The sequence below is a fragment of the Eleginops maclovinus genome, chromosome 22 (genome assembly GCF_036324505.1).
Source record: "Eleginops maclovinus isolate JMC-PN-2008 ecotype Puerto Natales chromosome 22, JC_Emac_rtc_rv5, whole genome shotgun sequence".
Lineage (NCBI taxonomy): Eukaryota > Metazoa > Chordata > Actinopteri > Perciformes > Eleginopidae > Eleginops > Eleginops maclovinus.
Window position 1 is genome coordinate 20757829 of NC_086370.1, and position 278461 is coordinate 21036289.

At 40.4% G+C, this 278461-nt stretch overlaps 11 protein-coding genes and 1 long non-coding RNA gene across 14 annotated transcripts in view; 7 read left to right on the forward strand and 5 right to left on the reverse strand.

Annotated features, from left to right (window-relative positions):
• sptbn1 (spectrin, beta, non-erythrocytic 1) overlaps window positions 1–68388 on the reverse strand; it is an 87513-nt gene extending 19125 nt beyond the window's left edge. The window contains exons 1-27 of one of the 2 annotated variants that reach the window (XM_063874218.1): window positions 68272–68388; window positions 38408–38735; window positions 15748–15899; window positions 12598–12771; window positions 10640–10731; window positions 10317–10397; window positions 9510–9625; window positions 9311–9423; window positions 8648–8835; window positions 8207–8324; window positions 7826–7984; window positions 7141–7236; window positions 6840–7043; window positions 6500–6653; window positions 5764–5915; window positions 5449–5667; window positions 5252–5332; window positions 4960–5166; window positions 4556–4767; window positions 4333–4470; window positions 4075–4195; window positions 3565–3780; window positions 3010–3429; window positions 2224–2426; window positions 2044–2134; window positions 1622–1768; window positions 1253–1516 (exon numbers count right to left, since the gene is read on the reverse strand). In XM_063874218.1, the coding sequence (XP_063730288.1) occupies window positions 1253–1516; window positions 1622–1768; window positions 2044–2134; window positions 2224–2426; window positions 3010–3429; window positions 3565–3780; window positions 4075–4195; window positions 4333–4470; window positions 4556–4767; window positions 4960–5166; window positions 5252–5332; window positions 5449–5667; window positions 5764–5915; window positions 6500–6653; window positions 6840–7043; window positions 7141–7236; window positions 7826–7984; window positions 8207–8324; window positions 8648–8835; window positions 9311–9423; window positions 9510–9625; window positions 10317–10397; window positions 10640–10731; window positions 12598–12771; window positions 15748–15899; window positions 38408–38558 (4269 nt within the window). In that variant the 5' untranslated portion in view covers window positions 38559–38735; window positions 68272–68388. Of the gene's footprint in view, window positions 1–1252; window positions 1517–1621; window positions 1769–2043; window positions 2135–2223; window positions 2427–3009; window positions 3430–3564; window positions 3781–4074; window positions 4196–4332; window positions 4471–4555; window positions 4768–4959; window positions 5167–5251; window positions 5333–5448; window positions 5668–5763; window positions 5916–6499; window positions 6654–6839; window positions 7044–7140; window positions 7237–7825; window positions 7985–8206; window positions 8325–8647; window positions 8836–9310; window positions 9424–9509; window positions 9626–10316; window positions 10398–10639; window positions 10732–12597; window positions 12772–15747; window positions 15900–31361; window positions 31609–38407; window positions 38736–68271 lie in introns of those variants that run through there. The other variant, XM_063874217.1, reaches the window with a different exon arrangement.
• An 8091-nt stretch (window positions 68389–76479) lies between these two features.
• Window positions 76480–82531, reverse strand: LOC134858901 (acylphosphatase-2-like). Its single transcript, XM_063875119.1, has 4 exons — window positions 82362–82531; window positions 82056–82072; window positions 81645–81754; window positions 76480–76929 (listed from the first exon to the last, which is right to left on the reverse strand). The coding sequence occupies exons 1-4, from the start codon at window positions 82507–82509 to the stop codon at window positions 76815–76817; spliced, it is 390 nt and encodes a 129-aa protein (XP_063731189.1). The 5' UTR covers window positions 82510–82531; the 3' UTR covers window positions 76480–76814.
• An 18000-nt stretch (window positions 82532–100531) lies between these two features.
• Window positions 100532–103867, forward strand: foxg1b (forkhead box G1b). The gene has a single exon (XM_063874243.1). It carries the CDS (start codon window positions 100732–100734, stop codon window positions 101881–101883), a length of 1152 nt encoding a protein of 383 aa, XP_063730313.1. The 5' UTR covers window positions 100532–100731; the 3' UTR covers window positions 101884–103867.
• Window positions 103868–120396: 16529 nt separating this feature from the next.
• LOC134858599 (uncharacterized) lies at window positions 120397–150885 on the reverse strand. The gene is made up of 3 exons (XR_010164985.1): window positions 150721–150885; window positions 136292–136438; window positions 120397–120474 (listed from the first exon to the last, which is right to left on the reverse strand). It is a non-coding gene; the product is annotated as an uncharacterized LOC134858599 (long non-coding RNA).
• A 7424-nt stretch (window positions 150886–158309) lies between these two features.
• On the reverse strand, window positions 158310–199918 carry slc30a6 (solute carrier family 30 member 6). The gene is made up of 15 exons (XM_063875399.1): window positions 199715–199918; window positions 198221–198267; window positions 197257–197343; window positions 191376–191460; window positions 181624–181666; window positions 180921–180986; window positions 177763–177843; window positions 175535–175570; window positions 173196–173290; window positions 170202–170250; window positions 163354–163473; window positions 163020–163122; window positions 162885–162932; window positions 162486–162554; window positions 158310–160266 (listed from the first exon to the last, which is right to left on the reverse strand). The coding sequence occupies exons 1-15, from the start codon at window positions 199896–199898 to the stop codon at window positions 159685–159687; spliced, it is 1695 nt and encodes a 564-aa protein (XP_063731469.1). The 5' UTR covers window positions 199899–199918; the 3' UTR covers window positions 158310–159684.
• Window positions 199919–205290: 5372 nt separating this feature from the next.
• Window positions 205291–218900, forward strand: sult6b1 (sulfotransferase family, cytosolic, 6b, member 1). 2 transcript variants are annotated; one of them, XM_063875161.1, is made up of 7 exons: window positions 205291–205632; window positions 212576–212688; window positions 214967–215056; window positions 215270–215393; window positions 217081–217175; window positions 217384–217540; window positions 218047–218900. In XM_063875161.1, exons 1-7 carry the CDS (start codon window positions 205437–205439, stop codon window positions 218172–218174), a joined length of 903 nt encoding a protein of 300 aa, XP_063731231.1. In that variant the 5' UTR covers window positions 205291–205436; the 3' UTR covers window positions 218175–218900. The 2 variants fall into 2 exon arrangements, with proteins under 2 accessions (XP_063731231.1, XP_063731233.1); XM_063875163.1 differs by lacking the exon at window positions 214967–215056.
• Window positions 218901–219535: 635 nt separating this feature from the next.
• znf365 (zinc finger protein 365) lies at window positions 219536–227280 on the forward strand. Its single transcript, XM_063875470.1, has 6 exons — window positions 219536–219651; window positions 220816–221495; window positions 221727–222036; window positions 222171–222342; window positions 222616–222662; window positions 222912–227280. Exons 2-6 carry the CDS (start codon window positions 220826–220828, stop codon window positions 223135–223137), a joined length of 1425 nt encoding a protein of 474 aa, XP_063731540.1. The 5' UTR covers window positions 219536–219651; window positions 220816–220825; the 3' UTR covers window positions 223138–227280.
• A 9585-nt stretch (window positions 227281–236865) lies between these two features.
• Window positions 236866–239933, forward strand: adob (2-aminoethanethiol (cysteamine) dioxygenase b). The gene has a single exon (XM_063875012.1). It carries the CDS (start codon window positions 236960–236962, stop codon window positions 237695–237697), a length of 738 nt encoding a protein of 245 aa, XP_063731082.1. The 5' UTR covers window positions 236866–236959; the 3' UTR covers window positions 237698–239933.
• Window positions 239934–240402: 469 nt separating this feature from the next.
• Window positions 240403–243549, reverse strand: LOC134858852 (early growth response protein 2b-like). Its single transcript, XM_063875011.1, has 2 exons — window positions 243339–243549; window positions 240403–242889 (listed from the first exon to the last, which is right to left on the reverse strand). Exons 1-2 carry the CDS (start codon window positions 243481–243483, stop codon window positions 241844–241846), a joined length of 1191 nt encoding a protein of 396 aa, XP_063731081.1. The 5' UTR covers window positions 243484–243549; the 3' UTR covers window positions 240403–241843.
• Window positions 243550–252785: 9236 nt separating this feature from the next.
• Window positions 252786–265391, forward strand: kif11 (kinesin family member 11). Its single transcript, XM_063874161.1, is given in 28 exon segments — window positions 252786–252923; window positions 253102–253232; window positions 254023–254152; window positions 254905–255002; window positions 255122–255134; window positions 255136–255201; window positions 257155–257340; window positions 257950–258074; window positions 258200–258290; window positions 258656–258801; window positions 258917–259013; window positions 259137–259232; window positions 259517–259605; window positions 259794–259881; window positions 260024–260097; window positions 260180–260294; window positions 260380–260451; window positions 260546–260681; window positions 260887–261059; window positions 261538–261663; window positions 261802–261957; window positions 262162–262301; window positions 262630–262790; window positions 262880–262998; window positions 263153–263375; window positions 263667–263839; window positions 264903–265013; window positions 265110–265391. Coding segments are annotated over 27 exon segments (3186 nt in total). The 5' UTR covers window positions 252786–252923; window positions 253102–253158; the 3' UTR covers window positions 265218–265391.
• A 1451-nt stretch (window positions 265392–266842) lies between these two features.
• LOC134858786 (SLAM family member 9-like) lies at window positions 266843–269399 on the forward strand. Its single transcript, XM_063874909.1, has one exon. The coding sequence runs from the start codon at window positions 266982–266984 to the stop codon at window positions 268083–268085; it is 1104 nt and encodes a 367-aa protein (XP_063730979.1). The 5' UTR covers window positions 266843–266981; the 3' UTR covers window positions 268086–269399.
• Window positions 269400–270011: 612 nt separating this feature from the next.
• slc22a15 (solute carrier family 22 member 15) overlaps window positions 270012–278461 on the forward strand; it is a 14199-nt gene continuing 5749 nt past the window's right edge. Inside the window, exons 1-7 of the mRNA XM_063874662.1 lie at window positions 270012–270236; window positions 271557–271694; window positions 272258–272390; window positions 272819–272983; window positions 273783–273912; window positions 274574–274634; window positions 275030–275187. Of these exons, the coding sequence (XP_063730732.1) occupies window positions 270153–270236; window positions 271557–271694; window positions 272258–272390; window positions 272819–272983; window positions 273783–273912; window positions 274574–274634; window positions 275030–275187 (869 nt within the window). The 5' untranslated portion in view covers window positions 270012–270152. The remainder of the gene's footprint in view (window positions 270237–271556; window positions 271695–272257; window positions 272391–272818; window positions 272984–273782; window positions 273913–274573; window positions 274635–275029; window positions 275188–278461) is intronic.

Genomic DNA, 278461 nt, shown 5'->3' on the forward strand with positions numbered 1-278461 from the left:
TCCACGCCTCAGTAAAAAAACTGGAGGTAAAAATGGTCTTAAATAAAAATCCCAGTGAAGTCATTAACTCCAGAAGCGGATTCATACAGGAGTCAAAACGTGTCTGAGATAAAAATGAAAGCCGAGAGGAAGACGAGGAGCAAAGGAATCCTTTCTCTCAGATCAAACACTCTGCCAATGACACCACACACACACACACACACACACACACACACACACACACACACATCAAATGAAAGATTACATAACTGCTGTGTGAGAGCGAGTGTGTGCGTAGAGCTTAGACTTTGAGGATAAGAGTGTGTGTGTGTGTGTGTGTGTGTGTGTGTGTGTGTGTGTGTGTGTGTGCGTGTGTGTGCGTGCGTGATGTATTACATAAAGGGTGGTTAGATTCTCACGGCTGTTAAAAAAGGAGGAAATAATGAAGAGGTTCTTCCGCAGTTTAGGAGCTTTAGATCATTATGAATGATTGTTTTGAGGAAGAAATGCAAATGTCCGTTAGAATCAATTCTGAATAATTAAATTCAGGAGCACACTTATTACTAAAATAAATCTGCTTGTGCCAACATTCAACATCTCCGGTGTCTTGTCTGTTCTTTATGGTGTGTCATGTTTTAGAGTTCAGTTCCCCATTGTTCACCAGCTCTGAGGCTCGGAGGAAGAGAAACGCTGCAGTCAAACTGAGAGGGGCAACAGGAAGTTTGTAATACAGGAACGCAGGAAGAGCTTCTGTGCTTTTAGAAACTAGAAACGGAGTAAAAAGTCAAGTCCCATCGCTGCTGTTCCTGTTAATATATAGTAACGGAAATAAATGCTAAACAAGCGCAAAGAGACAAAACCCATCTAAAAAAGAAATGACCAGAATGAGGCGCTTAATCACCCAAAAATAAATCCAAAATGACTACGAAGAAACACAAACAAGGATCCCTGAAGAAACAGATGCAAAGGAACCTCAAACAGACACAAAGCGTCGACAAGAAGTCAAAAAATAAGCACAAAGAAGGGTTAAATAACTGAAGACAAACAGAAATACCTAAAGAAATAAACGAAAAACAACAAAATCAATACAGACGACACATGCTAAAACACTTTTAAAGAAACACAGAAGGATAACAATACTAGAAAAGGATCTTAATGAGGCCCTAATTGACTGAAAATGACCACAGACAGTGTGACCTACGTGTACCAACATCAGAAATGACTGAAGAAACGGAAACCCGTGAAGAAGAGTAACTCCCAGGTGAAAGCTCACCTGCTGCTTCTTCAGCAGGATGTTGACGGAGGTCAGGTCCTTCCCGTAGTCGTCGGAGTGCAGCTGCCCGTCCATGCTGGCGAGCCACTTGTCCAGGTCGGCGCAGCTCTGCGTGAACAGCTCCGCCTTGTTGGCGTCGAACAGACACTTGGCTTTGGTCTGCGTGGTGGACTCCAGGTCCTCCCACATCTTCTTCAGGGACGCCAGCTTCTCCTCCACCATGGCCCCCGTCTCCGGCTTCTCCGCCATCAGCGCCTTACCGTCCTGGAAGAAGGAAAAGTAAAGACCGGTCCGTTAACCCCCGCACAAGAGCTGGTCAGTTTTGCTCCTCAAAATACCCTCTAACACTCTGAGTGCAACTGTTCCCACCTTGTCGATCTTGTCCAGCCACTCCTTGTTGGACTGCAGCTCGGCCATGAAGGCCTGGTGTTTGAGCCACTTGCTGTGCAGGTTCCTGGCCTCGTCGTATGACATGTCCTGAGCCGTCAGCATCTTCTCGTTGATCCACAGAGACAACTGCAGACAAACAAACAGAATATATCTGAAAAACACAAATCACAGACTCTCTAAGAAGTTACTGCAGGTGTTCTGAACTGATCTTCATTTATTTGTAGATTTATAAGTCACCTTGAGTCTGATATTTTTTCTTATAATTAAACATGTTTTTTTATTTTTACTGATTTAAGTTAAGAGCAATTATTGTCCTAAATATGAACTCTTACTGTGTATAACCCTCATGCTTGAAACACGTGATTTAACTGTTTTAAATTGAACTTTAAAGTGTGTATTACCTCCTGGCAGTCCTGCAGGAACCTCTGCAGGTCTCTGTTGTCCTTCAGCCTCGCCAGGAGCTCGCTGGCAGCCGCTCGGTTCTTCTTGTGTCTGCACAACAGTAGAATATACGTTCAGAAGACACGTCATCAGGGATGCACGGTTGTTGGTTTTTCCTGAAATCTAATATGAAAAGTCACCTCTCATCGATGGAGTCCACCTTCTCCTGGATGCGCTCGGCGTTGATGTTGCCGTCGGTGACCAGGCGGCGGCCGGTGTCGAGCACGCCGCTGATTTTCTCCTCGTTGGCGTCCAGTGTCGTCATGAAGTCCTCCTGCTTCTTGATGGCCGCCTCGGCCCCCTCCAGCGTGGTGGGCATCTCCGTGTGGGCCAGGACGTACTCCTGAACCAGAGAGGCAAAACTTTATTCATCAAGTGCACAACGAGAAGCAGTAGTTGTTGTTGTGTTTTGTTTTCCAATATAATAATATAAGTATTATAAACTAAATATTACAAACTGCCTAAACCTGCTGGTGTAATGACACGTCTCTACCACCTGGAGGCAGCCTCTCACAGGCTGATGGAGGAAAATATAACAGGAAATCATCTGAATTGATCTAGTGCCCTACAGCCCCTGCACAGCAGATACAAAAGGAAAACCGGTCAAGTGATCTGCTCTTTAAATTAAGTTTATTTTGATGCTTGCAAGGGAAATTATGTTTAATCATGCACTTTTAATTACTGTGACTTCCTTTGTTTTTCAATCCTGTTCAGTGTCACATTAAACTGGATGCATCTTAGCCTATTTTAAGTCATTCTGCTCCTGCATGTCATCAATATTAAGAAGATGTTCGGGTTAAATAAAGGGAAAACTTTGCTCTAGGGTTGTAAATGTTCTCCACAATGCAACAGATGACACATTATGTCTTCCTGCAGTCTGTGTTCAGTCTAAAGTAACTACAGGTGTGATGGATGGTCAGGTGTACCTGGTTGTTGAGGAAGGCCTCGGCCTGCTTTGTGTCCCTGAGGAACAGCTGGTAAGCGTGGCTCTGGGACAGCAGGTTCTGCCGGTTCTCCCACATCTTGTGCAGCTCGTTCCAGCCGGTGTCGAGCGCCTGCAGCCGCTGCCGCAGGAACATGTACTGTGCGTCCGTTTGGCCCTGCGTCACCATCTCGCCCATGTCCCGCATCTTCTGGTAGTCCTCCTCATAGTTGTGGATCTCATTCTTGATGTTCTCGTGCTGGGCCAGCAGCTTCTCGGCCTCCGTCAGTGTGTTGGGCATGTCCTCGGAGGCAATGGCCGTCTGAGTGCGGGACAGCCAGGACTGGAAGTCGTCCAGGTCGCGCAGGAACTGCTGCAGCTTGCTGGCCTCGCCCAGGGACTCCTCGCGGTTCTTCATGGTGTCCTGAGATCAGGAGGCAAAGGAGAGGGTCAGTTTGAACGAGCAAAATAATAAATCCCAAAATCTTATCTTCAATATATATTAGGAATAATTTAACAAGCTTGGAGTAAACATAGGAATTAAAAGTTCATGCTTCACCTTCATCTCGTCCCAGACGCTGGTGATGCCAGCCAGGCGGCCCTTGATGGCCTCAGACTGCTCCGGGTGTTCGGACGCCAGACGCTCCGCCTCCTTCCCCAGGTCTCCCAGCTTGTCCTCGATGGCGGCCAGGTCGCGCTCCATCCCCGTCAGCTTCCTCTGCAGCGCCATTACGCCCGCCAGGTCGTTCCCCAGCTCCTGGGTCGACTCGATCACCTGCAGCAGGACGTGGGAGGAGTCATTAATGACTTTTACTGCGGTCAATGAGCCACATTTTGGTAAAAAAAACATGCTTGTGGCACTAGCCTTAAAAAGTCCAACACTAAATAGTTAATTTTGATGCAGTTTGTAAATCGAATTATTTGTCTTACTTCTATTAAGAGGATAATCAAGCTCTTAGTTTAGGGAGCACAGTTCCCATAATGCAGTATAATAGAGTATTTTCTATAAAATGATCCTGCTGTGTTTTCTCTCAGCTGTAGTTCAGGTTAAACTCTGTGCTGATGGTACCTTGGTCTTCTCCTTGATCCAGGACTTGGTCTCGTTGCACTCCAGGTGGTAGTTCTGGACGCCCAGAGCCGAGCTCAGGCTGTCCTTCTTCTGATCCACCAGGTCTCTGAACCCGCTCCACCTGCACCACAGAGACACTCGCACGTCAGCAATATGCACCAACACTGAAGCAGAACCAGGTTAGATCTACCAGTATAACCTGATGTAAATGACCTAATAATCTCAGTCCATGCACTGGATTAATCCCGGTTTTGTTACCTGGTGTTGAGTTTGTCCTGCTGGGCTTTGATCTCTTTCTCACTGGGATGTCCGCTGTGGATCAGTTGTCGGGCGACCTGGTTCACTACGGCAACTCGAGATGCCTGGTTGTTCATCTCCGGCTCCAAACTCTCAAACCTGCAGAGAAACAGAAAGATGGTGGTTATGCACTCTTAATGTGACCTTCTAACCGTTATCCTATATCCTGACCCGTAGCGCTTACCGGTGCTGCACCACCTCCAGGTCCTCCAGCTTCTCGGGGATGTCCATGCTGTTGAGCCACTGCTCCTTCTCGTCGATCCACACCTCGCAGGCGTTGGCCTCGCTCAGCATCCTGTAGAGAGCGAGCGCGTCCTGCAGCGCCTGCTTCCTGAGCCGCGTCAGCTCCACCACCTCCTTATAGCGCTCCTCGATGCCCGCCAGCCGGCTCTGCACCTGCAGATAAACACCAGGAACTTTAGACTCATGAAGGATTCTTGAATTCTGAAAAAATTATATTTATTTTTTTACTTTTTTTCTAAAATAATGGACCTCAGATATGCTTTTTATGTTCTAACTCCTTAAGGTCTTTAAAACAAATGCTTATTTCTTTCTCCTCTCTTGTTTTAGCTGTCTTAAGAGCTTCACCTCCTCAGAGTCGGCCTTCTCTGGTGGCAGTGTGCGGGACTGCTCGTGCAGCGCCTCGATGACGGGCCGGTAGCTGCCGATCTCCTCGGCCACGTCCTTGTGTTTCTTCACCAGAGCCTGGGTGGAAAACTCGTCGTGACCTACGTCCACGCTGGAGACAATCCGCAGCACGTCCAACATCCACGTGTCGATGTCATCAGCGTCCGCCTGCAGACAGGAAATCAAGAATGTTAAATAATCACAAGCAATATCAATAATACCTGGTTTTAACCTTTATGCGAGTATGTTTCACCTGGAACTGGTGCTGGTTGCAGGCTTCCTGCAGACGAGCCTTACGGACGGCAGAGAGACGCTCCAGAGCTGCCCACTGCTCCTACAGAGGGAGGGTGGAAAATTATGCAAGAGTAATATTAGACTCTGGATGTTTGAGGAAGAAATTCTGTGGAAAATAAATATTTATTGTGCAGCTGGATCCTCTCTGCAGCGTACCTGGATGTCTTGGATGCGCTCTTTGATCTTGTCTGCTCCGAAGTGGTCGTTGGCCACCAGCTCCTCGCCCTGCCGGATGGTCTGCTGCAGGTGGGCCAAGCGCCCGCTCATCTCGTCTTCGAAGGCTTTGTGCTGACTCAGCAGACGCAGCGCTCCTGTCAGATCCTTCCCGTAATCCTCGGAGGACAGGATCTGCTCCTTCTCCCTGATCCATCCCTCCTGCAGGTTTCACAGCCAGGACGCAGTTAGATCAACATAGGAATAACTTTAAAATTTACTATAAAGACTTATATTCAACGTTATACTGATAATAACCTCTTCTGCCATCTCCCAGAAGAACTTCCAGAGGCGGCGCGACTCCTCGAGCCGAGCTCTCCGCTCCGACGCCAGCTGACTCAGCTCCTGGTAGCAGAAGTCCATGTGAGCGACTCGATCCCTGATGATCTGAGGGTCGCATGGCTTATAGCCTGAGGGAGGAGGAGGAAGAAGAGGAAGATTAATAACAAGAAGAAGAACAGGTGAAGAAAGGAACATGTTGAGGAAAAGAAGCAGGAAAAGAAGGGAAGAGAGGAGGAAAATGAAGTGGAAGGGGAAGAAAAGGGAACAAGGAGAGTAGAAGGAGGAAGATGTGGATATAGAAAAGAAGTTTGAAGGGAAACAGGTCGAGGAAGAGGAGGAAAACAAGGAGGAGGAAGATGAGAAGGATAGGCTGATGAGGAAGAGAGACAGAGACAAGAGAGAGATACGTAGAGGAGAAACAAGAAGTAGGAAGAAGAGTTGGAGGTCAATAAAGAGGTAGGATGAAAGAGATGGAGAGGGAGAAACAAGAGGAGAAGAAAAAGGATGAGGATGAGGAAGAGAGAGAGAGAGAGAGAGAGAGAGAGAGAGAGAGAGAGAGAGAGTAGAGGTAGAGGAGAAGACTTGTAATGTATGTTTATTTATGAAATAACAACAACGAAAGCTGCCTATTCAATAAAATATAAAAGGATAAAATAACTAAAATGTCTGCTAGCAGTCTGCCTCTCTCTCTCTCTCTCCCTCCCCGTCTCACCCTCCATGTCGTCTGCGAACTTCTGAGCGTTGCGGTTGACGGTCTTCACTCGGTCGGCCTGGATGCTGATGTCGGCCTCCACCAAAGCGTGCTTCTGCAGCAGGTCCTCCACCCCCAGGAGGTGCTTCCCGTAGTCCTGAGAGAGGAGCAGCATCTGCAGGGAGAGTGGAGGGGTGGGGGGGGGTCATCACAAAATAAATGAAGTGCACTTCAGATCGAGGAGTGCCTTTCACAGCAACTCTCTGGAGCACACTTAAAGAGCATTATTTTGTTCCCCCTTCGCCTCATAGACATGATATTTTTTACTCAGCCCCCCCTGCCCAGGTTTCTCCCCCCATACCTTCATCTCGTCCATCCAGTCCATAATGTAGAGCATCTCCTGGAAGACCCTCTGCAGCCCCAGGTTCATCTCCAGCCGCTGCCGGCGGGCCTTCAGCAGCTCCAGCAGGTACTCCCACAGACGGATCACATTGTCCTTCCTCGCCGTGATGCGTTTGATGTCGTGGTAATTCTCAGTCTCCATCTCCCTCGCCACGGAAACCACCTGCCTGAAGCACCGAGATGAGAGGAGGACACAGACTTTGTTTAGTTTTGAGTTCTAACACTACTAAATATGAGAGATATGGCGGTTCAAATCTGACCTGGACTCGCTCCTCGTAGGCGGCGATGTCTGTTTCTATGGCTTCATGTTTCTTAGTGGCAGCTTCTACCGCCTGCAGGTCGAATCCAAAGTTATCCTGTAAGAGGACAGGGGGAAGGAGACAAGGTGAGGAAAGATAAAAGGAAAGAAAACAAGGAAAGGAGAGGATAGAAGAAAGAACAGAACAAGAAAAACAGAGTAAAGGAGAGAGGAAAGGAAACAAGAACAGAAAAGGTAGGAAAACAAATATAGGAAAGAGGAGAAGAGAGTGGAAAGGAGACGAGGATAGGAAAAGACACAAGTAAGGAGCAAGAAAAGGAGACAATAAAAGAACAGGTTAACAAACAGAAAAAGGAGATGAGGAAGGAAGAAAATTAAGAAACGAGAGAGAGAAAAGAAGCAAGAGGAGGAGAGATGAAGTGAGACAAGGGAGAGAAGAGAGGAATAAAGGAAAGGAAAGATGAAAGGACACAAGGTTGAGGAGAAGAATGGAAGCAGGAAGGAAGCAAGGAAAGAGTAAAGGAAGGATATGAAGGAAGTTGAGAGAAACATTTACACATGTTATAATTAATATAAGAGTATACTATACTATCAACATTACAATACCCTAAATAAAACAGTGAAGTTCTTTGGTAAAATATGAGGTTTTATTTGTTAGATACGGTAAATGAAGGTTTGTTTGTTACCTGTGAGACGAGCCGCTGGTTCTCGCTCAGCCACGTCTCCCTCATGGCGGCTTTGCGATCGAAGCGCCGGGCGAGCTGCTCCAGCTTCTCCTGACGGATCAGCTCCGTCCTCAGCGCCAGCTCCCGCTCGTGCTCCGCCTTCTCCAGACGCTCCCACGCCTAAAACAAACGCACCCGACAACAGCAAACAACATTAATACACTCAGATTCTGAAAGTCTAACGGGTTTTATTTCAAATTAGACGTTTTGTTTATGTGAAAATGAAGGATAATCTCTTACATACATGTTGGATTTAACAATTGAACTTGTTTTATAAAGTTGTTTAAACACACATTATAGTAAATGATGAACAAATGTAGAATATAAAGGATGCTTACTGACCTTGTTGATGTCGGAGATGAGTTTCCCCTCTCGAGGAGTGTACACCTTCTGGTTGTTTGCTCTCATCTTACTCTGGATGGTGAACAGAAGAACCTCCAGGTTTCCCTTCTCTGTGAACCTGCACACACACACACACATTGTTATTTTACCAATACAGAAATAACTCAACAAAATCTCTGTAATAATGTCTGATACGATGACATAAAGCTAGGCCTTAAAACAATTTAAGCCGTATTTTAACGCACATTTATTATATATAAATGCACTGATTTGGGGAGGCAGTTTTATCGTATGCATTACTGCACATATTTTATATCCTCTGAGCTGTAGGGAAGGAAAAATATAAAGCAGAAGAAAACGCTTTGTCTGGGGAAAGTTTTAAATACATCTTGGTGTGTGTGTGTGTGTGTGTGTGTGTGTGTGTGTGTGTGTGTGACTGACTTTGGGGGCTTCTCCACGGTGCGGTAGGTGTTGAAGGCCTGCAGCTGCTGCTGGACCCCCACCAGGGAGTTGGCGAACTTCCTGTTGTTGAGGATGATGATGGTCTGCTCGATCCACTCCAGCAGGTCGGAGGCCAGAGACTCGTACTTATCCACCATCTTCTCCGTCTCGATGGCGTTGTCCAGAACCTGAAAAGACCGGGAGACACCTTTAATGAAACTCCAGCATGCTTCTTTAATGTCTCTGAGGAGAGAAAAGTTTCTTAGGTTTCTGTCTTTTATTTAAAACTCCTGCAAAGTTTATACTCACACTTACTGACGGCATTCCCACTTCAAAGTAAAAAGAGATTTTGCACACTATGTTCATATTGTATAAGCAGTAGGATGGTCTTTATAGTGTAGTATTTCTTATTCTGTATATTCAAATTCGGAATCCAGAATAAGAACCAATAGCAGATTACTTCTAATCAGCGGGGAAAATTGGATTTAGTAATATTGGCTTCATTTTGGAATAAAATGTAAATAAAATAAAATCTGCTGTATTCCCCTTTCCAAAAACCCAGCACACTTTGCTTTTATTGTACTTGTAAAGCCCTTCATTTCCCAATCTGGGATCAATAAAGGATTATAATCTAGGAATGTATCTGAGGAGGGGGGGGGTTACCTTTCCGATCCTCTTCCCCTCCACCTTCAGCGCCTTCATCTTGGAGAAGTAGTGATAGTAGGTCACCACGTACGTGATGATGGATTTCTCATCGGGGTGGTCCACGCTGATGTCTGCACACACACAGAGAACAAAGGTCAGAGTGCATACTGTTTATGTGTGTACGTGGCGTGTGAGTGTGTGTGAGTGTGTGTGTTACCCTCGGCGTCCAGCAGCTTGGTGAGGCCCAGGTGCTGCTCGGCCAGGTTGAAGGCATTCTGCAGGTTGTGGTGAGCGTTTGATTTCTTCAGCTTGTCAAAGTCGATCAGGTCGGGTCTGAAGACAAGAAAAACAAACATTAGAAAAGATGCATGACAACATAAAAACCGAGAGGCCTCTAACCCAAAGACGAGGACTCTTTTCTAAATAAAGTTTGATTGACAGATTGAACTCTTGTGTTTTCGAATTTCTATACATTTCCATTTTCTTCTTCTAGGTCCAACATCTTTTCTTATTCAGATATCTAAGATCTGGTGTTAAAATCCTTAATATTAGGGGATCTGAATCATGTGTGAGTAATATGCAGCTGTACTTTTCTTCTGTGTTTATAAAAGAGAACCTAAATGATCAATTATCTCCGAAGAGGAGCGTCTTTCCAGATAATGAGTCTTTAATTTCTCTCCTCCGCTGCGTGACTCCTCCTCCTCCTCCTCCTCCTCCTCCTGTGTTTCAGTGATGTGTGCATAATGCCGTGCTGTGGTTAGATGTGGGTCTGCTGACCGATCAGCTGAGACGGACTTATTAAAGAGCAGACTGTCTGCAGAGGCATGAGGAATGACGTGATGCTAGAGAATCATTCTTCTGTCACGTGAATACAGCCGCTGACAAATAGTTCTCATGTCAGAATGAGAAGTAGGGCGGAACGATTTGGGAAATAGATAATAAAAAACATACTGAAATGATCGAGGGCCATGTGTGTGTGTGTTTGTGAGCGTGTGTGTGTGTGTGTGTGTGTGTGAGCTCTTACCTGTGTTTGTGGATGAGGGCGTTGAAGGCCATCCCGTCCCTCCAGCTGGTGCTGAAGTTGTGGATGTTGACGTTTGGATATCTGCACAGGAAGAGGAAATCTTTATTTAGTTTCACACTGTTTCACTTTTTCACATCACATCCCATAATTCAGAATAACTGATCTAATGGGAGCATCACTGTCAGACGTTAATATCCTCAACTCTGCAGAGCACACAGGATCAAAGCTATAAAATATTTAGTGAAGCTCTCTTCTAATTTGTGACTCCAGGGAAAGGAGAAGGAGGTAACGGGGCTGATGGGAAATGTAGTCTGAACGCTCACCCTGCAGTCTTCATCTGACACCAGAGCAGCAGAGCATCTTTAGCCGACTTCTTTTCCTTGTTGTCTTCCGTCTCCACGCTGATGTCCTGGATCTGAGACACACACAGATACACACAGTGCATTAAAATAGAGAAAAACATCCAATTCAGCAGCTTTTTTTGATCATACCTTTGAAGAAACTTGACTTAAGATATATATTGTTTTATAATTGTCTTTCTGAGACGCTAAAGATGATTAAATAAACTGTATTTATTGCATTTGAAGAATAATTTAATGCATTTATTCAGCATTTTTAACTCTCTGTTCATATGATTAAGTAAAAGTAAATGCATTTTTTCTTTTCTTTTTCCTGGAACAAAATAAAATGCTAATTCTTCTTGCAATTATATTATTTTATCCATAGATAATAGTTCACTTTATGCATTAAAACATGTTTAAACTTCATGTGTTTTTCGAAAATAGTCATAACCATAGTAAAAATAAGAGAAACAAAATATCATGCATTAAAAAACATTGCTCCTGTGCACATCCCTGTTGTTTTTGCAGCTGTAAAACATTGTTCTGAATGCTGGGTTTGTGTGGGACATTTACTGGTGCTGTGAAGAGATTAACAGTCCATACAGTCATCACTAAACTAATAAATGCATCTAAACGTCCCGGGTCGTTGTGAGCTTTAAACTCTTCCCCTCATGCATACATGTGTAATCCATTTAGAGGGATGTCCTCTGCTGACATGATGCGTTCACTGTCTGTCCTCACATCAACACACACACACACACACACACACACACACACACACACACACACACACACACACACACACACACACACACACACACACACACACACACACACACACACACACACACACACACACACACACACACACACACACACACACACACACACACACACACACACACACACACACACATCTGCACTTCCATACTTGTGAGGACATTCAGAATATTTAGCCCAAACCTTCACCAAGTTCATTTCAAACCCAAAAACAAGTTAGTCTTTACTTCTAAGAATGTTCTGACTGCCTAAAACTGTCCTCACTATATAAACCCTACTATAACTTAAGTTGTGAAAATGTGTTCGCTTTCTAGATTTCAAATTTCAAAACATGTCATCGTCTTCCAAAAGTTGTCACTGTCCAACATGACACGGCTTCTGGAAAACGCCCTCACGTACAACACAAATGTTTCTGAAACAATCCTCAATTTTAAAACTATCTTAAGCTGTACTAAAAAAAAGCCTCACAAAGACAGTACAAGAGCACACACACACACACACCTCACCTTCATCGATAGCGCCCATCAGTTTCAGCCTGACAGAAGCATGAGCCTCAACTGAGCCACAGTCAGCAACATCAACACCACCAAGGCTTACAGTATCACACACACGCACGCACGCACGCTTGCACGTACACACACACACACACACACACACACACACACACACACACACACACACACACACACACACACACACACACACACACACACACACACACACACACACACACACACACACACACACACACACACACACACACACACACACACACACACACACACACACACACACACACACACAAATCCACTAAAAAGAGTTTTTTTAATCCTTGCAGCTTATAAAAGCTAAATCCTTTCCTCCCAACTGTTCTCTGCCCTGATGACGACATCCTCTCCGAGATACGCAACCACACAACAACACACAACAACACACGCACACACGGTGTAATGCAGAGTGTGAATACAGTCTTCTAAAGAGGGCGTCCCTGCCTTTGAAGCAGATGAAGACCCTTCAGGATTCAACAGAGCAGAAAGTCTACACATATCGCGCGGCCCCCGGAAACTTCACGACCTTCCCTTCGATCCTTCATTTCCATAACATTCCCATTATCCTCTTTGTCCTTCGGATGATCTCTCTTGAAGTTGTGTGTGTGTTACCTGGAAGCGGAGGATGATGGTCCAGATGAGGCCGAGCGTCAGCCGGTGGTTCCCGTCCACGATGTCGTGCGAGCCCATGTTCTCCAGGTGGACCCGCTGCTCCTTCAGGAACTGCAGAGCTTTGTCCACGTTCTCCAGGCAGTGGATACGCATCCTGCCTTTAGTGGGTTTGGGCTGGAACAAAAACACATTGACGGTTATTTACAGAAGAGGGCGAAGTATTAGTGATATTATTAATATGACAGAGGCAAAAACATGTTTGTATTATGTCACTTTTTAGTTAGTCTCCAGAAACAGAAACAGCTGCAGACTGAGACTTCTTATTGGGTTCAGTGATCAGTGAAAGTGCTTTTATAACGTCACTTTGACTAAACAATATCACTAAATCATAACCGCAATATAAACATCCCAAAAAAGTTGTTAATATTAGAGCAATAAATAACCCCCCAAAAAATAGTTTAGATAAATATTAACCAAACTACCGCCATGAAGTGAACACGGATCCAAATTCAAAAGATGGCTTTTCTGCTAAAAAAAACACCAGGAACTGCTGAGAGATTTGAATAATATAAAGTCAATATCAAATACTCATCCAGTAAAAAATGGTAGCTGACTTTTCACGTTTTTCTTTAATGCTTAAGTCATCTCAAAGGCTTGGATAGTTAACAGATAAGGAATGGGAACTGCTTTAACTTTTGTTATTAATTAAATACCAGGCCGAAAGCCAAAGAAATGCATTATATTTCATATGTTTATGATGCATTTGTCATGGAAAAACTACATAATTAAATGTTTCCCAGTTAAATGGAATAGAATCAACTGGAAGCATAAAATGAAAATACTTAAAGTATCTTGAAATGTGTTTACAGTAGTACTTCTTTCTTAACGCGCTTCCTAAATTATCAAACATATACTGTATAGAAACAGAGTTCCCTTGAGGATAAGAGCAGCATTTAAAAAGCCCATCTGTGTGTGAGCGGCCTCTGCATCCTGTCAGGATTAAACTCAGGATGCTCTGCAGAAGCGCTGATGCAATTAACACGCTGATAATAACCATTAAATATAATATTACCTTTCTAAATGACCTCAAATCCTGATCATCAAACTAACTCCAGACTGCTTCCTCTCCTCTGGATGACACACGGGTGATGTTATGAATATAAATAAAACTAAATAAAAGTCAGACGGTACATCCACATGTCCTCCTTCCAAACTACAGCAGCAGGCCGACCAACAATAACACTGCTGTTTGATTTCCTCACACACACATTAACAAACCATCACACAGATCAGCACACACACATTTTTCTCCTCCAGAGTAAAAGACTGAAGCATCTCGCTGAGTCATGCTGGGTAGAGATGTGATGCTTTCCCTCTTTGTTCAGCTTTTTAGAGAAACTCTTACTCAAAATTGGACTTAAATCATGCTCGCTTTTTAGTTTCCTGCATCCTGACACACCTTTTGTTAGCCTTGGATGTGAAATAAACCCAAATCCTCTCTAATGTTCTTTCAAATCACTCTTCAAAACCTACTTTTACATTCAGCTGTGATCCCTTCCTTCTTTCTTTTTACAAACCCACTGATTTATTTTGCTCCATGTTGTATACGACTGTGCTTGTAGTTAAAGGGGCCCTATATCTCACATTCAAGACTATATTTGGAAAATTTACCTCACTTTCCTACAGTTTTACCTCACAGTGAACAGGTGTTTAATAAAAGGACTGAGCCTGTTTTAAATGAATAAAAACAGGCAGGTCAAAAAAATAGTAGAAAGCAAAAGGCTTCAGAAAGCAGGACTAACACATTGTGGGATTTGTGGAAAATATAAATCATAAAAGCTTGTATATTACTCTTCAGATATACCCGACATCTGCTAAACTATCTCGTCCCCATTACCTGAGTGAGAATAATTGAATCAAAGCAGCAGAAAGATGTCTGAAATGACCCCATAAAAGCTTCCTCTGCAGCGGACAGATTCTTCTGCTGCTGCTGGAGGCGGTTTGGCTCCAGCTGGCCCCTCAAAGTTACTCAATGACTTCTTTCACAACACTAACACCCCCCCACTGTTATTCTCTGCATTCATCCAGATCACCACTTCACTATCGCTCTGCTTCTGCCAGCTTGTTATAACTCAATAATATCCCTCTCTTTCTCCCTCCATCCTTTTCCACATATTCTTCCTCTCCCGTTCCCTCACTTCCTCCTCCAAAGTGCCACAGGCTCTTTGGCTCTCTGCCCTGAAGAAAAACATTCAAAACTGTAAAAATTAAACAGAATAAATAAATGACAAAGTGTTTGTGAAGAAAAAATTAAGTCATTTCCTAGCTGGCTGTGTTTGCTCTCTGTGTGTGTTTGACAGGTCCTGAAAAGACCGGATGACAGCAGAGAGAAGAGGCTGGAGAGACGCCAGGAAAACAAGAAGGAGAAGACCTCACTGACCTCAACCTATTTACTACACCACACTCTAGCAGTATATTAAACCAACTCCTAGTGTTATTATGAGTCAATCAATATGACAAAGCAGCAAAAACTGGAAGAAAAAGGATGGATTATATAGCTAAAAAATACATGAGTTTCCTAGAAATTTGTTCGACTGTAAGTCACATAAAAACCTTCCTCCTGCAGCGCCACCGTCACAATAACCCTTTTATTCTGAAGTTAAGAAGATAAACATTTCATATCAAACACTACAATCCAGAGACAATCGTTAAAGTTGTTTTAAATGTAACGTTTTGAGATATTTGTGAGTACAAACACTGACCGTGCACAGGTGGATTCTCTTACTCTATTTTCCTAAAAAAAATACTAAATAAATAAAAGGAGTAAATTAAATGTTAGATGTTGTCCAACAATGTGTTGTAAAGCCCAGTTACTATTGATATAAGTGAACACCCTGTTAATGAATATAGGTCATCAAGTCAGTGTTCAAACACCAGATAAGGAGAGTGTGTGAGGGAGTGTGTGTGAGGGAGTGTGTGTGAGCGCAGCCAGAGAGAGATGATATAGAAGCAGCAAGATATCCGAGAATTTCCCCAAATGTCAAAGTTTATCGCTCATATCTTTTCAGTTTGTAAAAAATAAAATCTAATTGTCCTGCTCTTGTACTGCTACCCTTTCAAAATAAAAGCCCCAACAGTGTCTGCACTCACCAGCCTCTCTCCGGACAGGACCTCCAGCAGCTTGATGAGCGAGCGTCCGTCCCTCAGGTCCATGTAGAGGTCGGTGATCCTGCAGGAGACCCGGGACAGGTGAGAGTTCACCCACTTAGTGAAGGTCTTCTTCTGCACCGCCTCACGCTCATCTGCAACAGAGAGAGGTCAGAGGTCAGCGAGGAAAAAGGAATTACAGCTATTACAAAATGTAAAGAGTTGGAGGAGACTTTGGGATTTTAGCCTTTGCAGACCATTTACACGCACACAAACCTACAGTATATAACACACTACAGAAGAGGGAAAACCCCAAATAGCAGAATAATTACTGTTAACTTAATAAAACATGTCAGATCAGCAGGTTTAAGTCATGCAGGTGTGTTTTGATGTGTATTAGAGTAAAAATAAGCAACTGACTATCATTTCTATTATCAAATCTGCAAATTATTGGACTAAATATTGTACAAAATGTCAGAAACTAGCAAAAAATGTCCATGCCAGTCCAATATAATGTCTTTAATTGTCTTCTTTTTGTAAAATATTCACTTTGAAATGATATAAAACTGAGAAAAAAGCTAATCTAAATATTCTAGAGGCTGAATGATAACTGCATTCAAACACAATCGTGCAGGAATATTAATTTGAAGATTGATCGATTGTCAAAAGTTGGATCTCCGGTGTGTACGTGATTCCTCTGAGTATGTGCGTGTGTGTTCTGAGCATCCCATAAACTCATTGTTCCTAGAAAGGCGTGTGTGTGTGGGAGAGGTTTCCTGTGTCTGACAGAGCAGACTAAATCTAAATCACTGCTGTAACACACACACACACACACACACACACACACACACACACACACACACACACACACACACACACACACACGTCTGACAGTAAACACCTGCTGTCTGCAACCCAACTTAGTTTATATCCCTCAGTCTTCATGGTTATTGTTACTGATGAGTGTGTGCAGCGTGTGTGTGTGCGCGGGCAGTATATCAGAGCGTTTCCTTGGGTGAACTCTGGTTCTGTTCCCATGACAACCCTTTCACAGGAGGAAGTTGCATAAGGAGGAGAGGGTGTGACCCCCTAACACACACACACACACACACACACACACACACACACACACACACACACACACACACACACACACACACACACACACACACACACACACACACACACACACACACACACACACACACACACACACACATCTGTTTTTAGGGTCGTCATTTGGGAAGTTGAGATTTGCATGACTTTGAAACGTGTCCATCATCATCATCATCATCATCATCATCATCAGGAGCCCGCTGCAGAGTGGCAGACCCTGCCCTGGATCAATCCAGCACGTTATTTATGAAACGTGTTTTTAATGAACTGACATTAGGAGTGCAGTTCTGTTTGCTTATTCTGTCAAATCTGCATCATTAGGGGCTCAGTGAGGAATCAGGGTTTCTCCCAGCTGGAAACACGAACACATTAACACAGATATTTGCACGTATGAGTTGCACAATGTGCCCGTGAGGTAAACATCCCACTTTCCTTTGTTGCTCACAAAGACTTACTCTTCTAACCAATGTCAGTTAGCAAGGCTCACGTTTTCAGGGTTTTTATTTCACTAAACTCCATTTGTTTCGTGAAATTAAGTGCATTTTTTGGCAGAGATGGACTGATGCTCTACTACAGTTTGTTCACAGTGCACACACTCTGACCCGAATGAACTCAGTTTGACCTCTGAAAGGAAACAGGACACACACCAGTGATAAGAACCCCTGCCTGTTTTATACATGCAAACAAACATTGATGACCTTCAGTGTGTGTTTGGTTGGTGTGTGTGTGTGTGTGTGTGTGTGTGTGTGTGTGTTTGCAGTGGGACAATAGCGTCATTGTTCACCGGCATCCAGCAGCTTTATCACTGGGCACAAACACACTATGGAGGATTCCTCGTATCACGCTAGAGCGGCAGAACTATGTGGACAACAAGACGTCACGCCGTGTCTGAGAGTTATCTAAAGAGAGAAGTACCGCACGGAGTCAGGAACACTAAACATGCTACAGCTTTCAGGGGGAAATCCTTGACTTTAAAACCTTCTTCCTACAGATACACATCAACGACAAACATTCAGAATACTTTACTTTCTGGCTACAGAGTGGTTTTATAAACAGCCAGCGTCTTTTTTCAATTCTCCCTGCTCTTCCCAGTGTTGTTGTTGAAAGACAATATCTTACATTTTCAGAAAAGAGCTGAATATGGAAGGGAGGCTTGTTCTGGAAGTGCCTGTCTATCCTTAACTTTACAGGACAGGGCGGCTGTGAATAAAACCAAACCAAAATATTATGCTCATTTTCTGGTTCATTGTGTGCCTCTCCTGGGACATGTCTCCATACTTTAATGCTCAAAAAAGCTCTTATACTGCCTGAGGTGTAGCACAGAAACTCCCTCTGGAGGGATTTCAGTCTTTGCAGACCATTTACATGCACTAAAACCTATGTTCCACACTACAGGAAAGGGAAAATCCCAAAAAGCAGAATAAGGCCTCTTTATTGTCTATGACGGAGTGTCTGTGTGCGTGTGTGTGTGTGTGTGTGTGTGTGTGTGTGTGTGTGTGTGTGTGTGTGTGTGTGTGTGGAACTAAAGTATTGGCAGGATGTCTTTCTGTAGGTCAATAACACACATACTGTACATACATACACAAACACACCCAATTACAGCGGAGGATGACCTCAACCTGAGGAAACACACATGCCGGACCATTTGGTTGAATACAAACACACACACACACACACACACACACACACACACACACACACACACACACACACACACACACACACACACACACAGGAATGTGCATCCTGGACATCATGTGAGGTGCTTCCTTCTTCATATCATTGTGTGAATGCATCACTTTCATAAATCACACAAAACAATTGTCAATGAATCATGGGATGTCAAGGTCCAGATACAACAAGAATTCATAACTGAGTTCATAGAGAGAGAGAGACACACACACACACACACACACACACACACACACACACACACACACACACACACACACACACACACACACACACACACACACACACACACACACACACACACACACACACACACACACACACACACACACACACACACACACACACACACACACACACACACACACAGCAGTCTGACAGCAAACACCTGCTATCTGCAACACAACTTAGTTTATATCCCTCAGTCTTCATGGTTATTGTTACTGATGAGCGTGTGCAGCGTGTGTGTGTGTGTGTGTGTGTGTGTGTTGGCAGTATATCAGAGCGTTTCCTTGGGTGAACTCTGGTTCTGTTGCCATGATAACCCTTTCACAGGAGGAAGTTGCATAAGGAGGAGAGGGTGTGACACACACACACACACACACACACACACACACACACACACACACACACACACACACACACACACACACACACACACACACACACACACACACACACACACACACACACACACACACACACACACACACACACACACACACACACACACACACAATAAAGGAAAGGAAAAAACAACGAGAGGAAATAAGAACAACAAAGGAAAGGAAAGAAGAGTAAGACAATCAAGGAAAAGGAATCATAGCAAGGACACAAGGACAATGAGGAAGGCAGGGAAAGCAGGAAGAATGAGGAGAAGAAAGCAAAGGAAGAGGATGATCCGGTTGAAATGTGCTCTTCTGTAACTCCACATTATAGGAGAGAGGAAACAAGCTTTGAAAACTGAGGAGGAGAAAAGTCACTTTGACTCTTTTCAAATCACAAACAGAAAAATCTTGAGCCTTCAGGTGGTCAGACTCTATAGACGTCTGTGACAAAAGGACTCCTCAAGCCTTCTTCAGTACATCATGATGATTACTTAATGAGTGAAGGTCACATTAAGCGTAACATGGACGATAAAGCGGTGTCTAATTAAGGGCGGGGCTACCTTTTGATTGACAGGTTGCTAACCCAATGTTGTCAGTGTTTCTGTCTTCAAACTCTCACCTTTTGTTTGTGTTTTAAGTACATTTTGACATTTCTCCTTCCATAAATAGGTCTTATTTTGTAAACTGTTGTTTTTTTAACCCCTCTCGCGTCACTTCTAGTTAAATAAAAAAAAGATGGCGGCGGACGAGTTGTTCTAGTTTGACTTGGGCCAAAATAAGTATTAAAAAATGACGGAACGGCAAACAAGAAAAATGACATTTTCTATCAAACACACATACGTCAGTCCACAGCTGTGTTCCCCTGGGTTGAAGTCTGAAGACACACACACACTGTCTGGACTGTGTGTAGTTGTGTTTGTGTGATACAGTTCAGGAATAAATCTTTAATAGTTATTATCCAGAGCAAGTCTATACACACATCTACCACATTCCTGTAAGTGTGTGTGTGTGGGTGGGTGGGTGGGGGACTTTGGGTGAAATGTCTGAACAGTTAGTTATGTTTTTACAGTTTACTCCTTCTTGCAATAATGTCTTTGTTCTGTGTAGGGGTGATGCGAGTACAAACACACACACACACACACACTTATTTTGTAAACTATTTCTGCTTGTCGATGTTGGGAATGAAGCTGCTGTGACGCAAGAAAAATCCCCGGCGTTGATCTGATAATAAAGTCTTATCTTATGGCTTCAACTTAATCATCAGCGTTCGCCTGAAATACAGAATGTGTACACACCACTGAATGGTTCCAATGGTCCATGATGTAATGGTCCATAACGATCCATTTCTTAAAGTTCCTTAATTAGAAAAAGTATAATGAACTCCAAGATAAAAAAGGAAGGCATTTCCACTCAATGAGGACAAATTAAATTAAATACTACAGGTTTCGACTGACATTAGGCAACACATACACACACACACACACACACACACACACACACACACACACACACACACACCACAGTGAGTAAGGGTAATATTCGGCGGCCTCCCAGTTCCTCCTGTGGGAGATGAGGAATGCTAGAATCCAGGAATTGCAAAACTAGAAGTGTGTATTTTGATAAGGTTATACGATCGGCAGTGTGTGTGTGTTGGTGTGTGTGAGTGTGTGTCTTTGGCTATAGTCATGCGATCCAGCGTGAATGGCCCACAACTGGGATACATTTGGAAACACAGCACAGACACGGGAGACTGAACAGAGCTGTGTGTGTGTGTGTGTGTGTGTGTGTGTGTGTGTGTGTGTGTGTGTGTGTGTGTGTGTGTGTCCCTCTGTCTGTTAGTGGAAACAGATGTTTGATATGTCCGGCCTGTCTTACACACACACAGTTGAGTGTTAAAGGGTTATTCCGTATAAAACCAGATTTAAAGGCTCTGTTGTGTGTGTTTGTTTTTGACAGGAAATAAAGAACCTGCATCACAGGTGTCCTGGGACATTCAATCAGGAATGACTTTCAATACTTTTTAAAGGAAAATAACTTCTTCTACTTTGATGGTTTCCTAGAAAAGGATATGTGTTTTGTATGATGTTTAATATTGTTCTGTATGATATCCGTGCAGAAGGGAGAGGATTAACACATCTAATTTCAACAATGAACACACTGAACTGGACTTTAGAGTTACCTGCAGAATAATATGTCAAAAGCAAAAAAATGTCCTTAAAAGAAGGTCTGGAAAGACAAAAACTCTGAAAACAAAAGATAAAAGTATCATCATGTTTCCAAACATCCTGCAGTCGGACAGCAGGACACCGGCAGATCCCATCAGCCAATCACAGGACACAATACTGAGTCTGCAGGAGGCTCAGCCAATCACACTGCCCTCTGAAATCTGAGAGCAGAGTCTGAATGAATGCAAACACACACACACACACACACACACACACACACACACACACACACACACACACACACACACACACACACACACACACACACACACACACACACACACACACACACACACACACACACACACACACACACACACACACACACACACACACACACACACACACAGTGTGTTCCCATGGGAGCAGAAAGTGAGGCAGAGTTCTGAACAGAGGACCATTGAGAGCCGAACACACTGCCTGATTATCAGCCTGCAGACATATGTCCCGCAGACTCAGCTCATTTCAGACAAAACTGTTTGGGTTAGGTCCAGGTCCCGTCTCGAGTCTTTTCAGCCCCAGACCGAGATTAGGACTGGGTTTATCTCGAGGTAAAATAATGCTAATCCCAAATTCAAAATCCTAAGAGGAAGTTTGACCGAACAGACACTGGGTGGGACAATGAGGAGTCACTAACGTATGAATTTGAGGAAACTGAACTTACTTTAGTTTTTTCCTTTCATGTTATGTGTTGTATATGTTTGTGTGCATGTCAATGGTCTTCAAAGGCTAAAATCATGCCTGAGCAGAGTCACATGTTTAAACTCAATGAAAGTGTAAGTCGCGCAAGCGTCCTCTTTCTCTGAACGTCGAATACACTGAACTGAATCTCTTTCAGGATAAACCTGCTTCAAACTGTGGCAGCTTGTGGTCACACACACACACACACACACACACACACACACACACACACACACACACACACACACACACACACACACACACGTGTATGTCCTTGTGCAAAAGATAGAAAACAACATTCACACACAGATACTTGCTTCAAGGAAACACAGTGGGCAAAATCTCACTTTTACATTCCTGCGGCAGGTCGATACAAAACAAGTGAGATAAGAACACACACACACACACACACACACACACACACACACACACACACACACACACACACACACACACACACACACACACACACACACACACACACACTAAGGGTACCCTCATTTCTGGCGTTCAGTTGTAGATCTTGATAGTCGGATTATTCCTGTATCTACTTGCATCATTATTCCATTTAAACTATTTCATTGCATTTTTTAAATGTATTTTCATGTCTTGAGTAAACTGTATGTTGCACAGTTTCAGGAGCCTTGTATTTAGTATTTGTATTTTAAATTTCACACCTGTAAATTCACCGATTTGAGTTTCATCAGTAAAAGGAAACTGAGACTGATCAAGTGTTGCTGGAAGTGTTTTTAAATGTAATGTTTGGGTCATATTTTGCAGTTACATAGAGACTTCCTTCCTCTTCTCTTCCCTCCACGCTGCCTTTTTCTAAACTCATCCAAAACCAAACCGGCTCCACAGCATGTCTGTCAGACAGCAGGAGATTAATGAAGTATAGAATATAAATAAACTTTCCTTCATTACAGTCACCGTGTTAACTTCACCAGCGACTGATCGCAGCATTCCTCAGCGCTGCGGAAAGGAACTGTGTATGTGTGTGTGTGTGTGTGTCACTGTGTTGCTAATGAAACACCATCACAGTGTAACAGTCATCCGTCTTCATCTCATTACTTTCCTTTTGTAACACTCTTCATTTTATCAGCTGACAGGAACTGACACATCATAAATCCTGACCTCCAAGTCGGGGTCGTTACCGATGCATTCCTGCTTTAATATTAATATTAAGTGGAGACAAGTTTGGATATCATACTTATTATATAGTTATGATGCTTTATTCTGATCATTTTAGGACATATTTCTGTCAAAAATATGTTTTCTTATCCTGTTTACGATTCAGAGTAAGTGATTATATGCACCTGCAATAAGATGATTATATATAAGCAGGCTATATGTATATAAAGCATCATTTTAACATATAAACTAACTTACAAAATGCATTTCAATAAGGAAAACACATAATTGTCAGAGCCTAGATCGGCTTTAACTCGCTCTAAACTTTAATTTAGCTAAGAGTAGGATTGTTCTGTGGCCTGGAGGCCGTCAGCTGTTTCAAAGTGTCACATGGCTATTAATATTGTATGTAATCTAGAGTAGTGCAGGTGGCCGTTTCTGGAGCTAACCTAAGAGGTTAGGATGTGCAGTAAGGAAATTTGTCTAAACTTACATTTCTGTCCCAAACCTCAGCCAATTATGCATCGTCCCAACTTTGCAACCCATCGTTAAACATTAAGTGCTTGGTGTCACATTATGTAGTGTCATATTTTACAGGAATGTGTTCAAGAGTCAACCACATCACGTTTGTCCTTCAGTATTTAATTCCCTTTTTTTGTGTTGAGCTAAAGTGGAAAAGCAGTAACAAACAGACAGACATTCAGCTGCAACTTTGTGAAAAATCTACTTGATTTAATCACTTTTCAAGGCTTAAGTCTTATATTGTCTTCAGATATAGTCTTGAATATAGTTTGCACCAAGAGAAGACGATTTATTTAGTTCACTTTACTTCAGAAGTGCGTTAGGACATTATCTCTGAATGTCCATCATGTGCAGGTAAACTGATCACAGCTCAGTAATCCAGTTCCAATAAAGAATTGTGAACTCCTCCTTTAATCATGTTACCTTTAAAAAGGAGCCTTCAGCAGGATGTAGGGTCTGTCATAATATTAGTTAATTATTCCTTTATTTTATTACCTCCACAGGGTGCCGTTTGTTTAACAGCTGGCACTAACATTTAACTGAGGTTAGAAACAGATGCATGCAGCTATTTTTAGCAATGCACACACCTGACCTCTAACATTTTACACCTATCTTTGAAACTGTCAAGCTCAGGAAGATAAGTTATCAGAGTTGTTGATCACAGATGAATTTATAACTCGGGTACAAAAACACGTTGTGTGTAGACCCTCCTGATGTCGCCTTAACACATTGGTAATTGCATGAAGGGTACTATGAGGTAAGCCACTATTTCCAAATCAGCAGCCTCAGCTTTCAGATCCTTTCTTCGACAAATGAATAACGTCATTAACCTGTAAGACTTTTTAATAGTAATGCAACTACAAATGATAACCCCTGACTAATAAAATGGGGAAAAGATCAAGTTAATGTCCTCAGTTCGATTGTTTTGGCCACAACTCAGAGTAAAGCAACCAGAGAATTTTCACAACAACAACAACAACAACAACAACAACAACCGGTATCTGTATTAATAAAGTAGTGGGCGATTCATGAAGTTGATCTGTGCACCATATTTATTATAATGAGCATACTTGTGTCAGAAAGCATGTGGCTTTACAGCGGTTTTCAAGCAAAACCAGAAATTAATGAAATATTATCTTAACTTCAGATAAACAGATGTGATCTCAGTGGTTTGTGGTTTCAATTAACTTCTCCTTTTTGTTAGAAGAATAGCTCTGACACACACACACACACACTTTTTAAGTATTATTTAAATCGTTGGTATATTTTCCATTCCAATCTCTTATTTTATTTACTTTTTTATGTATTTTTTTCTGATATTTGCTGTGTAGTGAACACTGTGGATAGCCCCTTCTTCCCCTCATGATATATTATTATTTTTAATGCATTTCAAATGTTTTCTTTATGATGTTACTTTCTCTCTGGACTCGGATAAGCCCCGCCCCTTCCTGCTGTATTGAGCATGCTCAGTCAAGCGCTCCCATCAAAGGGTCCTTTCATGCTGCAGATCACACACACCCACACACACACCGTTCCTCCTCAGACAGTCACACACACTATGAAAACACAAGGTCCTTCGTGTAACACTTACTCACATCACCGTCAGACCTAACTCCCAACAATAACACCGCTCTCTCCTCCTGCGTCTGTAACAGATTCTGAGACCTCCAGCTCAGGCTTGAAAAGTGTTTCCATGTTTTCAGGAATTTCTCATTAATCTAACTCCAAGAACCTCACAGAGAAACACAAAACGGGAACATCACAGGTCCTTTCTGAGCTTTTATAAACACATGGGATGATCATTCTTGACTTTAGAGAAGAAAGCAGACAATAAAGTGTTAGTGTGACGTAATGCAGCTCAGACGTGTTTAATCAATCTGCATTTAACTCACACCTAATAATAAGCAGACCTGTCACACTCTCAAAGCTACATTAGGTAACACAGGTCTGCTAAGCGGTTCATCATCACGATGCAAACAGAATGCATTTGTAAATAATCAGCCAAAATGACACCAGCTGTTCTTGTAAATTAGGATAATATGACAAAACAAACAAGATTACACTCTAAAAAACGAACACATTGACTTTAAATGAGATGTTGAAGTGTGTTTTATAAATATTTGATGGGTTAAGAGGTCTATGTTTATGTTTATATTCATGGCATTCAATTAAAAATACTTGTATACTCATCCCTTAAGGCTTTTGCACCACAGGGGCCTTTTTGCATTCATACATTTTGTCTCAAAATGGTGTTTTTTGTCATAAATGCTGCCATGAAAACAGATCCCAAATATTATGCAGCAATGAACTATATATATAATAATACATTTGACTGCTAAGACCTGGTTACTGACTAGTATATTAAAAAAGTGATATTACAGGTAAATTACTCCTTATTTAAATGGTTTATTTGATGAGTGCATGGAGGGAGTTTAACAATAAAATGTCCACAAAACAAATATGACATCTTTCTTTGAAACAAAGTCGAGTTTTCTGAGAATAAAAGCTTAACCAATAAAGCTGCAGAACCGTAATGGCATGACTGAAAAAAGCAAAAAGCAAAATAAATAACTACATCAGAGCTGAGATGCTCTTATTTTGAAATCCTTTAAGTGATGAGTGCTTCAGGAGATCAGAAGCTGCTGAGAGGACATTATTTAAAAGTGAAGATGAAGGACAGAGGAGGAGGAGGAGGAGTGAAGCCTTTGTCTGACTTTTATCGGGACGAGGCGGCTGAACTGCTTTTTAATTTCACTAAGAGGGAAGAGGGGGGGAGAGCGGGGCAATAACAGACGCTCTGCAGAAGCTCATGAAACATTGATGAGGAGGAGGAGGAGGAGGAGGAGGAGGAGAAGAGGACGGAGGATGAAGGAGAAGATAAACACCTTTTAAACAGACAGAGAGAGACATGAAGAACGAGGGATGATGGTGGTGGGCCCTCCAGATCCCCCTCCTCAAAGATAATCCCCCCCCCCCCAAAGCACCAAGGTGTCCGCTGATTGGCTGGCTCAGGACAACAGGAGCAGAGGGGGATGCTGGGAGCAGAAGGATGGTGTTTTTGTTCTGCAAGCATGGCTGTGTGTGAGCAGTGTGTGTGACAATATATTACAGGATCGACAGTGTGTGTGTGTGTGTGTGTGTGTGTGTGTGTGTGTGTGTGTGTGTGTGTGTGAGCGGTCTATGGATTCATGATTAATCAGCTCTATAGTATTTTTCGTCACAATGCATCCTTAAAATGTGAAATAAAGTGCCACACCCACCCTGACTTCCAAAACAAAGGACAGCAAGCTGCTACAGACGGACATGAACTGAATACGAGTTATTAAGGTTTGTGTTTGCATCGGTTAATGTTTGCAAAGGCAGATGGATATTTCTTTGTATCAATAAATTAACTTACAGCTTAACTGTCAGACTTATTGAGAGTTGCTTGGAAGAAGAAAGGTCAGCAAAATGTGAAATTGATGCAAAAAATGCAAACTTCTACAATTAATATCCTTTAATGTCTTTGAACTAAACTGACTCGGTAAGATGTACACTTATAAACTTAAATATACCCGCTATTTATCCATCCATCTATCTAGCTATGTATTTAATTTATTTATCAATCCATTGAATATTTATCCATCTGGCATCCATTTATTTTCCATATAAACATCTATCCGTACATCTCCATCTCCATCTGTTTATTGAGCCATCCATGTTTTAACCATTTATCATGAATTAATCCCCTATCATCAATCCATCCTTGTATTTCCATACAAAGAAACTCATTATTGATCCAATAACTGATCGTTTCCAGGACATTAAGTCGGATTTCTTACTTAAGGTTGCTAGAATAAAAGCTAATAAAACACTTCATCCCGGAAGCCATTTACACTTCTGACCATCTACCTTTCTATCTTAATTTAACTAATCCATCCATCCATTTAACTACCTTTTTATCAATGTATAAATACACCGTCATCCATACATGTTTAACTCTCTCCATTAGCCATTTCCATATCCATCCATCATGAATAATTCATCCTTTATCTATCAGTCTATTTCCATTCCTAGAAACCCATATTGATCCACTGATTGATCATGTGTAGGCAGTCTGATTTCTAACTTTCAGTTGCTAGAATACAAGATGTCCTGAGTGATTACTCTGGACATTAGTCAGTGTCAGCGTTAAAATCTCCCATGAGTCAGTTCAGGAGGCTCTTTGACGACTTGTTTCCCTCCATAATTGCTTTATTTAACGGGGCACGACCGCTCAATACTCGTCCTAACGAGGGGGAAGTGCTTCGGTCTCCTACTCGCTCTCATCTGCAGCTCTTTGCAGAGCAATTATCACCTACTGCCTCCATATTCATACCCCCGCTGAGAGTTAAACCAAAGGCTCTTTAGGATGCCCTGAGCCACACGCGGGACAACGCTAGAATTTATGTCCTCTCAACGAGCCACAAATACCCTCATAAACCCACAGACCTGTTCATCTGTCTGAGGTTATCCAGAGAGAAGTTAAACAGCTTCCGTAGTCAAAGAAAGACTAGTACTTGTTTCTTTAAGAACAGGTTTAATATCTTTAAGTCCCAATGATAGTTTGACTCAAGGTTTGTGGATCCTTCAGGGAACAGATACAAGAAAAGTCAATGAAAAGTTAAGTCTTGACGCCCCTGTAAACTATAAGATGTACCACGGGCACAGGAGGTCAGGTGCATTATTGTCAGAGCTTCAACATGAAGTATTTTCACAACAGCAACATTTAAATCACACCACATCCGAACAGATCACTTTACGATCCTTTGAAGATAACACAGGAGATAATCCGCCCTTCCTCTAAACAACACACAAACTCAGAGTCAAATCTTTATCGACAAGACCTTCGATGACACCACACCATGCGTCTTTAAACCAGTAACATCACGGTCTACTTCTGGGACATATTTATTTAGCTGAATGACCCTGAGGTGCAAATTGGCTCCTAATGGTTGATAGAGAAATGGTCAATAAATGAACCTTTAATGTGTGGGAAGAAAGCTTTTCATATAGTACACAGAAGATGATCAGGGAACACATCGTCACCCTGGCTAATCTCCTTTAAAACCAAACCACACACACACACACACACACACACACACACACACACACACACACACACACACACACACACACACACACACACACACACACACACACACACACACACACACACACACACACACACACACACACACACACACACACACACACACACACACACACACACACACACACACACACACACACACACACACACACACACACACACACACACACACACACACACACACACACACACACACACACACACACACACACACACACACACACACACACACACACACACACACACACACACAGCACCTGCAGCGTCCGCCTCCACCTGGCCGGCAGCCACGGAGCTACTTTTAGATATGAGGGACGCCTCTGAAGGTTTCTGGGCATCAGCACATCGATGAGGGTCCATTATCCTTCAGCTAAATTCATCTCGTCGATCATTTCCACCCTCCACAGGAGAACTGATGTCCTGCTAAAGCCTTTTATTGAACCCACACATCCATCAGTGGGCTTTAGATGCTTCTTCTGATTGGTGAATCACTGAATAGTGTTTCCAAGGACGTGTTTATCAATGAGACAAAGATTAAGAGTGTTTCAAGTGAGTTACTTTGACAAATCCTCCTTCAGTAACAAAAGTCAAAATGGATATTGTGACGATATTATGTTGGATATTGTTAGTTTTTAAAAAAGAACAGAACCTTTATAATCCTCAGTGATGTTGAGATAATGATAGCTTGCTAAAGAAAGTACATTATTTTACTGTATTTCAGCCTTAAAACCAGGAAAAGACAACATTTATTATATTAAAATATCTCATTTGATATCAAGATGTTGATACAATGCCAATCTCCAATCGGGACGACAGGTCAGAAAACTAATTCCTATTGCCTTGTGAAGTAATTATATTCTGATAAAGAGGAAGTTGGATTGAGCTGGAAATCATTTGCTTGAGTTTAGGTTTGATAAAAGTGTTTTAAGCGTCTCTTTTTATAGACATAAGGTTTGAAAATAGATAATAACTTCATCATGGTTATGGATGTTGAAGTGCTTCACATCACAGGCTGTGTACTGGAAGAGGAAGTAGTTCTCACAGCTGGATGAACGCTGAAGAGTAAACAGAAGGCTATACTGTATAAGATTAGGTAAAAGGTCCAATATACCTAAAAAGGAAACGAAAGTAAGAGCACCTGAAACCAGCATGGCTCCGTTGAGTCTTAAAAGCAGCCGGCAGCAACAGAGAGAGAGAGATGTTACATCCATTACTTGCTTGACTTTCATCCATTTTTAGTGCAAGTAGCACTTTCTTTTATGTGCAGTTATTTCAGGGTAGCATGAATAGTATTTCCATACCTTTTCTTTGCTAAATGACCGCCAAACTTTCATGATTATGCTCTTAAAACTTCATTCATAAAGTTATATTCTGCAGGATTTAGCCGTACAGGACAAAGTTGGGATAATTGGCCTTTTGCAACTTCTCAAACATTTACTAGTGATTTTTAATAGGGCCACAGTATTTATTGTATAACATAAATAAATAAGAGTCTTTAAATGAGTTACTTAACAAAAAAAATGTCAGATAATTTCATAAATGCAGTCACAGAGATGGATCTTTATGCAAATTAAAGAGCAGAGTCTTATGATCATTGTCCAGAAATAAATAACTTCCTCATTTGTGAGATGTGTGGGGCGACACCCTGCCGAGTGATTATCAGCTGATTGAAGGAGAAGCAGACGGGCTGAAGGTCGCCCGGTCACAACTCTGTGAAAAAATGTGGGTGTGAGCGCAGACTGAGGGACCTTAATGTCGTCAGCGAGGCACTAAATACCCAGCAGCCCCGGCTCTCTGTGAGATTGAATGAATGGGACGCAGGGTGGGGTCTGATAAACTTTCTCTGTATTCCAGCCAGATAAAGTCAGACCGGCTGAGTCACAAAAGATTACAATGATAATTAACACACTGGAGCTAAAATACACTGAAGTTTGTCCACTTTTCCAACGTCTGTTATGGTTGCAATCAATAAACTGATAGTCAATCATCTTAGGAATAAATCAAACCAGATTTAAAGTTCATCCTTAAGTCTCAGACTTTGTGTCATCTGTGTGAAGCTGCTCTCCAGCTGCTACAACTTTGAAATGACTTTTAAAGCCAATAAATGTTTTCAGTTTTTGAATTTCAGGTATGCTTCAAAAAACACCTTTAAAAAGCTGCTGTTTCTCTTATCCCTCTACTCCTTTTCTACTCAGATTTGTAAAACTAATGTCACTTTTTTGAATGGCTACAATCTTTTAGGCAAGCAATTGTTTCATCCTTGGTCAACCACCTTTTTTTTTTTAGTAATCAAGTCATGTTTCTATCCTTTTTGTGACTTATTTCCTCAAGAGCACATCTCTGGTAAACTCAGGATTTCACAGAACTTAGGAATTCCAGTTTTTTCTATCTTCGTCCAACGCAGGGATATGTTGCAAGAACATTTCAGTGACCGTATCCCCCCAGGATGTCTCTCTTTCCTTGTTCCTTCCTGGGATATTTTTACAGATCTCCCTGGCCCCCCCGCCTTACCTTGCAGTTGTTTGAACCTGCCCTCCAGCTGGTTGTAGTTGAAGGCAGCGGTGGCGGAGAACCCGGGGCTGAGGCTGGGGCTCATACCCCGCACAGGGCTGGACGGGCCGGGGCCCCCCGACGAAGGGGACAAGGGGCCGGTGTAGTCCAAAGTAGGTGAAAGAGGGCCAGGGAGGCTGGTGGTGGGGCTTTGGAGCTCCATGATGACAGATTTAAAAGAGACGCGTCCACAGAGGCATCGAGGAGACGCTCAGCAGAGAAATGGAAGAGTTGAGTTCAATTTTCTTTAAGTGGGAGAGTTTGTGCTTTCCTGCAGCAGAGTGCAGCTCGAGTTTCAGCCGGAGTAAGAAGAGTCCAGGAGAGTTCCAGTTTTTCAAGGAGGAGACCTGAGTTTTAAATGCTTCTATTATCCAAAAGAAATGATTCCAGATCTGTAATCCCTTTCTATTCTCCTCTCCCAGGTCTGAGCGTTGGTGAGTGACAGAGGCTTTGAGTCCCTCTCTGTCTCCCAATGTTTCACCGGGGTGGAGGCAGAAACCGCTGAATCAGCAGGCGCACGGCGGAGGCAGCATCATGCTTCTGTTTCTCTCCATGCATCCATCTGTCAACGTCTCTACATATCACACCTTCCCCTCGTGCAGGAGTCCACCCATCCTCCGCTCACACACACATATATACACACACACAGACACACACGCGCCTGAAGAAGCAGCACAATGAGGGGGAGGTGGAGCAGGGGGGAGATGGAGGGAGGTGGAGAATGAAAGGTTTGTCCTCCTGCAGCAGCAGCGGCGTCTCTCCCGACACTGAGACACCTTCAGACGGAGGGAGAGTCCCGGGGGGGAGGGGCCACCAGAAGGGGCAGATACGCTACTCCAGAGGCCAATCACAGCCCTCGATTCTAGTGGTGATGTCATTTGCATATGGAACCGAGTGGGAGGGGAAAGACAAACAGAGGAACGCAGGGAGAGAGAGAGGAGGGTTTCTGCTCACAGAGAGAGTAAATAATATGTCCTGGTCAAAAGCTTTTTACTACAGATAAAACTGAGTCATTTTCTGTAAGGTTTTCCTTCTTAATCAATAACCAACCAAGACTAATAGTCCTGAATAGTCCACTAAGATTACTTGAGTCCATTAGTCATTTCTTTCTGAGTTTTTTTGAGCACATCTACATAAAATCTGGATTATTTTTTACTCAATTTCACAAATACATATCAACCAATATGGTCTTTACATTTAATAAAGCATCAAAATGATCAGTTTCCTTTACTGTGGGTTTATCTGAGTATTAATACATAAACTTACATGTAAACAAGCCTGCTTGAATCAAGGGACTCCTTTTAAATATTGCACATTACTAAAGAATTGGTTCAAGCTGTGCTGTTTTGATTTATTCAGTGTCTTTGACTCATTTTAAACTTTATACGTGAAAAATCCAACATTTTTGATAAAAACTCTTAAGTCAAAAGCTGTCTACCCCAGCTTGAGAAACAACAATAACTTCTAGACTCTTGAGTGAATGAAATAACAACAATAATTTGGATTAATAGACGACTTTCAAGAGGAAAAATGATTTTCCTTGGGCCTCGACAGACTGCAAAGACATCTCACAAAGTTCTGCTTCTTCGAGACAATAAAACTAATTAGAAGACTGCAGGGAGGATGTGTTGTCCAAAGGAAAAGGAAACTTGGTTGTGTGTGTGTGTGTGTGTGTGTGTGTGTGTGTGTGTTTGTGTGTGTGCGTGTCAGCTCATTGCTCACACACAGACGTCCAAACATCCTGAGGAGAATATCTGAGCTCTAATATTAGAGTGTGTTGTGGAGATGTTCTTCCTGTCTGAGCCCCGCCAGCACTTCCTGTTTGAGTCTGCTGTCCATCAACACAACACACACTTACACACTTACACACATCTTTAAACTTCCCAGGTTTGGGAAGAACTTGGAAGAGTGAGGGGAATACCGAGAGATGAGAGTGGACGGCATCAGCTTCACTTCCTGTGTAACACACTAGACACACAAGCAACAAAGGTGACAGGTCAGAGGTCACGTCTCAAAGACAATACATGGAAGAAATATCCGTGACCCTGAAATAACTGCACGAGAGAAAACACACAAAGGTATCAAAGGAAATGGAAGAGATATGAATTATTTGCTAGAGAACAAAACGGTCATTTGTCCAACGATCAAACGTTGTTTAAAAATCTTAGTTAAGCAAGAAATTATCTTTAAAACACTTTTCAAAATGAGGTTCAACTCCACATTCAGAATCATTACAAGCCTGTAGAGATGGAGATGATTTCCCCTCCAGGGTTTGAGAGGAAACACCTGCACTTTTCTCTTAAAGTCACGACTTTCACTTTCTAAATCACCACATCTTCACCTTCTGGTTAAAGGAGTGCCAAACCCACCCACCCTGTTTCCCTTTGACTCACCAAAGGAGTGTTCTGATGTAGATTGTTCACTGATAAAACCAGAGCAAAGGTCACACACACAACCAGAACACACACATCTGAGACCTCTCCTTTTTTTTTAATTACGTAATTTTAAAAAGGACAATTTAAGGGCTGAGAATTAAATCTAAATATGTTTTTCTGGCATCAAATGTGTGACTCAGGCTCATAATCTTGTTGTCTTTTCATGCATTAAATAGTGTTTTATGTACTTCAACTTTACTCTACCATCAACACTTAAAAAGGGAGTATTTGAGAAGCTTCCTCCTTGCAAGTACTTTCATAAAAGCTCAGTTTGCATGTAGGCTGAAGGCCAAAAAACATAGGAGTTTGTGTTTGCTTACACAAGATCAGAAACAAAAATAAACAAAGTGGAGGTTCATTTCTAACTCACTGTGCACCCACTCGCTTTCTACAGGGCTATAAATCATTTCCACTGGATGACACAACGTTACATTTGCTGAAAAAAAGGCCCACAGGTTGTGGTGCAGAGTTACATAAAAAGCCACCAAGAGAACCTTGAGGACAGAATATCTAATCGCAGCAAAAGTAATATTTTCACTTGAGAGAACTTGTCCTTGAGGTCACGCTGAGGTGACCAGCGGACATCCTGATTGGTTGAAAATGAAAAACACAAGCAGCTTCAAAACCGAGGTGAGAGGTCGGGGTCACGGTAAAGAGGCAGCAGACGAGAAGCATAGAAACATCAGGAGCTCTTTATGTTCTGTACATGACAACACGTTCTGTCCCTACCCCCACAAACCTCCACCCTCCACTGTCATCTGGCTTCCTCGTGGCTCGGGCCCTCAGGGTGGCCCCGACCAACGAACCAAACACACCATTCATGCAACCAAACCGCGGACAGGGTGCACGCCTCGGGGACTAAACGCTTCCTGAGACTACGCTCTCACTAAGAGAGGGTTTCTACTCACACTGGAGATTAAATTAGACCGAGACAAAAACAAATACTGGTGGCAAAGAGATACCGGACAAAATATATTACTTGAGGAGGAAAAGGAAGCCATAAAATACATTTTCTGTAGGGCGACCTGTTTAAAGTCGAATTGTCGGACAATTTAGTTTGAGTTGAAGATTTCTTTAGACAAGTATCCATTCTTTATAGATTTTGAATCCTTATTTACAATGAATCTATTAGCACTGCAAGATGTTTTGATGTCTTATTTTTGTACCGTTGCCCTGATTTTAAATGGGCCACGTACGTAAAAAGCTGCAGCTGAAACATATAACTCTCAATCTGTTTGATTATATTTCCTGCAGCTATTTAATGATGAGATGTTACATCATGCTGAGGTGCTAGTGGTGCGTTCAGGGTTCAAACTTGTGGCGCTGCAGTGGTGAATTTCACATCGACTCGTCGCCTCACCCTCCTGATCACACACACACACACGCACACACACACACGCACGCACACACACGCACACACACACAAGAGGTCAGATCAGCAAACAACAACAGCAGGGCAGCGGTGGCCATGTTGAAGGAGATACAGTCCGGTGATGAGAGACGTCTTCCTGCACGCTGTGAAAAATCACCGGCTAGTTCTTTACGGTTTTGACCCCTCAAACGATAGCTTATGGCCAACTGGGATGTAGTTTTTCCTTCCTTAACTTGTGTATTGTATATTGGTATGAGTATATTGTTACTATAATGTTTCAGCAAAGAGACTCAAGATGGGAAGGGTTGGCATTACTAATAATTCCGGCATTTTAACGTCACCTTCCCGATCAATGAATAAATCCAAACTGAAACCAAAAGAGGAAATAAGGACAGACAGAAGGAGAGACTTTACCCCCCATCCAACTGGACTGTGTTTGTGGAGTATTTTCCAGATACACTATTTATTTATTTCATTGTTTGATGTTTTTAGGACTAAGTTTAGGGTTGCTTAAAAAGCTTCTCTACTTTCACTTTCTCTGATGTGTTTTAAAACATTCACTGACGGAAAAAAAACCAACACACCAACATTCCCAGCATTCCTCCATCTGGCGCTCCGAACAGGAAGTGACACACATACATGGGTGTGTGTGTGTGTGTGTGTGTGTGTGTGTGTGTGTGTGTGTGTGTGTGTGTGTGTGTGTGTGTGTGTGTGTGTGTGTGTGTGTGTGTCTCTCTGTGGGGGACTTGGACTGTTTCTGGTTCCAATTATTGAGCGGCTGAGTGATTCTCACTTTAAAGCTCCAGTCCACATAACAAAAAAAGGCTCCTCTGCTTTATTACTGATACTTATTAACGTCTGATTTACTTTAAACCAACTGCAAATCAAAAGGGACTTAATAAACTGCCTTTAGCTCAGAGAAAAAACTAAACTTTTGAAATGTAAACCGCGTTTTCTCAACTAGAGCTTCAACAATTGTTAGAAAAAGAAATCTGTCCATTTATGATAACTGAAACAAATCCAAAATGAAGATGCAGGGAACATCTACCGTACGAGCTGCTGTCAGAGTGCATGAACACACACACACACACACACAAACACAAACACACACACACACACCTTCTGTCTCCTCTGCCTCACTGTAAGTAGATCAGTCTGCGTTGCCATGGTGACCGGCGGTTTTTGGTTTCCCAGGATATCATATGGAGGCGTAACACACTTCAACTGTGTACACACACACACCTCAAACTACCAGTAGCTTGTGCTTTAATCTGGTATTCAGCTCATTAACAGCAGAAACAAAGACGGTATGTCACACACACACACACACACACACACTCAGCTAACTCAATGTCATCGCCACATATCCTCCAGCCTGCTGAGCTCAGCACGGACAGGAAGAGGCTGCAAAGAGGAGGAAGAGAAGAAGAAAGACACACACACACCCACACACACACACACACACCCACACACACCCACACACACCCACACCCACACCCACACCCACACCCACACCCACACACACACACACACACACACACACACACACACACACACACACACACACACACACACACAGTATGGGAACAACAGAAAGAGAGCCTTCAAAAACGGTTTTGTAAAAGAAATTAAAAGGTTTGACATCGATCCTCTTTTTACAGAGTTTATGAAGTTCAGGTTTATTTACCAACTCCAGTATTTGTATGTTTTGTATCTGTTACATATTTTAAGTGTTGTTTCTTAAACGCAGCTACACAAGGTCTCTCTCTAACATAAAGGAGATATACTGAATAGAAAAGTTGTGCATTTTATAGATGATTTAAATCGATTGCGAGGGTTTTACGGCGAAGGTTTATTTAAAACAATCGCCACCAGGAAACACAAACTCCGCCTTCGTACATCTAAAAGTACACACACACCCCGTCAGCTTTCTCCTGCATATTTAACACTGGTGTGCATTATTTAGCGAAGTGGAACACCACTCAGAGTAAAAACAGCAGGCAGACAGAGGTAGAGTTACACACGCACACACACACACACACTTTAAATTAAGTAGAGTGAAATATCTAAAAAATGTTCGATGTGTTTTCTATCTTACGTCTGATTTAGAGCAAATGTCGTAACTTACGTGCTAATATTCAATAATCAATTAAAATAGTAATAATTGACATGTCAAGGTTCCCTCTGATCTTGTGATAACGTTTCTAAAATGAATCCTTTGTTCCAATTAAAGCACCAACAAAGAAGAGCTCCATTGATCTCCACACAGACTGTATAATCAAATAGATCTGATCTGATAAGCACTTTAAAAATCAAGTTGCTTTAAGCTCATGAATGCACTCATGTGTTTGATTTAATTATTGGATTAGATATGCTGTTATTGCTGTGAATGAACTGAAGTGAGTTCTTCTTCTGGTGTTTTTAATCAGCTACCTAACAGGTATTCAGGTATAACACCACCTCCCACTGGTGGAGGAGATCAATTACAAACAGTTGAATACACCAATGAGGCTGAATTGTGAAAAATAATTAGCCTATAAGAAAAAAGGAAGTTATGGAGAATTTAAGTTTGTTTTTCTTAGAGGTGAAAGCCAGCAGGCAGGTAGGTGGACCAGAAACAAAGACAGACTGTGATCAGAGTTATGATCTGGCTAACAGACGCAGATAAAAGTGTTTTATGTCTCCTCTGGTGTGAGACAGCGAAGTGTAAAAAGGCCCGGGCCTGGCGCTCGTTAATGAGCCTCGTTTGCCCTTGTTAACTCCTGATGAATAACAGGTGCGTGTCATTTTCTGTCCCACGCCAAGAAAAACTTGAGCTCGTCATCACAAAAGGATTCAAAACCAAGAGCAAAACTTCCTCTTCTATTCTCCTTCCTACAGCTGATTGTCTCAGTTAGTGTTCAAAGGGTTCATTGTTCTCTGTGTTTACACAAACTCTGTGAACCTACATCTTAGAAACCATGAAGACTGCCCCCTGCGGAGTACACACACACGCACACACACACACACACACACACACACACGCACACCGAAAGAAACAAGTTCACACAGACATCACAGAATGCATGCACGTCTGGTTTCTAAACTAATCGTGATGTAACCTCCAAACCAGACGTGGACTTCCTGGAACCGCAGTGTAAGTGAGATCTGAGCAGGTCTGAAACCCCATCACACATCCATCACGTGTGCTTGCATCCTACCTGCGAGGGCTTTGATGCGCGAGCGCTCGAACAGGCGCGCCGAGCTGTTCTCGTTGTCCCAGTCGTCAGCATCCCAGCGGTTGTTGACGGCCTCGCTGCTGAACTGCTGCTGGATCTCCATGTGCTCCAACTCCGCCGCCACCGACGTCATGATGACCTCGCTGCGACTCCACCCCCGCCCACGCTGATGATGATGATGACTCTGCCTCCGAGTCCTTCCACCTGCCACCTGCTGCCTTCAGGGACGGGACCCTCACACACGGCCTCACACACACACAAACTCTCTCAGACCGGCTCTGAGTGGCAGGCCGAGACACTCTTCCAAAAGCTGCAGAGAGAAAACACAAAGAGGGGCAGGGTTAGTGGAAGGGCCACCAAATAGCTTTATACACGGTGTAAATTATGACAGCAGATTAAGGTTGTGCCTCTAAAAGTTAAAATAAAAATACAGGGTCAGGTGAGGGGTACAATTCAGGAGAAAAAGGTTCCAAGATTTAATTTGTAAATATAACTTAAAGCGTAAATATTTTCTAGGATAAAAGAGCTTCAATTATGAGAATAATAAGAAATATATTCCCAAAAAATTGTCAGAAATTCTAGGGAATTTATCACAAATGTAAGGAGAGAGAAATTGGCTTCAGGGAAGAGACAGTATAAAAAAAAAACTGCTTTGTATTTGGAAAGACAACTGCTGCGGCAATGAACAGTAAAGACTGGGACTATAAACTCTACAAATAAGATAAACCAACTAAAAACAAAAATACTGAGACAAAGATCAATTATAAAGAGATGTAGAAAGTCAAATATATCTGGTTTCCTTTATTGACGGTCAACATTATATGATGGCAAATGGAGATTCTATAGACAATAAACATTATTGAATGAAATGTCGTTAAAATCTATTAAACTAAATGAATTATAATGTGCTGTATGTAAGCATTAGGCTCTTAACCCCAGAACTTTACTCTGTTAAAGATTAAACTTGAGGAAAGTGTCAGAGCAAGTCTGCGCGGCTGTGAGGGTCATGTGACCGTCACTCTGCTCTGTGATTGGCTGCAGCCTGCCTCTTGAGCTGCAGTCAGTTTATCTGTAAACTGAGAGGCTGCTGCCCTCCTCTGCTCACAACACGATACTACATCACACACACACACACACACACCCCTAATTTTGTCAATTTTGTCCATAGATTTCTCCCAAATTCAACAAAAGTAAGCAATTAAAGCCTAATTTACATATTTAAACAAAAGATTTGATAAACTAGGGAAGTTAAATGGTGCTATTTATTAGTAAAATATTTAACCCTAATCACCTGTAGAGCTTATCTATTAGTAGGGTAATTAAAATATTAAAAAAGGCAAGAACCAGTCGAGTGTTTTATGATCCTGTTTACAAAATGATGCACCATCAGAGTCCAAAGATCATTCATAGTGCTTACAAATTCATGAATATTGTACGCTCATTAAATGAGTTAATGAGAGGGTGATGTATAATTACACACACTGTGCTAAATGATGCAGGGACAGCAGGTGATGGAAACAGGTAAGATGATTTACTGATACCTCGTTGACATGCAGGCACTTAAAAAATGCTGCAGCAAGAAAGAAAAGGTACGACACTCAATGAAAAGACAGATGAGAAACGCCTAAACCAAACCAAACCTGTATTAATTATAGATCTGTTAAACTGTTGTTATATTCTGAGGTTTTGTGTCAGAGTTGCTGTCAGTGAAACGCGTGACTCACTCTCTATCGATTGCTGTTCAAAATGCATGCGGTGCGTTCGCTGTCACTGTGAAAGTCAGAACAAACAGAGCATCAGCGAGTCAGCAGCACGACTCAGCACCAAGAGTCAGTTCTGATCCTGCAGTCAGCGAGCAGCGCCATGACTGAGCAGAAAACACAGCGCTCACATCTCAGCCTCAACACCATCTTATTCGTTGTCCTCCACATATCAGTGGAAGTCTTAAAAACTAATCCATGGAGGAACAAGAGGAGGTGTGGAAAGTAATATCTAATGAAAATATTTCTGCAGAGGAAAGGAGCTGCAGAGCCCAGAAGATGCATGATACACACTTATGAGATCATGTGTATGTGTGAGTGCTTTTTCTTTTCTGCCACCCACTTGCAGCTGAACAACCAGTCAGGCTGGAGCTGCTTGTGTTGCTAAGCTAAAAATACGCTTCTACTGGGACGCTGGCAGTGTGTGTGTGTGTGTGTGTGTGTGTGTGCGTGTGTGTGTGTGTGTGTGTGTGTGTGTGTGTGTGTTGCCTGAGTGACGCTGACACAATGTGCACTCATTCAGAAGCAATTAAGCACACAGACACACACCAGCCATGGAGTCATGACAACACACTGACACACTCACGCACGTGCACACACAGAGGTTTTAGAAAGTGTGTCATGTCAGGACGGCGAGCTGAGCAACTTTCTTTTTGACATTGTTTCATGAGAGGCTTTTTTTTGGATATAAATATGAGAACAGAGAGAATAAAGGTTTCCAGACACACGTGTGACATCTTCGAACTGGAGGGATTTTGTCAGTAGTCTACAAAATAAAACACAAATGTTCAATTCACTCCATATCATTTGGGAAAGTGGGGCATGATGGGGGGAGACGTGTTTTAGAAACAAGTTTTTTTCTCAACTATGCCGGAGGGAAGGCTTTCAGGCTCAGACTTCTAAAAACCCCTCCATTTAATATTGATTGAGCTTTAAACAAACCATCGCTGATTGCTTTCGGTCGGCTGATTAGCTGCAGCACGTAAAGTCTGCACAGGCAGATGCAGGAGACTGAGGAAGTGAGAGGCAAAACTCGACCTGAAAAACTATCGTCATGCAGAGGAAGGACGAAGAGCCTGCAGAGAAACAAGACCGGAGGAGAGGAGACTTCAAGAGGAGACAGTCTATGTGTGTTACAATCACCCAGGTGTTTTGAATATTTAACACTCTAAAGCTGAAACCATTTGTGTTAACTCATCTATAAAGATCAAAAAAGATCAATCGATTTTTACAATTTATTCACAATTTTAATACATTTTTCAAAAACAAAAAAGTGGATTTTCTGCTTTTCTTTCTCACTAAAGAAAGTCATATTTAATATCGTTTAGATTTGGACTGTATTTACATGTGATACTTTAAAGCTGAAATGATAAGTGAGTCATTTATATTTAGAAAATGAATTTATTCTAATTATCATTTTGATCAATAAAAAAGAAAAGGGAGGATTTGCTGTTTTCTTTGTCTTTTTTTAACGCAAACTGAAAATTGTATTGAACATATTTCTGAAATGTTTTTGCATGAATGATTATCCGGGGAAAGTGATTTATGACATGATAATGAACATAATCCTATCCTCCTTATAATACTTTATAACTTGCAGGGAAATCTACACGTCTAACTTTAAAAAACAGAGTTCATGTTTCAGTTTCATTTTCTCCGAGCATCTTTCAGCCTCTCATGAAGCTGTTCTCTCCCTCGCCCACGTCCTCCTCCCACCTCTCTCACCCCTCAGCATCCTGCAGTACATCAGCTCTTATGAACGCTCTGTGCTGCATTCAGGATCACTTCACTTCCCGGTCTCTGAATTTAAGAAAAATGGTCAGAGATGACAAAAAAAAACTCTTCAGGTTCCCCCAGCAGAAATGGCTGCAGTGCAAACTCTCTCTCACATATTTAATTATTATCTGCAGTGAACTACGTCGCATCTATTCTCTCTTTACTGCCCCCTTCGAGTTCACAGTGAAAGACGGACATTATCGAGTCAAAACCACACATCTCCATGGTGACCGCTGTCCCAGCATGCATTGTGTGGGCACCCACTCGTCAGGCTGCAGACAGCCGCACAAAGACCCCCGGCTGGAGGAGAAACTTCACTGACAGCAAGGAGAGTTTCAGAGACGGTTTACGCTACAGAAAACTGAGGGATGAACACTGAAGCTCAGGACCAGAGAGGAAGAACATTCTCCACTAAATAGATTCTCTTTACTAGAAATAAATCCTGTGTTTCTGGTTTATTATGAGTCTTAAAACAACAGATATGAAGCCCAACTGTCAGCCTGCAGATGCATCAGCTGCCCTGCTGGTTCTTCTTAATGCTCAAGATTAGCTTGATTGATGCTAATGTAAAAAAGGTATATTTTTGTGAATGTGATTATGTTAAACTGCCTTATATTTACACAATATGCAAGTGTGCTCAGTTCTGCCTTTCTGCTGCTTTAAGTATAATAGCTTTTAGAAACTAGATATAACAAAAAGTTAAAGGAAATCATTTGCTTAACTATTTAATTTAACAAAATAACAATAAATAATAATTAAAAAATCCCTTTTTTCGCTCAAGAGATAATAAACAAATCTGCTTTAGGTTGATGTTACCGCATTTTAATTTCACTGATGATTTAAATATGCTGTTAACCCTGTTCTGTAAACCCTATCAAAGGACATTCATGCTGTTGTTAGTTTTATATCTCTATGTAACGCTGATGATGCAGGATGATCCTCCAATGGATGTGTGAGCAGTCCGTGTGACTTCATGAAACAAGCCAGAAATTAGAAAGGCAACAATTAAACCAACGACAGCTGAGAAAGAGACCAACACTGTGAATTTCCAAAGTAACTTCTGCCATCAGATAAGAGTATTGGAGTAAGAGTCAGACGCTCTCCAGAAATAAAGACGTGCATGAGGCTCTGCAGCAGAACCGTCGCCCGTACAGTTGGGAAACAGACGGCTCTGAGCCTTCGTGCGTCTTTTACTCTCCGTATTTTTAGCAATTCCGCACAGTATTTCAATTCAAGTATCAATTGTTCACCATGGCAACCGAGTCCCGAGCAGCGTTTAAACTCCCACGCAGGACCAGCCGCCTGCACACACACCACATTCTGCTTAACACATACACATATACACACACCTACACACTACAAAAGCTGTTGTGTTCACTAGCAGCACTTAATAAAAATAATAATGTGTGTTTCTCAAGTGTCACAGTTTCAGGAACCGAGCCTCTGAAGGCTTAACAGGTTTAATATTTATCAAGTCACTGTCACAGCAAGATGGTAGCTCTTACTGTGCAGTTATTCCGTGAATATATCTGTAAATAAAGTCAGATTTTAACATTTTACTGTCTTCAGAGGGGGAGTGCTTGCCAGTAAAGTTCCATCTATATACGACACACTACCTGCCTGTAACAGGTGGGAAAACATTATCAGCATGAGCCCAAATGTATCTCAAATATTTTTCTTTTTCACGGGTGGCCTCGGCTTCTTCCCCTGAATTATCAGGCTGCTCGGTGACTTTAAAGACATAAAAAAGGCAACAGAAAGAGTCCCTGTGGCGTAGAGACATCACTATGCAAGAGGCTAAGGGCAATCACAACAGGGCCGGCCAGCTAACCAATCAGAGCAGACTGGGCTCTGGTTTCAGACAGAGGGTGAAAAGAGATGCTGCAGCACAGGCAGTATGAGAAACATAAAGAGCTTTTTGAACATTAAAGCATGGAGACATGTCCCAGGAGAGACAGAGAGTACTAATATGAACCTGAAGATGAGCAGAATAGAGCTCCTTTAAGTCAATATAGTCAGATATTAGTGTACTTCTTCCAACCTATACTCACTGTCAGACTCACACAGGATTTCTGGGTCACACAGAGCTTAAAATGAAAGCTCTCCACCTCCTCCTCCTCCTCCTCTCTCTAAACAATTCATATTCTTAATACACTACAAGGATTTGGCAGACTCTTTTTTCCAAAGTGATTCACAGCCTCAGTGTTCAAGGACATGAAATACTTGAGTCTCCTCATACTAGGATCAGATTACAACCTTCAAAGTAAAGTCAACCTTCACTGAAGAGTTCCTTAAAGAAAACACACACACACACACACACACACACACACACACACACACACACACACACACACACACACACACACACACACACACACAGGTGTACATGTATATTTAGGCCATGTGAAGACGAGGAAGTGATCCATCACCCTTCTCTCGGCAGCGTTATGTAGGCCACTCAGAGCCATGTAGGGCAGCAGCCGTTATCTGACCCGTTACCCTCAAACTCCGACTGCATCAAACACACAGCGGATCAACGTCTGAACCATGGAGATCAAAACTCCGGCGTTTAAGTCTCAGCACAAGAGAGGAGGGGAACGGAAAGATACCACAACTAATGCTGGATTAACAACTCACATTTTCAGATTTGTATCATACAACGAGTATTTTGTGTTCCTTCAGAGGACGGGTTGTGCGTGTCCTCATTATTATACATCCATTTAATGAAATTACACCCATAGAGAGCAGGGGGTGGTATATGAGGATGTGACCCTGAATAAGTAAACAACAATGAGAAAAACAAGAAAATAATCCAGGATAATGCCTTAACTGCTTTTACAATTGTGATCTCCAAAACAGTAACCTCGTTAGAGGGGCCATTTTTAGTTAAAGCAGCAACATGTGTGCATTACCTCTAATGTCCAGCAGGGGGCGACTCCTCTGATTGATTGTATAGAAGTCTATGAGAAAAAGAGCTGACTTCATTTAATACCTCGGAAAACATTTTCCATATGAGTTTATGGTCTCAATCTTTAGTTTTAAGAGTTCTTTAATATAGCATGATGATAATTTGGTAAATTACTGTCTCATTAAAGGGTAGAATAGACGATAAAGGAGGGTATGCTTTAGGGCGGGGCTACCTTGTCATAGACAGGTTGCTGGCAAGGCTTTTAAAGTTATGCATTTTTAAGTTGAATTGTAACATTTCAGTAGCCAAACTCATGTGACCCCTACAAAAGAATAGTCTATGATAATACCATTGTTGATAGTGTTGCAGCTCAGACCGTGTATTAAATTGAGCCAAGGTTAAGAGGAAAGCATTTAGTTTTAAATAGCGTAATTGAAAACTAAAAACTGTAACTGAAACAAAAAACCAAGCATGGTCTTTTCATTTTTTGTAAACGTTATACTGAATAAAAAAAGTCAGATCTTAAACACCGTCTTTCTCTCTGTTGGGGTTGCATTTAATAATGTGTCCCTCTATTAAAATAACTGGCCCCATCACACGGCCACCCGAGTAAATATGTTTAAAATTGGCACAAAAAAAGGCCTCAAAACGGCACTCCACAGACCTGGGGACTATGTTCATTTATCTTTATTGAGTTTATGATTTGGATTTGTTGATGTTGAAGTAACCCTCTATGAAAACATGGTGTCAGTCAGCTCTCCCAACATGTTTTTCCTGGCTCCTGACACGTGTAAAACAGCATATCAAACATCCCTAAAAGTCTCTTCAGAAACCAGCAGCTGGCTCCGACCCAGACCACCAATAAGCCCGGCGCCAGAAGAGATAAAACTACACACAAACATCCGCTCCAACAACTATCTTTTTAATTATGTCATTTATCTTTTGGAGGGTGTGCCCACGTCTGAGCCAATCAGATCGACCCATTGTCATCGACAAGTACCAGTGATGCTAGCCGCGTTAGCCACAGGGACATAGGGTAACAATGTGTTAGCACAAATTATAGCACGGTGACATCAACCACTAATTATAATGTCCCACAGTTTGTCATGTCATCGAGTTTCAGACTCAAACACGAGCTCGGAGGCACATCAGCAGACCTCTTTTGATATCAGTTCACATGTTCATTTAAAGACCTTTTAGCCTCTCTGACCAACAGATTATTTTTGCAGCAGGAGCCACAGCTTTCTGTCTCTCTTCCTGTCGAATCCTCTGACAGCGTTTGTTAAAATGACAGAGTACAGACGTGTGATTATCCCCCTGCGTCAGCTTTGTAATGAGAAAGGCAAAGTGACACATGAATATGTGCACCAATCACAAAGAGACAAAACAATCAGCACTCTTCCTGTGTAATTACAGCAGGTTTAGAGTCTAACACACTGCTCTCTGCTTCCTGCTCGAGCAGAAAGCATCAGAAGACATTCAAGTCTGACTTAAAGCACTTTTTGTTAAAGTTATCGAGGATAATGCTCGGCTGATTCCCTCTAAAAGCAAATATCAAATAAGTGCACGGATATAAAATATACCCTCCAGACAGATGCAAAGGTCTGCAGGACTGTCGGCGTCACTGCTCACTTTAATTAGGTTATTTGAGAAGGTTAACTGCTAATGCATTTAGTGTAGCCATGGTTACACTGATAAATCAATTGTCCAATGGATGAAAGACACACACATACATACACACAGACATGCACAGCCCTGCAAATCATTTCTTTTGTTCATGTGTGAAGACCAATTCCTAAGATACATGATTTTCCCTTCATGTTCTCATTCAGTGAAATGCCGTTAAAAAGTTTCCAAATCAAAGTAAAAACTGATGTCATCGTTTTAACTCTTCATCCAACACGCAGAGGATGCTAAACCTCCCTAAAATGATCCCTCTTTTCCTATTAAGTAGTTTGGGGAATGTTTGCTCTATACATTTTCATGAAATAGTGTAAAACGTCTACGACAATGCTTCACATTTCTCCATTTACTCGTCCAAAGATGTTCACTTAAATACGAAGTAAAACAAAGAAAAGCAATATACCTACTCAACACCTACTTTATGTTATGTATTTTATCCTTGCATGTATTTTCTATGCAATGCCCATTGTGGTGTATGAAACTATCTATAAACTTTACTTTATACAATAAAAACAAAGTAGAATTAGACATTTGAGAGACTGAACATTTTGATTTCGGCCATAAAAAACGACAACAGTGGAGGATTCATTTTCAGTTGCTTGAATTATTAATCGTTCTGATTACTTTAGTTTTAATTATATAACTGTCTAACTTGTGAAATGGAATAAAATACTGTCATATATAAGAAGCAAAAGTAGCCCGAGTCTTAGGTCCAATAAAAACATGACGGACTCAGCTGCAGATTTTCACTACAGACTATTTCTTGCATCACGTGTAAACATTTAGACTATCTTTAAACAGAAGCAGATGTGTTCAATGAGATTATTTTGTATGTTTTTCAGATCAGTGTGCAGCCTCAGCAGACTGTGTGTGTGTGGGTTCTGTCCTCCATCAGAGGACAAACAGTGAAGCAGAAACTCGACCCACAGCTGCCTCATCACATCAGACACAATGAAGCACGCCCGCAGCACAAATCAATCACAGGGGTCGATACCGACACACAAAATAAAAGTCTGTCCCAAAATCTGATCTCTCAACCTACCAAAATAAAAGCTTCTCTAAAATCTGATCCCTCCACCTACCAAAATAAAAGCTTCTCTAAAATCTGATCCCTCCACCTACCAAAATAAAAGCTTCTCCAAAATCTGATCTCTCAACCTACCAAAATAAAAGCTTCTCCAAAATCTGATCTCTCCACCTAACAAAATAAAAGCTTCTGAAAAATCTGATCCCTCCACCTACCAAAATAAAAGCTTCTCCAAAATCTGATCTCTCCACCTACCAAAATAAAAGCTTCTCCAAAATCTGATCTCTCAACCTACCAAAATAAAAGCTTCTCCAAAATCTGATCTCTCAACCTACCAAAATAAAAGCTTCTCTAAAATCTGATCCCTCCACCTACCAAGATAAAAGCTTCTCTTAAATCTGATCTCTCGACCTACCAAAATAAAAGCTTCTCTTAAATCTGATCTCTCGACCTACCAAAATAAAAGCTTCTCCAAAATCTGATCTCTCCACCTAACAAAATAAAAGCTTCTGAAAAATCTGATCTCTCGACCTACCAAAATAAAAGCTTCTCCTGAAGAGTGATGAGGCAGTTTACTGACATTGCTGTTGCTGAAGACTAAAAATATCTATTAAATATATTACTTTTAGGTGAGTTACATGTTATTTGATATAAAGCTGCACTGACTGAAGACTTTAATGCATTTAATCATTGACCTTTGGCGATTTAAAGTGAGAAAAAGTGCTTATTTATCTCATAAACAAGTGATTTCCTGTTCTCTCACTGTAATGGAATGATGCTCTATAATGTTGCTGAAAATGTGTGTTGATGTCTCCACTTTTTTGCTCATATTGCAAAATATTAACCATAGAGAAGTGTGACTACAGCTCCCTGTAACTCACCACTGACATCAAATGTTTGTAAACGTCACTATTAATTAAACATCTCAAATTGTAAATGTTTTAGTTGTACAAAGAAAAAAGGTACAAGTGTGACATGATTTGTTAAGGGATTTGATAACTGCCCAACCAGATCACTATGCCAAAAAAGAAATGGGATATTCCTCCAAAAATGTAGTTTATATGCTGAAGATTTCAATGGTTTTATTCTCAAAAGTCGGAGATTGAATTTATGAGATTGAACTTCATCCAAAAGCAAAATACTGAGCATGCAAAAAAGTTAAATCTCTCCCTCAGATTATGGACTGAAGCTAGGAATGAAAGGCTCTGCAGGTTACTCTCAGAAATACACAAGCTCACACACACACACACACACAGATCTAAGTGTATCCAGGATTTGGATGAGCTAAAACCATTCAGTCAGTTTCCGGGGCCTCTCTGCTCCATCATGTGCGAGAATCTCACACACACACACACACACACACACACACACACACACACACACACACACACACACACACACACACACACACACACACACACACACACACACACACACACACACACACACACACACACACACACACACACACACACACACACACACACACACACACACACACACACACACACACACACACACACACACACACACACACACACACACACACACGACAAAAGGGCGAGGGAATAAAGGGCTGAAAGCAGAGGAATGCGTCAGCAGTCGGAGGGGATGAGATCACACTCACAGAGCGAGAGAGGGCGAGCCAGCACATATGTGAATGTTGCAGATAAAGAGAGAGAGAGGAGGAAAAACTGAGACTGTTTCCATCTGGTATTAACATATGAGGTGTAACTGGATATCTTCCATCAAACTCCATGTGATCCAGGCAGTGTGGATTGTTAAAACGCCCTCACTAATATCCAGCAGTTAGTTTACAGTCTTAATGATCTATAAAACTTCATGTCATCTGTAGAGTTCGAACACATTGTTAAACTAGAAAGACTCTCATTTCCATCCAAAAGTTGAACCAAATAGTGTGCAACATTTAAGTTATGAAAGTAGATGTAATGTGCCGTGATTCTGCAATAATATCCTAGTCTCCAGTGAAGCAGAGCGAGGGAAAGCAAAGTGAAGCTGAAGCTCTCCTCACGGCTCGCTATCAATAAGTCATGTGGTCACATTTACTCAGTCAGGCGAGACGACTTCTGCAGATTCGCCTGAGACAAAGAGAGCAGAGAGCAGGAGTACTGACGGCTAAATACAACTAATGATGATATTAGGAAGTATTTATTATAATAGATAAGTGGCAATCAAGGTACATTAAGATGAGAACACTTATCCCCCCCACCCAAAAAATATTAGTTTTTGAGGGATGTAAATTTAAGTCCCATTAAAACCTTCAAATGTTCTGTTTATTACACTAAACTTTGCTATAACCTATAAGGAAGGGATTTTTAACTAAACTAAGCTAGTGTTTGCACAGTTAGACATCTATGCAAAAAATAAATAAAAAGGAACATTAATAAATGAATCATTTAAGTTTTATTAAGTAATGGAGCAATACGTTTCCAATGTTCTGCTTTTAATATCGAATAAACACTGAAAATGTTGGCTTTCAGATTAATCTTTGGGAATAAGAGATCACTCCCTATATTTACAACTTTAGACACTTTTTTGGTTAAATGGCAAGTACAAATATCTTAAACCACAGCCCTGCTTTGATCTGTAATATTTCATATTTTATTAAAGAGGAAATGCACTTTAATAAAAGTCTATGGTTCTGTGACAATGAAATGTAAATACTGTACTAACAGTGCAGACTGCAGCGGATCACACAGAGCTGTTCCCTGTTGTTCAGTGTGTGTGTGTGTGTGTGTGTGTGTGTGTGTGTGTGTGTGTGTGTGTGTGTGTGTGTGTGTGTGTGTGTGTGTGTGTGTGTGTGTGTGTGTGTCTATATTTTATAACTTTAACATGAATTATTCATCTGTCCGTGTTAGTGTGTTCATGCGTGTGTGTGATGACAGGCGTGTGCTGCATGTTGTTCTCACACAAATACACACACTTCCTGAACCCTTTATTAAGACTACTGTTGAGGCCTTAACTGTCCCACACACACACACACACACACACACACAGGTAATAAACATGCCATGATGTAGTTACAGCTCAGGAGGCACTTAGCAGCCATGAACCCACACACACACCCCCACCCACACACACACACAAACACTATTCTTAACGTGCAGCAGCCACACCATATATCACTTATTAATGAGGGTCCTGAGTGCAGAATGTGTGTGTTTGTGTGTGTGTGTGTGTGTGTCCTCCATCAGTAACAGTTGAGGACACTTGCTATCCTTTGTTCGATCAGGAAATAGAGATGTCATAGAGTTACATCAGCTTTTAGCCGCCCTTAAAGTCCTCCCGTCTCATCACTCACTCACTCACACACACACACATAAAGAGGTGGTGAAGCAGAGCAGGTCTCTAGCTGACAGAAGGGTGTGCAGTAACAGAACAGACCGACAGAGGAGGGATTGAGGATGGAAATGAAGCGGGATACAAGACAGAGTAAAGATTGTGTAACGACAGCTTACATCCCACTGTTTGCTACCTGCTGCACCAGATTTACTCTGAGCACATTTAGTGATCAAACTATGCAATTTCAAAGGACTAGAAGTGAACAATATGTGCAACACACTCAATGTCAAATGTAACAATAGATACTGTATTCTGTTTTATGCTAAATTGCCAAGAAAACAATGAAATTCATCAGTATTGGAGGTGCCATTGACATGCATAAAGGTGCGTTCAGGGTCCATTCAGTAAAAATGTGTATTGGGCAAAGGTAAAGTATGTGTAAGGTTGTAAAATGTAGGTTTGTGGTTATGAATTTAGTGAAGTTTACTGTTGTTTTTAATGTTTTTACAGTAAAATAAAACTATATCATAGATGGGAATTGTAAAAATAGTAGTAGTAAAAAGTAGTTTATGTTGAAATAGTTCAGATTTATTGTCTGGTATAAAAAATAGTGGAATTTCATTGGTTTACTACACTAGTTTCCGATGACTGATCTGAATATTTCCCATCCTGCCAAAAGTCTACCCACAATCTACTACCATCACATCAGCCGGTGTGTAACTCCCTAAATATTTACTCCAACACACGCAGACCTGATGCTTCTGTTAAATGCCACACACTGCAGGAATGTACGAAAGAATCCAAAGCATTCGGTTTGCATCCAAAACACACCGATAACAAGACGAGTGTGATTACTGAGAGACAAGTTGAAGTAATGAGTCCAGTCCGACTCTGAGAGGGAAGCACGATTCATTCTCCCAAATCCTGGAGCATTTTTAGAGGTCAGAAAATCACAGGTTTCCACTACAGAGTTTAAACTCTAGCTCCCCCTCATCCTCCCCTCCCAGTCCAAACGCTCCCACTGTTTTCCTGCCATTATGCAACTGGAGCCTGCAGCCAAAAGAATCCTCCCTCCTCCTGTTCAAACAAACAGCCTCTCCTCCCTCTCCTCCGTCAGCTGGGTTTAATCTCAGGGAACAAATGTTGAACCCCGAAGTTTGTATTCAAAAAGGAGTTGAAGTATTTAGATTAAGTCTCAGTGACTTTTAGGAAGATTTCATGACTAAAGAAAGGTCTGTGTGACCGGATCTGTTTTGGGGTTTCTCCCATTCCTATAGATTTTAGTGCATGTAAATGGTCTGCAAAGGCTAAAATCCCTATGTCTCCCCCCCCTGCCTGAAACACATCTATAGGACTCCTTGCTTTACTTCTTGAACATATTGACATCATGGAACACTCACACTTCTATTGGCTAGCGCTCCAACACATTTTACGTGATAGAGGCAGGACATCTCTGAGTGGTTGACCAATCAGAACAGAGCTGGCCAGCTAACCTATCAGAGCAGACAGGGCCTTAACTAATCCATATCAAGATTTAAATATCTTAAAATGATGCACTTTCTTGTTAAATATGTGCTCATTTGCATACATTTCCAGAACAGAACATTGGATACGGCCAGGTTTAATTTTCTTGTTTCATTTTGTTAGAATATAACAGTCTAATGTTTTGGACAGGGGACTGCTCTTTGTATAACTATCAATAAGAATGCCGTCAACAGAAGAAAATAAAGGCATGTTTCTAGTCATACGGTGTGCATAAATGAGGCTGTGAACATGTGAACACAGCCATGAATAGATAAAAGTTAGCATATAACCAACGTTTTGTGTTTTGCTTCGAATAGTCAGAAATAAGTAACGCTATGGAGGCTAAATAGCACCAAATATATATTTTTTTAAATCGACCAGTCCAACTCTAGCTTCTTCTAGATTATTTGTATTCGAGGTCACCAACTTCCCCTCGACTTTAGAGGAAACTGTTGCTCATGACAGAAACAGCTCCAAGCATAAATACCTTGGAGGGCAAATCTTCTACATACATCCCAACGCAGCAGCCGAATGGCTCGAGGATAAATGTGATATTCTCCGATAATCAGCACAATTATTCCCTCATATCCATTTCTGAATGGCCGCTGTGTGTGTGATCAGACAGATGGGCGATTGTGGTCCAGACGCATGGGAACACTCCACACTGACAACAACACATTGAGGAGTGAGGCTCTCATGCAATCAGACATTTTAATGAAGTTAAACCCTAATTTCCCCGGCAGAGATGCATGCAGGAGGAGGAAGGAGAGAAAGGAGTCTTTTCTCTCCTCGCATTACTGTCGCTGTGACCTTCAGACAGAAAGAAACACTTTAACCAGAAACCTGAACTTCCCATGAACCACACACAGCGGGAGAATCCAGGTTAAAGTTCACAGGACTCAGAGTCTGACTGTTCAACCCACAAGAACCAAGAGCAGAAGACGAAAAACAAGCAGAAAAACAAAGAAAAGGGGGAAGAAGAAGAAGGCGAAGAAGGAGGGGCAGAAATGACGAATAAGAAAGTGAAGAAGACGAATATGTGGATGATTACCAAACTATTAAACAGGGAAATCTGGAGAATTCTGAAAATGACATCACCTCACTGTAATGCACCCTTCAAAACTATAGGACATTACAACACATATTTTGATATCTTTGCCCTATATGCATGAAATTACCTTTTAAGCACTGAGAAAAATCCAAAACACCTCTTCTAAAACTTAGTATAATGTTCAATTAAGGCATTTCTTAAGTTCTACCTTAAAGTCACTTTTCTCCACAACGGTGCACACCAACTTAAATATGATTTAAGCTAGAGAAGGAAGGTGGTTACTATCATTACACGGTGCAGATTTGCATTGAAGACACTCTACTTTGCCAATGAACGCTGCAACTGGACGCAAATCTGGACCTGCAGAGTCGCCTACATTTGATGCAATTCATCAACATATTGGACTGTAACATGCTGTGGACACATCAGTTATCTTATTAGGTACAAGCATCTGTTTCAACAGATAGAAACCTGGAAGATTGCATCCTGAAAATACCTCATAATGGATGATTTTCCACCCCAGCGTTATGGAGAAAATAGAAGCAGATATAGAGGGAGAAAATATACTCTATTCTGTTTGGAAAGGAGAGTAATGCAGATCACTGAGTGGGCGTCTGTGGGCGAAAGCAATGCACACACACACACTCTCACACACAGTACGAGTAGACGGACATTTTGTGTCCAGTGAGGGAAGTAGAGGTAAATGCAAGAGGAGGCGCAGTGATGAAGACGAGGGTTTAATGGTGGTTCCTCAGGGATCAGGTAGCCTCCTTTTGCTGCACTCACAGGAGGAGAGCACTATCTCTGCATCGCTCTGCATCTCACGCATTACACTGACCACATCAGGACAAAATGGACCAGAGCAAAAACCCACAGGAACCAGTATATCACTTTTTCACACAAAATCCGACAGTATTCAGAGTAGTGAGTTTTTTTTAAACCCAATGTCAGAAAATAGTGAAAAATGTCCATTTGAGGTTCTGCAAGTCCAAAAGTATCTCATTTAATATGATAAAAAATTGAAAAAGCAGAAACATCCTCCATATTTAAGGATGAAAATAGCATTTGAAGACACTTTTGCATGTGAAATTACCTTGAATGATTAATCAATTACCCAAAAATGTGATAATTATGTGACACTTATTTTTGCGGCCCTATAGTTTATACAACCAACATACATAGAACTACATTACCCAGAATACCTTGTTGACAAGTACTACAAGTTGTAACCACAACTTCAAGTGAACATGAAAGGCATTAAGCAAAAAACAAGTAGAGATGGGACTAGAGATGAAAAGGAGATGAAGATGAAACACATTAGGGAGGGAATGCATGAGGAAAGATGGAGGGAAGGAATGTGAGGAGGAAGGGCAGAAGGGATCAGACGGCCGGAGGAGGAAAGAAGCACTCGAGATAAACAGCGCAGGTCAAGAGAACTCTTCAGGAGTCGAGTGTTTGCTGCAGACATCACGGCTTTATTTAACTAAGCAGCACTTACCGCTTTCTGCTTCATCGTGTGCACCTTTACTAACTCTGACCCCCCCATTGTGCTTTCATTTAAGAGCCCTGATGTGCTAATTTCAAGGTTCTTATTTCTATTTAGTGACATGACTCCATGCTTTAGTGTTCAAAAAGCTCTATATTTTTCTTCATAACGCCTCTTTTTACCCTCCGTCTGAAACCAGGGAAATAGGGACTCTTTAAAAGAAGTTACAGACAAACAAGAGCAGTGGAGACTCATTTGTTTCATAATGTGGAGCAAACAGCAGAAAGACAGAGGCAAGAAGTACCCTTTCAATAAAGCTTGAGGAAAACGTCATAAATCAGCATAGTTTGAATGTTTTTACAGGTATATTGATTGGTTTTTTGTATTCCAGGGGAAATTGTTATGCTGGGGTTGATATATCTGACTAAATAAACTGTATTTGCTATGAGAAATACAAAGACAACAACAACAACAACAACAACAACAACAACAACAACTAGGACTGCCAGATTTTGAGGTTGGCTCTAAAACATGAACATTGCAGAAGACTGGAACTGAAATAATGATTTTTCCCAAGACAAAAATAACTAGCAACTATTTTGATGATCGCTTTAAGGTCTTTTTGTACGGTGAAAACATTCACAACATTTCTGAATCCAGCCTCTAAATTGTGAGCATTTTCATACCGAACTGTAAAGTTAATATTTTGGGTGTTTTGACTTTTGGTCAAACTAACCAAAATATTAAAAGACGGCAAGAATTTCATAAACTAAATGATCGTCCAAAAAAGGGTAACTGCAAATACATCTTGTAGCTCTACAGAAGAATTGAAGTTACACAACAATAAAGACATTTCCAACAGAAATTGAAGCAAAACTTATTAACTGGCGTATACAAATTCACAAGAATGCACAAAATTGTTGTTGGAAATGTTCCCCCTCCCCCTGTGTTGAGGCAAAACTTACTCCACTGCTTCACTGCACCAGCATTAATAGTGCTGTGCTCCATTTTCCTAGTGGTGAATGTTTTATTACATAAAACAGAATGAATGTTTTATGGCGTTAGAGGAGGCGGCCTTTGTTTCAGGTCAGGTGGTCCTCCTCAAAAGCTTTTATTTGAGCTTTGTATCAAAGAAAAATGTTTCTTCATTTGCTCTGGTACAGAAGTGTGAGCAGACGTTATATCACATTCGTCTTCACTGAGGAAAAGAACCCTGAACACCCAAAATAAGTCAGATCATAAATGAAAGTATTTGCACTGTAAGAAGTCTTTAGTTAACATGCAGCCATAAAGGCACTGCTGCTTTACAGAGCAGTAAAGAGTGTGTGTGTGTGTGTGTGTGTGTGTGTGTGTGTGTGTGTGTGTGTGTGTGTGTGTGTGTGTGTGTGTGTGTGTGTGTGTGTGTGTGTGTGTGTGTTGGGGGTTCATTTCCGTAGAGAACTGGTTGTTCTCAGTGTCTCTGATAGAAGCAGGACGGATCAGAGGGGAAGAGGGTGGAGCGCCTGGGACAACGCCAAGCAGAGAGAGGGGAGAAAAGTGGGGGAGTAAAAGAGAGAGAGAGGCCTAGGAGGGGGAGGAAAGGATGATGATACGAAGAAGAAAAAGGGTGTAAAAGAGAGTTCAGTCTGTGGACTTTACATGTGACAATAAAGCTTTGTAATCTAGACTCTTTCTCCCCCTCCTTTAAAGAGGACATATTCTGCTCAGTTTCAGGTTCATATTTGTGTGTAGTGTCTCTCCTGGGACATGTCTCCATGCTCTAATGTTCAGAAAGCTCTATATGTTTCTCATACTGCCTGTGCTGCAGCACCTCTTTTCACCCTCTGTCTGAAACCAGAGCCCAGTCTGCTCTGATTGGTTAGCTGGCCGTCTCTGTTGTGATTGGTCAACCGCTTAGAGATGTCCCGCCCCTTAGCCTATCACGTACAATGTGTTGGAGCGTTAACCAATAGAAGAGCAAGTGTTACATAGTGATGTCCCTATGTTATGGAGGGGAAACAAAGGAGTCCAATGGAGGTGTTTCGGGCAGGTGGGGGGGGGGGGCACAACAGGGATTTGAACCTTTGCAGACCATTTACATGCACAATAACCTATTCAACACACTACAGGAAAGGGAAACCACTAAAAAGCACAATAGGGCCTCTTAAAGATTCCTCCCTTTGCGCCGCCCTCATTTGTCACCTCCACCCTCTAAATACTTTCCACCCCAGTCTCTCTCTCTCCCTTTTTTCTCTGCACTCCAACCTGCTCTGTTCACTACTTCATCAACACGTCATGATCACGCTTCTCCTCCTATTCCTTTCCTTCCTTCCTTCCTTTCCTCGTCTCCTCCTCCTCCTCCTCCTCCTCTCTCCACCCTGTAGTCTTCAGTCATAATCTTCAATGACGGCTAACAAGACACACACCCACCCTGGAAAGACCACATGACCCTCTGCACCAGATGTGTTTTGCACGCCCCTCACACACAGAGACACACACCCTTCCGTCCCTGCAGATGTGAATTCTTTCCTCTTTGCAGAGATATTATACATTATTGTCCCCGCTGCGGAACCAATAAAGCATTTCTGATTCTAAATGGAAAAAAAATACCGAAATGTACCCAGAGGAACATCAGGTAAACACTCCAGTCCTAAAATCACACACACACACACACACACACACACACACACACACCACACACACACACACACACACACACACACACACACACACACACACACACACACACACACACACACACACACACACACACACACACACACACACACACACACACACACACACACACACACACACACGATTTAAAGGGGTTGGCTGTGTCGTCATGGAGATACATCCCATCATCTGGTCCTGGCCAGCTGCCAGTGGACACTTTCACTCTCCAACCGGCTCATGTTGCAGTGCATTGTGGGATGTCAGATCTAATCTATTCAACAGGACGCGCCTATGAGTGTGTATGTGTGTTCACAGTCACTGTAGTTCTTTTGTTCCTGTGTGTGTGTGTGTGTGTGTGTGTGTGTGTGTGTGTGTCCTGCTGATCACAGTGCTACAGTGGGATCAAACACATTCCTCCATAGCGCAGGTTCAGCACCCTCCGCCCACCTGTTGCTCTGACTCACCTGCCTGTGTGTCTGCGCTCACATAAATAAAGTTAATAAATAATAACCACAGTTTTTATTCTACATTTGTTTGCAGCATTATGTGATTTGCACTATTTCATTTCTCAGATTCAGAATACCTTTATGTGTCCCAAAGAGGGGAAATGTACATTTGCTACAGCAACAAGAGAGCCAAAGGCAGCTTAAAACATAGCATGCATTAAAACAAATAAAGATAGAAAATAGAAAATGAAAAAAAGGAAGGAAGAAAAGAATATCTATATATATTCTTTGAAGATGTCTTAAGAATATTCTATCTGAAATGATTGGAGATCGTGTTCATGCTATGCTGTAGCTGTATTCAAAAAGCTTTTAAAATCTTGCACTTTGTTTTATCCAAACTATTTGCATTCAAGTCTCTAGTCTTAAACTTTGAGTTCCTAAAGTCTTAAATCGCTTTCATCAAAAGGCAGGTTTTGCATACTGCTTGGTATAATCTTTCCAAATGGCTCTCACAACCATTAGATAAGAAAGTGCATCCAGGCAAATGTCAACTTCTGGGATGTTACCCGTGTTAGCGCAGTGAGATAATATTTAGCCTGTTAGCTAGACAACAGGCAGGACATGGACTGTGATCAGAGCCGTGATAGACCAGTGTGTGTGTGTGTGTGTGTGTGTGTGTGTGTGTGTGTGTGTGTGTGTGTGTGTGTGTGTGTGTGTGTGTGTTCATTGGGTCAAGGGCATGTGACCCATCCCCCAACCCGTCCAATGGCAGCAAACTCATTTCCCATAATGCCGAGTGGGTATGTGATGGTAAAAAAATACGCTGGTGTAAATCTCCCTAAAGTCCCTCAACACACACACACACACACACACACACGTAAGTGGTATATGCTGTCACCGCGGGTCGAGTTACACCTCTGCCCCAGAGAGGAGAGGGGTGGAGGTCAGAGTGAGGTAATCCTCTCTATCGTCATAGCAACACTGGAAAAAAAGGCAGTTGAAATTAAATCCCGCTGAAAATTTGATCTGAATATTTCCAGGAAACCATGACGGACGATCTCCCTGTGGGTCACAGAAATACTGAAGGCTCATTGATTATCGTCTTGATTAATCGTTCGACCAGAGACCAATGGGATGTCTTCAAATATTCAGTAATAAATATGTTCAAGTGCGAAAAGCATCAATCATCCTCACATAAAAGTTAGTATTTATGCTTAAAAATGAAGGAAATAATTATGAAAAGCAGCTTTAAGATCGATACGTGTGACATTTAGTGAGTCTGTTTTGTACAGAACAGTTTCCAAGTTCAAGAATCACTCTATACAGATTCCAGTGCCTTTACGCCCTGCATATAAACACTCAGCAGATAAATTCACTGTTTGCAATGTTTGTTTTTGCACTTGTTTACTTAAAATCATGCACAGAAGCTCTCCTAGCAAACAGGCACAACAAATAGTAAGAAAGATATACCAATTCTTCGTTACGATCGTTTGCTTTCAGAAGGTTTCTGCAGAGTGAACGCAGTCTCACATCCCAGACTATCTGCAGGCGTCGTACCTCGGTCTGCTAATCACTAATTTCCTCTCAGAACCCACCCTCACTTCAACAGCAACACCCTAGGGTGTGCACCAAATACAGCTTTATACACAAGCAAAAATATACCAGGCTGTTCTCACACACTGCTCCAACCTATACCGTTCTGTTTCACCCAGAAGACTGAAAGTCGTTTCTGTCCCGCCTGTTACGCAACATAAATCTCTTACTAAACCCAACATTCATTTCCTGTTTAGACGGAAGTTTATTTAAAACTGCAGGCAGGTAACGCTCGGGAATTGGCTCATATTGTTGGACATTTGTAGGAGAAAGCACAAAGAATAACTACGTACACACACACACACACACACACACACACCCCTGATTCAACTTTAACTGAATCCTTTTAGTCCGTTGTCCTTTGAACTCCATTGTCATGTATTTCCCATAATGCCAAGGAAGCTGGCCCTGCCCTGCACATCCTACACACACACAAGCACACACACACACACACAACAGATGGTGGTGTGTCGTCTGACCACATCTGGAAGCCTCAAACATTTCATCTATCAGGAATGTGAGCATGCGTGTGTGTGTGTCGCAGAGAAACGCCTTAACGGCTAAATGGAAATCAAATGAAATGGAGTTCTGCTGAAGGTCAACGCAGAGTGCATTGTTGTGGGGTGTGTGTGTGTGTGTGTGTGTTGTTCCATCTGACAGTGTAAAGTAAACACATGTGGACAATACGTCATACTACTTTCACTGTCCAACACACACACACATGTCTCGGTGTGTTAAGTGTATGGACGTGACCAATGGACTGTAACCACTCTGACTGTGTGTGTGTGTTTATGTGTGTGTGTGTGTGTGTGTGTGTGTGTGTGTGTGTATGCGTGTGTGTGTGTCTGTATTAAGAAAATACAGTAGTTCAAGATGTCTTAAAAGGCAATTTTCAGTCTCTTAAATATAGAAATGTGCTGCTTTCTCCTTTTTACATCATATATGGAGTGAATATTTTTGAGTTTTGAACCAACCGAAGAAGACATTTGCTCATTTCCAGGATCATATTTGCATTTTGTGCCTCTACTGTGACATTTCTATATGCTTCAATGTCCAAAAAGCATTATAGGACCCCTTTAAAAGACATTATTGGACATTTTTTTGTAGTTAGACATTTTATAGACCAACCATTAATCAATTGATCCAGAAAATAATCTTTAAAGTTTGATACTCAGTAAAAAAAAAGCCTGATTTCACTCTCAGGTTTTACTGCCTCATTCCGCATCTGTTAAACTAATAAGGAAGCATCTCAAGAGTGCTCAAATAGGAAAGAACGGGTACTTTGAAAGTGATCAAATCTCTCTGCATCCATCAGGAAAAACACCCACAAATCTGAGCAGAAAGCCTTTAAGGAAACATGCAAATGAAAACCGTTCCTGCTGCAAATTAGAGCTGACTCGTCATAAACACTCTGTTCTCTTCTCTTATTTATGAGGGATCGCGGGGGTGTAACTGTAGCTTGTGTGTTTTCTTTCTTTGATGGAAATGTACATGAATGTTAAAGAGCAAAGCCGCTTTCATGATCAGTTAGGCGTTTTGTAATCTTTAAAAAAAAAAAACTCCATTTGTGATCATTTAAGAAAGAGAGAGACTGAGGTTGATCCTGACGTCTCAGATTCAGAGCCTTCATGTGACAATTTATCAAACTCAATGTGAGAGAAGAAGAAATACGCGAGTGTGTCTTCACTCCCACTGACGTTTAACCCGTTCACCCCGACGTAACCCAGCCACACACACACACACACACACACACGTTATCTTGGAGTGTGTTTTGGTAAGCACAAGATAGTGTAGGCTCCAAACGTTCACGTATTCAAGAGGAAAAGACTAATACAAGTTCTTGCTTTGAGGTGACTTCTAACTTCCTCAAACTATTCATAGAATAAATGATAAAATGTCCAAATAGGAGCACCTATATTTGGCTAATCTTCACACTGATACAACAAAGCACTTGCAATGTATGTAGTGTAACAGATACAATTCTATGATTATCCAGACCCACAGATAAACCAAACTCTTACAGCTAGTGTGCCAAAAATGTCTCCGTCCTATAACTCCCTCTCAAATACTTATATTGCTGTGAAAACACTTCCTTCAAACAACGCCAGAGTAGCTTGAAACTACACAGATTAAACCTGAGACTGTGATCATTTACCTTCACCAAATATTAGATTTAAGCTCTGTTATTTAGCAAAGCAGGACTGAGCTGACAGCTGGCTGCCTAGCTAACGGCTAACAGCTAACGGCTAATGTTGATAGGCTGTTGTCCTGCTAATTTAGACACAAAGTGGTTGTTGACAGCGTAGTATTGGAAGGAAAAGATAGGGTTGTCCGGTTGATGCATCCATACGGAGTCTACTGTCTCCTTCTTTTGCTAAAAGTGGCTCCCAGGGAAGCGCTAGGTTCATCCCGGATCCATTGTCTATAGTCAATGGCAAGCCTGCACTACTGTAGAAAATCAAGTACTGTCCCATTTTTCAGAATGTGTCTTTGACTTGTATCAGAGCTTTAGTTCTCATGACATCCATTCATTGCAAAACTAACCAAGACCAGATCGTGCTGAAGAGTAAGCCAGTGAGTGGACAGAATAAACTGATTGATTTGCATTTGTTAAAAGCTGCAGTGTGTTGCAGAAGGTGATGGTCGGTGGTATATTTAGAGGAAGCTTTACCGCTGGGAAAACCTCCTCCTCCTCCTCCTCCTCCTCCTCCTCCTCTCTGTCGCAATGTTCCACTTCCTATCTGCTGGACGTTTTCCAGAACATTCCTCCCTCCATCCCGGGAATGTTTCTCAGCTGGAATGTTTTACTCCTGTCCTCCTTTCCCTCCTTCTTCCTCATCCCTCCTTTACAACTACCTGACTGTTGCCTCCTATCCTCCTCTTCGTCTGCTCTGTTTATTCTAGTACCATTTACTTTAAATCATCTTTAAGAAAAAACTGCAATATTTTGACCCCATCTGCCATCCTCCTCCTCTTCTCCCGTGTTTATTCTGGCACCTGATTTATATCTCAAACTCCCTTCCCTTCGGACCACCTCCCTCTCTTTCCTCTCCCACGTGTCTCCCCACCTCGCCTCAATCACTCTCTCCCTCCTCATCCTCAGGGCCTCATGATGATGAAGTTTTCCCCCTCCTTTGATTCAAACTCTTTCAGCTTTAACTTTAAGCCTCAAAGCGAAGAGGTGGCTGCTTTCACACTAAAATCCCTGAAACATTTTCACTACTTTTAAATGAATTTACTTTGCAAGACTCACATCATTTTGGTATTACTTCTGTAGTGTTCAATACATTTCAAGCAATAATCTGGGTTTGAGTATTTCTAAAATGAATAGTGACACTACTATACATACTGTAATTTACATTTATTTTTGCCATGTCTTGATTTACAGTGAGCACATTTTAACTTCTCTATGTTTAAACAAATAAACTATAAACTATATAACTACATTTTGATTTATAATTTAATAAATATTTTACATTTTCTTAGTTTTTTGTATAAATTCTCTTTATAGAAAATAAACAGCTTTTAGATTTCATTGTACTGTTTTTTTTTTTAAAGGAGTCTAGTAATATACAATATATGGATAAACTTAGTCAATCTCTCTCTCTATATATATATATATATATACACACATATATATATACACATTTATTAGTCACGCAATCCCATTTCCCCATGGAACAATTAATGTTTTCTCAAGTTACTTTATTTTTCAAGTCGATTTTATTCCTAGAAAATGCTCTGATTGCTTTCAGTTACAACTAAAACTTATTCATGATGCAATTAATGGACATTTAAGGACAGATGGGGAAAGAAGGAAGGACAAGCAAGGATATTAAGGTTCAGATATAATAAAGACAGAAGTGAAATACTAAAGTAAAAGCAGGAGAAGTGTTTGAGAGGAGGGGTGGCTAAAGACTGATGGAGGGATGAAGGTGAGGAGAAATAAAAAGGTGTGAGAGTGAAGAAGGGAGCGTCTGCAGGATGATAAAAAGGACGACAGACTGGCCTCGTTTCTGAAAATAAAACTCCCCACACACTCTGCGTCTTAAAGGGACAACAGTCCACTTCTTCATACATGTTTGTGAATTTAGGCTACATCATTAACCCTCAGTCTGTAATCACCTGTCAATCAAACCACAGAGGGGCGGGACTTTGACGCCTACTTTCTTTGGATTAAGTTTTCATTTAACTCCAAGTCAGCCAAGAATCTCAAAGCCTGAATACTAACAAGTGAGGAAGGAATTACTCTAAGGATCTTCTCTTATATCTGCAAACCAAATCTACACAAGGGTACAAATAAATAACCCGAACCTGACCCTGAAGCTGAACGCAGCTCCACTTTCAATGTGTGTCTTCCGTGGCGTCCTCTGTTAAACCCTGACTCTGCACACAGAGGTGGATCAAAGACGAGTATTAAAAGCGTCATATTCTTTCCTCGTGGTCTTTCTGATCCCACAAAACACACACACTCTTTTAACACTGTTCTGCACCATTTAATACAGACACACACTTTAGAGTTAGAACAAACTCTAACAGACAAAGACAGAGCTGAAGACAAACAGAGAAAGCCTGCGAGGCAGAAGAGACACTTAGGATGCACAACGTGACTTTAGAGAAAGCTTCAACAACAATGAGTCCATCTGTGGTGCATTTCCTGCAGAAAAGAACTTCCAGAATAATTCAACAGGGATGGGTTTAACCTCTCTGGATGCCTGTGCTTACTTACACACACAAAATAAACATTTGTTTTTCCTCTCACTGGAGTAGGCAAACTTTAAGCAGCTGCACAAGCATCAGTATCAAGAGAAAGTAAACAAGATTCTGACCAGACTGCAAATGATGGTAAAATATGCAATGGGATAGTTATTTTAGTCAGTCACCATGCAGCAAAAATAATGTTTATGTATCCAGAGTCTGCATAGGTGGCGCTATTTAGACAGAAATAGTTAATTTTGTCGCTGGCTGGAAATATGAGATCCAGCTATTTGTAGTTAAAGCATTATAATGCAATCAATCTCAGGAAATGCCATGTTCAGACTCTGAATAATAGAGATTTCCTGCTTTATATTATATTCAAGTGGATTTCTATGGGTTTTAAAGGTCATCACCTTGGACTTTAGGGAACTGGGACGGACATTTTTCATTATTTTATGACATGTTATAGACCAAAATGGCGATAGATAATGAAAAGAAATGGTTTGATTCTACCCGATAGGTCAGATATTTAATAGCAGCTTTCAGGTGATTGCTAAATCTCCATCAGCAGCTATAAGGGCTTTACATGTTGCCTTTAAAATGAAGGTTTTCCTTAGCTTTACTTGTTTTTTAATGTGCATATACTTTAGACTGTCTCCTATGAGATGTTTCATTATGCAATATAAATCTGGAGTCCTCTGCGTGTTCCTTCCTCTCGCTCTGATGAAATGCGACATGAGCCCTTCAGGTTAATATTAGCCTGGTATTAAAATGATGAAGCTGAAGAGCTCAGGACTCTCTGCCGCCTGCTATCTGAGATGCCGGCTGCAGCACAGCCCATAATTTACAGCTGAAACCTCGCTCTGCATCACACAGCAGACCTGCTTCATCATCACCAGCTCGGAGGATTTAGTGAAGTAGAGAAAAAGTTTGAGCGAGAGCCAAATTACAGCCAACAGTTTCCTGCAGCATCGATTCCCTTCATCCCTCCCTGCAGATCACTTATGAGCAGAGCATCTAACTGACTGAGTGGATAGGAACTGATAAATGCATTAAATGAATAGCTGCAGGCCGAATGGAACAATACGTATAATCAGAGGAAACGGGTCCACAAAATGTTTTTAAAAGATGCTGCATAAAGCATCTTGTGTTCCTCTAAGTGAAACCACATTTACCATAAACCCTGCTGCACCCTGTTCTCTTCACCATCCATTTGTGGCTCTGCTCCATTTCATCTTCAGCCTGTAAACAAAAAACGGTCGACCTGCATTCTGACCACGTCAGCGAAGTGTTTTCAGAAAAGGTACAGTGCAGCATTCAAAGAGACTTCCTGCTCGATAACGAATGTGTTTTATTAACATAAAGGTTGCTTAGCGTTTATATCCAAGATGGGAATTAAATCACATTAAAATGACATAAAAAGATGTGTCTTCAGTATATCTACTGTGCTTTACCATCAGTATGAAGTGAAAGGGTGTTTTCAAAGCAATAAAGAGCCTGTAGCGTCTCCAGAGGCAGCTGTGAGACGTGTGATTAATGTCCACCAGTGATGTCAGTTGAGTTATTGCCTACACGGTTGAAAAGTTAAAATAAAATACGGAGTAAGGGTTGGAAAGAGGTGAGATCATAGCTGCAGGATATCAGCAGCAATTAGCATCATACACCACAAACTCAGATCGAACTGTAGCAGGTTGAGTTGCATTATGGGTAATGTAGTCACCAGGTTAAATGTGTAGAATAAAAACAATGTTTTGATGTATTGATTTTCACCTTTATGTTTTAAACTGTCCATTGTAGGTGGACATCGTATCAGGAATGCAAAACTGTGTCTGCAGGCTACTCTTTTAAATATGCTGTGAAAAAAAGTACGTATGAAACATCAGAAGGGGCCCAGTGAAGACATCGGCCAAAGCCAAATGCCCTGTCTAGATCTAGTAATTAGATTGAAAAATAATGTGTCTATCCGCCCCAAAGTTTAATGGGTTCTTCCTCGGCTCACGCTACACCCTGCCAGCAAGTTTCACGAAAATTGGGTCAGCAGATTTTCAAAAATCCAGCTGACAGGCAAACAAACAACCCTTAAAAATATATATCCTCCAGTAACTCCTTTATCCACTGTGTTTCTTTAGTACGAGTTAACCTTAAGGGAAACCATCTTGTTTACATTGGCAATGACTTCAATTGATGCAAAATGTGTAGCTTAATATTAAAATCTGTTTTTAAACCACAGGAGAAACTTAAAGCTTTGATTTCCAAGGACATTCTTAAGATGCATGTTCTGAACTCTGAGAAGATCTGAAAGTGAACACACAGATTTTGTCTCGACACATTGACTTCCAGTTCAGTGTTTATTAAGCTTTAAATCTCCTGACCTCCTCAAAATTCACTGCAAACACTATTGGCGTTTAACATTTTAATCTGATTAAGATTCAAAAGGAGTCAGCATTAGTAGATCCTTCTAGTTTTACCGCAGCGTGTTGTGAAAGCAGCAGGAGAACAATCCGACACCTCACTGTGACTTTTAAAAGCTCCAGTCAACAAGTAGCCAAATGTTTCCCAGTTGCTGCATCAAAGAAGTAGAAAGGAAGGGTGGAGGAGGAGGAGGAGGAGGAGGAGGAGGGAGAGAAACAATGATGAGGGAAAAGCTGAGAGAGAGGAATCTGGAGAAGGATAATGAGCAGCATGAGCAAAAGATTGAGGAAAGTGTAAAATGAGAAAAAACAGGGTGGGAAGAAATAAGAAGACGTCAGATTAGAGAAGGAACAGAGGAGGAGGGAGAGAAATGGAGACAGGGAGGGAGGAGGAGAGAGTCCAGGCTGTATCTGATTACATAATTGCTCTACAGGATCTGAAACGGGGTCTGCGCAACAAAAAAATATATGCCTCAAAGCACCAGCGTTTGTTATACTGTCACAGAAAGTCCACAGTGAATACACTCAAATCTGCCAAATCACTGCGGAGACTCAAACAAACTGACGAAATCTGCCAGGAAATCACAAAGATCTGGTTATTTACAACCACAGTACACTTAAATACATTCAAATATGCTAAATTGATGCAGGAATATCAGCTCAAACAGAGGACAAAAAGGTAATAACTGCACAAATATCACAACAATCTTGTTATTTACAGCCACGGTGACCTTAAAATACACTCTCAAATCTGCCAAATCACTGCAGGAATACTGCCAAACTACTAAAAGCTGCACAAAGATCCAATTAATCTGGTTATTTACAACCACAGGAAGAGTCTAAGTCCATTTGGGATGAGTTTAAACTACAAAAATAAAGGTTTGTGTGGAAAAAGGCACTGGGGTGGAACAATGACACTAAAAATGCACCATTAATTAGAGAAGGTCACTGCAGTCACTGAGAGTCCCTGTAGAGACATTACAGGAATACTGTGGGAATATTCTAGTGTTTTTGCTCTGGAGTTGAGGTCAGCAGAGACGACCACGCCTGCACCAACACCACCACCATCATCATCATCATCAACTCCATCTCCTTCAACACATCCACCATGAGTGGAGGTAAAAACACTGAGAGCTGCAGAGTTCATCAAAACAACAAGCAGCAGTGGCGCACTAAATCCAACACACACACTAACACAAGTTCAAAAACACGATGGAGGGGTAAAGCAGGGAGACAGCCGAGGGAAGAGGCTCTCTGCTCGGCCTCTTTTGGCACCAACAGCCCGCCGATGCACCACCATGATGATGTGCGGCTTTAATTGGAGGTTTAAACAATCAGCACGAGACAGCAGCTATCACGCGATTTGGGAGAAACACACAGTCACACTCACACACACATACACACAGATACACCCTATGTGGATGCTCCCCCATCCGCGCGCACAATGAAACAAAATCCGTGCAGAGGCTGCGGAGGAAATGAAAACAGGCGGTGAATGGAAGAACTAGAGGCCGGCTTCACTCACCTGTAGGCCGGGGAGAAATGCAGAGGAGTCCCGCTCGGAGTGAAGGACAGTGGGGATGTCGGGAGCGAAAACAACGCAGGAGCACAGAGTCCTCCAATCCACCAATCCTTCTCCTCCTCCTCTTCATCACCCCGCCCCCCCCAGCTCCCTCTCTCTCACAGCACGGACTGCAGGGACGGTGCGCTCGGTTTACTCACATGGCAGCACAAGGCGGGCGGAGCTAAACGGTCAATGCTTCACAGTGAGCTTGTTTGGGATAATAAAGAGATGCAAACCAACCAAAAAATATTAACTTTAATCGGTGTTTGAATGTTTCATTGATCCCTATTTTATATTTAAATCTATATTGGGTTATTTGGAATTGTGACAGTCACGCAATTTTAAATAAAATAAAGTCCAAATATTTGTACAAATATAAGAAAGTAAAGTAATTAAGCTATTTAAAGAATTTAAAAAACATGTTTGCATGTTATAATTCGTATAAATGATAGCATAGAGCTGTAACACATTTATTTACGACTGCATGTGTTCATCTTAAATATTAATTAGGCCTATTGCTTTCATAATTGAGCGGTGAAATGTCAATCAAAATCAGAGAAAGGTCAAGGTCCATTCATTTCTTGTATGTTTTCTTTATTGTCAAATATGTGTCATGGATTGCGGATAAAATGTGCCTGTATGGCTAAATCTGCTAAATGCTGATGTTAAATGATGTGCAGACAAAACACACAATCAGACAAACTGACACATTTTATTTACAGCTAAACACAAACTGCAGGTTTAACCCAACACTGCTGCAATATGGAACAGGGGAAAACACTGGTGATATTGAAAAGGCCAAATTATTTCTCATCAATCTGTCACCCTCTATTTATTTTCTACCTGTGTAAACTAAGCATACGGTAAAATAAACCACCCATTTAACACCCATTGCATTGTGCATAGTGTATTCATATGTACCTCTTACTCTTTATGTTTATTATGTGTGTTATTATAGACACCACTCTTTATGTTTATTATGTGTATTATTATAGACACAACTCTTTATGTTTATTATGTGTATTATTATAGACACCACTCTTTATGTTTATTATGTGTATTATTATAGACACCACTCTTTATGTTTATTATGTGTATTATTATAGACACCACTCTTTATGTTTATTATGTGTATTATTATAGACACCACTCTTTATGTTTAATATGTGTATTATTATAGACACAACTCTTTATGTTTAATATGTGTATTATTATAGACACCACTCTTTATGTTTATTATGTGTATTATTATAGACACAACTCTTTATGTTTAATATGTGTATTATTATAGACACCACTCTTTATGTTTATTATGTGTATTATTATAGACACCACTCTTTATGTTTATTATGTGTATTATTATAGACACCACTCTTTATGTTTATTATGTGTATTATTATAGACACCACTCTTTATGTTTATTATGTGTGTTATTATAGACACCACTCTTTATGTTTATTATGTGTATTATTATAGACACCACTCTTTATGTTTATTATGTGTATTATTATAGACACCACTCTTTATATTTAATATGTGTGTTATTATAGACACAACTCTTTATGTTTATTATGTGTGTTATTATAGACACCACTCTTTATGTTTATTATGTGTATTATTATAGACACCACTCTTTATGTTTATTATGTGTATTATTATAGACACCACTCTTTATGTTTATTATGTGTATTATTATAGACACCACTCTTTATGTTTATTATGTGTATTATTATAGACACCACTCTTTATGTTTATTATGTGTATTATTATAGACACCACTCTTTATGTTTATTATGTGTCTTATTATAGACACCACTCTTTATGTTTATTATGTGTATTATTATAGACACAACTCTTTATGTTTATTATGTGTATTATTATAGACACCACTCTTTATGTTTATTATGTGTATTATTATAGACACCACTCTTTATGTTTATTATGTGTATTATTATAGACACAACCGTTTTTTGTATCTTTGGTCAGATTGAACTGCATGTTGTTGTCCTAGTAAAATAAAGCAACTAAGTTTCATTGATTATTAACACAAACATTTTCTGACTACATAAAGGAGCGTTTACAGGGTAAAGCGTAAATGGATAAGTCAAAGTGACACTGCATAATTTGGGTTCATCTAGATTGTCTCCGCCCCTCAGGGCTGTAGGGGGGTCTAAATGAAGCGCTCCCAGAGTCTGAGTGAGAGGCGGAGATTCAGCCAGCAGTGAGGTGGAGGGGGAGGGGGTCTGCAGGGAGAGAGTGATGCCAAACAGAAAAGTTGGGGATTTAATTTAAAGGGTGAAAAGATCATTTGCTGTTTGTATTTTTCGCAACTGTGGGGTTAAATGTTTGAGTTTGTGCAGACCCTTCTCTCATCTCCACATTCAAACAACCACTGACGAGAGCGCGGGGGTAGGTTGAGTTTCTACATGAGGAAGGGGGGAGGGTGGGAGCTTTTGGGGTTCCTCCCCCGGGTTTAATCTGGAGCATCAAACATTTAATTTCCTGCATACTGAGGATTTGTTCTGCATCAAATCATAGTGGAAATGTCTTTTTTATAAAAGGAAATTACAGCTTTCAGAAACCAGATGACACTTTTAAATTACATATATACTTTATTATTTAAAACAACATTTATAAAGTGATTTAAAAACTAAAAAAGCTGAATGCAGCAACAATTCAAAACGTTTTACATATAGGAAATACATCAAATACCCACAGCTGTTAACAAATGCAATGAAGAAGAGATCAACACTTCAGAGTGATTCATATAAATGCCTGTTAATACAAATATGTTTTTGAGAAGGGATGTTAAAGATTGAACTGATTCTGATTCCAGCTTTATATGCTCATGTAAATGCAGTAAGGCTCTCATTCTGTGTATCTTCCAGATCAAGAGTCAGATAACTGTATTCATCCCAAAGGAGCCAATTAAACTCCATACACACCACTTAACAGAGGAAGATATCAGAATCAATGTCTTTATACATGGATCAATATGGATCAATCAATATGAGTCATTACACATGTGGAAATCTGTTTAACTGTGCATATGGCTTCATGTCCATGATGAATAAATGCATTACAATTCAATGTAATAATTGCCATCTACTCTACAGGCCGATTGATTCAGCAGTTTTTCAAAATAAAAGTCCTCTGCTACTTTTTCTGTTTTTATTGAGGGGGTGGTGGGGGGAGGATTGCAGATGTTCCACATATTGATGTCCCCTATCCTCCCCCCTGAAACTTGCACCATATAGCTGAGCCTCAAACCATGAAGCAGCATCTTTATAATCCTCCCACACGATGAATCATCACACAGGAGCTCCATTCCTCCCCTCGGTGTCTCACTGTTTTACTCACCTGAAAGTAAAGGGGCAAAGAGAAGAAGGAGACTGTTTTTCAGAACCATCCTGCACCCTTTACGCACTGATTTGGAGATTTCCAGGTCTAAAGACTTGTAGGTGAAGGTATCTTGCCTTAATTTAGTCAAAGGTTTATATATTTTAAAATGCATTTTAAGATGGTGACTGTGGTACCTTTTTTTGAAGCTCTAAGCCCAAAATATACAGTTTGTTTCTCCCCGGCAACACACTTCATTACTTCCCATAAGTTATCCCATGTATTTATTATATTTTAAAAGTACATTAGCAATAATCAAATACATTATATGTAATATTAATGTATTTACACTGACAAATAAGGAAAGAAACCCTGCAAAAAAAACAACTACATAATTACACTTTTCTATTTTACCCAGTAGAACTACTTCTATAATGAAATATATGGTGACTATCAGTCAAGAATAACCCATAGAGCACACAAACACACACACACACACACACACACACACACACACACACACACACACACACACACACACACACACACACACACACACACACACACACACACACACTGAGAACAACACATTCTGGGACTGAAGGACATCCAAGTGTGCTGAATTGCAATGCAGCACAATGTGATCCGGCCTCGAAGGTCTTTCTGTGTGTGTGTGTGTGTGTGTGTGTGTGTGTGTGTGTGTGTGTGTGTGTGTGTGTGTGTGTGTGTGTGTGTGTGTGTGTGTGTGTGTGTGCGTGTGCGTGTGTGTGTGTCTGTTTGGGAGATTATCACTTAGATACCAGACACGGTGCAGAAACGTCCAGCAGACTGCAGCCATGTTTGTTCTAAAGCTGAGGATGATGAGGGGAAGGTCAAAGGTCGTGAGGTTATTCCCATCATGCAGCAGCTGCAGAGAGCACGGCTTCGACATGTCCACAGTCTTTATCATTTAAAAAGAATGACAGATTCTACGATACGTTTAACTTCAAAGCCATTTGTAGAGAAATGTGATGTTTCAAACTAACCGTACTGAAAAGGTTATACAAACGCTACTTTGAAAATCACCGATCAGAATATATTTGATTTGTACACTCACTTTTAAATTGCTACGGTTTATTTGTACCACTGTTGTATTCATACGTGTTGGATTTTATCACATCATTTTTATTAAGATAAGATTAGATTATATATATTTTATTGATCCACAATTGGGAATTGTCTTTGATACAGCTACACTTGAAAAGTACATCGCAAATGATATTAAATAAAAGAAACTCAACTCAACTCAAATTCAATAAAAAATATACAATAGAAAAAATTGAGGGAATAAAAATATACACTAGAAATGAAACTAGAATTATACAATACAAATTAAAATAGAAAGATAATAATAGAAATATATAGAGTGTATATATATGTGTATAAAGACACCGGTATCTACACAAAATAAAAATACACAATTATTTAGAATAACTTTGAAATCAATCAAATAACCTAACTGCATACTACTTACTATAATCATAGGATATACAGTATATCAATAGGTCAACCTAACTCTGTTCGCTCTAACTATGTAAATGTCCTCGCTGTGAATCAAGCTTTTCTAATTCATTTAAATCTGTGCACACGTCCCCTAACAGCGGGTTGTTGTAGCCTCTTGTTCTCCAACAATCACTGTGACACAAAAGCTGACACTTCTGAGCAGAAAGTAGAGTAGAAAACGTTTAGTTGTTAATTGTTAAATGTCAGAGTTTCTTTCACTGAACTTGAACATGTTGCCTGGCAACAGCTGGCTGTCTGCACCCACTCAGGTGTGTGTAACACGAAGACAGAGAGAGTGTGTGGGCAGAGAAAGAGCGGCAGATACTCACACAGGAAACAGATGGAGGGAAGAGGGAAAGAGGAGAGGAAGGAAGGATAACGGGATCCTTTGTAGGTCTCACACAACAGGGAGTTTTGTAAATATATAACAGAACTAAATTATAATTATTGCAGGTTTGATTTATGATATTGCAAAAGAGGAAGTAAAGAGAAGCAAGATTTAATGAATAGTTATAGATCTATAGTTTATAGATATAAAAAGTTATAAATAAATAAAATAAGTTGAAAAACAAATCAAATATTTGACCGACTGGATTTATTTTACAGAGAAGAGCATTTTAATTATGATCAAATATTCCTCTGTTAATCCCACAACAGGTACATTTGCATCGTGCAGCTGCAAAGAGAGAGGGAAGCAACAAGAAAAGCAAGGTGTATAAATTAGTCAACAGAGCAAAGATACAACACATTAGTAAACATTAAAAAAATAGTGTTTCATTACTACTTTGAGTGTATGAACAATGAGGAGGATAAAAGAGATTAACAGACAAAGAGGAAAGGAACTCAGCTTGGAGAGAAGGAAAGAAGGAGAGGAGACAAGAAGGAATTAAGTTTGGGAAGAAAGACGTTTAGAGAGGAGGAGAGAAGGACGCATCACGTTTTGGGAAGAGGAAGCGACAAGGAAATAAGTGTAGAGAGAAGTAGAGAGCAAAAATAATTTGGGAGAGGAAGGGGGGAAGCGAAAGGAGAGAAGGAAAGGAGGAGATAAGGAAAGTTTCGAGGAGGTGATAGGGAAAAATGAAGTCTGGAGAGAGGAGATAAGGAGATGAGGAAAGAAGACGTTTTGGGAGGAGAGAAGGAAAGGACACGAGGACACAGGAGAGGAAATGAAGGAAACTACAAGGCGTCAGCTTTTCTTTTATTCTTCATCTCTCTCTCACTTTCAGGCACTTTCAGATATAGCGGCGTTTCCATGGCGACCACTATGGGATGCCAAACCCGGTTGCTTGGAGAGGAAGAGGAGGCGGAAGAAGAGGAGGAGGAGGAAGAGGAGGTCGGGGCCGGTGGATGTTTTCCAGCTTTTCACAAAGTGATTGAAGTGTGTGGGTGGGCTCTTTCTCTCTGTGATGGCAACAGTGTGTGTGTGTGTGTGTGTGTGTGTGTGTGTGTGTGTGTGTGTGTGTGTGTGTGTGTGTGTGTGTGTGTGTGTGTGTGTGTGTGTGTGTGTGTGTGTGTGTGTGTGTGTGTGTGTGTGGGAGGATCTCTGATTATTATTATTAATATTATTTGCTGTAAGACTTGCAGCAGATTTAGCAGTAAGAGTGAAGTGCTGCTGGAGGAGTGTACTTGGATGCGTTCAGGGACAAATGGCAGGCTGGGAAAAGACAAAACTGTGACAGGCGTGAGGCCTGCGATGACCTCTGTCACAGCCGTGTTTGGTTTTGACTTGGGAGGGGAAAGGACATGCAAAAAAGAACCTGGAGGGCAACAGATACTTTTGTGGCAGATAACCTGAATACAATGTCGTTTTTAATCAAATATCCAAGGTGCATGTCAAGTAACGTGATCATGCACCTCCAGATTTTTGCAACCATGCAGGTGGCACACTTTCAATCAAGATCCAAGAAACAGATTGAACTTTCTTTTGGATTTTCTCATGAAATTTGACTAAAATGTAGACTTTTTCAGCTATTTTTTGAACAGAATATCAAAAAACATGTTCATGATATATGTGTGATAAAGAAGAAACACCCAGGTGCAACTACGATGTGATTCATGGTAAGGCCTGTAAGTATCACGCCACTTTTAAGGACATTTAGTGTGTCGTCTCTTGCCATTTTAGTATGCCCTGTTCTAAGTCTCAACCCGTCACATACAGTTTCAAACACAGGATTTATGTTGTGTTTGAAACAAAACTACGTGGTTCGATTACATAGAAGATCATGGGTTGGTTTTAAACAAGTGTGTCTGTTATGGATGTACGTTGTCATGTAAACAGTTGACTCTTGGTTTCACACAGGATAGAAACAGTGACGTGATAGGAAATATATGTGTTGTGCATCATTTCTTCAGGCTGGTGTCTAATAAACTAACAAATGCACCATTTAAGTGTCCAATAGTGAGCGAGTGGGTGAGGATGTTTGGTGGTTATAGATTGAAAGCATACAGGGGTGAACACAACGGCTAGGACCAATGGTTTTTAAGTATTAATGCACCATCATAATATTTATGTTGAGGAAATGCAATATTTTTATTGTGCCCCTCTTAAAAAAGTATGGGTGATTATATTTAATAATATAAATACATAAATATATATGTATTTATATATATTTATATACGCATTCATATACATACATATATATGAATGCGTATATATATATGTATGTCAGGCTTTCTAGCAGGGATTGAGAGGAAGTGAAAGATTTGCATGTTGTGCGAAACACAGCCTGCCTGCCTGCCCACACACACACACACACACACACACTTGTCATGACGTTCATGATAGTGGATGGATGAAGGGCTCCAGCATGTTATGTAAGCATGTCATTACATTAACATCCCATTCACACACACACACTAACACCGCCTCCTCCGCTTATCCTCTGAAAGTGTGTGTGTGTGTGTGTGTGTGTGTGTGTGAGAGTAATGTCTCTGGATGGGTTGGCATGACTACAAAGCGTTTACTTCTAACAGTGTATCCATGGAGAAATGGTTTCAAAGCACTTAAGCACACACACACACACACACACACACACACACAGATATTTTATCATTTGTTTAGCCATCTCTCTTTTATGCACACACAGGTACACGTGCACACACACGGTAGGTATCTGCAGTGTCAGTGTTTTTGTTGTGGTTGTGTGATAGCAGATCAGTGATTTAATTGGATCAGCTGACAGGTAATCAGGTCACATGACTATCACAGCAGGGGTGTGCTTGTTTACATCACACAGTGACATGTATAGATACCCTGGACTGATGTGAGAAAACACATTTATTTAGAGGGATATTTCAACTTCTTTATTGAGACATTCAAGGAGTTTCAGGGATATTATTTGCAGAAATAAATTCAGAATCTAATAAATACATCATGACTTAATTGAGGTTGACCATTAGGGTAAAATATTTTCCATAACTTGACTTAACCGTTGCATTAACACAAGGCTGTACACCGCACTTATTCTCATGTCTACATTTTGAAATAGATATACTTCATAATCTGAACTTTTAGCACATTCTCTGGTCAATATATATATAAATAAACCCACTCTAAGCAGTGTTCAGTGTTTCTGCTCTGAGTAAAGGAGAAGAATCTCTCTTGGGTGCGTTTGATTCGTTGATCAGAAGCGCGTCTTGAAGCCGGAGAGCTCCAGCTTGTCGATGCTTCTCTGGTTGGAGAAGGAGGCTCTGGTGATGCGGCTGCTCGGACTTCCTTCTTTACTCAGCCACACCTTCCTGTGGAGGAAAAAAGAGAGATCTCACCATTACAAACACAACAACAAATATATTTAGTTTTCCAACAAATGGCATAAAGGATCAAGCCATGGCACTACTGGGAGTAATACTGGAAGGCATTGACGGAAGAGCAAGTGAATGGGTGTCAAAAGTACGTCCACAGCGATCACATCTGTTTCTACAAACGACATTATCTGACACTGACTGTGGAGAAACACCTCATAAAACCACACTTTAAAACATCAGAACTATCCCTTCAAGTCAGTGGCATTTGTTTGCAGCCAAAAGATTCTGAAGTCCATCTAAAATCTGCAGTTTGATCTGAGCCAGAGGTACAGTGTCTTTGGGTTCTGAGTTGTTTTGCAGCAAAGTGTCCTGAACGGCTACTGACGTCATAATCAGGGGCTTCACTGCCTTGTGGGACAAAAATGTAGACAAAAATAAGTAAAACTGCCTCTCTGGAGGTCAAACCAGTCTCTGGACAACCAGGGGCATGATGGGAAAATAAAAGAAACATTCCTCCAGCTATTTTTAACCCTGAGAAACTGAGGGTGTTCTGCTGCAGAAATACTCAGGTTTACCACAGACTGATGCTCGGGATGTTTCTGATAGCGTGTGTGTTTGTGTGTGTGTGTGTAGATTAAAGGAGATTTCAGGGGATCAGGGTCATGTCCATGAGAGAGAGGAGGGAGGAGGAGGAGGAAGAGAGAGTTTGTGAAAGGGAGACGAGCTGTCCTACTTTTTCATTTTTTTGGCAAAAAACTTCTTAAATCTACAGCTGACTGATCGCTCCGTGACCTACTACTCTACTGTACACACACACACACACACACACACACACACACACACACACACACACACACACACACAAGTGTTAAATCTGCAGCAGCTGGATGTTTGTTGCTTTGTAATCTGCAGCCATTTTCCCTCTAAAACATCACACACTGATCCCTTACACACACACACACACACACACACACACACGCTTGTACTAATGGACACGTGAGGACCCTCACTAAGATAACGTTCCCGAGCCCCTGACCCTAAAAAGGATACATCTTGTTTATTAAAAGCTTAGGTCTTGTTTGTGTTTTGCAGATCCTTCGCATCAGTAGCTTTACAATAAAAGGTCCATTTCAAACCTCCAGCACGCTTCACAGTCCACTTCCTGTTTCCTGTTTGCAATTAAGTAAAAGCAGCAAACCTAAATTGTAAAAGTACAAAGCCCTGCATTCAAAATCTTACTTCATAAATAGTGCATTAAATAATAAATGTAGTGAAGTAACGTAAAGTAAAAAATGAATAAATGCACCTTTTCATTTTCCCCCGCCTGTCATCACTCTGCTTATAGTCCACAGATCCACAGATTTACATATTACCATACACAGCATTTAATTCTCTTTATAGCGTTTGAGTTTACATTTATTATGTTTCATTCTATTTAAAAGGACTTATTCCTGCTTACTTTCACCATCATTTCACCGGCACTAGTCTACATTTTTTGATGTCCAAACAATTCATTTATTTTACCGTTTTTAAGTATTTTATTGTATTTATTCATTTTGTCTGCCTCTGTTTTGCTTAGAGGATTATCAGTCTTCTCTGTTAATTATAACACCTTTTTTACCTGCTTGTTATATAAGGTGTTTATGCTGCATGTGTGCAAATGGTTTTAACATCTGACCTGAATTGAATTTCTTCTTCTCTGTTTGAATGTGTGATGTGAGGCCTTTGAGCTGCACCTAGAGTATGAGAAGAGCTATAGAAATAAAGCTTTATCATTATTATATACAAGTATATTGTATATATTTTCTGAGAAGCCTGATGCTTTAGACTTCCATTTCTGTGGTGCATTTGACAATAAAGCTTTTGATTCTTGAACAGTAAAATTAGGACAGCCAAAAATAAAACATTCGTCCCATAATATTTTAACTCTCCACAGTGTTCAGCACTTCTCTTGGCAGTAGCTCCAACAGCACACAGACGCCCAACATTTCCAGCCTCGCAGATCTTCTGATAATCACAGTGTTTGTTTATGTTTTCGTTTATTTAGCGAGGACACAATGCACAATACATGCATTGTTCCAGAAATAGCTCAAAGATTGTTCTATCTCTGGGTAGAGGCCAGGTGGTGATGCACAAGGGAGACAAAAATCTCCCAAAAATCAATCTTTATAAGATAACCACATTTGTGATGTTTTAGGCAACTATTTAGACTCCACGTGCACTAATATCCAAAACAGGCAAAGTGGCACAAAAAGTCCTTTGAAATCGTGACCTCCCTCAAACAACAGCTGAAATTTTTCAAACTATTTTTTGTTTTGTCTTTCTTGTTTGGGCCTACTCCCACAAAAACAGACATACACATGCACAGAAAATGTAGGATCATGTGATCAGTCTAATCCCACACCTGTTACTCTCTTTCTTCATCCATCTTTCTTTCCCCCGCCCTCTAACTATTCTCCTTCGTCCTGACATGTTGATCAACACCTACTACATTCTCTGTTTATGTTTCAGAGTTATTTCTTATCTGAATTAAGGGGTCAAAAGACATATATTGTACTGACTGTAAAGCCTTTCATGCAGGGTTAAGGAGTTGGGTTTTATAAATATTAATAAATAATACATTTACACCTCGACTTCACTCCTGCAAATTCCAGAACAGGTTAGATTTGATGTTCCACTTCCTTCTTTTCCCCAGTCCCTCCTTTCTCTCCATTCTTCAGTTTTCCATGTATCAAGCTGCTCGGCTCTCTAGGATTTTTTTCTCAGAGGAAAAAGAGGAAACCACTCACTCGTTAACCTCCCACCAGCAGCTCTCACTCTCTCTTCCTCTCCTTCCTCCATTTTCTCCTTCCTCCTCTTTTAGAATTGTCCTTTACTTCAACTTCTCCTGACTACATTCCTCTCCCGGCCTCCTCCCTTCCTCTTGCCATTATTACAATGACTTGTATTATTATTATTATTATGATTTGCCCCTCCCTCCCTCCCTCCCTCACTTTCCCCCTCTCTCGGCCCAGAGGAACAGCTGATCCCGTTTCCCAGGCCCTGCAGGAAGTGAGGTCCTGGTGAAAGTGGAGCAGAAAGGAAGCAGGAGAGAGTGAGCACGCTGACACGGAAAACACCTCTGTGTGTGTATGTTCCTCAGCCTGTGTATTAAAGTCACAAGGAGGTTAAAATGATTTGTGATTTGTGAGTTGTTCAAGTAAACACAATCCTGATTTATGTCCTTAATTTAATTGTATAAAATCGAATTACTTCATTTAAGCAAATTAAGTCAAGACATATTTCTATCTAATAATTCAGAAATAATTCTCTGCCTCCTATCGCAGTATTTTAGGGCTGTGCTTCATCTCTTTAGTTACAACAACACTTGAAGATTCACTTAATCAAATCTGAACCAAAAACAGTGTAAAAAAACCCTTGAAATATAGGAATAGAAAAATCTAATTCATTGGAAAAATAGAAATAGAAAATAGAAAATAAAGTAGAAGTAATCATAAAAAGGCATCAAAGCCAAACAATATTTAATATTCATAAAAGCATAATAAAAAAATCAGTATATAAAAAAGTACATGCTCTTAAATAAAATAAATAAATAGTGGTTCCTTTCTCATTTAAAGTCTGTTGTTATTTTAATGAATGTAAAACATGCCTACATTGTTTACCTCCTTGTACTAGCTAGCAGTCTAATGTTGTGATGTAGTTGATGTTTAATCCCCCCCCCCCCCCCCCATACAGAGAAATACATCCAAAAGACATGGCAGCTTAATGGGCATTACAACTGAGACCAGAATTAAAGCTGTGACTCTTATTGAGAGTATTACCAAAACAAATGTGCTTTTTTAGATAGTTTAGTTTCTGCATTTCACAGAAACAAGCAGCTGTGCTTCAGTGAGCTCCGCCCGCCTGCTGCAGCACGGAGGTGAAAAAAACCCACCAAGGATAATACCATATAATGTGTGTGTGGCAGTGATGTCACCCAAAGGAGATGTCCACACCCTGGTGACATCACTCCCTATGGACAGAGAGCTCATCAAAACAAAGTGAGCTCCGGCTTCATAACGAAGTGGTGCTTACTGTCATCAGTTCAGTGTGAGAGGAGAGAGAGAGAACAGGGAGGAGGGAGGTGTGTGTCTGAGTAACTATTCTGTCCTTAAGTATTCAGACAGAAGGGTAAAAAGTGACAAACAGTTAAAGTGAAGCAGACTTTGGCTCTGAGTGAATTAGCTGGAAGATTCTGTTTTGAAGGTCTATTGCTCCCTCTAGTGGCAAACAAAATTAAAGCCAAATCACAACAAGAGGTGAATGTGAAGTCAGTCTCAGCTCAGAGCCTGTCTATTTGTGTCTGTAGTTCTCCTTAATTCACCATGCGTCAGGATACCATAAAGCCTCCTATTCATATTTAAACATAACATTTCAAAAAACTTGGAACACAAATAATAATTGTCTTATTGAAAGTACTGATCTGGAGAATATTTATGGTGAGTTTCATTTTACTCCATCCACCTGTAGCATCACCTCACCTGAAGGGAATTTGCACTTCAAATATTTAACAAGATGAATAATAATAATAATAATCAAAATTTGAAACAAAAATCAAAAGGAAAAAAAAGATTGGTAGACATTCTGTCACAAAAGGTCATTTTTTTCAAAGGGGGAACATTATTGAAAAGGTTTGAGAACCACCGTTTTAAATAACAGTGTATACTCACATATCCTCCACCTTGTGAGCGGGACCCTGCACCTGTCCCACCACCGTCCCACTGTGGGTGTTCTTCACCCAGCCCACCAGACCCAGATACAGACCCTGCTTCTCCGTATACTGCAAGGGAGAGAAGGGGAGGAAGAGGGGTTGAAGTTGTACAGACGTTAGTCTGAGTATAAAAAGGCTTTATTGCATCAGGAAAAGTCACTGATCCAGCACCATAAAGCAGAGGTCACATGACTCCAAAATACTAACAACATACAAACAAAAGTTGGTTATTTAAAGAATTTCACATCCAATTAATTTCCTTATTTAGTTAACTAGCCAGATATTAATCCCACAGATCCACCTTGTTAGCACTGTCAGTAAATGTGACTTCTATACTGTGGGTTCACTACTGAAGTAAACAGAAACTCACCATTCTGAAACAGACCCCTGTAGGAACAAAAACAAAAGGAGAAAGACTCAAAACATGTAATCATGTAACAGTTTATTATAACAGACTGCTTTATATTGCTTATTTCCACTCATTAAAACCAACAGCTCTCTAGAGTGGTCCTGTAAATTCATATTGAACACAATAATAATCCTGAGGCTGTAGGAAGTGAGAGTGCACTGAGTTCCTGCGCACCGTCCTAAATTAAGCAGCAGATCATTTTACAGCTGAGCTCACAGAGCGGGTCGACAAAAACAAAGAGGAGCGAGGAGATTTAAACATACGGACCCTGAACGTCTCCGAAGATCTCAAAGTCGACAGAGGTCAGCTTGTTTCCTCCTGCTTCACCCATCCTGAGACAGAGAGTCACACAGAGGAGGACGAGAGTCAGAGAGACAGAGAAAACCCCGGCTGCAAGCACTCTCTGCTCACACATGCTCACTCCAGAAATATCTCACCCAAGGAGGCTCATGATATCTGTAGTCCATTAAAACTAAACTACAGAACAGACAGTAGTGCAGGAATGAGTCCTACAGTTGGATTAGTCAGCATTCAAGCACTTCCTCTGAAGGTCAATGGGTTTCTGAACATGCTTTTGGTTAGATGCCTGAACTAAGGTCTGTGGTCGACACTATGTTGGTTGCTAACAAGTGTCTAAATGAGAGGACTAAACGGCATCATGCTTAGCAATATACCTTAATGTTTTGTCTTATAGGCACCACTGAGCGCAGGGAGTGTCAGGGCTATGGCCGGGTCTTCTCCTGCAAAATTTCACTTATAGACACAGGTAGCAACCAGGAACAGACTCATAATGACCATCAGGATACACAAAAGGAAATTAAAGTGAACGGAAAGACTACAACAAGACCCAAAGAACTACAAAGTGATCATAAAGAAAATAAAGAACCACGGAAAGACACAAAATAACTGCAAAGAAATGCAAAAAGTCTCCAAAAATGATGCAAATAGAGTCGCATAACAGCTACAAAGACAACCTAACAACTATAAAAACAACAAAGAGACACAAACTACGAAGAGACAAAAAAACCCAAAGAGGTTTAAATGTATACTACTGTTGTAAAGCATAACAATGTGTCAGTACTCCAAATGTCCACTAGATGTCAGTAAAACCTAACAGATTACAGCAGCTTTGTTGTCACGCACACACACACACACACACACACACACACACACACACACACACACACACACACACACACACACACACACACACACACACACACACACACACACACACACACACACGCAAAATGAAAAGGTGGGATAACTTGCAATAACTGGAAATTTCCAAGGATTTCATAAATAAAAAACAACTAAATACAGGTGTCCTCATTTTCAAATACATCATCGATAAAATCTAATATTCCTCATATATAGTGATCCAGGAGGACACAGTATGTGTGTGTGTGTGTGTGTGTGTGTGTGTGTGTGTGTGTGTGTGTGTTGACCATCAAGGAATATATTCAGCAATCAAATCATCATCACATCCCGAGTTAAGCCTTTGTAATACCACCGTACACACTGTAATCTCACACACACATAACATCAACAATTAGGGCAAAAACACAGACTTTCCGCTTCCAAAACTCACACACAGACACACACACACACGAAGCTGTAGATCCCACGTACTGCTCATATTTCTGCTCCAACTCCGACTCCTTCTGCACATCACACACCTCTAATGCAGATAAACAGCTGACCCACCAAGAACAAACCCTGACTGTATGAATGGTGATTTGCGTTTCCAAAACAGTATCTAATGTGTTCTGTAATCTACACCTGTTCATGTGTATGTATATACATATTGTTATATTTTGTATATTTGTACTATAATACCTCGGGACTGTGCGAAACAGCATTTCAATCTTTCTGTCTGTACACACAACTTGAAAGGTCTAATGTGTAGCCCGGGTGCAAATAGCACTGTTAGCTACGGACACTTCCTGTAGACTCCGCACTGACTTCCTTTAGTCCTCTCTTCTCTCTCCGGGACGCATGAGTTTTTTATAAAAAGTCCTAATGAGTGATTTTCACTTACATGAGGAACAAAGGTGTGGTGCACCTCCAGCGTTTGCAGGAAGATGCTCCTGAATCTGGTCTTCATCATCCCAAAGGCCCGCTCTATAATGGAGACATGAAGATGATGATGATGATGATGATGATGCCACTAGCTGAGCTGAGTCACGTTACAATGAAGCTGAGTCATGGTTTGTTCTGACTCGGTTGTGACGGCATTAACCTTGACTTCTGCGTGAACAGTACCCCAACACACAAACACATCCAATAGTTACTGAGAAATACACATGCTGCAAAAACACCATCATCGTCCAATAGTAAGTGGGATACAGATAAACAATAAACCTAACCTTATAATAAATAGGTTGTCTTAGTGTCTTATCTTTGTATTAATTAATATTAAAAGCTGCCCTCTGCTAACATGCACATGTATTAAATATGCACTGTGCCTGAGAAAATGTTTTGGAGTATGCAGTAACAACCTCCGAAGAAAAAATGCCACACCATAGTTTTTACAGATGTGCTTATCACCTAAACAACATCACTGCTTCTCCTTATAGATCCATTCTGTCATCACGAGGCACACACCAGATGCTCTGCTCTGATACAGTCTGATTGTGTGTTGTATAACCAGGAAACTTCTCTTTATGTACATTTATTTGAAGTTTAGTAAATAGTTTATGCGTACGATGCACAACAGTTCAGGCATAGAATCAGAGAGACAAAACAAACAGACTTCAGTTAACGGCTCGTCAGCCTGAATCCTGAAGGACGCCGATCCCCAACACGAGCTATGAGGTCAGAACGTACCGGAACATCAAGTACATACAGCACGCCTCAACACACACACACACACACACACGCACACGCGCACACACACACACCCAAACACACAGTCCTGTTCATCATCAGCAGGGATACAATCAAAGGAACAGCTGAAATATGAAAAAATAAACAGAGAGAGACTCTAACGTCTCTCTCACACACTCACACACACACACACACACACACACACACACACACACACACACACACACACACACACACACACACACACACACACACACACACACACACACACACACACTCTACTGTACACGTGTGTTCTCTTTCCATAATGTATTTCCAGGAAACCATCCTTCCCTGCAAAAAGATATTCATAACATTTGTTCTGAAAATATTATTGGGTTTTCATACAGATAATAAAGACCCAATATATAACCATAGACTGTATACAATTGCTTGGGGTGTCACCATCCCACCTTTTGGATGACCAATAAATAAATGTATATTTCACTCTATAGGGAACCCATTAGGAAATGAGCATCACCAGAAGAGTCGCCCCCTGCTGGTCATTAGAGAGAACAGAATCAGCTTCATATCAGTGTGTAGTGTCTCTCCTGGGACATGTCTCCATGCTTTAATGTTCAAAAAGCTCTTTATGTTTCTCATACTGCCTGTGCTGCAGCATCTCTTTCCACCCTTTGTCTGAAACCAGAGCCCAGTCTGCTCTGATTGGTTATCTGGCTGACTGTTGGGATTGGTCTGCTGCTTAGAGATGTCCCGTCCCTTAGCCTATCACGTACAATGTACAGTTTTAGTCATTGCAGACCATTTACATGCACAAAAATCTACATCACACAGTACTGTAATAGGGCCCCTTTAAGAAGAGTTGGCTTTTACCCAGAAAACAGTCATTTTGTCGATGCTAGACACACACTTCTGGTGAATATGTTTTGTTGGTGTGAAAGCTGATAGGTTAGGTTAAATTGTGACGAGGTTTCTGAGATGGCTGGTTGAGGAACAACCCATTATTAGCTCATCATGTTTAATTAGCTTCATCTTTCAGTTACTGTTTTCACTGCAGCGATGCATTTACAGTCTGTGTCTCTCTCCCTCCCTCTCTCTCTCTGCCAGGGGCCTGTGTGCTGACAGCTGGGGACTCTGACATGAAGTCAAGATGATCGCTCTTGTAAAAATATTTACTCTACACAACCACAACACACACATACAACCATTCCCCCCTCCCCCCTCACACACATACTGGGTAGAAATACAGTGCTAATGGGAGCATATGTGACGACTCAGTCTTCATTTTTAGAAAAAAGGACAGTTTAAAGGATTTATACCACGCTGTTACGAGTTAAAGAGCTGCACATTAAGATGTATTAAGAAAATGCACTCAATGCAAGGAAAAGCCAACAAAAACTCTGTCTAAAAACAATCATTGAGCTAGCTGTTAGCATAGCAAAACCAATGTTGTTTATTAAAAAATAAAAAACAATCTGAATTCTGTGTGAATCCCAAATCTTCTTTACAATGTCTGTGTTACAATGTCTGCATCTGCGTGTGTGTGCTTTTCCACGTGCCTTATGTGTGTGTGTGTTCACACCCGTACAGTGTGTGTGTGTGTGTGTGTGTGTGTGTGTGTGTGTGTGTGTGTATGTGTGTTTACACTTGGATGAGCCTTCTGTTCGGCGTGCAGTCGCTCTCACTGAGCTGGGTTTTTAGGTCGCAGTGTTCTTTCTGCCGCAGCCACACACAGACACACACACACACACACACACACACACGTCATAGGGGAAGATGTTGGGCGCTATTAGGCGTTGGGCTGCCGAGTTTGGAAGGGTGGGGGTGGTGGTGGTGTGTGTGTGTGTGTATTTAGGGGGTCCCAGAGGTCTTGTCATGCATATGGGCACAGAACCAAGCTGAGAGCCTGTGTGTGTGTGTGTGTGTGCGTGTGTATGTGTGTGTGAAGCTGGAGGGTTTGAAGCCTCCACTGCTGTGTAACATGTCGACTCTTTTTAGTAATGTCATCCAACACACACACACACACACACACACACACACACACACACACACACACACACACACACACACACACACACACACACACACACACACACACACACACACACACACACACACACACACACACACACACACACACACACACAGATTTGATGCGAGTGGACGGCAGCAGCGTACAGTCTCAGATGCATTAAGAGTACAGATGTATGTTAGATACGTTACGGTCATTGGGTTTATATATTCCTGATGTACTTTACTCTATGGCACATTTTACTCAGCCTCCTGGGTCTTCATTTCAAATGTTACAGCCTTCACACTCAGTGATGTAACCGGCTCTGCGGCGGCCATGTTGGACGTCTGATTGCGTTTGTACTCCACAGAAGGAGATGCTTTTGTAGATCTGACCTACTGGCCTCCAGTGGCATGCTGAGGAACTGGAGGATAGGACGTGCTTTGTGCTGATGCTCCTGTCTGTGTCTTGTATTTACCATACTGTACATTGCACCTGCGCTACAGTATATAGATAGTAACCCAAAGCTAGGGACTCTTACATATTATACACATTTGAAAAGTCTTACTCTCTCATGTGTGTATTCATCTAATCAAGAAATGTGCAAATGAGTTTAGAGACTGTCTTGGCAAGAGATCAATACAAATCATCAGGACAATAAATAGTTCTAACCACCAACCTGTTAGCTTAGCATAAGATGTGCAAACAGAGGGGAAAAAGGAGCTAGCCTTGCCTGGGTAACAGAGGTGATCAAATATGCCACCCCCACACTTACTGTGCGTGCTCTCGGTTGATTTGGGAGTAAAATCGCGATATTGTTGAAGTTCAAAAAGGTTGCTTGTTCATATAAAATAAAACTTGCCAGTCCTTATTTGTTTCAGGAAAAAAATAATAAAATGTATGCAGTGTTGAGATGTCTGGTTTTAAAGACACACACATTCATTTTTGCTATACAGTTACACACAAACACACACACACACACACACACACACACACACACACACACACACACACACACACACACACACACACACACACACACACACACACACACACACACACACACACACACACACACACGCCTTGAGAGGATCTAGAGTCCGGAGTTTTGCTTAACTTCAAGAAAACGTTTGTGAATCAAAATCAACAAAAGTTTGGGTGGAAATGTCCCAGCTTTCAGTGTGCCCTCTGAAATCCAAGTCACACGAAGTGAAGGTGACTCAGAATACTTTACAAACATACTTAGTTTGAACCAAATCAAGATCTTTTACTGAGTTTTGGAAACTACAACCCTAATCAGGGAGAATATATTCAGATTAATTACATGAGAAAACATCATGTTGGGTGACAGTTTGAGTCCCGGACATGCTCTATTCTTAACATATTGTATTTGATGTATAACATTTTAACAACCATCCATAATAAGCTGCATGTGCAACCAATGTTCAAATCATAATGGTTGTATTTTTTATGCAAATGAAACAAGCGCATTGTTCCTTTTGTCAAAATTGAAAATGTCACACACCAATAACTCAACACTACTATGCATTCACACACACACACACACACACACACACACACACACACACACACACACACACACACACACACACACACACACACACACACACACACACACACACACACACACACACACACACAAAGCTGATTGAGGCAGAATAAAACAGCTGATTTGGCTCAGTGGAAATGTATGTATGCAAGTGTGTGTGTGTGTGTGTGTGTGTGTGTGTGTGTGTGTGTGTGTGTGTGTGTGTGTGTGTGTGTGTGTGTGTGTTGCCAACCCTAGTTACTAAATTGACCTTAATGAAAGGACACAAGAGCAGTGGGCCGCTACAATACACACAGACCTGGAGGGTGGGCAAAAACTGACAAACACAGTCTCTCACACACACAGTCTCACACACACACACAGTCTCACACACACACAGTCTCACACACACACAGTCTCTCACACACACACACACACACACACACACACACACACACACACACACACACACACACACACACACACACACACACACACACACACACACACACACACAGAGTTGTGAGTGTTAGCCAGCGGCAGTGTTTTAGAGAAAAAGCAAAAGAACATTTGTCCGGTCAGTTGGTGTCTGACTCCTCGGAGCCTGGACTGTGTGTGTGTGTGTGTGTGTGTGTGTGTGTGTGTGTGTGTGTGTGTGTGTGTGTGTGTGTATTAGAGTACGATGAGAGTTGTTTATCCCATTATAAAGAAGCACATCGAAATCCAGTTTAGTTGTAGCTCAGAGTCATAAAGAAGTCTGTGCAGGCCGATAGACAGACTGACCAGGAAGCAAACTGAAAACAGGCGGGTGAGAAAAACCAAATACACATGAAGTGTTGTAATAAATACGTGTTATCTCTGGCGCTATCTACTGCGAGCACTAGTGGTGACTATCCCCTATCTCCCACTCCTGTGCAACTTCAGGATATATACTGCTTGCTTTAGCAAAATGCCTTTCCTACAGTTTCACCACAACAGAAGAACGAGGGCAGTCGTGTCGTAACACTGAGGTAGTTTGGGTTCCTACTGATGTCCAGTGGTTTCAAGTCGATCCAATGCACTTCTCTAGTGCCGACTCCTCTGCTTTCTTTACCTTTTCACGAACAAACGATTCATGACAGGTCTAAACAACTACGCCAGGGTCATGGGAGAAACCTTGGGTCAAATTTGGTAAAGGGATCATCAGGGTCATATTATTTTGAGTAAAGTTAATATTTTCCGTTCAAATTGACCTTTGTGTTCTTTAGAGTGTCATTTATTTAATATCTATTTTTAACAATTGCATTTGATTTTTACCTAATGACGTCAGACGGATTAAAATCACTTTTAAAGTTACTCAATCTTCCATCACTAAACTTACACAGACTAATGTTGTCTTCCAAAAGAAGCTTTAATCACCGCTCATTTGAACAGATTAGCTGCGAGTGTTTCTGAATAGAAGGTCTTTCCTCTTTTTGTCAGACCCACTAACTTGCTGGTACAATATGTCACCACCTCTGCACCTGACCTTCCCCTCACCGGGACCGGCTGCCCTCCGTTAAGTCCTGCAGCTAAGTCCTGAGCTGGGAGGGTCAAGGAGCTAAGGCGGCGCTGAGCTGCAGCGTCTCGGAGCTCCAGCTGCAGCGCCATCAATAAGTCAGATGTTGTACCCGCCTGGTGCCGATTGCAGGTCGGAGCAGCGACGGCACAAACGATCACACTGCGATGCATAATTCACCACGTCCATAATGTATATTTCAGAGTAGGCTTCGAACAAACGCTGAAGATAGAAGCGGGTTATCTCGTTCTGTCCAGTTTGCTTATAGGCAGTGAAATGTACGCTGAAAAACCACCAAGATGTTCCGTTTCTGTGAGTCCGGAATCCTATGGGCTGTGGAGCAGATGTCACTCAAAGATTCAATCGCTTTATTGACATCAAAACTCAATTGGCAGCAGCGTGGTTTTGGCAGGAAACATCTAAAGTTCCTCGTTCCTTAACAATGCAAACACTGTACTTAAGACTGAAAAGGAACTCAAGAAATGAACGAGTGCAATAACACCGGTACTGAAGGAAGTGTATAAAACATAACTATCTAACTTCGTAGGATAGATTTAGTCCTAGACCCTTACGGATGATTGATCATATTAAAGACAAATCTTACCAAATGTGACCCTTTAGACATGAATTAGGACACATTCAAACCCACAGAATTGATTTAGCGTCTAAAATAGATCCCAACTTCCTGTAGCTTATTCCTTCACTGCAGGTTTGACGTTTTTCTGCGACAGGCTAACGTTACAGCAGGCCGTTGTGATCTGTGAACCGGGAGCTTTTTTATGTCTCGATTAAATAAAGAGAACATTAGCCTCTACTATCAGGTCAAAGGGTCAGATGGAAAGATCATTTCTGGTCTGTTGTCAAAGTCTTCGTTGACTACAGGTCGAGTCCTCCCTGTCCTTATGGTTCTGGATCTCTGTTCGGTTTTTATTCTGCACTTCTACGTCCATTCTTTTGTTTTATGGCACTTTTATGCATCTCTTTTCTGTTGCTTCTGTGTTTCTATAATTCTGTATTTCTATCTGTTCTGTGTCCATGTTTCTGTCTGACTCATGTTCCTGTGTTTTAATATTTGTGTGTTTACATGTTTTTGTTTGTATCTCTTTACTTTTGTTTCTGTCTTTGTTTCAAATTTCTGCATTTATAACTCTTAAATATTTCAGTCTCTCTCTCCTTTCTGTAATCATGTTTACCCGTTTTGTTTGAATGATTTTGAGTTTCCATTTTATCCTGTATTTGTGTTTCTGTGTTTGCAACTCTTGTGTATTTATGATTCTATGTTTCTATCTCGCATCTGTGTTTATGTTTCTGTGTTTTCCAGCAGAGCGGCTACTGCTCTCCCCTCACGCCCCTCCTTCTCTGCTCGGCTGAACTCTAGCTGAACCGTTACTTGAACCCTGGATGAACTTCACTAAACTGACCCATTAATCTACTTTGGGTGTAAAGCAGCCTGTATGGTGGCCCATGAGTGACACCTGGAGTCCACAGCAGCAGCAGAAACACCTGCTAATCACCAAACACGTGCACACACACACACACACACACACACACACACACACACACACACACACACACACACACACACACACACACACACACACACACACACACACACAGACGAAGAAGAGTAGAGAGCTGTGTAATAACAGTAGCTTTACTCAAAATCGGATAAACTGTAATTATATCCTTCCATTGAAACCAGTGAAAATGTGATCACATGATTAACCCCAGCATTAATCAGCTGTAAGTAGTAAGTGTAACTCTACCCATTTCCCATGCAAAATAACCAACATCTTTTTACAGAAAACCACTTCATAATCAGTGCAATGCAATTTGCCCAGAGAAACACTTACAGGATTATTTGAGATTCTAATCATCACTTTATATGTATATTTCATGTTTATCTAAATATTTATAGGTCCAGGCAGGGACTGAATGCATGATTTATATGTTCTTTAAATTTAGTAATTTTTTGCATTTTGTATTTTTAGGGAAGTTGTATATACATAAATGGTGAGATTCTGCAGCTGGATGATGAATACCTGTATTACTGACACTAATAAGTGTCACAATTCATCAATTAATGTTCATTAAAAGGTAGACAACTGTTTCAACCCTGCTTTCAATAGTTATGCTAAGCTAAGCTAACAATGTCCTGGCTTGTAGATTCATGCCGTTTATCTAAAAATAATTGCAATATTTACATAGCAATGAACGAGTCGGATTAAATCTGCAGTAATTTCCTTGAAACACCAATTAGTGACCATATGCTGTCATAAAACACTCCCTCTTTAAAATCCTCTCGCATGCGTAAACAAACACACACTCACCGACCTGGCACCGCACACAAACTCACAAGCCTAGATTTCATCACTGTTTTGCCAATGTAGGTCAGTGTGTGAGCATCCCAAACACAACAGAGGGGGAGGGGGGAGGAGAAGGAGGGAGGGATAAGGTGGGCGGGAAGGAGAAACATCCCAGAATGAATCAACCAAATGTTTTGATTTGTAACGGACGCTGCGTTGTCTCTGCCTCGTGGCAACATGGGTACACAGTGTCTGTGCCAGGCCTTCCTCCTCCTCCTCCTCCTCATTCTCTCAATGACGAGTATCTACATGCTTCCTTGCACTTTAATGTGTGTGTATGTGTGGGAAAAAGCCTTGGGCGTGTTGCATGTATGAATACGCTAGTACATTCAGTGTGTGTGTGTGTGTGTGTGTGTGTCATGGTATGGAAGAAGCTATATGTGTGTGTTCAGTGGGTGTTTCCACTCCAACGCCCGGTGCTATTTATAGCTGTAAACTTCGGATGACCCCGAAGCTGCCGGCGAGTCAGCCTGATTTAATTTGGCGTCTCTCGGTGTAACGGCTCTTGCTGTAATAATATCGGCATCATGAAAGACCCGGACCCATCTCCTCGCTGCACTGTACTCCAGAGGGAGTTACCGCGGTACAGTATCGCCTCGCTCCTAACGTGCTTTGACAGGAAGTAAGTCCCCGTCCACTGTCCTCATTTCTCCACGGAGACTCCCCCCCTCTTCCTTGTGAAACAGTTTACTTTCAACTTTAAACCGTTTCTAGAAGGATCATGTCAAACCAGATAAGCAAATATTAAGCTGTACGCCGACGATACTGTCATATCTGTCACAGACGGTTTGAATTTAGGCGCATGACAGACGGGCGTAGGTACCTGAAAAGGAAAAATCGGGTTGAAAGGTCTTTGTCAAACATTCAGCGAGAGCGAGAGCGATGCTTCGAAATCCGTTTGGTGACGACAGCGGCTGCTACGACCACGCAAGCCACGAAACCGCTCTGACAGAGGTTAGTCAGAGAGGTCAAAGTTACGGTTGTCGGGTTCGGGCGGCAACTCATGCTTGAAAAACAACGATGATGATCCTTCATACTGACTGACAGAATGTCCGATCCAATCATAGTTTTCCACAAACTATCGATGAATAATTTGACATTGTTTTCCTGGTTCAAGAAGCAGGAAAGCTGAGGGTATTCAGGTTTCTATGATGTCTCGATCCCACACTCAAGCAGACTTGTGATCAGAATAAAGCTCTTTGTGATATTTTGTAGGTAAACATTCAATAAAGACTGAACTGAGCCTTCAGAAAATGCAATCAAAGTATTACAAATCATCGCCTGTCTCCTGTAAAAAGACAGAGTTGTAGTTTCTACCTCGGCTGAGAACCACATCTAGTTTTGCCGTTGCTTAGATCAAAGATAATATGAGGTTCTGAGGGTAAAGTCTTCTAAAGTATAAGACAAAAGGACCAGTAGGGTTAAACACAGTATGGTTGTGGTGAAATAAACAAACATATGTCAGTCCTCAGGCCGTGTACGTCCTGAACATGATGTGCTTGTAGTTTGTTGGATGATTTCCTTCAAACTGACAAAACATATGCAAGCTGCAGACACTCAGAGAACCAGCTGGGAACTGAGTGTGTAATCCTGCCCGTGTTGATGCCTCTCTTTTCCCATTTAGCTCCACTTACACATGTAGCCAACGATGTACATGTGTGCATGGGTTACATCATTATTTTATAATGCAATATCATTATTTAATATGTGGGGATTAATGATTTATTGGCAACACAGATAAAAGGAAGACCTTACAACCACCAAGTTTACAGCTGACCACGTTACATTGGTTTCAAGTATTGTTAAAATCGAAGCTACAGAATCACGTACATATCTATTTTTATCAACCCAGTTTCCACTTGGTATTAACATGAGATATGTACTTAGTATTGGATCATGGACGACTCTTGTTAATGCACCCGGTTTTAATGTTTGTCAGAGATTAAAAATGCGTTGTCACTGGAAATCAGCTGTGGCTCAGAAAGCGGCTGCTACAGAAACAAGAAGGTTTTATCATCGAGATTCACAAGGTTAACCCAAAGAACAATAGAAAAAACAACCTCAATATCGAGCAAATGCAGAGGTAAGATTTGTATTTGAGTCAGATGAAGAAGATTAAAGAGCCAAAGACTCAATAAAAAGGTGGAGATCAGAGATTTTGAGGGGGAAACAAGAGGATTTCACTAAGGAGATTGGTGTTCGCTTACCATTAACCATCACGGTGTTGTATGGTCAGACATAAAGAATTTGTAGTTTCTTGTCTAAGGATGTCCAATAAATCAAACCAATCAGATTGAGTTAAATATCCACAAACTTATTTTGGTGCAAACAGTTCAAATGATACAAAAAGCAGCCCAAATGATCACAACCTACCTAAAACTACTTCAGGAATAATAATCCAAAACATGATGAGAAAAAACCTGTAATTCTTCTTCTTTTCCAAACTGCCTGTCCGTTACTTTTCCTGATAGTCAAACCAAAAATAGAGCGAGTACAGACGTACCAAAGATGCGAGTCATGTAACCGAGACAGGTAGCAGAGAAAACACAAGAGTAGCCAGGTTAGATATCGCTCATCAAACTCATCACAAGGTGTCGCCACATTATGGAAAAGCTGCTGCTATTTGGACTTACCAAAATAAAAATTCTGAAAAGTATCCCTGCTTGTAGCCTCTCAAAACGTATGTGAATTGATATATTTGAACAAGAGAGATGAATGAATAACACAAAGGATTAAGAATGACATGTGACTTTGATTTAGTAAAGTAGTGGCAGTGGCTCAGTCTGTAAGGGCTTGGTCCAAAGGGACTGGGGTCCAAAGGGTCGCCGGTTCACGTCCCGATTGGACCAGAAAAATGGAGTGAGATGGTAGCTGGAGAGGTGCCAGTTCTCCTCCTGAGCCACTGCCGAGGTGCCCTTGAACAAGGCACCAAACCCTGAAACTGCTCGCTGGCGCTGGTTACCTGGCAGCCTCCCTACTCTGCCACCTCTCCTGCATGTGTGTGGTTGTTTGTGCATGTATATCATCTGTGCTTGTGCATGTATATCCTCCCTGTGTGTAATGTGTGTAAACACTAGAGTGGGAAAAGAACTTTCCCTGTAAGGGATCAATAACCTTCTTCTCCTTCTCCTCCTCCTCCTTCTTCTTATGTGGCTGCAGCTTTTGACAAGAAGAATAGAGGAAGAGAAGAATAAAAACTACTTGGAAAAAAAGGAAAGTTGTGAATAATACTTTAAAAATATATATTTTTGTGTCAAACATTCATTTTAAAAAGCACAGCTGGAGCTCTTTTCCTGCGTTGTCTGTTCTCCTAATGACCATAGGTGAAATTGATCAGAAATCGGACCTTTAACGTGATTCACATCTTCTTAACAATCAGTAGTTGGACCTAAACTTTGTAACGGCCTTCATACTCAGCAGAAGGAGATGTACTGAAGATAGAAAGCTGGATGTCACATCAGGTCTCTGTTCCCCCGCTTCAAAGGAGAGCTCATGATGGTCGGCGAGTGAACGCAGAGTCAGCCAAGTTCATGTTTTGTGAGAACCGAGTCATGATAATCTAACTCTTTAAAGCTGCTCATAAATACTCGTGCTGTTTTGGCAACAGTTCAGTAATCTGTGCAGCTGGTGCCAGCGCTGCCAGGGGAAAAACTACCACCACAGAGCGGCACTGAAACTGAGTGTGCAAACAGAAGAGTTCTGCAAGGTTCTTCTGCACAACTGGAACCAAAGGAACCTGTTGGATTTGTAAGGAAGTCCTTCATCAACTTTATTTAATGGTGCTTTCAATCGCAGCTGAAAGACATACAGGTTACCCGCATGTATGACAAAGAAAAAAGCCTCATATTTTAGAGGCTGAACAAGCCCTAAAAGAACTCATGACAATCCCGTCAGCCTAAACTGTACCATGTTTGTTGCTGTCAAATTAAAAAGTTAGATCGCTAATATGCTAAGCTAAGGTGGCGAACATGCTGATGATAGCATTTAGTTTCACTGTGCATAAGTACAGCCTCACCGAGCCTCAGATTTACCTCTTTGATAGATATTTTTAAGCTAAACGCAATCTTTTACTACAACATTATCAAAGATCAAGATCACAAGACATTCTTCAACCAGACTCAGTTTCACACCAAGGCCAGAACACACATAAGGCCTTCGATGAGAATCATTTTGATTGGCAGGTTCAGATTTAGCACAATTTACCACGAGTCATTTAAGCCTTAAGACAGCATTCAAACAAACTTTAACTCTGCATGATATCACAAGCTCAACTAGCATGAAAGTTTGACCTGGCGGCCCTTTGGCAGAGTTGTATCATCCTCCCTGTTGGTGTTACATCGCCTTTCCATGTTTTATGCAGAGCTGTTTTCTGTGTATTTGTGTCTCAAATGGTGTGAATGTGTGTCTACATGTGTCATTCCTGTAATGGATCAGATACATGTCCAGAGGTGGACCCTGCCTAACATTCGGCCTCTCACCACCCTGTGCAGGATGTAGAGTCGGATGTACGTTCTCCTTACGTTGCAAGCTTTACAGTACAGCCCGCTTACCTTACAGTACCATAAGAGGATAAGCCCCTTAACTTTAATGTAAGCGCATGTTGAGTAGTATACAGTAAAGCAGCATGTGGGGCTTGGCTTTGTTGAGGAGGTCTTTAAAGTTACTAATCCCCGTGCTGTTCCCCCTAAAGAATACTTGTGTTGTCTGAAAACTATAAACATTTGACTCACAAAGTCAGATAATCTGACAAGTTGGAAACACACCAACAGTTTATCCAAACCCTTTTTATATGCAGGTAAAACCTAGAGAGTGCTTGAATTGTCACACATTATCCATTAATGCACAGAAAGACCCACAAACGTTGGGCTTTCAGGATTTGGGTTAGTTACCTACAATGGAAAAGGGTATACTCTCGGTTCCTGATAATCAGTGACAGCTACTTTTGACTTTGTTTTACTGTAAAAAAGATAATTTACCTACCAGAATTCTAGTTCATATTATGGTTAGCTTAATATGTGTGTGTGTGTGTGTGTGTGTGTGTGTGTGTGTGTGTGTGTGTGTGTGTGTGTGTGTGTGTGTGTGTGTGTGTACCTCTGACTTCAAGCTTGTGAACACAGCCTAAACCTTTGCCTTTGTTGGAGGTTCAGTTCCAGTTTAACAGAAACACCATCTGGCAAAGAAAACGCAGCGCAGATTTAATATGGCAGATTGGAGGAGGAAAACCGGTGTGTGTGTGTGTGTGTGTGTGTGTGTGTGTGTGTGTGTGTGTGTGTGTGTGTGTGTGTGTGTAATCTGGATCTCAGCTGTTTTCATACAGAATCTGCAGATAGCGTAAACAAACAGCGATCACTGAGTTCAGCTCAGAAAACCTGTTAAATAAAAACCCTTAAATTAATTTATACATTTCCAATTGTCAAAGAGGATTAGCTGTAACTTGAAGATCATCACAGTCATACCGTTTTTGGTTGTTTAAATTGTAGTTGTGTTGTTTTATTTCACAGGACTATAAAGAATAAAGAATATAATTATAGAATAAATCCATAGAGGCCTTTTGGACTGGTTGTAGAATATTAAGAGCTGTGATAACAGGTTGAACTTTATTCTTTTAATAAGAGGAAAGAGTTCTGTCTTGTTTCTGATTTATTTCGTATCTAAGGAACATTTGTATGGAAGAATTGAGCAACCACCTCTTCTCGCGGGTGAAGTAAGAATCAGAAAACTAATTAAAGAATACATTTAAGTTCAAACACCTTCATTTGTCAGTGTTGGCTTATATGTTGCATATTCCTTAATGAAATTAATGTAATCTGGAGCAACAAGTATATAGACAAGTCAGGGGGAAAGGGTGAGGAAAGAGGGGAAAGTCAGGGGGAAAGGGTGAGGAAAGAGGGAAGGTAAAGGTTTATAGATGGAGTCTTATTAGAAGCCTATTATAAATAACATTTCTGAATGAAAACAATCAAAATAACAGCCTTAAACACATGAAACCAGCCAGGCATGAGGCTAAAAGCAGAGAAACGTATACTATTAAAACCAGATCAACGGCAGAGTTAGGCCTCGGTACAAACACAACACCTGTAGCCAACTCACACTCACACACTCACACACTCACACACTCTCACACACACTTACTGTACGCATTTATGCCAAAACAAGCGCTAACCTGTACATTTTACAATCCTCTTCCGGCTTTTTGGAACAATAATCCACATGTTTCCTCTGCAAAGCTCCACTTTCTGACTTTTCAAACTTTTCGCTCCCTCCATCTGCTGCGGCCGGGTACGCGCGTTTCCGGTTTGGAGTTCCTGATTTTTGGGTCACGTGTTTGGGCAGTTCTTTAGTTACCTGTGCACAGGTGAAGAATAATACATATCATTATTATTAGAGTTAGTATTCTTCTAAAAACGGTCGCATTAACTAATTAAACAAAGCACAATGACCCGAGGGACATGTGGCCTCTATGGGCTTTTATTTTGAAGTTTCAAAGTTAATTCGCGTCTCTACTTCCTGCAGAGAGATGATTCACTGATTTTTTATCTGACAAACATAAAATAACAGAGAGGTAGAGATGATGTTTGGAAAAATTCCCAGACCTGCAGATAATACAGGTTACACAGGAAAACGAAAGAGTATACTAAAAACTATAAAGCTAAATCCAGGTATACTCTTCCTGTGTTATGGCTCTCCAAATTCCCTTTCTGTGTGATTCTTAAACACACACACACACACACACACACACACACACACACACACACACACACACACACACACACACACACACACACACACACACACACACACACACACACACACACACACACACATAGCAACAGATGAACACACACAATTCAAAATGTAGGCTACATTTTGAATAATGCATTAAAAGAGGGTACACAGCAGTAAAAGTGTTTAGATCCCCAGTGTCCCATCTTTAAAATAAACACTGTTATTTATTTATTTGACCGTAGATTATTCTAACGATGTTTACATTTTAAATTCTAGAGGAGATCACAGTTTCTGAAAGCTGAAAATATGAAATATGTCAGGATGAATTTAAGTATGCACAAAACGAATACATGTTGCCATTTGATAAATTGTGAAGCCTGGGTCGTGGAAGTATTTCAGAGAAGGTGAAGTGTAATAATTAGGTATTAACTTCTGGTTATACTTTCTTTAAACTATACATGATGGAGAGAATTACCCATAGCCAGGATCTGGAGTGCTTTGAATACTTTTCCTCATTTTACTTCCACTGGCAGATTTTTTTTTCATAAAGCAAACCTTAAAACGGTTGTGTTACTGTATAATCGAAAGTCTGAAAGTGTCAAAAACAATGACCTTAACACCTGGAACAATATAAAAGACATCGGAAATAAGATTGTGCAGAAAATGTGAAATTTCATGAACTGGAAAACGTATTTAAATAAATATTTCAGGGAACAATCAGTATCAAAATGGTTAATCAACAAGTCTGGTATCTATTGTTATTATTATGATCATTATTATTGTAACAGTCTGTTTACTCACACCATTCAGGCAAGTTTGATTTGTGCTGCACTACTTGATACTACCAACAGGAGGCACTCAGGTTACAGCTTCAGATACGCCGCTTCTGGGCTGTGTGTTTGTGTGTTTCCACAATGATGTATTGGTAGACAATAGCGCTGAGCCCCCCCCCCCCCTCCACCAAAAACACACACACATGAACGCACAGGGAGCGTGCACGCGCTGTGTTTGCCGACATGAATTCAAACTATTACTGTCGTTGAGAAAACAAAGCCGAGGAGGCTGTGCGCCTTTACGCACAAACTGAGAATGGGATTTTACGCACACATGCACACGAAGCACGGCACAGTCACACCGACGAATTTCACGGTGAGGTGGCCGCACGTAAATACCGAAAGAGAGAGAGAGATTAAAAGATAGGAGGGGATATAAATGACAACTGTGTGTAGTTGGAGACATTAAAGGTACCGTTTGGAGACAGAAGGGAAGAAAATAGGTTTTGTTTATAAAAATCAGCAAGTTGTTGAAGCTCCTCCTCTCTGTGATGTAGAGTCAGAACCTCCTTAATTACTAATTTCTCTACATCCAAGCCACGCTCTCTCTCTCTCTCTCTCTCTCCCCCCCCCCCTCTCTCTCTCTGTCTGTCTCGCTTCTCTCCCTCCACTCCTCCATCCATGCCTCTCTCATCCTGACCCTGCTTTCTCTCTCCTCTCTGTCTCTTTCGTTTCCAGCCCGGATAACGGAGGTGGGTGGACGAGCTTGGAGTTGCTATTGTTGTTATTTTTTTTTTATTATTCATATTATTTATTCCTCGTTTTTCGGGAGACCCGCCACCGGGCATGGAGGATGTAAAAGACCCGCCGACCGTGCACCGGTCCTCCTCTTTCAGTATCAAGAGCCTCCTGCTGCCCTCAAAGTGCGACAGACCGGACCCCGTAGCCGCTGCAGTGGTGGGAATCCCCGCGACCTTCTCTCCCTCTCCGGGCTCCGAATCAGACAAGTCCCTGGAGGAGGTGGACTCTAAGTCTCTGGATCCCTTGGAGGTAGCTTTGGACACCGAGAAGCCGGACAAGCAGGAGGACCAGGAAGAGGAGGAAGGTGGAGGAGGCGCCAAGACCACACCGAACACTAACGGTAATAGTAGCGCGAAAAACGGGAAATATGACAAGCCTCCGTTCAGCTACAACGCCCTGATCATGATGGCCATCCGGCAAAGCCCCGAGAAGCGGCTCACGCTGAACGGCATCTACGAGTTCATCATGAAGAACTTCCCGTACTACCGGGAGCACAAGCAGGGCTGGCAGAACTCTATCCGGCACAACCTGAGTCTCAATAAGTGCTTCGTGAAGGTGCCCAGGCACTACGACGACCCGGGGAAGGGGAACTACTGGATGCTGGACCCGAGCAGCGATGACGTATTCATCGGAGGGACAACCGGGAAGCTCCGCCGGCGCTCCGCCACCTCCCGGGGCAAACTGGCGATGAAACGCGGGCTGCGCTTCGCTCCTCTCAGCTTGGGAATTAACGAGCGGGCGAACAACCCGCTGTACTGGCAGATCTCTCCGTTTCTCTCCCTGCACCATCACCACCACCACCACCCGCACTACAACGGATCCTCACCCGGGTTTTTGAACCAGGCGGCCGGATACGGGTCGCTGCTGCCCGCCGTGGAGCAGCTGGGTAACGGGGACCTGGGGCGCTCCATCCTGGGGAACAGTTACGGGATGAGCACATCGCCGGTCGGGCTGCTCTCCGGACAGACAGCCGGGTACTTTGTCTCAGGGACCGGACACTCAGGGCAGCCCGGAGGAGGACCGCCGCCCCCGCCGCACCTCCAGCAGGGGTACGGCGGCCTGACGAGCAGCAGCTCCCCGCAGAACCTGCTCTCGGACTCCCTGAGAAACAGCTCATTCTCCCCGGGCGTGTCCGCGGGGTTCCCCGGGGTGCTGTCCCATCAAAAGAGGGTGACCCCTAACGCTTTCCTAAACTGACCCCCCCCCCCCCCCCCCTCACCCTGGGACGAGGACGCACAGAAATATGTTAAGGGCAAATAATAAGTGGTAAATATCAAACAATGATCGCAAAAATATATATATGAAGTGTTTCTTTGGCCATTTTCTGCCCCGAAGAGCATCGGGTTTATTTTGATGATTTTATTTTCTTGAAAGGGACAAACAAAAAGGGACAAACTTTTGTTACCCGCGGGTTGTACAACTGTAAACTAGACTTGCCAAAGGTAACGCTTTAAGAATAATTCAAGCTATTTATATCTTGTACAAAGATTTTCATTGCTTTCTTTGAGTCTTTTATTTATGTTTTGTATTTATTGTACAATGTATTTAAATTCTATTCGTCAGTGTATACTTATCAGTATTAAGGAATATGGGATGGGGATGGGGGGGGGGGGGGGGTTAAATGATACGTACAGGGTTAATAATTATTATTATTTATGAATTTTGAGACAATCAAGGAGAAAAACAGACAATCAAAACTTTTTCTCTCCCCTTTTCGAGAGGAAAACGTTTGAATAGGTAAATAATGAGTAAATAAAGCCTTAAATCAGCAGAAACAATCAGGGGTTTCGAGAGGAAAAAATAAGCCTACAATCATATCTCTACTCAGGTTGATCCCGGACAGGCCTAACAACAACAACAATAATAATAATAATAACAATCACAATAAACAACAATAACACCGCTCTCTGTGAAGAGTTTCCTTCCAAAATAAAATATCCAGAAATAATATTCCCAACTTGGCAGAGCCGTAGTGAAGCTATAAATATCCTGACTGCTGCCTTCAGTGCTAAAAATGGCATTTTGACTTCCCCTTTAAATACATGGATATAAAGGTTTTTGGAATAGAACTCTTCATGTACAATATTATGCAAAACAATGCAGCTGTAACACACGTTTATGTATGTTGTATGTTATTATAAAAGCCCAGATTGTCCTAATAACTTCAGTTGGTTATGGGTTATGTGTGTGCGTGTGTTAATGTGTGTGTGCAGGCCTGAATGAGCGTAAAAGCTCCTGCGCATGTGCGCCAAGGGCCGCCGCACAAACGATTTTTTTTCTTCGTAAAACCATAAACTTTAGCAGCTTCTGTGCCGTTTTAACGCCTCGCTGACTTGCAACTGTTTCCGGGTAAACTTTGTCAACGTGACCGGTGGAGGATGGAGGCCTCTACATGATGGAACTGTTTGTATTCCGCAGTTTTCTTTGGGAAGCACACCGAGCGGCTGCAAAAAACACACAGGCCCTGCACCACACACACGCATTCATATAGCTCGTGTCCGGCGAAAAACCTGTATCTCCAAAAGTTTTATTCTTTGCTTTAAATTAATAAAAATAATAACAAAACCTTAATTTTATCAAACATTCTTGGCCTTAAAATGGACAAAATAATGTTAACTTAATTGATGTATTTCTATTTACTCTAACACATTTCTTAGCAATTATCTTGGTTGTTTGTTTTAACCTAGGAGCTGAAAAATGAGTCCCTAAAAATGCAAAAAACACAACAATAACCACCATGGAGATACGAGGTTTTTTAACTGCAGTGATAAATATGCAACTTTTATTTTCTTAATTATTTTGGGAGTACAATCTGCACAGTAAACTTCAATGCCATTTACCGGTATTACTGCTTCATGTGACGCATTAACAATACCGAGGTTTCAGAGGACTAGGTGTTGTAAATCAAAACGGGACAATTGGTTTAATATTTGTCACTGTTTATTTACAACATTGCATTATTCTGACCGAATTTCTGTTTGCAGCTTTCACAAGTAATCTGCTTTTAAACCCAGAAAGTCGGAAGTTTTACTACAAATGTTTATTTTTATTAAAGAGGACCTATAGATGTTTTTCCACCACAGCCATGTTTGTTTGGAAGTTCTGGTTTTATGGATCTGATTCTTTTTGCTCAAACTGAAAACAATTGTTGTCCTTAATAAATAATCCCCTCTAAAGGTTAGTCAGAATTTAATTCCACACAACACACACTGGCTATTGTACTGCTGCATCTGTATACTGGCTGGTAAAATATTAAGTACCTTTAGGTTTCATTAGGGTTTCTTTATCAACATTATATAAAAAAAAGAAAGATTGGGTTTAATTTTGTGATTCCACTTTTCTTTTCCTGACAATGGACAATGGACATTTCAAGAAGCTCACCGAACGATCTGCGTTTGAGTATCAAAATATTGATAATTGTGTTTTAATCGATCAGTCTGCCCTCATTTCTCAGGTCAGTGCTGTGTGAGCTCTGCAACACAATCAGGATAGAGAAATGATGATGAAGCAGCAGAAGTGAGGATAATATTTCCCCAAACAGCTATTTACAAACGCTTTGTGTTCAATTAAAGCCACTAATATGTCAATAATTAAAACACAAAGTGATTTAGGGAAGTAAAGGCATGTTGTTCAAAATAAAACCTGGTTTAAGTCAGGCTAAAGTCATCCAGTCAAAGCCTGCATTAATAATAAACTGCCCTGTTGAATATTTCATTATTATTTAACTACCATCTGTTTGGGCCTTTTACTGAGTGTTTCTGAGCGGCAGGTTGGATTTAACTGAAAGTGATTTAAATGTGGGCATCTTGAATGATTGAAAATGAAATCCTTGTGTATTGTTTTGTTGTTTTGAAATGTCAAACAGCTGAGCATGCAGCCGACAAACCGGAAGCTGCTTCCTCCCATTTTTATTTTCTAAAAACTTTTATTTTGTATTTTTTACAGTGCAAGGCAAAACAAGTTACGTAACCTCTGAACTACATAAAACACACACACACACACACACACACACACACACACACACACACACACACACACACACACACACACACACACACACACACACACACACACACACACACACACTACAAATAGGAAAATGGGACTATGATTTTCAAAATAAAAGCACTAAAAATATGGAACTGTTTCAATTTCCCAAACATTGATGGGCTGCAGAATGATCTCGCTCCATGTCATTTTTTTCCCATTTGGTTCTGTAAAAAAAAAAACCGTTATTTTGTTTGAATCATTTCTTTTTTTTGCACTTTTGTCGTTAGCGTTCACTTGTATGAAGTGTGTGTACTGTCTGTTTTCGTTGCTGTCTGTCTGTCTGTTTTTTCAGAGAAACTAAACTTGATTAAAAAGGATGAAATAACCCGAAGCAGAGTTTCTGCCTCTTGATGTGTGTGTGTGTGTGTGTGGGGGGGGGGGGCTCTGTTAATAATTCTCACTTTTAAAAGACCCAGAAAATATTGTATGATTATTTTTTAGGAGTTTTGAGACTTAATTTGACTTTGAAATGAGTGTATTTAATGAGAACCAGGAATGAGTTGGTGTCCTATTTGAAGTTTGACCTTATTATGGGTAACTTACAGCAGACACAGATTTTTAAAGCTATTTTATTCATATTTTAATGTATTATCCGTAACATTAGAGGCTTTAAAGACACGTTTTGGTGTCATAAATGAATTCAAAACCTTTCTTAACAATGCATTTAAGGAATTTTGTAGTTGCTTTATGAAGTATAGCATTTCTTTAGAGTTTTGATTTCTTGAAGGCTACTATTTCTGTTTCCTTTAATATATGCATTCAGATTTTTTTAAAGGTTTCAAGGTTTCAAGGTTTCAAGGTTTTATTTGTCATATGCACAGCAGATACAGCGTATATGTTGGCAATGAAAATCTTATGTCGCGTGCTCCTCCAACAACTCAACATACATGGTGCAAAAGATAAATAAAATAGTGAAAAAGAGAGAAGAATATTTACAATATCAACAATACAGATTTGAGGATGTGAAATATATACATATGTGGAATACATTGAGAGTATTTAAATACTTTACACTGTTGAATGAAATGAATGAAATTAAACCGTGTGACTGATTGTCGAACATCAACTTTAAAATTAAGTTTTTTTCCTCCATAATAAAACATTTTAGATCTTAAGCTTGAGACAGAGACAGTCTATTCTGTATTATTTGGCAGCATGAACCGTCACATTTAAGTACTTGGATTCATTTTAAAATACACAAAGCCTCATCATGAAGAGTTTGCTTTCTTAAACGCCTGAATAAATGTGAAAAGAATCTGAATCTGCTTCAAAAATTCCTTTAGGGAGTTAACAGAGCCTGCGTTTTGCTGCTTTTACACAGCAGTGTGTAATGTCACATGGTGTGTGTGTGTGTGTGTGTTCCCAACCTATAATGCAGCCAACATTCAGCTGTACTGACCTAACAATAAAAACGTGTTCAAATTAGTGGTAAAAAAGAGGACTTGTAGCCTGAATGTAAATGAAACCGTTGTATAAACATGTGATGTGACTTAAAGTCAGGATCCTAAACAGGTTTCAAAGTTTATAACTTATTTTAAAATACATTTACTCTATTAAAACAGTTATAGGCTTTCCTAATTCATGTTCATCGTATGAAATCTTCCTTAAAACTTATTTAAAGTTTAGGATATTATATATTTAATTATTATACTTTGGTATTCATTACATCTTATCGAAAAGCATACAATAAATAAACTGAATTATAAAAAAGACTATTATTTATTCATCCATTCAAATAAATGAATGAATAATAAATCCATAATTCCAAAGATAATATTTTTAAGAATAATAATCAATAACTTTGTATTCAGTTATAGTGAAGGTACGTAAATTACATAAATATGTGACTCAAATAAAAAAGTGAAATACAAACATGAATAATAAATTGGCAAATTATAAAAACAACAAGAAAAAAAGAATAGAAAATTGAAATGAGAGAAGTGAAGTGATTGTGGTTATTAATATAAAACACACACACTGAACCCCTCCTCCTGTCTCGGCCCAACATGTCCTGTGTTTCTGTAAAGTGTCTCTTTCTGTTTCTCAGTTTCTGTCTCTGTGCTGGACCGTCTCTCTCTCTGTCTCTGGATGTCTTCATGCTCTGTTAGTAGTGAGTATGTCTCTGTTTGTTTCTCTCTCTGTCTCTGTGTGACTCTATCTCTGCCTTTATCTTGTCTGTCTTGTATCTATCTGTTTCAGTGTCCATCTGTCTTTGTCTCTCAGCGTCTGTCCGTCTCTCTTTCTGTCTCTGTCTGTTTTCCCAGTTTCTTTCTCTTTCAGTTTCTCTGTCTCGTCTGAATGTGTCTCTGCCTCTCTTTCTGTCTGTCTGTCTGTCTGTCTGTCTGTCTGTCTGTCTGTCTGTCTGTCTGTCTGTCTGTCTGTCTGTCTGTCTGTCTGTCTGTCTGTCTGTCTACTCAGTGTCTCAGTTTATTTATTTGTCTGTATCCCAGTCTCTCTGTTCCCCAGTCTGCCTGTCTTTGTCTCCCAGTCTCTCTGTCTCTGTCTCCCAGTCTGTCTGTCCTTGTCTCCCAGTCTGTCTGTCCCTGTCTCCCAGTCTGTCTGTCCCTGTCTCCCAGTCTGTCTGTCCCTGTCTCCCAGTCTCTCTGTCTCCCAGTCTCTCTGTCTCCCAGTCTCTCTGTCTCACCGTCTGTCTGTCCCTGTCTCCCAGTCTCCCTGTCTCCCAGTCTCTCTGTCTCCCAGTCTCTCTGTCTCCCAGTCTGTCTGTCCTTGTCTCCCAGTCTCTCTGTCTCTCAGTCTCTCTGTCTCCCAGTCTGTCTGTCCCTGTCTCCCAGTCTCTCTGTCTCCCAGTCTCTCTGTCTCCCAGTCTGTCTGTCCCTGTCTTCCAGTCTCTCTGTCTCAGAGTCTCTGCAGCTTTAAGAGGAGTCTCTGGCAGAATTGAGGTCAGCGTAGTGTTTCAGTGTTTGCTTGTGTTTTGGCAGCTGGGGCAACCCAGAGGGGAGGGGCTTAGAAGAGGTGGGGGTGTTTGGATGTCATAACTACCACAAACTGGTCCCAAACCAGTAAAACCTACTGGGCAGCAGCAAGGTCCACACTGCAAAAACGATCAAATGTCAACATCTTAAGTGGAGCTCCTGCATGATTAAATAAAATAATCAACAAGTTCAAACGACTGTTTCAGTTTTGAGGTATCCTAATGTTTGGATATGGAATTATGTTGTTTCTTTATGACATCACAATGTTTCTCTAAGGTATAATGGTTCTCTTTTGTATGGTAATGTAGCTTTACGGTATGGAAATGACTCCATAATGTGTCATTTTGTTTCTTTATGCCATCATACATTACTTTACGGTATGATAGTGTGTCTTTATGGTATGATAGTGTGTCTTTACGGTATGATAGTGTGTCTTTATGGTATGATAGTGTGTCTTTACGGTATGATAGTGTGTCTTTATGGTATGATAGTGTGTCTATATGGTATGATAGTGTGTCTTTGTGGTATGATAGTGTGTCTTTGTGGTATGATAGTGTGTCTTTACGGTATTCTTTGCGGTATGATAGTGTGTCTTTGTGGTATGATAGTGTGTCTTTGTGGTATGATAGTGTGTCTTTATGGTATGATAGTGTGTCTTTATGGTATGATAGTGTGTCTTTATGGTATGATAGTGTGTCTTTGTGGTATGATAGTGTGTCTTTATGGTATGATAGTGTGTCTTTATGGTATGATAGTGTGTCTTTGTGGTATGATAGTGTGTCTTTGTGGTATGATAGTGTGTCTTTATGGTATGATAGTGTGTCTTTATGGTATGATAGTGTGTCTTTATGGTATGATAGTGTGTCTTTGTGGTATGATAGTGTGTCTTTGTGGTATGATAGTGTGTCTTTGTGGTATGATAGTGTGTCTTTGTGGTATGATAGTGTGTCTTTGTGGTATGATAGTGTGTCTTTGTGGTATGATAGTGTGTCTTTGTGGTATGATAGTGTGTCTTTGTGGTATGATAGTGTGTCTTTATGGTATGATAGTGTGTCTTTACGGTATGATAGTGTGTCTTTATGGTATGATAGTGTGTCTTTGTGGTATGATAGTGTGTCTTTGTGGTATGATAGTGTGTCTTTGTGGTATGATAGTGTGTCTTTGTGGTATGATAGTGTGTCTTTACGGTATGATAGTGTGTCTTTATGGTATGATAGTGTGTCTTTATGGTATGATAGTGTGTCTTTGTGGTATGATTGTGTGTCTTTATGGTATGATAGTGTGTCTTTGTGGTATGATAGTGTGTCTTTGTGGTATGATAGTGTGTCTTTGTGGTATGATAGTGTGTCTTTGTGGTATGATAGTGTGTCTTTATGGTATGATAGTGTGTCTTTACGGTATGATAGTGTGTCTTTATGGTATGATAGTGTGTCTTTGTGGTATGATAGTGTGTCTTTGTGGTATGATAGTGTGTCTTTGTGGTATGATAGTGTGTCTTTGTGGTATGATAGTGTGTCTTTGTGGTATGATAGTGTGTCTTTACGGTATGATAGTGTGTCTTTATGGTATGATAGTGTGTCTTTATGGTATGATAGTGTGTCTTTGTGGTATGATTGTGTGTCTTTATGGTATGATAGTGTGTCTTTGTGGTATGATAGTGTGTCTTTGTGGTATGATAGTGTGTCTTTATGGTATGATAGTGTGTCTTTATGGTATGATAGTGTGTCTTTATGGTATGATAGTGTGTCTTTGTGGTATGATAGTGTGTCTTTGTGGTATGATAGTGTGTCTTTGTGGTATGATAGTGTGTCTTTATGGTATGATAGTGTGTCTTTGTGGTATGATAGTGTGTCTTTATGGTATGATAGTGTGTCTTTATGGTATGATAGTGTGTCTTTATGGTATGATAGTGTGTCTTTATGGTATGATAGTGTGTCTTTACGGTATGATAGTGTGTCTTTACGGTATGATAGTGTGTCTTTATGGTATGATAGTGTGTCTTTATGGTATGATAGTGTGTCTTTATGGTATGATAGTGTGTCTATATGGTATGATAGTGTGTCTTTATGGTATGATAGTGTGTCTTTATGGTATGATAGTGTGTCTTTATGGTATGATAGTGTGTCTTTATGGTATGATAGTGTGTCTTTATGGTATGATAGTGTGTCTATATGGTATGATAGTGTGTCTTTATGGTATGATAGTGTGTCTATATGGTATGATAGTGTGTCTTTATGGTATGATAGTGTGTCTTTATGGTATGATAGTGTGTCTTTATGGTATGATAGTGTGTCTATATGGTATGATAGTGTGTCTTTATGGTATGATAGTGTGTCTATATGGTATGATAGTGTGTCTTTGTGGTATGATAGTGTGTCTTTATGGTATGATAGTGTGTCTATATGGTATGATAGTGTGTCTTTATGGTATGATAGTGTGTCTTTATGGTATGATAGTGTGTCTATATGGTATGATAGTGTGTCTTTATGGTATGATAGTGTGTCTTTGTGGTATGATAGTGTGTCTTTATGGTATGATAGTGTGTCTTTGTGGTATGATAGTGTGTCTTTATGGTATGATAGTGTGTCTTTGTGGTATGATAATGTGTCTTTATGGTATGATAGTGTGTCTTTGTGGTATGATAGTGTGTCTTTATGGTATGATAGTGTGTCTTTATGGTATGATAGTGTGTCTTTATGGTATGATAGTGTGTCTTTATGGTATGATAGTGTGTCTTTATGGTATGATAGTGTGTCTTTGTGGTATGATAGTGTGTCTTTGTGGTATGATAGTGTGTCTTTGTGGTATGATAGTGTGTCTTTATGGTATGATAGTGTGTCTTTATGGTATGATAGTGTGTCTTTATGGTATGATAGTGTGTCTTTATGGTATGATAGTGTGTCTTTGTGGTATGATAATGTGTCTTTATGGTATGATAGTGTGTCTTTATGGTATGATAGTGTGTCTTTATGGTATGATAGTGTGTCTTTATGGTATGATAGTGTGTCTTTATGGTATGATAGTGTGTCTTTGTGGTATGATAGTGTGTCTTTGTGGAATGATAGTGTGTCTTTGTGTCTTTGTGGTATGATAGTGTGTCTTTATGGTATGATAGTGTGTCTTTGTGGTATGATAGTGTGTCTTTGTGGTATGATAGTGTGTCTTTGTGGTATGATAGTGTGTCTTTGTGGTTTTTAAAAAGCTATAAAATAATGTAGAAAATATAGTCGGTAAAAAGTAAGATTTCTTTTTATGTGTAATAAGTATAAAGTTGCAGAAATTGAAATAATTAAGTAAAGGTAAAGAAATTCAAATTCCTCCCTTAATAAAGAGCTATTTAATCTACATAATATCCCACCAGCAGTTTGTGGACGAAGGTCCTGAACATGCGAAGCATCAGACCACAGTTGTGACAGGAGCCACATGTTGAGCCCCGCAGGCTGATGAGTGATTGAGCGTTTGGACCGAGCCCGTCCCCCGCAGGAACACAGCTTTACACTCTGTCAACACACACACACACACACACACACACACACACACACACACACACACACACACACACACACACACACACACACACACACACACACACACACACACACACACACACACACACACACACACACACACACACACACACACACACACACACTGTATTTTTTCCTGCAATCACCCTCAGGTTTCTATAGAGCCGTTTTAACTTTACAGAACCTCATCTTAAGCTGCATTTTTTTGGGGGGGCATTAATGCAGACACTGGGAGCTTCCACTGGTATTTCTGTGCTCCATTTCCCTGATGTGCTGGTGTTTATGTCGCAGCGGGGATGGAAAAATCTTTAAAAACAGGAACATTTGAGGTGGAAGGTGACGGGTAAATCTCTATCAGATGATTATCAGAGAGCAGCGGGGGGGTTGGAGATGCCGTTAAGTTTTGGCGTGAACCCAATTGTTCCCGGCAAATCCTCGTTTTCCATTTCCCCCAAAAGGTTACTGAGAAGATTGACCTGTCATGGCGGTCTTGTGAGTATTAAAGCGTTGGCAGACAGGTAGCTGAAGGTGAAGGGTCCAGATGTCTGTTACATTACATTCAGCTCAGGCTTTTATCCAAAGAGAATTACTGTAAGTGCAATCAAGCAGGAAGGTTCAAGAGAGCAACATCCAAAAGCACCTCCCTTTGTGTAGGCAACCAGGAAATGCTACCTTCAGGTTACAAAAGCATCCCTTCACCCCTCTATGGTCAGCTATGTTTGGAAGGAAGTTATTTTATTGACCTGGATTTCGCTTTCTTATGGATGTAGGTTGTTGTCTATGGCAGTCTGCTTGTTCTCTAAGAGGAGACTGTTATTTCCCAAAAATGAATTAGTTATTAGGTCGAGGTGGAAGAATGGATATCAAGGTTCTTTTTAAGTGACGTCTGTATTTGTAATAACATAACAAATATGTTTATTTTTGGCCAAATTATTGGTGTTTTTTTTCAGAATCGTCCGATGCATTTTTAATTAATCATATGAAACCAAACATGTACACGTTACGCAGTTTTTGTATTAAAGTACGTGCAAACTGAAGACTCAACTCAAAGTTTATCTCTAAATGTTATTGAGAATATTTCAGACAGTAGTTTTTGGGACACCGGGTTGCAAAGCTCTTTGATTTACAAGTCATTTTGCTTTTGTCCCGCACATAACTCCTCTGTGAAACCACGAAATGTGATTCATCCACACATTTAATAAATAAAGGCAAAACCTGATGCATTTTAAATGTTGTTCTGGGACAAATGAAGTTGCCACGTAAAATATACGTGAAAAGCTTTCTCTAACAGATCAAAATGTTTATCCTCTATCTGTGGGGAAATAATTCTTCAATTCTCGACAGAGTGTCTGATTTTATTTTTTGAAGTGTGACAGTCTTCAGTCGTTCCCGTGAGTCACTACACTGGGCTGAGACTGGGCTGCGACTGGGATGAGACTGGGCTGAGACTGGGCTGCGACTGGGCTGAGACTGGGCTGAGACTGGGCTGCACTGATAAATAAAACAAGCACACTGACCTTTGACCTCCTCACTGTGGGCTGCCATGTCTGTGATCTAGAAACTGAAGCAACATTTTCAGATGAGTTCCCAGGTGAGGCTGGACTCAACAAAAAAATAAACTTCTAAGTCGAAAGATCCAGCACAAACTGTGTCTTAGTGTCAGGATTTCACATGTACCATTTCACTAATGCTTTGCTACTCAAACGTTTTGCCAATTTTTAAGCAAAAGGTCCTTTTAGTCAGTCATACCAGATACACATTAGACGATGTAGAAGAATGAAGAAACTATATTATTATGAACACAGACAGACAGACAGACAGACAGACAGACAGACAGACAGACAGACAGACAGACAGACAGACAGACAGACAGACAGACAGACAGACAGACAGACAGCCCTCATGCAGGAGGATTACATCTACAGAAAGGTATGCAGCACCCCCATGTCTCGAATCCTCCAGCAGCACTTTTACATTCACACACACCATTAGAGTGAGTTGAAAGCGACTGTCCTCACTCTGCGTTAATGCCTTCTTGTTTTTATAACATTTGGACTTCTGATATTCTAGCTCTGCTCGCTCCTGAAGGTGTGACGGTAACATCTCAGGTGTGGAGAGAAGTTTCGTTTAGCGCTTTTTATACAATGTCGACAGTGAAAGCAAAAGCTCCCGGACTGTTATTGTAGCTCCGCTCGAACGTTCCTGTTCTGCGTTCAAGACTTCGATTGGATTTCAGGATAACCTACAATGCAACAACTACATGCAGATATACCGTCCCTCTGAGGCCTTTGCTCAATCACCGGCATAGTCTTCCAGCTGAGCTTCAAACCTGCTCTGACTTACACTATTATCTGAGTTTTTCAATTGTAATGTATTGTAATATTATATCGTAACTGTTCTATGTACTGTTTTATTGACCTGTACTTTGTTCTGCTGTATAATTGTTTAGAGGTGATGCAATGCGTTTGGTGTTTGTTACGTAGCTGCCTAAGGACTGCAGAAGGAAATCAGCTATCAGATCAAATCAGGCATAAATCATCTCTTCTCTATCCTGAGATCAATGTATTTGTATGCATGGTCCTTGTTCAAATAAAATACATAAATTACAACAAACATTCATTTCTTTTTCCAACACAAACATATATAGTTAATGTCAGATTTAAAAGTATGTTTTTAGTTAAAACTGCTGTGGAGAAACAAAACCACAAAGAGGATGAACTGCTGAATGTCTCATTAAAGGGTCGGGGAAATGGTACAAGTACATATGGAAAAAAGATATGTATTGCCAGCTTGTTGTCGGAGTCATTCAGCTAAGTTCTTCATTAGTTTTAGCACACTGCATCTAAAGGAAGTGCTGCTCTGTAAATGTAATCTGAATGAAGTTGTATTGCTGTCCCTTTCTCTAGATAAGTGCATCAATGAGTTCAACATCTAACACAAATTAGCCAGTTTTTCCAAATCTGCCATTTTCTATAAACAAATGAGTAGTGCTTCAGTGTCTTTGTCCTTTCTTAAATAACATAAACAGAAACATGTTATTTTAGCATTTAAAAGGTTGCAAAATCCTCTTTTATAGTGTGTTGCAGCAGCAGAACTTCAAAACAAAGACAAGGAATCACAAGGAAGCCGGGGGTCAGAGGTCGCAGCCTGCTGACCTTCTGATAAGTCCAACAGGAAGCTTAACGGGACTTGAAGCTCAGCCAGAGTTTAAAGAGTGAAAACAAACTTAGAAAATGTCTGGAGTTGCCTTTTTAGTCACTGTGTGTGTCTGAGCAATAACAGCAGCCGTGTGATCGGAGCTGCAGATCACACCGAGCCTCTGATGACTCGCTTATTGTCTGATCGATTTAAGAGCTTTACACGTTTCCAGATGAAGCATTTCACCATTTGGTTATCTAACTGTTCCATCTAGAGTCTGGGTTTGTTGCTGTGGTGCTTTTATTGTTTTTTAAACAGAACACAAAACCTATTTTTAAATTAGGCGCAAATGTGCACTAACTTTGGATGAAGACAGGCGGTTGAAAATGCGTCCCATTGGCTTTTTGTTCTAGGGTTTAATTATGGTTCTAACATCTTTCTATTTACTTCCTGCTTTGAGGACATTTTAAAGGAGAATACTATATTTTTTTTACCTCATTACAGTTATTTTACATCCTAAGTTCCTTTACAAATTAAAAGTTTGGCTTAAAAAACAAACACATTTTGATATTGATGATATTTTGATCAAATTCCACCAGCAAACAGTTTAATCAATCAATCAATTAGTCAATTAACAGATTATTTATTGGCATCTATAACTATTTAAGCAATTTTCTAAATGAATTAGAATTATTTTAGAGTTTTTTGCATTGGGTACTTTTAAGATTAAGGCTTTAACTACATTCTGCTGATTAAACTTGCTTACTTTTACTCAACTAACCCGTCTAATGCAGGACTTTTACAGAGTATTCTTAAACTGTGGTTTTACTTACCACTGACATTTGCACCAGAATAACCCCCTCTGTTAAGATTGGACACTTGAACTCTGCACAAACCCAGAATATGACTCTAATAATAATGTTAATATGATAGTACCGTACTTTAAGCTCCAGTGAATACAAATCTGCAGCCGGGACACACACACACACTCCCTGAGTCCTGCACTCTCTTTTGTCTGCCATCCCGTCAGGTATTTCCTGTAATCTGTTTGATAGGAGCGTTTCAGAGATCACAACACGCGCCTGCAGCCTCATCTCTGCTGCCTCACGCCTCAGAGAGCAACAAAGGCAGCGGCGCTGACGCACACATCAGCGGCATGACAGGACTCCTATCGTCCTATCAGAAGAACAACAGGACTTTAAGGAGACAGTTTAATCCAGGAAATAATAACCTAGAAACAGGTTAAAAATACTTCAGATGGCTGTTGCAGCAGTCGTTGATAAATTCAGCGATATAATTTGTGTTTTCTCTTATTTAAAAGCTTTGGTTTTGCACATACTCTTCCTGAGATACATGTCATTATTTATGTGGATTATTCCTCACTCTTTTCCTCATGAATTTAACTCAAAGCACATCATCGTGTTTTAAAATGCAGAATAAAGGTAATATTTCTGCTTTGATTTTCTGTATTTTGCAGTCTCTTGTTTCATATTGGAAATAAAGCTCAAACACTTTGTTTGAATGTGAATTATTTTCTCAGATTTGGACTTTTTTTCTTTGTCAAGCCACAATTTATTTTATTCCATGTCGACTTGGGCCCCCTTTAGCTTTTTCATTTATAAAAATAAGAAGAGTTACTTCAAACAACAACACCAACATTTATAAAAAGATCAATAAAACTTTGATTAAAAACCGAAATATAGATTTGATCTCATTTTACTGATAACTGATAACATTCTGATTCTGAAGGTAGATTTCCCTGTGAGTTGATGAAGCTTCGTGAAGAATCCAGTGTTGCATCAGTGATTGTGAAAAGCTTTTCTATTAAATACTCCTGTTACTGTTCTTCTTTGGTTGAGAGTGTTATTTTGATCTCTGTAGTCTCTCACGGGTCTGTTTTCAGATTAGAGAAACACTTTGTCTCCTTCGAAGTCAACTCAAGTCACATTGCACATCTTTCATCTCTCCGAACATCGTGTTGTCTGTTAGAAATTATAAATATTGGAGGCTGGCGGCGGATGGGGACGTTACCATGGACTACATTGTATGAGTGTGTGTGTGTGTGTGTGTGTGTGTGTGTGTGTGTGTGTGTGTGTGTGTGTGTGTGTGTGTGTGTGTGTGTGTGTGTGTGTGTGTGTTCCTAACAAAGTCTTAGGGGTCTCGTTTCTGTCACGCTCAACTTCCTGTTATTCACCTCACAGCTCGGCAGACACTCTGATATCCACGGCAAACACTCGACTACAATGCTGAACATAAAGAGGAATAACCAACGCTTCTTCTTACCCAGCATGCATCTCTCTGCAGATGAGGCATCAGGACACATATCGTTATTAAAGCCTCAAGATAAGGGTTTGCAAAGAGGAGTAATCTTCTAACATAAACACGCTTCTAGAGACAAAGTGCAACACAAATCCACTTCTCAAACTCAAAGTCTCAGGAAATCTTAAGTGATTCCAATACCACTAATACTAATATCTGCACACTCTGATATGCACGCTCGACTACATCGATGTACATGAAGCAGCACACTCAAAGCTTCTTCATACCCAACATGCGTTTCCCTGCAGATCATCATTGCCCCACTTTCCTCCTGTTATGATTCACAGCACAAGGCCATAGCTTTAAAGGGGCCCCAATCATGAGTGGGGCCAGTGGACCAAGGAAGCTTCGACACAGAGTTTCCATCAACATCTCAAACACCAAATTTAAAAAGGGCTGCTGAAGTTTTTATGTTCAAGATACGTAGATTTTGATATCACGTTTCCAGCTCCTTAAGGTTTGCCTAATTCCCTTCGCTTAATATTAGTGTGTGGTTGTCTCAGGTCCAACATGGGAACAGTGCACAATATAAAGGCAGGCATGACATATCACTGTCACAGCACTGTAGACTTTCTTAGAGAGAGGCGGCCATGAAGATCTGATATTAAAGACCAGGGGGGGAAGAAGTATTTGGATATTTAAGTTTAATGGTAAAAAGTTCAAGAGTTAAACGTTGAACACAAAACTTTGTCTAAATAAAATACGGCCTGAAGTTTTAATAATAACACATTTTATTTGTATAGCGCTTTTCTAAAAACTCAAAGACACTTTACAGAATTACAATTCATAAAAACATAATTACAACAACACACTTTTAGAACTGTTTGATCACAGGAAGAAGTGAACAGCCGTCAGACTCCAGGCAACATAGTCCAGTAGCACAGCAGTATATGAATCCATCATGTAGTGTGTGTGTGTGTGTGTGTGTGTGTGTGTGTGTGTGTGTGTGTGTGTGTGTGTGTGTGTGTGTGTGTGTGTGTGTGTGTGTGTGTGTGTGTGTGTGTGTGTGTGTGTGTGTGTGTGTGTGTGTGTGAGGAGCAGGACGAGTGTTTCTGGAGGTGTGTGTTGCTGTGGAGCTCCGCGGCCTCTGAGCCTGTGTTAAGTGGCGTCTAATCCACTGCAGAGCTGCAGGTTAAAGCGCCACGGCTCCGGGCCCCTGACCCCCACGCTGCTAAACAAAGTCCGTCAAAGATCATTAGCGGCCGCTTCACTTAGATAATCCACCCCCCCCCCCCCCCTCACCGACCTCTCACAGGTCCCACCAGAAAGGCTGCAGCATCTGAAACTCTGCAGAAACTTTGATAAAGTTATACAAACTGGAACAAAACCACTACAAGTTTTACTGCTTATTGTAAAACCCAGAAGCTACGAACACATGTTCAACAATCTATATCTGAACAGCGGTAGGTACTGGACTTCAGTACAATGTTAAGATACTTTAACTGAGTATTTGTATTCTACTGTAATAAAGGTAAGGAATGAGTATTGTAGTTTTTATACCACTACGATTATCTAACAGCTTACTTTACAGATCCAGAGTTTTATCCAATACTATAAATCATCCAATAAATAAACTATGACATATTTATTATGGGTTAAGATATCCAGCTGTATGGGATATAATGGAGTACATTAATTGATGTATATATTGTCAGAGGGATTACTTTTTGTTACATTAAATATATCATAAATATTGTATTTAAATATGTTATACTGCCCAAAAAGATGTGAAGAATGTGCTCTTTTTCAACCTTAAAAAGCTGCTTAGATGCGGTACTTATTATTAATCAGTAATAGTAGTACACTAAGTTATAGATTATTAAACAACGGGGCATCATTTTGTTTCAGGAGTACTTTTATTTTTATACTTTAAGGTCATTTTGTTGCTTCTACTTCTGCAGATCTCCACATAATAATGTTTGAACAGGACTTTCTTTATTGTTACTGTTTACTGAAATCCCTTTTTCTGTTGGGATTGATTTTCATACTGAAAACGTGCATAGCATCATTATGTTATAACAGTACATATATTATTATTCTAATATAATATGTACTGTTTCCCATGCCCTGCTTTTTCATCTCGAACTTGACTTTTGTTTTTAAGTATTGACATTGGAGCATCTCAAGTTTGTATTTTTATGTTCGGACTAAACTGGTTTGAGACAGAGGATGCTGTACGTTTTCAGAAATGTGAACAAAGTGTGTTGACTTTCTAAAAATGTAAACCCACACAAAGAAGAAAGACTATCCTTCAGTCTGTGTTCACACTCTGAGCGTCTGGCACATTTTTGAGTATTTCTTACAAATATTTTGGATTTGTTATCTACTAAAGCTTCACAGAAAATATAAATCATCACCTTCCCGTCGCTGCTGGTGAAAAACACATTTTCTGAGTCCAGGTTCGCAGACACACTACGGCTGCATCAGCTGGATGTTTCCACTGCAGAGCCAGCAAAGGGGTCGTCCGTATTTCACCAAAATATGGTAATAAAGTTCAACTCGCCGCTCAAATAAATCTGGAAAAATAACATGTTATTAAAAGTCACGAAGCACACTTTCTTACTCTTCATATTTTCCTATCCTGTGGCATGTTTCCGTTTGTGCATCCTCTCTAATTATGTTTCTGTTTTGCATCTCATTTTCCAACTGCTGTCAACAAAGGCTGATCTAATCTGGCTTAATATCATTAATGTGCATCAGCAGGAAAAAGTATGCAGGATTACCAGAGAAATTACACTTTGTTTTTACACCAAATCCAGGTTAAAACAGCTAATGAAAACTAACTAGATGTTAGTTTTTTGTGTAATTCTGAACGAGTCTCTGTGTCGTATTTGTGAAATAACACAACCGGTTTCTAGCGTGTTTCATAAGCCTCAGGGTTCGTGTGAGGTTCCCACCTGGAGAGGGAAAAATAATCCCTCAATTTGAGCAAAAACAAGACAAATCCCTAAACTGGGAGCTCCTGAACAGCTGTGAACCAGGAACCAGGAAACTTTTTGAATGGATGAATAGATGAAAGTGCATTTCTATTTATCCCCGGGGGGAAGATGCATGTCCCAACAGCAGACTGAGAAGGAACCACTGGGTCAAATAATTGTGCAAAACCACTAAAACTAGTCAAAACTTTTACTATTTGATATTTATTTTATCTTCACTGTCCCTTTGCTGATGGCTGTCGTTATTACTGGTTGCTAGGTAACTTTCTTTATTGCAGTAAAGTGTGCAAAATGCTTTCATCGGTACAGTAAGAAGGTTTTAAGTTAGGAGATAAAAACATGCGTTGCATTTAGCCATGACTCTTTGTTTGCATGAACAGAGGAATAAAAGTGAAGGTGTATTATCTTAGAATTATTTCAGAATAAAAGTGAGTCTGACCTCTGCCTGCACAGACAGACAGATCATGTCATCTCCATCTTGTTCATGATGTGAGGAGAGAAGGAGAGGAGCAGGGTTTATGGTGAGTAAACTGAAATACAGCTTTTATCTGGAGGTAAAACTCGAGGAAATATCAAGTAATAAGGACTTCTGCATTATTTTGTCTGTGTTCAAAAAAGTTTAAAGCATTGAGAGAAACATCTGGAAGAAACAGGAAAACTAACCAAAGAACATTTGGTATAAAGTCTCAAATAAATGGATGATGAGGCTTATTTCAAATGTGTTCAGTTATTATTTCGGCTTTAAAATACCGATCCTTTTTTCAGCGTGTTGTACCGAAGGAGTTTCAGGAATAAGCTGAATCTTACCGGTGTGATTCTGACAGACGTGCAGATTCTGTCCAGTTCCTAAAACTTCTCCAACACGTGAAACTGTTTCCAGAAGAGCTGAAACAAAAGAGAGAACAATAACACAAAGTGAGCAACTCAATGTGAATGATCAGAGCAGGAATTTCTGCACTGAAACAACCTTTTATTGTGCAGAAAGGATTCAAACAGAGGCCGGGTTGTAAATGAAGGTTGATGGATAATAACTCTCATAATTTACTGAGATTTGGTAGGATGTTTGTGAATCCCCATCCTGCAAACAGCCAGTGAATGCAGCACGGTATTGTAATGAATGAGGCTGAAATTTGTTGTTTATTAGATTCGAAACAAACCTCAAAATTGTCTAAAAGTGTGTTGAAATACTTCTGTAATAAATGCTTTCTGTAGTTTAGTTAACCCAGATTTTATTTGGTAGTTTAAAAGATCCAGAAAGTTTTCAGGAGGAAAGTTTTGAAACACTTTTGTACATTTTACACTTTTAAAATCATGACAGAAAATGAAAATACACAAATCACCAAAAATCACTCAAATGCTCAATTTAACCTTTTCCTTCCGTCAGAAGGATTCATACGAAACACTTCCTGCTTCATCTTTGTTCATGTTTCTGTGGTTTCAGAGGGAGGAGCAGCTTCACACACTGCAGGACAGAAGCTCTCTGTAACCTGACTTTAATAGGAAAGTAACTCAAATAGATGTAGAAATGAATACAAAAAACAACAACAAACTACATACAGAATTATTTAGTTTTTACGATACCTATGTGCACATATGATCAGACCATTTGGAATGATCTTATGCATGTTTTGGTTTTGCTAACCCTACATGAATCTACATTTTTAAGGAAATGTTAAACAAAAGTTTGAGCTACGAAATAATAAACAAAAAAAGGCGAAACATCTCAAAACAACGTCAAAATAAAATGTGTATCTTATAATCTGTGTCAGTAAGATGATTATCAAGACCGAAATATGAATGTTTACACTCTGGATCCAGTTATTCTATTTGACAATTTAGTTTTGGCCTCAAAATAGTAAAAGAATAAATAATATTAGCTTCCCTTCTGTTTTTACAAATAATTGTTTCAATGGGAAATGAATAATACAGTGCAGCAATAATATTTTAAATCACGTGAAAAGAACGTGTCTTCATGTCTAGAAAAAATGATATCTTATGTTTGAAAGTATACGAGTTCAGTAGATAATAAAAAACAGAAGCGTTTGAAAGATCTGTTAATAAACGTACTAAGAACAAATCAATTCACAGAAAAAAACTATAAGAAAATACATTTCAAGCATCAAATATAAATGAGGATTTACATTTACAAAATATTGTAAATCGTTGTATGGAAATATATTATAAAATGAGAGATGTAGACGTTGAACGGACTGCAAACATTTACAAATGGTCAGGAAAAACAGGAGGCATGTAGACCAGCACCAACCCCCCTCCATCTCTCTCACACTCTCTCACACACACACACACACACACACACACACACACACACACACACACACACACACACACACACACACACACCGATATGTAAGGAAAAACATACCCAGCGTGAGTTAACCCTTTGACGAGCTCTAAAGAACTTATTGCTGCTTATTCTTAAATTGCTCTTCCAGAACAACACGTAGAAATCACTTTTGAAAACAACAACAAACAATAACCTTCCAATTAATATAACAATAAAGTTTTTAAACAAAATAGAAACAAATATATTATGTATGTATTATATTATATATTATTATGGAATGTTTTGGTTGTGAAATCAGGAAAAACAGTTCTTGGTGCAGCTCTTTTTTTCAGTGGTCAAATTCCGCCAGTAAATGAAGACGTCTTTGAACGCTCTAAATTGCATCAACAGTGTTTCTGTGTGTGCAAACACTCCGTAATCTTGACGCGGGGTTCCTTAAATCTCTGAGTCTAATACCTCAAATCTGCCTCCATTTGGAAGATTATGGTCAGGCAGTCCGAATAAATCTTACATTAACTTATTAAAACCTTTAATCTGCAGACGTCACACGCAGTGGTTCAGGGACTCCTTCCCCTTTAATTTCAATATAACGTTTAAAGAGGTCATTAAGAGTCAAATTAAAGCTGCAGCAAGGAAGTTAAAAGTGTGTGTTTGCATCACAGGGGTTTTATTCAGCCTGAAGCGACATATTTCTTCATAATTGTATTTGCAAAATTATTATTAACAACGAATATGTTTGTTGTAAATGCACGGATGAATGCATGGAGAGCACAAGCGTAATTTAATAGGAGTCTTTCTGTGTCATTTGTAAAAAAATGTATGCATGTTTGGTTGTTGCAAACCAACACAACATACAAGAAAACAGCAACAGCAAATGGTCAATTAAATGGATGTTAGTTTGCAATGTAGGGTTATTCAAATTTAGATTTTTAGAATGAGGAAAATAATTTGAAACACCAGAAATATCAAAATTGAAGAAAATTAAAAACATTCATAATTTGATTTATCTTTGTAAACATTTAAATTAACACCTTTAATCTGCAGGAGTTGCCTAAAAGTATTCTAATTTAATGTGGATATTAAATGGCCCATGCATTTGGAAATGAAAAAGAAGGGTTTCACTTGGTCGATGCAGATCCTGCATAAAAACAGCAAAAGTTAAACCCCTCAATAAATCAAATTAAATTCCTGTATTCCTGTTATCTGCAATAAAACATTAGATTTGTGAAACAATTAAAAAGTTATATAAAAAGATAAAAAATAAAAAAGATGTTTCATTTTTTCAACAAATTCAATATATTTATCAAATTTAAATCAAAACTTTCATCCCTTAGACGTCATTTGTATTTCACTTTAAGGGCCCCATGTATTGTACAATTAAAAAACAAGTATAAGATAATGTTTCATTTGGTTACAAATCCTGTTAGATCAACTCATACATAAATACATTTTACTCTCTTAATTTATTTTATATATTTCTAAATGTAAAACCCAAAAGGTATTCCAGTTTGATGAGAATATTAAAGGGGCCCATGTGTAAAATGAACGGCATGTGTGTGTGTGTGTGTAAGCGCAGAGGTTAACCGTGTTTGCACCACAGCTTTGACACATTATGACATGTTTATTTCGCCTGCTTTGCTTTCCGTGCTTTTATTTTCCCCAAACTCAGCTTCAAGTGAAGTCAATTGAGCAGGCGGGGTCGACGGAGGTTTTTTGGCCTTGAACTCTCCGTGTCACGGTTTTTTAAAGAGCATCAGCTTGGAAAAAATGCTGCAAAACTGAGCTGCAGTATTTCCAAACAAACATCGCAGGAAATGCAAAAAAAACAGAAAGAGCTGTGACCCGGCGCCGACTCCCACCCCGCCCCCCGGTGAAGATCGCGTGCAGGAAGCAGGCAGCCCAGAGCTCGCTGCTGCTGAAATACCCAGGCGGCGTGACCTTCCCTTCGCCAGCGACTCACTGAGCATGCTCAGTAGCATCCGCAGAGTTTCGTGACAACACTAATAGTCTGCATGGATCACTGGCACGCAGAGTCACTTCTAATTAGAATTATCTCCATCTTCCACCAGGGTTTATGGGTGGGGGGGGTTCTTTCTTTCGTTATGCGGGGAAATCTGAGTGGCTAGCCGAAGTGTCCGTTTCCCCGCTAGCTCCGCCTCCTTCGCTTTCACCTCCGACAGAAGGCCGCCCTCCATCTCCATCTCCAACTCCATCCTTACCCTCCCCCCGTTTCCATACACAAGAAAAAATACATAGAGGGGGGGCACGCTCTATTACGTATGCATGCTTTCCTTTCTGCTGTGTGTTGTATGTTCTTTCCATCCCTATTTCCGATCCCGCTACCATCTGCTCGTTTCGTGGAAAATCGCTTCTCCAGATGTAAAAAATGTCAGCCATTTTTCTAACCCACTTTCTGAGTGTTGGGCCGCGGAGATAAGCAGCTGTGGTGACGGGGGGGTTATTTTTCGCAGGGGAAGTGCTAAGTGATGGATGTCATGCAACCAACCAGCCCCGATTGTAGCAGGTTCCTCGTCCAGTAATTGACTTTATTGAAGAGAGGAAGGAACCGATTTATCCGTACCGCTGATTTAACGGGCTAGCTGAAGAAACATGTCTTCTCTTTCTTTAAAGAAACACTTTCGTTTGTTGTTTTTGTTCGGGTTTAATCTGCGCGTCCATCACAGACACTTCCCCTAAAGCGACCTGCAGCCAGCGTGAAAACACAAAGAGCCCCGGCCTCCAGGGCTCCGGCTTTACAAGCTGGGGGTCAAAGGTTGGAGACACAGACGGACAAAAGGTGCCGCTTAAACAGACAAATTAAGACAACACGAGTCGAGTAAAGATCCAGTTTAGATGTTTTAGTCCTCAGACGTCTTAGTTAGGATTTTATGGAAAGAAAATGACTCGTATCCACAGGAAAACCAAGGAAAGATGGCTAGGAAAAGTTTAGCCAGCCTTCTCTGAATTGCAGGACATTAAAAGAGGCAGGAAGAGTTCAGGAAGAAGGTGAGACCGGATTTAAACTGTCCACGGACAGACAGACAGACCGACAAACAGACAGGCTGGACAGGCAGGCACTGAGCAGACAGACAGACGGGGAAGAGGAAAGAGACAGAAACGAGAAGAAAGCATCAAGTGGGACAGACGGCGGTCAGTCACACAGACAGAGGGACAGACAGGTGTGTGTAGAGAACAGACAGTGAGGTTTAAAGAGGGACACAGACAGACAGACAGACAGACAGAGAGTTAGACAAACAAACAGAGAGACAGCCGGCTGCATTTAGTGTGAAAACAATAATCAGCTTTTCACAAGTTTACTTTGGTCAAAAAACAGGGTCACTCCCGCCCACAACCGGGGTCTTTTAACCAATAAATTCTCCTGAATCAAAACTAGCTTCAGCTCAGAGGGGGGGGGGTGTTATTATTTGTCCAGCTGAAGAGACGTTTGTTGCATGTTGGAGAAACAGACAACATGCTGAAAGACAGACGGGTCATTTCAAAGTCAAGCCAACAGGCCGAGCTGCTTCCTGGAAGAAGATGGCAGAGTGACAGCAGGAGGTGAAGGCAGAGGAGGAAGAGGAGGAAGAGGAGGAAGCAGGTTACAAAAAACAACAAGTTCCAGTGGAAAGTGATGCCTCCTTACATCACTACCAATATGGAGGCGCAGCGATGACGTGTTTTTGTAGTGTGACCCTGAAGGCAGCATGTCCCTGGTTACATTCATAAAAATGTTTTGGATTATTGTAGAAAATAAGATCTGTCGCCAACAAATATATATTTATAAGATAGCCATAAGTCAACATTTCAAACTCCTTTAAGCTCGTATTAATACCACACCTTGTTTCAGGCACCAAAAAACCCCTTCAAAAAATGGCCGACTTCATACAGGGGATTTGGATTTGGACTCATTTGTGCAGCTCTGTAATGTTTATTTACAATCAAATAAAGAAAAGCATGTTTAGGGTAACGTTCAAATGATTTTACAGAGTTATTTCAATACTTTCAAGGCTGGAGTTTTGATTTAAAGGCTTTGTTGGAGCAAATATGCAAAGTGTATAGTTTTCTCTGGAAGGAATCGATGGGTTTTGGTTGCTTAGGTTGAGGAAACCTGAAGCTGTTACTGAAATCATGAAGATGAAACAAAGACAACAAGCAGCAGGGGATAAAGGAGACAGCAAGAAGGAGGAGAAGGGATAAAGAGAGTACAGGAGGAAGAGGAGGTAGAGGAGGAGGCAGTCGCTGCAGGACGGCAAGAGAAGAAGTGAAGCGAGGAGTTGAAGGAGGGGGAGGAAGGAGAAGAGGAGGCGACTGCAAGGTTCTGCAATTGCTGTTAAATAATACACACCATAATAAGAGTCATATTTTATGTTGTGACAGCAGTTTTAGTCATTTCAGCTTCTGCCTTATGGCTCTAAATACTACATTACCCATAAGCCCCCATTGCTTTTCCTTTGGAGAAGAAGGCAGTGAGAGGTGTCAGTGTGCGATACACATTCCAGACTCTTATTTGTCTGATGGGAGTTCATGTCCACCTTTTATTTCTATCAAACAACCAGATATTTTACGCTTCTTTACGCAGCTGTTCTACTTTCTACTGACGATACAACCAGGAGAGTTTCATGTAAATCCAGACTGTGAGTCACCATCCAACTTTCACCTATCAGCTTTTACTTTGACCAGAAAAGATTGTGTTTCTACTAAGCTGTTTGCATGCCTGAGGAAGATGAATATTGACTCATATTGAAAGGGAGTGGGCAATGTCAGGATGTAGAATATAGTGAAAAATCAGGATGAAGAGGAAGAGGAAGAGGAAAGATGATAGAAATGGAGGAAGGTGAAGACTGAGGCATTGTTTTGTGTATCAGTCAATCCTCACATTAAATAGGTGAAATGTCTGTTAGAGGGACTTGAGCATGTTTCTCTTCAGTGATCTTGATGACAAATGTCTGTTCTCTTGTATCGTGTCTTAACGTGTCCTTGCTCGATGTTGCAAATAGAGCTGCTGTGATGCGAGTCAAATTTCAGACCATAATTATCGTATTGTAGGTAGAGGAGATCTGCAACATGAGGCGGGGGTCAGGATAAACACTAAACACTGCAGAGTTTTTAAGGCGTGTTTGTCCTCCCCCTGATCTCCACCTCCCAGCTGCCCCAGCCTGCTCATGGGAACCAATAACCAACTAATTGGAAGGCCTGGATCGCGCCTCCCTTGCCTTTCTTCTCCTCTACCTCCTCCTCCTCTTCTTCTTCTTCTTCTTCGGAGGTCCGTTGCGTGACCACTAATCGCCTCGTCTCAAACGGGCCTCGATCAGCTGATCCGCTCAGCCCGGCTCGCCTTTAATAATGCAGCAGCAGAAAGGTGTTTCAGACGGGGAGGGAAATGCACAAAGGTCAGGGGTCAATGCCGCAGCTTTAAGTCGTAGTAAATAAAATCAGTGCTACTGTAAATGTTTGTACAGCGCCTCGACCTCTCATGACCCAGGACGGGTTCCGCTACAAAGAAATACACAAGTCTTACACCGCTAAGCACTTCAAGTGTTTGTGCATGTCAAAACAGACCCGTTACCATCCCTTATCCTGGTGCTGTATCGTTGGTTATATGTGCAATCACCACAAACACACACACACACACACACACACACACACACACAGATAGAACTGTAACACCGCTGATGTGTAATAACTCTGCTGATGTGCCAAATATTCACTTTCCTGACAACGTTGTGTTATTATGACTGGCTGCTCCTTCACTACTTTAACAATGCCTCTACTCATTTCAAACGATGGGTGTGTACTTATTTGATTTTAAAGCAATGCTTTCCTTTTATTTGTTTATGGAAGTCTGGCCTTAATTTGCATGTATTTATTTACTTTCCTGCACTGCCCCTTTACTGTAATACTGTACATTCTCCCACTGTTAGACAAACAGGATATTTTAAATCTGATGTAATGTTTGCTGAACCTATGGGCTTGTTTTTATGGTGATTTTATAAATATTTTATTATATTTTTAGACTTTAAACGACATAAATGTGACTTTTAAATAAAAATACACAATTTATTCTTACTTTTAATATAATGTGTATATTTCACACGTCCATTTCCCTTATTGTTGTTTTGTGATGTTAAACACTTCATTTATTTATTCTTAAAGGACCAGTTTGTGCTTTTTTCATGGGTCTTAATCAGCTGCTTGTTTCCAATTATTTTCTCTCTATATATAATATAAAAATCAAAAATATCAAACTACTGAAACTTAATAGAGTGCTGTTTTGGTTATTCTGAGTCTTAGTTAATTCTGCATTCATTCATTCATTCATATAATTTAGTTTTTTTAAAGTTGGTATTTATTTTTGAGGCAGTGCTATTTTTCTAAATTTAAATAAACTTTTTAAAGAAGTTTTAATTCCATTAATTTTCAGTTTTATTAATTTCCCTGTATACAATCCGTTGTGATCTTGAACAGCTTCTCCTACCCTGTTCAGAAAACAGGACATCTACATTTAAATACATGTTAATTGAAGTTTGATAAAATGGAAGAGCAAATGGAAATAAATACATAAGGAACTCAAATCAGACACACGGCAGAAGAGGAGCAGCGCGAGGCGACTTCAGGAGGCTTTTTGACTTGGTCATTAAACACTTTTTAACTTTATTTAAAACATTACAAAGTTCGTTTTTTGGGATTGATTATAAATATCATAAGCACATTCACATAAAATAAGAGTTTGGATCAGAAGTGGAACATTACTCAGCAGCAGCCGGTTTCACTTCTGCCACATCCACGTGAAATCTCCGAGAACCAAAAAAAAAGAAAGAAAAACGCATCAAAAAAAATGTCCGTGGAAAGTTTGATCATTTGTCCGCGTTTTCATAATTAAATAGGAATAAAATAGAGAGTGTAGGCCTATGGGGTTTAATCTCTGGAGAGGAATAACACGTTCCTGTTTGAGAGAAACTGAAGACGGCTGATCGATGGTGGATAGTATTCTGGACCAAACGCGATGTGAAGTTTAAATAAGACTTTTAATAAGAAGGAAAAGAGTTTCAAAGTAAGAGTTGTTATTCCGTGTTACAAAAATATTAAAAGTTATTGAACTCAAAGACAAAAACTAAAGAATAGATTTAAAGAGATCCGTTTCAATATTAAAGAAATACCTCTATTTTTTGACCACCTCAAACGGACAACGTGTATTCTCCTGTTTGTCTTTTTGGTTTCGTTTTTATGATTTATTAGACTTTTTATATTATATTTCTTATTTACCGATTTCCATTATATGGATATTTTAGTGTTATTCAATGAGGATGAAAGTGCTGTAATGTTCATGTTTTGTGGATTTAAACAACGAATTAAATTAAAAGATACATTCAATTAATAGAAGTTGTTATTCATTTCATTTCTAAATGCAAACTAAGAAAGAAAGCACATTTGCTGCCAGTGGAATAAGTATTTGGATCCTTTAGGAGAGTTAAAGTATATAGTTTAATAATATTATACAACTCGGTCCTTTATTTGAAATATACTAAAGTATTATATGTTTTTACGCATAATTCACTCGTCTTGTGAAAGTTAAACAATTACATTATTCAATCATTCAAGTAAAAGTGCCATTTCTACAGCAGCATTTACTATATATTAATTATTCAATTATTTCAGAGCAGTAATGTACATTATAATAATGCATTATATCTGTTTTACAATCAACACATTTTATTTGTAAAATATACTGGTGTAAAGTAACGTGTAGGCCTAATAAAAACTCTAAAAAGGTTGTAGAAAGTGCAATATTCCCCTTTGAGTTGCAGTTAAGTGCATAAATGTAGTACAACATGGATACTGAATACCGTGCAGATTATTTAAATAATGTAAATAAAATACTTAAAACTCTTGTAAGTACACAATGAAAGAAAGTAATGTTGTGTACGTACTTCCGCGTGTTAATAAAGAGGGTAAAGCTGTTTAATAAAGCTCATCTATTATTATTTATCCATGAACTATTATAGAACAACACAACATCAGTGTTGAGGGAAACCCAACATGTGTCCAAAGAGCTCTACAATGAGACTTTTATTTTGTAGGAGCCGTTTTGTGGCCCTGATGGTGTGTCTCTGAGGCTTATTTGTATTGTCACTGTGGATGAAAACAACATCAGCTTTATGCCCAAACTGTGAAATGTTGGTATTAAAATGAGAGGATAATTAGGCGGAGAGACCGGCGGGCGTTTATACTCACATCACATTTCTTCTCCTCAGCTCAGTGAAATCAGAGAAGACGCCTCCGGCTGAACTTTACAGACTTTACAGAGGAAATAAACTGTGGAAAAACAACCTGTTACCACAAATCAGCTGCTGCTCTTACACTCAGCGAGATGAAGACGTGCTAACATGAGCTGCTCTCCGCCCGCAGTCATGACACTAATTTGGGGTGTCATCAGGGTGACATGCAGCCTGGAGACTGATATTCAGACATCCATCCATCCATCCTACTTCCATACACTGGCGTTTATGTCAGCACAGTGAAGTAAGTTGGATGTTGTCAAACATTTATTTTGGACTGTGACATTAGGCTTTCCTACACTGGTGAAGGGGGCCAAACCCTGACATGTCACATTAATGGAGAGGAAGGTTTTCAAAATGACCCACACAGAATCTATTACCAAGAGATGAAACATGTGGGGAAAACAACCCAAAAGAGACAGAAAATAACACAACGAGACACAAAACAAATAAAAATGGACACTTAAGACCTACATATGGACTCAAAAGGTCTAGAAAAAACCCTAACTGACTGCATCAACATGCAAAACTACTTCAAATGTCGGAGAACAATCACAGACAAAACATGTACTAGAAAAAAAACTACAAAGAGAGACAAAACAGCTCAGAGAGATACCGATGAAAAGGGGCAAAACAACCACAAGAGAGACATAGGACTGCTCTAAAGTGTCACACAATGAACACAAAGAAACACACAACTACAAAGACTCTCAAAACAACTACAATAAGACAGAACATGACAAGACAAAGACACAACATAACTAAAAGTGGACTGAAAAGAACTACAAAGAACAACCCACAGGAGAGCTCTAAAGTGCAACAAAATGACCACAAAGAAACGCCGAACTACAAAGGCTCTAAAACCACCACAAAGACACATCAAATGGTAACAAACAGACACAATAGAACTACAAATCGAGTCAAAAGGACTACAAAAAACACAAATTGACAACAAAGACAAAACAAACAAAAACATAACTGAGACAAACTGAGAGCACAGACATGAAAGAACTACAGAATACAAAGAACTACAAATTGAGTCAAAAAGACTACAAACAACCACACACACACACACACACACACACACACACACACACACACACACACACACACACACACACACACCCCCATCATCATACCTTGTTCAGGAAGGAGGATGGAGAGCGATGGGGCTGATGGGAATTGTAGTTCTTACTTGGAGAGACACAAGCATTCAAACTAAAGCTAGTTGCAGCAGGTTGTCTCGTTCACAATAATTTCCACCAACAAGTTTAGTCATATGTTGGATAAACACGCTAATCTCTGATCCTTTAAACTTCTTCCTCTCGATTAAACTTCACCTGCACTCACCTGAGTTCATCATCTTTAGGGAGAGGCAGATTTTGTGTTGACCTGAGCTCAGGGCCAACACACAGGCTTACTGCTCACTGTGTGGATAAATGCTCAGTAATACTCCTCAGCACACACAGGCCAAGTGACCGTAACAAACGTTCAACTCTAAACGATAATCTCAAGTCTTGAGTCATCAGTGGCAGCTACAGTATTTGGGGGTTTTCCTGTAGTGTGTTATAGGTTTTAGTGCATGTAAATGGTATGCAAAGGCAAAAATCCCAAGGTCCATGTCTCTCTAATCTATGACCACATGGGTGAAGACATTCTTGGGGGGGATTGGTCAAAAGTGAGCCCTATAAAGCTGCTCCTTACAGATACAAATAATAACATTAATAAACCATATCGTATTTTTTTAAGCCACGTTAACGGTTTTCAGGGACCTAAATTAGGTTGATAAGTTATTTGCATGCTGTGCTGCTGCTCGGTCAGGACTCTCTGACCTTATATTTTTAAAAGGTTAAATCAAATAAAATAATATTTCTTTTTACATAATAGTACAAATACAATAATGCCCCCCCCCTCAATTAATCTAAACATTTTTTGAACTTGATTTACAAATTTCTTTTTCCTTTTAGTCACAAAAAACGTCACTTAAAGTATTACTTTTTCATTATTCTTTATTAGTTTTAACGATCAACAATTAAATTAGCTAATATATCAGTCGAAAAAGAACCTGCTCCATGAAATGTGTTATAATGTTTCAGATTTGAACTTCTGTTAAGTAACAATAAGGTCTTAGATTTGCGTTTATTAAGTCAACGGTACAATTAAATGTTTTGCACGACAGAACGGGGCAACTCTGCAATAAGGGAACTAGTCTTTATATAATTGTTAGGTAAAACGACAATAATAAGATACAAAAACAGAGACTAAATGACATTGAAAAGGTCATTTGTCCCAGGTATAAGAGCAGATATAAATCTTTCCACAAGTCTTTAAAATGTCCCACCCAAACGTTCATCTATATATAAAGTCCTTTCCAATAGTCGTTAAGTGCAAACACTCATTTCTTGGCTGCTGGGACTGATTGTCGGTTAGCGGCTCCTTAACCTGCAGAGTGGCTGCGTTCCAACACTCAGGCTTACAGGTCACTAATGTGAGGCCCTCCTGAGGGATCAGATCATGCTGCCAGATTTCAGGAGGCTTTACTGCTCAGATTAATCCTGTGGACCAACATGAAGAGCTGCATGCCGCTGTGCTAGCAATGCACGGCTAACAGTGTTAGTTTTATGTATGCTAACATGCAGTGGAGAATCTAAATCTAACAATCATTTCTGTTAAGACTTAATTCAACTGATGTTTTGAATCAACATGTTTCAGGTTTTAAGACACTTCTTTCCGACTAAGACAGCTCCATTTTCTATATGACCTCAGGCAGTTTCAACGAGAACCAAAACCCAGTTTGATCAGAGGTGTTGGTCCTGGATTTTTTTTCGTTGGATAAACCAGGCTAGCTGTTTCCCCCTGCTTCGATTCTCTATGCTAGGCTAGGCTAACTAGCTTCAGCTCTGGGGTTAGCTCGTTAGCCTAGCATAGAGAAAAACCCCTGACTTCTTAAAAACTATGACCATATGTGTGAAAAAATGTGGGGATCAAGCAAAAAATAATGAAACTAACAGTGAGGGTAATTTGTTTGCCGGGATTTACATTTAGTTGATACATTCTTAAAATGCCTGAAAAAGAAACTCTGAAAAACATGCAGCATGTGGGATAAACTTTCCTTCTGGGAGCCTCAAGTAAAACGTTTTTGTAAAACTTGTTGAACATTTAAACATCTAAACTTTATAAACCACAAATCTTCCTTTGCTGTTAAAACCCATGATGAGCACACACACACACACACACACACACACACACACACACACACACACACACACACACACACACACACACACACACACACACACACACACACACACACACACACACACACACACACACACACACACACACACACACCATCTGACACAAAGTAAAACCCCGACCCGCCCAAACCCGTGGCGTGCTTGATGACGTGTGATGTAATCGAGGTAACGACGCGGGAGGAGAGCGGGAGGAAGTAGCAGGAGAGGAGACGAGGGGGGAGAACAAGGGGGAGACCTTGACCTCCTCCTCAGGGGTCGGGTGGAGGGGTTAAGCAAACAGGTCGCCGGCTTTGACAATAATCCTGCAGCCCGGCCTCCATTCAGCAGCTCTCCTCAAAGGCCGCTGTTGTTCTAAGGAAGCTGGGAGGGAGTCTGGAGCCCCCTCACCCACCCTCACCCCTTACATTAACATGCAAGGACCGGCGATACGGAGGAAACCAAATATGTGATATTTCTGACCCGATATGGATACTGTGACGTTATTAAAGTGTTGACCATCGATGCTTTCCAGAATTTTTACAGCTTATAGCGAGCAATCCCGTGGATTTAATACCTGGGTGGGGAAAGGCCAGTGCTGGAAGAAGTACTCAGATCTTTTACTGTATGAAAAAGTAGTAATAGTAAAGAGCTGCATTCAAAATCGTACTTAAGTTAAAGTATTGGCTTCAAAATATACCACCAAAAGAATACACTACAAAGGAAAATGTATGTCCTAATAATGTCCAGAGAAGACATGAATGAATGCACAGTATAGGCCTCCCTTCGTGTAATTTGTACTACCTCTGAAAATAAATACAAATAAAAATCCAATCCTATGTTTTGGTCTTTGCATTGTGTTTATTCTTCTGAGTTTTAATTAATTATTTTTAAAGTTTATGTGAAGCAACAAATCCTTACAATATAAACCCCTCAACAAATCCCATAAAAACCAGAAGAGAGACTATATTGCCAAAGCGGATCCTCCAAATAAAAAAGAATGCATGTATCCTCCTGTGATTCATATCCACCCCAAACATATTCCTCCTTAAACCATGCTCAGTCACACCACGTTTAATGAACACCAGGCCAGTAGTCTTTCCGTTATCCTGCTTTTAAATCTTTTCAAACTCAAACGCATAGTTCAACATTTAAAAACAGTCCTCACATATTTCTTGAGAAAGCCTGTAGTCGTTTTTTTTTTTACAAAACAAAGGAAGATAAAAAGAGGATATAGTGCATTTTCGTTGGGGACTACTTTAAGCGGCGGATTAATCTGCAATAAGTGAGTATTTTTAGAGGTAGGACTATGCGATTGATGCGTTTAAGAGTTGTATCAGACGATGATGGAGCTCTACGGTACAAAGAGATAAAATATATGAGGCTTTGAAACTCACACACTGCTTTTAAGGAGATATATTATTACATTTTGGTCACCCTAGATTAGAAAACAATGCCGTTAACAGCAATAAACCATAATGAAGAGATTCTGGGACCAGATAACCACTCTCAAAGCTTGTGCATTAAACGAGAAGCAGATGATTAATTACTGTTTATAACCTCCAGTGCATCACCGTATCACAGGCCCACTAATACACCGATGTATCAGCGATCACTCTGGTTTATATTTCATGTTTTTCCTCCAGGCCGGGGCACTACCCTCATGGAGGAAGTTTATTTTCTCCCCTTTGTTAACTCTGCTGTATCAAAGGTGAAAAGCAGGATTGTAAAGCGAGTGAAATGTGAGACTGAAGTTTTTTTTAAAGGTGTATCGTCGCTACGCTACGCTGACAGGACTAACTTTGCTAATGGTCCAGCTGGCCTCTCGCCAACCCGTTCTTTAAGTCACTCTGAGGCGTTTAGCTTGACCTCCACTTCTAGTTTTTTACACGCATTTTGACTTTCTCTCCCCGCCTTCTCTCGTGTCTCTACACTGAAAGTCTGACCTTTGCCTCCTGTTTTCTCCCCTCCGTCAGCTTCTTTCCTCTGCCTCTCCCCGGGTATCTCCCCGTCCCTTCCTTTGCTTAATTGGTGTCCATTTGTCTGTCCGAGCAAAAAGGAGGTTAACTCTTCCTGGATTAAGGACCCCTGTGGTTCCCTGCAGACATGAAAGCCTGAGGAGGAAACATAGTGATAGCCAAGAGCCTTTCAGGGACTCGTTAAGGCCCATTCGTGCTTTCCAGATCTGCCTGGTAATAAACTACATATTTGCTTTGAAGATTGGCTTTAATGTGTGTAGTTTTAATCAAACAAAAAGCTTTTTGTTTGGGACTATTTTCAGCAGTGGATTAATTCACATTGTGGGCTGTGAAATGCCTGCACTTTTGAGAAGGTTTATATAACTCTGCACAACTGAAGAGGAGATATTGGACTTTGAGACACACACAATACTTGTTAGGATTTGTTAGTTTGGAACCCCTTCTGATCAGAGACCAAACGCCACTTTTAAACCAAAATGAGGGAGAATTTATAACTTGAAATAAATAAATAAACCTAAAAAAGCCACAGATTTTAGGAGAAAAGTCCAACACGATAGGCTTACAAACCCCTACAGTAAAAGACTGAATACAACAGGTCAGGATTTATGTATAGAAACTGCAGTAATAAATAAGTAACCTCTATGAAATGTTTTGTTGTGATGCCTGTCAGAGCAGACTATATTTACATTGCACCGTCTTACATTTTTTAAAATCGCACCTTGCTTGTTCGATGAAAAAATATATACCCTCAATTAATGCACTTCATGCAGTCATTAATATCCTTTCACCTTAAAAAAAAGTTCTGTATTTTATACCATCTTCCTGAAATGGCTTGAAAACATAACAACCGTATGTAAACTGCGTAAAAGGGATTTCTGTGACACCTGTGGGTTGGAGAGTGAATCTGACCTGCGAGTCCTCGGCGAGTGATCACGATTTCTCTGTCGGAGGCTTGTCATTGGGTGGGGGGGTCACGCCCGATCAGTCCTCTATAGAGACGCTCCTCTTGCTCAGGATCACTGCATCCTTTCTCTGGGACAGGCGGCCAGTTTGACCCTGATGATGGAACAAAGTGACACACATTCAGGACTCACTGTGTCATCAGCTGTTAGGAGGGAATACACGTCTCTGGTCAGGTTTGAGTTGTAAAATCTTAACCTAAAAAAGTAAAAAGTAATCTTCATATTACAATGTGTTAAAACGAGAAGAGTATCTGATACACAAGTTACCATTTTGGTATGAAACGCCTCCATTGGACTCCTTTGTTTACTTGTGACATCACTATGTAACACTTGCACTTCTATGGGCTAGTGCTCCGACACATTGTACATGATAGGCTAAGAGGCGGGACATCAGAGCCGGCCAGCTAACCAATCAGAGCAGACTGGGCTCTGGTTTCAGACAGAGGGTGAAAAGAGGAGCTGGAGCACAGGCAGTATGAGAAACATAGAGCTTTTTGAGTCTAATGATTATCCTATGATGAAGATACGTATTAAAAGTGTACTGACCCCAAAAACAAAGACATCTAATGAGGTCTGAAGCAGGTTTTCTAAGTTAGGCTGCAACAAATGATTAATATTTCCAATATTTCTAGTATTTTGGTCAAACAAATGTTGGAAAATAGTGGAAAATGTTTCTCAAAGTTCAAGCTGACGTCTTAAATGTCTGGTTTTGTCAGTCAAAAACCAAAGGGTATTCGCTTTAGCATAATAAAAAACTAAGAAAAAGATCAAATCCCTAAATTTGAGAAGCTGAAAACAGCATTTAAAGACCTTTTTGAATAAGAAATTCCTTTAACTAATAACAGATATCAACATAGTCGACGGTTATTGTTGCAGCTCCACTTAAAATGAAGAAAACCTGGACAGTTCAGTGGACCGTGCCTCTGATAATGATAATAATGGGGATTACAGACTGTGAAACATACTCAAGTAATATCCACACACAGCTGATGTGGGGGTTTGGCCTTCGTCCCGCCTCCACTCATCTTCCTCATTTCCATAACAGTGACTTCACCTCTGGCTGTGCGGTGATGGTCTGTTAGGAAAGATGAGTTTCTTCAGAGTTTCCAGAAAAACTGCTGAGGAAGAGTCAACGCTTTCCAAACAGAACCAGACAACAGGAAGTGTTCAGGTCATGTGAGGCATTAATACTTCACCTCAAGTCCTGTATTGAAAATCTATCTTAATTATGGAATATAACTACATACATTTACTCAAGATTTGTACTTTTATACTGTTACCTTACTAACTCACAGTTATGCTACTTCATTTTGCACGCCCTTATTTGACTTTTTACTCCATTACATCCAATTAGTTTCTATATAATTTACAGATTTGGATAACTAGCTACTAAAAAATATAAATCAGTTAATAAATACACATTAAAATAGTAACAAAAACAAAGTCCATGATAATAAAATAAGTATTATGTATCTTTTTTGTCTATTTTATATTTCCAAACTAAATTATTTGTTAAATCTCTTTAGGATAACATTAAATAATGACTTCCTGCTGCATAAATAGGACAAACAATTTGAGAATTAAGTTGAAGAAGATCATTTTCCTGCTGTAATTCTGCAGGAAAATGCTGTCATGCCTTTATTGTTTGTGGATTATTTATAAAACCCAGAAGTAACCAGCTTACAGTTTGCGTGGCTGTGAATTGATTTACAGAACGAATGTAATGTGTGAAATTGAAAATGAGATAAGATGAGAGCGTGAAGCGGGACAAGTATTAAACTCCAAGAAGAAGTCAGGTGCTATAGTGAAGTAAATATAATCACACAGTGTACAAAATGTTACGTAACCTCATATTATTCTGTTAATTTGAGTTTTTTGATGTTGAAACTCGTCAATATGGAGCACATTTTTAATATTTGTTGTACCTTCTTGTAGACTAGTTATTTTAACCACAATGTAAACCTATTTGTTACATAACTTCCCCATTTCAGTCATTATTTTAACCAGAATCATGATCTTTTTCCTGAACCCAAGAGAGTAGTTTATTTACCTTAAATTGAACCCAGTTTTGAGTGCATGTGCGGAGAGTAAATCAACACTTTTGCTGTTAATTGTGAGAGTTTTGTTAAGATAAGATGGATGCACATATTTGAAGATATACCATGTGTTATTGCTTCTTTAAATCTATATTTCTGGGCATATTTTGCAACCCAAAAACCTGTTATGTAGCCTCCAAATCGGCACATGCTATACGTGTAAGATCTGCAGATCTGGAACAGCTGCAGATGTTGACTTAACGTAACATACATGTGTGTTTCTATAACCTGTCGTTCTCCGTTAGCATGTTCTCTGCACCTTCTGTTCTCGTCCCACTTTCTCTCTGAGATCAATCAGGTCCGTCTGCCCTCATCGTGTCTTTGCATCAGAACATTGTGTTCCTGCTTTTTTTTATCCGCTGTTGCCTCTTTAGTTTCCATCTGATTGAAAACACATCAGAGAGGCTTTAAGCTGCTAACCCTGCGGACCTCCATGTACCGTACCAACGTATCTGACATACGATATGCTCGCCCAGCATTAATCCGGAGGAGACACCACGCCAGCTGCTGTCCAGGGAAACCTCGGACTCTAACGATGGAAATAAAGGATTATATGATCCCTCTTTAATCTCTGTGGCCTTGTCTGGAGAGCCCAAACATTTACACTTTCAAGAAAATAAATGTACACAGGCTGCAGGGTTATTCCCCGAGCGGCCTGTCCTGGGTCTCAGTGTACCATAACTCCTGACCTGCAAATCCCACGGACACACAGCTGGATTAGAGTATGCACAGTACAGTACAGAAACACACACATACACACACACACACACATACACACACGAAGGGCTTGTGCTTATGGCCAAGTCTGTGCTCTGTTGGTCCGGAAGAACCAGAAGAAAACGGGTAAAATACATTTTGTACAGAAACCTCATTAAGTAAAAGGTTAATTAAAATAGAGGGAAAGTGATATTTCAAAGATGGTTGTTATCTCTGAAGTATTGTATCTCGCACATGGGACTACTGTTTTAATCCTGAGCTATATGAATAACACATTTCAGACTAAAAAAGCCCATTTTGGCATCTTTGAAGTCATAGATAGTAAAATATGAAAGATAAGCACTCATATGTAGTCATAAAGAAGCCTGTGTATCACATGTATGCAAACATCTCCTTAGGGTCATTGTCTAAAAGCAGGGGGAGTCAGCCAATTAGAAGTTATTGTGATTTTTTTGTGTGTGTTTTTGGCCTCCATTCATTAACAGACTCCTCCTCTGTGAACCCCTACTTTAGATCTTTTATACATTTAGTTAAACACCGGAAAATATACAGTATTTATTGTTAAATTAAGAGTCTCTGTGGGTCAGATGTCATATTTTACAACTTAACATTGTATTAAAGTAGGATGTAAAACGGGTATAACGACTTCAATTATTAATAAACACAGTATATTATATTTTTCAGTACTTTCTAACAGTTTAAAACACTCCAAATATATATAAATATCCTTGAGCTACATCACAAACAGGAGCTGCATCTCAACAGCCAAACAGGAAGTGTGTAAGTTACTGAGCTTGCATTTATTTCATCTCAATTCCAAAACTTTTTTCCTGACATGGTTTTAAACCAGTATTGATGTCTAAAACAAGGGCACTTTTAAAAAGGGCTGACACTCAGAACAAATGTCGTTTTTGAATGATAGTTTGAAGTCTTAAACAGTGAAAGCACTCAAATCCTATCAAAACGCTATGATTATACGTTTTAACCAGTTTGTGAAATGTTTGCTGGATAAATGACTCCGTAATCAAAAGTAAACATAGTGGTGAATCCATGTTGTATCTTTACACTAAAGACAGCTCATTAACTTCTCATTTCAGCTCAAGTTGTGATCTTAAACGACAGAACAAAGTCTAAATTTAGTCGCAATCTGGAGCTGTTGGTCATTTTGCATGATCTTCTCCAAGAGATGTTAGTTTCTAAGCACCTTAAAAGGTACAATATGTAACATTTACACAACAACATGTCTTTAAAAACGTTAAACCTGTGTTTAGGTTTTGTGCTTATATCATTTTTCCAAACATTTTCTCAAAAAATAGTTTCGAAGTTTACTTGAAAAACGATCGCTCCGTAATTGGTCCGTTTAGTGTGCAGGTCTGCATCTTCAGTCAAACATCATGACTGCCATCAGCACTCATATTGCTACGATGAGCTATAATGTTATACAAACTTTATGGTTAGCCTGTCAAATCCACTTTCTAAATATTTTGTCATGGGAAGACAAATGTTCCCTTTACCTTCACTAAATATTTACTTCCTGAGAACTGTAAGGTCGTGCATCATCAGACGGGATGTTTTATTATCAGTGTGGAGGACGGAGCATTAATATCACCATCTGTCCTGCGGGGATTTACTGCGGTCTGCTGATCAGGATTTCAGAATCTGTTTTCAATTAACATATTCAAACATTCTCAAACAACCAGCTCGCTGAAACGCACCCTGATGCCTCCGCAGCCCGACAGTTCCTCGGTGTAATTACAGCCGTGTTTCCAGAGACCTGGTCTCCAGTTTCAAAGTGGTGCAGGAAGCAAAAGCAGCGACTAATCATCTGTAATACAGGAAACCGATTACAGGCTGCTGCAGATCCATACCACCAACATCTCTACATACGTTTAAGGCTGTCAACACCGTCAGGGGAAGAAACACGCAACTCCAGATACGAGTCAGGAAACACTTATAAGCCTGGGACCAGATAAAAAGGAGATTTTCTCATTTTAAAACGTCTTTTTATGGATGTAAGAATTTAAAAACAAGCTGAAACTTAAGCTGATAATTGCTGAATATGACAGCAAAATAATGTCAGATTTTTTCAAAGACAAATGAATTTAACAGGGATTATTTGAGAGATGTTGTCTGACTTGATAGTACTTCTACCACTACAGTAAAGCTGCAGCACCTTCACAAATATCTGTAAAAAAAACAGCATTACTGCCAAAATGGAGAGCTCACTTTACAAGATAGACCTGAGCAATTCAAACATACACTAGATCAAACCAAGTAACACAAACTGAGTAAAAGACTTGATAGTACCACTACAGTCAAACTGCAGGACCTAGTTTAATATCGACAGGAAAAATCACCAACTTTTTGATAATTGACACCTTTGATAAGACATTCTCTTCCAAAAAAGTCATAAAATGCTATTTAAAGCCTCTATAATCTGGATATTTGCTGCTTTACTTTGTTTAACATCATATTAAAGTGAATATATTTGGGTTTCGGACTAATACAAATAAATCAAAGACATCACCGTGGACTGAAGTTGCAGATAGATGTTTCTGCCCGGTAACAGATGACAATCACTGACAATCAGACATCTGGAAACCATGACAATCAGAGAGCAGGAAGAGCTCAATCAAAGAGACGGGACACAGTCACGTTATTACTACTGTACATGTGCACCGAAAATATATTAATATGCATGAAGAGCGCACACGCACACGCACACACACACACACACACACACACACACACACACACACACACACACACACACACACACACACACACACACACACACACAGGTATAGGCTTGCAACGACACATACACAATGGAAACAGTGAGGTCATTTTGTGTCTGTCCTCAAATACTTCAATCCTGATGGTTAATAATCATAATGAGGCAGCAGGAGATCAGTTACACACACACACACACACACACACATACACACACACACACACACACACACACACACACAGTTACAGTAAAAACAATCAGATACATGACGGCACATTTATCTAAAACCTGCAGCTGTCCGGAGCATCTGAGTCAAAATGAACTGGAGGATACAGGATGTAATCAGGACAATCCATAATTATTCAGCTCATACTGAGGTAGTAGTAAGCATTTCAGATCACCACACATGACCCCGACGTGCAGCCAAAACGAGATCAAACTTTATTGATCTTGGGGAAATTGAGGTCTGAGGGTTAAACAGGGAAACGCTGGTGCAGTCAGAACTGTAGGGGTGACCAATACTACAGTGCATAAACACTCTGTCCTTAATTACAAATGTTTCGTAATAAAGTAGTATCAGTATCTAGTGTCCGTACTGGGACATGTCTCCATGCTTTAATGTTCAGAAAGCTCTTTATTTTTCTCATTCTGCCTGTACTGCAGCACCTCTTTACACCCTCTGTCTGAAACCAGAGTCGAGTCTGCTCTGATTGGTTAGCTGGCCGGCTCTGTTGTGATTGGTCAACGGCTTAGAGATGTCCCGCCCCTTAGCCAATCACCTACAATGTGTTGGAGCGCTGGCCAATAGTGTTACATAGTTATGTCACTACAGAGAAGGGAAAACCCTCAAAAGCCTTATCGACTGCACGCATAATAACAAACTGACTTTAGAAAATAAATTCAAGTTCTGTTACAGAAAGGGTTGTAATCGACTACTAGGAACAAGGGCAAGTGTAACACACACACACACGATGCAGATGTTCTTAACCTCGGGCCCAAGAGATGGAGAGACACACACACACACACACACGATTGCTCATTTATGTGCACTCATCTACACACACACACACACACCACTACAATAGGGAGTGACAGATATGCATACACAATTGCTTAGACTCACTCACACACACACACACACACACACACACACACACACACACGGTCACTACTAGGCATGCAGTCATGCAAACAGAACTGAATAAAGTCACTCACATAGTCACATATACAAACATACACACACACACACACACACACACACACACACACACACACACACACACACACACACACACACACACACACACACACACACACACACACACACACACACACACACACACACACACACACACACACACACACACACACACACACAATGACAAACAGCATGTCTTATCTAAACAGAAGAAGAATTGTAGGCCAAGAAATAACAGAGGAGTGCTGCGGGGAAACAACCGTCTGACCCCTGAACAACAGCCGGACACAAATAAAGTACTACTGCTGCTCTCACTACGAGTACTACTGCTAATACTACTGTACAAGTTCAAACTATATAAAGACTGTTGCTTATTAATTACAAAAACGTGGGACTGAAATGTTTAGATTGATTTAACTCTCAGAGCTGCTGCCGGGACGTGGTTAGCTTAGCTTAGCATAGTGACTGGAAGCGGGGGGAAACAGCTAGCCTATCCAAACTTTAAAAGTACACCTAATAATTGAAAGTTGTTGTAACTGTTTTACCACGTGCCACAAAACCAAAATACTCTCAAATATCCAGCAGGGAGACTTTACATGTTGATTGTATAGAAGTCTAGGAGAAAATTAGCCTATTTCTGACTTGCTTTTTTACCTCTGTAAACAGTTTCCTGGTGAGCTTATGATCTCAATGTCTAGTTTTAAGTCTTGTTTAATAGAGCAGGATGCCTTTAGAGTAAATTAAGGACCAGTGTGCTTTGCTCCATCCTCTTGTTTCACTTCTAGTAGCATAAAAACAATATGTATACAAAGTCGTTAAGATAGTATGATCAATAATCAATAAAGCATGTACGACTAGTATAAGGTACAGAAAAGACTTGATAACTCACATACTGTACGCTTCCTACCTCATCAAGGAAGTTGATTTTAAGTCTTTAAAGAAATGTTTTATGTCATCGGTAAAGGCTTGATCAAAAATAAATGAACACAGATTTAAGTGTATGTGTTTCCTCTGCCCGTATGTACAGTAAGGGACGTCCAGTTGGAGTCATTTAGTAAATAGTTACAACAAACAATAGAAGTTTCCAGTTATTCTGCAACATCAGAGTATTCAAGAAATCCTCCTTCACATGTTTTACTAAAGACTTCATTAAAATGGATTCAAGTCACTCTAATACCAACCAAGCCCTTATTTTGACATTAATAAATTCAAAGGCTTTGAAGAAGCAACCTTGAAGTTCAAACACACACACACACACACACACACACACACACACACACACACACACACACACACACACACACACACACACACACACACACACACACACACACACACACACAGTATATATGGCTCGTTGCCAGAACTTCCAGTCCGACCAGCCGTTAATGACCAGTGAAGCGCTGGACACCAACGGGCTGTTAGTGTTAATCAAATCAGAACTGACTCAAACAATAGACAATGCTCCTACACACACACACACACACACACACACACACACACACACACAAACACAGTTACAGTACAGTCTAATGGAACAAGATGGCCGCCACTGTAGCATCAACAGAGAGGTCATTGGGTCTGTGGAAGCTGTTGGAAACAGTTAGGTTACAAAAATGAAAAGAACACAAAGAAAAGGAGGTGAGAGAGGGGGTTGAGGAAGAGAACCCCCCCCCCCACACACACACACACACACACACACACACACACACACACACACACACACACACACACACACACACACACACACACACACACACACACACACACACACACACACACACACACACACACACACACACACACACACACACACACACACACACACACACACGGCCCCCTAGGGTGTGTTTTTAATGCAGGTGTTGGCTGTGTGGCCTGCAGACGAAGCGAAGGTCGCAATGAACACAAGAAGCTGCTTCCAGTTTGCAAAAGTCCTGTGTTTATTTTTGTGCACGCATAGAAAAAACAGTCCAAGGACACAAAATGGCCGCTGTGGTTGACGGTGCACTTTGCCAAGGTCACGCTGCGGGAGGCATGTGATGCGGGAGCCGCCCAACGCCTGTTTGCGTTGTGTTTTCGTTGCTTAAGGAAGTTCTTTGTGAGCGTGTGTGAAACTGCGTTTTAGCTGAGGTGTGTTCAGGGTCACCCTCTCTCTGTTTTGGAGGATTAGCTCTGTGTGTTGCTCTCAGAAGCAATTACATCAGCATCAGTCTCTCAAGACACACCAGAATCTAAAATAGGCGAAAAAAATAGCTCTTAAACTCAGCTGTCTCAGAAATCATAACACAAGAGCGAAAATCTTCCCGGTTATGTCACCAGTGACTGTAAGTAACTGCACTCTTATTTCATTTCTTATTTGTTGTGCAGCGGTTATTCAAAAAATGGGAATTATCTCAGTTTATTGGCTGAATTTTGTCTTGTTTTAATAAGTAATATAGTCCCAGCTGCTGAAAACGTTGTGCGTAACATAATGTGGCTGAATTACTGTTATAAAATATATAAATAAATCCAGCTTGCAGTGGTACAGTAAACCGCTTAATTATTATTATGATGCAACGTATCAGTCTAATTATATTTCACACACACACGTAGTTACACTGAGACTGTTTACAGCAACACACACATCACAGCGGCTCTTTAAATCTATGTTTTGACGGTTTAGCGACGATCATTTCTAATTTAAGACAAATATTTAAGAAAGAAAGACTACTTTAATTTAAAGTGACATGATTTACAAATGTTTAATAACAGTGAGTAGGCAAATACAAAATACGACGATAGAAATTGCGTTTTATGCAAACGTTTGATTTTTATTTTTGTGTCTTTATTTTACTTTTGAGATTTTAGGGCTGACTCTGAAAGGAAAGGATCTTTTCTAACACATTTGAATTAATTGTATTTGTTACGTATAAGGAAAAAATCATATTGCAATTCCAAACGGTAAAATTAATTGTGGGAACTATATTTTAAATATATTGAAATGACATAAATACAAACAACAATAAAAACATCAACATTTTAACCTTTAAGTGACATAAAGATTATTTTACTTGCTTTTATATCTTTTTATTTGAACCAACAATAAACACATTTCTCTGCTAACATCGCTCGGGTTCATTTTTGTTCTTATTGCATCGTCAACCATTCAAAGGGTGCAAACACACTTCCCATTACACGATGAAGCGCTTTAATTACTAGCAATATTTGATATGTTCTCAACTGATGCATTATTGTAGGTTTTTTAAATAACATTTCATTAATGCGAGTGCTGTTTTACATTTTGTCGGTATGTCTTTATGTACCTTTGACAAAGAGAAACACACTTAATACAGCAGGTTTGTTTATACACCGCAATGCAAAATACAGCAAGACTTCATTTAATTTATTGAGGCTTTTCAGAAGAACAAGTTGCTGCAGCTTGAGGCCTTTTTTTAAACCGCTGCACAAGAAAATTCGTTTGAAAATGTTGTTTATCTTTGATTCCTACCGCTATCAGATATTAAGATACCAGATACATACGCTGCAGTATTGCTGAGCATCAGAAGGAGCAAACATCGCTCAATATTTGCAAAAAAGTATCTTTGGTGAAAGAAATTCAATGTCAGGAAGGATTGCAACGTTCAGAAAAAGCTAATCTTTACTGAATCCTGCTGTAAAGTATTATAAATACAAGACGTAATCTGTGTGTATTTAACAAGAGTCGGTGATAGCACTGCAGGTAAGAAGGGGGGCCATTTCGCTTAACTGTAGACATCATAATTAAACGTTTTTAGGGTAGTAAATGTTAGATTGTGTAGGTAAAACCTTACAGCGTTAAACAGAAACCAGAGCATTTGATATGAGCGAATATTTACTTACAAACAACAAATCAAGTCCTGCTGGAGGAAGTCCTTTTTTAATTTAGATTTTTATAAATAAATCATGATTATTACCAATCTTAAAACCAACAGCTGTCATTAAGTGTGTAAAAACGCAGCATATTTATATTAAAAACCCAGAAAATGTGTCATAATTTGCACACATTTCCTGCATTAGAGTGGAGACTGAAGTGTGTGTTTATAACCAATCAGATCAGTGTGTATCCAGACTGAGGTTGCACAATCACTTTTTTTTTCTTCAGGGAGACGACCTGTCAATCAAATGCAGGGGGCGGACACTGTGACATCATCATGTTTTGGATAAAGCTGTTTTTATAGTTGTAATAAAGTAATAAAGTGTGCACCAGGTATTTATATTTTATTCTCTATTTAAATCACAATGTTGACTTTTGTTCCCCAATGCCTTTTAATTTAGTGTTGACTATGCACGTTACAATCATACACAGCTTGTTTTACCTTTAAGGGGATGTTGAAATAACAGTTTTAGTACAGTTGGATTTTGAGGTAATAAGCTAGTTAAAACACACACACACACACACACACACACACACACACACACACACACACACACACACACACACACACACACACACACACACACACACACACACACACACACACACACACACACACACACACACACACACACACACACACACACACACACACACACACACACACACACACACACATGCATGAGTGTGTGTGTAGCAGCTCATGTCTCCCCCTGCATGTACGACAGAGAATAAACCTGCTAATCTCAGGGTTGAAGTTTGGAAGAAAGCAAACTCTGCTCTTCTTTCTAAAATGTGATTTGCTCTATTTTACAGATGAACTGTGCAGCTAGTGTCTATTGTGGTTCAGTTTCGAGCTGGGAGATTCAAAGGAGTGGACATTATCTTATTCTGATCCCCTGTTTTAACACGCAGAAATGTTCGTTTCAACAGATTTTTCCTCCATTCTTCAGTTTTGTGCTTTTTCAGGTAAGTTTAGCTAAAGGAATCTGAGTAACAGTACGAGATGAAGTAAGAAGAAGTGTTTTAAACACTGCATTTTAAGGCTAAAGTCTTGTGTTTGTCAAGTAGTGAGCATACAACTGGATAAAAGAGACCTGGATTAAACTGAATGAGTTTTAATATATATATTGTTTTTAAACCCCATTTATTTCAATTTATCGAAAATGTTCAATGTTTTATCCGTCGTTCACCATGGAGGAACGAGGGAAATGTAATTGAAGGTAACACGAGGTAATTAATATACAATTGATTATATTTAGTAGTCCACTTTTTTTTAAAATCTCTATTAAACAAATGTAATTCTATTTATAATTTCATTAAAAAAATACTTTTCCTTCAGTAATATTCCAGTAACTTCATGACCTTTACTTTTAGTCCTTTATCTTTAGTATACATCATGGTATTGCTGCCTTTACTCTGGTGGTATTCTGATTGCTTACTAAAAGAAAAGTATTAATATAACAATGTTAAAATACTCAGTGTGAAGTATAATGAACCAAACAAATGAATCAAAAAGCTAAATGAAATGGTTTGTATTTATTGAGATATTGTGAACACGAGATAAAAAATCTAGTTATAAAATGTAAGGTAAAGTCTAAAAAGCATGAGCTGCATCGGGTTGAAAATGTAAACTATTTTGAACACCGGTTTAATTTTGTAACTTAAATGTTCCTTTTAAATGCAGGTTTGTTACATCCAGTAAAACCCCATCATATTGAGTATTATTTGCAGTAAAAAGTACAATATTTCCCCTGTAATGTAGCTAAAGTAGCATTGATACCTCCAAATAGTACATAATTACAGTGGGCATCGCTGATCTGCTGTGTGCTGAATATGAAAATAAAATCAATCAGATGAGCAGATCATCTCCAGCAGGAAACAGCAAAGGATTCTGGGATATGGCGGGCCTTGAGGTTGTGAATTGTGTCTGTAGGGTGTTTAATGTGCAGGTTAATCCTGACTTTACAGATGTAATCCAGGAACACAAACATCATCCAATTCAGCGGGGTCAGCAGAGGGCGGCCTCTGGAGACCAGATTTACACCTCAGTGAGTGAAAATGTGTGTGTGTGTGTGTGTGTGTGTGTGTGTGTGTGTGTGTGTGTGTGTGTGTGTGTGTGTGTGTTGTGCTCCTCTGGTTATCTGTTCACCTCTTGGTTTAAGGCTCAAATAATAAAAGAAGAAGAAAATATGCTCGATGAGCTTCTGTAATCTCGTTATGACTGTAAAATGTTTTTTGACCTCGACTGTTCCTGTGATCTGTTTTGACGCTGGGCGCTTTTTAAAAAATATAAGTATTAGTCGTGTTATTAACTGTGATATAATCCCGTCGACACTGAGAGATGCTTTGAGTCAAATCAATACCTATCCAACAACAATATGAGCTCCAACACACAGCGGGCAGGAAGCAGGACTTTTTGCACAAAACACGCAGAACAACTTCTGAACTCTACTGCCCTCTGATGGAGCCCACACCGAAGCTTTCACACACACACTTGCACCAACACCCCAACACACACTATTTCTCACGGTCTTTGTCTCCAAATATATCAACATTAAGTTCATTTATATGGAGCTCTAACTGTCACCATGATGGTGGTCAAAACGATAAACTCTTCTCCAAAGAACTGGTGAATAAAATATACCCAAGTCAAATCAGTGCAAAAGTCATTCTAAGAAACAACAAGTCAATTCTATTTTTAAAATATCCCAAAAAGCAGAAAACAACAAATCAAAAGCCGTTGGAAATGTTGGATTTAGTGAGTAAAATGTTGCCTTTTACGGTGTGATTTCATCTGAATATTTTAGGGTTTGTGACTTCTAGTTTGGGAAATATTTGATTAGAATTGGCAACATATAACGGCCATTTTTTGCATTACATTTTATAAACTGAACAAAGGGGAAGATACGGTTGGTTGCACATTAATTGATAGGTTAAATGATTGGTAGTCGCAGGACAGCACATTTGAATCAAACAGCTAAGTGAAGCTAACTCACCACAGACTGCTGTGTCTGTTTACATGTTACCACTGTAAAAAACATGCCTATTTTTCAAGGTTTGGTTGTCATTGGACTAGAGCTGTGACTCACTCAGCCTCGCCTCGTAAATTGTTGCACGAAAGGTGTTTTTTTCTCACTGATTCTCTCTGTTTTAAGATGTATTACTGCAACCACATGTCCATTTTCCTCATGTCTGTCTGTCAGTTTGAACTTATCATAGTATAACTATTTTAGGGACCATGCAAATCGCACCCCCCCCCCCCACACACACACACAAACACACACACAACTACAAACTCTCAGAACTTAAACACCTCACTGGTGGGTCGCCGTGTCCAGAAAGTTAATCCCAAAAAAGTCCCGAGGTTAATCCCATCAGCGAGGCCAGAACACACACACACACACACACACACACACACACACACACACACACACACACACACACACACACACACACACACACACACACACACACATACAATACCTGAGTAAATGCACCACTGTCTATACCTAACCATACACCTATTGCAAGATTCACTAATTAACAATTACAATCTGCCACAAGTCTTTTCTACATCAAAAGTAGGCTACCACTTCCAAGTTCTGTTGCAATGCATTGTGGGACAATGGTGTCCATCAACAGCACACCCACATATCAATATTTTTTTCTTAGTTGCATACTGAGTGGAGCCAGCTTAGCATTACTGTGGAGTGTGAACATGCATGTGTCTTACCTCAGCGTTAAATCTGCTTCCTCGTCCTGTGCTCGTGATGTACTTTCCACTTCCTGTCTGGCAGCCAATAGGAGAGAAGCTCCCAGGGAGATCTGTGGCTCGGTTCGTCTCAGGATTCGGGCCACATTTCCTCCTCCATGCTGCTGCTGCTGCTACTGCTGCTCCACCTTCGAGACTGAAGACACACAGAGAGGAAGTTCAAACACCGACACCAGGGCCTGTCTCTCACACACACACACACACACACATACACACACACAGAAAGAGGCCCATGTCTCGGCGTGGAGAGGAATGTCTTAATGACTGTCAGCCACATTTCTGTTCTATAGAGAACCTTAATGATGAACAAAATATTTTAACTAATTATTAACCAGAACCAGAAACAGTTGATACATTTAGAATGATAAAAAATAGGAAATAAAGTAAATTAGATAATTATAAAATGTTCATATAAAAAAATAAGTTTTTAATATAATTGATTCATAATTTTAAATTAAATAAAAAAATATGAATTAAATTCTCTTAATCCAACCAGCAGTGGAGCCTAAAATCTAAGTCTGTACCAAAGTGTGCGATGGAACAATGATAAAGGGGTTCAATACAAATCTAAAGGGTCATCCTCTGGGGAGCAGGAATACTTGACTGTAAAGTTATCTTAAAACAATCAATGAATAACTGTAATAAAAATATTTAATTTAACCCGAATAAATGTTTATTTAGCTAACTTAAAAATGTTTTACTGCTTCAATATTTGTATTTTATATTTCCAATATAATAGCATTTGATTTAACCAGTGAGAAAATATGGATCTGAGACAGAGTATCTCATGCAGTACAGTATGACTTGTGTGTTATAGGTGTGCATGTAGGTGTGTGTGTGTGTTTGTGTGTGTGGGAGGACACACACACACACCTACACGAGGGAGACAGTTTGGCGGTTAGCCAGGACCGATGGGGGCCCTGAGACTCCCTGAGACTGACCCGGGGACCCGCTGCCACTCTGCATGAGCATCAAACACACACACCAATGTGGTTAGTCAAGAGCGACGGTCAGCTCCTCTGTGTGTGTGTGTGTGTGTGTGTGTGTGTGTGTGTGTGTAAGGGTGGACTTAAGGGGGTAAATGTCTCTTTTTCCCTTACTCTTGGCTCCCTCTCTTGGGCCAATCACAGATCTGCAAGCGGGTGGAGGTTTCTTTTTTACCTTTGAGATGTCTTGGGTTATCCTCGATATTAATTATCATCGTAAAAACATAAACATTGAGAATAACAACTTTGTAGTTTTTGTTCAGCAGGACAATCAATTCCTGCCTTTAAAGAAACAGAAACAGGATGAGGATGGAAGAACTACAGGCCTGATTTTAATGAAGCTTGGTAGTTCTGGGAAACTTCTCCTCGATGTCCCGCAGCTGTGATTCATTTATACTAACATCACTTCACACTATTTCCTTAACTGACAATTCTGGTGTATCGCCACGACTCCTTTGTTTACTTTTCAAACTGATTGGTCTTTTACCAACCCTGAAGTGACATCAACGTGTATCAGACTCAGCCTTTAAAACACCTGGAAAAAGAAGTCTTTAATACCAGATCTAAATCCACTTCTGAGGTTTGCTGGTTGTATACACACTAAGCTTTTCCCTCCAACACGTGGGAATACATTTATTTTCATGCCACTGAATGATAACACAATAAAGACCATAAGAACCTCTCTCAGTTCACAGGTTAAAAAAATACTTCAACATTTACGTAATGTGCCTTTCAGGGGAAACGATATGTTTTATGCGTATCGTTTCGCCCCTTCCCAAACCGGCGTCCTGACCTTCAAATCAGCAAAATTCAGGTCAAATGCTCGTTTTTCTGACCTCTGTGCCTTGTTTACCTCTTCTCTCCATCCCCTTACACACACACACACACACACCCCATCCCCCTCTCGCCCGTGGCAGTTATCTCTTGTATGGAAACACGGCTCACCCTGCTGCCCTTTGAGTGTTTCTGCTAAACCAACCAACCAACCCCCTAAACACACACACACACACACACACACACACACACACACACACACACACACACACACACACACACACACACACACACACACACACACACACACACACACACACACACACACACACACACACACACACACACACACACACACACACACACACACACACACACACACACACACACAGCAGAGTTTCCATGTGAATCAACGGTTATTGACTTCCACTTGATTTTAAATGTCACGTTTTGGCTTTGGGCGAAAATACAACAGATATCGAATGCACTATAAATAAAGTATCCTATATATTGTATACAGTATACATCATATGGTTATATTTAGTGTTGTTTTGGGGTGTATTTTATTGTATACTAACTTATTCTGTATATTTGATACATACAGAAACTCTAGAGATGTTATTCTGTTTATGCACATATTTACTGTTTGCTTATTTATCCATTTTATTTTATACAGAATTCATATGTAATGCCTTGTTTACATTTTGCTGAGCACCATTAACAATGTATATAGAGAGTGCTTTGTGTGTGTGTGTGTGTGTGTGTGTGTGTGTGTGTGTGTGTGTGTGTGTGTGTGTGTGTGTGTGTGTGTGTGTGTGTGTGATCGTCAAGCAGCATCAACATCAAACTCGAGTCCAAGTTTAGATCTCTGGCGCCGCCCTGCTGTTGAGGCAGAGACACTGCACCTCACCATCACTATGTCTGACTGATGTAACGTGTGCTCATCTATAATAAATACATCACTGTTTTCAGTTTAATATATTTGTTTTTTAATTACCTGAATCTGTAAAGAAACCAAAGCTGTCAGTAGTAAAGTAAAACGTGCAATATTTGACTCTAAAGTTGCTTAAAATGGAAATATTTTACAAGTACCTCAATATGTACAAGAGTACTTAGTAAATGTACTTAGTTACTTTCCACTAATATTAGATTGGATATTAAATTCAAAATCCAGCAAGGAACGAAAACATTAAAACTAGGATGAGAGGGAGGCTGTGTGTGTGTGTGTGTGTGTATGTGTTGCTGTTAGGATGTTAGACACACACACACACACACACACACACACACACACACACACACACACACACACACACACACACACACACACACACACACCCTCTCAATGATTACAACTCTGACTCTAAGTGTTTCCATTTGAACTCGACGGATTATGTCGCAGACTTTAATGTTCCCGCTGGACTCAGAGAAAAAGCGTGCGTGTGTGTGTGTGTGTGTGTGTGTGTGTGTGTGTGTGTGTGTGTTATGGATTAGTCTCTATTTGAAGTGTGAGGTCTGACTTAATCCGTAGGTCGCTGTAAACAGATGCAGTGATCCCGCCTGTCTGTACACAGTGTTCGCTGCCCACACACACACACACACACACACACACACACACACACACACACACACACACACACACACACACACACACACACACACACACACACACACACACACACACACACACACACACACACACACACACACACACATTATAAATATACTAAACATAAATATGATATAATTATTATCGCTGTGAACCTATTGGAGGAGCCAGGTGTGAGTGATGTCACAGGCCACGCCCCCTTGAGTTTTCTCTGGCTGCTGCCAGCACGGAGCTGCATTTATTTATACATGTTTTCACACATACTGTTTATATGTTGATCCCTTGTGACTCCAACAGGAAGTGCAGACTGCTCCTCTTCCTGCAACAACTTAGCAAGCACTAAATCCTGGTTATGGGATAAATCCCGGAAGTTAGCATTGCAAGGGTTTCCTCCACAAAAAGCAATGGGATATTACCGTTTCATTTTGGAATAATGCAGATGATAAACTGTGGCAGTCACACTGATACTGTGTTTTGTAATCTCAACATATTAACAACACTTTTAGTGGTTTGTGAAGCAAAAATACAATCTCCAGAAGTAAAAAGCTAACATTTAGGCAACAAAGAACCCACAGCACGGTCACATGACTTCTAGGTCACCACTGCTAAGCTAAAGGTGGCTAATAATTCTGTTGGTTGATGTTAGCTCGGTTTGTTCCTCTGATAACTTAAGATCAACACATGCAATGACTGACATCTTTCATCCGGTTGAACCTTAGAGTTAAAAATCACCAAGACCTAAAAAGTTTACGGTGAAACTGTGGCTCGAAACCAGACAAAGAAAATGTACCATTACAGAAAACCAGATGAGGGGGTTTTAGTACAATTATATTCAGAGGAAAAGAAACTTGGATATTCTTTGGGAGCAATGTAGTTAGACCCAAAACCACTTTTATCTGAGGTTGGTTTCCTCTTAAAACTATGACTTTAATCTCAACCCATTGTAGGGAAGGAACACATTCACTAGAAATGTTCTGAAACACCAGAACCAGATCACCCAAGGGCTTTGAGCTTCAAACACTGTCCTTTAGTTTGCTTACAAAAACTTGCCCCGAGAGGCTTGCTTTACTAGATTGCAACAAAAAAAACAACTATGCAAACAAATTGTATTGTATTCACCCAAGAAAAGTACACACACACACACACACACACACACACACACACACACAGTCTCTGCCGGCTGTGGGACTGACCCAGAAAGCGGCAGCACAGATCTCATTCATTTTCAGGGATTTTCGGCACAGATTACAAAGGCTCTACCCTATTTGTTTTGTAACAAGCATGTGAAGTCAACACTAATACACGCACCCCGCGGCTCTCAACTTGAAAATGCTCGGGGACCTTTCCAGAGGCTTAGGGACGTTCACCACTCAGGGAGCAGAAGCTAAGCCGGGGGGCCAAAGTACTACTTCTTTGATTGTTTGTTCAAAATCTCTTCCAAAAACCACGGAACAAAAACAGAAGACGGATTATCCATTCGGAGAGGAAATGAAATTCTTCAGGCGAGGCACTTAAACAGGTTTCGGGATGGATGATGGGAGGCTGCTGACACTGTGTGTGTGTGTGTGTGTGTGTGTGTGTGTGTGTGTGTGTGTGTGTGTGTGTGTGTGTGAGATGCACATTTAGTACTTGTTAATTCAACATTTTATGGAGACTTTGGATGTCTTAACAGCCCCATGAGACACCACAAAGATGTTACCCAAATCAAAAACTTGTTTCTTCTTATTCATTTTTTTTATTGGATATTTGACTTTAGCTTCTAATGTTTGTAAAAATATTTGTTTTTAATTTATTTAATTAATCATTAATTTAATTCTTAAATGTGCTCCATTTAAGAATTAAATAACCAATAAATTAAATTCATGAATATATTATATAAAAGACAAATATATAATCTTCTTCATTTTGATTACGGCTTTGTTCTCATTGTGCATTTCTGTCAATGTTGTATTATATTGGTCTGTCCTTGTGATTTAGCCTTTGCAGACCATTTGCATGCACCAAAACCTATAGAACACACTACAGGAAAGAGATTGATGTAAAATATTTCTAAAATGTTTTTAAGAGGATGAGAAAACGCATTCGTCTTCGTCTGAGATGCACACAGCGCCTCCTGGTGAGAAACACTGAGCTGTTAGCTCCAGCAGGCAGCTCTCATTTCTCTCACAGAGGGAGCAGCAGTCCAAGTGTTTCTCTTCCTGCAGTTTACATCTCCTGTCATCGTTTGGCACTTCCACAGTCACTGCATCACATTTTGGTACAAAGCCTGTGAACCTCCAGCTCGTTAATGGACTAAACTCCTGTGAAAACCGAGAGGGAAGACGCTGCAATGCTCTCCTCTCATTAGAAACAAACTCACTGATCAATGAGTAGGCCTACTGGTGCAGAAGGAGAAGAGGAAGAAGGGACTCTGGCCTGTTGGAGGTTTTTGGAGACCAGGCGGTCTCTCAGCAGCGGGTCAGGACTTTGCTGGCCTCCTAACACACTGCGACTCCAAGCTGTCTCCTCACCTCAGCCTCACACTCATTTGAATATCTTCTGGGCGAACGGCGAGCCAAGGGAGTAGCATGATTGCAGGGGACAAAATAATGACCAGACACTGCGAAGTTGCTAAAATGTGTCACACATTGTTATGCAGGCAGGGCAGCGTGTGGCGGGGATAAAACACGAGGGGAGGAACATTGTGGGGTCTGTGCCGTGAGCCAACAGAGGCGAACACATGAGCTCCACGGCCGACTCCTTCCTGTTGAATGTTTAAAGGTTGCTCGCTGTTGACAGAAGACATTGGCAGCTCCTTGCAGCTATTTATCGCTTTTTAACTCATCGTTTCATTTTTAGATCACACATCCAGACAATGCACTTAAGTCCGAAATCCTATGGTATAGGGCTTTGTGTGTTAGATCTTTATGGTTCTTTCCTAAAACCTGACTGGATTTTGTATTCCATTGCACGCTTAAAGCCTTATTTTATTGTATTTCCATCCAAAAAAATCGAAACATTACACAATCTTTATGCTTTTTTTAATGCACCCTTGAACCGGATTCAGATTACAATTTGTCCCAAAACAACCGTCTTAAATATGATTATTTTTATTGTTAAATGAATAATTAGTTGAGCATCTCAGCTTTTTTATGCATGTTTGTTTGTAAGCTTGGAAAAGTTTTCGAACATCTGCTGGAATGTTTCACATGAACACTGACTGTATTCAAACCCTTTTACACCTGAGTTGATGCACCTACTTCCTCTTAAGGTGTGTACCTGGAGACGTGAGTTTCACCTTTGTACTCAGACGCTGTGAGGTCAGGAGGTCCCGTCAGGATTCAAGGAGGAGACCACGTTTCCCATGATGCCTTGAGGGAGGAGCGACGAGCTGCTGCAGGAGCTCAGTGATGGAGACGCCTGAAGGAGCAAATAGATTACAGAGAGGCAGCTGAAGCTTTCCTTCAATATTAAAGCTGTATAAAGTGGAGGCAGCATCTTAAACCATCTCTCCCTTTCTATCACACCTTCATTCACCACAGTCAGATCCACACTGTGAGGCTCAACAATGTCTTTCAGTTTTTTTGCCTCCAAGTAATAAATAACAATATGTAAATGAAACTTTTGACAAGGAGAAATTACAAAAACCTTGACCCTTAAAGCAGTGGTTCTGGTTCTCCTTCATTGACCAGCAGTACAGGGAAAGGATGTGGAGAAGCTCAGATAATTAACGGAAATGGAAATGTGAATTTGGTTTAAAAAATGTGTCCAGATATTTGCGTGTTTTGTGGAAACATAAACACAAGAATGGGATTACAACTTTGGTCTGATACTGTTCCTTTGCGTACTTACTGCTACCAGAACCAGAACCAGCAGGAGGAGTTTAGTCTGCCAGCTTTAAATAATGAATTATAGAAAATAATATTCAGTGGTTTTGCTCCTTGCTTCAGTGATGGACACTTTAAACCAGATCCAACAGACCGAAAGATCTCTTTAAATGAACACGTGGGAAAAAACAAAAATCACACTTTCTGATTTAAGGCCGACATATTCTGCTTTCACCAGATGGAAAACAATCAGAGACCAGTGAAACGAACACAGTAACACACACTTTTTCTTTCTTTTTACCACCTTGACATCCCAAAAGCACCCGGATCAGGAACAATGTTGTTTCTTACTTCCAAACAAAATCCAAAAACAAGACAATTTCTTCTTTTTTTATCTCCAGTAAGTCCACAGATTGTTGCCTTTCGATTAGCAGAAGAACAAAGGAGAGGAAAACATCTTTCGTTGCCTGTTTTAATAACAGTCCCAGACCTTTCTTTTACCCCAATGAATATCTCTCATTTAGGCTGAGTGCTTATACATCTGTCCTGGTTGTGTCTTTACTCAACACGCGTCACATTTCTCAGCTCTGATGTTATTGTGATTAGTGTTTAAGTTTTTTTTGGATTCTCTGAATTAGAGAAAGGCACCAGAAACCTGTGACCTGTAAGAAATGAACATCTAGAAATAACTGTTTTCTAACAACCAGTCCAAGTTCAGATAAATACAAAACAATAATAAGGATAAACCGTGTCAAAAAATCCCAGTCAAATATATTCTCCCAGTTGTAAAGTCCATGAAAAGGCTCCGCGTTTAATCATAATAAAACAGATTCACCGTCATCCCACTTTAACTTGAGCAGATCTAAAGACTTTAATACTTAAGGAGGAAGAGTACAAAACCAAGAGGCTGCAGGAAATAAACAACTGGGTTGATTCATTTGTCTAGAATGGTTTTCAAGAGGAGATTCAGTACAGAATTTATGGGGAATGGAGAAACAAAAATATTTTTAAAAAAGGGAACATTTTACTTTTATTTTATTATAAATCAACCATTTTGCCTTTTGGTCATACAATTTGAATATTATGATATGCATTTGATTTACCTTTGTCTGAAATATCATAGCATAAATGAAATGTAAAAGAAATCTGCAAATTATATAAATAATTGCAGCAATTCTGTGTTCAAAATGATGTAGATTAAATGAATGGACAGAATTTAAATAGGGAAAAACTAATTATTAATAATTATTAACGTCATTTATGATTTCATGAAGCCACACACTTTAAGGCAGATGCCTCAAAGTTCTTCAACATCACATAAAACTGGAATTTTCAGCCTCTCTCAATTTGGTTGAGCGTTATCTCCCTCTGGTTTCTTTTAAAAAGCTGGAATTTTAAATGCAATGCTGGAATTTCCTCTCACCAGGAATGTTGGTTGACTATGTTGCCCCCAAAAAAAAAGTCTCCTCGTGAAGTTTCTTCGTACAAAATAAAAACAAAAGTCCGAACACACACTGCTTCCTTTCTGTCAGCCTATCTGTGAGGAAGTGTCGTAACATCCCGATAAAAAAACCTAAAATAAATCCAACCCCTTGTCATCAAAATAAATACCACAACACGCTCACCCTCCTATCCTGAAGAGCAGACTGTGACCTTTGTTTCCTCTCTGGGAGTGAAGCCCTTCAACCCCGTGAGGGGGGGAAACTTCACCTCCATCACGAAAGAAAGTTTTTGAAGTCCTGTCGCGGCACATTTATGGTCGGTACTGTCTGTACTGCGACTGAGGAGCCAGAGGGTTGTGGCTCCCAAAGCGGAGCGGCGCCGGGGCCCCTCCGAAGGCAGTCCTGTAGCTCTGAGAGGGAGGCACGCCCACGCCCAGTCCTAACCCCGCCCCGAGACCCAGCCCCACGCCAGGCCTCGCCAGCCCCTGACTCAGCATCCCCGCGTAGGACGACGCTCCGTAGGGGAGCCCCAGGCCTCCGTAGGGCCCTAGGTGTCCCGGGGCCGGGAGCAGCACCTGCTGAGCGTTTCTCCCCGGGGTTTCGAAGGCGAACTCTGGAGGAGGGCTGGTGGGTTTGGAGGGAGTGGAGGTCAGAGGGTCCATCCCGTGGAGAAGAGGAGGCAGTGAGGAGGAGGAGGTGTAGCCTTCAGGACCCAGAGGAGGAGCAGAAGAGGAAGAGGAGGTGAGGGCCGACGAGAGGAGGGGGCGGCTCCAGTCATCTTTGAAGATCTGGACGCTCAGCGTGGAGACGAGCGGCAGGAGGCGGTTGGTGACGTGAGCGAGGACCAGCTGCTCGTTGGCATCGCGGCGGATACGGACGTGGGCGGAGCCGGCCTGAAACAGAGCGGGGGGAGAGTGAGCACTGGACAAAAGACTAAAAACTGATTCAATCATTTATTTTATCAATCTATTATTGAGTGGTTAAGTGGTTACAGGACACATTAAACAAGTCATTTGCACACAGAGAAAATCTACTGGTGTATTCAATGTGTGTGAAAGGAAAACTAACAATGTGCAGACCTGATTCTGCGATATTGTCCGTGGTTAATGTGAGATAACGGCTAAAGAGAAAGTGGAATGAGTTCATGTAGCTTGCCAAAAAAAAAGCAGTTGACAATTCATGAAGCTCTCTTGAGGCTTTTTTGTACCTCCTAAAAGAGTCGTGCAGGAATAAGTGCTAAATCCAAGTTAGTGAGGTAGTGTTAAAGCACTTTTTGTTCCCTTGTGTCAAAGACAGGTGAGTTTTGTTTAAACAAAGCCTGTAAGTTTCATTAGTGTTTACCATCAAGATTATTTCCTGAAATAATGTAAAAGCCAATGGAAAAATATCATTGCTTTTTATGGAGGGAATCACGGAGATGCTGCCTTCAGGGTCACCTACGGAAACACGTCATCCATGCAAGACTGCTGCATATTAAATAGAAGGCTTCATCTCGATCAGACCCAAAAACTCTGCCCAGATCATCCTTTTGTTCAGTGATGCTCGCCGTGATGCTCCCCCTTTAAACACTTTGTTAAACAGTTATCAAAATGACCTCAACACTTTGCCCCTAACTTCTAAATCTGACCTTAAAACACCAAACTGAAGCCCTCATTTTGTCCTCGTTTGCCAAATTTACCGTTCTTTTGGGAATGTGCCGACTTCCAAAGGACAGAACACAGACACACACAACCTCTCACACACACTCACACTCACACACACACACACACACACACACACACACACACACACAAACACACACAGAGTCCCCCGTGGGGCAGAAGTGCAGTCACAGGGTCAAATGAGTTTGGACAGCTGCTCTGTTAGCAGTGGGCCAACAACCAACAGTTGTGTAACTGCAGCAGCATCCGTCACATCAACACGAGCTGCAGGAGCGGCGGCATCGATAACATGAATACAAACAACGATCAGAGCGGCGTAAACACGGGGCGCTGCTCCACCTGCAGGCAGCGGGAGGAACAACTGATACATGGACGATCAATCAGGCGCTGTATGGTTTTTGGAAGTTTGTTTTGACGAGACACTCATGAAAACGATAACATAGTAGTAATAGATAACATGGAAAATGCAGTGTTTTGCCAAAAATGCTGTTTCCATAAAAAGTGAACCTCTATTTGTGCAAAAGCTTGATTTATTTATCTAAAGTTATCTAATCATTTGTATCAAACATTGAGTGCGTTTCTGCGAAAAAAAGTGTGTATTTGTGTGTATGCGTTTTAATGCCAGCTGGGCTTTTTAGCAGTCGCTACAACAATGTGCAACACAGACGACGACTGGACACAAAAAACAGCAACAACACGGTGTTCCTCCGGAAAAAAAAGGAGGAGAAATGGAGAGCGAGAATATCTCCGCATGAATGACTTGTTCCTTCTTTTCGTCTGAGTGAACAAATCCTTGCAGATCGTCACCACACAGACAAATAAAAGAGAGGGATGAGAGGGGAGAAGGGAGAAACCCAGACACAAATAAGAGAGACGACGAAAACTAAAAAACTAAGAGGAGGAAGTAGGGAGATGCAGGAAGAGATGGAGGGAGATTTACGTTGATTTAGAATAGATCATAGTTAATTTGTTGCCCTAAAGCAAGAAGAATCACTTGTATTTCTTGCTCACAGGATGCATCTCTTGAATATTTAGATACACACACACAAACTCATTGACACATAACACCACTTTGTTTACTGTATGTTGGATCATTATAAGGAGGTCTGGTTTCTGGGTCTCTTGAGGAAAATGAAAAGCTTCTGTATTCATGAGTCTCCGTCACTGGCAGCTAAATAAAATCCTGTTTTCTATCATTTCTGTCATTAAGCTAATTAAGAAGAGCTATGCTGTTGGATTCTATCACAATTGACTGTCCTTAAATGAACTTGCATGTTAAATTCAGATACTTCCTTTCATTTTATTTTCTAATAGCTCTAATGGTTTTTCTATATTAGCTCTTTTTATTTTACATCTACACAAAACTGAATTTGCTACTGAACTGATTCTGATGGTAAATTAACAGCAACAAATAAATGACTTCTTCTCAAAGTGTAGTTCTGAGAACGTACCAGAGATCCGAAGCCGACGGTCCAGAAGTGCTCGTTACGAACCTCCAGCACTCCCTCCAGAGTCGACACCTGATTGGACAAGAAGAAAGGAGGATGTTGGGAATTGTGTTTTAAATCTGGTGAAAAATATCTATTTCTTCACATCGCATCCATGAGCTTCATGATGTGAGACGATAAGCGAAACAAAAGTACATTTCACGAGAATGAATACATTTATGGGAAACTAAAAGAATTGTATGACAGGAAGCCAAGGCTTTAGAGGAAATAGAACTGTTTTTTCAGTCATTATTTCACGTTTGGAACTAATTGAACTATTTGGGAGTAAAACGCATAAGGTTTAGTATGACATGGACCCTGACATCATATTTGTATCACACAGTACAGTATGTCCAAACTCACCTCTCGGAGCAGTTTGTCCAGCTGGCCGATGACGTGTGCCGGCGTCGTCTGTTCATGAGAAAGGAAAATATGAATATCCACGCTTCCTAACCTGTACTTATACTGTGATGTGATCAGTAAGTCACGTTTTCCCACCTGCAGCAGCACTTTCCCACTGTAGACACTCATGGGATACATGGTGCCAAACGTCATGAGAGCGATGGCCACCGCCGATGCCGTGTCCACTGCGTTATAGTTACTGAAAGCACACCACACACACACACACACACACACACGACATTTTCTAATAATCCTTTTTTAAAGACTACAATCTATAAACTTTGCCTTTATTTTCTAATTTATTGTGACGTCTGTGCACGTCTTTCTCACACTGGAATTTTCTTTTACATCATGAGACATTTTAAGTGAAGTGCAGATAAGTGGAGGTAAATTGTGGAATACAAACAGCCACAAAGAGATGATTTCCTACTTGATTTCTATGAGCATGTAGGTGATGCAGAGGGAGAAAGCTCCGGCCATGTTGATCAGGACGAACGGATTCATGCGAGGAAGCAGAACGCTGCTCAGTCCTGGAATAATGCCGCACAAACTGAAAACAAACAAACAGAAACAGGATTGTCATGCGCTTTGATTTGAACACCAAATTAACTCCAAATTCTCTCCAGCTTCAAAACAATCAGAGAAATATGATTCAAACTGAATAAAATCTCATTAAAAACACAAAGTGCTAAAGGAAACTCTGAGCTAAGGAGAAAAAAGTAACCCTGATGATTTTTTAAAGTCTTAAACTTCAGCACAAATTGATCATAAACCAAATATATGAAATATCACACTCCATCAGAAATAGAACCTGCTCTTGCTCTCAATAATTATCAGGATTGTCACAAAGAAATACAGCTATATAATGATACTCTTTGCAAAATGTCCACCACCGTGTCTGCTTTACTACCTTAAGCAGAAACACAGAGGGAAGTAGATGGACATTAAACTAAACATGGTTCTCCGCCGGCTCCCTGCGGCCTGCAGAGCACTGAGGCCGTCCCCTCTCCTCTCTGAGCCCGGCTCCCCTGTGTTTATGTTGTTTTTGGGATTAGGCCTCTAACCCGATCACACTGTCATAATGGACTTTGGTGCACTTGAGCTGGAGTTGATGGGATCACTCTTGTTTTGTTTCGTGTTCTGTCGGTTTAAGACTGCGGGCTAAGCTCCGACAAACCTCCACAAACAGAGGAATCACTCCTGAATCACTTCATCCATCCAACAAGTCTTTGTAAAATCGCTCTAGAGCTGGGAAATAGAAAATTGGACGGAAATGAGACCTGCACAATGACATTTTGTGGAAATGACTTGATGTTGTGCTTCATAACATGGTGGGAGGTTCCTGCTCTATTCTGAAAACTAAAGACTGCAGATCAAAAGTAAGATAATGATTATCAGCCATTTGAACGGTATTTTATCAGCGTTTTTAAAAGAAAGATGAGGAAAACTCATGTGTTTTTTTTCTGTTAGTATGCTAAATGGTTTGAATTTGTGTTGGTTATACTGCTTTATATTTAGCTAAATGAAGTCAGGATGATATTTATTTGTTTAAAGCTTTTATTTTGATTGTTTTGAGTATTTAAACTGAAGGTTTCCAAAAAAGATTTTACTGAAATGTGATGAAATATGGTAGGTTTTATTAATTACGTTTACAGAACTATTCCTAGCTCCTGATATGTACCATCACAGGTTCACCGTGAATTAAAATGACATTATGTATTTAGGATATGAGTTTGAGTATTACAAAATGTTTTAACTTTGAGAGGAATAAAACAAGTGTTTCTACTTTCTTGAAAACCATTTCTAAATAACAAAAGCTGACTTTTTGTCTGAAACATTCAGCGGATTCCCCAAACCCCTGAACGCTCTCTGGGTAACACGCAGCACGACCCATTTACGGGTCAGTGAGCGCCGATCGGCCCGATGCTCCGTGTCAGATTGAATATCCAATATGTCAAATGGCAGAGCTCCAAACACTGTGCCCTCAAGGTGTGTTGTGCTATAATGCTTGGGAAAATAAATAAAAACACTGACAGGGATGTCAACACGTTATTAATGTCATACATGTCAGTCACATGTTCGCCACGGGCTGAAGTTTAAGCAAGACTGAGGAAAAGGGGAAAGATTTTAACTATGTTTAATTTGTCGAGCCGCAGCAACAAACATTCAGACAGTTTGAATGAGTGAATCAGGTTGTGATTCACAGAGTCAGTCAGAGGCTCTGACTCCTAAAAACTGAGCAATGAATCCCAGCGTGGGAGCCGCTGGGTTTCCCTCCGGAGTTAAGATCCTTTCCTTCCCTGCAGGAGAGTCTGGTTATAGCAGAACGTAGGGTTTCCTTCTGCAGCCGAACATTTGTGAGTATTTATGGCATTCGAAGGTTGGACTGTAGCATAGTCGTGGAACACAGAGAGAGACGGACTGATAGACAAAGGGAAACAACAGAAATACTGAGGTATTTAGGCATGGCACTAAAATCACCATCAAGCTTTTAATATAAATTAGAAACGGATGGATTTCTCTTCCTTTTCTGCCACGAGCGGTATCTTAAAATATCTGTCTCAATCTGCCCACTGGCAACACACACACACACACACATGCACACACATGCACACACATGCACACACACACACACACACACACTGGTGAGGTCGACAGAGCAGCAGGCTTTATATAACCCAGTTGGCCCCCAAACCATGCAGAGGTTAAGTAGGGACGGGCTGTTACAACAGAGAGGGTAACACACACGCATACAAACAAACAGACACACAGACAGACACACACACACACACAGACACAGACACACGCGCATACAAACAAACAGACACACAGACACACACGCTTGTATGAAGGCACACAGAGCCATCTCTCTCTTTCTCTCTCTCTCACACACACACACACACACACACTCAAAGACTGAAACTAGGCTGGGACGTCCTGTTCACTTCTGCCCTCTCAGCCAATCACAGCTCAGCACAACTCTCCAGGCTGTCGCCCCGAGTAACCTCCACCAACTGAGCTCTGTGTGTGTGCGTGCATGCGTATGTGCACGGTGTGTGTGCGATGTGGGAATACACAGAGGGATGTAATATTCATCTACAGTGTGCTTCAGAGTCAGAGAGCAGCCATGAGAAATATGTAAAGGACTCCGGATATATCTTATTAAACAGAACTGTACGTAGAGTGACGTGCATGTGATATATAGGAGCACAATTGATACTTTAATGTATATCTCATTATTTCTAATCTATGTGTATAGTTATTTGGTCTTTTATTGCACAACTTTACTTCCGGCATTTTTTATGAATAGTTTCATTCTTTTTTTTATATTTAGCTTTTGTTTTATGTCATTATAAAACAGAGCAACTGCTCGAAACTCAATTTCACCTCTAGATACATAAAGCTGAACTATTTGCATCACCAACATATAACTAGTTCATCATTTTCATTTTGGTTTCAAGAGTTTTTAGACCTTATTGGAGGAAGTAAAGTGTGCAAATATTGCATGTGTTGTTCAGTTGATGATGTAATTAGCAGTATATATTAGCTATGATTATTATTAGTATCTTTAGCCATTTAAAACGGACTTTTACAACCAACTGACAATTTTTAAAGGTGCCATAGAAAGCATCTATCTGGTCTTTTAAATTGTGCTCTGATGTCTGCAAAGAAGGTACAGTGGGGCAAAAAAGTATTTAGTCAGCCACCAATTGTGCAAGTTCTCCCATTTAAAAAGATGAGAGAGGCCTGTAATTTTTATCATAGGTATGAGAGACAGAATGAGAAAAAAAAAATCCAGGAAATCACATTGTAGGATTTTTAATGAATTAATTGGGGAATTCCTCGGTAAAATAAGTATTTGGTCACCTACAAACAAGCAAGATTTCTGGCTCTCACAGACCTGTAACTTCTTCTTTAAGAGGCTCCTCTGTCCTCCACTCGTTACCTGTATTAATGGCACCTTTTTGAACTCGTTATCAGTATAAAAGACACCTGTCCACAACTTCAAACAGTCATACTCCAAACTCCACTATGGCCAAGACCAAAGAGCTGTCAAAGGAGACCAGAGACAAAATTGTAGACCTGCACCAGGCTGGGAAAACTGAATCTGCAATAGGTAAGCAGCTTGGTGTGAAGAAATCAACTGTGGGAGCAATTATTAGAAAATGGAAGACATACAAGACCACTGCTAATCTCCCTCGATCTGGGGCTCCACGCAAGATCTCACCCCGTGGGGTCAAAATGATCACAAGAACGGTGAGCAAAAATCCCAGAACCACACGGGGGGACCTAGTGAATGACCTGCAGAGAGCTGGGACCAAAGTAACAGAGGCTACCATCAGTAACACACTACGCCGCCAGGGACTTAAATCCTGCAGTTCCAGACGTGTCCCCCTGCTTAAGCCAGTACATGTCCAGGCCCGTCTGAAGTTTGCTAGAGGGCATTTGGATGATCCAGAAGAGGATTGGGAGAATGTCATATGGTCAGATGAAACCAAAATAGAACTTTTGGGTAAAAACTCAACTCGTCGTGTTTGGAGGAGAAAGAATGCAGAGTTGCATCCAAAGAACACCATACCTACTGTGAAGCATGGGGGTGGAAACATCATGCTTTGGGGCTGTTTTTCTGCAAAGGGACCAGGACGACTGATCCGTGTAAAGGAAAGAATGAATGGGGCCATGTATCGTGAGATTTTGAGTGAAAACCTCCTTCCATCAGCAAGGGCACTGAAGATGAAGCGTGGCTGGGTCTTTCAGCATGACAATGATCCCAAACACACCGCCAGGGCAACGAAGGAGTGGCTTCGTAAGAAGCATTTCAAGGTCCTGGAGTGGCCTAGCCAGTCTCCAGATCTCAACCCCATAGAAAATCTTTGGAGGGAGTTGAAAGTCTGTGTTGCCCAGCGACAGCCCCAAAACATCAGTGCTTTAGAGGAGATCTGCATGGAGGAATGGGCCAAAATACCAGCAACAGTGTGAAAACCTTGTGAAGACTTACAGAAAACGTTTGACCTCTGTCATTGCCAACAAAGGGTATATAACAAAGTATTGAGATGAACTTTTGTTATTGACCAAATACTTATTTTCCACAATCATTTGAAAATAAATTCTTTAAAAATCAGACAATGTGATTTCCTGGATTTTCTTTTCTCATTCTGTCTCTCATAGTTGAGGTATACCTATGATACAAATTACAGGCCTCTCTCATCTTTTTAAATGGGAGAACTTGCACAATTGGTGGCTGACTAAATACTTTTTTGCCCCACTGTATATAACGTTGGTTGATCAAAAAAATGTCCAGATGCGGTTTTACAGGCCCATTTACAACCCTATGATTTGGTCCTAGAATGAAACAAGCTGAATTGTTTTATTTGGGGCTCATTTAAATAATTATGACGAGCTCTGCTCTGATTGGCTGGTTTACAAGGCGCAACCTATGGCTGTATCAGAGCCCACAGAAGTAAGTGAATTTCGCTAAACGGTGAGAGATGAACCATGGAGGCTATTGGCATCCAACCTTACATGTTAGAGCCTTTATCGGAGGAGGAAACCGAGGAATTTGAAGAACAGCCCGTTGGTCGGAGATTTGAGAGCAACATTACGGAGTGGTGAGTGTTAGCGTTACCAGCAGCTGGTGTATGCAGATGTTGGGGCTGGACTACCGTGTGTGACGTCACACACAGGGATTGTTGTAATTTGCCCGTTTTACCGCTGTGATATGCATATTCATGATTTGCACGTGAAGGAGGAAACAATGGTGTTTGAGGTTCACGGTATGTCAGTTCAATGTACCGACCTCTCCATATTCAACTATGCCAAGGTAAAGACAGTTTTCCATTCTATGGCACCTTTAAAGCACTGGCATGATTATTTGAGGAGAAACACAGGTTTGGAGATCTGCTGATTAGATCAAATAAAGACCAAATAAGCATTTCTCTCATTAAGGACAGCACCAACAAATGTCTTGTTTAATATTTAATTTTCCTGTACTGCAGTTGCTTTTAACATGTCTTTGCAGATATCATTATTGCACCAGAAAGTTCTACAATCAGTATCAGACGCTTTCTCTCTGACACAAAATCCTGCATGAACCAAAGACCGACTGCGGTTCTTTTGGGAGACATTTTGCATCAACAGCATTTAAGAGATATTGAACTCTGGTGCAAAGTATCAGCTTCTAAACACAAATATCAGGTGTCCTGAGACTCAGTGGTCAGAGTTTGAGCTCCCTATCGACACTCTTTACAGTCTCACATCAGCTAGGACGAATTCTTTCAAAAAAACCACTAAAAAGCTGGTAACATTTACAACACACACCTTGAGAAATGTCAAAGAGGTTAAGTACTGTACTTTATTAAACCGTTAAGATGAACAACTCCATCTCAGTTTACACATAAATATAATAATATCTGTTTTCTTGGCTAAAATCAAATGATAAAGGAAGAAAACACCAATTATTATGTCATAATTATCTATCTGCTGGTATTCATGGATAAATAATCCTGTCCAGAGCCAAAGGTCCTTGTACCAGTCAGCTATGGATAAAGTGTAGTTTTACCAAAAGGTCATCGGTAACAGGGCTGCAGTAAGTGTAACCTTTAGCCCCTGACCTCAGGTGAAGAGGGGAACTGGGCAGTGTGTGTGTTCTCATGTCCCCGTACAATAACACTGATTTTAAAGCCGCTTCTGAGAAACTCAATCAATGAGGCAACGTTTGCTGACACTGACCTGTGACCTCAGAGGCAGTATTAAGTACTGTTCATGGTCATGCACTTTAATTTAATGAAAAATGTAAAATACTTTGACACCAGTGTGTACGGTCGGAAAGGGCAAAAATACATATACGTCACACAGAGAGACAGAATCAGGTAAAAAAAAGACGTGCGCCTATTTTGCAGCGACATGCTACCGTTAGCTTGTTAGAGGCAAAGCAAAAGCATGCATGAATTAATAAAAGGCTGCAGGACACTTTGGTTTTCATTCCTGCAATTACTCAATGTTTAAACCAGCCTGTATGGGTAAAACCTGAGAAACACACACCACAACATGTTGTAGAAACAATGAAGACGCTGGAATGAAATGCAAAATGTTCTGTTCAGAAATGTGTGTGTGTGTGTGTGTGTGTGTGTGTGTGTGTGTGTGTGTGTGTGTGTGTGTGTGTGTGTGTGTTGAGTCAGTGTAAGTGGATCCTTCCTGTTCCAACCCCTGACTGAAATCTGCTGATGAATGAGAGAGACAGAGGGAGGGGATGAGAGGAAGAGGTGCAGATGTCCTTACCTTCGACTCAGATCTGCCACATGTTCCTGAAGCCAACTGCTGCTGGCCGCTGCACACAGACACAGAGAGACGGACGGGATTCAATACTTCAACGATCCAGCAGCGGGGACAGGGTTATGCGTTATAAAGCCATTTCTAACGATCATGCACGTGTGGGACTGGGTGTCTTTGGGTGCATTAAATGTCTACACTCAGGGTCACATTTTGGCAAATTATTCAGGCAAACATATTTTACTCACATCACACAGGCTTTGTAAGAGCAGTCATTTTGAAGTTTGGGGTTGGTATGTTACTGGAAGCATGTTGCACAAAATGCAGCGTTTGCTCTTCTATATATATCTCAATGATTACACCAGAAAAATATAAGATTTGTGCATCAATTACTTTATTGTTTAGTTAAAGAGTCAGAGAACAGAGATTTACTGTTACTCTTGAAGTCTTCAAATACCTTATTTTCTGAGATAATCCAACACTCAAAAGATTTCAACAATAATAAAACTAAAGGGAAACACAGGGATTTTAGTCACTGCAGACCATTTACATGCACTAAAACCTGTATACCACACTACAGGAAAGGGAAACTCCTGCAAAGCTTATTGATGCTCATGCTGTTATAGTTTGATTTTGAAATGCAGGAGTTTTTACCGGTAATATTTTTAGTTTGTGGTATCAAAGCAGCGTTAGACCAGCAACTCATGGGTTCATCGAGGTTAAATTACAGGGTTTTTTTATGGAGTCTGGAGGCTTTACAGAAAGGGTTTGAAAGTCTGTCTGAAAACAACACATCAGACTTTAAGTTACTGGTAATTCTGAATAAGAGCCTTACCACTTCCTATTGGACCCAGACTGAGATTAAACAGTTGAATGATAGAGGAGCAGGGAGCAGACACCCTCTCCATCGGGGTGAGGGATAAAAATACTTTTGGGAAGGAGGGGGGGAGAGCGGATCACCCTCTCCACTTTAAAAAAAGATAAGCGCTCTCGCTCCACTGCGCATCCCACCTTTAACGTTCGAGGACATTGAGAGACCCGAAGGCTCGGCATCGGGTCAAAGGCCCTTCACATCTCCTCAACCTCAGACCTGTGTGTGTATTTGTGTGTGTGTGTTTGGGGAGGGGGGGGTTTGTTTGTTTTGCTAGGAGGATGAGTCAGTCTAAACAAACATTTTAATGGAGTGACTTATTTATGATCCGTGTGTACGAGGAGGGCGTATGATGTTCCAGTGTGTGTGTGTGTGTGTGTGTGTGTGTGTGTTGGCATGTCTCTGTGGCCGCCTGGCCCTCTGGCACACTACATTACCACTGTCTGGAACATGGTTGCGTAATGCACTTTTAGTCTCGCTCTGTCAGAGTGTGTGTGTGTGTGTGTGTGTGTGTGTGTGTGTGTGTGCAAAAGGGAGAGATATTGTGTGTTTTGGCAAAGTTAAGTGCCTGTGCGTGTTTATGTGTGTGTAGTTTCATCCCCTCCCCATCCCCAAAATGTCAGATGTTAAGTGATGTTGAGACTGCTCCCAACGCAAGAGCAGACAGCTGACACACACACACACTGACACACACACACACTGACACACACACACACACACACACACACACACACACACACACACACACACACACACACTGACCTCATTCGTCAGTAGACTGTTCATACAGACACTGAGTCAGCCTTAGAGAAGGAGGGGAAAAAAGAGGAAAAGGAAACAGGTGATAGGGAAGAAGATAGAAGGAAGGGGGGGAAAGGAGAGGAGAGGAGGAAATGAGGGGGAGAAGAAATGAGGGGGAGAAGAGAGGAGAACAAAATGAGATTAGAGATCGGTTGGAGATGAGGATGAGGGGGGAAATAAATGGAGAAGAAAGAAATAGGAGGGGAAAAGAGAGGGTGAGAAAATGGAGAAGAGGAGAAAAGGGGGGACAAATGGATAAATGTTAGAGGAAGGAAATAAAAGAGGAGGAAATAGGATGGGAAAGAGGAGTTGACAAAACTAGAAGGAAAAAAGGAAGAAGAGGGGAGGAGAAGAAAGTAGAGCAACCCAAAAAGAGAGGAGAGGATACAACAGCGAATGGGGGAAATGGAGAGGAGACAATGAAACTGGGAAGAGAAGAAGGATGAAGTAGAGGTAAGGAAGAAATAGGAAAGATGCTATGAGAAGCAATAAGGGGAAAAAGGGAGGACAAAGAAGAGAGGTAAGGGTGAGACTGCAAGAGAGGAGAACCAAAGAGTCGAGGAATATAAAGGACTAAATAAGAGGAGAAAACAGCGGCATGAAAGGAGCAATAAAAGGGGAGAGGAAAAATGGAGTCGAGAAAATAAGGGATGACAAAAAGGTAGAGCAGTAAAGATGAGACGAGTCAACAAGACAAGAGAGAGTAGAGGAAAAAAGAGAGAGGAAGGTTAAAGAGGAGGACATGGGGGAGAGAAAATGTGAGAAGGAAGGAAAAAGAGAGGAGGAGGGGGGGAGGCAGCAGATAGTAATATGATATAATGAATATAATAAGTTGTTAGTCTTCACCCTGACAAAGACATAAATATATCAGGGTTACAGTTTGGTAGACGCGCTGACATTTACCAGCTTTGTTTTGAATCTGCTTCGGATCAACTCTGCCCCTCTTCTCTCCAAAAACACCCCAAAAATAATCTTTGGAGAATTATTTGAAAAGCTCATATTGTCTTTTTTTTTTAGGAACTGTGTTTGGTTGTTCTGATTCCTGCAATTAGGAAGAGACTAACCTCTGATCCCTCTGAGGCCATTTGTGATTTATTTACCGGCAAACACAAGTGAGCCAGCATTTCATTTTACTTCAGTAATCCCCCCGAAAATAAAGGAAAAACATTTTCCCCAGTGAGGGCGAGGATTACCCAACCCAAAGCGTCCGTAGGGGAAACCCAAAAATCACAAAATCTGCGCTTAAAAAAACATGTTTAAAACACAATCAGGTGGGGATGTTTTTTTGTTTTCTGCAGAGGGATGAAGTGTGTTATCTGGGGGGAGTTTACCTTCTGAGACGTAGGTGAACGGTTTGTTCCTGACGGACAGCAGAGTCAACAGGTTGAAGAATAGAGCCACAAACGTCCCGACAAGGAGGCGGCCTCTGCAGAAACACAGAGAGGGAGGCTGTTAAAACAAAACCACGTCAACTGAGAGAGCACCAGTAAAGATAATATGTAATCAAAGTATACGGAAGAAAATGTATTTTTTTATGCATCTAAGACGCCTAAATTAGTCTTTGGATTCCATGGGGAAGATCTGCTTTTAAAAATGGGCCAATAAAGCCCCTTTACACAACAGTGGCTACATCAAAAGGAGCAGCAGGTCCTCGATCCTGAGGGCTGCAATCAAAGTAAATACAATAAAAATGTATTGATAAAATGATGTGTGCTGGGGTTGCAAGATGGCTTCATAAAGGTGACCATCCTTACAGATTAAAATATTTTATTAGAAAAAAGGGATAAACTTTATTCACAGATGGTTATTTTACACAGGAGGTACTGTATAGTGAAGGGAGGTCTGAATGTAGAGCACTGGTGCTCATAGTGGTCAGAGGCAGTACTGCAGGAGGTTCATTGAAGAATTCTTATTTGTACATGTAGTGTTTTCCACAGACATTTAAAAAACTCAGTATTTCTTTTTCTTTATTGTATTTTTTGATTAAAATACAAGAGGTTGTTTTTCTGTGTTTAACATATATATTCCTCAAATCACAGGCTGATAAAAGTCAGAAGGTCACAGGTTTGTGTATAAAGCATGTCAGGTGTAAAACTGTGCCGATTTAAAAAGAATAATCACACACACACACACACACACACACACACACACACACACACACACACACACACACACACACACACACACACACACACACACACACACCACTAATCACACGGGACAATCCATTTAAGAGCCTAAAAAATGTTCCAAACAATCAGCGGGGGGCAGAGGGCAGCCCCCCCTCCTACACACACCTCCCTTTACAGATTACAGAGAGAGAGAGAGAGAGAGAGAGAGAGAGAGAGAGAGAGAGAGAGAGAGAGAGAGAGAGAGAGAGAGAGAGAGAGAGAGAGAGAGAGGGTCCATCTCTATACCCAGCAGACACCTGTCCCTGCGGTTAGCGCCTGTCTCTCACGCCGTCCAATCACATTCACTCAGAGGAGAAGGGGAGAGGATGGGGGAGAGAAATGAGGGGGGTAATCTCGTCACAGGAGACAGGTTTAAGTCGCGCTGTGTTTTCGGTTATAAAAGCTGCCACTAATCTGTTTTATTACGGAGAGATGATGCAGAGGGAGGACAAAGCAGAATGACAATGGCAGAAAGCAAGAGAGAGAGAGGCTGATAGACAGGGTTTCTACAGATTAAGGAAAGTGAGATTTAAGATGTTTTAATGCCACTTAGGAGGAAATTCAAGACCAATTTGATTCACAGTTTTCCAGATGCTAAAATAACGTTTATTAAATCCTGATTCAAGACGTTTAATACCAGTTAAGGCCTTATTTAAGGACTTCATTTCCATGCAAGACTTCTTTTTAAGGATCTGCAGAAACCCTGGAGGAAAACTGTGTTTCTATTATCAGACCGTCTCTGGGACTTATGACCACTGGTAATAATGGTGCATAAGCTGTGAATATAACAGTTTACCTTTACCTTTATACCAGTGCCTTTATTCTAGAGGGAGTCGAAACGAATGAAGGGGATGACATGTGGCAAATGATCCTGAGTCGAATTAAGCAACTCCTTAAAATATGTTCACTTAGTCCTTCTGGACACTGTAAACATTTGGTTTGGAACCTCCCAACTTGAAATGTATCTATGCAATTTTCTACTTTAGTGACAAAATTCATTTAAATTTAAATGTTCTATATTCACAAGTTATCTGTCGCATCATTTTTTAAATTTGTAACCAAAAATTGAAAGTTTTAAGAAAAGGCCATCAAAACAAACTTTTCTTAAATTCAAACGATCAGTTTGTTCCCTGACTGAGTCGATGTCTCCCTAAAGTGTTGAAAACAGTCAGCATGTGTTTAATGATGTCTGCCCGTGTGGACACACACACACACACACACACACACACACACACACACACACACACACACACACAGAGTGAGACAATAGACACATCACTCTCTCACTCCCCGTCTCTCTGAATATGTAACTCTGTCCGTCTGACCCAAATATGAGGATGTTCTGTTCCAACAACAGCTGGCTCTCTGTTTGTTTTAACAGAGGCACACATGACTATATCATGCTGTGTGTGTGTGTGTGTTTGTGTGTGTGTGTGTGTGTGTGTGTATTCTACAATATCATAAGGGAATATGCATGTGTGTGGAGGCAAAATACTTACGTATGGACCTCAGGCTGCTCCATGAAGCGCTCCACACTGACAAAACAGAAACAAACAGTTAACAACAACGGCCAGGTGGGACTGTAGCAAGTGTGTGTGTGTGTGTGTGCGTGCGTGTGTGCGTGTGTGTGTGCGTGCGTGGGTGTGTGTGTGTGAACTAGAGATAGAGCGATCGAGACAACTGAAATGAATGAAAGGAGACAAGGAGCGAACAAACAAAGAGAGAAAACAGGAAATACATTAACACACAAACACACACACACCCTCGTCTGTTTACTCCCTCTGTGCTGCTGCCCTACTGAGCCATTCATGACGTGCAATGTACTGTACAGGCAGGAAACATTACTGTGTGTGTGTGTGTGTGTGTGTGTGTGTGTGTGTGTGTGTGTGTGTGTGTGTGTGTGTGTGTGTGTGTGTGTGTGTGTGTGTGTGTGTGTGTGTGTGTGTGTGTGTGTGTGGTAGAGAAATGGCAAAAACAAACAGTACAGAGAGGAAGAGCAATGTTCATCTTAGTGGTCTCTGCTACACACCTCATAGATCAAAGTGTAAGAACAAATTGTAACATCCAATAAATGAACTCCATGTGACCAAAGCGTTTTGATTCATTCGTATATAATGATGTAATGTGTTCTGTGGAAAGTGCATTAAATTTGACATGATGCAATGCTAATCCTCTTTACCCCAGACTGAAGTTTAAATACAACATTTGATGGCATAATGCTTTTGAGGGTGTGTCTGCAGAGACTGCTGAGGAAGTGAATGCCTGTCCATCGTCCCTTTAATAAATGAATGAATACAATAAAAATAAATGAGAAAAATGTGTTTTAATTAAAGAAGATGGTTAAGCTCCATCACCTACAGATTGTTATACACTTATATTTACAGTTTTTGGGATGTAAACACACACACACACCAATGCTTTCAGGAAGCATGCCAACAGCTTGTCCTGCGTTGGTGGCCCTCCCTTCCCTGAGAACTGACCGCAAGACAACCCCACACACAGCACCTGGAGGTGTGTGTGTATGTGTGTGTGTGTGTGTGTCCGGCAGTGACATTCCCACAGCTCTTAAAAATGCAGTAATTCCCACCACACTCACACATTATAGCAAGCCACACAGAGTGCAGTTTCTCCTGTGCTATCAGACAAGATATTCGTCTTTGCACATGAAGTTAAAATGTATTAACTTCAGTTCCTTGAGTAACCACTTGAAACTCCCAAAAAATTAACTTTACAACCCTGGTGCAAAAGAAATTGGTCTCTATAGATAATTTCCCCCTTCATGACAACTGTATTGGAAACGTTTGTGTAACTCATCCTAATTAATTATACCAAGGCTTAAAGATACTAATTATTCGGGCCTTGGCGCCTTTAAGTGTATGTTACACAGTGTGTGATTTAACAGGTGAACATTTGGTGATAACATGTTTATTTATTGGGTTCACAACTGAGAGCAACTACTTTTACAGTGATTCAGTGGGAGACCAATGTGAAAAAGTCCATTGTTCTTTAAGATAATGTAATAAAATATATCATATTACTGAATTATCATATTTGAGAGGAGCATATTAAAAAAAGTAGGAAAAAGAAACCTATTGATGCAATAATGTGTTCATTACAGCTGGCAGAGGTGGGAACTTGTGAAAATACAGTAACATGAAGAAGTTGATCATATTGTGTATCAGTAATATAAATCTGTAAAGTAAAAGTGGAGTAGAAAGTTCAATATTACCTCTGATATGAAGTGTTGTAGAAGTGTAAAGTAGCACAAGTAATGGGTTTCGTAGAAATAAAAATGGACAAAAGGTTTGTCGTGCTTCTCGAGGTTGTTGTGTTTGAATAATGTAGTGTTCAGAATCTCCTTGGGTCCAATTATTGCATTTTCTAAATTGTTTTATGAAAAAGAGGAGGCGAGACTGGAGGAAAACACGCACGCTGAGAGTAGCAAAGCACTCTGTTGAAGCTCATAATGGAGAGAGAAAAAAAAGCACAAAAAAGAAACAACTGGAAATATTTAGTGAATTGCTTTGGATATATTAACGCTGTAGTAAAACGTAATTGAAATTTTAATCGAGAGAGACAGAGTGAGAGAGACAAAGAAACTGGATCTTAATACTGACTTTAATTATCAACTGCTTTGTCTGAGTGTGTGTGTGTGTGTGTGTGTGTGTGTGTGTGTGTGTGTGTGTGTGTGTGTGTGTGTGTGTGTGTGTGTGAGAGACATACACACCTCTCCTTCAGGATGAACAAGGCTCCCAGCTGGATGAGAACAGTAGAGGCAAAAACCGCCAAAACCTCCAGCCGTTCAAACCTGCAGGGAGAGGGAGACATTGCCATAAAAACTGGGACAAACCGACCTGAAAACTCCCCCCTCACCCCATTCAAAACAACCTGTTTAATGGTGCGTTCAGGTTTTACTGGGAAGTAATAATACCAGAGTTTCTGAGATTGAAAGTTGGGAAAACCTCACCAACATTTTATGCCAACAGATTGAAAGGGGTAGTAATTTACTGTTTACATAGCAGTGCAGTTAGCATCGTAGCACTTCCTGTTCCCTCGTCTGGAAGTCCAGAAATTAGGTCTTTGGCTAACACAAGCTGAAGAGATTTTTAATGTTTTGTTCTACATACATCAGTAAATACCCAGTTAGTGAATTTTAAAAGCAGCGGTTGCTAACAAGTGTCCAAATCAGAAACTAGCCACCTTTAGTGTAGCGGTGGTAGGTTTATAGTTTAAAAGACGCGATTACATTTCAATAATCATAAAGAAGTGTGAATATGTTGAGATGATCCTGCTGAACAAAACCTAAAAATACCCAAAAATTTGCCACACAGACAAAAAAAATAATCCAATATTTCTTTTCCGTCTTAAAAATGGAGATTTTATAGAAAAATGTGTCTGTTGCATTAAATATTTTAGGAGGTTTTGCACAATTTTAAATTAGGAACTTTTAAAATAAATTATGTAAAAAAATTGTCGTATATTTAGTGTCTATTTGAACGATGCAAAGTGTTTTTAACAGAGTATTTAAAGTTCCTGTAAAAATAAAGTTTATTATTGAACTCTTTTATTGTTGTTATCAATACTGGTAACATGGCAACAACAACATGGCAGCATCATATGTGGCTGATACACGGTTGTTACTGTTGCTGAACCCGTGCCCCGGGCACGAGGTCAGCCTGAGGTCTGTGCAGGATGAGCAGCTTTGTCTCAGTGAGTGGTCTGCCGGGCTGACGGGGGTTAAAGCTGACGCTGACTGTCAGTGATCTGATGGGCCGCAGTGTAATACCTCCACACTGAGAGCTTCTGTGCATCATGTGATGGGCATTATAAAGACACGTCACCACATACAGGCGGAGGAATTACAGATACGGAGAAACAATGTAAAGCGACCGGACAGAGACGCCGTGAATCAAACATGGCTGAAGGCGTTTTCAAAAGTGCAGGTTCGAGGGTATTCAACAGTGGGCTTCACCTTAGATAGTTGCTTTGATGCCCATAGGTCAAAAGTATCCATGTAAGTATCCAAAAAACATGCTTAGTATAATAATATTAATTACCAGTTACATGGAATCCAATCTTTAAACAAATATGAGAATTTCCATGTATGTGTGTGTGTGTGTGTGTGTGTGTGTGTGTGTGTGTGTGTGTGTGTGTGTGTGTGGCTAGAGGAGAGACGATTTGTTTTGCGAGCGACGATCCAATGGACAGACACCTACAGGTTAATGGGTTACGTATGTTATGTGTGTAGCAACATACACACACACACACACACACACCCTCGTGGTACACTGTGTGGGCTGAAGCCTCCCTGCTACTGGGTCAGGGGTCACTATGGCGAATCTATCGAGGCGCCATAGAGAAAAGCTGCCGTCTGCTGGACACTGACTCACAGCATCACCTGTGTCTCCCTCTGCAGCAAACTTTAAATCAATCATTTTGGTTGGAAAGAAGAGCAGAGGAACTACGTACTTAATATTTGCGTTGGAGGAAATTTCAAGACAAGCGAGGGTCTTGAGGCGAAGTTCATCAAAGGGACACATCTCAGTAAAAGTGCAAAGTTAACCCATCTACTCGACTTACTTTTAAGCATATATTTCTGTGATGTTTAATATGCATCTCTTGATATCTGTGTGTGATCACTCACTGTGTTTGTTGCTGTTGAGCTCTGTGTATAACTTTGTGGACACCAACCAAAAATCTGCCTGGGACGAAGTTCTAGCCTTTAATGATAATGGTTTTGTTTTGGGAAAAACAAAGTTAGAGGCTGCCTCTGTCTATTATTTTTGTTCTCTTGTTTCTCTAATTATATGGACCCTCCAAAACAATTTTCTGGTGCTGCTATATGTGCTGTCTTTTGTCTACTGATCAACAGAAGCAGGAAATGAGGCTCTACTGTGTACAATTCTAAAAATGTTACCATTTATAGCAAGTTTATGTGGATCAACAAACCCTTCGCTCCTACAAAGTTACCTTCCTACACAATGAAACCGCTTTCTTCATTTGAAGGGGAACCAGATTACAGTTCACTCACTTGTTGGCTATTTTTAGGCAACAAAGCTACAAATTGATAATTGTTAATTTGAGTAAAAGGCTTAAAATAAACCACACCTAATATATCCCCCCCCACACACACACACACACACACACGTATTATGGGAGCCAAGTGAAGCTGAAAAGCAGATTTCCACTCGATCACCACTCTGCAACACCTCAAAGTCAGAGGTCACCTGTAAATGAGCTTTTCTGTCGATGCTACATCTGTGCTTACAGTGTGTGTGTGTGTGTGTGTGTGTGTGTGTGTGTGTGTGTGTGTGTGTGTGTGTGTGTGTGTGTGTGTGTGTGTGTGTGTGTGTGTGTGTGTGTGTGTGTGTTGGCAGTGAATGACAGAACATAAACAAACACAGATGGAGCTCCGACTGTAAATCTACTGATACAGATACACAGGAACTGAAAAATGATCGGTTTCTCTTGTTTTACATTTTATGGCGGTGAGATCCAGGAAAATGGGTGGAGGGGTAAATGTTTCATTTTACATTACCTCTAACATTCATTCCAAATTCTAAATGTCTATTGCTTTTTGAAAATGTATTAGTCATTTTTTTGGTAATAATTTGTAATAATTTTGTTATTAAGACCAAAGAAAACGAGTTTAAATTCCTATTAAAACACAGTTTGACTTGGGAAGAGATAAGACGTGGATATGTTATTGAATACCCCAGATTGAAAGACTTTATTCCACTCCTGGAGCCGACATCTAACCAGCTTGGTTTGACTTGACACCATCCATCTTTATCTTAAAAAGTTAATTTTACCCCAAAAGGAAAACCTGTACGAAGCAAAACCCTGAGCTGTTTACACTTTATAAGACACAAATGGTGAACTCACCCAAAGGAGTAGACCTGGCTGGCTTTCTTCATGGACACCCAGGAACTGATGAGACAGGTGATCAAACTGGGGGGGGGGGGGGAAGTCAGTGACAGACAACAGGCAGACAATGAAAAACAGACAGGGTCGACTAAAGTTCACTTCTTCTTTGTGTATGTATTTATTCATTCATTATTATCTCAGAATTCATCTTTCATGAGGAGGATTTCTCCCGATGAAACAGCTGAGCAGACTGAGCGTTACCTCTCATCTGTTTGTGATTTTATTTATTTACACTTCAATATTAACCATGCATGTGTAAAGAGTAGTTTCAGAATTAATGCAGTCGCAAGAAAGATAACCAAGCAAGGTTTGGTCCTGATAATACATTTAAAAATAATAATAAATGTCCTTTGAAATGAAAGGAAATAGCATTTATTATCAGAAAAAACAAAATCAAATAATGTTTCATTGAAAAAAAATCACACTTAAATTGTATTTACTATAAAATGAAACAAAATAAAACATGTTTGATTCCAAAAGAAACACCAATACCTTTGGCTATCAAATTGGGCATAATAAAACAGGAAATCCTTACATGTTATAAGACGGCACTAGGAATGGCTCATTTGGACAGTGATTATTTATTTCTCTCTGTACAAACATCAATAATAATGTACTTTGTGAACAAAGCTGAACAAAACACCTGTAACAGATGACTCACCTGAACAGGTCGAAGATGGTGAGGTATGTGTAGGCAGTTAACGCTGAAATGACAAAACAAAAAACACCGACAGCGATCAAACAGAAGTCAATTTAAAGCATTGTTGGCATTGTAAGCAAAAGGACAAAGTGAAATATTTCATCATGGAATTCATAACTTCAACGCTGAGATAAAAGATGTGAAAAGTTTCATATCTGCATTAATTTGACCAATTTTAAATCAAGAATACTGGAGGAAAAGCTTGAGATGTAAAATTTGGAATAAGCAATAATAATTTGTCAGGACTGTTGACTTAGACAAGGACTGTGTGTGTGTGTGTGTGTGTGTGTGTGTGTGTGTGTGTGTGTGTGTGTGTGTGTGTGTGTGTGTGTGTGTGTGTGTGTGTGTGTGTGTGTGTGTGTGTGTGTGTCCTCTCTGTGGAAAAGTAATGGATTAAGATAAAGGATTAAGAAGCGCTTTTCTCCTTATGAAAGTAATACCGGCGATTTTAGAGAACATTGACCAACAGACTATAAAGTGAAACCTAATCTTTATCTGCAACTGTGCAGCAATATCAGCTTCAAACCGAGCGAATGCACGTGCAGAATATTCAGATTTATATAATCGTTACGAATAACGCTTTAACTATTTGGTGCGGTTCTACTAACAAGGGACATATTATATGTCGTAGAACAAAACGTTAAAATCAATTACGCTAAAAAAAGGTTGACTTCCAAACGAGGAAACAGGAAGTGTTAAAATGCTGACTCAAGTTCCAGTTCTTAGGATCCCTGCAGTACTCTATTGGGTCAGGAAGTTATGGCGTCACTGTATAGGCTGGCAGATATTCAGGCAGGATTTCCCTGAGTCAATCACCTGGACAGAGGCCAATCAGCCAATCAGCTGACAGGAAAGTTGGACGGTTAGTTAGCCAAGATTGATAATTAGTGAGTCAGCCAACAAGCCAATAAAGTCATCAGTCAGTTAAACAGGCAGCTTCACAGATTCAGGGATGTCCTGCCTGCCTGTCTGTCTCTCTGTCTGTCTGTCCTAATGCCCGCCAACCAGCTTTCTGTAATCAGGTTCTGCTGTGGGGGATGAGGAGAGCGGATTAGAGCGGCTTTGTGCCGAAAGAACATTTTGTTTCCCCACCACCGGAGTCCATGTTGGCCAACCTGACGCCGTGTAATCCTGACAGAGAGGCCCCCAAGAGCCAGACAGACAGACAGACAGACAGACAGACAGACAGACAGACAGACAGACAGACAGACAGACAGACAGACAGACAGGACAGAGGCTGAGTGACAGACTCTCCAATGAGGGTTGGAGACGGGCAGACAGAGGGAGTTTAGAGGACAGAGAGACAGGCTGATGGACATGAACACAGACAGGCAGATGGAGGGAAAGTGAATGAGGGACAGACACTGCGTAACACTGGGGGTAGAGATACGGCTAGTAAGGGACGATTTGTAAAAAAGCACCTTACAACTACGGGCTGTGTGGTCTATTTGGTTAAAATGATGGGCTTCCTCCAACAATGCTCATCAAATCTGATTATAAAAAGGAACATTTAACTAAAAATGTTTGGATCAAATTAAAGGATAAGATAAATCATTCAGCATAAAAATATCATCATTTGTATTACATCCGGAGATTTTGAGACTGATGTAACATATAATAATGAGTCAAAGAATATAAAAGGTATTATAGGTGCCAAGCTATGACCTCAGAGGCTCTTAATTGATAATAGCATAATATATATTTTTTATGAATAATTATGAAAACATGGATGTCTTGTTTTGATGGATCTGACTTTTTAAATGTTTTACTAGTATTTACTTTTTGATTTATGATGAAAATGAACTAAAATGTTTTGACTTTTGGCACCAACACTGACTATTTATAATTGACATCAGTTTCATTGTGTTTAATGCCTATAAATCCATATAATGTCCATAATAAAGTATTTTAGCTGTTGTCATTGTGATACGCAGCAGCTCTGGCCGCAGATCAATGAGGTTTGATGTCATGGTGTTGTGTTGAGTAAAAAGCTGCAGACAATAAAAGCAATAATAACACAAACGCTGACATCACAGTGACCCTGAAAACGGGCGGACCAAATCAATATCCGGGCTGATATTTCCCCTCAGATAAGTTTACACACACATACACAATTTATAAGTCTCCTGCTTACAAACACTGACACCCAGAGGACGTGTGTGTGATACCAGAGCAACAAACAAGACATTATTTCAGTCTCACACACACAGAATGATCGGAGAATATGATGCACGCTTTAAACAGACAAACAAACAAACAAACACAGAAACACAGAAACACGTGTACAGACAGACACACACACACACACACACACAAACTCAATACCCAGAGCAGAATGGCGGATTAAAATCCCAGCGTTTGTTTTCAGAAATGATCGATAAAGAGAGGAGAGGACGTTCGCAAACATCTCGCTTCAGTTTCTTCTTTTCTTTATGATTCGTTTACCTTTTGGTGTCATTTCTGTCATCTTTCACTACCTTCTTCCCACTTCTAATTTGTTTGAAAACTCTAAACAGTGAGAGGAAAAAGGGAAGAAAGCATAATGATTTTAAAAAGAGGAAGGAGCAAGAAGTGAAGAAAGGAAAGAAGGAAGGAAGCGAGAAACGGATAGATGAGAGAGGAGAAATACGAGCAGAAGGATAAATATTTAATGATGTCTGCAGAGGAGCAGCCAACACACACACACAACCACAGGCTAAAACACACACAGACACACACACACAATACAGTAATCAAATAGTATAAGCTCATTCAAAGTAAATGTGCATACAAGATGTGTATTAGCATGTCTACAGTGTGGGCCCTGCAGTCATCAGTGTACATCATCTGAGCTTCAGTGTTAGGACAATTATCTTCAACATCACATCGAGCACAGCCATCTTCCTTCTGAGCTGCATCGACCAATCACCAGACTGCGTTTAAGCATGGAATGAGCATTGAACAGAAATAACAAAAAGAAATAAAAATGTATTTTAAATGGACTGTATTTATATAGTGCTTCATCCAAAACTATTCCAGTTATTAACACACGTCCACACAGAGGCCATACAAGGGCCCACCTGCTCAAGGACACTCACACACCTTTGGCCATTGGGAGCCACTTGGAGTTAAGCATCGTGCCCAAGGATACATCAGCCCACAGCAGGGGCTGGGATCGCACCCACAACCTTCGGATTTGAGGGCTGCAACTTTTTTTTTTAAGTAAAAATGTAATGAGACAACATTTGGAGATCTGATCTAATTTGGAGGGATCCATTTTCTACTTCCTCCCCCCTTACATCTGGCACCCTTGTTCGGACAAAGCCATGTTTAAACTCGACCCTCATTTTTTACAACACATCTGTAAAACTCTTATCTCAGACTGAGATTTAATGTAATGCTGTTCTCATCTTTAACTATGATCTTAGTCTATTTCTTTCAGCACATTGAGTCTATCAGATGCTATATAAATAAACAGATTCATTGATTAATGGTTTAGTTTGTGATGTCAATCCTAGCGAAAGATGCTGAATCTTAAAAGCAAACTTAATTTTGATCTCAACTACACATCTTTTATGTTTGTCACTTCTTCTTGGATAGTTTTGATGGCAAAAATCTGTCACCTGACAGAAATATAAACCGAGCAAAGTCCCTAAAACCTGCTACAGTAGGCGTCTCCAGGAGCACCGTGTGTCCTGATGACACCCACACACACACACCTCACAAGATAAAAACAAGCATCAGGGTAGCTGTCACAGAGGGTAAAGACCCCTCAAAAAGGTTTGAAGCTGGCCTAAGGTGAGGAAAAGTTGCCGTACATGAAGCAAGAACCGAGCGAAGAGCTGGTTCTGCTAACCACAGCAGCTTAGTGTCCGGTAAACAGGAAAGTGAGACCCAGGACACACACACACACCCACACTGAAACACACACGCAGACCAAGGGTTGTGGTGTCAGGTCAGCTTTTGTGCTGCAGATGTAAACTAAAAGCTTCTATCGAACGCCTCAACTGCTGCGGTGAGGAAACTCCATGGGGAGGAGGAGGAGGAAGAAGAAGATGATGTGGAGGAGGATGGGAAAATTGCCAAACGCTGACACTGACCAATGAGGGAGAAACATGAGACTGAAGGGAACACACACATACAATTACACACCGACACACACACTCACTCACTTAGAGCATGTACACAAAGCGAGTGACCACAACTGTGTTTATTAACATGCCAACACACACCTTACCAACCTCCAGGATATAACGGCTCATTTGAGGGCAGAACATTGAGCATGTGAATGAGGAGTTATTGAGTTCAATAAGTACTATTAGACATGTGATGTTCACACACGATTACAGCACATCGTTTTTTATAAAACTAAAAAACGTCTGCATGGCAAAAAATAAGAACATACCTTTTTATGTAACTTTCAAAATGACAACACTTCAGAGAGAGTGTGTTATTATACCTCACCTAAACCACCTGACAAACAGAGCTTGAATATCTCAGACCCTCAAACTCCTGTGTTTCTATATCTGAAGGTGATGTAAAAGCCTATCATTTTTACGATGCAAAAACACGGACAAAGCCGATGAATTACCAAAAATATCGATGCAAAAAAAAATGTTTTAAATCAACAATTTAAAAAATGTGCAATTTTATAGAGAAACGTTTTTCATCTATATTGAATGTGGTGTCACTGGGATACAAAATATGAGCAAAGCCCTAAATATTTTACAATTACTGCACTCCGAAGAGACACTGAAGAAGCGTACAAAAAAACAAGCATGTCTGCAATCAGTACACACACACACACACACATACACACAACTCCTCATATGACAAGCAGCTTCTGTCGATATGAAACCAGAGTCAGAGGGATCCTCGTGTCTCAACGTGGGATTTGAGAGGCAGCTGGCAGTGATATGTTAAACCAAAAAACACAACGCTATCTCCCTCAAATCCCCCCTCTTTATGCCCCCTGTGCCCTGACCCAGTACCCCCCCTCTGCTGATAATCAATGCAACATCATCTGTTAAGACAAAACTGCCATTAGGAAAACTAAGTGGCGATATGTTCCTTCAGATTCCAGGGGTAGGTTTTTTGGGGGGGGGATTTTGGACTTTCTTACGTTACAGTTATTGGAAGTCTTTGGATCAAACGAGGCTGAAACAACCCCATACAGCCACAACTTGAATTTAATCTACTAAATATAAATAATGTGTTTGTTTTTGTCGCCCCAGACTCCAAATCAGGCATGTGGATTATATTTTGAAAATCTGTTGCATTGCGTGTTTCAGTTTCTCAAATGTAAGAATTTGTTGCCCATACAGTTAGAAATTGGATTTGCTGGGTTTTGGACCGTTGGTTTTTCAAATACAGAAAGATTTTGGAGATCTATAGACCAAAGGAATTTATAAAATCATTGTCCCTTTAAATGTGGGAGCAGATTCAGCGACATCATCAGTGTGTTAAGATGATCGAGACATACTGAGAGAAAAAGCAGATGTAGTGGCTGTTTGGGGAGTAAGAGGAGCTACACACACACTGGCTTTACTGAAGGCCCCCTGGGACAGACTGCTTCACCAGCTGTGTTCTGACACACAGGAACACCGAGGGCCTGGGGACCACACACACACACACACACACACACACACACACACACACACACATACATACACATACACACACACCCCCCCCTCTGGATGAGAAACAAACAAACTAATGGATATGCACACAAACACTGCATCCATGCACATCACAACAACATGGACAACAATGACAAAAAGAAATCTAAGTTCTCAGTGTTATACAGTATAGCAACAGTTGGAACTCTTATGTCCAAATGTACAAAAAAAAAAAAGAGAGAAATGTGTTTCCATTATTTTGTCCGCTTCATTCACAGCAAGTGAGAGAAAAAATGAGAACGATAGATCTATAAAATGCAATATTCTGCATCAAAGTCGGAAACATCGGTTTTATTGCCAATTTTCCATGTCCAAAAACATAATCTCACAAAACCATAAACATGACGCTGCTCCACAGCAACACACACTCTTTCTCTTATCAGTGTTTCTATCATATCACCGATGAGGAGGAGGGGGAGGGGGAGGAGGTGAGTTTATTCGTCTGTGGAACAGACACTTGACCTGGTTTCTCAGCGATAACAGCTGGAGACGGAGACACACAGACACACACACACACACACACACACACACACACACACACACACACACACACACACACACAGAAAATACTATTTAGATGGATATTGATAATGAGAGTGATGTATTATATGAAGGAAAGAGTGAATATTTTCTTTCGGAGGATTGTTTAGCAGTGTCTCTTCATGTTTCTCCCGTATTTATTACCCGTCAAAAGTCCCCTGTGTAAAATAACAAGTTTAAAATGCACACACACACAGACACACAGGCCAGCGCACACACACCGAGGCAGTGTCGTTCCAACAGATGCGAGGAGTGGAGGCAATAGGAGGGGGACTCAGGTGAGGGGAGCGACACAGAGGTAAGACTCAAGAGAGAGTGAGGTGAGCTCAGGTGAATGAGAGAGCTAAGGTAGGTGTGTGTGTGTGTGTGTGTGTGTGTGTGTCAGAAGACAAAAAGGGGAGATGTGTGGAAATATATACACAGAAACACAGATGCTTAAAGCGCTACAGTGTGTGTGTGTGTCTGTGTGCGTGCGTGTGTGTGCGTGCGTGCAGCCTGATGACACGAAAAGCTGATGTCTTTACTTTGTAAAAAGGCTGAAAGCTGATCCAGTTGTCCACTGCACAATTTGATACCTTTGAAGGAGCATGACCACACCAACACACACACACACACACACACACACACACACACACACACACACACACACACACACACACACACACACACACACACACACACACACACACACACACACACACACACACACACACACACACACACACACACACACACACACACACACACACACACACACACACACACACACACACACACACACACACACGATAAGCTGCCCCCTGAACTCCTCTAACCGCCTCAGTGCACCAGCATGCATGGAGTCTACACCACTGTATGTGTGTGTGTGTGTGTGTGTGTGTGTGTGTGTGTGTGTGTGTGTGTGTGTGTGTGTGTGTGTGTATGTGTGTGTGTTTATACATTTGTTAAGCCCTTAGTCATGAGTTAATGGGGCCAGAACTGTGTGTGCTGTCATGCATGTGTTCCTGCAACAGCATGTTCTGTACGTACATACGAGGCTCTGGAACATGGTATTAGACTTGCAGGGGGGGTCAGCGGGGAGATGTGTATGTGCGGGGACAAACTTCTATCTAGGTTACACTTCATTTAGAGACAAGGCGGAAATGCACTGGAGGCGTCGGCTGTACATCCAGTCCAACACATACATGCATGCATCCATAGAGCTGCACTGGGCGTATAGGCGTACACACAGCGGGGGGGGGCACCCTGTGCAGATCTCAGGGCGAGGCGCTGATGGCTCACGGTGAATGAGAATAATGAGAGTGAGGTCCATTACAGAGCAGACAGCTCAGACCGTCTCAAGAACAGAACTCACGGCTGCTGATATAATGGGATTCACGGCAGGACAGCAAACATGTGACCTTTGGTGGGAGTTTGGTAAATGCCTTTCTATAGAGAGGGGCAGGAATGTTCTACAGCTGGAAAACGAGTCTTCCTACCACTTCCTGTTACCTCGTCTGAGGGTCAATGGGTTTATAGGAGCTTTGGTTTTTGTCTAGAAGTTTGAAATAAGGTAAACGGTTAACACAATCTGAAGGGATTGAAAAGGTCAGTAAATGTTAAATGGATTTAATTTGAGTATCGCTTTATGTGAGGTACTACCTGCTCAAGGAAGCTCACGTTCACACACATTCACACACTGTTGGCTATCAGGAGCAACTTGGGTTTAAGTATCTTGCTAAAGGACCAAGCGGCATTGACTCAGCCCCAATCACATGTTTTCTAGGAATTTGTAAGCTTTCTTTCACATTTTTTTTATATTAGGATTAGAGTTAAGGGGTTAGGATTAGCCATGAATTACCAGGGCAAAGTAACATATGGACTGAGGGTATGAGTGTGTGTGCTGTGAGGAGGCTTTAAACCTGAGCAGGGCAGACTGACTGACAGTACTGAGGCCGGGCCGCTGTCTGCTCCTGTAGTTCACCTCATGGCCGAGTATCGACGGCGGTGTCGCCTTCCCCCCGTTTGTTCGATACCTCTGTCCTCCGCTTCCTGTCTGCACGACACCCGACGCCACCACCGAGTGTGTGTGTGTGTGTGTGTGTGTGTGTCTTATGCTGCAGTATTCGCTGGCAGAACGGGGGTAAGGTTGCTTGTTGTTCTTTTCGTGGCAGCATTTTCCTGAGTGATGGAATCCCTGAGAGGATTTAATGTTGGTGGCAGACAGGGGGCCTCGCTGACCATAAACACTGCGTCTCACTGCACAGCTGTCTCACTGCAAAGCTGTATGCAGACAGTAAGAGAGACAGGTAGCACTGACATAAGGCAACTGTAAACTCTAAACTGTAGATTAAAGGCAAAAGTTTTGGATGAAATATGTTTCAGTCAGGCCATTAATGTCAAGATTCCACCTCTCCTCCTCTGTGCTCCACAAAAAGCTCTTTTCTACTCGTCCTTCCATTCAACGTATAAATGAAACCCTAAACGCTGACTTAAGTAACCTCCATATCCACTACTTTTACGGTATGAAGTCTGATGAAGTTCACTCTCCAATCCTCCGACTGATACACACCCTACATCTCACTCTATATCCCACCATGTATTCTGCACATTTCCCCCCAAAACTGTAATTCCTGTTGAACCTGCAGTTCTCAGACGGCCGTGCAGACTAACAATCACTGTTTCCTGAATGCATGTTTAAATATGGATGTGTGTGTGAGTGTGTTCCTAAATATAAGCTCGTCACATTGTCCGGAGTAGCGCTTGTGGACAGCTCAGCTGAGGCAGAGAAATGGTTTTAAGTGCTGCTGCTGTTCACACAGCCCCCCGATAACACAACAAAACCAACACTGATAGTTACGGGAGTCACTACAAACATTATGTCTCGCAATGTATTTAAAATAAAAACTAAAACACTCAATTCCTTAATGTTCTTAAACTGTGAACAGTAATCAGTGATAGAAATAAAGGGCAAAACTTCAAAGAGTTGTAAATAATCCTTCTTTAAATGTTGCCGCTGTGTCGGTATCTACAAGGACAGGAAAACTACAACGAAACAAAAGCAACCTTTCAATATGACAGATGTGTTCTCTGTGTTGTAGTACCAGAGGGTAAAAGAGACGCTGCGAAGGACTCTGTTTCTTCAACATGCCCTTTAAAGTGCCATATTTTGACTGATGTGACCCCCCCTCGAACACGCGGACACACACACACCATCAGCAGGATCAGTCTGGACCCCTGTGGTGAGAAGACACCGCTTACACTTCCTAAAGAGTTAAAAGAGCCCAAAGCTGCGCCACACACACACCCGCTCGTGCTTCCCTGTGCACGTGTTGAAGTGTGTAACTGTCCATCTGTGATCGCTGTGTGTAGACAGGTATCTCCGCCTGTTAATGTCTGTGTCCCAGACTAAAGGTGTGTTTTTTTCTGTCTCTGTGTCAGTTTGCATGTGTCTATCTGCATCTCCCTCTGTCACTGTATTTGTTTTTAATGTGTGTGTGTGTGTGTGTGTGTGTGTGTCTGTGTGTGTTTGCTCACCCATGCTGTTGGTGGAGCTGCACCACATCAGCAGACAGCCGGTACACAGCAGGTTGAGAGCCCCGAACAGCAGGATCCTCCACGACTGCAAAACGACAACAAGCAAACAAACACACTGTTAACAGAGGAGAGGAAAAATAAGAGGAAGAGGAAGACAGAGAAGAAGAAGACAGCGGAAAACAAGATAACGAAGAAGAGGAAGATCTTTTGATAATCAAATGACCGTTTTAGTCCATTTTTGACCAAAAAGTAGAGAAATAATTAGAATATTCTTAGGTTTTTCAAAAGGATTTCCTGCTTTATTCGTCATACATTATTGTAAACTAAATATTTGTGGGTATTTGTACATATGATAAACAAACCATGTGAGGAGGACATGTTTGGCTCTGTGACATTTTGATTCCTGTCGTTTAATAGACTCTATAATTCAAATAATACTCGTCAGATTATGGATAAGGAATATATCATTAATTGCACTTGTTGTCTGGAGTTTGGGCCAAGCTCCAAAAACACTGGATCCTACACTTCCCATAATGCATCTTAATAGCATCTTTGCTTTGACCCTTGTTTAAACTGCAATGTGTAATGGTGTTAAACTCGTCCACCAGTCCAAACATGCAGACACTCTGGCAGGAGACCAGCAGCCTCTAATCTAAATCTGAATCTAAACCTACAAACAGAGCAGAGCTGCGGAGAGTTTCCAGCCCGGCGGCCGACCTGCTGTGCCGCAGGCGGGGGGGGGAATACTCTGACTGATGGAGTCACTACAGTCTGAATCAGTTCATCACAGAAACACCAGCTCAGGGGAAGGTCATCACCAGAGGAGCACAACAGGAAGTGAAAACACTGTGACGACTAAAGAGCGCGTCGTTAAATCCTGCCCTCGCTCTTTTGGGCAAATGTATGCAGATACTAACGGACACATACAGAACATATCTAACCTTTCGCCCCAAGATGGTTATGATTAGGACTGTATTAAATGTTCTCACACCTTTAAAAAAAACTTGGTCCTTACTTGAGAAATAAAAGCATTTTAGGAGCTTTCCCATCTGGTAAATGTGTCTGTAATGTTACTGATGTTTAGTGCTTAAGTGTACAGTCTAAAGGGATGAATGTGACAGGAAGCTTACTTAGAGTGACAACACTTCCTGTAATCTGTAGCATGAATACGTCACAGTTCAATCATAGTTCCAGATGGTGGCTGGCTTTAACTAAAATACACTTTGGAAATGATTACATGTACTTTTTGTCTACTTAAGTTATTGGAACAATTTGCATCAACGCAGTCAAAACTAAAATACATCTCTAAAAATAGTAATCTAGTAATGTTAGGGTAGATTTATCTGCAAATGTGCAGAAATATCTGCTTCAAACTGAATGAATGCAGCATCTGAATGGATGACGCAGCCCTAGTTTAGGTTTGGAGAAGACGCAGCCGAGGTTAAAAGAAACCATCATTGACTGTTAGTGGGAAACAGGAAGTAAACTGCGGTCTCGCTCCACCACAAACACCTTCCTGAGAGGCTTTGTGGAACGCTAAACGAAGGTCTCTTTACTTCCTCTATTGCTTCCAAAAGACAGCAGTCATCACGAACAACAACCACACGTTATTTATATAGGGAAACATAAATATAGGTTGTTTGAGAGATTGGACAAAGGACCAATAAGAGATAAGCAGACTGACTGGTTAATTCTCCTCTATTCTATCTAGCTGTTCTCACTTCCTCCGTCTGGATGTAAATCAGCAATATTTTCAATGAACAAAATAAAAAAAACCTGGAGTTTAAACTCGCCCTCTGAGCTAGAAGAGTACGGTTGTGTGTGTGAAATGGACGTGTACCAAGAAATGGAACAAGGGAACGTGTGTGTGTGTGTGTGTGTGTGTGTGTGCATGTGTGCATGTGTGTGTGTGTCCTGGCCTGTCACTTCGTGTTGGAGTCATATGCCGTGGTGGGGAGCACCGAGTGCTGTGAAATCTACAATTACTGTGGTGTGCTGTGTTATGACAGCGCTTGGGCGTCTGGTGACAGCACTAGCCAGCGACAGGCATGGGAGACCCTCAGAGTGTGTGTGTGTGTGTGTGTGTGTGTGTGTGTGTGTGGGGGGGGGTGTGTGTGCATCCGTGTGTGCAAACAGAGAGACAGCATTGGCCCAAAACATGCCCAACCCCCCTGCACGTACACAGACACTCGTCGCCTGGAGGGGAGTGCAGGGTTTTTAAACCCTGGCGCTGTGCTGCCCCCGTCTGTCCATCTGCGGCGTGGCCCGGCTGTCCGGCGGCAGAACAGCGTGCCAACATGTCGAGGCTACATGTGACATTGGAGTGACAGAGCGGCAGCGCTTCAGTCACCAGGTACTGTACTAAATAAGGAGCCAGGCCGGATTACATCATCGTGGAGCGCCGTGCCACGTGGCCGCATCATTTGGCAGGGCCGGGGAAATGTGTGTCACGGTGGTGAGCAGAGGCGTGACTCATTTCAGCCTCTGCAGACCAAAAGTGGAGCAAGAAGGAGAGGTCCATTTTTAAATTGCCGGGCTGGGGCTGTGGTCTAACCCTCTGCTTCTATTAGGAAGGTTCCTAATGGAGTAAACTGACCAGGAAATAGTAGGTCAGCCCTGATGAGAGCTGTTCTGATTCTCTGTATGATAACGAAAGGAGCTTTAATGCTTCCTTTATTATCAGAATTTGCATAGGATAAACAGGAGATAATGTCCCACAATTACTTGCAGCAGACTATGTCCGGCAAATGCATATCATATAAATTAGAGATCAAATATTTGACCACTTATGCTGTACGTTGCTAACATGCTTATATGTTTTAGTTTTCAACACTATGTTACAGCAAAAAGCGTTAAGCTAATCAGTGTAAAATGATCAGATGGTCCTTTATATAGCCAACATGAAACAACATGATAAGAGCGCACATGGAAAAGGATCTAGATACGCTTTAATCTACAAGAAATTGTAGTTTTCCCACAGCGGACTGACATCAATAACACCCACTGGTGCATCTTAAATACGGTGCCCAGTGTAAATGCAGTCGGATTGCCAAATCCAGATGAATTGTCCTATAAAAAGAGATAGTAGCTCTAGGTTTTTCGCCCAAACTGCAGTCTCTTTTCAGTTCCAAAAAAAACACAAAAACACCCTCCTCAGTTTGTAGTCTGTGTCTCCAGGGTGGCGGCGTTCCTTTCTCAAAATAAACCCACTTGCATAATGAATCGGCGGCCTGTTCACGCGGACATAGGAGTTTTCCGACTGCTGCATCAGGAGCGAGATGACGCCTCTCACTCTCCCGCCCCGCGGACATGTCTTTCCTCTGCTGCTTCATCAGAACATTTTGTTTCGGCAACAGGGGCCGATGAACTCGAGCATAAATGCCCAGTACTAGAAACACGTACTATGACAGGCAGTGAATGAAGCACATTATGATGCTCAGTGCTGTCCTGAAAGTATGATTTTCTGTCTATGCATCGAATAGGAATCGCCTCAGTATCTAATATCTGCTTTAAGACTTAATATGCTTTATGAAAAATCTTGTATGTAGAGAACTTTCACCTTTTGTCCATCTTTACAAGAAATTAAGGGATGATTTTATACATTAAAAGGTGAGATTAGTACTCATGGAAAGTCTGAAAAGGGGTCTAATAGAGAAACATGTTGTGATGCATTGTGGGAGGAGGTGGCTCTAGTGCGAAACAAGGGGTATCAGAGTTTTCAGGACATTTTACCCAAAAGCAAATGGATTTTGTAACAAGACTTATAACTTGACGCTGTAAGTCACCATAAGTTCCCGTCAGAAACATTTGCATATTCATAAATTCATGCATACAAAATGAAGTAAAGCTGAGTTACAACGTACATCTTTTAAGGCATGAACATACAGTATTTCGCATGACGAAGTTTGAATGGATGGAGAATACCTTGTTAGGGTTCTATCAATGCAAGCAGAGGAACTTTAGACCATTAAAGGAATCAGTATGCTTATAATATTTTAAATGGTTCATTCATGGTGTTGCACACTTGGTTGAACACATGAAGTGTTGTCTTAAGAAAGAGAAAAGTTAAACTCCTGCTAACAATTTCACTTCCACATCAGACCAGAGAAGTGGGCATACTCTGATTATCAGTTTTGAAAAGTGACAATAATAAGCAAATGTCAAATTTCACTTCAACAAACACTTTGTCTGAGGCTAAGTGAGGCCTCTGGTGTCTCATAATAGTCTAATCTGAGAGAAAACACAGACTAAATTGGACATTTCTGGCATGAAACAGCCAGATTCAAAGCTTTCAGCATGAAGTATCATCTATCAGCAACTGTAGCGTTACAGTAAGCTGCTGTATCAGCATGTAAAAACTCCTGTATCAGTCAAACTGTACCTGTGTGGACAGGACTGTGATTTATTTCCCAACACTAAAGGTAACGGGAGACGAGGAGACGAGGCGCTGAGGAAGCACGTCTCAACTTTCGCCGGTTTGAACTATGTTTGGTCCCTAAGCCGTGTACGACACCGTGTAATCCAATCCAAGGCTCTATGGGGAAGCAAGACCCCCCACCAGCATGGGCTCAAAGTGGATTATAGCACAATGATGCACACACACACACACACACACACACACACACACACACACACACACACACACACACACACATGTCTGAGATCCTTTGGCATTCATTATCATGTCTCCAGTGTTTTCTCTGTAATTGTTACATCCCAAAGCATTTCAGACTTATAGAGTCTCTACATCTGTCCCTGTTTTGTTATGCAGTGCACTCCTTTTCTTTCAATTACTCATAAAAACACTCCAAGCATTTCAGCTAAACATGTTTTTTGAAATGGGAATTAGTCCTGACTATGTTGTTGTTTCTGGTTTTCAATGCAGCGAGTGCGAGTAGATTATTTAATGTATGTTTACGACAGAAGTATTTGAACTTGACTGCGGAGAAGAGCTTTGACTTGTGCACATTTTAAACTTACAAATCCAGTGAAACCCCTATTTTCACTTGACTATATATTTCAAACATAACTTTAGCCATTCTCTGTTCCTCACTTGAGATTGAAAGTCTCCCTACCTAGCCAAGAATCACATGGAGACTTTTTAAGACTTAGGAGTAAAGTTGTGTGCCCTGCATTTAAGGGAAAACACATTTACTCAACCTTGCTGAGCCACGCTTTCTCCATTAAATGAGTCCATGTTGAGCACCCTTTCACCCAAAAACTGCTATCAAATCATAAATAAGCTCTCTAATTTCATAACAAGATCTGATGTCCGCTGCACTCTAAATAATGACTGACCCAGAAATGAATGTAGTTTTATAAACTGAGACAAACTAAAATATCAGATGGCTGCAAAACCTTATGTGGAGGTCTTGGGTTCTTTTACCACTATGTTTTTTGACTGAAATAACATACATGAACCTGAGGTGAGCAGAGCTGATGTCTGATACACAAAACTGTACTCATTTGAGAGGAGAATTCAGTAACTTCTTTATTCAGGGAGTTTACCGATTGATAGAAAGCTTAACTTGTTGCTAAATTAGCTCTAAAAGTAAATGCAGATAATACAGAAACTAAGAGTAAAGCTCATGGCTGATGGTGTTTTACCGTGAGGACTTTCCCAGGAACATGGTGACCTGATAGTGAAACAGGATTACAGAAGGTGCTTGGGTCTGTGTGTGAGTTTATAGCACAATGGGATTATAAAGTCCTGACTCTTCAGACGCTAACTTCTGCAGAGGGAAAGACAAGGTTTGGATAATAATAACAACGGGGCAGATTTGGTTGGTAAAGGATTTTTAAAAAGTAGCTAAAAATAACCGAGATAACACAAATGTGATTTTAGAACTTTACAATGCATTCACACATCACACACACTTACCCGTCTGTCTGATGTCACCAGTCTGAATTCTTGCTGGAGTTTTCCAAAGATGGATCTGTGCGTCTTCCTGAATGGATGAATGGTGCCCTGCGAATAACAAAAAAAAACGAGTATTAAATATTGAAGCACATTTTTAGTGTAATTTGATAAAGCAAACAAAATAAACAAACAAACAAAATGTTGTCTAAAATAATTATGTACGAGTTTGAGTACAAATAGGTTTGTTGAACTGTGAGAGTAAAGCAGAGGAGCTAAAGAGTGAGCTGCACTGCCACCCTGTGGTGAGTCAGGGTATAGCAGTCACTTTTTTTCTTAAAAACATTTTTATGGAACCCCTAAATTCCCTTAAATTTGTTTTTTATATTTCTCACACACAATTTAGGTTTGAATGTTTGAATGTACAACTTTACCAGCCACTCCATAGATTATTTTACATCGTTTTTTGGATGCTAAACGGTGCTAATTTTGAAGCCTGAGCAAAACATCAACATTACGTCAACAGTTTTATTTTCTTGGGTCACACTCGCTGAATAACATACAACTAATATCATTAATAAAAATACTTCGATAAGTTTGAGAAGTTCACATTTTTTTGGAGGGGGGAATCCATAGATACAGGCCAATACAGTCTTTTGAGAAATACATTCAGACTAAATAACAGTAGTTAAAATAATGTATCTCATGCAAATCTCGCTGTGAAGAAGAGGACACACTACAAGAACGTCTGGTAATGCAGCATTCTGAGATCATCAATCTTGTGACAAAATGTTTGTTTACCAAATGTTAAAGACGGCACCAACACTGTTTGTATTTATAAAAGTCTAACCTCAATCCTGGGAGGTTTTCATGTCAAACACTCAAATTGGACTAGTGGATTACATGTTTTGAAGCGCAACAGAAGCTACACTAAACCTTCATTATAGATTTTGAATTTTGTGTATTTGCAGATATCAGAGACACTCACCAACACATATGTGTCGTGTTCGTGCTTCTTCCTGTGCATGTGAACATCTGTGGAAGACAACAAATAATACTTAAACGTTCGTTATGATTCTCAGATTGTGTTTGTGTTGTTAGACTCTCTGACTATGACTTAATGTTTGTGTGTTTTGGTACAGATAAATCTGCTTTCCTTGTGCAACTCTAGCGTTCAATTCATTTAAAAAAGAGAATAATTTTCTTATGACTTTACGAAGCATAGTGAGTAATAACTGTCGTCAGTGGTGAAAGAAGTACTCAAGGATTGTGACTTAAGTAAAAGTAACAATACTTCATTTTAAAAGTACCGTTAATAATAATAGACCTTTTGCATTCAAAATCTTACCTACAAGTACAGGTATCAGCATCACAATATACCTAAAGTACCAAAAGTATGCATAATGGGCCATTTCTGAAGTTACTCGGTTACTATTATTATTATTCATGTGTTTCTATCAAAGCTGGTAAATGAAGAGCTAATTTGAGTGACTGTTTATTCTGCTGCTGGAAATCTAAACCTATACATATATGTCAAAGTTGAGTAAATAATTGATTAAAATGTAGTATTAGCTAATATTCTAAACCTAAAAAGTAACTAGTAACTTAAAGCAGTCAAATAAATGTAGTGAAGTGAGAAGTACAATATTGCCTCCTAAATATAGAGGAGTAGAAGTATAAAGTAGCATGAAGTGAAATTACTCGTGTAAAGTGCAAGTACCTTTTTTTGCTACTTTGTACTTCTACTGCACTACAATTCAGAGGTAAATTGTGTTCTTTTCCTCCACTACATGTACTTAATACCTGTAGCTGGGCAGATTTGTATTAATGATGTGAAATATAATCACTCCCTAAATCAGACTGTAGTTCACCTGCAGTAAATCCAGCAGCTACCCTGCAGTATACAAAGCCAGTAAAACTAGCTGCACCTTTACCAGCTCTGAGAACACTTTAATGATCAATCATTATAAAACATATCAGAGATGTTCTTCTGAAATGGAACAATTTGCATAATAAGTACTTCTGGTTCTTTAAGTATACTTTTCTACTTTTACTTGAGTAACATTTTGAAGGCAGGACTTTTACTTGTAATAGAGTATTCATTCATACACTCTGGTACTTCTACTTTTACCTAAGTACTAGATCAGAGTACTTCTTCGCACTTCTGTCCATTACTGACTGTCGTTCAAACGTTTCTGTTAATTAACCGTTGAACGTTAACCGTTTGACAGTTCCATGCTAGCCGGATTAGCTAACCGTTAACGTCAACAAACAAGAACCACGGGCCCCAACAAAAGCTATATGGGACACTTAACTGGCTCAAGGGACCAGTAAAAACACGTTATATGTGTAAACTGTCTTAATAACCAGCTAAAGGAAGAATACACTCAAAAACGTTCCCAGCTAAACCCAGAATCAGCTGTTAGCAGAGCCGCCGGTTTGACTACGTGTTGTTAGCCGTTAGCCTGTTAGCATAACAAACCTGATTCCGTGACGTTAAGGACATCCACCGAAACCATGTCAGGTTTATCCAGCGGACCCACTTTTCTCTCGGTCACCCCTGAAGGCACCACGTCCGGCTTCGGGCCAAACTTTCTGGGGTAAAAGTCCCCGGCATTATGGTAAGAGAGACCCGAGGACGTGGACATCATTCCGTCCATCGCCATTTTGCACTTCCTGTACCCATCGGCCTGTTCGATATCGCTGCACAGCGCATGCGTCAGTTCAAGTAGAGCTCTGCTTGAACAAGTAGAAAGTCTAAAGAACAAAACATTTAAGCACAGCTAAAAGCGTCATTATTAACTGTGAATGGATTTTGCCTCAATGTTTCGCACTTGCTACCTAACTGTTTTTCTATGAGACGATTTTATTTTGAAGGGAATGCTGAGTAACACCCGGCGTTTTGTGGCTTACTGTTTTGATTTGTTGAAGAAAGGAAACGCCCCCTTTCTCTGCATGCTATAGATACTTTATTTAACCCCAATTGGGACATTTTTACAGGAGCAGCAGTGTGTTCAGGCATTACAAATTTAAAAGGTGCAATATAGTATGGACATAATAAAGTCTAAAATCTGAATCTAATATAATGTCTTTGTTTTTACATGCTTCTTTTTTTCCTTTTAATTTCGCTGTCTATATATATTTTTTTCCGGTCTTTAAATTTAACTTGTTAAATTAATTCAACGCAGGTTTTTATTTTTTTACTAACAAAGTTTGCTTTATCTGAACATTTGTTTAGAAAACCACTGCCTGAGTTTGATCCGTTTATACCTTTGTGATTAGTCTTTGAGAAGAATTCAAATCATTAATTATTTCTGACCGTTTTCAGATATCTAACATATATTTGTTATGACTTTTACAAACATTTTACATTTATTTTCTGAGATTTACATCCTTTTGGGAAACTTTTTCATGCGTTATTGGGGGTATTTTTGAGACTTCATTCACATATTTAAGGACATTTTTCAGACACGGACTACTTTATAACATTTGCTGTAAATGTTTAGTTTTAGATTTGATTATTTCTGTACTTTATTCCACCTTTCAAATGTTTTAATGTCTGAACACACTGCTGCTCCTGTAACGCAAGAATTTCTCAATCTGAGTGTAGCTAAAAGCGTCTAATAGGTGACATATAATGTATGTTTGGGAGCACTAAATATTTGGCAAATTGCAATAATGAACACTGTCTTAATCTCCAGCATTTCACAAGAAAACCAAGATCAAATAATATTAACTTTTCTTCAGTATCTTTACAGATTTACAGTTCAGGACACCTGTGTTTGTGTGTGAAAAGAAACATGGTTTACCACAAAAAAGCTGCAGTCTTGGTCCAACTGAATTTTATTCTGAACATAAAGACAACAACGTACATCTCTTCTTCTACAGTGATAATTAACAGCAGGCTGTCTCTATGGCCCCCTGTAGTGCTCATATATTAACTCTCAGATAGCAGTAGTATTATACACAACCTGGTAGGTGGACAGTAAGAACGGGTTCAAACTGGATCAGTTTCAGAACAGTGTGGAGAGGAAGAGGAGGAAGAGGAGGAGGGGTTTAAGACAAATGCATCTTCAGGGGAAACACAATCATTCGATCACACCTTCCTCGGGTCAAGCTGACTTCTGATTGGACAGTGGCTGGTCACTCAGGTAACTATAGGTTGTCTCAGTGGGAATTCAGTAACCGTGGCATTGAATTAAAAAGCAGCCAATTAGCTCACTAGCTAACATATCTACAGCAACGTTACCTGTCCAACTGGCTAATGCAGCGGCCACTTTGAATACTCATAGGAAGAAATGATGCTGCATTCAGAGAAACTTGAGTGTTTGAGTGTTTTCCAACAAAGGAAAGTAAGTGATTGAATGCAATTGATGCCTTATTTTCCAAATTAGTGATTTGTTGTTTCTATTTTTTGTAAACAAAACTGGACAAATTGGCACGTTTTCCAGAACAAACCAACACAACCCCATGTGAAGCATCAGTAATAAACAACATATACAAACACTTAATATTTGTTTTAAATACTCAATCGTATAAACAAATAGGAAATTAAAATGGTGTTTTAAAAACACAGGCGCCCATCAAGGGCAAATGCCATATCCACCCACTGATAAATAAGTCAAATATAATCTGTGTAACCACCCCCGTGATAATGGTTTGCTCCAAAATTTAATGGGTTCCATGCTAAACCCTTTCTCTTAATTTCAGTAGTTTCCGCATTAAATAAAAACAAACACACAAACATCTTGTAGGAGGCAACTACAAGTTATTTAAGGAATTAGTTTTATAAATATTTTAATAAACTTGAATATTTGGAGCTGAAGTGAGCTACCATATCCTTTAGCTTAATAGCTAGCCAATTTTCGTGCTAATTTTAAGCAGCCACTACAGCATTTATTCTCAAAACTAAAACAAAAAAGTAAAATCATTCGATATTTTTCACCAATACACTTTCACTCAACCCTTTTAACAGACCTACTTTATTTACTTCGTTACAAACAGATTACCCATTAGACACCAAATTAAATTTCAAATTTAAACACACCTTTTCCCCCCTGTTTATTCATTTGAGCTCATCAGAGTTTAATGGATATTTAAGAATTGCACTTTATTGTATACCATTAACCAAATGATCGGTTTGGTTCCAATCAGGTGAAGGATGGGTTCATGTTGATTGACAGCTAACCTTTCCAAACACAAGCCAGTGTAACTATAATCAAACTGTCACATTTTACCCTTTTGCTTGAAAGGTATGAATGCACAGTGGAAGATGGCAGTGAGAATTGACACTGTTCCAACAGTAAGCAAAAAAGGAGCTTCAACAATTATTCATGTATTCATGTAAAGTATGAGAGAAAGAAGAGGAAGCGTGACAGATTCAAGCGTGGTAATGTGTGTATTATGATTGGGGCCCAAAGTTGAGTGTGTGTGTGTGTGTGTGTGTGTGTGTGTGTGTGTGTGTGTGTGTGTGTGTGTGTGTGTGTGTGTGTGTGTGTGTGTGTGTGTGTGTGTGTGTGTGTGTGTGTGTGTGCAGAATGTATAGTTGGTCGTTTGTAAAGTGGTGAATGCAGATTTTTATACTCAACAGTTTGTCAAAGTGACGTTGAGAGGCCCCCGAACGACCAACACTGCAATGTAGAGAGAAAGAATGAAGTTAATACGGAGAGGAAGATAGGAGGAGTTACTACAGAAATAAAGGATAGGTGGATAAAGCACGTCGATTCTTTATCTTAAATACAAATGACGTTTGATCTGGAACTATAGCTGATTAAATACTACAAGTCAAAGACCAGTGTTCAAAACCTCACTGAAGTAAAAGTAGTATTATCAGCCAACTCGAAGTATTGAATGTGCGGTGAAATGTAATTAAAATACCTATCGCAGAAATATTGCTTGTGCAGGAAAATATAGGTAACAAACAAATGTAGAACTACTCATTAGTGTTGCAGTAATGTGTATGTTGCATTAAAAATGTACATATATATACATCTTATTTAAAATGCAGTATTTATAAAACGTATTGCCGCACAAATTCACCATCGATGTATTCAATCTGAAAAGTAACTAAAGCTGTCAGAAGTATGTAGTGGGGTCATTCTGCCATGACGTTGACATATGTGCACTTCAAATGTGTACTTAAGTGCTAAATGTTTTACCCCTTCACTGGAGACAAAGATCATTAAACTGTAATCTTAGAGACATCAAACTAAATAAAATCTGAGTTTTTGTTTTTAAGCAGGAAGCGTTGCAGACTGGTTTTCTTTCCATCAGGCCTGAAGCTGTCAGCGGACTCTGGATCTGTTTCCTGCCACATGTGTTAACCCTCAGATAAATACAGCATGAGCATGTACGATAATACCGCCCATAATTACTGTCCAGAACAGAGTGCATGAAGCAAACACGTGCAGCTCTTAAATTGCTATAACATCTGGTTCCGTCAAGGACTGTCTGTATATGTGTCAGATAATAATGATTATAATAATAAGATGTGGTATTCACGTCGTAAACAAAGACAAGTATTGTGGTGTGTCAGTTCCTCCCGGCAGAACTGTTTTTTCATCTGATTGCAGACGGGGGGTTTCTGGGAATACTTCCAAGGCAGGACCACAAAAGCCCAGTCATCGAAAGATTACATTTCATGATGCCTCATTTGCATAATTTAAGCATAGCCTTTCGCACACTTGTTTTAATGTAAGCAATGAGTTGGGGAAGTTTAATGTATCTATTAGTAAAAATGTTTCCCTATGATGTGTACAGAATATAAGCATTTTACTATACACATACTCCATCTTCCAAATCTCCACTTCAGTATCACTTACACACTCCAAGCTTCTGAAGCTTTTACAAATAGCTTTACTCACACAGCATTCACAGCCGGATTAATAGAGCTGTTTATAACTGGAAACAGGCAGCAGATGCATTTTTTATTTGGCTGTTGACAGTGTTTTGTGATTTATGGAGTGAAACAAAAGGATATCTTGGATCCCAACTGTGAAAAAATGGACTCTATCATGTCCTCAAAATGAAACACTACTGTAATTCACCCAATGTTCACATTTCATTTCTGAAAATGTCAGAAAGTATATTTTGCACAACATATCTATCAGTCTTATTTGGTCCCCTATACATCTGTACAAAATGAATTTTACGAAACACATGTAGCTCCAAATGAATTATTATTATTAATGAATTATTATTAATATACTGCTCAATCCATACTTTTACTCTAATGCTGCTGCTGATACCTATTTTTTGTACTTGAATGCAGGACTTTTTCTTTGGTATTTGTACTTTTACTGCTGCGAACAATCCGATATCTTCTTCAACGTTTGATGAGATATATGGGCAAAAAATGACACATATTTACATATTGGGATATGTTTTTCTTCACCTGTTTCTTGCCAAAAACTATGTTATTGCAAGGATAGAAACCCCATTGAGGGAGTTCGTTTTATTCTCTGAACTGTATTGGCAAGTCGAAGAGCAAAGACTGAAGAAAATGAGGAAGAAAAATAAACTTTTAGCCATTTTTCTTTTTCTACCGCAACCCCCAACCATCTCAAGAAGTTGAAGAATTCCTCTCCCGGGGTTTCCTCCTTCTCTGTCTCATATCTGAAGTTTTGCGGGGGGGGAGGTTATACTCGCGTTTCCCAGAGATTTGGGGGTCTGGTTGTTGCTGTTCAGTCCAAGGAGGGTGTGAATGTGGTTCTGAGCGGCACAGAAATCTGACAGAAGAAGAAAATCATTATAATAAATGACTGATCTTGAGCGACCATAGTTTGTGTGTGTATGTTTGTGTGTGTGTGTATGTGTGTGTGTGTGTGTGTGTATGTGTGTGTATGTGTGTGTGTGTGTGTGTGTGTGTGTGTGTGTGTATGTGTGTGTGTGTGTGTGTGTGTGTGTGTGTGTGGGCCCCTCCCATTTGGTAAAAATTGTACAGGGCTCTCTCATCAGTCACACTTTCACACACTGCAACATATTTGTGTGTGTATGTAGTAAAAGAAGGCGGTCCCTGGTGCCTCCTCCTTTTACTACTCACACGCACACACACACAAACACACCCTTCCTCACACTCTGTGTTACTTGCTTGCAGTAGATGGACGCTGAGCTGCACAGAAATCAGACTTACTCTTTTTCCTGCTTTTTACTTTGTCTGTTTCTTTTAGTTTAGTCGATTATTTTCTTCGCTGTTCTGAACCAGGATGAACACTAACACCTTCACCTCCAACATGCAGTCCAATCTGCAGAGGGCAAAGGACATGAGCGATGAGGAGAAGCTGTACAGATACAAAGGGGTTTTGTACCCTCAGCTTCTCTCCCCCATAGAGAATCTAAAGGCTCTGGAGAACTTCAAGGCCCGAGAGGAGGACATCCTGCTGGTGGCCTACCCCAAATGTGGTGAGTGACTCTACCAGGGAATAGTGTAAAAAAAAAAGTATCTGCTATTTTGCATAGAATTGTGACAGAAATGTGACATTGGATAAAGCCCTGTTCAACATTATTTTTACAGTTCTGGATGTGTCTTTGTATTACTCCATAAATCAGAATAGTTCAGAATATATATCGCCAGGAGCCGTGAACCATGCATTTACTGCATGTATTTAAATGCTCTATAAATCAGGCTTTGAATGACGTGAACAAAGCCCTTTGTAAAAAGCTTCAGAATATAGAGAGTAGTTTGGTTTGATGTGTGGAAGTGTTACTGAAGTGGAGATTTCGGGGTTTTTTAACGACCTTTAATAGGGTAAAAAGTGTAACTCATATAGATCAGCATGAAAACTTCCCCAGCTCGTAACTCACATTAACACCAACTTACAACCTTTCTGAAATGTTACGTTTAAATATGCAGTTGTGTGATCCATATAGTAAAAATGTGCATACACAAGAATGCTAACAATGAAGCCAGGTTCAAAAGGTCAAACATTTTACAGTTTAGACACTCTTTTACCCCTGCATGACGTCAAGACAATTAGGTTTTGTAATTCAGGAAAACATATGGACTCATTTGGGTAAAGTTCACTCATTGGCTCATTGATGAATCTCCTACTTCTGCAAAAACAGAAGATCAACATTTCAAAATCTCATGTTTTCCTTTTTCTGACTGAATTAGATTCCAGTAATAGGATTTGGTATCCTCAAATAACAGTAACATTAGTAACATGTAAGTATACAAACAACAACTGAACTGAGGTTTGAAGACCTGTACATCTTAATTCAAACCATGTCAGGGTGGACAGTCTTCTGATTTTGCAATTATTTACCTATTTGACATTTCACATGAAAAGGAAATGGTTTAGCTTGTAGAATAAACTGTGCTTTATTTTGGGAAATACATTTATGAGATCAGACAGATTCAAACTTCATGTCGCTCAGGATGTAGTTAGCCTGTCTTTGCATGAAGTGAGGGAAACTGGCTCTGCTTCTGATGCATGATAAACTCTTTCTTTCATTGGCAAACAAACAGAGATCTAACAACCGTTTCAGTGGGGGTTGTGTCAGTGTGCGGTTGTCACAACAAAATCCAAGCAGGTTTTTATACATCAAGGAAATAGATGGTTATTTCATGTCGATTGCAACAGGAAGCGTGTGTTGCATGTTAGGTTCTCCTGTGATTAAAAGGTAAAGACTCCTGTGTTTCCTAATTTCCGCTTGAGTGGATGACCGTTGCACATACTCTACCGAAATGTCAACAAACAGGAATAACCGTCGTCAGCTTTAGTACAGAGAAGGTTATTGAACCTATGCTGTGATTCTTGCGGATTTACACCCAACAAATCACACAGAAGCGGCTCGGATTTCCCTCCTTACTGGCTGCCCATGGTTTTGGTTCATTCTATTGGCGCCAACAAGGGATAATAAGCAACCCCTCGAATACATTCATAAGGAGAAAAATGTCAGAAAGCCAGATAAAAAACACACAAGGAAATCCCCCCCAAAACACTGCAAATGAAAAGCTGTGCTGCAGAAAGTCTGCAAACATACTGCATGTAGAGAAATAATGCAAATAGAAAATAACTCCATACACACGTGAAAGTCTCCAGGCCTCGGGGAGTGGGAGCGCTTGATTTAGGAGGCAAAGAAGGAAACTTTACAAGAGAGTGTTTTTTGTTTTTGTTTAGCCAGTTCATTATGTGTTAACTAACTGGACATGCAGGGTTCTGGTTTCTGTATTTCCAGATTTGTTGCTATAAATCTGTCTGTTTTGACTTGCATGTGTCCTCGTGTACAGCAGTTTTCATTTGTTGTGCATGTTTTTGTTTTGGATTTTCTGAATTCGGAGTCTGCAGCTCATTTCTCCCAATGGAAATATTTTGCCTTGTTTACCACCACATAATTGTAATTAAAATCAACTTGTAAATTGAGTTAGCCTGTTCGCCTTGTGGCAGTGCTGTTTTAGAAACTCCCCATAGTTGGTGAATTTAAGGACACACAGACATTTAAGAGGTTAGGATGGAAAGAGTTTTGTATAATTTATGATGTCTACAGACAAGTACAGTAAATCTTCTTTCTGGAAGACTGTTAAACTGTGTCGGGGGTTTTTAAGTCCAAAACCACATGAGTGAATGAAAGCAAATAAATTCAAAACAACTTTAAATATCCCAAATTAATTAAGAGAAAGCTACAGTCAAGAAAAAGCTCAAATGTGGAATGGATTCCAGAAATTAAATAATTAAATGATGGTTATAAAAGACAGCAAGAGCATTTAATCATAGGACTGCAAAGGGGAGGATCAAGTTTAATTTTCCAAGCCTGTGAAACACAAACGTTGTAAGACATGCAAGAACAGGACCCAAAAAACTCCAAAAGGTGACGAAAGTTAATTTCCTGTTCCCATTTCATGCTTAGTGTATAATCACTGCAGCCCGTCAAGACAAAGTCATCCACATTATCCCCTGATTAAAAAGGAAATGTATGTTTTAATGCTTTGTAGGATGAAGAAAACATTCAACGTGTTTATTTGTTACTAAAAGAAGTTTAGATTTCCATATAATTCAACTTTTGAACCGTTCTCATGTTGTCGTGTTATTTTTCTTGCAAACATTTGTTTTACTTTTATTTATTACATACATCTTCAAGTCATCACTAAAAACTCTCCTGTTCACCGAGGCCCTTTGACCCCTAACCCATCACAGTCCCGCTGCTTCCACTGCTATTTATTATGTGCCTTACTTTGTTCGTTCGTTTTGTTGTGTGACCTAATTTAAAGCGGCCTTGGGTCCCTTGAAAGCTGCTATTCAAATTAAATCTGTTATTATTATTATTATTATTAATAGTAGTAGTTTCTATTATATTTATATATCTGCTCTTAATTTTTTCTTAGCATTATTCCTCTTGATGTGTTTTATGTGCAGCATTACACAAAAGCAAATTCCTTGGGGAAAACTGTCTTTGAAATAAACCTGTTTCTGATACGGTACATATCCAATTATTTTGGTGACTTGAGACTGAAATGTAAAACTATTTCCTGCCCTTTAACCTCTAAAAAGCCACTTCATTGTCACTCTGCAGGATGTCTGGGTGCTGTGGTAACCCTTGCATACAGTAACGCCTGAGTGAGTGTGCTGATGATGTATCGAGATTTAAAAGCACCTCATTTGTCTCCTCCTGGAATCACAAAGTGCTCACAGTTCAGCCTCAGAGGAAGAAAAGCTTCACGTTGCTGCTGTCGCTGCGTTCCAGGAATGTGACGTGTTTTCTTTCAGGGATTTGTGTTTACCTTCGAGAGACTTTCCTGCACACTGACGAGAAGAAGACAGATGAGTTAATTGCCTTTAAAGGAATGTTAGATTGCACACAACGATCACACATCTCCATCTATATGGGGGCCCATTTGGACGGGGGCCCGCATGGGGAGAACGGCTATTCATCTGCTCTTTTTATATGTCCTCTTTTGATGCTACAGGCACTTAAATTTCGCAGCAGATAATGGCTTCCTGATGTCTCGCTGATATACGGCGACAGATAGAGGAGGATTTACCTCGCCTCCACACGGGCTGCTGTCGTTGTTAGGCCTGTTAGATATGGTTAGTGTGTTGCACATTGTGGCTCTAAAAAGCAGGTTTTATCATCACTTTCTGTCCTAAAATCTACTTTAAACCTTTTTAACTTTTACTGATTCAGTCTACTCAAGAAACCTTCGATGTTGTATAAAAGTCAGCTCTTTGAGCACCATAACGCAAATCCAATATCCTCTAAGGAGTTTATGTTTGGGTTGGATTAGTTAGTGTGTCAGCAACATTAAAGGGAAACTTCCGCTCATATTTTAATGAAACACGATGCATAAGAAACAATAACTCCACATTTAAGAGCGATCAGAATCACGGGACCATTTTATTTTTTTAAAGAGGGCCTTGTGCTGCGCTCTTCAAGTACACTTCAGTTCTCATGTTGGAGGCAGGAATTTCACACAAAAATCAAACTGTGTTTTATAAAATAGCCCTTTCAAAATATCAATGTTTTAGAGTCTTTCAGAACCAAGTTTGCATTTCAAGTAACCTTTAAGTTGAGTTTTTTTTTTATGGCTGTAAAAGCTGTCTTTTAAATCTACTCGTGTGACCGATCGATAACAAGAAATGTCTCTGAAGTATTTTGTCCTAACACAGTTTGGACAACAAAAAAAAGGAACTACAAGAACCATAAAAAGCTGCTTTATTAGGACAAGTGTGTGTGTATTGGTCTTGTGATTTGAATGGTTTATCCTGGGCCAAAACTACATACAGTGGTATGCAAAAGTTTGGGCACCCCTCTGAGATTTCATGACAATTTGCTTTTCCTTTATAATAGAAGATCACAGCAACAACATTTGTTTTCCTACAAAGATGTAGACGTTTTAGTGTTTTCCAGACCAAAATTCTTAGGGTAGCATTACATAGTTTTATTATAATAAAATAAAATGCAAAAAATGGGATGTGCAAAAGTTTGGGCACCCTTATAAATAGCATTCATTTCAACACCTGTACGGATTTATAGCTGACAGGTTGCTGCACAAAATTGCTTTGATTAGCTCATTAGACCTTCAATTACAAAGACAGGTGGAACCAATCATGAAAAAGGCTATTTAACATAGGTAATAGCTGGCTGTGCCTGGCCTAGGTTCTTTCTTAGGGAGTGGCAAGATGGGGACCTCAAAACAACTCTCCACTGACCTGAAAGCTAAGATAATCCAACATTATAAATTAGGAGAAGGGTACAAAAAATTATCTGACAGGTTTAAACTGTCTGTCTCCACAGTCAGAAACGTAGTTGTGAAATGGAAGGCCACAGGAACAGTCCGTGTGAAGGAAAGATGTGGTAGGCCGACAAAAATAGGGGAAAGGCACAGGCGAAGGATGGTGAAAATGGTCACAGAGAAGCCACAGACCACCTCCAGAGAACTACAACAACATCTGGCTGCTGATGGTGTAGTTGTTCACCGTTCCACAATCCAGCGTACTTTGCACCAGGAAGAGCTCATTGGAAGGGTGATGTGCAAAAAGCCTTTCCTGAGTGTTAATCACAAGAAGAGTCGCATGAGGTATGCAAAAGCACATCTGGACAAGCCAGAAGCATTTTGGAACAAAATACTGTGGTCAGATGAGACCAAGATTGAGTTATTTGGTCATAACATGAACAGGTATGCATGGCGAAAAAAACACACTGCATTCAATGAAAAGAACTTGTTGCCCACTGTAAAATTTGGTGGAGGATCTATCATGTTATGGGGCTGTGTGGCTAGCACAGGTACTGGAAAACTTGTTAAAGTTGAGGGCCACATGAATTCCTTACAGTACCAGGAGATTCTTGACAAGAATGTCAGTCACAAAGTTGAAGCTACGCCGGGGTTGGATTTTTCAGCAGGACAATGATCCTAAGCACCGATCAAAATCCACCAAGGAATTCATGCAGAAGCACAGGTACAATGTTCTGGAATGGCCATCCCAGTCCCCAGACCTTAACATCATTGAAAATGTATGGATTTATTTGAAGAAGGCTGTCCATGCACGGAGGCCAAGAAACCTGACTGAACTGGAGACGTTTTGTGTGGAAGAATGGGCCAAAATACCACCTGCCAGGCTTAAGGGACTTGTCTGTGGCTACAGGAGGCGTCTACAGGCCGTTATTGCAGCAAAAGGAGGCAATACTAAATATTAATGGAATTATTTCTTAGGGGTGCCCAAATTTATGCACATGCCTATTTTTGTTTGAATGCACATAAACATGTTTCTGTTTGACCAATCAAAGTTATTTCACTACTGAGATGTTTCTGTTACCATAAGGTATAACATATGTTAAAATGAAGTTGCTGCTTCAAAAGCTCAGCAAGTGACCAACTGATGCAGTGGTTTTCCTAAGGGGTGCCCAAACTTTTGCATACCACTGTATTTCCAGCAAACTTGCATGAAATTAGGTATAGCTTTTCCGTAACCCTGCTGCCAATCAAACTGAAACCTTCCTGGCGGAGGTAGATATGAAAAATATATAATATGGAATGTGCTTTCAACATAGTTAACATAATGGCTTGTTTAAGGGTCCTACTGCTGTTTAAGGTCATTGATTACTTGTATTTTTTTTTTAAACACTGAAACATGAAAATTAAGTGGCACTCGGAGTGTGCAGACCTCCATTCAGACCGTTTAAATTCATCTTTGTAATCCTCTGTGATTTGGATCTGTTCCCTAGTCCCTAATTCAAGTTTCATGAAAATCGTGCCTTTAGTTTTACTGTGAACCTGCAAGGTAAACAGGGTTTAAGTAGGCAGCGCAAATCTAAAAGTACCTGGAGTTTGTTTTACTGCCCACACCTTAAGCCTGACAGGTCTTAAACACCTGGAAATGACGACCGTTGATCCCGAGTCATTATGTAACAGCGGGATCTGTCGAGGGAACAGAGGAGCTGCAGAGAATCAAGCCGACTCACTGCAAACAAAGAAAGAAGAGAAGGAGAGATGAAAGAACTAACGTGCAACAGCTGCAGAGATAATGTGCAAAGAATAAATAGCTGCAAATGTCTTCAAATGTCTGGCGTTATCACATATTCAGTGTTTGATGCACTGTGCATTGTTAACTCAGTGTTCAAAGGGATAGTTTGGGTGTTTTACACTACAGCAGATTTGGATGTATTTAAGACACTTTTAAAATATTTTCACCCATTTTAAACTCACATACAAAAACAGCATTTTCCCCTTGCAGGACACAGGAGTTTCTGGTTTCTGTTTATTATGGTTGCTACTGATGTAAGCAGTGGTTGAAAAGGTGTGTGTGTGTGTGTGTGTGTGTGTGTGTGTGTGTGTGTGTGTGTGTGTGTGTGTGTGTGTGTGTGTGTGTGTGTGTGTGTGTGTGTGTGTGTGTGTGTGTGTGTACAGGTTTTAACTGGATGGTGGGGGTGGTGAAGAAGATTATCGCAGAGGCCCCTGTGGAGAAAGCTGAAGCCAGGATGCCGCCGCTGATGGAGTTTTTTGGACCGGAAGTTGTAAAGGTGTGTGTGTGTGTGTGTGTGTGTGTGTGTGTGTGTGTGTGTGTGTGTGTGCGCACGCGCGTGTTTTGCGTGCGTTCGTTTTTAGAGTAGTGCAGAGAGGAGATAAAGTTCGTCTGAGTTTCTGTGACCAGCGTCTCCACTATCAGATGTTATCTAACAGGGAGCTGAACGTGATGACAGAAACAGATCAAACCTCTCTGACTTGTTGTTTTGGTTTCCAGATGCCTCCTTTGAGTGAAACTGGGTTTTGTCATATATCTGAATAATTTAAAAGCAAAAAAAGTATATATTTGAAGTAATATTGGGGTTACTGTGTTAATAATTTAAACACTTTTTTTACTGATTTCCTTTATTCAGTATAAGCATTTTTAGTTCTTTTGCTTATCATTTGGACATTCTCAAGGTCAGGTGAAACACTCTCGATTCTGGTTGGTCAAATTGGACATTCCAGAGGTGATTAATTCTCACCAACAGACAATTGCCAAGGAGAAAAGACCGTTGCTAAGGAGGATCAAGGGATTATGTGCAGTCATATCAATCTTGAATCATTTTGTGACCACAGTAGAAGTTTTTAAAAACCCTCTGCAGGTTGTGTTGACACCGTGTAAATACCTCCCACTCTTAGTGTGTGTTTAATATTGAACCCCTTTATTATATTCCTTGTTTCTTCCACAAACACAAAACCAAACCTCATTAAGTAAACACACGTTGAGGGTGTCGGCCTGTCGGTGTTCAAAAGTAAAATCTGTAGCTTGGTAAAGTCAGTAAATGTCTATATTATATGTCTGGCTGTCATCAGAGACCGACAACATCCACAGAAAAAGGATTTGAACACAAATGCAGATGTTTAAAAGGATTCTTGGAAACCTTTCAACTGTTCAATCAGAAACATATGGTCGTGTGTGTGTGTGTGTGTGTGTGTGTGTGTGTGTGTGTGTGTGTGTGTGTGTGTGTGTGTGTGTGTGTGTGTGTGTGTGTGTTGCTGATGTGTAATTAATCAAGGAACATAGTCTTTCTGTGTGCGAGCTACATGAGACGATTGACTTTACTCTACCTCATTTATCTTTCTAGTATTACCTCACTCAGAGTATTGGATTTGTACAACAATACATTGCTTTTTTTGCGAGCTGAACACGACCATGTGTCTGAAATTGCTCCAGTAATATGCAAGTACTCTCTTAGAACAATTAACACACAAAAATAGTGTTGATAGAAAGTTACAAGTCCTGCTTTCAAAATCTTTCTCAATTAAAAGGATAAAAGTATTAGCAACGGCCCATCCCATAATAAAGTAGGCTATAATTAATTATTGAGTCAATTATTGAGTTATAGTTATTCATTTATTATGAAATTGTTAGTAGTTATTACCTTTAATGTGTGTTGGTTTTAATGGTAAAACATCCAGGAAGCAGAGGCTTTTAAGAGCAATACTACTCGTGTAAAAGCAGGGTAAAGGTTCAAAGTTAAACATGCCTTGCAGCTCATTCCAGGCTTGCAGGTTGTGAATGGAAAAGCTCAGTTTGAGTGATTGGGACCGCTTAACTTTTCAAAAACCGCAGGACGTCATACTGCGTGACTTTTGCTTCTCCTAGTTGCCTGTGTAGGGTTAAATGAAAAGAATGGGACTCCTGTTTCCCACGTTCAGTAAATATGTCTTTCTTTATCTTCCCTTGATCTCGAACAAAGAGAATATTTACCCAGATTTAATCAAATATTTTACGCTCAGTGTTTAATTCTACATTCAACAGATTCAGTTTCAGCCCGGCCCGGTTGAAGAAAGATGACCTTAGTGATCACTTAGGCTAAGATGACTGGTGTGATGGGTCAGTGCGTATGTGTCACTGTCATTGCACAGATCAACACCTGCTCATCCAGCTTGTGATCAGTCATGGCAGAGGTACTCGGGTGTTGCATTTAAGTAAGATTAGCAACACGAGATGGGGAAACACTAACAAGTGCAAGCGCTGCATTCAAAATCTAAAAAGGACAAAGGTATTAGTATCAAAATATACATGAAGTACCAAAAGTAAAAGTACTCATAATGAATTAAGGACTTTTCCAGAATCAATAGTCAATAGTTGTCTCCAAGATGTAATGGAGTAGAAGTATAACATAGCATAAAAGGTGGAAGAAATTCTCAAAAAGTAGCTCAAATGTGTCCTTAACTGCAGAACTTTAGTAAATGTACTTGGATGCGTTACAACTGATGTTCTCATTCTGTTTACCAGCATGTATATTACAGTGTGTAATAATGTTTCCTGCCCCGCTCTGTCCTCAGTCGGTGGAGGAGAGTCTTTCTCCGAGGTTTCTGGGGACTCACCTTCACCCGGACAACATCCCCGCCTCCTTCTATGAAAAGAAAACCAAAGTACGTTTTAAAAAGTCTGAAGGCACTCGTTTAATTTAGAAGACAAACAGTAAGTCTCAAATAAAACTGTGAAAGGGAGGGAAGTCATTTATGTAGAAGAGGCTTTCAAAATAAAATCACATTTTTTCATCGTGCTATCCTTCTTGCAATGAATTCGCTTAAAATACAAATCTGTTTAGTTTGTTAGTTGAAATGGTGTTGTGTGTGTTTCAGATTCTGGTGATCTTCAGGAACCCTAAAGACACGCTGGTCTCGTTTTATCATTTCTCCAACAAAAACCCGTACCTGCCCTCCGAGTCCTGGGACTCCTTCTTCTCCAACTTCCTGAGCGGAGACGGTGAGAAGACACACACACACACACACACACACACACACACACACACACACACACACACACACACACACACACACACACACACACACACACACACACACACACACACACCATTACTTAATCACGATAAGAAAAAGATTTATAGATAATCATTTGCAGAACTAGCACATCCATTTTTAATTAATTAGACCACGTGGGATTAAAGTCATTTGTACTTTTTATTTTCTCTACACACTAACTTACCACTTACACACTTAACCTGCCACGTGTGGCTAAAGTGAGAAATATATGCTTTTAAATCGCTTATTTTCTCTGAATGACCAACATGTAACGCCAGAGAAAAGCACCAACATATACAGTAATACAATCTGCTCCAAAATGACTGGAAAACTTCATACAATTTCCTCAAGATCAACCATTATCAAAACGTGAAATAAAATCTCACTTTTTTGTTCAAACTTGAGATTTTTTTGTATTTTTATGCCATTTTAGACACTGAGGGTTTGTATTTTGCCTCTGGATTTAAAACAAAGGTGGTAAATAAAACAATGACAAAATACTAATCAAATGCATATAGGGTGCTTTTTAGATCCGAAACAGGAGTCCTACCAGGTGCTTTAAGAGGCGGTGTTTCTCTGAATTGATGCATTTTTTTTACACAACCAGCCTCTATTGACAAGCAAGGTTCAGAGGTAAGAATATTTATATTATAGTGTATAGAGACACTGATTTAAGGTGTCTAAAACTCTGGCTCCTGACACCAGGCAGTGTTTTGAGCTTGCACATCCTGACTTTATGGTCCTGCAGCCCGCAAGGTTTATGAACTAATAATATATAAGCCAATAAACGTGCAAAACTGGTTAAACTTGCTCCACTGAGGAAGCTGTTGCATGCCCTTAAATCCAGATTAGATCTAAAGAGCATCTGTTTACAGCATGAATACACTCATAAAGTACCAGTACAAATGCCTCTCACGGCTGCACAGGGCGAAAGGAGGGCAGCTTATCAGAACTGATAGCATAACGTCTAAGTACCGGTGTAAAAGTAATCAGTTACAGGAGAAAGGTCACAAACAATCTAGTTGTAACTGTAATAAAAAAATGCATCTATTGGCTGTTGCAGAAAAAATGTAACAATACAAAAATGTTTGAAATAATAATAATAATAATAATAATACAGAAAAAATAATAAAATACAAATAAATTCAATTCAAATATTTATACAAATAGAGAAAAGTACATTTATGCACACCATACTATAACAATAATTAACATGTAAACATTTGTAAATATTCCAAAGAAAAGAAACGAAAATGCTGTGTCACTGTAACGATCAATCACTGTCACCAGCCCCAGATTCCAGGGCTGTGCAGAGGTAAACCTCGTTTCATGTGTTTATGTCATCCTAACACCAGCTGACAAATCCTTGTTTCTCTGACATATGCTAACCCTCGAGTCATTTGTCTGCCACTCCTTACCACACCTGCTCCCTCAGCTGTCAGATATTCACCTGATAGTATTTATATTTACTCTCTGACAGATTCTCTGTGGTCCCTGAGTAAAGTTGTTTAGTGTGTGTGTGTGTGTGTGTGTGTGTGTGTGTGTGTGTGTGTGTGTGTGTGTGTGTGTGTGTGTGTGTGTGTGTGTGTGTGTGTGTGTGTGTGTGTGTGTGTGTGTGTGTGTGTGTGCAGTTGTCTGGGGGTCATACTTTGACCACGCTCTGGCCTGGGAGAAGAGGATGGACGATCCAAACGTCATGATCGTCACCTACGAGGAGCTGAAACAGGTAGATCCATAGACTGTATATATACAGTCTATGGGTAGATCACACTCATCGATGTAAAAACAAGACCACGCCGTCCATCAAGCTTTAACTGATTTCCTTCCCTCCACGCAGACCATTCTTTCAGTTCATTTATTTAAAAAACACACCCTGCAGATACTTGCATTGAGCTGCAGAGAGACAGTCATTAACTGTGTTTCCTCTCCTGCAGGACCTGAGCGATGGCATCCGTCAGATCTCCTCCTTCTTCGGCTACAGTCTGACGGAGGCTCAGGTGCAGCAGATCTCACACGGCAGCACCTTCTCTGCCATGAAGGAGAGCTCTGCGATCTCCCATGGTGCTATGCTGGACGTCATCTTCAGAAAAGGTGCCTTAAAAGTCATGTTGTGGTGACACATATTTAACTAGATGCTGATTAGCATGCATGGTATACTGCCTCTTTATCAGTCATATAAAGCAACTATAGACACTCAAAACCCAATATAGGCTATTTAAAGTTGCCCTCTCTTCACACCTAGTAAACCCGTTATGGCACACAACTTTTAAAATAAATGAGTGATGGAAAAAGTATTATCACATCCTTTTTAAAATATTCAATAAGTCAAAGTCCTGTCTTTAAAATGTTACTTAAGTAAAAGTACAGAAGTTACATTCGCAAAATGTACTTAAAGAAGCAAGTGTAAATACTTATTGTGCAGAATCACTCTATTTGTTTTACCATGGCATATGATATAATTAGCATCAGAGTGTTTAAGACCGAGAGTGAATGTTCAAATGCTCAACGAAATGAGGTTTGATAATCCATTTGTTATAGAGGAGAACTTCAGTGTTGCAGATATAGAATACTACTTAATTATTGTTGTCCCTGTGCAGGCGAGGTGGGCGACTGGAAGAACCACTTCACCCCCGAACAGAGCCAAGAGATGGACGCCGCCTTTAACAAACAGCTGGCAGGAACCAGGCTGGGGGCCAAACTCAACTACCAACGCCACTGCCAGTAGGAAGCGGGAGGGGAGCAGGGAAAGAAGGAGGGAACATATATAGAAGAAGGGGGAACAAGTGCATTATGAATTTTATCATTGTATTTACTCCAATCAGTGAAGTTTGGTTGAAAGGTTTCAAATCAATCATCAAATTGGGTTCACTTGAAGTTAATCTGTGCACTAATGACAAAAATCAGTGAATACAAAACAGTTCTCAAAATACAACAAACACACTGCTCATCAACACAGGAAACATACAGTATCTTCTGTGGGGATTAATGGACATGCATTCAGATGCTTTTACCCACACATTTTGACAGGAAATGCAAACATGATTGGGAAACACAATGAAAGTGGGCCGAGGTAATAAAATCCTGACATGCTTTAATAACGTGAGTCTGTGCAACTCCAGGTGTTTCTGTTTTACCTTTCAGCCACGGTTTGCTCAGATACAGGTGAGGATTTGGTTCTGCAGCTGAAATCCCGAGCACATGAACTTCTCAGGTTATTTTACATATATAATGTTTAAAAAACACATTTAACATTTGAATTATTGTCAAAGTGGCAGCTACCTGAACTCGTGGAAAAACGCACTTAATTCTGGTTTAGAAATTGTGGCTTTTAAACAACTTTGTGAATATGGGCTTTTATAAATATGCACAATCACTGTTTAATCTGTATGGTTATTACATGCAGTGCATCACTGTACAAGATGAAAAATAAACCTCTTTTCCAGAACACTTATTTCATCTCCATTTATTTGACTCCGTCTTTGCTCCTCAGAACATAAGGGGCATGTGTATCGTCCTTAAATAATCAATATTAATTACTACTTGAAACTTTATATATTTTTAGATTTTGATAATGATGTATTTGCTGGAAGCTCTATATGAATATGTATTAAGTGTGTTATTACAGTCAAAAGAAATGCAAAGTTGGTTAACACACTGAGCTAGCCTCACGATACTCTACAGAAAATAATTGAACATAAAACAAATGTATGAAATTATAATTGTTCAGGTAATAAGTTAATTTCACAAACTCAAATATGGAATTATTCCTATCTTAATAGATAACCACATTATACTCAAACAATAAAAGATAGTGGTCTGGTATGGTTAATATAAATATATAATATATAGTGCACTGTAAGGTTATGCAGTAACACATTTGATAAGATACAACTGCAACCATTCTGAATATTTAAGTGTTTACTTTATTAATCACAACATAAAGGAAAATTAAAGCACCATAGTAGATTTTTTAAAAAACATTAAAAAGATTAAAATAGACAAACAAAATTGAAAATGCCAGAAAGATCAAACCGGAAGTGTATATCACCTGCTCCGTATGTTTTATTCTGAAAGGAGTAACCGGATGTTGTGTCATTGTTGACATGTTGCTAACTTAACGGCTGGTCCACCGTGAGTCTCGTGAATGAATGACATCATGCTGTCGGTCTCCTTCTGCGACATGACACCTGCAGACTCTAACGGTGAGACCTTATTATTTATAACCTGCCGTTTAACCGGTAAGAGCGACACGGGAACGGGTTTCTCTTTACATAATGATTCAGAGAAGGTTTTCTGTGAGCTAGCATGCTAACGTTAGCCTAAGTGAAAGCATCCAGGTAGAGCTAATGATGCTAAAGATGCTAAAGATGGTGAGAGGAATTCACCTGTTATTGTTATTGAAATGGAAACTAAATGGACATGTTACTGTGAGGAGAACACCTGCTTGCATCCATGTTGGGAAAATGATCAAATCAATGCACACATGATGGTACAGTGATTGAATTAGATGAATTATGAACTAATTAAGACCACTCCTGGTCACATGTGCATCTTTAATCGTATTTTTAATACAGGCTGTTTTAACACCTACATTTGAATGCATGAGTAATATTGATCTCATGATGTTATGTAATAGTGTAATAATCACAGGGGACATATTCTACTTTACCATGACACAGTAGCTACGGTATTAGTTTAGGCAATGTAAATAAATAAACCCCAGTGTCCTTCAACAATGCAACATAAATATATATGAACATTAAACAATAAAAGCAGTGCAAAAAGAAACAGAATAGTAAAACAATTGTGCAAGAAATTGTTGCAAATGTACAATTTATGCAGGAGAAGAAGACTACATGTCAAATAAAATAAGATTGTAATATTTAAAATACTGCACAAGGATAAAAACATGCTTATTGTAATAGTAAATACAAATGTGAAACGCAAACAGGTGGATGCTTAAGGTTATGAAGGTTAGCAGTCCTATGTCATGTTGGATAAAACCAATCTTATTTGAATACGTTTACATTTCAAATGCATGACTTCTTCCTGTAAACACAGGGTTTCAAAAGCTTCCATGTCATGAGAATTAACTTTAATAAAGATGAACTTCAAAATAAAGCTCAATTGTATGACTATACTGGACTAGTGTGACACACCCACTTTGGATTTTTCTCCTCTATTTATTTTATACGACCATATTTATTTTAATTGAACACTCTTGGATTCTTTAATAGCTCCAATATTATGTGACCTAATGACCCGAACTCCCACTGAACAATTAGGACACGCCTCTTTTAGGTGGATTATGTGATCATGTGATCCATTGAGTCCCTCTCTTGAGTAATCTGCTCTCTCTGTTGCAGGTGTAGAGTGATGCAGCAGAAGTTGTGCTCCAGAGGTTCTGGTTCTTTCCTTTCGGAGAGGAACGGCCAGGCTTGCGGCGCCTCCTCCTCCTCCGGCTGCGACCTCCCCTTCCGCTGCCCCCGCTGTGGAGAGCAGGAGCGTTTCCGCAGCCTGGCCTCGCTCCGAGCCCACCTGGAGTACCGCCACTCGTACTGCTCGCCAGACGTGACCAGTGGCGGCTTCAGCATCACCGGGAAACTCCCCGACCCGTTGACGGCGGCGATCCCCTGGCACGACATGAGCCTCCCGACCCGCAGGGGGCAGCATAGCTCGGCAAGACCCCCTCACGTTCGATCCCTCAGCGACAGCAGAGACAGCGGGTTCCTCCCCTCCTACGGCTCTGTGAGGAGGCGAACCCAGAGCGTAGGTGTGGGAACGCAGGCCGAGGAGGAGGAGGATGATGATGAGGAGGAGGAAAATGAAGAGGAGTTTGGGACAGATGAGGACGATGTGGGAGAAGATGATGAGGACGAAAGTGAAGAGAAAAATGGAGGAAGAAATGATAGAGATGTTAAAATGTCCATCAAAAAGTCACACACTTGCCCCCATCACCTGAACCACCACCACCACCAGTTTCCTCCTCCTGCTCCTCTCGCCCCCCCGCCTTACCCGGACCTGGGCCTCAACCTGGAGCTGGTCGGTGCGTTCAGCCTTCTTACTTTTTGGAGCAAAGTTTGTTTATTGATGCCTAAGGATTTAAGGGCATAGCTGTATTTTATAGCTTAAACATGGAACACTTCAATTTACATTTATAATTTATAGTGTCTTTTATTATTTTTATTCAATGATAAATCTTTTTTTGTGCGCTGAAAAAACAAATCTGACCCCTTTTAATCATCTAAAAGTCTCTCATAACACCTGTCTCCTCCAGATCACAAGTCATACTCTGGTTTGGAGACGGCAGCAGCGACGGCCGCTGTGCGTCGACGGCTGGCGAGCCTCCTACGCGCCGCCGACAGCACCATGCAGCGCCGCCTCGCCAAGGTGAGCACGGAGCTGGCTCAGACCGACACGGAGTTGCTGTGTGAGCGCGCCCACTCGCAGCACCTTGCCCAGGAGAGGCAGGAAGTGGCGGACAGGGAGCGGTCGCTAAGCCGACAGGTGGACGTGGCCGTCATGGTGATCGCTGCGCTGAGGGAGCAGCTCAACGCCTCGGAGAACGAACTGGAGCGACAAGAGAGGTAATATTTACAGCATATAATCATAATAATAATTATGTTTCTAATATCTAAGTAGATATCCGTGTGTGCTGTAAACCTTGTTTTTCTGTTGAGCTGCTCACTGACCCGGTGCTGTATTTGTATTTGTTTTCCAGGGAGGTGATAACGATCCAGAAGTTTCTGGAAGCGGCTGCTCGACAGGAGACGTGCGGTAAAGTCCGGATCCAGCACTTCATCGAGAATCTGCTGAGACGCATCGCTCTGGCAGAGAGGCTGGTGGAGTATTACCAGGAGAACGGCAGCCCGCAGCAGTGCAGCCACTACAAGGTACCACAGCAGGGCGGGGGAGAAGTACTGTGAGCTAAATGTACTTTACTCTACCTCAACCAACTATCCTAGTGGTACTTTAAGATTACTTTTGAATGATCACACGTTCCTGATATTAACAACAACTTTTATACTTTTAATCAATGACTCGGAGCTCTGTATTTTCATTGTGTGGTAATCATAAATGTCTTGGAGTATTTTCTGATGGTAGTTTATCTTTTATCTGGTTGAAACTCAAATCTTACCTTTGAACTTTTTCTGTGTCCTCATCAGTACCAGCAGCCCAGTGATAACACACCTCACAGGATCACTAAAAGCAGGTGAAGACTTCCACATTATTCTTTACATCCCTGAAAAAGCTAACGTTAGGCTGTAAAGGAACTACAGTCACATCACTACTGCTAAGCTAAAGGCTGCAGACAACCCAACTCATTAAAAAAACGTGACTTTGAGATAAAGGAACAGAAAGTGCTAAAATGCTGACTCATTCCCTGGTTTCAGACTCATCCCTGCACCACTCTGTTGGTAATGATCAGGAATAAGTTATTAACTGAATACGTCATTTTCAGGTCAGCGGGGGGTCAGCTGTCCTCCTCCGGTCTCCACGACCACAGGACCCACTCCCACTCCTCGTCGTCGCAGTTCGGCGGCCGTCCTCTGTTCTCCAAAGCAGGGGGGGCGGAGCGGGAACACCGGGAGCGCCTGGCTCAGTCGTCCCGGCTCTTCTGCCGACCGGAACACCGAGACGACATCTGGAACCACCAGCGGCGCCGCTCGGCCGGGTACGAGACGTAGAACTGTAGAGGAACACCGGGGGGGAGGGCGCTGCCGGACGGTAAAACCTTATTTAACAACGAATCTATTCCAGTGAGGTAACCTGTGGAAAAGTGCAGCGAGGTCACATCAAGCTTCTTCTCCATCTCAACTCTGAGGGGATCTTTACTTATCTAATAACATCTCCCTCAGCTAGTGCAGACAATCATTTATGCTTAATTACCTTTTAGTTTAAGCTAAAATCTAGGTGTTAAGAAGGACAGGACTTAAATGATGTAGCTGTGTTGTAAATCCTATTTTGACTTGAATTAATGGCACATTTGGAAAAAATTCTAGTGAATTTTCTGGAAATTTTAGAAAGGATTTGTTGATCCACAGAGAAATAATCTCTCAAACGTTGAGAATATATTAGTGATAAGGTTATTGTTCTTGGGCAGCTGCATCAAAAACTAAATGGCATAACATTTATCGGTATAAGTATGTTTAAAAATAAGGTACGATATGTAGATTGTCCATCTGATCTGAAAAGTATTCACTTTTTTTGTACACATTCCATTAAATGTGTGTATAGCTCGATTCCATCGCTCTCTTGCTCCTCATAATTTATGCAATTTTTATTACATTTTATAATAAATCAAGCTAAGAAAGTTGGTCTAAAGTATGAATAAATGATTGAAACGCCTCAGGCTGCATTACAGGGTCTCAGAACATAATGCAATAAGAGATATTACTGCATCGGCACACAACAAGCACATGGTAGTCACTGTGCAGACTACTGTCTTATTGCATAATACTTCCTGACTTTTCCATAGATTATTAAACTGAAATACTGTGAGGTTTGACACCGGGTGCTTTTTCAGCGGGATGTAAGAGTGGGTAAACCTTCAGTATTCAAACATATAAATAGCGTCTGCTTCTCGTCTCATCTGTCAGCACAAATCTCATAGTAAGTACAATAATCCCAGGCGTCAGTAACATTCTGAATCCTCTCCTCCCGTACGTAAGAAAACTTCAGGTAAAAACGTGCTTTTGTATTCATCTCCTGATTTTAAGATTTATTTATTGAATGGAAACAAGTTGATGGAGCGTCCTCTCCTCGGGTTCAAACTCTGCATCGACACATCAACGGCAGACCTGGGATGAATACACTCTGCATTAAACTCTGGGCTTTTATTTTGAAAAGACTTCAGATGGCAGATGGGTGGTGCTACATCGGGACCAATCCTGATTATTGTACATCGAGAGAAAAGTTAAATATGTTGACATACTGTATTGTGATATTTATACTTTCCGGTCCTGTGTAGCTAATCACACCCCATAATCTCAAGTTGACTTTCTTTTTGTTTTGTAGGATATTAAACCAACTTTAAATCACCTTTTTAGATAAGCAAATCTATCATATCTAGATTTATACACCAGATTTATGCCGCCATAAATACTCCCCAGAGCACCACATCTGGATTAATCCGCTGCAGAAAATAGTCCCTTATAAATCTTACAAACTAAATCATACAACACTTTTCGAATCCTAAATACAAAATGCTTTAAGTGGTTAAAGAAAGGAACAAATACAATCCACAACACAAGTTCAAATTCTCATAAAATACCTAAAAGTATTCAAATGTTTTTTTGCAATGCATCAGTTCCTTCTGTTGTTTGATATGAAACCACTTAGGGTCATCATAACATTTTTAAACGTTATGTATGGAGGTCAGAGAGTCACTAACACAGTGTTGGCTTTGGTCTTTTGATGGGATTTCTTGACTATAATACAACATAAACAAAGTCAGTCGTTATCAAAGTACAGCTTGGTGATGAAATGCATCTGGAAGGTGTCTTTTATCACTTTTTCGCAGAGCTATTTATGCATATATTTCCCCCCAGAAAAGCTGAGTACATGCAGGAGTATTTGTCCCAGGTCTGCGGGGCGCCACACACAAACGAATGTACTCCTGAGTGAACGTTTCGCTCACTCTGAAGAGAAGCCGTGCTTTAAGAGCGGCGCTCGCTCACACACAAACGGGTGGAGATTCTCCGATCACAAATGAATGACGTCGTATCAACGCTTTCATCCAAAGTGACTTACAGTGCCGTGAATAACGCGTACAGTTACATTTGCAGTAATCTCTCCTTCCTCTCTCTGTTTACACCTCGTTTCTTTTGCACTCATCCAATGATAAGAATGTAAATGTAACAGAAGGTATTCAGTGTAACATGTATCCTTGCTGTCGTTGGTTTAGGTTTTGTCGTTAATAGATATTTTGTATACAAAGCTATTATGTGTCGTCAAGTGGAAGTAGTAGTCCTACAGTACTCTAACCTGGCTCAGTATTTATACCACGGATATTTCCCCCTCTGTCATTTGTTATTTACTCCACAGTTAGTATGTTTGCCAATTCTTTTAAGCCAAACTTGTGCTGTCCATTGAGAGAACCAAGTCAGATGATATATTATGTATTATCTATTAGATAACTACTTCATGAGTTTTCAAATGCTGAGGGTACGTGTTAGTTTTGCCAGATTTACTCTCCCGTTTCTTTTCACCTTATCCGGAAACATTTGGACAATTTCCCAAATGATATTGCAGAGATCCGTCGCACTTTGTGAATTCAGGCACTGCTGATCGAAGGCCGAGTGTTACTGCTGCTGTCGTGAAACCCTGTTTCTGAAATACTTTTCCGTTTGCACAAAGAAAGAGTCATCATCCAAACGCTCTTTCTTTTCTTTCCGCAGACTTGAGGCATGCACGGTGAATACATGACAAACTAGCAGGGAAATATACAATGGCTAAGGATGTTGGTTTTTAGAAAGGGTGTTAGTAGAGAGGTGTAATACTCCAAGAAGAAGTCAGAACTTTATAGATTAAAGAAGTGAACTTACATTAAAACCCTTTACATTGGATTAAATAAATATCACATTTTGGAGAAAAAACATGATTATATTCTGACATGATGAAGTCAGGGAAGGTGGTTTCTTTATTTTTGTCTAAACTACCGCTTGGATTTGCAATTTCAGAGACAACTTTCCTCCTAATTTTAAAGGTTCTTCTCGTAAATTGGTCAATCAAGGGAATGTGTTATTTTCTTATCAATTTATGACTTTCATCTCAAAACAATTCCAGGTTTTTTCTCACAGAATGTGTGAGTTGTTATTGGTTGCTTTTCCCTAAATGCTACTCTACTCTATACGCTCCGTTATCGTTTACACCTACAATATCACCGTAGTAGAAATTTGCATTCCCCAGATGTCTCTAATCCTGGACTCAAATTAAGGATCCTATCCTGGTTTACACAAAATATGAAACACGTTCCTCTTTTTACGTTTGCCTCAGAAAGTCAACTGTTGGTTTAAGTGAACTTAGCAATATGCACTTCCCCTCTGATTGCAGATGTTGTGGGTTTTTCTGCAGACAACAGCATAACTCTTGTGTGTGATGAGTGTGTGTGGACGAGTGTGTGATTTCTGGCGCTCGGTTATAGGTAATATGGTTGAAGATGCATGAGGAAGCCCTACTACTACTACTACTACTACTACTACATATGTAGCTGTTGTGTTACTGTGAAAGCATGCTTCTTATGTAGCAAAAAAGCAAAGTACTTTTAAAGTAAAATACTGTTATCTTGTACTACTATGTGTACTTTTGTAGCAGAGCGAGGTCTATTTTAATGGTACAGTATTTGAAGGGAAGTTGCACTAAACCAACAAAGAGCACTTAGCGTGGAGCTGTTGGATTTTAATACGAAGGTAGTGTCGTAAAGCGGACAATCATCAGGGTTCCTGCTCAGCGTTCGGAGGGAAACGTGCTCTGAGAAAGCAGCTGGAGATGTGGGTGAAAACATAACCTAACAAGTATTATACCTGCAGTAAATGTTAGTTTGATTCTGACACTACTACCTTTCAGGCCGTGAGTCGGTAGAGATTAAAGTTAGTTTTTATGTTGTGTACAAAAGATGTTTCTGCGCCACGTTTTAATATCCTCGAGTTCATCCTGTTTGTCCGTAGGGATTTCGTTTTGCAGAAGTGATCTCTAGTTTTGTGCCTTCACTGAGAAACTCTGTCGTCTGTATAACACTGTGCAAAATGCAATACTGTGAAGAACTGGAAAACTTTTTATGTTCGTCGGTCAGTGTGAAATCCATCGAAGATTAAAGAACATGACAGCAAGATCATTTCCAGAGTCTGTGTTTATTCACGTGCAATTTATCACTGAAATAATTCATCATGCATATTGTTTTTATATTTGTAACATTAGGAATTGCAATGGTTCCTGATTACCTGAAAGAGAGAAAACTGAATAATATTCATATAAATTGTAAATATGTTTATTCATTTACTTTCAATGTCCTTTATTAATGCATTGAAATTCTGAATATTTAATAAAAAGGAGGAGTTTATTGAACTTACATTTACACATTTGTATTTAACTTATCATAGTATTGCAAATTTGCAAGACTGATATTCCTTTAATTACATTTTCTTTTAAATCAGAATTTTAAAGAAGAAACTTAAACATTATTGACATTTAATTGCCTTTCTTTGCCAAAAATCTCAGACAAATTGAACAGCAAACTTAAAATGAAATGTAAATGTTTACAGGAATTTAAACCTGTAATTAGCTAGTGTTATTAGTTAGGGCGGTGGTGGCAAAGTCCATAGGGTTGGCCTGGGAACTGGAAGGTCACCAGTTCAAGTCCCCGAAAGACAGAGTTGTTACCGTGGTGTCCCTGAGCAAGGCACCGTTCCCGATACTGCTCCCCGGGCGCCGTACATAATGGCAGCCCACTGCTCAGCAGTGGCTCAGTCAGTAGGGGCTTGGACTGGGAATCGTAGGGTCGCCGGTTCAAGTCCCGAACAGACTTGAATATGGAAAGTGGACTGCTACTTGGATAGGTCACCTCATAGGCCCTGCTGTGGTGCCCTTGAGCAAGGCACCGGACACCTCCAATCCCCCCTCCCCATTGCTCCTCGGGCGCTGCACAATAGCTGCCCACTGCTCCTAGTACTAGGATGGGTTAAATGCAGAGGACCAATTTCACTGTGTGTGCTCTGCTGTGTGCATGTATGTGACAATAAAGAGGGTTTCATCCTCCGATTCTATCTTCTGTTGCAGTTATCACAAATGGCCACTAGATGTCACTCTCCTAGTGCAGGAGGGCAGGGGGATGATGCTTCTTCGTCTTCTTTCTCAGTGGTTAAGGTTTCAAGGTTTCAAGCAGGGCCGGTTCTAGCCCATTGGCTGCCCTAGGCGATTTTGAGATATTTACAATAACAACAATAAAGATTTGAGGATGTGAAATATATACATATGTGGAATACATTGAAAGTATTTAAATACTTTACACTGTTGAATGAGGAGGTATGGACAGATGCATATATTATGTATAGCAGATGTATATGGCAGATATGTATAATATATAGATATGTGTACTATAAACATATGTATGGCAGATGTGTATAATATATATATATATATATATATATATATATATATATATATATATATATATATAGTACACACATGTATGTGTGTACTATAAAAAGATGTGAGTAGACATTCACAGAGCTCAGAGTTCAGCAGTCTTATAGCCTGTGGTATAAAACTATCTCTGAGTCTGGTGGTCTTGGTCCGGATGCTGCGGTACCGTCTGCCAGGCGGCAGCAGACAGAACAGATTGTTGCTGGGGTGATGGGGGTCCTTTAATATCCTACCGGCCTTCTTCCTACACCGCTGGGTGTAGAAGTCCTCCATGGATGGCAGCTCCGTCCTGGTGATGTGCTGAGCAGTTTTCACCACCCTCTGTAGAGTCTTACGGTTGAGGGCGGTGCAACTGCCATACCAGGCGGTGATGCAGCCAGTCAGGATACTCTCGATGGTGCACCTGTAGAAGTTGCAGAGTATCCTGGAGTCCATGTTGAACTTCCGCAGCCTGCGGAGTAAGAGCCGCTGTCGAGCAGTCTTGGATATGACCCTGGTGTGATGTGTCCATGTCAGGTCCTCACTGATGTTTACCCCGAGGAACCTGAAGCTGCTGACTCTCTCCACAGGAGTCCCGTCGATGGTGATGGGTGTGTGTGCCTCTCTCTGCCTCTTCCTGTAGTCCACAATCAGCTCCTTTGTTTTGCTGACGTTGAGATGGAGGTTGTTGTCCCTGGCACCAAGATGTCAGGGCTCTGACCTCCTCTCTGTACGCCGTCTCGTCGCCGTCTGTGATCAGGCCGATGACGGTCGTGTCGTCAGCAAACTTGATGATGGTGTTGGAGCTGTGTGTGGCCACGCAGTCGTGTTGCCGGTGTTGAAGGTCAAGGTGGAGGATGTGATGTTCCCCATACGCACTGCCTGGGATCTGCCCGTTAGGAAGCTCATGATCCAGTCACAGAGGGCGCTGTTGAGCCCAAGGTCCCTGAGCTTAATGATGAGCTTGGAGGGCACAATGGTGTTGAATGCTGAACTGTATCAATGAACAGCATTCTCAAGTGTTCCTCTGGTCCAGGTGGGAGAGGGCAAGTTACTACAATTCCCAGAACGCCCTTTGTGAACTCATATTTTCTAATCCTACACATGGTGGCTTTAACTTTAACTGGTAGTTTTCTGTATTATATCCATTTGTTGAGAATTGTTGTAGTTATGTTGACCCCTAACCAGTGAATGTTTACTTTAGTAAGAGCAGTAACTCCAGAGTCTACAATTAATCCATTGCAGGTAAAGAGTTCAATAGAATCTCATTTGTGGCGAACAAATTGAATGTTGTAGTTTGTTAATGTGGAAACTTTGAATACTAGTGTACTACAAAGTAGATAAGTAGTAAAAACACATGATGTTTGTAACAAATATCAACAAACCAAAATATCCTCATATCTTTTGTGTGTGTGTGTGTGTGTGTGTGTGTGTGTGTGTGTGTGTGTGTGTGTGTGTGTGTGTGTGTGTGTGTGTGTGTGTGTGTGTGTGTGTGTGTGTGTGTGTGTGTGTGTGTGTGTGTGTGTGTGTGTGTGTGTGTGTGTGTGTGTGTGTGTGTGTGTGTGTGTGTGTGTGTGTGTGTGTGTGTGTGTGTGTGTGTGTGAGAAAACATAAGGAAGTGATTACAACACAGTGTCTCTGGAGGCTCAGGGGAAAACAGAAATATGTTGGAACTTTTTTATTCCTCTTCACCGACAGCTTCTTTCTGTCTACATTGGAGCATCTGTTTTCCCCAGAATTCAGCCTGAGAACCACTTCCTACACACAGAACATTAAAAGCAATATTTACTTAGAGAAACATCTCTCACAAGTACCTTCACATGAAATAAGGCCTTTTTGAAATGTTGTGAGGAAAACATATTCCATCACAATATACATCTTTCAAAATAAGGATGTGTGTGTGTGGAAGGAGTTTCATTAAACAGTAACGCAATAAAAATAACAAAAATGTAATTTGGCCGAGGCAATAATGCCTTCAAGTGCTCTTTGGATCATCCTATTTACCGATGTTCCCAAGTGCTTTTTCGGACATTGTTGTATTCATGAGCCTGAAGGCATCATTAAGGAAGTAATTATGGAAATGATAGTCAAAAATCCAAGAGAAACTGACTCATTTACCAGAAAAAACACTTGAATTGTCTCTGAGATTATAAAGTTATACATTTGTGAGGAGAAAAAGGTCAAATCTCTTAAAATCACACGTTATCAAGGAAAACTAAAATCAGCAGGGTTAGGGTGTGTCGAGGAATATCATCGCCTCGCTTAAAGAGAATATCAAATTCTTTAAAAAATATATACTTGGTCCTTAATTATGATTATTTTGTCAAACTTATCCAGCAAATGGTGCATCTTATTCTCAATTTCTTAATCTTCTTATTTATCATGTTTTTAGTGCTTAATTTATCAGGAAATTCAATCTTTAGTTTTGTGTGTTTAAAAGTAAAGATGGACTTAACTTCTTTGCATTATTGTATATATTGTGGTTATTTTGATCATCATTTCTGCATATAAATTCTCTAAATTATTTTAATTTGAATTGGAAATGTAGTAAAAATGTTGCCGGTAGTTAAGATAATAAAACAAGTTTAATTGCACCCAGAAACATAACAATCTAAGTGTAAAAACCAGGTAAACTCATAGTTTTTCAAAGGGCTCTTGTTTTTTCCTGGGGCTGTTTGTATTATATCAATTCATATATATATTTGTAATGTTTTTATTCATGTATGTTTTTCTTTTTTGACCTATAGTTCAGCCATCAGAGTGTTTGTGAAAGCAGCTGTGATGTGAGCGTGAGGGCACGGCAGAATGTGATGTTATTGTTATGTTACGGCTCCTGACTGCATGACAGCGTGTCAATAAGTACTGCAGGATGCTGGTGGTTCTTCATGGAGAGAGTAAACACGATAACGCTTTGACGTCACACCACGCTCCCTGTCCACATGCTCTGACGTTAGACAGAGCAAAAGCAAAGGCAGAAAAAAAAATGCATGTTTTGTGGAACCATCAGGCAGCTCTGTGTCAGCGTCAGTACAGACTGTCACCCTGCAGTTCGAGGCCACGTGGGCCGCAGATAACAGATTTTTGCGGAAAGTGACGTGAAAATGTGTCACAAAGCCAAGTTGTTGATGTACACAGAGAGAGGAGAGGTTCATTTTACTCAAAAAACACTGTTTGTTAAAGCTTTTTATCATATCTTGGGACTTTGTTGCAGCATTTCTACCCATTTCTAAACAGAAAAGCCACTCATGCTGGTAGAATTAAAAGCCCCACACATTAGGGAGGGTTTCTGCGGTGAAATCCACTTCCAAAGTAAAACCAGGGTTTATACATAAAGCTAGTGTTGCATGTGAAGCCGCCCCGAGGGACTCTTTTGGCCTCCGGATCCAGCTTCCTGTCAATACCCTGCGGACCGAGGGCCCTGTCATTAAACACATTTGGATCCACTCAAGTTAAAGTGTCAGGGGGACAACGGCATGCAATCCTACAAACACAAACTGTGGTTATCAGGGAGAAATAACAAGGGCCTTTTCTGATATCTGCAGACACTTCCTGTGAACTTGGGGGATTTAAAGCTTCAGCATTCATAGGTTTTGTCATTTATTGTTGATTAAACCTTGTGTTGTCTGGTTATCCAAGTCGGGTCTAGTTTTTCTGACCTCTGTTAAAAACACAAGTCTTTCCAGGATAATCTTTCCAAATTCCTTCTGAATTCCTTTGTGTTTACACCAAAATATACATATTGTGACACTTTAGCTTGACACCAAATACTTTTTAGGGACACATTATGAAGTAACACTGAATTTTGTAATAACTGGACAAAAATATTTGGCACAATGTGTTGTTACTGAGTTCATGGAGACATTTAAGGTCACCAGGGAGAACATATGGGGGTTTTTGTTCCACATTTAGAAACATGTGGTAGGGACGAGTATTACAACCACAAACAAGTGATCCTGAAAAGAAGAAACTCCACCTGCAAAATAAATGTGTTTCATTTAATCGACACACATGCACACATTACTATAATTCAGCAGAATATTTCAAATAAGTCAGTGGATTTTTACTATTGCAGTCCTTTACGCTCAGATGAACAAACATAAGTAAGGAAATAAGAAAAAGTATGGCAATTTGTATAAAATGGATCACTTAAATGGCCTTTCTCTCGGGGTTCTCGTTATTATTTAAATGCAGGAAGTTCTGTTAACGATCAATCATCAGATCTCATTTCCCACGATCCCTTTCACAGGCAGATGAGTTGTCCTCACGCAATGGGAGAAGCTGAACCAGGAGCAGAAACAGGGCTGCCGCACTTCCTCTGATTCCACTAAAGGATAAAATACGTTGGAAGTTGAACGTCAGCTTCTATAAAAAGTCTAAAAGTTTATATCTGAATGTATACAGTCAGAGCCTAAAGGGCAAAACAAATCCCTATTGGTCCATGGCTATTGTATCAGAAAGTCCTGCTGTCTATTATGTCAGGCAGTCTATGGAGGACTCGCTTCAAAATGGGACAAAAAGAGGCTATTTTCATTGTTTCAGGCTAAAAATAATAAGAATTAATCCTAATCAAATGTTGCTTAATATTAACATATCCCAAACTCAAAACTCAAAATAAAATTCTATACTACATGTTTGTTTTTTCTCCATTTGTACTAGTTTTTTTCTACAGTAGCAGTGGACCTTTATTATTAACACACTGGCATATAAAGGGTTAACTTTTGTAATATGTTCAGCCCAAATAAAACGTCATACAGTAAAAGTCAAATATAACTAATCTTTATTGCAGTGTTTTTCACACAAACCATTTGTCCTCGAAAGACATCATAGCAACATTTTTTAGGGAGACACAGAGGTTAAGACGGATTTGACATCAGCTTATTCGGTACTACACACACAACAACATACAGACCTTCTGCTGTTTACTGTTGTGTAATAAACAAACAAGAGTGTTTGAGGTTGTGTGTGTGTGTGTGTGTGTGTGTGTGTGTGTGTGTGTGTGTGTGTGTGTGTGTGTGTGTGTGTGTGTGTGTGTGTGTGTGTGTGTGTGTGGCCCTACAATAATTCATCCTGTTTATTTGACTTGGAGCATGGCTTCCACAGTTTGGCTCGACTTCAGGTCTAAAAGCGTACGAGCTCTGAATCACGCCGTCTATTTTCAGCCCACTGTCACTTCCCAATTATAGAAAAACACAATGTAGCTTCAGGAGTGCTGCACACACACACACACACACACACACATGCCCCCCCCCCATGTCACATTGTGAGTAGGTGGGTGTCACTGATTTTTATTTTAAGAGATGCTTCTGAGGATTGTGTGGGAGAAGGTGGCATCTCCATAGATGTTTGAGTCCTTATAATAACCTTATTTTGTTTAAATTATGGGTGTCTAAAGTTGAGGTGGGTGTCCTGGTGGTTATGTAGGAAGGAAGAAGTCCCACATTCTTGATACAAATCACACTGCAGCGTTTGTCATTATTGTCAAAGTGTGATTAATTTGTGTCCTAAAATGTAATGATTCATACTACTTAAAGAAAACTTAACTACCTTAATTCAGTTATAGACAAAACACCAAAACAGGTTCCCGTCCATCCTCTCCTTCCCACTGCTTCCGGCTCCTCTCCGCTTTGATCGAAGTAATAAAACACAAATAAATCCCTTTATATGCCAACAAATTCCACCAAGAATTACCATAATGAAAGCTGTCATCTCCAATGTTTATGAGTGTGTGTGTGTGTGTGTGTGTGGGTGGGTGTTTCCCAGTAGAAAGATGTCCAAATGAACTGCCCACGTCTGTACAATGAAATGCCATCACGGATGCCTCAACAAGTGAGTCACGCTCACGGACATGAGTCACTGATCTTGCAGCCACCAAAGTGTGTTTCTTACCCATAAAGAAACTAAAATCTTTTTACAATAATATGTGAAGCCCTTCTGAACTTCCAGCTGGATCTCTGTGTGATTGAAAAGCATCAACCTGACCTGTTGACCCTTAAAAGCTGAAGAGTATCATTCCTACATTTTAATGGATAAATAACATCCACTTCTGGGTGGGATTTTTCTTTTTGGCAGCCTTCATGTGCTCTTTTACAAAGTTAAAAAAGCAGGCTAATGGAGAAACCGTTGAAATATAAGACAAACGCTCCCTTCTGTCTGATTTAACCTGACTTTTACTAATGGATATTGTAGGTCACAATTCAGTGTTTGGCAGTATTTATGGTCACTTTATTGACGTTTATATAATTGATACAAGAGAGTTTGAAAATGAATAAGGCCTCGGATAGTACAGGTAAGATAACCACCTTAGGTTGAAGTTGAAGGAAGCAGGGGTGCCAATCGCTTCATGTTGAATTTATGAAAGACCCGTATTTTTCTTTTGAAATACACTACTTGATTCCCTGTTGTCAATAAAGAAGGACACATATAAAGTTTAGCAAAAAGTGTTCATAGAGGAATTGTTTTTGTAACTGCTTCTGACAACCCACCCTGTAACATCTGAAAAGTAAAAGATATAATAAGTTAAAATAAAAAATCAACACATACATAAAAACCTAAAGAAAAAATGGAGCCGATAACAGTTTAAATGGTAAGCTAACGTAACGATGAAGCAGTTTAAACCGTTAGCTTAAATCAGCTCCAAGTACTGGGAACAGCTAAAATAGTAAGCTAAATATATAAGCAGGGAAATCAGTTATCCAAAAGAAAATGGTAAACAATTGAAAAACTAACTCAAGCATTAAATAAACATTTAAAAAGTTAACTAAAAGTAATATTATGGAAATCAGCTAAAATGGTTAGCTAAAAATAATGTTTTTAAATAGTAAGCTAACGTTATGAACAACCCGTTTAAACCGAAAGCTAAACAGTTAGCTAGCACAAATAGTTTGGAAAACAGTTAGAATAGTTAGCTTAAAGTAATGGATAAATAGTTGGATAGTGAATACAGTTTAAACCGAGTAACTGGAAATGAGCTGTGATTATATGATATTATTTGTCCAGAATAAAGATAAACAATGGTATGTTGTGCTGTGAGCATTACATTTTGGTGAAGATGTTTCATAGTTCCATGAAAAATAGGTCATGAGGTAGCAAGACATTAAATAAATAAAAGAAATCATTATCAGCGCGGTTCAAGCTACACATGTTGACTGTATTTGAGTAATGACTGAGGGCAAAGATCGTTAAAAGTTAAATATTCTATGGCATTCTGGGTACTGTAGTGCATTGAATTGGCAATTGGATGATTAAGAGTCATCTTATTAATTCACATTGAGACCATACTCGATTATAGGAAGCAATGTGACAACAATATCAACTCTATGTTGTTAATATTTGAATAAACAGTTTTCGTCTCAGTGACCACAGTGTTAGCGGCCGAATGACTACATGTCCCACAATGCACCAGGTGTAAACTGGCAGAGTGCTGTCTGGTGCGGACGTGTTTGACAGTTATTCAAAAATGGGGCCTGAAGTTGATAAGACTGGCTGCTTCTGAGTCAAATCCTGTCTAAAAGTGTCCCTTGCAAATGTATAACATCATATATTATTGTGTTGTTTTTATTACATGCTCATTAGAGTAAAACATACGAATGAATGAACACGTGAAGTAGCAGAAAGCAGGCAGTTTAAAAGCGGGCAACGAACGTAGCTGACCGACGAATCAACAACAACAAGAGGTGTCACTCCATTGTTATTTCACTCTGCCAAACGAAAGTGTTGACATATTTTACGCAGATTTTACATTGTGATTTGCAGTGGTGTAAAGTAACAACGTAGATTTACTCAAGTACTATGCTTAATTACAATTTTGTGGAACTTGTACTTGACTTGAGTATTTCAATTGTTTGCTATTTTGTACTATTGTGTGCTATTTTGCTACTTTACTATATTTAAAAGGGAAAGAACATGTAATTTGACTACTACATTGATTTACCATCTTTAGCTAATTTTAACAAAATGCACTTTATTAAAATGAAACTAGTAGACTTAATCTTGAAGTCACAAAAGAGACAATTAGAACTTTTTCTGTCTACAACCGTAAAATGCTACCTAATGCAACAACATTACCTATATGTCACATATATATATATGCAAATATTTACACACGTAAAGGCAATTTTTTTATTTTATTAGTTCTACTTTTTTAATTTTTGAATGCAGGACTTTCACTTTTAGTGAAGTAGTTTGACAATAAAATATCGGTATTTTTACTCAAGTAAAGCATCTGAGCAGTTTATTCCACCTCTGTCTATCCTAGCGAAGGCCTGAAGAAGAATTAATAAGGAGTGAGTCATCTTCTCTCAAACGATCTTTGGCGCTTAGCTAAAGTGCTAAAGCTAAAGACGGACAGGCGGAGCAGACTGACCCGGGCAGCGCCGTCCCTCTCTCGGTATGATGCCCGGCGACAGCAGCATGGCTTCCATCGTGCAGAGAATCGCCCGGCAGGCTCTCATCACCTTCCGAAGCCCGCCTCGGTTTGGAGAAGAGCCGGCTAAATCTTTCCTGGAGAACCAGAACAAACTAAGGAGCCTGATGACGGAAATACGAGCCTCGGATCTGCAGCTCGTCCCGCGGAGATCCGACGACATTCCCTCGGGGCTTCCGTACCACGACCCCCCGGTCACCTACATGCATATCTGCGAGACGGACCAGTTCAGCATGGGGGTATTTTTGCTGAAAAATGGATCCTCGATACCTCTGCACGACCACCCTGGGATGCATGGCATGCTCAAAGTCATGTATGGAAAGGTCAGGATCAGTTGTTTTGACAGGTTGGCGCAGACCGACGCACCCCCTCCTGCAACCCCGCATCAGGTGAGCTCTCTGCGGCGTTCTTTGCTCCGATCCAGCGCTGAATACACAGAGGAAAGTGGGCCATGCACGCTCTCTCCGGACCAGGACAATCTGCACCAGATCGTCGCCGTGGACGGTCCCACGGCGTTTATGGATATCCTGGCCCCTCCGTACGACCCGGACGAGGACAGGGACTGTCATTATTATAAGGTTCTTGCAGAAGGGGAGGTAAAAACATCAGAAAAGGACAAGGAGGTCTGGCTCATGGAGATCTCACAGCCTCCGGATTTCTGGTGCGGAGGGGAGCCGTACCCGGGCCCGGAGGTCTGCCTTTGAGCCTGCCCGCAAAATGCCTCCTTTTTCTCGGGCTGCACTTGGCACAAGGCCGGGGCTTTATTTTTGGACAATCTGGGCTATAAATGAAGGGTCACTGTAAATCATTAGTGAAGCCATTACATTCATAATGAGGATCTGAATGTAGCTGTTCAGTTTCATGGTCCTGCAACTGTTCGTGGACTAATCATCAACTCATTTAACAGTCGATTAAAAGTCATGCTTCGTGCAAATGAGTCAGAAAATGCTGCTCATGCCTCAAAAACATGGATATTTCATGCTTTTTTCCTGATTTATATCTTCTTTATAGTGGATATCTTTTGGTTTTGGACCAGACATTTGATTACACCTTGGACTTTAATAAACCTGGGATGGACACTTCCCTTTTCTGGGCACTATCTACACCAAAGTTATCGTGAAATAAACAGCACAACATTAGGTGGCTTCCTCTGTATGTTTTGCTAACATGGCTGCTAAGCAGGTGCACTGTTCAACTTATATTTCAATCTCATTTGAACATAAAGATATTGGAGCCCAAAGGAAAGTTTGTACTGAGATCACAACATTTCTGAATCTGTATTAAGAGTAAAAAAATAAGTGATTATACAGTGTTTTACTTCTATTGCACTGGTGTCAAATACACATTTCAGATCATACCTTACCCTCAGAAAGACATGGAATCAGATATTAGTGTCCAGCTTTGTTTCTTCCATTTGTAATAGATAGATATCACGTTGTAGAAGACATTTCAGTGTACAGGTGTTTATCAGGAGTGAACAGGAGGATTTCTGAGGCCTTTATCTCGCATGTTGCTTTGCCACTGAACACCTACCATGTTTCATCTTATGCACTTCTGGCTTTATTTGATGGACTCTGTTTAAATAAAGGAGGTATCATTGTGTAATCCAATATAAAAGCATATAATCAATCAGGTGACTGGTTTCAGATCTGAAAATCACCAAAATTGGAGCTGTAAATGATCTGAGTAATGTGCTTAAAATAAGACCCTGTAAGGTATTTTTGGCAAGAGAGATGCCAAGTAATGATGAAGTTGATACAGGGTGCTAATGCTGCGTTCATGAACAGTCGGAAAGGCAGAGTTTGCTCCTTTGGGGAAGACTTCTGAATGTAAGCATAACCTTTAACACTGAAAATTTCAGCTTCCAGTATTGCATGTGCAGTAAGACCAGCAGCTGTTGTGTGTTGCATGCATTTTCCACGCTGCAGCTCTGACTATAAATACTTCATCCAGACTTCTGGCTGCTCTTGAATGCAGCATTCAAAACAAGGTGAGCAGAAAATCCTCTGAGACATGTTTGTGTTTTTTATCGTCTTCCTGCTTCTGGATACGTGGCGTTTTGTTCCAGAACTTCCACAACTGCAGGTTTATTCTTGTGTTTCGGACTCCTGTAACATTTCCCTCTGTTTTCTGGGAAGAGTTTGATTCTCAGGAGTGTTTGTGATTTGTTCTACTGGCTGACTTTCAGGACATTGTTTGTTTAACATGTGCACTAAATGAAGCTTTTTAGCACACAATTGTGACCCTCTTTCACCACATATAAAAGGAGAGGTGTTCAACATTTAGCTGCAATCACAAATGCGGGGTGAATTTAAAGGTTTATTATAAACTATTAAATGCTAGCTTAGGAGAAAACAAATATCACTTAAGTAACAACATGGTTCAATGTTTAAGGATGTACTCAAAGATGTACAATTTAAAATGATTCTTAAACTGAAACTGTAGTGATAGCGCGAGAGAAAAGCACTAAACTTGTCAGACTGCTGCAAACTTTTGATTTAAGACCAGAGGAAAAGACTGCTGTATGTTGTATCACTGTGGGAATGGAATTAAACAGGTCTAATAATGAGCAGAAAGTCGACTAGAGTCTGAATCTGATCATGTTTGATGCCGTATTGGATATAATGTGTCTGTAATGAAAGTTTTCTGTTAGTTCATATAAAATGTGCTGTTTATTTTGCCTAAACACGTCAGATTTATCTGCTTCAGAATGTGATTAGAAGAACAAAAATGGTCAGAAATCAACTTGATTCCCATTTTGGTTTTGGAGTATATCCTCGAGACATTTCTCTCAAACATGGCACTTAACAATCTACTAAATCAGCTTCAATTGTTTGTATACTTTCAATAAAATGTTATATTTCCTTTAGAAGAAAGCTCTGTTGCAATGAAAGGTCAGTTTCTGTGTCTTTACGGGAGTTTAAAGTTAATTATTTGAAAGACTTGACTGCAATGTTTATGTTTATTGAGCTGTAAATCAATATTTAAAGTGCTTACTGACACTGTTTTAGTCAAGTGCATTATGACACAGGAAGTTTACTTAAGCAATCTGAAAGTACTTGTATCTAACTTGAGCTTTAGCATACCACCACGTTTAATAACTTCAGTTTCTTTGAAATTCAGATTAGATATCCGACATATAATCACCAAATCATTCATCGTGTAGGATATTCCTAAAAGCTAACATAAAACTTTATTGATCCCTTGGTAAATTCATCTTAATCTTGACTGACTTTTAAATAATGAACTTATATAAATGAAATTAATCAGTTGTGTGTGCAAGCAACCTAAAGCGCAGTCCATTACGGACAAGAAAATGTCAATTTAAAGGCCTTATTAGTAACTTTTCTGCAGCTTTTAATAACATGACATGGTCTTCTTCAGCAGGAGGTTTAAAGCTGTATGATAAGGGTATGAAGAGGTCATAAAAATGGGAAATCGGGCCCAAACAAAACCTGCATCAAAAGAGCATGTGACCAAAACATCCAGAAGTTTAATTATTTATATTTGACACAAAATAAAGAGCAGCAACTCGACAAGTCCACATTTATTTGCATTGACAAGAAGCATCGGTCCAGCAGAATAAAAGCTTTAGTGCTCGACTTGTTTGCATAAAAAATATAAAACACAAAACCACAACAACTTTTATTTGTCCAGTAACTCTCTTTCTTCTTCTTCCTCTCACATTCATCAGGTAGAAATGCTTTTTGAATCTTCACAAGTATCCCCAGGTCTGTGCATACACCTGAACACATCCAGAAATATAAAATATAACCAAAAATAAATCAGATTATCCGGCTATAATCTCTCAAAATCCTGCTGCATGGAAAACACCAGTCGACCTTTCATCAGGTGAATGAAACACCATTATGTTAACATTTTTAATATACAAAAACAGGTTAAAAAAGCTTCATTTTGCTGCATCCCGCCTTTAAAAAGTGTTTTACTAAAATATTGAATGTATTTTCTGTTTGCCATCTGTTTTATATCAATATCAAATAACAAATAAGCATCATCAGACATATTCAGTGTCATCACAACAATACCAAATATCATCTGTGTGTATTTGTCTCATGTAAACCCTGCAAGAAGTCTTTACACTTCAATATCTTTTCATATAGTCATTATTTATGATGTAGCTACTATTTAACAGTGGAGGAGAGGATAGGAAATGTACAAGTGTGCCATTCAGAGATGAGATTATCCTAAATAATTCACAAAAATGCTGCCGAAAAAATGTGGAAAATATTTAACTGTCCTCTCTGACACCAAAGGGATTTCGTGTATTTTTCAGAAATTAACAGATTATTTTGTGCATTTAACGGAAACCAAACCATCTGAAAGCTGACTTGCAGGATTTCTGTGGCTGAATTGTAATTGAATCCCTGAGAACATGAAACAGATACAGTAGTAGACACAATGCCTTGCCACAGAGCACTAAAGCAAGCCAAACTCCATATATATTTCTGACAAATTAAGAAGAAATATAAAATAAATAATCAGCCTTTGATATTTGATTGATGTTAAAAAAAATAGTATTGGGTATTTTCATAATGTTTCTGAGATTTTATAGCTTCGTTTGGGCATTTCTGTGAATAGTTTGAACCACTGACTGATAAGTGAGGAATTATGTTTTATATAAATACTGAATGCATGACCCAGCACATCATTGTGGACTCTGGTTCTCCCTGATTATTTTTAAAAGATATGGCTTCCAAAGATATTCCTTCCATGTTTTTTCTGAGAATAACTTAGTCTACTGAATAGGATTTGGGCTCTTTTTGCACACAGACAGTGTCAGCAGGAGCAGAAAGTTTACGTTAAGGAGTTTCGCGCATGCGCAGCGAGGATCAGGCCGTGGAGGACTTCTTCTCCCTCTGCCGGAGGTGGATCTTCATGTGCCTCCGCCTCTCGTCGCTCCGGGCGAATTTCCTCCCGCACTGGTCGCAGGAGAACGGCTTCTCTCCGGTGTGTGTGCGGATGTGGGTGGTCAGGTGGTCGCTGCGGCTGAAGTTCCTCATGCAGATGCGGCACTGGAAGGGCTTGTGGCCGGTGTGGATTCGCAGGTGCCGGCTCAGTTCGTCAGACCTGGAGAACCGGCGGTCGCAGCTCTCCGCCGGGCAGGGGTACGGCCTCTGGTGCACGGGTGTCTTGCTGGGTCTGTTCGGGTACTTCCTGGGTCTCAAAATGGGTCTGAGAGGGAGGCTCTGGTGGTTCGGGAAAGCAGCAGCCATGGGGCCATCTGCGGCCCCAGAGGGCGCGCCGAGCGTAAAGTTCCTGATGGTGTTTAGGGGAGTGAGAGGGGGAGGCACCCTGAGGGAGTCCAGAGGGTAAGGGAGGGATTTTCTCTCAGAGAAAGCCGCCTGGAGGTCTCTCTGGCAGCTCTGAGGGTAGAAGCCTCCGTAGTCCGGCATGATGGAGAGCAGCGCGCCGTCCACACTCGGTTTTGGCACAGAGCTGTAGTTTGGGGGCGGGTGGTAGGACAACGAGCAGGTGGATGTGGCCAGGTAGCCCCCTGCCGGCTGCTCCTGGTACATGTCCCCGTTGCAGGAGTAGGAAGGGGCCGGATGAGGGTGAGGGTGGGGGTGGTGGTGAGGGGGCGCGTACATGTGGCTGATGTCCGGCTGGCCGTGCGCCATGGTGTCGTCCTCCGCTTCGTCTCCTCTTGCGTAAATATCTGGAGATTCTGAGCACGTATCCGGCCCCGGGGCAGCGATGTCAGCGCTGATCACGTTGATGACGCCCCCCGGTGTCCACGGGCCTCCTGCGCCTCGAGACTCCACCGAGAACTTGCCGGTCAACGCCAAGGGGTGCGTGCGTAAAGTTGCCACGTAGTGCGCCAAGTCTCCGTGCAGAGACAGCTCAGGTGTGCTCTTCCCCTCAAACAGGAGATCACCTGCAAAATGTAGAAAAACAACACCGGTTAGAATAAAACTAGAACCATGATTCTCTTTTTAAGATCATGCTACTGTGTTCATTTGAAGTGTGTTTTTTTTAAGTGACCTGGGCCAGGAGGAGTATCACGTCGATTTCATACCATAACAATACAAATCACAACATCGCCATGCATCAACAAAATAAGCAAACATGCATCCACGCACGAGCTGTGGTTAGGCATTGAAGCAGAAACAGTATGTGGTGCAAAAAAACAACAACGTAGTGTCCTGATTTAATCGAAACAAAATATCAATCAGTGCCAAACACTATAAAGCAATCCCAATTCGGCATGCATCCAAGAACAACTTATTTTTTAAAACATATTTATCCATTTTCATTCAATTAAAATGAAGCCTTTCTATACATTTTCGGTGCAATCAATGTTGTATCTCAAACCCAAATCCTTACCGCTGTCCTCCTCCTCCTCTTCCTCCCCTACATCCTCCTCTTTAAAAACCATCGACCCCTCCGCAGTGTAAACATCTTTGAGATGAATGTTATCCACAAAACTGCTCAGAGACACGGACATCTCCTCCGCTATTCTAGCAGCCATTATCAATATCAGGCGAGTCAAACTAATATTTAAATCCACTTCTCTGCCTCCTCATTTTGCCTCTCCTCTCTCTATAAAACATCTCCGGGATGATGCATGTTTGGTTATAAAGGGGATCTCTGGGTGTCCCGGTACGTCATTCACCAAATATGGACTTGGGTTCTTTAAAAAAAAAAGAGAGGGAACTCCAGAAATAGGAATGGTGGATCTCAGCGTGAGGACAAAAACAAAATAACATGTAGGAGTTTATTTAAACACAAAACATGCACACAATCTGAATTAAGGTGGATTTTTCCTCCAATGTTTATCACGTGTTTTCGTGTTTTCGCAGCTTTAATGTAAAGCGAGGGGAATCAGAACCTCCATCACTCGGAATTCCGGTCACAGTGTCTCCATACATGGATGCTCCGGTGAGGTGAGAGGATCTGGCCCGCTGTATATGGCTGGTATCCGGGTAAAATTGAGTTGCATTGTTTTGTGTTGGTGCCAGCTGAGCCCACACACTGCCTGCACACAGACATTTGTTTCCTCTGTCAGAAGAAGATTACTGAGGCTGCCTTTTGTTGGCCACTGAGATAAATGAGGTGATTAGTGGGGGAGTAAGCACTTGATTGAATTACTTAGTTTATTAGAGATTTGGTTGGTCCAAATATTTGCTCCTGTTCAAAAATGGATTTGTGATTATTAAGTGAAGTTTCTATAAAGATGTCCTCTGAATTTGCATGTAAATAGTTATTCTTGCATTTTACTTGCACCACTAATGCACTTTTTTAAATGTCTTTTTTCTACTAATATAGTTTATTTTGCATTGTTGCAGAAGCATGGAACTTAAGCTCTTCACTGTCAGCAACACTTTATTGCACAAGTGAATTCAAGCCTCTGTTGATATTTTCATCCTCAGGCTTTCTTATTATAGCAGGTACGGAAGCCTTAAGCAGGCCATGGTTCAAACATTACATTTCCCACGTCTTCCCGTCATAATAAGTGCATTCTTGTTTCTTTCTGGAGTCATTATCATATCACATCCAATGACCGATGTCTTGGTGTTGGTTTGTGATATTTTCACCAACCTTGGATCGTCCTAATTCACATTTGATCTTTGGATCAGCAGCTTTTGTAGAAAACAGTTTGACTTTTCCGTTTGTTTGTTATGGTACAGGTGCCCATAGTGGCCAAAAAAGTGCACAGATCTTTAATGAAGACATGTCTCTGTGTCATCAGTCTGAACTTTTTACCAAGCGTTCATCAAAAATGGAGCAGACACATCTCATTATATCGCAGCAGAATCAGAGACTGCTCCATGTATTTTTCTTGTTGAAACCTCCAGTTTAAAGTACCAACAATGCAATTGATCATAATCAGAAGGATAGTTATGGTATCCTGCAGCAGAGCATATTAGAGCAGGTGCTCCTGAAGTCAGACTCGAAGAGCCACAACGTCTGCATGCAGGGGAGGTTGTGGTGGAGGGATCAAACACACACACAGGACCCAGAAGATCACCGCCAGTGCTTCTGAGAAATGCGTTGAAGAACATTTCGTAGTGGCCAAATGGTGGTACTACAAGTGCTGTGTCAGTGTGACATAATGGGCCCTAACATACTATCTAAACATCCATGTTCGTATCCCATTAAGTCAAAATTTCAACTTTTTCACGTAGAATTCTTAACTTATGAACCAAACAACCCTACCATTTTTTTTCCTTAATGTAATCAATCATAAATAAGGATGTGTTGTTTGAATTCACGTCTTGGAAATGTAACGTATTATACCTCAAACAGGAAATCTAATCGTGATCCCTTTAGATGTTTTTCAGAGTAAACAGGACAGATTTAAATCTGTTTGATGAAGATGAAGCCTTCTGCTGCACACGGACACACACACACACACACACACACACACACACACACACACACACACACACACACACACACACACACACACACACACACAGCGAACAGCTCCTCATGCCTTTTGAACGCCCACACTTACAAAAATGTGTGTGTGTATTGTCGTTGTGTGGCGAGCCGCCCACCCTGTGGCAGATGGGGGTTTGGCCGGTACACACACACACACACACACACACACACACACACACACACACACACACACACACACACACACACACACACACACGAAGAGAATGAGACACCAAATGCACACGCTAAGAAACACACACATGCACAAAAACACACTTTTGCTTGTCTTTAGTCTGTAACACATACACACTTATAGTACATTTGCAAATCCACCCACACACACACACAAATACAAACACACACAATGCAATAAACAAACTAAGAAACACACAATCAACACACACAGTTCCTCACAGACACGCTCCTACACACACATGCACGCACACAATGACATCTAGACTCTTTTCTCTGTAACAAATAGACACAAACACACTATGTTTGTCAAAATATGTCACACACACACACACACACACACACACACACACACACACACACACTGACTTGTTTTCAATGTTACTCTCACAAACACACATAATACAAACCTTCATAAATTTACACACCGACACAAACACACTTTCTCTGACAGAATCACACACACACACACACACACACACACACACACACACACACACACACACACACACACACACACACACACACACACACACACACACACTCTCTCTCAAAAACACACACACACACACACACTTTGACTTTCCCTCACTATACACACACACACACACACACACACACACACACACACACTGTCACACTTTGACTTTCCCTCACTATACACACACACACTTAGTCTTTCCCTCACTATACACACACACTTTTACTTGTCTTCTTTCTCTGTTACAAACACAAACACACAACACCACCAACACTATTTCTCTGTCAAAATCTCACACACACACACACACACACACACACACACACACACACACACACACACACACACACTGCCCTGCTTCCACCCTTCGCCCACGCTGCTCCGGGCCACCGAGGCTCTGGGGGGTTTCTGGTTTTGTGTTTGGAGGCTCGGGGTGTCAGCCGGGGGTCCGGGCTACGGCAGACCCCACCACGCCGATTAATCATCTGTCATCTGCAGTTTTTGTTAATATAGATCTTTGTCTTCGTCCTCAAACGATGCTCGGCTCGGCCTGCTTACCGCCTGCCGTCCTCTTCTACATTAATATAATCGGAAAACAAAAACAAAACGCCACTTTTTTCGGCCACTTCTCTCTCCGCACGTCAGAGGTTTCATCTGCTGCGTGACCTTCGTGACCCCGGGTTGATGCCTCACTTTGAAGCGTCAAAAATACTGGAGCAGAAACAAAACCAAAATGCCTTTTCTGTCTTTCTTATACAGACATTTGAAGGTATCGGCATCAACCTCCCATTGTCTTTAACACAGGCCTTTTTCAGTACTCGTTTTGCCATTTTAAGAGCCACAAATGTGAGATGACTCACTTTGGTAGCATCAAAAATACTAGAGTAGTAACAAAACAATAATTGGGTTTTCCTGCTGATAAATGAAGAAAGGTTGTACCTTCTCTCCCAACGTATATCACAAAGACCTGCACGTTTGTCTAATGCTAACTGCTGCTAGCTGCTAATCCAAGTTTTAAAGGCACTACTTAAGACTCTATGAAAGCATTTTTGTAACTTTAAAACCTGCATATACGACTTTTAAAGGTTACTCATGATTTTGTTCAATACTCAATAGTTGGCTTTTAATAGACTTACATCTTTCTTTTCCATTTGAGGTGCAGGAAATTGTGAGATGTACTGATACCTCAATATCGTAGCATCAAAAACACTGGAGCAGTAACACGATTTGTACCTCAAATTCCACACATATTTGACTCAGTTTCCCATGTTTGTCTAATGCTAACTGCTGCTAGCCTCTTTGCACAGTGATCCATGTTGTGTTGCACTTCTTAAGACTCCTTAAAAGTATTTGTGTAACATCAAATCCTAGAGCTTACGAATCCTAGCAAACTTTCATGGCCTTTTTTTAAACGTTCCAGTGTACGTTGGTTATTTTAAGGTCCAAGAAAGGGCGTTGCAGGTGTTCTAAACCTGATTTTATTTGCTAACTTCACACATTTTCTCCACATGGAGCTTTCTTATTATCCTTTTATCAGTCACATGCTCAACATTTCAATCAAGCGTCAGAAAAGGTATGTTATCCAACAATCAAATAAGGGGTGTAATCAGTGATTATCTTCGTTTATTATCTCGATTACTCAATTTATCTTTTGTTTATAAATCGCTCAGAATAAAATAAAGAGATTTAGTTTTTCTGAAAGATAAATCCCCGTCCTCTGAGATCCAGTTTGTCAACAAAAGGCGTTCAGAATTCAAATAAACATCACAGATCGTGGGTTGAAGCAGGTGTTTTTCTTTATTAAATGCCGTATGACTCGGTGAGAGAGGAGCCGCTTCTCCTGCAGAACAAGTTTGAGTTAACTTCAAGAGTTTGATTATGAAATACAAAAGAAAATGTTTGATAATTAATTTGATGAGTCCTGAAAGTGCCTGATAACCCTTGAACTGTGAAATACTATACTTAAACTTTACAATTATTTAATTGTGCCAACCAACTTGGCTTTTTATAATAACTGTATAAAGGTACATTTCTAGCAGTAAATTGGTCTTCAGCATTAATACCATGAATATGTTTGACACTTTTTGTATTTAATATACATATTTTTCAGTTCATTATTCTTTTTTTTTGGTGCACAATTTATTTTTATTTTTTAAGGAAATATAATATTATTTTATTATTTATTGTTTTTATTTTTTATTTAATTTAAACCCAGAGCACCTGCTACAAAATCCAATTTCCTGGAGGATACATAAAGTATTCTGATTTCTTATGGTGGCAATTGGGCCTTTAAATAATTAATAAAGCTCCATAAATCATTCTTCAATGTTCCTAAAAATCACATTTAATCTGAAGGGGACTCGCGTCTCATTCTGGGACGAGATTTTTGATCGACCTGCAGATGAGTCAGGTTTTTGGTAGGGGGTTTCTGGGAGTTTTTTTTGGCGTTGAACCCTTTCTAACCAAGCCGTCAATAGGAGCCATTGCTTATTCATGGGAAATGTATTGACTGCTGAGTGTCGGATAATAGACAGGCCCGTCAAAGAGCGTGGAGCGGCAGAGAAAGGCTCCGACACGATGTTCAGGTTCTCTCAGTTATAGCTTGTCCCGCGATATCACACGAGGATAATTAGCTTTTCTCTTTCATTCCCAATGAAACCTGGAGGGTATAACTACAGAATAAGTTGTGTTTAAAACCAAGACTCATTCACAACATGTTACACATTTGCATTGTCTGGTTGCAGAAGCTTTTTATGAGTCAAATCCAAACTCTTTGAATGTCTTACAGGGTATCCTAAGCCTAAATGTGCAGCCTCTATAAGCCTTAATGCTACTATGAATGAAAATAAAGGCTTCCATTGAGCAAACAATGAACAATGATTATTTTACCAGCTGGTAATATTAACTTGTTTGTTATTGTTTGACTCTAAATATTAAATATCTTGTATAGTTCCAGAAATGATGATGAAAATCAAGTATTTTTCAAAAAGTGTCTTTGAATTCAAGCTTATTATTAATGCTAACAACATCACATTTCACATGAAGCATCTTCCAAACTTTCAAGAGCTTTTACAGACCCTTACAAAATAAAACAAAACTACGTTGTTTTTGTTCCACACTATTTAAAACTAAATCTTTTGGTTTCGTCCAAACATTTAGAGAATCATTTTAAAAGGTATAATTGTCAGGTTGCAAAAGCACAATCCAGAGTTTTGTTCAGCTTTTGTGCAGCTAAATTAAACATTTTGCAGACTTTCAAAAGCATCTACATTGAGTCTTTTATCCAACCATCACATTAGCTATTGAACCAGTCCTTTCATTATAAGTATCTTGATTATCTTCTTATTTTTCTTCCTAAATAGCACCAACAAACTCTGCAGCCAGAGTCTGAGATTATGTTTTCAAAACCCAAAGATATTTAGCTCAATAAATCTACAAATGTAATAAATCTGGATCTATAGAGAATTGATGTTGTTCTAGACAACATGCCTGAAAATATTCATCAAATATCAAAATATTTTCACAAAAACTTCCTTAATTCATCAATTAACTAATCGCCAAATCCCAATATCATCAAATAGCTTCAGAAAACACAACTAGCTCTACTCCAGGTCTCTTTATACTTTATAATCACTACCAGAAAACACACTTGAGTTACACAGGAGCATCATATTCTATCAAATCCAGTATGGTGTGTGAGTGTATTTTAGCTGAAATTTGGACATGTTGATGCTTTTCTCTTCATCTTTGTCACAGGAAAAACCCTTCATCCTCTCATACTAACTGATGTAAACATACAAAGCAAGAAAAGTTGAGCATCTTGAGACACAGAACCAGCAAAATGAACCTAAATAAAACCTTAAAAACCTTTAGTGTTCCATCTTTGTGACGCCACTTTAAATGATTTGTACTTTAAACACATATAAGAGGTAGTTTATGTGAAAGAATGTCAAGAAAACTCTGCAAAAAACCTCCAAATACCTGCAGGTGTTCCTTCTGCTTGCCCACCCTTATATGACAAAAGAAGAAACTCACTTAAGGGAGAGAAATCCTTCGTCTGGCGGCCTCCTCCTCGACTCTCCACAGAGATGGAGGGAGAAACAGAAACAGAAAAGGAGAGGACACGATCGGAGATGCTTCTGGAGGATGGAGTGAAGCCCAGCGTTTGACGGTGCGGTCGCAGAGTTACCCGGTTCCTGCCTCGCCCCCGGAAAGGGTCATCATCACCCGGGGTCCGAGTGGGCTGCCAATGACAAAAAGACAGCGAGAGAGAGAGAGAGAGAGTGGGGGGAGAAACAATACGATTGTTCCCACCTCACTTTGCTTCTACCCTCGCAGTTAAAATTGTTATGGTAATGAAGTGGATTTTTTGCAGGACAGCAGAATGTAACAGAGAGACGTTTCTCTGACGGAGGCCGGAGGTGTTCCAGTACATAGATGTGTACAAATACTATAAATATGAAGGTAGAAGCAGTGGAGGGGGAAGTATTCGGATTGGAAAAAGTACTAATAAAGGTCCTGCAGCTTCCATACTTAAGTAACAGTATGTGTGTGTTGTCACTAAAGTAAAAGTATGCATAGTGGAGTAAATTCTCCATGTCAGTGTTTTACAATTATACGTGATGTTTATGGATTAAAGGAATGCTTTATTAATAAAATGATCATTTATGGATCCATTTCTCACCCTGTGTTATTTTGAATTATGAGAAAATCTTTGTTTTTCATGCAAATGCTGAAAACAAACGGGTAAAATTAAGCATTTCCGTAAACGTTGTATAAACATTGACCAAATTTGACAAATTGATATTGAGGCTGCGCTGATATATGTCAGAAAACTGTCCGTAAAGAGCTATATGCACTCATTTATCAGAAATAAAGGGTTTAAAAATAAAAGAAGTGTTGGAGGATCATAACGATGAGCCGAAAAAATGTAGAAAGACTATCAGATGTTGGTCAGATTTTACTACAGCCAAACTATTACAAAACTCTTGCAGTATAATCCAGATAAAACCCAACTGTTTAAAATACTTCAGACTTGCGGTCAGGAGTGCACCTGCACAGGCGTGGGATTATAAAGAAGAGTTTTAAATAGTAATGATTTAGTGAAAATGCATGTGTTTTAGCACATACAACTGAATACATGAAACACGAGTTGTGTAAAAGTAGATTAACAAATGTTTTGAGATAGTTATGCTGTTGTTAAACGCACCCCGATTGACATTTACTTTTTAACATTAATCGATTCCTCATTCATCGAGGAGGCATCTCAGAAAAATTCAACGTAAGAAATCAATATAAAGATAACGTTGGGGGTTCAATTCTACTGCTGCAATAATGCCTATGCCTCATGTTACTACCGCAGATGTTTTTAAAGGAGTTTGAATTTTCCAGTTTACTGCAAATCTAGAAATATAGGGTTTTCACTGGACATGAAGGAAATGCTCCAAACCAGTGGTGGAAAGAAACAAATACTAAGATCACAGAGAAAGGGATTTGTGTTGGTGTGCACATTTGTTCCAGAAAAAAGTGTGTGTTCTTGCATGTGTGTGAGCTTGTGTTTGTGTGTGTTACACGGTGAGTAGGTAAGAATGTGTGTGTAGGGAGTGAGTTTGTTAGTTTCCTTAATGTTTGCTTTTGTTTCTCAGTCAGTTCATTGCGGTGTGTTTTTATGAGCGTGGACAAATAAATGTTGTGTGTGTGTGTGCGTGTGTGTGTGTGTGTGTGTGTGTGTGTGTGTGTGTGTGTGTGTGTGTTTGTGTTAAAGGGGTTTCCAGTGGAGCAGAAAGGGCAACCCCCTCCTCCTCGGGGGGGCTGCGTGGGCGGACGGTCCTCAGCAGATGGATTGCTGCTCACTGCTCCCTTCATTTTCCTGAAAACATAATATATAATACTTGTGTTTTTTTCTTATCTTTCATTCTTATTCCTATATTAAGATTCATTTGAAGTGTTTTTTATTGAGTATATATTTATTTTAATAACAAACAAAAAATGACTCGGTACATCATCACTATTTGGTTTGCAAAAAAAAATGTCTGCATTTCAAAATAAGGAATTATTATCTCAAAAATAATAAGCCTATAAACTCAATATTATGAGTTAGTATCCTTAAATAATGACTACGACTTGGTATCACAACTGAATGCCTTATTATTACACTTTTCAGGTAACTTAAGGTCTCAAAATAGTCATTTATATCTCAGGATAATGACTTACTATCCGAAAATAATTGCTACATGTCTCAAAATAACGGCTTAATATAAAATGACTTAGAATCCCAGAATAATGAGAATCTTTCTTAAAATGACCATTAATTTAATAAGATAATGACTTCGTTTTGACTTTTTTTATTGACTTACAGGATTTGTTTACCCCTTTATTTGCAGGAAAGGGCTTCCATACTTCCCTTTCCTTCTTCCACCGATGTTGACGTTATCTCAGCTGATGTTTTGTTCTTTGTACACATCCCTGCTGTTGATTGAAGGGTTTTTCGCCTGATAAATATAACCATTATTGTAATAATTAAAAAACGTTTTTAGGACAATGTCGCCACACAGTGGAAACAGTCTGTTATTTATACTACGCCATAACTTCCCGTGATGCTCCGCGCCAAAGCAGTCACATGTTTCCTTGCAACCAATGGCATCGTTTGTTTGGTCGTTACTATCCTCTTATTGGTTCAGCAAAATTTAAAAGTACTGTTTGAAATATTTGTCTTGACAGAGGTTACAGAGCGCCAGAGAGGGCAGAGAAAAAGCCGCCCGAGAAGAAAGAAGTTGGATTTATAATAAACCAAATCATATTCTTGCTGGACTAAAGCGGATAATTTATAAAAAGGAGAGGAAGATACGCCGGTGAGTTGCTATGGAGTAACGGCGGTTTGAATTTAGCTACCTAGCATACTATTTTCCGCTTAGCTAACAGCTTCTATGTCTTTAAATCGTAATCTGTGTTATTTGCTGAGCAACTATCATGCTTTTTAAAGTTTAATATCCTCTCAGAATTATTGATTTGTTTGTATGTTCATTCTAGGTGTGTAACTGTGACTTTCAAACCTACTTTTAGAGAAAAGAGCATCGGTGTGCAGCCATGGCTTCACACAACATGAGCGGATTGAAACGGGAGGAGAAGGGGAGAAACATCCAGGTCGTTGTCAGATGCAGGTATAGACTGAAGAAAAACCTGTTCATACCTCTTGATCAAGTAAAAAGATGGATTATTACAGTGTAAACTAAAAATACAGAAGTGCATGTTTCCCTGCTCAACTTCCTCTTAATGTGACGCACTGTGATGGAAAGATAAATGTGCTTAGGCTACTCATCCCAAATTAAGCAAAAACTATTGACATTACACATAAATTAATCAAAGATAAACTGGATATATTTATATACAGATCAAAATTACAAGGATATATCCTAAACATGTTTTATACAAGACTAGTATACACATTAAAGTTGCACTTGGTTTTGATTTTTCAATTGAAATTCCAATGATAAAACAGTCTTTTTCCTATGTACGTCAAAATGACAGAGTTTAAACACCGTTTTTCTTGAAGTTGTTATTCCTAGACCATCACCTTTTAAATACTTTGATTAAATCTCCTTGCATTTAGCTAATGCTTTTGTCCAAAGCTACTTACAATAAGTGCAATAAACCATAAAGATGAACTCCATAATTCCATCCATCAAATGTGAACAGTGTGGAGTAAAATTACATTGCAGCATTTTGTCCATTTTCAACACAATTTAAATGTTTATAAAGATAGGTTTTTAAACCTTTTTGCTGCATTACCTTCTTCTGCTAGCCTTTATGCATAAAGTACATATATTCATGTTTTTAGCTGTGTGTTGGTCAAGTCAACTGCATACCACCCACCTACTAATTCCTCTAAACCCACATTTGATTTGTCGTTGAGATGTTGTTCAGAGAAGTCACTTTGTGTTGTGCTTTCAGACCCTTTAACACAGCGGAGCGCAAGTCCTCCTACGGGGTCATGGACTGCGACTCCAACAGGAAAGAGGTGTCCATGAGGACGGGAGGGATGCACGACAAGGCGGCACGAAAGACCTACACGTTTGACATGGTGAGTGGATGCATGTTGTCTTTACACACAGTATAGGTGCTGAGTAGAGTAGAATATTCTATAAGATGTGTATCAGCACAAATGCGTCTGATAAACAGTTCATGTCTTTCTTCATGGGACTCTGCAGTGTTTTCTGCTTGAAATGAAACTGAAACGTGGAGCCGCTCTGGTTAACGTGAAAGCCGGTGCAAGAAGATCCAATTTTTCCAACTTTCTTTTAAAGTGTGGGAGTGAAAGGCTTATCTGTCACTCATCACATGACCACATTCCCCCAGTTAATCTATCATTCACATAATATTTGTTTATGATGACTTTGAGGACCTTCAAGATCTTGTATGGGTGTCCTTAATGTCATTGGTGTTTAAATATGGAACTTGTAATGAGCGTTTTGAAGGAAGCTTGTTCTGTGTTGTTGTTGTTTATGACGTCATCCAGAAAAACAATAAACAAAATCCTCAATTTGGATTAAATTAGTTAGCCTGTTTCTTAAAAAGCCAACTTTCTTTATTGAATGTAACTCATCAATGCGTTCAGCTGATGGTGTTATTGCCGTCTGCTCAGTGTGTCAGATGCATTAATCAACATTAATGTAAATAACAGTTGATTGAGACAACCCCGTAGCCCCTCTGTTGCTCCAGATGATGAAGGTTATTTGAGATGTCTCCCTTATCTGTTAATTATATATATCTCTATCTCTATATATATCTATATCTATATCTAATATATATAAATAAAACTTTTTTTTTTCTCAGGTTTTTGGTCCAGCAGCGAAGCAGATTGATGTCTACAGGAGCGTCGTTTTCCCCATTCTGGATGAAGTCATTATGGGATACAACTGCACAGTTTTTGCGTGAGTAACTTTTATTCTAACATCTATACATAAGTCTTAATTTCAGTTTTGAACGGCACTGTTTGTGATCAATGGAATTATTCTTACAGAAAATAATAATTGTCTTTGTGCTTTCTCAGTTACGGGCAGACAGGGGACAGGAAAGACGTTCACCATGGAGGGAGAGAGGACTCCAGACGAGCAGTTCACCTGGGAGGAGGTGAGCCATGAGTCCGGAATAACTTGTTTATTTTTGTGGTTTGCATAATCAAATGACCGCTTCTGTTTGGAGAGGTGCAGGAAGGAGCGGTTTAGCACTTCCTCTTTTCTCACCTGGAGGTCAATGTGGTTAGAAGTCTAAGATGTGGTAAACACGAGCTGAACAGATTCAAAAGTCTTGTTCTACGTCATAAAACGCAACAGTTTGTAAATGAAACGTCCCCATGCCCAACATTAGCCCCCTTTAGCTCGTATAAAGCTTTCATAAATTGGTTATTTTTTCTAGAGGGGACCAGAGTGATGTTTGATTGCAGTAAAACCTCCTCCCTGCACGCCTCTATTAAAGGTGCCATAGAATGGTAAACTGTCTTGACCTTGGCATGGTTGAATAAGGAGAGGTCGGTACATTGAGCTGACATACCGTGAACCTCAAACACCACTGTTTCCTCCTTCACGTGCAAATCATGAATATGCATATCACAGCGGTAAAACGGGCAAATTACAACAATCCCTGTGTGTGTGTGTGTGTGTGTGTGTGTGTGTGTGTGTGTGTGTGTGTGTGTGTGTGTGTGTGTGTGTGTGTGTGTGTGTGTGTGTGTGTGTGTGTGTGTGTGTGTGTGTGTGTGTGTGTGTGTGTGTGTGTGTGTGTGTGTGTGTGTGTGTGTGTGTGACGTCACACACGGTAGTCCAGCCCCAACATTTGCATACACCAGCTGCTGGAAACACTCACGCTAACACTCACCACTCCATAACGTTGCTCTCCAATCTCCGACCAACTGGCTGTTCTTCAAATTCATGGGTTTCCTCCTCCGATAAAGGCTGCTGTTACCATGTGCCGAACATATTTGGTTTTCTACGCATTTCTTTATTTTCATATTCCTGTATTTTACTTAGCACAAATACTTTTTTAGTTTAGTTTCTAATTTTATCTTTTGGCTGTTTTTATATTTTAATTTTTATATATATTTTTTATGCAAAAGCAAAGTAAGATTTTCATTGTACGGTGTAACTCTGTTTTACTGTGCAAATGACAATAAATCTCATGAATCTTGAAAACATGTCAGGTTGGATGCCAACCGCCTCCATGGTTCATTTCTCACAGTTTCGTGAACTTCACTTAGTTCTGTGGGCTCTGATACAGCCATGGGTTGCTCCTTGTAAACCAGCCAATCAGAGCAGAGCTCGTCATCACTATTTAAATGAGCCCTATTCTGCCCTAGCCGTTACGTGCTTGGAACAGTTCGGCAGATAGATAACTAAAAAGATGAGTGAGACTCCAGAATTTCCTTTGCATAGAGTTTTACTGAAGTACAGCATTCAATCTTTCCGTAAAACTAAAAGTAAGCACAAAACATAAAATTACCATGTGTCAAATTGCTACACAAAATCACCACGAGCTACACGAAAACGATAGCCACGAGCTACATGAAATTAGCAGGCTAGTTACATTAACACCTCTCAATACAATAGCACCGTTTAAACAACTAATTTGCTCGACATGCTACATAAATGAATATATTATAATATAGTATATAATATATTTAATGGATATTTAGTATAGCAACAAACTTACGGACGTCTCTACTCCTGGGATCTGACCGTGGGAACTACTTGTGCTGAACTGAACTCGTTATGACTTACGAGGCGAAATAAAGGCACTTATGGTGCAATACCGAGGTACACCAGTAGGTGTCCTCTTGTTACAGGGAAAACAGCTTTGGCTACATAACATCAGAAGCATAATAGATAAAGACAGAACAAGCCCCAAATAAAACAATTCAGCTTGTTTCATTCTAGGACCAAATCATAGGGTTGTAAATGGGCCTGTAAAACCGCATCTGGACATTTTTTGGATCAACCAATGTTATATACCTTCTTTGCAGACATCAGAGCACAATTTAAAACACCAGATAGAGGCACCTTTAACTGATAAAACCATTGTTTCTGATTTAAGGACCCTCTGGCCGGCATCATCCCCAGAACGCTGCACCAGATCTTCGAGAAGCTCTCTGAGAACGGCACAGAGTTCTCCGTCAAAGTGTCCCTGCTGGAGATCTACAACGAGGAGCTGTTCGATCTGCTCAGCCCCGGGGACGACGTCAACGAGCGGCTGCAGCTCTTCGACGACCCGCGAAACAAGGTAGCCTCCTAAATGACATGTTTATACCTTCAAATATCCTGCAGTCCTTCGCGCCTTGGTGTAGCGCTTGCAGGGCAAATATTTAAGATTGTTTTCATTGTCAGTGAATCGGTTGTGTCAACAATTCTGATCGAAATCCTCTGATTCATGCGTCTTAAAACAAATATTTGGTTATTTTTTTCTTTAATCCTGTATGAAACCAAAGTGAATATCTTAAGTTGTGGACAGAACAAGATATTGCAGACCGGATTGTAATTTGAGAAATACTGATTGACATTATCCACCACTGTTATGACCACGACACACCTACTCATAAGGTTATGAGATCACTAATTTAGTCTATGACGAAGTGAATTGATAAACAGAAACGTTTCCACTATGGTCAGCTTATTGCTCAACCTTTGAGTCTTAATTATTCTGTATAATCATGATGCATTACTAGTAATTGCCAAATGCATTTTTCCCCCTTTTTTATGTTCACTTATTTTGCTTTTCCTCAAAATGAGATGAACTTTTTTTTACGATTGCTCATACAGATGAATTAAAATTGAGAATTTGTTGCTGCTTATTGAATTTTCCTTGACCTCTGACCTCTGGTGTGTGTTTCAGCGTGGCGTGGTGGTGAAGGGTCTGGAGGAGGTGACGGTTCACAACAAAGATGAAGTTTATCAGATCCTGGAGAGAGGATCGGCCAAGAGGAGGACGGCCTCCACGCTCATGAACGCTTACTCCAGGTAATCAGAGAGAAAACTGTACCACGCACTTCCAAAAGTTTCTGTATAAATGTAGATGCCCAATATTTAGCGCCTTGTCTGATCGTATTTACCACCCCCCCCCCCTCTCTTGTGTGTCTGCTCAGTCGCTCCCACTCGGTGTTCTCTGTCACCATTCACATGAAGGAGATCACTCTGGACGGAGAGGAGCTGGTGAAGATCGGAAAACTGAACCTGGTACTGATCCTTCGTCTTTAATATAAGCGGTGCAAAGTAATTCAAGTACTTTTATGTGATATTTTAGGATGAACGCCAGTCTTTGAGGGTTATTTGTTGGGCATTTTGGTCTTTCACTTGATAAAGAGCACTGGAAAATGGGAATGGGAGAAAAAATACAAAAGGTGATAAATAAAAGAACATGTTGAAATTATTAAATTGGAAGGTAAATGCAAAGCTTGATAAGTAATTAAATACCGAAGCACGCTTAACCAATATCAAAAAAGTGAGATATTTAGGAAATAAATTGGAGAACCCCGTTTTGAACATGAATCTAAATTTGTAAGACTTCCGTAAATTCTTCTAATTTCCCCTCCCTCCTCCAGGTGGATCTTGCCGGCAGTGAGAACATCGGGCGCTCAGGTGCGGTGGATAAGCGAGCTCGTGAGGCGGGAAATATCAACCAGTCTCTGCTGACACTGGGCCGCGTCATCACCGCGCTGGTGGAGAAACGCCCCCACGTCCCCTACAGGTAGCGCCATACAGACCATAGGAAGATAAACAAAAAGAACATTGTTTGTCGCAAATGAACCTTCCTCATGTGTCCCCATGTATGACCTTTGTGTTATTATTCCCTCCTCCCACAGAGAGTCTAAGCTGACCCGAATCCTGCAGGACTCTCTGGGCGGACGAACAAAAACCTCCATCATCGCCACCGTGTCGCCTTCCTCCAGCAACCTGGAGGTACGCCCTGTCGTCTCTGTGACTCCTTTGCATTGACGTGGATCATTTCTGCTTTTTATGCACCTTTTTTTATTTATTCTGTGGATGTTCATTATGATTGTGATCTTCTGTCCGTCTGTGCAGGAGACTCTGAGCACGCTGGAGTACGCCAGCAGAGCCAAAAATATCATGAACAAACCCGAGGTCAACCAGAAGCTCACCAAGAGAACGCTCATTAAGGTAGATTACTTCATTATCATTTAAATGACAGCAGAGGGGTTCAGAGTCTGTAAATTAATATTTAAAAAGAATAGCAACAATCAAGAGTAATATATTTCAAATCAATCCTGAAAGCCATTCGGAGACAGTGACGGTCTGGGAAAGCAGTAAATAAATCATATTTGAAGTCAATCCATGATAAAAGTCTTGCTATGATAGGAATAATCATTACGTATGATAACAGCAAATGACTTTGATTCAAATATTTTAGTGAAGAGTACTGACTTGTGTGTCTGTCCTCTCAGGAATACACGGAGGAGATCGAGCGTCTGAAGCGTGATCTGGCCGCCACTCGAGACAAGAACGGAGTCTATCTGTCTTCAGAGAACTACGAGTAGGTCAACATGAAAAATAGCAGGAAAAAACACAACGTTTCATTTGTGTTACCGGGTGTTGTCCTTTTTAAAAATAATGCAGTATTTGATCACATAATCAAAGTGACTGATTATCATTATATCTTAGCGCTATTTCAGAGGTAAAACGAACTCTTATCAGTTCCTTCTTTCTTGCTGTGTGTTTCAGGTCTATGATAACTCAGATCAACTCTCATGAGGAGCACTCGGTCGAGTATAGCGACCGGATCGCTGCTATGGAGGAGGAGATCAAGAAGGTGCGTGAGACTCAGATTAACAGCAGGGAGTCACTGTTCACTCTGAAGGGTGAAGCAGTGTGGCAAAGCTGCACGAGCCAGAAAATAATAAGATTGAACTGTTTTATGATTTCCATTTTTTAAACCCTGTTCCCGTCTGCAGGTGACTGAGCTGTTTGTGGACAGTAAGACCAAGTTAGAGCAGTGCACCGTCGACCTGGATGAGAAGCAGCAGAGGTGACTGATCCTGCAAGATTTGAAGTGATTGCGCAGTAGATATTTTCTTCATTTTTACATGATTATTTGTTGTTGTTTCCAGGCTGGAGGAGACGAGCAAAGACCTGCTGCAGACCAAAGAGAAGCTGACTGCGGAGGAGTTTGTCAGCTCCGAGCTCAGCGCAGCGCAGGAGTCTCTGTACAACACAGCCGGACAGGTACAGGTTTCTAAATAGCGTACTAGTAGCTTGATACACTTTTGCGCTTGCTGAGAAATATAATATTTTCCGTGTCGTCCTCCAGCTGCTGAGTACAGTGGACGCCAGCACCAGCGATGTGTCGGGTCTGCATGAAAAGCTGGACAGGAAGAAAAAGGTCAAATCTTTTTCCATTCTATCTGATCAATGACTGAAACTCAGCCGCTTGATATCATTTCAATCAGGACTAACGGGCTTGATTTGTTTTGCAGGTGGAGCAGCACAACAGTGAGATCCAGCAGAGTTTCTCTCAGCGCATGCAGGGAGCGTTCAGCAGCATGCAGCGCTCTGTTCAGCAGCACGGAGAGAAGCAGCAGCACATGCTGAGCAGCTACTCGCAGGCCATCGGTGAGAGCACAGTGCGGCAGGGGTCTAACGGAGGCCTGTAACTCCTAAAGTGTTCTGAGGAGCAGGATTGTGTGTCTCAAAATGTTTTATTGCAAGTCAGGGTCCTAAATGTACGACCGCTTGTTGCTTTGCCAGAGGAAGAAAAAAGTCAAATGAGGTTTTAGTCGTCCATATCATAATCTTTCTGTCTGTTTTTTCCGTACAGACGGCGTGGTGGTGATGAACGAGGCGGCGCTGAAAGGCGCTCTGACCACCGTGGAGTCCTTCGTGGGGGGGGTCGGTAGTCTGGTGTCTGAGGGCGTGACACGCTGTCAGGACAAAGTGAAGCAGCAGGAGGCGCTGTGTCAGCAGGACAAGGACAGCCTGTTGCAGCTGCTGGTGAGGACAGGACCATCCCCGCTGTTTGATACACAGAGGAGGAGCTGCAGTTTTATTATGGGATGACAGGTTTCTGCAGGAATACATTTAGAAAAAATGGGAATAAGGCAGCTTTGTATCACTTTGTATTCCTTGTCGCAAACAAAGTAGAAGCCCTAAAGTTAAGGTCTGGTTCTTTAGAGATTCTATGTGAAATTTGATTCCTTTTTTTTAGATGAAGGGGTTGATTTATAAGTGGCTAAATGAGTCTGCCTCTACAACCTTTTTGTATGGCTTTTTGTTGAGGGACACGGGGAGCAAGGCCTACATAAATGCGTCAAACCAGCAGCAATAGTCACAAATGAATACAGATAGGGTAGCTGTTCCCTGGGCTCTTATCCTCCTCAGGGTGGGTAATCCTTTTGAGCTGGCAGGAGGATCACAGTGGGCCCCAAACAAACGTATTCAAGTGTTTTTCTATATCTTTGTCTGTGTGTAGGAGGAGCACCGGCAGGACATGGAGCAGGTTCTGGTGGTCCGCACTCTGATGGGTCTGACGGCTGTGAAGGAGCTCAGCGACACTCTGAGAGTTACCGTGGAGACGCAGCGAGATCTGGCCGACAAAGTGAGTCCAAATCCATAGATTTACATATAACCTCAATAAAAAATGTGGCTTAAGGGCTGTCCTGGATAATTTGAAGAAAAACAATCCACTTGGTGTCTCTCATACGCTTCTGTGCTTCTCTCTGTCCCGCGTTCTCAGGTGGAGGCGATGAAGGAGGTGGGGGTGTTCTTCAGCGGGCTGGTGGGGCAGCTGGGGGTCGTGAGGGAGGAAGCGCTGCAGAGTCTGAGCTCTCTGCAGGACGAACACAACAAGCTGCAGGAGCAGATCAGAGCGGCGCAGGAGAAACACCAGGCGGTGAGACTCCTGGTTCTCCAAGAGGGGCACTTTCATTTTGCTTCAGTTTAAAATAATATCATTTAAATAATAAGGACTCATTTAATTGATATAACGCTTTGCTAAATATTTAAAGATGCCTAACATCACAAAACGCACTTCTTACAAACAAACAAAACAAGTCGTATTGTTTTATGAATATGTTTTTGTGCCTGCTGCCCTCAGGGTATGAAGCGGACCATGCAGTTCCTGCAGGATCAGCTGGGCCTGCTCTCCATGGAGGCTCAGAGCGACTACAGCGAGCTGCGCTCCGCCTCCAGCGCTCTGCAGAAACCTCTGCACCTCCTGCAGGAAAACATCAGCAGGTGAGACACAGACTAACACCAGGGAGATCCGCCGGGACGGTTTAGTTATTTTACCAGGGTTATTATGGAAAACCACAAAGCAAGTAAGCAGTAACAATAACTGTTCACTAAAAAATGTATATATAAAAAACGTTTTGTATGCATTTGTTTTACACCATGTAATATGAGTAAATATATACAAATTGTAAACATTACTAATAACAACAATAATAATAATAATACTTTAACTCTTAAAACTTTCCAGACTCCTCAATACCTAAAATAAAAAGTAGAAAATGTAAAACCTATACCTTTGTTTATACTTATTGCTCATGTGTGTCCTGTGCAGCGGCTGCAGTGCAGTGGAGCGTCAGGCCTCTGCTCAGGCTGACCTCCTCTCCTCCACCTCCTCCTCTCTGTCCTCCGCTCTGCGTCTGAACGCCGAGGAGAAACATCAGGCGCTACAGGAGCTGACAGGCTGCTGCTCGCACCTCCACAGCTCCGTGTCGGGTACGAAACGCATCATTTAAGCCTTAAAACAACATCTAAAGTGCACTCAGTTTTCATCGTTACTGATGGCCGTCACTTCCTGTCTGCAGGTCTGGTGGAGCGGGACCTCCAGTGGAGCTCCAGAGTCGAGGAGCACGCAGAGACTCAAGCCCAAAACCACCTATCGCTGCTGGGGAAGACTTCTAGTGAAGCGCAGACCCTCCAACAGGTACATATGTTCTGTTACCCTTGTTCACTTTTATGTTTTCAAGGTTGGGGGTCTTCAGATTTACTGATGTGTAGGGTTTCGCTATCACCACAAAAAGCTTCCCCTGCGAGTCAGAACGTGTCCTAACGTGCTCCTCTGATCCCCTCTCCTGCAGAGCGTGGAGACTCACTGCACTGATCAGCTGCGGTCGGCTCAGGAGGATCTGTCGGGTCGGCAGGCGGAGGTGCAACGGGCTCTGCAGGGGGTGCAGGAGCAGACCTCCAGGGACCAGACCGTGCTGGACCAGCAGCAGGAGGAGCTGAGGGACGGCGTGGAGACGAGCCAGCAGCTGGTGCACGGCTTCCTGCAGGAGGAGCTGCAGCAGGACGTTCCCACCGGTACGTACATTAACCTGGACTCCTTTGCCCTGTTTAAACCATGCTAACGTTTGGATAGTCCACTTTATTGTTTTGTACTTAAATTACTGGTTTAATATATTGGTTGTCTCTAATTTGAAGGCCATTTTAGGTTCAGAAAGACATTTTTATTACAGAAATTACAGTTTTTATTTGCGATCCCCCTCATCTGGCGTTGTAGATATATGTTCTACTGGTGATTAAGTATCAGGTCTCGTGTTTTCCTTGAACGTGACGCGGTCACTAACACAGTTATTCTGCTGTTGCCTTCAGGTGCCACCCCTCAGCGTCGGGAGTTCGTGTATCCTCGGCGGCTGGAGAAGTCGAAGAGCCGCGTGGAGCTGCTGGAGAGCATGAGGCGGCAGCAGGAGGAGCTGCAGGCCGCTATCGACGAGGAGGAGGAGGAAAATGAGGAAGAGGAGGAGAAAAATAGCCAGGATGATCACGTACGTTTCAAGTTTCTTAATACCTTTACACAATTTTATTAGCTGTATAATATCACAGATCGCCATTTACAAGTCATTTAATCCATTCAGTTTTGATCATGTTATTTTACTTATTTATTTTTTTTACTTTTTGGTATTAAATTGTTTTAAAAGTCTTTAAAATGCTAACACATGAGGGGGGGGGGTAAAACATTTTATTCAATATTGCAAAAAAGAGGTAATCATTTATTTCTTTATAAAATGTAGTTATACAGATTTGTACGACGGAGTGTTAGGGCCACATATGAAGAAAAAAAATATTTTTGCCGTGACGAGATTAAAGTCGCCGTGTCGACTTTAAAGTCAACATGTTGACTTTAAAGTCGACACGGCGACTTTAAAGTCAACATGTCGACATTAAACTCGAAATGTCGAGAATAAAGTTGAAATTAGTTGGGAGACATAGCAACCGTCCTGCACTGAATCCGAAATGGCTTGTGTAGATCATTTGGTCAAATTATACTTCCGAATTGGATTTAACAATAAAGAGATCCCCGCTGTTTTAGCGCAGAACCACAGTGTGGTGATTAGTGTAAGAACCATGCGTGACTCAAACTGCACCTGTGGAGCGGTTGCTTTCTCTCTGAATAGTTTTCAGTGTCAATTGACATAAAGTCGAGATTATTCTCGACATGTCGAGATTAAACTCGACATAATATTTCAACTTTATTCTCGACATTTCGAGTTTAATGTCGACATGTTGACTTTAAAGTCGCCGTGTCGACTTTAATCTCGTCACGGCAAAAATATTTTTTTTCTTCATATGTGGCCCTAATACTCCGTCGTAGATTTGGATAGTGGAATTAATTATGTAAAATTTAATGCAGACTGGTATTAAAAAGCTGTAAGAAACCTGGTTGTTAGATTAGTGTTTCATTTTAATAGAAGAAAATCTGCATTTCTTAAACTGAATCTCAAAAATGCAACCTGCTGGCTGAAGAATTGCTTTTTGTTTTGAATTTATTGGGCAAATAAAAAAAACTCTTGTTAATTTTGCCATTTTTCCCCTCCTTGTGGTGTGCAGGACTCTCTGGAGGACGAGCTCAGCACGTGTAACGAGAGTCTGGCCACCGAGCCGTCCTTCATCGACGAGAACCTCGTTTTCAACGAGAGCAAACGTGTTCCCTTCTTCAAGGTGAGCAGCAAAAGAGAACACACTTTTATTTTAGTTAGGGAAATGTCTGGGAGTTTGTGTGTGTGTGTGTGTAACTGTTTTATTTCCATTTTCCAGCAAAAGAAAGGCGGTAAGAAGGAAAGCAAGATCCCCCCGAGGCACAAAGCGCCAGAAAACGAATCAACGCCGCAGAAATCCAGACTGCCTCTCCGCTCTCAGAACTAAAACATTTAAAATATATTTTTCTCAATCAATATTATCATATTGTCCTACCTGTTGTTTGTGTTTGTGTTTTTTGTCTTCTAAATGTTAACTTGCTGTATTGTTGTTTTGGTAGTGTAATTGTCTCGACATTTTCAAGTTGCTTGTAAAATTAAAGAGATTTTATACTTGTTTTTATACCTTTTGGGATTTCCTTATTCCAGTGGAGTGAAGCGGCAGCTTCCAACTACCTTCAGTTATGAAACCTGAAAGTTATTGTTTAAGCTTTAGCTGTTGAGACACCAATGTGTTTCCTTTCTCAGAGTACTTTTAAGAAAGATGCTGTTCAGTGGCTTTTGTATACAGTAAAAGCACCTAAATCATGTGAAATTATAGTACTTTAATTAGTCTTTGAACACATTAAACAAAAGGTTAATTAGTGAAACATTGGTGAGATTTACTAGGTGTATTATAGACTTTAAACGGAGCTGTACCCGTTCGCCATATGTTTACATCTATGTAAGTGCCACAGAAAGATTACGGTACATAAACATCAAACTGTTTGACCTGTTTTTTCTGATAATTGATAGGCCTGCGTGGTTTTCCATGTTAACTTAGAAAACCAAGAGTTATGCTGTTCCCTTTTTCTGCCCAATATATACTTATATTTCATATCAGAGGCTATTATTGTATTTTCACAGCACTATATTATAACTCATTACATACCTCACAGACAAAGTAGTCACCTAATGATTATAAATGTAAAGATTAAACTGCACAAAGCATATAAAACATCGAACAGAGCTCCACTTTTAGTAGCTTTAACTTTGACACTTTAATGCATCCATGTTTTAATATATAGTATTCAGAATAGGCCCCTCTGCACAATGAGTACAAAATAGTTTTGGTGCAGGAAAACTGGGTGTTTCACAACACCCTGGATTAGATCACTCAAAAAATATTTGCAGGGGAGTGACACTTTCGGTTCCTACTGGTGTCACGGAAAATAACGTCGTCGGTCATATATGACCTATTGTGACCGGAAAACCACCTACAAAATACGTTATTTACTCTACACGACAAATAAAATAAAAATGTATACTTTCAGTTAAGATATTACGGGTATTTTCAGCCGTTTCTAGCCATTTGTCACGCGTTTTGTCCGCAAATTGTCTAAAAACGAGTGGCTTTTTGCTGATGAAGGTTATTTTGATTCTGTAGCTGTCTCTCAAAATGCCTGTACTTTTCTAATTAAACGTGGATTAAATCAGTATGTTGTTGGTAAATAAATGTTGGTGACCTAAAGAAGATAACATACAACAGAGTGAAAAACGCTCAGTTAAAAATAAAAATCATGCAAAAAAAAGTAAAAGTTTAATAGGAGAAACATGGAAATTGTATTCTTAGTAGAAACACACCTAAATGCTAGTAGATAACTCAACATCTCTATGTTTTGGGATTTTAATGTAATTTTATAATTTCATTTTACTTAAAATAATTTAAAATAGTTTGTATGTTAACGTTTTTATTTATTTATTATTATCTTGTTAAAATATGCTCCGGTATAAAAAAGAAATCCCCTTGCAAAACAATTGAATCGGTTTGTAATCAGGCACTGTTTGGACACCTAACAATAAACCATGTCGCCCCTCCCTTCCGCTTCCTCTACGCTGACTCGCTGAAGAAGGGTGTGGTGCTGTAGTGTTCCACTTGCCGAAAGGCGGCGAATTGACACCCTTATCGATTAATTTATCTCTTATGAAAGTCGTGTTTTGATCCGTGGACGATATGGAGAATGTGTTGGTGTTCTGTCTGCTGTTTTTGGCCTCTCTTCGCTCTGCTTCTACTGAAGACATGTTATTCGAGGAAGGCGGTAGTGTGACGCTCAATCTGAGGCCTGCTCCTTCTAAACCGATCACCGTGATCGAGTGGAAATTCAATGGTATTACTCTGGCAGAATGGGCGAAAGATGTGGTTGAGTTGACCTATAAAAGAGCCAACACCTCACTGGACATAACTACTGGACGTTTAGTTGTGCAGAAAATGACCAAAACTGATCAGGGTGAATATTCAGTGGAGGTTAACAACCGTGTGCAGGCAGAGAAATACCAAGTTGTATTCATCAAACGTGTTCCCAAGCCGAGCGTATTGACCCAACCGTTGTCATGCAGCACTGAAGATGAACAATGTAGCCTGACATGTGATGGTGACACCACCGAGGCTGAACCCGTCACCTACAGCTGGAAAACCGGGGCTGGAGAGTGGAAAGCGTCGGGGAGAAGCATGACCATCACCAAGGCAGAGCATGGACAAGTGGAGACCTTCACCTGCAAGATGAAGAACCCAGTAAGTGAGGAAGAAAGTGAACCAGTTACGAATAAGCTCCACTCTAAAGTACCAGATCCAGGTCCCTCAACTGGGATTGTGTTAGGCATTATTTTCCTAATTTTGGTGGCTCTGATTGGGGTTGGGGTGTTTGTGGCATGGAAAAAGAAGAAATTGCCGTGTTTCCCAAGATCTGTCTCTGTTGAAAGTCCTCCTCCTCCTGATGCTGTTTTTAAACCATTGATCGGTTCTGCTGGATCTGCAGCTGGAGCAGAAGATCTCACTCAACCAGCGGAGGAAAAAGCAGACAGCAAAAATGGATCTGCAGGTGGAGTTGTACAACCTGATACATCACTGAAAGATCAACCAGACAGCCAAGCTGGATCTGCAGATGGAGCAGAAGATCCCACTTCACCAGCGGAGGAAAAAGCAGACAGCCAAGCTGGATCTGCAGATGGAGCAGAAGATCCCACTTCACCAGCGGAGGAAAAAGCAGACAGCCAAGCTGGATCTGCAGAGGGAGTAGCCAATCAATCACTGGATGCAAAACAAGACAACCAAGACTGATCTGCATGAAACTGTGAAGCACTTTTTTCATCTGACATATTGCTTTACCTGCAGACATGTTATGAAACATCTCAATAGTTTTAGCTTGATGTGAGGTGTGTGTTTTGGCTGTGCACCATCGACTGTTACATGCACCGGAAGGACTTTCATTCTGTCCGCCTCAAGATAATCATTTGGTTGAACAGCTGCATGAAATCGTGATCTAGATTTAAACCTAATATGGATTATTGTTAATCTGGGTTCTGTGATGTTGAACAAAAGTCAGAGGACTGATGGGGGAACTTTGACTATCATCCAATCAAAAAGAAATTGAGTCACATCTAGTTTGATAATCCAAAATGTGTTTTCATTTTGAAAGCAAAACAGGTGTAACTGCAGGTTGAATGCTTCTGGAAATGTATGTAATACTTTTCTGCTTTCTATTATACGTCATAGCTAACTAAGTCTGTTTGGATTGGCGACTGGTGTGAAAACATGAATTATATATCGATGGTTTTAAACAGTTGCCTATATGTGGAGTGGGTATGGTGATGCTGCAGATAAGCCCATGGCAGTATTGCACCCACAAATGTTTATTTGTAAACTGTTTTAATGCCCAATTATTTTTTACTCAAGCCACAAAGCCACAAATGTGCTTTTTAGTAGAAAAGTAAAAAGGCAGGATTTTTACTATTTGAGTGCTTTTTTTAAAGCGCTTTCTCTGTCCTTTTGGCATGAATGTAGACCAATTCTAGGAACCATTTTATTTTACTGTTAATTGACCAAGCTGTCAAACCACTTTAGTTTGAGATTGGTAATAAGGGAAGAGGAATGGATTCAGGGTCAAATCATATACATTTCAGTGTGCAGTTTTAATAGTATTACTTTTTATAATCCAACATATCCGAATGTTAACAATAAATAACCGCCCTCCTCCAAAAGAGCAATTCAGCTTTCGATTTGAAACACAGGACCATTTCATTTCTCATGAAATATTTTTTGAGTTCCTTCATGAAATGCAAAACTTAAAAGCCGATGAGTCCAAAGAGCCGAAGCACTTATAATGACGCACCTTTGGCACACCGTCCACTTTAAATCGGAAGTTGAAGAGGGAGCTTAATGAATGTTCACTTTTTGTATTATACATGTTGTTGTTATGAGTAAAAATGCAATGACTTGGATCTATTTAATGCACTGCTTTTCCACCTTTTTTTGTGACATCTAGAATTGGCTTAAATTCTTTTCTCCTTTTTATTTATTTTAGTTAGTATTTGATACGGTGTAATTTGTTTCCATCCAGTGCCTTTGTAAATAAACGTGAGTCATGCCAAACAATCTGTCGTTATTTCTACTGAGTGACACATGGAAGCTATTTTTACGAGTATTCTGCATACTGTACGTATTTCTGTATTTCCTGTTAATATTGCTCTTTATTTTAATGTTATACTAGTTTATTTTAATATCCTCTTCATACTTTTTAAATGTTTTGGTCCTTTTTCTTACAATTTATCTTCTTTCAGAATCAAGTTAAATGATGCCAGGTGCGTTTACACATTTGCTCTGCTGGTGCGAACATAAACAGTCTTAAGTCACAAGTTCGAAGAGTAGGTCAAAATGACATACCGTAATATTAAAAAGAATGTATCTTTAAGCATCCACACAAGTATTTACACCACATTTAAATATACCAATAGTCTAAAGACTCAGGACAAAGAATAAATGTCAATAATTGACTGTTTATGCATGCTCCTTATACACCAGGGAAAGTATGTATGTATACTATAACACCACCATAGTATAGTGATATGGTATTATTAACATAGTTATGTATGCTTCTTGATTAATACTACTACTATCCTGGCTCTTTACTTGCTTTAACAAGCGTACATGTTCCCTTTTGTGGGGGGAATAAAGGTTTTCTGATTCTGATTGTACAGCGAGACGTACCCGGAAGTGAGTGCGGATTTCTCTCTTGCTCGCTCATCACGCACACACTTACGCACACACACCCCTTTCTTTACTCTTTGATAGTCCTGGTGGTAGTGGTGATGCTAAAACCCAGAGAACCGCCTGGCCGTCCTACCTGGGATGGATTTAGAAGAAGCTTTTCAAGTTGTCGGCGAATTTGGACCCTATCAGAAGCGGGCGGTGGCTGTGCTGGTTTTCACACAGGTTTGAGCATTTAAAAAAAAATGTAAAATTGTTTATGAAAAACAGAAGCAGTGGCGGAAACTATCCCTGCAACAACAGCGGGTAAAATAGCGCTACGTGGCTTAACAAGGGGGCTTTAAAAACTTTATATCTAGACCAACAAAATAACATTTAGCTGACATTGACAATGACAATGCTGCATTTGAGCTGTAATGTGCCTGTAGCTCTTGCTTATCATTTAGCCAGCGCTGCACGATAGAGAACTTTCCACCAGAGTTCATAAAAAAAAACTAACTATTAGTGTCGCCTTGTTTATCAGCAAGCTCACTCATGAATCTGACAATTCTTAATGCGTTTTCAATATCTACTTACTATGCTTTAGTTCGGCACACAATACAAAGCTTGTTTTTACATGCATTTAGCTCTTTTTCAACATGACGTACAGATGAGAGCTCATACATCCGGGTACTTTCTGGATGTATGGTCCAAAATGTGGACATTAAACTTAAGCCAAAGTTATCACAACAACCAAAAACCACGTATTACTAGATGGTTTTTGAAGTATTTCCCCACGTGGTATGTAGTGCAAGCGACCATTACCAAATTTGATCGCCAACATCCCCACAATGAACTTGTAAACAAATAAAGTTTAGATTTAATTAAATAAATAGCCAGTTTACAGCCAATTCAAGGATGTCCCGAATTTATCGCAACAAGCCCCATATTCACAAACAATTCACAGTGTTTCCCCAATTCCACTGTATTTTCACGAATACCATATTGAATCGTAAACATTGTATTGTTCAAATGAAGTTTGGCAAAGCATCCCTTTTGGTTAAGCTACCTCTAGCTAGTGGTTGTTATATCTCACATAACAAATGTGTCCATGATGCTAAACTAAAAGACAATTAATTAAAGACCGGATATTATACACTTTATTTAAGTGTGGTGTTGATAATAAACCATCCAGTTAGCCTGCATTGTGGAAGAATATTCATATCCTTTAGCAAAGTAGAAGAACCCAAACTACACTGTGAAAACACTACAGTGAAAGTATGTAAGTATTAAGATCAAAAGATGTACTTTGTTGATCCTAATTTGGACAATTAATTCGTTTTGGCATCAGCAGGCTATGGAGGTGTTTTACAGTAGTACATTTCATTCATTTTTGAGTATCTAATCTGTTACTTTCTATGTTTATTTTACAGAATTGATCCCCCTTTGCTGTTTCTTTATACATTAACAATAATCATAGCATCCATTTGTTACCAATATTACCCTGGCAGCTATTTTTATGAAGGCCTTCTGCTTTATGTACTATGTTTACCTGTCTTTTCCCAGGTGTACATGGCCTGTCAGTCCATGCTGATTGTTCTGGTTGGATCTACACCAGAGTACCACATCCAGCCTCAGGACGGAGATTCATCCAGCCTGCCACAGGTCGTCTTCACAGAGGACATCGACTCCATAGTGACCGAGGTATTTATTGTAATCGTTGTTCAGTATCTTGATTTTATCTTAAAGCTTTCTATTGTTTTACACATTTTCTATATAAGAATTCCTTATTGCATTTCAGTTTTGTTTCTTTAAGCATTCAAACCAACTCGTGCTTACGTTTTTGTGCCGCCGTTGCAATTTCACTATTGTTTTATGTTAGTGAATTCATACCAAAATACCCAAGGTGCGATATCAGTTTAATCCAGAAGTAGTTTTATATGCTTCTTCGTCTTGCAATCAGTTTTTACTGTTATTATTTGATTTATTTAGTGATTTTTTTCTATTTGAGTGTCCACTTAACATGAGGGTTAATGATAAATATGCATTATTTCCAGTTAAATACTTATTTGCTTTGTTTTTTTCTTGGTTGTTTTGCTATTTGTACTTAAAAAACTGCTTTGGATGAAAGGTGTAAGGTCATCCACGTTTGTTTGTTTTGAATTTTTTAATACCGTATGGAAAAAGCGGTTCGTATTTTGAGCAAAAGCACCTGTGTTGACAAAAACCGGTCAATAAATAAAACGTTTTCCCTCCTTTTGTCTCAGTGGTTTCTCATCAAGCAGCAGGCCTATAAGGTCAGCCTGGCCGGATCGCTGTTCTTCGCTGGGCTTTTGTTCGGGAACGTTTTCTTCGGGCCGCTCTCGGATAAGATCGGCAGGAGACCTGTTTACCTGACAGGTGAGGCAATAATATATCATATTTACAATACATCTAATATATTTGGCACCTTTCAAACATAGGGATTGCCAAATAAAAACTGAACTGATCAAAAACCCAATTCAATTAGATTAAATGTGTTTTATTGAGCAGAGTTGGGATTTATTTGAAGCAGAAGCAACAGGGTAACAAGGCTTTGCACATGAGGTAAACACAGAATAAAGATGTATATTTATAGAGGACCTGAATGAACTAAAAGCCAGAACCTAAACACATCATAATACACATAGAAAAATAAAGAAAATATAATAAAAAGGAAGTAAAATCACAAAAAAGCTTCAAAAAAAGGGGTTTTAAAAGTGATTAAGCGGCCCCGAATCTCCTTGTTCAGGATTTAAATTCCTTAAATGTAAATGTTATTTAATTGAATCTCTTTCTATGTGTCCCAGGTTTGTTTTTCGAGGTGATCTTCGGTTATGTCACGGCCTTCGCGCCGAGCTACGAGGTGTTCGCCGTGTCCCGCCTCCTGGTGGGTCTGATGAACGGTGGCATCGGCCTCGTCAGCTTCGTCCTCACTCAGGAATATGTGGGAAAGTCCTACTGGGCCATGACCGGTACGGAAAACGGCAAAACAATGCCATCATGACATGCGTCACTCATGTCTTTATGAAGTCCTGGTTTTTACCTGCATTTTTATTTGGAAGTTTGTCAGGAAAGGTGATCATTTTTATCGGGTCTTAGCTTTTGAAACCGGGACCATTTGCTCATTTTATTTTATTCATTAGATGTAATTGTAAATCGAATGTAAAGCTTATTGATTGTACTATATTGGATTTTGGCAGGATTTAGTTGTACTCTATCATTTGTGGTTGTGGCATAATTGAAAGTAAAAAAAAAAAAAGACTGAACTGGAGGAAGAAGGTAGAAACAAAACCTTCAAAATGTACAAGAAATAAACTCTGAGATTTGAAGTGGTAAATACTGTTCATAGTGACAAAATCATTGGAAAAAGAAAATCTGACACGAGCTATCTTTAGTTCCTCGACAAAAAAAAATTCAGCCTTAATTTTTATACAAAAACTTGTGACTTCATAATATCAATCATTTCTTTTGTTGCAGGAAATATATTGATTCATAATCTCAGATAAAGTCAAACTAGTTCCTGTAAATGTGTGGCTTTCTCTTATATTTAACCACTGTTTCCCTCTTAGTCCCTCCCATCCCGTGTGAAGCATCCTTCAATACACTTTATTACCCTACTCTTGTATTTAGTGTAATTTATTTTGTATTACCTAAAACGAACCTATGATCCGAAGAAAGGGGAGTATTCGCTGCTGTGCCTTAGTTTTCTGTATACAGAGTTCAGTGATATGCAGTCTCTCTGATGTTCCCTTTTCTTATATCCTTCTTCAGGGACATTGACCAGCATGAGTTTTGCGGTCGGCATCGCTCTGTTCGGAGCGCTGGGTTACTTCATCCGGCCGTGGAGGAGCCTGGCCCTCGTGGCCAACTCGTCCGGTGTCCTCTTCTTCCTGCTCTCCGTGTGAGTAAAAGAGGGAGAGTTTATTCAACCACATGAAACCAAAACCAAGACACATTTGTCCTCTTGTTTGACATTTGTGCAGACAACCCCATTTTACCCACAAAGCAAGTGGGGACAAGTAAGACATGTTGCATATCTATGTGAGCTATCTTTCCTCCAGCAGCAGTACAAAGCTGTAGTTTTAACATACATTTTTGTGTCAAACCTCAGAGAGACGTATTCCCGCCCAAAGGTGCATAAAACCAAGACAAATGAAAGACGTCTCTGGTAGGAATCCAACAATAAACAAGGTCACTCAATCTTTTATAAAGTGCAATGCATGAATCCAAAAATGGTTTATGCCACGAATAATTACCACAAACCATGCAGCGTGGTGATGCAGATTACATATCAACTTGTTCTTTAACTGAACAGAAATGAATGGAAACTGAAGGAAAACTACATTTGAAACAATCTGTAATTCAATGATTTAAAAAGGCTGCCAAAGATTAAGATACAGAAGTGTTCAAGTAAAGAACAATGAAAAGAACGCACTGAGTAATCTGGTTATTAGTATCATAGAAGTGTCACAGGTATAATTTAGTACTGGTTACATTTATTAGATACACAAACATCCATAGAGACGTATCTGTGCCGATACAGTCATCTGTCTCTCCTGCAGAACTCTCCCAGAGTCTCCTCGCTGGCTGTTCTCTCAGGGGCAGACCGACCGAGCTGAAGAGGTAAATATACTCCAATAAATGTGATATATGGGTACATTTTAGGGAAGATAAAACGCTAGGACTCTATGGTGTGTTTCGGGTTGGACCAATACCTGTTTATAAAGGAAGAAAGAGGGATATTCTCCGGTTAAAGTGTTAACATCCTAATAGAAATGACAGGTAATAAGTTTAGTGTTTGATAAGGCTTCTCTTTGCGTTGGAGGATCAGATAATCCTGTGTTTTTTAATAAAATTGTGTTTTTAGTTAGAATTTTAGACGAGGAGTAGAATACACATTTTTTCCCGATTTTTGAAATCTACAAAAAAAAACAATGTAGATGTTGAGCCAGAATCTTTTAAATATCTGGACCTTTTTGCTAAATATTGCTGTGATGTTTTCCGTCCGGTCCTTACAGGTGTTGCGCTACATGGCGCTGAGGAACGGTAACGCCTCCAAAAACCTGACGCTGCGCCGCGCTGCTGCTAAAGACGGTAGGAACAGAGGGGCGGGGGTCCTGCAGCTACTGATCCATCCCGTCCTCCGCCTGAGGACCATGGTGCTCATGTATGTCTGGTGAGTGTTCCTCCACCACAGAAGAAGAAACAACATGCTATAAGCTGCTGACACGAGAGACTAATTCTGAAGATCTCTCCTGCAGTCTGAGGTTTGAATTAGTTCACAGAGTAAAATCAACATTCCTCATCAGCGAGACTAAACAAATATGGATCCTAACTCTAACTAAAGCGGTCGTCTATGGTCAAAGATAAGAAGCGCTTCTACAGTAGAAGAATAAACTATCTCATGGCAAACTGGCAACAAAAAAGTGCCCAAACTGCCCCTCCTTAAGGGAGATAACAACACCCACCAAGGCCTAATAACTATGCCATGGGAGTAGAGACGAAGCAAGGAGACAATTATGAACTGTGTCAATGGTTAAACACGTGAGCAAAATATTCCCTAACAAGTTCAACTAAAATATTACTATTTGTACTTTTCCTCCACTACATTATTGAATCCCTTTAGTTGCTAGGCAGATTTGGATGAATGATGGTAAATATAATCTCCCTTAAATCAGACTGTAGTTCACCTGCAGTAAATCCAGCAGCTACCCTGCAGTATACAAAGCCATTCAAACTAGCTGCACCTTTACCAGCTCTGAGAACACTTTAATGATCAATCATTATAAAACATATCAGAGATATTATTCTGAAATGGACCAATCAGACAATGACTACTTTTACTGTCGCTACTTTAAGTACATTTAGAGGAGAGTACTTTCTACTTTCACTGGAGGAACATTTAGAATACTTTTACTGTGACAGAGTATTCCTACACTCTGGTACTTCTACTTTACTCAAGTACAAGACCTGAGTACTTCTACTTTACTCAAGTACAAGATCTGAGTACTTCTACTTTACTCAAGTACAAGATCTGAGTACTTCTACTTTACTCAAGTACAAGATCTGAGTACTTCTACTTTACTCAAGTACAAGACCTGAGTCCTTCTACTTTACTCAAGTACAAGACCTGAGTACTTCTACTTTACTCAAGTACAAGACCTGAGTACTTCTACTTTACTCAAGTACAAGACCTGAGTACTTCTACTTTACTCAAGTACAAGATCTGAGTACTTCTACTTTTACTCAAGTACAAGATCTGAGTACTTCTACTTTTACTCAAGTACAGGGTCTGAGTACTTCTACTTTTACTCAAGTATAGGGTCTGAGTACTTCTACTTTACTCAAGTACAAGATCTGAGTACTTCTACTTTTACTCAAGTACAAGACCTGAGTACTTCTACTTTTACTCAAGTATAGGGTCTGAGTACTTCTACTTTACTCAAGTACAAGACCTGAGTACTTCTACTTTTACTCAAGTACAGGGTCTGAGTACTTCTACTTTTACTCAAGAACAAGACCTGAGTACTTCTACTTTACTCAAGTACAGGGTCTGAGTACTTGTACTTTACTCAAGTACAGGGTCTGAGTACTTCTACTTTCTTCGGTACAAGATCTGAGTACTTTTACTTTCACTCAAGTACAAGATCTGAGTACTTCTACTCAAGTACAAGATCTGAGTACTTGTACTTAACTCAAGTACAGGGTCTGAGTACTTCTACTTTACTCGGTACAAGATCTGAGTACTTTTACTTTCACTCAAGTACAAGACCTGAGTACTTCTACTTTACTCCAGTACAAGATCTGAGTACTTCTACTTTTACTCAAGTACATGATCTGAGTACTTCTACTTTTACTCAAGTACAAGACCTGAGTACTTCTACTTTTACTCAAGTACAGGGTCTGAGTACTTCTACTTTTACTCAAGTATAGGGTCTGAGTACTTCTACTTTACTCAAGTACAAGACCTGAGTACTTCTACTTTTACTCAAGTACAGGGTCTGAGTACTTCTACTTTTACTCAAGAACAAGACCTGAGTACTTCTACTTTACTCAAGTACAGGGTCTGAGTACTTGTACTTTACTCAAGTACAGGGTCTGAGTACTTCTACTTTACTCGGTACAAGATCTGAGTACTTTTACTTTCACTCAAGTACAAGATCTGAGTACTTCTACTTTCACTCAAGTACAAGATCTGAGTACTTGTACTTAACTCAAGTACAGGGTCTGAGTACTTCTACTTTACTCGGTACAAGATCTGAGTACTTTTACTTTCACTCAAGTACAAGATCTGAGTACTTCTACTTTCACTCAAGTACAAGATCTGAGTACTTGTACTTAACTCAAGTACAGGGTCTGAGTACTTCTACTTTACTCGGTACAAGATCTGAGTACTTCTACTTTTACTCAAGTACAAGACCTGAGTACTTCTACTTTTACTCAAGTACAGGGTCTGAGTACTTCTACTTTTACTCAAGTATAGGGTCTGAGTACTTCTACTTTACTCAAGTACAAGACCTGAGTACTTCTACTTTTACTCAAGTACAGGGTCTGAGTACTTCTACTTTTACTCAAGAACAAGACCTGAGTACTTCTACTTTACTCAAGTACAGGGTCTGAGTACTTGTACTTTACTCAAGTACAGGGTCTGAGTACTTCTGCTTTACTCGGTACAAGATCTGAGTACTTTTACTTTCACTCAAGTACAAGATCTGAGTACTTCTACTTTCACTCAAGTACAAGATCTGAGTACTTGTACTTAACTCAAGTACAGGGTCTGAGTACTTCTACTTTACTCGGTACAAGATCTGAGTACTTCTACTTTTACTCAAGTACAAGACCTGAGTACTTCTACTTTTACTCAAGTACAGGGTCTGAGTACTTCTACTTTTACTCAAGTATAGGGTCTGAGTACTTCTACTTTACTCAAGTACAAGACCTGAGTACTTCTACTTTTACTCAAGTACAGGGTCTGAGTACTTCTACTTTTACTCAAGAACAAGACCTGAGTACTTCTACTTTACTCAAGTACAGGGTCTGAGTACTTGTACTTTACTCAAGTACAGGGTCTGAGTACTTCTACTTTACTCAAGTACAAGATCAGAGTACTTTTACTTTCACTCAAGTACAAGATCTGAGTACTTCTACTTTACTCAAGAACAAGATCTGAGTACTTTAGTCCCTGATACTTTGCACAAAGACCTTTTTATAATCAGAATGAATAGACATGAATTAAAACCAATCCAAAAGCTGTACAGGGTTCAAATATTGACTTGAGTTTTTTTTCAGACCAGAGCTATGCAATACAGACACACCCGTCTTCATACTGTGGCTCGTTTCACTCTTACTTCATCACAGCTGATACAGTGTGGTTCTCTGTTTGGAGCTTCATACTCTCTTTTTTTACTTCCTTATTTGAAAGTCGAGCAGATTAGTCTGATAGTTCCTCA

Excerpts from the sequence above, each read along its gene's own strand:
- foxg1b (XM_063874243.1), top strand. The coding sequence starts at position 100,732 with ATGGAGGATGTAAAAGACCCGCCGACCGTGCACCGGTCCTCCTCTTTC.
- LOC134858852 (XM_063875011.1), bottom strand. The coding sequence starts at position 243,483 with ATGGCTGCTAGAATAGCGGAGGAGATGTCCGTGTCTCTGAGCAGTTTT. Across the intron at positions 242,890-243,338 it reads AGAGGAGGAGGAGGACAGCG|GTGATCTCCTGTTTGAGGGG; the intron begins GTAAGGATTTGG and ends TACATTTTGCAG.
- adob (XM_063875012.1), top strand. The coding sequence starts at position 236,960 with ATGATGCCCGGCGACAGCAGCATGGCTTCCATCGTGCAGAGAATCGCC.
- sult6b1 (XM_063875161.1), top strand. The coding sequence starts at position 205,437 with ATGAACACTAACACCTTCACCTCCAACATGCAGTCCAATCTGCAGAGG. Across the intron at positions 215,057-215,269 it reads TCTATGAAAAGAAAACCAAA|ATTCTGGTGATCTTCAGGAA; the intron begins GTACGTTTTAAA and ends TGTGTGTTTCAG. Across the intron at positions 217,541-218,046 it reads GGACGTCATCTTCAGAAAAG|GCGAGGTGGGCGACTGGAAG; the intron begins GTGCCTTAAAAG and ends GTCCCTGTGCAG.
- slc30a6 (XM_063875399.1), bottom strand. The coding sequence starts at position 199,898 with ATGGCGATGGACGGAATGATGTCCACGTCCTCGGGTCTCTCTTACCAT. Across the intron at positions 198,268-199,714 it reads CCTTAACGTCACGGAATCAG|ATGTTCACATGCACAGGAAG; the intron begins GTTTGTTATGCT and ends TGTCTTCCACAG. Across the intron at positions 191,461-197,256 it reads TGGTGACATCAGACAGACGG|TCGTGGAGGATCCTGCTGTT; the intron begins GTAAGTGTGTGT and ends GTCGTTTTGCAG.
- znf365 (XM_063875470.1), top strand. The coding sequence starts at position 220,826 with ATGCAGCAGAAGTTGTGCTCCAGAGGTTCTGGTTCTTTCCTTTCGGAG. Across the intron at positions 222,037-222,170 it reads GAACTGGAGCGACAAGAGAG|GGAGGTGATAACGATCCAGA; the intron begins GTAATATTTACA and ends TTTGTTTTCCAG. Across the intron at positions 222,663-222,911 it reads CACAGGATCACTAAAAGCAG|GTCAGCGGGGGGTCAGCTGT; the intron begins GTGAAGACTTCC and ends CGTCATTTTCAG.
- LOC134858901 (XM_063875119.1), bottom strand. The coding sequence starts at position 82,509 with ATGTGTGAGCAGAGAGTGCTTGCAGCCGGGGTTTTCTCTGTCTCTCTG. Across the intron at positions 76,930-81,644 it reads GCTCACAAGGTGGAGGATAT|GAAGGTGTGGCTGAGTAAAG; the intron begins GTGAGTATACAC and ends TTTCCTCCACAG.
- LOC134858786 (XM_063874909.1), top strand. The coding sequence starts at position 266,982 with ATGGAGAATGTGTTGGTGTTCTGTCTGCTGTTTTTGGCCTCTCTTCGC.